The 254,809-nt window shown below is 43.6% G+C and overlaps 3 protein-coding genes across 4 annotated transcripts; 1 reads left to right on the forward strand and 2 right to left on the reverse strand.

The window, feature by feature from the left end:
- The first annotated feature begins 16,408 nt into the window (after nt 1-16,408).
- On the forward strand, nt 16,409-171,233 carry Tmem131 (transmembrane protein 131). Of its 2 annotated transcripts, none has more exons than XM_075980433.1 (41): nt 16,409-16,583; nt 63,098-63,159; nt 78,425-78,465; nt 86,547-86,615; nt 104,012-104,135; nt 117,534-117,650; nt 118,802-118,924; nt 120,261-120,341; nt 123,503-123,653; nt 123,743-123,799; nt 125,300-125,361; nt 129,373-129,481; nt 132,882-132,990; nt 133,692-133,845; nt 133,928-134,098; nt 135,580-135,690; nt 135,774-135,908; nt 136,337-136,441; nt 138,060-138,146; nt 141,973-142,125; nt 142,220-142,295; nt 142,430-142,547; nt 146,489-146,627; nt 146,710-146,819; nt 147,201-147,267; nt 149,110-149,261; nt 149,509-149,651; nt 150,551-150,737; nt 151,712-151,897; nt 152,890-153,048; nt 153,396-153,982; nt 158,433-158,611; nt 161,255-161,382; nt 163,740-163,864; nt 164,033-164,182; nt 166,798-166,960; nt 167,888-168,009; nt 168,109-168,205; nt 168,405-168,502; nt 169,054-169,214; nt 170,218-171,233. In XM_075980433.1, the coding sequence occupies exons 1-41, from the start codon at nt 16,409-16,411 to the stop codon at nt 170,500-170,502; spliced, it is 5,628 nt and encodes a 1,875-aa protein (XP_075836548.1). In that variant the 3' UTR covers nt 170,503-171,233. The 2 variants fall into 2 exon arrangements, with proteins under 2 accessions (XP_075836548.1, XP_075836547.1); XM_075980432.1 differs by having other exon boundaries at nt 169,057-169,214.
- A 16,008-nt stretch (nt 171,234-187,241) lies between these two features.
- On the reverse strand, nt 187,242-206,266 carry Zap70 (zeta chain of T cell receptor associated protein kinase 70). The gene is made up of 13 exons (XM_075980434.1): nt 206,144-206,266; nt 196,674-197,085; nt 196,171-196,331; nt 191,275-191,413; nt 191,100-191,184; nt 190,977-191,023; nt 190,766-190,817; nt 190,262-190,454; nt 189,652-189,858; nt 189,123-189,315; nt 188,891-189,031; nt 188,681-188,793; nt 187,242-187,623 (listed from the first exon to the last, which is right to left on the reverse strand). Exons 2-13 carry the CDS (start codon nt 197,073-197,075, stop codon nt 187,500-187,502), a joined length of 1,857 nt encoding a protein of 618 aa, XP_075836549.1. The 5' UTR covers nt 197,076-197,085; nt 206,144-206,266; the 3' UTR covers nt 187,242-187,499.
- A 5,943-nt stretch (nt 206,267-212,209) lies between these two features.
- Nucleotides 212,210-254,476, reverse strand: C7H2orf92 (chromosome 7 C2orf92 homolog). Its single transcript, XM_075979133.1, has 9 exons — nt 254,392-254,476; nt 241,783-241,845; nt 237,196-237,390; nt 235,916-235,984; nt 233,017-233,118; nt 220,423-220,530; nt 216,514-216,796; nt 214,523-214,732; nt 212,210-212,281 (listed from the first exon to the last, which is right to left on the reverse strand). The coding sequence occupies exons 1-8, from the start codon at nt 254,474-254,476 to the stop codon at nt 214,600-214,602; spliced, it is 1,038 nt and encodes a 345-aa protein (XP_075835248.1). The 3' UTR covers nt 212,210-212,281; nt 214,523-214,599.
- Between the last annotated feature and the right edge of the window lie 333 nt (nt 254,477-254,809).

The raw sequence follows: 254,809 nt of genomic DNA on the forward strand, positions 1-254,809 counted from the left end.
CTGGCACAGCAATAGATCCCAAGTAAGGGTAAACCAAATGACCTCCAAAAGGCAGGTAAATGCCAAGTCATTTGTCTTGGAAGGAAAGTGTGCACTTCTGCCCCACCTTTCCCTGGAGGTGAAAGGGTGGAAGTTTATGTGCACACCCTTAGCGGAAGGAAAAAAGGGAGGATCCAAAAAGGGGCTTGAGAGAAGGCTCTGCTGGTGAAGTGTGCAAGCGTGAGGACCTGAGTTCAACTCCCAATACCCATGTGAAGCCTGGGCACTGTGGTGCATGTGGTGGACTCCAACAACACTGGAGAAACAGAGCCAGGAGGGCTTGCTAGTCAACTAGTCTAGTCAAAGCAGTGAGTTCTGGGCTTAGTGAAGAGACTCTGTCTCAAAACAGAGAGCAGCTGAGACCCGAGATACCTGATGACAGTCTCTTGCTTTCACATTCCGGTATACATACACACAACAATCTCTCTCTCTCTGTCTCTGTCTCTGTCTCTGTCTCTGTCTCTCTATCTCTATCTCTATCTCTCTGTGTGTGTGTGTGTCTCTCTCTTTCTCTCTCTCTCTCTCTCTCTCTCACACACACACACACACACAGTAGAAATGAACTGTTGATAACGATGGTTCTGTAACACATGCAATGTTATATTTAGCAAAAGAAAAATTTGTGACAAAGTCTAAATATCAAAACTGCCCTATTGATGCTTCAAAGAAAAATAAAACCAATTGTCCTTCTGTATCTAAGGTTCCGTATGTCAGGATTCAATACTCCATGAACTGAAAATATTAAGAATAAAGGGGGAATGTACTGAACATGTGCAGACTTTCCCCCTTGCTGTTATTCCCTGAGAAATAAACTATAGCAATTATTTACATAGCACTTATGTTTGTTGCCTGAAGATGATTCGGAGTTATTGGAGGGTATGCATAGGTACAAACACCGTGCCATTTTTTGTAAGGGACTAGAACATCTGTGAATCTCATTATCTGGTGTCAAATCCTGGAACCAATCCCCTGTGGACACCAAGGGATGACTACAGCGTGTCTTGTTGTACTGTAATGACTGAAAAGGGTGAGATTCCGAGGTTCTTGGTCCCAGCCCAGTTCTGAAGCTCAGGATACAGGAAAATAGACCGTAGCCTATGGAATGCCACCCTTGACTGCAGGTGGAAAAAGATGGTGCCTTGGAGACAGAGAGACTTGGGAGGCAGGCGGACCCTGGCAGGAACGGAAACTGAGATGGAGAAGTTAAATTACTTGCCCAGATCACACAGCTCAGTCAGGCCAGGATGACAGCTCAAGCAGAACTCAAGAGGATTATGCCAAGGGAGAAAAGCAGTCAGTCACTTTTAAAAGGCTGTGTATCATCTCATTCCGTGTATAACCCCTCTTGTTAGTTTCAAGAAAAAAAGAAAAATATTCATATTCTTCCTACCAGTCCTCATTAATAGAAAAATCTTGACAATGACTCTCCCCCCACACTTTTTTTTTTTTTTTTTGGTTTTTCAAGACAGGGTTTCTCTGTAGCTTTGGTGCCTGTCCTGGAATTAGCTCTTGTAGACCAGGCTGACCTCTAACTCACAGAGATCCGCCTGCCTCTGCCTCCCGAGTGCTGGGATTAAAGGTGTGCGCCACCACCACCCAGCAACTCTTCCCCTTTTAATGTCTTATTGAGACTGAACTGTGAATGCCGGGGTTGCGGTTGCACATAGCTTGGTGTTCTGAGACCTTTGTTCGTATGCACAGGGACAGTGACTTCTCTCTTTTTCAATTTTTGCTGTTTTGTACAAAATATGATGTAATAGGCTCTGAAGAATACAGTCTTGAATACATATTGATTTGCTTTTGAAAATCTGTGCAAACTATAATCCTAGTCTGACATCCTGAAGGAATTTTGAGGGAGGTTCCCATCCAGCTCCTAAATGCACCCTGGCTGCTGGCTGGCAGCCTTTCATGGCCTCCCTGATCCTGGGCTGAAGACGCGTCTGGACTAGCAGGCCTATCCATAACAATATTTCTGACATGCGTTTCTTCTCCAGACAGTGAAGGAAGATTGGGGGATGGAGGAAAGAGGGAAACAGAGATTTCGAAATCTAATAGTGAAGTAAAATATCCCTTTTGGCATATTCTATTCTGTAAAAATGTTATCAGGTTCAGCTTCCTCCTAGGGACCAGGCACAAAGGCACAAGGAAGGCACCCGTATAAAACCCAGCACTCCAGAGGCTAAGGCAGGAAGAGCAAGCAGACAGAGTGAATTAGTGTGGTGATTTCAATAAGAATGGCCCCCATAGGCTCATATAATTGAATGCTTAGTCTCCAGGGAGTGGCACCGTTTTGAAAGAATTGAAAGGATTAGGAGGTGTGGCTTTGTTGGAGGAATTATGTCCACAGGGGTGGGCTTTGAAGTTTCAAAGACAAGGCCAAGCCCAGAGTCTCCCTCTCTCTAGCTACCTGTGAGAATGAAGCTCTCAGCTACTGCTCCAATCCCCATCTATGAGCTGTCAAGCTCTGACAATAGTGGACTAAACTTCTGAAACTGGTTTAGTCCCAATTAAATGCTTTCTTTCATTTGGTCACCGCGTCTTTTTACAGCCACAGAACAGTGACTAATGTTATGCCCAGATCTGCGATGTCCCCAAGACCCAACAAGGAGACCAAGTCTCGCATGTAAAAGCAAAGAGCCTTTATTTTAAACAAGTTTGCAAACTCGGTCTATCTGCATGTCCAGAGTATTGGAATAAACGGAGAGCCCTGAGCTCAGTTAGAATTGGGATTTTATAGTAGTAAAGGTGGGGTGTCCTGGTGAATGTGTGCTGGCAGGTCGTCCTATCTACGTGGTTGGAACGTTAGGCATTTCCTTTGGATGGTCTGTTCTTGGGTGGCGCCTGGGTAATCTCAGTTTGTGGTCCTTCCTGTAACCAGGTATTGCCTCAGGGTAAACTACTGAGACTCAGGCCTCCATTAAGCTTTATTGTGCCTAGCTCCAACACTGGCAGGTGATAATGGCTGGAAGTTAAGAACTTTCCTTTGGGTAGTCTGTTCCTATTAAGCTTATCATGGTTGGTTGAGTCCTACGCCTAACACAATTAGGAACTAAAGGCTTCTTACCGTAAAGAGCCAGTGGTGCACGACTTTATTCCCAGCATTTGGGAGGCAGAGGCAGGTGGATCTTGAGGCCAACCTGGTCCACAGAGCTAGTTCTAGGATAGCCAGGGCTACACAAAGAAGCTCTGTCTAAAAACCAAAACAAACAATCAAACAACTCATACCTTTAAACAAACACAGCACGGGCTGGAGGGATGGTGCAGTGGCTTAGAGTACTTAATGCTCTTCCAGAGGAGCCAGGTTTGATTCCTAGCACCCACATGGCAGCTGGAAACCATCAGCAACTTTCTATCACTCCAGTTCTAGATGATCCAAAACTCCCTTCTGGCCTCAGGCAAAACACCTATCTACATAAAACAAATTTTTAGAAAACTAAAGGTACACAGACAGCAAAGGAAAGAACCTCAATATATATATATATTGTTTGCACTGGGTGCTTTAATTTGGAAGTGTCTCCTAAAAATCTTGGGTTACACACTTAACACCTAGGTGATGGCCTTTGTGAGATTGGATTAAATGAGACCATGAGGGCTCTCTCAGTAAGCTCACTGGCTTTCCAAAACAAAAAACAAAAACAAACAAACAAAACAACAACAAAAAAGAGTTTGCCTTCCTCTCATCGCGGAAGCCCCTCTGCTGTGTTACCATATAGCAGAAAAGTTCCCCTAAGATAACAGCAGCCCTGTTGGCTTTCCCAGACTGTAGAACGTGAGAATATGTTTTTGCTCATAAATTACTTTGTCTCAAGTACTCTGTTATAGCAACAGAAGAAAAACTAAGACACCAAACCCCAGTCCTCAGGAGGGTGGTCCACGGGGCCCTGGGGATCTGCAGTAGGGATTTCAGACGTAAGTTCTGCCACTGGTCACATTTAGACTCGTTCTCAATATCCGTGTCTCTTAACAGGAAACTTCAGATGGGACCGGAGTTCATAGTCAATCCACTAAGGCAGGGAAGAAAACGTCTCCAAGAATAAGTGTTTGTATCTCTGTGCAGGATCGCGGGGCTCTCCGGAGAACTGTTTCCATGCCAGACACGTCCAGGTGCTGCCTGAGCAAACATTTCTGTTAGGAACAGGCATGCAGTGGCTTGACTTAAAGGTGGCGGGCTTGGAGGAAATCTGTGTTGAAGACTTAGGATCTTTCAGGCAGGAAGATCATTCCTGCGAAGACATTGTGTCACGTCCTGGGTCACACTCCTACTTCTCAATACCGTGCAGACATCATAAGTCTTCCTCCATACCGTGTTACAGCGCAAAGGAACTTGGGAATCCGGCCAGGGTCACAGGGTAAGCAGAGGAGAGGCGCTGGGTGCAGAACTGGACGTAGGCCATATGAGTTACATGAGCAATCTTGCCCTGGGAAGGCTCCAGTCTCTTTGTTGGTGCTGCCAGGTTGGGCAAAAGCTGCTCGTTTCAAATACTTGGCAAGTGCAGAAATTCCTTGGGTGAGCATTTCCCAGGGCTCGATGAAGTTGGTCTCATGGGTACCAACAACGGCCTAAGGTCCCTTGTTATCCATTGGTAGAGAAAGTAAACCTAAAGAGGATATGGGTAAGGCACCTAAGGGTATATTGTGGTATCTGTATGTATGTTTCACACTTTTTTGTTATGGAAAATTCCATCATATCTAAAAATAGAGACACTAGCCTAAGAAACCAACCTCTATGCACTGATTACCCAGCTTTTTTTTTTTTTTTTTTTGGTTTTTCGAGACAGGGTTTCTCTGTAGCGTAGCGTTGGTGCCAGTCCCGAAACTAGCTCTTGTAGACCAGGCTGGCCTCGAACTCCCAGAGATCCTCCTGCCTCTGCCTCCCGAGTGCTGGGATTAAAGACGTGCGCCACCACCGCCCGGCCACCCAGCTTTTATAATTGACTCACAGTCTTTGCTCATCTGTACCCCTACTCACTACTTCTGATCTATGGGTTATATTAACAATATTATTAATTAATTAAATTAATTATATAAAAATTAATCTCATTACGTCATTTCATTCATAACTATTGCAGTATGTCTTTCTGAAAGGTATAGTCTCTTTTTAAATACCCATAGTAGCTAGCCATGGCCATGTATGCTTATAATTCCAGAACTTTAAACACAGAGGTAGTAAGATTATGAGTTTGAGGCCAACCTGGGCTAAAGAGTGAGTCTAGACTACCCTCCCCTGCACAATTAGATCTTGTCTCAAAAATCAATGAACAAGTTCAGTCAGGCGAAGCAGGTATGTTGGACAAGCCAGGATTCAGAAGATAAGGAAGACTGTGAGTTCAAGTCTAGGCTGAGCTACATAACAAGAACTTATCTTTAAAAAAATCATTCAATATTCAGATATTCTTTTATTGCTTTCATTAAACTGTAAACTCAAAAATTAAAACTTAACTTCCCTACAACTCTTTTTTTTTTTTTTTTTTTTGGTTTTTTGAGACAGGGTTTCTCTGTGGCTTTGGAGCCTGTCCTGGAACTAGCTCTTGTAGACCAGGCTGGTCTCGAACTCACAGAGATCCGCCTGCCTCTGCCTCCCGAGTGCTGGGATTAAAGGCGTGCGCCACCACCACCCGGCCCTACAACTCTTTTAAAAGCATTTCCATCCAAAGCTACAGAGAAACCCTATCTCAAAACACCAAAAAAAAAAAAAAAAGCATTTCCGGAGGCTGCAGAGACAGCTCAGTGGTTAGGAGCGTGTATTCCTCTTGCACACGGCCAAAGTTTGTTTTCTAGCACGCATGTCAGACAGCTCACACCTACTTGTAACTCTAGCTCCAAAGAATCCAATACTCTCCTCTGGTGCATAGGACATAACACATCACTGGAAAGGAAAGAAACCTTTTTTGAAAAAGCACTCACAATAAAGCATGTCAAGTGATGAATGATAACATTGTAAGGCTGTTCCTTATAACTCAAGAGCTCCTGGAGAGCAGAAACAGTTTTCATCCCTCTACTCCACTTTAGGCTATCATTTCATGTCTTATTCCATACAACTCTCTCTCCTCCCAAGGAAAGAAAGCAACACCTGCAATAGTCACTAGGACTATGTCCAAATAGTTTCATCTTCTTTTTCCAACTATGTGAGAGAAGTGAATTCCACCAGTGTCTTGAGCTAGCTCTGATCACATGACTTTTGTTCTGGGGATGGAGTGAACACAGAAGTAATGAACTGTCAGCTTTAGCCAGAAACCTCAGCTGATGGCAGGATACTCCAGAAGCCCCCTTCTCTCTGCTGTGGTGATCTAGGTTATTCCATCAGGCAGGGGCCTGGATGAACATATATTAGGAGAGAGAGACATTGATCACAGCATTACCCCACTCCTGGTACCAATGTCTATACTAGTTTGTTTTCTATTGCTGTGATGAAACACCAACCATAAACAACTTGGGGAGGAAGAGGTTTTATTTGGCTTACAGGTTACAGTCCATCCTTGAGGGAAGCCAAGCCAGGAACTTGGAGGCAAGAACTAAAGCAGAGACCATGGAGGAATGAATGATGCTTACTGGCTTGCTCCCCATGACTTGTTTCTTTTATATAACCTAGCACAACCTGCCCAGGGGAGGCACCTCCCTTAGTACGTTGAGCTCTAGCCTATCAGTTATTAATCAAGAAAATGCCCTACAGACTTTCCTGCCGGCCAACCAATGGAGGGAATCCTTTAAGTGTTGCTCCCTCTTCTCAGGTAACTCTGGTTTATGCCAAGTTGACAAAAGCTAATGAGCAAAATCAGCCTACCCGTTACTCAGATGAAATACCTTTAGCTGGTGATTTTTTTTTTTTGTTGTATTTATTTTTTTTCCCATTTTTTTTTTGATAAAAGGAGGATAAAGAAAAGAAAAAAAATAACAAATTTCCACCTCCTCCCACCAGCCTCCCATTTCCCTCCCCCTCCTCCCACTCTTCTCCCCCTCCTCCCACTCTTCTCTCCCTCCTCCCACCCCTCTCCCCTTCCCCCCACTCCTCTCCCCCTCCCTTTCAAGTCCAAAGAGCTGTCAGGGTTCCCTGCCCTGTGGTAAGTCCTAGGTCCTCCCCCCTCCATCCATATCTAGGAAGGTGAACATCCAAACTGGCTAGACTCCCACCAAGCCAGCACATTGCGTAGGATCAAAACCGCGTGCCAATGTCCTTGGCGTCTCATCAGCCCTCATTGTTCGCCATGTTCCGAGAGTCCAGTTTTATCCCATGCTTTTTCTGGTAACAGTCCAGCTGGCCTTGGTGAGCTCCCAGTAGATCATCTCCACTGTCTCAGTGGGTGGGTGCACTCCTCGTGGTCCCGACATCTTTGCTCATGTTCTCACTCTTTCTGCTCCTCATTGGGACCTTGGGAGCTCAGTCCAGTGCTCCAGTGTGGGTCTCTGTCTCTATCTCCATCCATCGCCAGATGCGAGTTCTAGGATGATATGCAATATATTCGTCAGTATTGCTCTAGGGTAGGGTCATTTCAGGTTCCCTATCCTCAGTTGCCCAGGGAACTAACTGGGGACCTCAGCTTGGGCACCTGGGAGCCCCTCTAGAGTCAAGTCTCCTGCCCCCCCTAAAGTGGGTCCCTTGACTAAGAATTGTGGTTCCGTGCTCCCCTATCCAACCTTCCTTTATCCCGCTCCTCCTGTTTCCCCAAGTCCCCCCTCCTTCCCTTCTACCTTTTCTCTCCCCATCTCCCCTAACCCTCATCCCACCCCACCCCCAAGATCCCACTTTTCTCCCCGGCAATTTTGTCTACTTCCCTTATCCAAGAGGATAACTATATGTTTTTCCTTGGGTTCACCTTCTTATTTTAGCTGGTGATTTTGGAGACATCCAAGCTACAGCCAGATGCACTTTAGTGAAAGCCCTACTGAGGAGTCCTTTCATTTACCTCATTTTGGTGTTGTTTTTAATGGTTTATTTAGTTCGTGTGCGTTGGTGTTTTGCCTGCATGTCTGTCTGTATGAGGCTGTTGGATCCCATGGAACCCGAGTTACAGAGAGTTGTGAGCTGTCATGTGGGGACTGGGAATTGAACCCGGGTCCTCCGGAAGAGCAGCTAGTGCTCTTAACTGCTTACCTATCACTCCAGCCCTTTATTTATCTCTTATGATAGTCCTTAGTTGATCTTTGCTGTCATTTGTCTATAACAGGAGAACTGTAATTCTTTCACCTTTCATAATTATAAGAGTGTTTTTCCAGGGGGCTGGAGAGATGGCTCAGTGGTTAAGAGCATTGCCTGCTCTTCCAAAGGTCATGAGTTCAATTCCCGGCAACCACGTGGTGGCTCACAACCATCTGTAACGAGGTCTGCAGTCCTCTTCTGGTCTGCAAACACACACAGATTGAATATTGTATACATAATAAATAAATATTTTAACAAAAAAAAGAGTGTTTTTCCAAATAAAACCCTGCAGACACATAAAGCTTTCAGTTAAATGGACCTGAAGATAGAACAAAAGACAAGGCCCAGGAGTCATGTCTCTGCTCTGCCATTATCTTGGATGAGTCTTAGAATTGCTGGGCCAGATTGCCCTTTTTGGCAACAATCACTGCTGTAACACTGATGCTAACAAGCATCTGTTTGCACTAGGTATCTCTTTGGAGCTCAGTCTGCTCAATTCTTACAGCTAATCGGATCTATCCACCGGCTTGTTTGTTTGTCTTAATCACTGTTAAAAGTAGGAAAGAGTGGAGGCTAAATATTGGTAATTCCACGGACACAAGTGAAAAGGATGCTCCCAAAGCCAGCCCCAACTAAATATGGAAAGCCAGTTCATGATAATTTCTTGTTTTTCCAGTGCTGGAGAATGAATTCAGTTTGTAAGATGTATTTCTTATACTAAAAATCTCATGGGATTTTAGGTTCATTGTGGTATTTATGATTATTCACAAGTAAAATCATATTGTCCAAACTGGTATTTTTCTCCAATATACAAAGCAGTTCCTTTATGTGCAATCATATTTTCCATAGAGTGTTAGAGACTGTTGTATTTCCCTACCTGTATTCTCTTAAAGGGATTCAAATCCTCAAGCCTTTATGACAGTAGATGGGAAGTAGAGTTAATAATAAGTTGCATGTTGAAACCTGCAAAGGGAGTAGTTTCAAGTGTTCCTACTCAAAAACACAAAACAAACAAACAAAAAAACTGATAAGCTTGTGAGATAATGCCGGTGTCCATTGGTTGTGTGAAGCCATTCCACAACGTATTCATAGTTACAATTTACCTTAAACAAAATATTTCCCTTAAGAACTTGCACAGAGGGGTTGAGAGCTGGCTTAGAGGTTAAGAGCACTGGCTGCTCTTCCAGAGGACCTGGGTTCAACTCTCAGCACCCACATGGCAGCTCACCACTGACTGTAACTCCATTTAGAAGATCTAGCTCCCTCACATGGACATACCTGCAGGCAAAACACCAATGCACATGAAACAATAATAAATAAATAAGAAAAAAAGAACTAGCACAGAGCCGGTCGGTGGTGGTGTAGGCTTTTAATGTCAGCACTCGGGCAGGCAGATCTCTGTGAGTTTGAGGCCAGCCTGGTCTACAGAGAGAGTTCCAGGAGAGCCAAGGCTGTTTACACAGAGAAACCTAGTCTTGAAAAATCAAAACACCAAAAACAAAAAGAGGAAAGAAAAGAAAAAAGAAGTTGTATAGACTATTTGCTGATTTTTTTCTGTTAAGATTATTTACTTGTTTGTTTCAAAACATAGTTTTGCTATGTAACCCTAGCCAGGAACTCACTGTGTAGACTCAGATGGCCTTAAATTTATGATAGTCCTCCTGCCTCTGCTTCCCCAGTACCCCACCTGGCTTCAAACTCTTATTAACTGTGGTCATTGTTAGTTACTTTTCTCTGGTATTATTTTGAATTATATGTTTATTAGTGGCCGTAGTTATGGTCACTGATGAGACCTTATTTCATATGGCTTTGTAAACTGGAAAAGAATTTGATTTCGTTGAGGAATATATAAACAAAGATCTTCATACAGGAGCCCATCACAGTGGCTCCTGCCTACAATCCCAGCATTGGGAGGCTGAAACAGAAGGGTTGCCGTGAGTCTGAGGCCAGCCTGGGCTTCTAAGCAAGACTCTGTCTCAAATAACAACAATAAATAACCTTGCTCAGATAGGCAGTGTTAGGAATATTTCCTAAGCGAGCTCTCTGATGACACAAAAATTCCTAATCAAGCCAAATCAAAACAAGCCAAATTAAAAAAATATCCAGGTTTAATGGGAGATCTGCGCTCTCGGGTGGCCCCGAGGGGGAAACCGGGAAGCCTCAGAAACGCGACCCCGGGAGGAAGAAAGGGGGACCACATGTTCTTCTTTTGGGGGATCACTTATGTACCCTGGGGAGTAGTCCTGACCCCACCCCCAGGGAGGGGTCAGGACCTGGCCCGCTGGGATTTGAAGTCCAAACCAGGCCTGGGGGCTGAGATAGATACCAGGGACTGGGGCCTAGGCTCCCAGCCTAACATTCCAGACTCTTTGGCTATAGGGGTGACAGAAAAATTGGAATGGTATTTATGACAAACACTTAGGCTCTCTCGGGAACAAAGGGCATAGACTCAAATCTGGCTACTTCCTGCGGGTACGGGATGGCGTGGGGAAGGGGAGAGCCAGGTGTCCACATTTAGTGAGGTGTGGCTGGAAAGGCATCCCATGAACTGTCATCCTGGAGAAGGCAGGCAGCTGTTCCTTGGGAGAGATGAGAAGGCAGGTAGCTAGGGAAAAAAAATTGTTATTGATAAAGATGAGTGTGCCAGAATGAGGAGCAGGTAGGCCCTTCATTGTGGCATCCTGGAAAACCAGAGGGTGGAAGGTCCTGCTGCTGAACAAACCAAGTGTCTTGAGCAGGTGCCCGCTTGAGCTTGGAGAGATGGTACCAGCATGGATGTCCCAAAAGTTTGGCAGCTGAGGGTGTGGTGAGGATTAGTGTGTGAGGTCCTGTCCTTGAGAGGGAGAGGTAGGGAAGGTACCCCGCCAGTGGAGGAGTTTGAACTGGGAGGTGATGGTTAAGGAGAAAGGGCTCCCAGCCTAACAGGCAGGATCATCATGAACGTGGAGTTGAGCCTACCACTTCAGAGGTTTCTTCCTATTTGCCCTAGCAGGGGCATTCCTAAGGTAATTACATAGTTGAACAGGCTCAACACTTAGGCTTTATGAATTGGGTTTTTCTCTTGTTTAAAGGAGTGACACCATGGAAACCTTCCAAGGGGAAAAAAAAATCTACTCTGCTTACTTTGGGTCTTATCTGTTGGAAGGTGTCCTGTGTGCTGCTGTTGCTCCCAGAAACCAATCAGCTCACAAAGTCTGGGGCTCAGATGGCACCGTGGATTGAAGAGCAGAGAAAATAGGCTGCCTGTCTTCTGGTCCACTTCACTACCGCGGGCTTTGTTCATACTACAGAACGCATGGATGACACAACTGAAAACAAGTGGGGGAAATCAGCGACCCCGTTGGTGAGGAAGTGGAGGTGCTTTGGGTGGAGGGAGAGCTGGGAAGTTGGCCCTGGAGAGACCAGCAAGGCAGTGGCCAGAGACACTGAGATACCCCGAGCTTGAAGGAGTGCTGTAGGAACAGCCATTCAAGACCAAGGTGAGCCAGAATGTAGGGAGACCCCCACCCCCCACCAGCTTTGGCTTTGACCTTGACGTGGGGAATCTCTGCAGAGCTCAAGAATAAAACAAAGGCCTGTACAGCCAGGTGGCCCACGCCTTTAATTCCAGGGGAGACAGAGGCAGGTGAGTATCTGTAAATTCCTAGGCATCCTGGTCTACAGAGTGAGTTCCAGGATAGCCTGAGCTGTTACACAGAGAAAAAAAAAACCCTTTCTTGAAACTGCCCCCGTCTCCCCCAAAAAAAGAGAAAGAAAAAGAAAACTGCATGTATACGTCTCTATCCTGAGTTTAAGACTCTTGCAGGGGAAAACAGTTTAAGAATTGGGAAAAGTCAAGGTCTCCTTTAGTGCTAGAAAGAGGGAAGGTTGCTGGTTGGGGGTGGAGTTGGTCTCCGGTGGTTATGCTAATCGAGGATTGAAAAGCTGCCTTCCGGGTAGAGCTCTATTCACAGGCTTGCAGTTAGGTTAAGTAAGGGCTGATAGTGTGAGCACCCGAAGTTCTCATTCCTTGATCAGCTCCGGTCGGTCAGAACCAGATATTACAGCACCGCATTCCATCCTGACGCCTCACAGGCCGAGGCTACAAGTGGAAAGTTTTCCTTTTCCAGGGGAAGTGGAGATCCAGCGGGAAGCTGGAGCAGAAATGCGGGGAGACGACGGGAACCCACGTCAGAGCACAGCCGCAGAGGCCAAGAGCAGTTTAGTTCTGGATGCATCTGGGAATGAACAGAGAACCAGCCTAGGTTTTTTTGCACTGTCCGTCTTGACAGCTGGAGTAATCCTGGAGAGAAGAACAGCTGTGGGTGGGGCAGGCTTGGTGGGGGAAGATTAGAGGTCACCCCAGTTTAAGATGACTATGAGTGAGTGGAAACAGCAGAGACAGAAGTCGGGCTGGTGATATAAAGCTGCACCTGGAGAAGATGTGGAAACTGTTGAGTAGCAGGGGACCATGTACACCACTTGGGGAATCAGAGACATAGAACTCCAGGAACCTCAACAATATCATCCTTCCTGCTCCCATTTTAATTCCTGTGTGTGTGTGTGTACAAAAGTGCTATCATTCATATGTATGTACAATTCCAGACATGCATTGGCTATGTTCGTCTACTTTTCGGTCCTCCTACCTCTTCTGAACCCTAGTAGTCCTTTCTACAACATATCATGCAAAAATAGTTTTAAACTTAGTAGGCCGTTTATAATATCCATTTTACAGATAAGTGAACAGAAGCCAGAAAAATTGAATAACCTGTCTAGCATCAGTACAACTAATAGCGAATAAAGGCAGGCTAGGATGTAAACCAATGAATTGGACTCTCTTAGCACACTGGTAATTCACTAATTCTAGGGAGAGAGCAAAAAATGAACAGCAACCAAAAATCCGGAGTCTCCAAAGCCCATAGTGGCCAGTGCCAGTAAATTGAGAGAAACGGTTTTCAGCTTGGAGCATGCACCAGAAACCACCCAGAGAGTTAAAAGTACTGACGACAGACCTCAGTCTCTGCTTAGAAAGCCACAGACCTGGGCTGCAGCCGGATAATTTGTATTGACAACAAGTTTCCAGCTGTGGCTGACCTTGGGGATGAGACCCAGAGGTTCAAAGGGTTTCCCCTTGTTTTTACCAGCTAATAGCCTCCACCTGCCAAATGCCCAGATCGTGCTAACGTCCAAAAGGTTACCGAGCTGTCCAGCAAGGCATCTGTGCTGACTACTGAAGTCCACTCCTAGTGACCTCGTCATGAGGTCACCAATGTTCACCAAGCACAGGGGAGGGTGTGAGTATGGTTGAGTCCTCACAGAACCATCTTGGTAGAGGCAAAGATGATCCAAGGAGACACACTGGTGCCCCTCCCTTTGGCAATCAGGTTATTCAAACAATGGACCCCAAGGAATTGGAATTTCCCCAGGAATCTCCCTCTGGGGGAAGTGAAAGGCTGAAGCCCCACTGCCAGCCTAAGGAGGAACCTGGCTCCCAGGAAGAGATTTCCCACAATTCCAACAGCTTCTCAGACCACACTGCTAGAGATTGTGGACTTGGAGGGCCACACTTTGGTCAGCGCTGCTTGAGGATGCATACCTTTTGCTCTCTATTTAAAGCTAAACTTTGTGTTACAACACTAAAAGGGGCTTGGGGGAGACTGAATTTAATTTTCCTCTTCTCACTATGGCCACATTGAATAAAACTTCTTTCTCTGTTCTTCACTGACTTGTCTCTTTAATTGGTGTTATTGGGGCCAGGAGGGCCTGAGACTTACCTTGCCTTGTTCCGGATGGCTGTGCCCAAAGATTGTCTCTAGAGTCAGGTAAAAGCCTATTCAAGTATTGTAAAGACCCATTTAAAAATAAGAACACAGCTCAAAAATACACAAATATGTATAGGGTCTTGGAAGGAACTTGTGTAAGGAAGAGGGCAGAGGCAGTAAGCTCATGAGAAACTGACTTCTGTTGAACATGTCTGTGTATGTTCAAGCTCCAAAGACAGACACCTGCACGTTATTTCCCATGGGGCTTTTGAGCCTGAGGCCAACATGGAGATGTAGTTAAGCTGGCTTTAGAGAACCCTGAGGCCAACATGGAGATGTAGTTAAGCTGGCTTTAGAGAACCCATGCTTTTCATGGTTGGAGGGACTTGTTTGCCTCAAATCTGGCAGTGGAGGAAGGGCCTTGGAAGCTAAATTTTGACCCAGCAAAAAACTTACATATCCTTAGGCTTAATTTCCTCCGGTGTTAAACACCTTCCACAAATTCTTGCTTTAGGTACATATCAGAAACCAGTTAGAGATATTTATGATTATTTCATTACATCACAAACAAAATTAGTCCCTGGGTTAGGACACCCCTCTCCCTACCCCCCAGTGAAAGCAAGGAACTTAAATTTAGTGCTAATATTCAGAAAATTATTATTATTATTATTTTGGTTTTTCAAGACAGGGTTTCTCTGTGGTTTTGGAGCCTGTCCTGGAACTAGCTCTTGTAGACCAGGCTGGTCTCGAACTCACAGAGATCCGCCTGCCTCTGCCTCCCGAATGCTGGGATTAAAGGCGTGAGCCACCACCGCCCGGCCAGAAAATTATTATTTTTTTAAACAAACTATTAACACATCTGGGATGGTGGCTCACGCCTCTATCCCAACACTCTCTGGACTTTTAAGGAAGGCAGTGAGTTCCAGTTCAGCCTGGGCTATGCAGCGAATTCTAGATCAACCTAGGCCAAAGAATGAGACTTTGTCTTGGGGGAGAGGGGTGGGGCAAACAAAAAACCATCTGGGCTGAGGTCATCTTCAAAATATTTTAGTCTATATCTACATTTACATGCTTGCTTTACAAACAGGACCACTGAGGAGGCCAGCACCCGAGTTCCTTTTTAAAAGATTTTTTGAACTCCTATTTTCTTTTCTAGCTTGTTGTAAGACATTTACTAGGCAAATGTGGCCTTTTAAATAGACCGACTAACTCAACCAAAAGCTGAGGGAAGCAAAAAGACTCTGGGGCTAGGATCTGGAGGAAGTGACCAGACTAGCAAACTGTGACAATATCCTTCCTCTTTCCCAAAGGGTTTAAATGAAGTCTTGTAGAGAGCAGACATACACACCAAGAACGTTAGTCTGGGAGACAGGAGATGTCTTCTAAAAGGAGACTAAGGCACACAGCGTTTGATTTGGGCCTTTAAAATGAGTATATGCATAGAAACATCTTATTCATTCCAAGACAGGGAAAGCCCAGGCTGACTTCCAAAGAGTCACTTGCGACCTTGGGCTTCTCCCTAACTGACGGTTTTTCCGCACACGGTTAAGTTTCCAAAAACAAACAAACAAACAACACACAAAGAGCTTTCTGTGGCCAAGAGATACAACGAGGCACCCTCTTGGGTACGAAGCTTAGGAAGCCACAAGCATAAACAGAGGGTCCCCATTCTCAAGGAAGCACTGCCAGGAACTGAATCAGACTCTGAACACTCTCCACGTCAAAGGCACCGAGGGGCAGAGGTGCGACCCAGAGGAGTCACTGGCACGGACTGTCAGCTTTGGACTCTGGATGCGCACTCACACCTCTGGAAGGCTCAGACATTGCAGTACAGACCGGGGCTTGTCCCGGCGTCGGAGGCGCGGCCGGGCCCCGCCCACGCACCAATGCGGCTGCGCAGCGTGGCCACCCCCGTCTCCCACGTGACTGCCGTCACCGCCTCCGTGAAGCTTGGGCCGCCATCTTAACTCCTGGCCAACCCGGGTCTATCTCCCTCCTCCTCCCGGGCCGGGCAGCGGTGACAGGGTGCGGTTGGCCGCCCCGGCCCGTCAAGTCGGTGAAGCCCGTGGGAGTCTGAGGGCAGGACGAGGAGTCGGAGCTCACGGACTCCACGGCGAACACACGAACCGGCGGGGCCGCCCAGGTGCTGGCACGGAGGGGGCGGGACCTTGCGCCGCGCCCCGCCCCTCAGAGGCCAGCACCGGGGCCCGCGGCCCTTGCCCGTTTCCAGTATGGCCGCCCGCCGTGCCTGACCCGCGGCCTCTCCGTTCCGGCTCTTCGTAGGCGATGCCGATGCCGAAGCTGTGACTGACACTCTCGCTCCCACGCACGCACCGACCCGGACCCACTCCGGGAGCCCGAGCCCTGGGCCCACAACCGCTCTCTCATTCGGCATCTCGGCCACAGCCCGGACCACGGCTCCCGCGCCGCTGCCGTCGCCTCGCGGAGAAGGGTCGCGCCGGACCTCGAGCTCGGCGGCCCCCGGCCGGCCAGGATGGGGAAGCGGGCGGGAGGAGGAGCAGCCGCCACCGCCTCCGCGTCCTCCGGGGCCGGGCTGGAGCCCGCGGCCGGCCGCGGCGGGGGTCCTCGGAGCGCGGCCACCGGCCTCCTGGGAGCGCTGCACCTGGTGATGACCCTCGTGGTGGCTGCGGCGCGGGCCGAGAAGGAAGGTGGGTGGCCGACGGCGGGCTGCGGGCGGGAGAGGGAGGCCCGCGGCGGGCGCCGGCGCGAAGTTGCTGGGTCGAGCCCCGTCCCGAGCCGGCGACTCGCTGTTCGGCAGCCAACTCGCCGCGTCGGCCGCGCGCGGTGGTTCTGCTGCTCTGTGATTCCTTCCCCTCCCGGTCCCCTTGTCTTCCCCTTGCCTCCTGTCAATGCCATTTCAAAACTTCCTGAGTTCTCGTATGCTCTTGCCACTTGGCCCGCTACGTGAGAAGGTACCCCGCTTTTTAGGCTTCTTGGTGACTTCAGCTAGGTAAATTGCGGGACACTTTCCTTGTTTCCCCTTTGTTGGGCTTTAATTTGGGCATGCAAGACGGAGCTCACTTAAAAATACTGTGGTTAAAAGAAAATAGCGAGACTGATGGAAGGCTTCAATGCACAGCTTCTAAAATTTAAATTTGCTGGGACATTTCCTTTGAAGAGGCTCTATTTCTTTAGTTTTCTTCTTCACTATGCCTTTGCGATATTGAGGATTGTTTGCTTCATTATTAGCCCTAAATAGAATAGCATTTACCTCTAGTAAGCTACTGGAAGCCGGTTTACATTTCTTGTTTTAGACCCTCGCGTAATTCCGTGTCTTTTTCTTTGGTGTGTGAGCCCATAGAAACAAATGGCAAGTTCCCAGCTTGCAAATCTTTCACCTGTAATTCACAGTTGCTCACACCTGTTTATAAAATTTCCCCAATATTGTAAGCCAGTAAAACTGGTACTTTGACAGGGCCAGAAAATTACTTTGTAATCTTGAAGACCAAAACTGTGATTTTTTTTTTTTGTTGTTTGGACTACCTGTTTCTGATGAGCCCGGGGGAATGTGAGCAGTCACAAAGCCTTCATGAATTAATCCACTCACGGTGAATACTGCCTCCACCCCCAACCCCTCCAAGGAAGGAAACTAGTTAGGGTATCTTTCATGGCACACCAGGGATTCTCTACCCAGAAAATAATTTCTTGCCTTATAACTTTGAAGTTGTCTTCCTGTATGGCTATGAAGTCTCTTGGTTTTTACTGTTATTGATTGGCAGCTGCAGAGGTAAACCAGATTAGCTTTACAGTGCAACAGTGTGTCCGTTTACTCTTCATTTTCCTTAAAAAACAATTGCATTCCTCATTTAACTCAAAACAGCCTCAGCCTGGTTAATATACGAACATTAATCAGAGAATAGCAAGGATTTGGCAGAGGCAATATTATTTTAAGCGTAAAAATGTTTTAAGATCGTCAGGCCTGAGGTTGTCATAATTATTTATGATCTCCTGTTAGTGTTGTTATGGGTGACCATGGTAGCCAACATTTGGACATGTGTGTTGAGCAAACCCTTTATAGTTATAACTTCATGGGTATGTCTTCTTGTGTTTCAAGGAGACCTGGGAGGCTCTTGTTCTGCTTTTCTGTTGATTGCCCTGTATAGTGCAGGCACACAGTAGGCATCTAACCTTTGAGTAAAAGACTGTTCTTGTGAACTGGTAGCACGGGGACCTGAAGCAGTAAATGTGTCTTAAGTTTGTGTTATCCTTCCAAAGCTGCCTATTTTTTCAATTGCCATTTTATATGCTAATTTTGGGGGTACAGTTAAGTAAATGACTACTTTATGAGAACATCAGCTGAAAATATATTTGCTCATTCTCCATGTACAGTTTACAAGTATCCATGCACTTCTCTCATATTCATTAATACGTGCAAAGCCTGCAGAATAGCTGCCAAGGTGTTAAGTACGAAAAGTGATCAAGCCACCGGACCTCCCTGAATCAGACAGCCTTTGTGGCTGTGCTGTATCTGGAGGAATAATTTGTATGGACAAAATAGTTATTTAAGATATTAACAGTAATTCGAGTGGTGGTGAACATACCTTTAATCCCAGCACTCGGGAGGCAAAGGGAGGGATCCCTGAATGTAAGGCCAACCTGTTCTACAGAGAGACTTCTAGGACAGCCAGGGCTACACAGAGAAACCCTGTCTTGAAAAACAAATAAAGCAAAAAGATTATTTATTTATTCATTCATTTATTTATTTATTTATTTATTAATATAGATCATAGGCCTTGATCTCTCATTAATGGGTCTGGTTTTAATCAAATGTTCCCAAAAGTTCTTCCAATAAATGTTCTACTCTCTAAACATACTTCTAGATCAAGTTCCAGGCTATTATTATTATTATTATTTAAGTAGGGGAAATGGAATTGATTTTCCCCCAGGATTATGACACAGTGTCTTTGGCCTCTGTTGTGGCACTAATTTAACGTTTGCCCCACAGGAGCGTTGTTGAGTTGTCTCTTTTTTTCCCCTCAGAAAGTTTGGGCAAATTGTAAAGATAGCTTTCAGCTTATCTGTTTATACTCCAAGTATTGTCTGTGTCAAGTAGTATAGTTTGAATTTTCCAAGAAGGGATATACTAGCAATTTTAGTGGTGATTCTTTGGGTATTTTGTATGTTTGTATGTTTTTTTTCCTGCATTGCAGTAGAATTTCACTAGAAAACCAAGACAAAGTAAAAGTCACTGTCTCCTAAAAAGCTGCAGGCAAAGCTGGATTGCCTAATCAGTTCATCATGTTTGAACTAGATGATCATTTTCTTGACAGGACATGAGCCATTCCCTGTCTTAACATCCTTATGGCTTAGGACTCATATCTTCACACCTATCTTAACTGATCTGTGAAGTGTGTTGTCGCTGGTCCAGAGGAAAGGGACCTTTGACAGCATTTTCATTGCGCTTGAACATTTGTAAAAACTTTGAGACAGTTGCCAAACATAAAGTTACTATAATTACCACAGATAACCAGCTTGTTTTGATTAGGGTCAAGATTTTTCTTGAGACTAAGATTTAGAGACTGAAAACAGAAAGTCTTGTTGTCTGTTTCTGTCTGTCTCTGTAATAAAATAAATTACTAAAATACGAAGAGTGGAGATACATATATGTATGGTATACTTAGACTTTTGATGGAATCTTGAATTGTAGATCGGTGTGGCAAGCGAAGAAGCCTTTTTTAAAAGATTTATTTTATGTGTATGAGTGTTTTGCCTGCATGTATAAATGTTTACAGCATGAATGGCAGGTACATGCCAGAAGGGGTCAGATCCCTTGGAGCTGGAGTTACAGATTGTTGTGAGCTGAGTGCTTTGGGTGTTTAGACCTGAACTTGGCTCTTCTGCAAGATCAGGAAGTGCTCTTAACTGCTGAGCCACCTCTCCACCCCACTCTTGCCAATAGTATTTTTTTTAAAGAACATTTTATGTATTCATTTCAAGGTGAAGTGGGTTTTGGAAGGTGTGGTGCCTTTTACTCTAAATTAGCAGGAACCATTATGTATCTAGTAAATTCAACTTGGGCTATTTCATTTCAGTCTGAAGGCTGCCTGTGTTTTCATTAACTGTCAGTTAAAGGCAAGATCAAGTTTATAGTGTTAATTAAGACTTAATTTTTCCCATATATGATGGTTTCATACATAAATTTTTATTTTAAGCTATATTTGTGTTATAAGTACAGAAAAATGTTACCTGTACTTTCCTGTATTTTCTGTACAAAGCATAAGAACCAAGTGCTTAGGACTAAAGGCTAGAAGACAGGAGATTAAAAAAAAAAGCCTGTTAGTGATTTGTCTTAGGGTCATAGAATTCATTAAGAGAGATATATATTTTCTTTTTTTTTTCTTCTTTGGTTTTTTGAGAGGGTTTCCCTGTGTATCAGTCCTAGCTTTCCTGGAACTAGCTCTTGTAGACCAGGCTGGTCTCGAACTCACAGAGATCCGCCTGCCTCTGCCTCCCAAGTGCTGGGATTAAAGGCGTGCGCCACCATCTCCCGGCGAGATATGTATTTTCTAATGTAAAGTTATATTTTAAATGTGTTTTGAGAGTGAGATATTTTATCCTTTGGGTAGAATGGCTACATTTTGATTTAGAGTCTGTTAAATAGCTTAGTACAGAATGAACACTTCACTAATGAGCTCGTTTTGCTTTTTCTAAAAGCTCCTTGGTAGTCAGAAACATTGGGGTTCTATAGTGGGAAGAAGTACCCCTTTGTTTTGCTGGTAACCAGTCTCTTCCTCTTTCCAGTATTTTCCCCCTCTCTAAATTCTTACATCAAGTCTTGATAGGCACTGCTGAGGAGATGAGCTTTGGAAGCAGATGGAAAATCATCTAATTTGTTATCTGAAGTCTTGATAAAACATGCTCCTCTTGGGGGCACAGTAATAAAAGTCTTTATTGGGTGCTCAATATCTTAGAAACACTCTCTTCTTATGGCTTGATTTCTTTTTGGTTTGCCAAACCAAGGCGCCTGAATTATCCTTTTTGTCTGTTGAGAGCATATGACGAATGAACTTTGTACTTCTTGGTTGTCATTGTGTCCTAGCCAGCTGTCACTCCTCTGCATGTGCCAGTTGGATGTCTGTTTTCATCTGTGTGTCTGGCCAGCAGCATACACTGAAGCCCTGGGCAGGATTAGCTTATGCCACCTCCCGTTTCCCAGTTGTTTTAGTGCCATGTTATTTCCCGGGCACATTGGACTCATTTTTGATCTTTTACCAGGTGGTGCCAATGGCTGTGACCCCCTCCTTTGGCCAGCTCTTCTTCCAACTTTGGCCAGCTCAGAGCACTCCCAAGTTTGCCGTTTCTGTGCAGTCCTGCTCCCTTTGACCGTGTGTTGTCTGTTCATTGCTCGTTTATTTCATGCCATTGTCAGTTATTGCAGTGATTCCCTGGCCGCCCTCCTTCACCCAGACTGGATTTTGTGTGAGGCATCTGCAATACGAACATAGTTTTGAATGAAGATTTGCCTGAAATGATCTCACCTTCTACTTTTTTTAACCTGTGACCTGGGTGACCTGGAGTTTAGAGTCAAGAGTAGGTAAAAACCTCAATTTAGGTGTAGTTGTCCTTAGGAAATCTGTTACAGTAGGATATTGGGTGACACTATCTTTCTCTTCCCACATATTGCTTCAGTTTATAACTAAAATGATTTGTGTATCCTTACCTAAACCGTCACACTTCTGGGGCTGGAGAAGACAGCTCAGTATGAAGAATGTGTACTGCTTCTTTAGACTCACATTAGGTTTCCAACACCCACTTGCGAGGCTGACAACTTTTTCTAACTCCTATTCTGGGAGATCTGATGCCCTCTTCTGGGCTCTTGAACCTGCCCTCACATGCACACTATCCCACACAGATGCACAGCAAACACATAATTAAAAGTAAATAAATTTTAAGAACAAATAATGAACTATCACTACCATAACTTGAGGACTTTCAAGATTTTTAGATCCTCAAAATGGTGAGACTGGCTTAGTACTCAGGGTAACAGCTGATAAATGGTGAGGCCAAGATCCCATGTAAGCCATTGGTTCCCTGAGCAAGCCTCATAGTTGACAGTGAGCATTCGTGCATGAAGGTATGACTAGAGACAGAGTAAGCATGCCTGTGCAGGACCAGTTGCTTGGTTATTTTATTTTATTTTCTAAGACTGGATGTCCCCCTGACTATCCTGGAACTCGGTAGAGCAGACTGGCCTTGAACTACAGGAGATCAGTGCTTGGATTAAAGATGTGTACTACCACACCCAGCTAATTCCTTGGTTTAAAATAGTCATACATATTTTTTTAAAGATTTATTTGTTTATTGTGTTTATAGAATTTTGCCTGTACACCAAAAGAGGGCACCAGATCTCATTATAGATGGTTGGAAGCCGCTATGTGGTTGCTGGGAATTGAACTCAGGACCTCTGGAAGAATCTCTGAATTTTTAATCTCTGAGCCTCTCTCTAGCCCTAAATAGTCATATTGTAAGCTGGACGGTGGTGGCTCATGCCTTTTAACACCAGCACTAGGTAGGCAGAGGCAGGCAAATGTGTGTGAGTTCACGGCCAGCCTGATCTACAGAGCGAGTTCCAGGACAGCCAGGGCTATGCAGAGAAACCCTGTTTCAACCTCTCCACTCCCTCCCCTCAGAAAAGTCATATTCTGTCAGCTTGGTAAATATTAAAATGCTCATAGACAATTCTGGATCATCAGAATTCTTATAAGGAAACTTTCTTATTAGTGGATAGTTAGGGTATTGAATGTTTGCTTTTGGTAGCTACTGCCTATTGTATATGATGAGTTAGGAGCCTCGTATTGTTGCTTGGGTTAAGCAATATTGCATTCTGTAAGTACTCCATAGCTCTTGATTGGTGGGACAGGTTGTTCTAGACCTGGGCAGTATTCCCAGAAGTTGGTACAGAAGAGAATCCAAAGGTTGAGTAGAATGTGTTTGTTGTTCATTGTTTTAGTTTGAGACAGAGTCTTAACTATGTTGCTCAGGGTGGCCTCCAACTCCTTATTCTCCTGCTTCAGCCTCCTAAGTGCTAGGATTGAAAACAGGTGCCACCATGCCCAGGCAGATTTTGCTTTTGATAGAGAAGGAAATCTCTTTGAGGCTTCAGTCTGAATCCAAGGGTTTCAGAAGAAGCATACCTCTAGTGTTTTGGTTTTTCTTCCAAAGGCATTTGAGAAACTTTGATTTGTTTCATTCTGCTGCATACAACACATAGGGCAAAGGTCTGAAAAATGTCTAAGGTCGAAGAGGACCCTTGATATGTCTGTCATGATAAGAGTGTAAAACCTGCATTATCTTTTTAAAACTGCGATAAAACTCACAAGATTTACCATATTAATCACTGTAGAGGTGTTCAATTCAGTCATGCTAAGTATGTTCACATGCTGTGCAGTAGGTCTCCAGAATGCTTTCATTATGCAGAATTGGAACCCCTATGCCTATAAACAATTTCCATTTCTCCCCACTACTGCCCCCTCCCCAGCCACGGTGTCTGAATTTGATGATAGACGCTATATATATAAGTGGACTCCCCCAGCATTGTCATTTTTGACCTCTTTTATTTTACTTCACATAAGTCTGTAAAGCTTATGTTGCACCATGTGTTGGAATTTTCATTTTCTCCCTATGTGGGCCAGGCTGGCCTCAAACTCAACTGCCTCCTTTCCAAGACTACAATGCTGTGTCCATAGGCAGGCACTATCACAGTTTCTCATTTCTTTCACTACTAGAGATTGAAACCAGGGCCGTGTATATGCTGGTTAAGTGCTCTGTCACTGTTGTCTGAGGTTTCTGTCCTGCTCGGTCCTGTAGTCGGTAAGTCCCAAAGAAATCACACAGAGGTCTACATTAACTATAAACTGATTGGCCCATTAGCTTAGGTTTCTTATTAACTCTTATAACTTATATTATTTTCCTTGTCTATGCTAGTCACATGGCTTGGTACCTTATTCAGCGAGGCAGTCACATCTTGCTTCTTCTGTGGCTGGGCCAGGACTGCAGAGAGAGCTTTCCTCTTCCCAGAATTCTCCTGTTCTCCTTGACCCGCCTCTACTTCCTATCTGGTTGTCCCGCCTATACTCCTGCCTGGTTACTGATCAATCAGCCTTTATTTAAAATGTAATTGACAGACAATTGTCCCACACCAAGTCACTGAGCTATATCCCTGGTTCTTTTTAACTTTTATTTTGTCTTTTCCTTCAGTTGCCTATGTTGAGTTTTCTAGGTAGCTTAAGAAAGCCTTGAACTTGACACCTTGCTATCTCAGCATCCCAAATAGAGTAGTATGATTCTAGACGTGTGCCATCATGTGTGGCTGTTTTTTCCTTTTAGTAAACAAAATCTTTATACCCCACACTGGATTCGAACTCAACAATCTCCTTGCCTCAACCTCCTTAGTACAGGGATTATATTTGTGTTAGGCCATGCTCAGCCTGGCTTCTTACTTTCGTTAATGAGTTTTTAGTGTATAGAATAATGGGTTTCAGTATGACATTTTCACACACAGATGTCATGGTACTTTGTTAATATTTACTCCTCTACAACCCTCTCTGTTCCTCCTCCCCACACTAAGCTTGTTTCCCCCCTCCACTTTTGTGTCACGAATACATATTTCAATTCAGAGTCCACATATAAGAGAAAATACACAATAGTTTACCTTTCCTACACTCACCATTTCCCTCACCAGCCTCACCTGTTTCTTAAATTGCGTATATCTATATACAGATATGGAGGGGCACATATGTATGTGTGGATGTAGAAGTTAGGTGACTTCATTATGGGTCTCACTATGTAGCTCTGGCTGTCCTGAACTCAGTATGTACACCAGGGTGGCCTCAAACTCACAGAGATCTACCTGCTTCTGCCTCCTGAGTGCTGGAATCAAAAGTGTGCACCAACTATGCCTGGCTCCCCACCTTGGTTTTTTTTTTTTTTTTTTTTTGGTTTTTCGAGACAGGGTTTCTCTGTGGTTTTGGAGCCTGTCCTGGAACTAGCTCTTGTAGACCAGGCTGGTCTCAAACTCACAGAGATCTGCCTGCCTCTGCCTCCCAAGTGCTGGGATTAAAGGCGTGCGCCACCACCGCCCGGCCCCACCTTGTTTTTTGAGACAGGATTTTTCATTGGGTCCTGAACCTTGTTTATTAGATGAGGCCTGTCTCTACCTCTTTTGCCCTGGGATTGAAGCATGTTCTGCCCTGCCTGGCTGTTTGCTTGGGTGTTAACAGTCATATCAGGTCCTTATGTTTGCACTTTCCAGACACTGAGCTGTCTTTCTAACCCATGATTTCTTAACTTGTAAGGCAGAATAACATTCGTTTATAGATACATGGCCTCATTTTCATCTATCCACTCATCCATAGACACTTGGGCTGCTTCTGCCTCTTGGGTTTTATGAATGATACAATGAATATATGTGTGTAAATACCTCTTCAAGAATTTTCTTTCAATTCTTTGAGTACCCAAAACTGCATTGTGTGGTAGTTTTATTTTTAATTTTTTTCAGCAGAAGACATTTTTTTTGTAGCCACACTATTTTACAACCACACCAGTAGCATACAGAGGCTCTAATTTCAACACAGCCATGCTAACACATTCATTCATTCATTCATTCATTCATTCATTTTTGGATGGTAGCCATCTTAGAGAGTGTGAGATAATAGGCCATTGTGGTTTTGGTTTTTATTTCTCTGAAGATTAGAGATGTTGAGCGTCTTTTAATATGCCTGTTGGCCAATTATACGTATTCTCTGAGAAATGTCTAGTTAAGTCATTTGCCTGAACTTTGGCCAGGTTTTTTTGTTGTTGAGTTACAGTTTCTACATATTTTGAGTATTAACTTTTTTCTGACTTGCAAATATGGTCTCTCATTGCACATGTTTCCTAGTCATTCTTTTATTATTTTCTTTGATGAGCAAAGTTTTTGAGTTGGACATGGTGGTGTACACCATGTAGGGATAAAGATTACCACAAGTCAAGCCCAGCCACGTCTACATAGTGAGTTCTGGGCCAACCATGGCTACATAATGAGACATTATCTAACTCTCTCAAAAAACAAAACAAAAACAAAAAATGGAAAGAGACTGAGAAAGAGAAGAGAATAAGGTGGACTAGGGATGGGGGACTAGAGAGGCAAGAGTCCCTGCAAGAGTTTTTGTGCACCATGTGCATACAGATTACTGAGACCTTAGGGTATCATATCCCTTGGAGCTGGAATTATGGTTGTGACCCACCTGAGGTGGGAACTGGGACCTAAACCTGGTCCTTCAGAGCAGTGTGCCTTTTAACTGCTGAGTTGTCTCTACAGCCTTGGCAGGTCTGCTCTTAAAAACTAATTTTCTATATGGTTATATTACTATGTCTGTGTCAAAGAATGTACTAGCTAAAAACTGTCTCTGCAGTAAAGTTTGGGAAGTTGTGTAAGGTAACTACTGATTCGTCAGTGTGAGCAGTTTTTATGGAAGATATGGTAAGAGTCTGACCTGAGTTTTCCTTTTTGAGAAATGATAAATAGGAAGCAGAAGTTTTTAGGGGGCAGTAGTTATGGCACAGAAGTCTTGCAAATCTTACCTGCGTTTGTAGAGAGCTTAAGAGATGCAATGATTTGGTGCAGTGGGGGACTTTCAAGCAGCACTCAGGTAAGACTGGACCACTTTTAAGACGCTGCTATGAATTAGAGATCTGTGTTCCTCTGAAGTGCTGCTTTCTGGTTAGTAAGTAGGGAGTGGGGGAGTGGTCAGCACCCCAGCAGGCCAGGGTAGTAGTGGTTATGTTCTTGATGTAGAGTTACTTTGTCTGAGTGGAATTGTGGTTAGCACTCCCAGCAGGCAGCTGTGCTTTCTAGACTGAGGGAGTTACTTTGTACTTTGGTGCTACTTAGGGGTTTGCCTGGGCTGTTGCCTGGGCCTATGAGTAGGTTATTGAGGAAGTCATGCCAGAGGAGATATAAGAAGGAAGGTATAGTCTGGGAATTCAATCCAGTTTTAATGGAATCCTAAGAGAGTCTTATAAATGGAACATTTCTGAATATTGTCATTTCCTTCCTGACTGCATCTGGGTGTATTTTTAGTTGCACAGTATCATGGGCTTCTCGGGGTTAGGTCGTGTTATCACTGCTAGTCCTAGTGGTTTAAAAGGGTTCAGCACAGCCAGACACGGTGGGGCATGTCTATAACCTAAGCACTAAGGAGGCTGAGGGTAGACGGTTCACGAATTGGAAGCTAGCCTGAGCTGGCATAGCAAGACTTTTGCCCTCCGTGTGTGCATACGTTGAGTTCTTCCTTGGTAGATGTAAATTTGTGTTACTCTAACAAATACTCGAAATAACCAAATTATAGAGAGGAAAGGTTGATTTTGGCTTATATGTTGGAGATTTTGGTCCATGGCCACTTAGACCCATTGCTTTTAAGTTTGTGGCAAAGCTTGGTGGGAGGCTGTGGCAAAGTTGTTCAACACATGTGCAGGAACATAGGTCCCCTCTCTCAGTTTTCTCCACCCCTCAGAAACACCCCTTTGGAATAGCTGCCTGTGAGACCTGGGCACATCTGAATCTAAACTAACTCAAAGAGAAGTCATAAAACAGTGACTTAAAGGTGAACCAGAATGAAGAGAAAGTACTTCTGAAGTGATAACCTTTTTACACACCTGATTTTCACTATTTTAGGGCTGTGTTGCTTATTTTTGAAGGCTGCAGTACTTAGGCCACAGGTAGAATGCAGCCAAGGCTAGACAGATACGGAACAAAGAGGGAAGCTGTCATCCATGCGAGGATTAAATGTGATGAGGCCTGCAATGTAGACAGCACCCTGATTGACAGGAAGCAAGGACTCAGTAAACATGAGCAGGAGTATTGGGTAACAAGCAGCCTTTACTGACTGTATGAGTGCTTTCCATGCATATGACTTACAGATCGACTTTGAGGGTATTTTTTTTAAGTAAACAAAAATTCATATTGATTGTAAGAGTAAAAACAAATCATCAAATAAAGTTTAATAAGTGGTAAATGGTTTCCTTTTCATAAGCATTTCCAACCCTACTGTCTGTCCCTCCCTTTCTCTTCCCCTTCCCTTCCCTCTCCTCCCCTCCTCTCCCTCCCTCCCTCTCTTTCTTTTTCTTTTCTTTTTTTCGGGGGTGGGTGGTAGTGTTTGGTTTATTTGAGACAGGGTTTCTCTGTATAACTACCCTGGCTGTTTTGGAACCCAGTAGATGAAGCTGGCTTCAAACTCATAGAGATCCTCCTGTCTCTGCCTTCTGAATGCTGGGATTAAAGGCATGTTCCTCTGCTAGCTGGCTTTTTCTTTTTTTAAAAGATTTATTTTTATGCATATAAGTGTTTTACCTGAGTGTGTCTCTATGTACCACTTGTGTGCCTGGTGTCCACAGCAGCTAGACAAGAGCATCAGAACACCAGGAACTTAAGTTACAGATGATTGTGAGCAATGGGTTCTAGAAACCAATCCAGGTCCTCTGGAAGAGCAACCAGTACTCTTAACCTCTGAACCATCTCTCCAGCCCCTCTGCTTCCTACTTCTAAAGTAGATATTGCCAGATTGCCTATGAGGAAAAGGATTGTTTCATCATACTGTGTGAGGGCAGCCACTTCCACATTTTTGCTACTGCCCCCCCCCCCCCATCATTGTCTCATTGTGAAACAGTTACTATAGTAAGGCTGGACATTTGATACATTTGCTGGCTATTTCTTTTTTTGGTTTTTGAGATTGGGTTTCTCTGTATAACCCTGACTGTCCTGCTGTCCTGGAACTCACTCTGTTGACCAGGCTGGCCTCGAACTCACAGAGATCTGTCTGTCTCTGCCTCCTGAGTGCTGGGATTAAAGGTATGCGCCACCACTGCCTGGCAAATATTTCTATTTCTGTTTAATTGTGTCTTTTGTTATTTTCTCCAATGATGATTGAATTCTTTTTAATTTAAATGAATGCTTAATTAAGGACAGTGTTTTTTTTTAAAATATTTATTTATTTATTATGTATACAATATTCTGTCTGTGTGTATGTCTGCAGGCCAGAAGAGGGCACCAGACCTCATTACAGATGGTTGTGAGCCACCATGTGGGTGCTGGGAATTGAACTCAGGACCTTTGGAAGAGCAGGCAATGCTCTTAGCCACTGAGCCATCCCTCCAGCCCCAAGGACAGTGTTTTTTCAAGCTTCTCTTTGTATTGAATTTTTATTTTTCTATTATTTTTAATTTATCTGTCAAATCTGTAACTCTTGTTTTTCTAGCTTTGTTGTTATTCTTCAAAAGCCCTATGTGTAACAATTGTATGTTCATTAATATTTCATCTTTATGCTTTTGTTTTGAGAGGTAGATCATAAAACATATACATGCATACATATATTAAGTTGTGCTGTATGAAACTGACAATTTTTATAGGAACAACGTGATTAAATAGCATTGTAAGTTTTTCAACCTAACATTGTTCTGTATTTTTGTCTGAATTACTGTATAGACTAGAGTTTGAGAACAATGTTAGATATACACAATAAAAAAAGGCATCTTGTCTCATCCTGATCCTGGTTACTAAGGTAGAGGTACCTTAGATGTTTCACTGTGAGGTATGATTGATGTATTTGATTGGACTTAGATGTTTTTGTTTGTTTGTTCTTTTAGTTTTTCAAGACAGGGTTTCTCTGTCACTTTGTAGCCTGTCCTGAACTAGCTCTTGTAGACCAGGCTGGCCTCGAACTCACAGAGATTGGCAACCTGCCTCTCTGCCTGTGCTGGGATTAAAGGCGTGCGCACTACTCAGCAGAGTAGTTGTTCTCCTTGGTAGGAAAGGGAAGTGATTGTAGGAAGGGGAGGCGTTATCAGGAGTAGAGGTTATATGTTATCTGCGAGATTGTTTGGGTATTTTGATAGTAGTTTTGGCTTTCTGAAGGATGAAAGCAGTCTCCCAACTCAGTGCCATGCAAGACTGTTTCCTTTAGAAAACTCATGATTTTTTTTTCTTTTTGGTTTGGGTGTTTTATTTTTGAGACAGTCACCAAGTGTATGTGCTTCAGTCTGTGTCCCAGAATCAGCTAGAACATTTGTCAGTTCTGCTCTGCCAGGGGACTGTGGCAAACAGCCGCATCTCACACTTTTACAATGTTTGCCTGCTGTGGGATAATGCTCTTGTACACTGTAAAGATTTGTGACTCGTATTTAATAAAACACTGATTGACCAGTAGCTAGGCAAAAAGTATAAGCAGGGCAAAGACTAGGAAAATTTTGGGAAGAGGGAAGACAGAGATGCAAGCCAGACACAAGAAGCAAGATGAGAATGCCTTACTGAGAAAAGGTACCAAGCCATGAGGCTAAACATAGATAAGAATCATGGGCTAATTTAAATTGTAAGTGCTAATTAGTAATAGGCCTGAGTAATAGTCCAAACAGTTTATAATTAATATAAACCTCTGTGTGTTTATTTGGGACTGAACGGTTGGGGGACCAAGCAGGACAGAAACTTCCATCTACATTTTCCTCTGGTTGATGTGCATCTTTGTATGTTGTGGCTTTTTGAAAACTGCAGCTTACAAACTACAACTTTTGAAATAGTCCAAACACTGCAAAGAGCAACAACAATAGCAAAATGCTTGAAGAACAAACTTTTAAGGACTATGTAGACTGCCGGAAAAGCATTCTTGAAGAAAGAACATAGTAGACTTGCAGTGAAAAACACCTGTGCTTGGTAGGAAACACAACTAAAAAATATCAGTTCTCTCTTACTTAACTTGATAAAAACAAAACTGTAAATAGAATTCTTCATGGCATTAGGACCCTCCCCCTTTTAATATCATTCCTTCTTCATTCTGACTTCTTGCTCCTGTTAGTTACCTGTGGGATCGTTAGCTCTTTTCAGATTGATGAAGCTCTTTTTTGTGTTTGGCTTGATGAGAGTTTTTAAGTTTTGTGTGTTTTGAGATTTTTTTTTTTTTTTTTGGTGAGGGCAGTTAATATAAGTTAATAGTCTCACAATTCTTGCTTGGTCATCATATATTATCTTTTATGTGTATTGTTGGAATTGTTTGACTAAAATTTTTTTTAGGAGTTTAGTATCTTTGGTCAGGAGGGTTACTACTGTTCTATTTTCCTCTAATGGAGTCAGACTGGTCTCAGTCCATGTTGACATTTTGGAACAGTTTTTGGAACAGTTTATACAGAATTGGTACCATTGCAGTTATCTGGGTCTGAGGTTTTCTTTTGCAGACCTCTTAAAATACAATGTAAATTTCTAGGCTATATGGCTATTTAGGTGTAGCTTCCCCCCTCACGTTTGGATGAGCTTTGGTGACTACACCTTTAAAAGAATTTAGCTATTTCATTTAAGTTGTCAAATGTATTAACAAAGTTACTTCTCAGATTTCCTTACTGTCTTTTGAGTATTTACAGTATCTGTGGTGACATGGCCTTTCTCATTCTTGGTATTTATAAGTTTTTCTCTTGATGAGTTTTGTTTTCCAAGCTGTCCTTGAAGACCCCTGCCTCAACCTCTCATGCACTAGGCTTATTTCTGCTTGAATTTTTATTATTGGTTTTACTTCTTTAGGGTATATTTTGCTGTTTGTGTTTTAGGGGGTTTTGTTTTGTTTTTTAAAAGGTGAAAAATTATTTGAGGCCTTTAGGCGTTTGTTGAAGATTTTCTTGGCTCTGTGGGACTAATAGTTTTCATTAAGTTCAACGTGAGTTTTATTTCTTTAGAAGTGCTTCCTGTCCCATTTTAGAAGCTCTGAATAGCCATGTGGTAGATAACATGAAGTTGGCTTCTAGCTAATCTTTAGGGTTTGGGGTTTGTGTGCTGCATTTTAGATAGGTTGTACTGGCACACCTTCTACGGTTAATCTTTTATAATATTTAATCTGATACATCTGATACATTTTAGATAGGTTGTACTGGCACACCTTCTACGGTTAATCTTTTGTAATATTTAATCTGTTACATCTGATACAGTTTTCATCTCACACTGTTTTCATCTCTAGAAATATAATTTTATTTTTCTGTATTTATTTCTCTTTTCTCTACTTCTTTCTGTGGTACTGGTGTCAAACCCAGGACTTTGGGCTTGTTAGGCAAGAACTGCACCGCTGAGCTACAATCCCAACCTCAGTTTTCTACTTAAAAAATTAGGGTTTTGGTGCTAAAGACTGAGTCTAGGGTCTTTCATGTGGGTTCTTTTCTTTCTTTTTTTTTTTTCTTTTCTATCTTTTTTTCTCCCCCTGAAACAGAGCTTATCTGTAGTTTTGGAGCCTGGCCTGGAACTCTCTTTGTAGACCAGGCTGGCCTGAAACTCACAGAGATCACCTGTCTCTGCCTCTTGAGTGCTGGGATTAAAGGTGTGCGCCACCACCGCTGGGCCTCATGTGCCTTTTTAACTTTCCATTTTAAGGTGGTGTTTCAGGGAGTTCCCAGACTGATCTTGAACGCAGTCTTGAGCTTAGGCAGGGCTTGAACTTGCCATCTTCTGCTTCAGATTCTAGAAAAGCAGGTGCTATAGACCTGTGCTACCAGGCCAGCAGTCTCACTTTTCTTCTTGTTAAGCACATAGAACACATGTCTATTCGCTGTGTGTCAGACACCTGGGCCAGTTCTAAGTAAGCTTTGGCTGACTGCTCTTCTCGTCTTTTCATGTGACTGCTGACGGTGGGGAATTGTACGTTGGTAGGTGCTGGTATCTATCTGTATTCCTCTAAATATTCTTGAGCTGTGCCAGAAGATGCAGTTTAGTGACATGGAAACTTTTACATTCCACTGAGGTTTTGCTCCTCCTTGTTCATCTGCGTTTGCTTGTGTTTGGTGATGCTGGGGATCAAAGCCAAAGCTTTGGATGGATAAGCAGGCTCTGTTCCTCTTAGCTGCTGCCCCAGTCCCTTGAGGTCCAAAGCAGGCCTCAGGCTTGGATTGTTCTGAGTTCACCCTATAGTATTTTGTGAGCAGTGGGTTGTTTCATCCAGTTTCACCCTTCTAGTAGGTGGTGTTCCTGATGCATGGGAATTCCAGACACCAGTGTCACTAATCCTTTTAATTAATGCCTTTCTTAGCCCTAGTTACCTCGGGTACAAGTGAGATCAGCAGTTTTTTGGGTTTTTTTTTTTGTTTGATTTTCAAGACAATTTGTTAGTTTTTCACATTTATTTTTATTATTTTTAAGTATGTGTGTACATACATGAGTGCCCTCAGAAACCCCTCTGTAGCTGAAGTTACAGTGGTTGTGAGCTACCATGTAAATGCTGGTCTTTGGAAGAGCAGCTTGTGCTCTTAACTCCTGATCAGTCTCTCTCTCCTCCTCTGTAACAGTTTCCTTTTCTGGTATTCTTTCTCAGGGATCCTCACTGCCTGGGGTTCCTGAGCTTTGTCTCAGCAAGCAGGCTCTACCAGTTCCCTCTTCCCACACTGTGGGCTAAGAGCTCTCGGAAGGCAGTTAGCTGGACTGTCATAGGACTTGCCTCCCTGGTTTCCCATCACGAGGGTTTTAGCCTTTGTGGATTGGGGCTTGAAAATCAAATCATTATTTAACATATTTTGTCTATTTGGGATTTGTTGTTGTTGCATCAGATTGAGACTTCCTGTTGTAGACTCCCAAGTGCTGGGAGTTAGATGAAGATAACCTCACACTTCTTTTTTCTTTTTCTAATAACCCAAGAATAAAATAATAATAATTTTAATAATTTTTTTTTTATAATTGCAAGGCAGTGGTGGTGCACACCTTTAATCCCAGCACTTGGGAGGCAGAGGTAGATGAATCTCTGTGAGTTTGAGACCTGCCTGGTCTACAGAGACAGCTAAGACTACACAGAGAAACTCAAAAAACTAAAACAAACAAAAACTTTTAATAATTTACATTGAATAGGATGGTGTGGGGTTACTATACCAAATAGCCATAAACATGGTGGCTTTAAACAATACAGATTTACTATCTTGCAGTTCTAGAAAACCAGGATCAGAAATGCATGTCACTGGCCTATAGTGAAATGTTGATAGGGTCCATTTCCTTCTGTATTTACTAGGGGAGATGGCTAAACTTGACTTTTCCAGCTGCTGGAGGCAACTGTGTTTCCTGGCTTGGGACCTCCTTTTCTGTCTTTAAAGACAGCCGTGCAGCATTGTGCCAACTCCTCCTCATGCTTCTGTCTTTCTTGTTCTCCTGCTTCTTACTTCCAGTTTTCAGGACATTGGGCCCACCCAGACAGTTCAGAATACTCAATCTCCCTGTCTTAAAAGTATCTGAGTAGAATGTTGGTTTCTCCTGCACCCTTAGTTGTCTCTCATTCATTGGGTCTGAGATGATAACATGGGCATGCTGGGGAAGATGTGTGGACATTATCTTGTTCCCACAGATAAAGAGTTTTTATCAAGCATCACTGTCCTCTGCTTTTTAAATAAAGAAGTAAGATTTTATTCTTAACTTGAATGCATGAAACCATGTTAGAAATAGCAAGACTGTAAGCCTGATCTTCAGCATGTTGATTATGTATGGCTTGTCCTTCGTAGATAGAAGTTAGATGTTGTTTATTTTATTTTTCTTTCTAGACAGGGTTTCTCTGTGTAATGCTGGCTGTCTTCTACTCGCTATACCAGGCTGGCCTCGAACTCAGAGACCCGCCTGCCTCTGTCTCCAGAGTGCTGGGATAAAGGCGTCGCCACCCCCACCCAGCACTATTTATTTAACTTTAGTTGTAACTCTTAATTTTCTTTTTTTTTTCTTTTTGAGACCGGGTTTCTCTGAAGTTTTTGGTGCCTGTCCTGGAACTAGCTCTTGTAAACCAGGCTGGCCTCGAACTCACAGAGATCCGCCTGCCTCTGCCTCCCGAGTGCTGGGATTAAAGGCGTGCACCACCACCGCCCGGCATAACTCTTAATTTTCATGTTGAGGTTTTCTCAGGTGTTTGTATTTGTTAATTTCCACAAACTTTTCACTTCTTGTGAAGAGACTGCTGTTACTGTAAAAATAAAACGGCACTGTTCTCTGCATGGCTGCAGTGGGACATGAAGGCAGCCGGTCTAGGCAGTGAGGCCCCTGAGTGGCTCGTGGGCCAGGGCAGAGAGCTGCATGGAGGGTGAGAGACCAAGACGGATAGGCATGCCATGCAGAGTGAGCTTGGATATTTATTTAGTGGCTTATGGAAGGGAAAGGGGAGAAGAGAAAAGAACAGAGAGAGGGAGGGAGAGAGAGAAACAGAGGGAAGAAGTGGGGAGAATGGAGAGAGGCAGAAGCTGCTCTTCAAGAGAGAGATGCGCAAAAGGAGAGAGCTCAGAAGGAAGACCTGCCTGCCTCAGCAGTGGCCAGGGGATGGAATGGGCGAGGCTTGTCTCTTAAAGGGACAGGACAGACTTACAACTGCCACAGCTAGCTTCTGTATTGTTGCTGTTTATCTCACAGAAGAACTGCTTACTTGCCTGTGCTCAATTCCTTTTTTCAGCAATGTGCTACATGCTAATAATTTCAGAGTGCTAGCAGATGTTGGTACAGTAGGCCAGGATTTCCATTCTGACCCACACAGGCTCCTTTGTGAAAGTGTCTGTACACTTGCTGTTGACACAGTGATTTATGTGCACAGTTCTCAACAGTGAAGTTATCACAGTTGGTTCCACCGTTGTCCACTTGTCACTCCACAGTCATCACTTCAGCTATCTTTATGTGCAATATTTGACTATCTTCATATATTTACATAACTGTTGATGAAACTCATAAGGCAGACATCACTGTGCATAGTGAGCATGTACTATCAGTCATTCTTTATATTCTTCTCTGCCCATCAGTCAACTGCATTATAAACATGACAAGTCAAAGAGGGATTGTGGGTCAGTGGATGGGGCCCAGTGTGAGAGCACACAGGCCAGTAGGTGATGATACCTGCTGTGACTTTCCTTTCTACGTTCCTTTGCCTTGTTACTGGCATAACCCTGGGTAAAAATGAGTTAGGTCCAGTAGGGCAGACTGTTTGAAGTCGGTTAAAATACTTGATGCTTTGTCTTTGTGGCAGGAGTCAGTTTATCACTGTTCTGCTGGCTCTAGTCCTGGGACCCAGTCAGCTGAGAACCTGTCCTCTTACCTGGCTGGTTTCTGCCTAGAACTCATTGCCTGATGAATAGATGAGGTCAAGGCTTTGCGGATGAATGGCTCTTATATATTAGTTTGTCAATTACTGACCATGTTTTTTTCTAAATGAAAATCTATAGTTGTGGGTTTTCCTTGACTCTAAAATGGACATGCCTGTGTTTCATGCATTTTCAGGCACTTTGTATAAGTCCAATAATGTTAGTTTTGGGTAGCTTTTTATATAGGAGACATTCTGCCTTTTGTTCTGTCTTCTTTATACTCTTTAAGTTTGACCTATATCTCTGTTTACATATTTTTATCCTTTATACTCAGTAAAGCTGCATAAAGTTATTGTGTCATTTATTAATACCTTCATTCTTCTTATTTAACAGTTCACAGGTTGAGTGAAGCCTAAGGACAGACCCAGCAAAGCAATAGGCACTGCTTTAAGGTGTTGTTTATTTTAATGTATGCCAGCTTTTCTTTCCATTTTCTTATATAATGTTCCAGAAGAAAAGCCAAGTTTCCTAGCTTATAGCCTTGGAGAATGAGTTGCTTTGCAGTACTTCTAGCTCACAGCAGCGCTCCATGGGAACAGTTGAGTACTGGCCACGGCTGCAGCAGTGTAGTAATTCTCAGTCCACAGGAGAAGGTAGAACCACGGCCAGGACGCTGGATTACAGAGGACCCTGCAGCTCCACCCCTGACAGGTTGTTTTGAAAGGTGATAGAATTTAGAGCAGTAAGTAATTTGCATTATATGATAACATCAGGTAGCCCAGGGATGGATGAAGGGAACACACATGATGGATGCCAGCTGCATTGGGGAGAGTGCGCTTCAGGCTTTCACTTTCTTGCTTCTGTTCCTGAAGTACCTTAAAGACTTACCATGCCGGGCGGTGGTGGAGCATGCCTTTAATCCCAACACTTGGGAGGCAGAGGCAGGCGGATCTCTGTGAGTTCGAGACCAGCCTGGTCTACAAGAGCTAGTTCCAGGACAGGCTCCAAAGCCACCACAGAGAAACCCTCTCTCGAAAAACCAAAAAAAAAAAAAAAAAAGACTTACCACATCAGCTTGTTTTCTGTGAGCAGATTGTCTGTAGAGGTGTATGGAACCATCTCCAGCAGATGGGTGTGGACATAGATTCTGACTCTGCAGAAGGAGTGTTCTGAGACCTTGGAATAGCAGCCTAGCAAAGAGGGACATCAGCCCAGAGATACACATAGGAAGGTAGCAAAGAAAGCTTGCTTGAAAGGGTCAGTCGTGAGGATCTGTAAAGGAGATGGCTTTGAGTGCCTCCATCAAGCGAAGGGAGAGGTAACAGGCTAGCAGAAGTCTACAGGAAGGAGCTGTGTCGCAGGGCAGCCTGACCTAGAGCCTGGAAGTGACTGTTGATAAAGCACAGCAGTGTTTATCTAAGCACACACACTCTGCCACTCCTGTCTTCAAGGGGCTGGCTCTAAGACACAATCCATGTTCTGGTGACTTCTTGCTTGTATAGTTGGATTGATAAAGGAGTTAACTTAGCTATACCCAGTAGTTCCAAGTTTTTCTTCAGTGAGTGAATTTATCAGCTAATTAGCATTTATGTTGCCATATCCTCTTTATTGTAATGAGAGGGATATTCCTTAGAAAACTGGCTTGAGTGGAGAGCTGGAATCCCCTGATAACAGTAACGAGGAAGCTTGCTATGGTCAGTATCTGTCTGTACCATATGGGACAGGTGGAGACTATTGAGAGTCACCCCTGCTTCCTGCATTTAAATATAAGCCATCACTGCTTGGCAGTTTCTGAAGATTTCTGTTTTTATCTAAGCAGCTCCTCTCTATTGGTGGAACTTACTCACAGAGTCCTCATTGCAGGGAGAGAGGGGACCTTCTATTTTATCTATGGTATACATGGCCCCTAGCAAGGGCTCCATAATCCTGGGTTAACCAAAAATGGGACTAGGGACTGGCTCATGTCCCTTTCATGTTCATCTCAGAAATTCACTCTAGCTAGTGTCTTCAAGCCTTAATACTTAAAATGCCACCTGAATTTTTAAGTATTTTTTTACGTTTATTTGTGTGCCATACACACAAAATATATGGCACATGTGAAGTCAGAGGACAGCTTGTGGGAGGGAGGTGGTTCTGGGGCTAGAACTAGGATAGTTAGGTTTGTCAGCAAGTTCCTTTACCAGCTATTTCTTCCCATCCTACTGGAGCCTTTAATTTTAAAATAATTTTTTTAAAACACAGACTCAGGGGCTGGAGAGATGGCTCAGTGGTTAAGAGCACTAGCTGCTCTTCCATAGGTCCTGAGTTCAATTCCCAGCAACCACATGGTTGCTCACAACCATCTGTACTGAGATCTGGCGCCCTCCTCTGGCGTGCGGGCATACATGGAGGCAGAATGTTGTATACTTAATAAATAAATAAATAAATTTTATAAAAAAAAACACAGACTCTGTGAGCTCCTATCTAGTAGTGACATCTTATTTTTTGTTTTGATTTATGTTGTTGCTTTTGTTTTTCAAGACAGTTTCCCTGTGTAGTTTTGGCTATCCTGGGACTCCTGTTTGTCAGGTTGGCCTTGAACTCAAAGTTTCGGGATTAAAGGTGTGCCGTCACCACAGCCCAGCTTGTTTGATTTTTTTAAAAAACAAGGTCTCAGGTAGCTCAGACTGGTCTCTTAAACCCTTCATAGTCAGAGATGACCTTAACTCTGGATCCTCTTTGCCTTGACCTTCTAAGTGCCGGGTTTACAGGTGCGTACCACCGTACCAACTGAACTACATCCCCCCCCCACACCTCTTTTTTCATCCAGGTTAGACTGAACAATGGCAAGTTTATTCATTGATTTTAATTCAGTAGGATGAACCTAAGAACAGTCTTGTGGATGATGGAGTGAACAGGCCGCTAGTCAGACACTTGATTTACTGGGAGTTGTTATGATGACCAGGTATTGGAGGCAGATTTATCTAAGTGTATTGGGAATGGTGGGAAAGGCACACCTGGGCAGATAGACTCAGTGGGATTCGCTTTGTGTACCTCCTATCAGAGTTGTTTACTCAAAGGCCAGATGTTTAGCTTTTAGTAAAGCTTTCGGGATTCCCAAGTAAGTTAATGACTTTTAAACTGTCATTGCCCAGAATGAGTGACCTATTTGGGATCCTAGATACTGTATCCTTGTTATAATGCCTCTTTGTCTCAGCTGAGTCTTGAGTTTCTTTTTCTGCTTTCTGCCTTCTACCTAAAAAGAACAAAAACAAAATAAATGAGAAAAGATAAGCAACTGAAACAATGGTGTAAGGCATTGCTACAGGATGTGGGAGACAACATGTTAGGATTAAAGAGAACAGCACTGAGACCCCCATTACTAACTCTGACCTTGGACAAGTCATGGATCCTCTGTCTGTTTTTCTGCAGATTAAATAAATGGGAATAACTTTAGTTTAAAGATTCATTCTCTACCTATCTTTTCCTTCTTTTCTCCCCACTGTCAACCCTCTTGAAAAGTTTCTTAATGCAATAATGCAAGTTTTAGTTAATGAATATGCATTTTTACTATAAGTCATTTAATTACTTATTTAAATATCTTCCATTTAATCTTATTACTTCCTTGTGTGTGTGCGTGTGTCTGTCTGTGTTTTTGTCTCTCTGTGGATCTCCACAGAGTCCAGAAGAGAGCTTTGGGTCCTTGGAAGAGGAGTTAGAAGCAGTTTTGAGCTATCGCACATGAGTGCTGGGAACCAATTTTGCTTCTTCTGGAAGAGCAGCAAGCATTGTTTTTGTTTGTTTGTTTGTTTGGTTTTTCAAGACAGGGTTTCTTTGTAGCTCTGGAGCCTGTCCTGGAACTAGCTCTTGTAGACTAGGCTGGCCTTTAACTCACAGAGATCTGCCTGCCTCCACCTCCCGAGGGCTGGGATTAAAGGTGTGTGCCACCACCCCTCAGTAGTAGCAAGCACTTTTAACTGCTGAACCATCTTAATACTTTTCTTTTTATATCGCTTTTTTCTTTTTTATCTTTCTGTTTGTCCTCCCTCCCTTCCTCTTTCCCTCCCTCCCTCCCTCCCTTTCTCTTTCTTTCTTTCTTTCTTTCTTTCCCTCCCTCCCTCTTTCTTTCTTCCCCTCCCTCCCTCCCTCCCTCCCTCCTTCCCTCTCTCCCTCCCTCCCTTCCTCTTTCCCTCCCTCCCTCCCTTCCTCTTTCTTTCTTTCTTTCTCTTCTTCTTTCTTTCTTTCTTTCTTTCTTTCTTTCTTTCTTTCTTTCTTTCTTTCCTTCCCTCCCTCCCTCCCTCCCTCCCTCTTTCTTTCTTTCTTTCTTTCTTTCTTTCTTTCTTTCTTTCTTTCTTTCTTTCTTTCTTTCTTTCCTTCCTTCCTTCCCTCCCTCCCTCCCTCCCTCCTTCCGTTCCCCCCCCTTCCTTCCTTTCTCCTGATCTGGTATTGAAGTAAATGAAATCTTCTCAGATAATTGATTTCATGGTTCATATGAATAGGTTTACCTACTATTTTGTTTAATGATCTTCGTCAGTGAGCATCTTTTATACATCAGTAGTTTTTGAATATGCTGTTGATCTTAGGGAGAATGTGGGTAAGACGTAGTCATTAGCTTCCAAGAATTTCTTGTTAGAGTGACATTGACAAACAGATAATTACAGTGTAAGGTCAAAGATACCTATCAAGGTGTGAGTGTCATAGGAATCTGAATTGACCATGTACATAAACCTACATATTGATCAGCTTCTAATGGAAAGAGCTGTTCTAGCAAGGAACTTAGGGCTGAATCAAGGTAATTCAGTTTTACTAAGACAAAACACAGCTCCATAACTTGCATCTGACTTACTGTCCTTGCCATTATCTTATAAGTATGATTTGTGTTCATTGCTGTTGGAGACTGCGTCTCACTGTATAGGCCAGAGTGATCTGGAACTTACCATCCTCCTGCCTCAGTTTCTTTAATGCTGGGATTTCAGGTGTATACCACCATTTCCAACTGTAAGTATGCCTTTTTGTTTAGTTTAGCAGTGGGCTGAACTGTGGACAGTCTGAGAAAAGCTTGGTCAGAACAAGCATACATCTTTCTGGTATGATCACCTTACCCCTTTATAGGAGGAGGTAGGCTGCCTATCTCTTGTAGAGACTAAGCATACTTGGAAGATGGACTTGCCTATGATTTTGAGCAAGTGGTCTAGTCTTCACGCTTCAGCTTCCTGATCTGCTTGGAAGGCGTTAGAGGAGTACTCACCTTCCAAGGTTTGTGTGAGTACTGAATGAGAACTTGGCATGCAGTAGGAAGTACTGGACGAGCTCTTGTTACATATTCATAGCATGTTTCAGTATGGGGTACTTATGCAATACCAACAAGCTACATTGCAGTTATTTTCAGCTAGTTAAACTAGCTCCTTGGTCTGAAGATATTTCATGTATTCAGTTCAGCAAACATTCATTGAGGGCCAATATGCCAGACATGGGGTTGGTCATAAACGCCTCAGCAGTGAAGAAATCCTTGACTTTGTGGAGTTTGTGCGTTTTATTTGTCCTGTCCTTTGTCTCTCTAAAGTACTTTTCAAGATTAGGACAAAGACTTCTATCTGAAAAGCAGGAGAAGTTCCAAAAAATTGGGGGAGTTTTATATATATATTTTATTTAAATTTCATGTGCATTAGTGTTTTGCCTGCTTGTATGTCTGTTTTAAGGTGTTGGATCCCCTGGAGCTAGAGTTACAGACAATTGTAAATTTCCTTATGGGTGCTAGGAGTAGAACCTGGGCCCTCTGGAAGAGGAGCCAGAGATCTTAACCATTGAGTCATCTCTCCAGCCCTACCCCACCTTTAAAAGATGACATATAAACTAGATTAAGGTAAATTGTCCCTTCTCAGACCTTGTTATTATGACTCTAGGAAGATTCTGCTTCTGCCACCCATGTGCTAAGATTAAAGGCATGCGCCACCACACCCGCCTAAATTGTGCTAGTTTTGTCATGGTCGTCAAAATTCATCATTCCTAGTGTCCACTAAATGCTTAGCAGGGGTTCCATGAATATCTCTGACAGTAAGTACTCGTAGGTTGTGGCTCTCCTGTCCTGATTCCTCATGCTGTAGCTCCCATAGTTTATAGATGAGGAACCAGTTCTGACCAAGAGTCAGTGTTTTCCCCAGCTTTCTTTGATAGTTGCCATAGCGTAAATTGTAATTGTAAATTGTAAATTGTAATTGGTCTTAATAATTAAACCCCAAGTCAGATATTAGAGGGTGAAAGCTGAAGATCAGAGATCCAGTGCAGCCAGTCTCTAGAGAGACCTTTAGTTTTCCCAGTGCTCAGGCCGAAGGGGCGATCCTGCCCTCAGACTGTCTCTTCAGACTGCATCCTTCCACCTTATTATATTCCTCTCTCTGCCCAGCCATATCACTCCTGTCTCTAGCTTCTTAAAGCTGGGATTGCCTTTGTCTGAGCTTTGTTTCTCTTTTAGGCAGATTCAATCTTGTGCAGCCCAGGGTGGCCTTGAACTAATAGATGAAAATTCCTCAATCTCCTGAGTCCCAGGATTAAAGACCTGTACCACCACTTCTGGTCTCTTGTGGTTTAGCTCTGCACTCTGGTCTTCTGACAAGCTTTATTTGTTAAAACACAAACAAAATATCACTGCAAGTAGCTAATAGTAAAATTTAAATTTACTATCAATTAAGCACCCAAACTCAAAATTCTGAAATTCATAATGCTTCAAAGTTTCAGCCTCCTTGAGGGTTGATATGTTACCTACCACAAGTGGAAAATTCTATACCTGACTTCTGTGAGGTCACAGGCAAAATACATGACTGGAGTTGTGGCTGACTTGTTCATGAGAACTTGGGTTTGCTCCTCAGTGCTATAGCCATGCTCACCAAATGTAGGCACTCAGAATATTGTCTGAAATTCCTTCAGGCCATGTATATTGGTATATGTAAAACACAAACTCTTTTTGTTTAGACTTGAGTCTCATCCCTAAAAACATTCCAGAATCTGAAAAAAAAAATCTGAAATATAAAACATTCCTGTTTCTAAATGTTTCCAGCGTGGGTCACTCGGTCTGTACTTGCTAGTTTATTCCTATTTTAGGAATTTCTTTCTTTCTCTCTTGTAGGTGAAGTTAGTGCACACAGATTACCCAGAAGCACTCAGCATAGAAAGAACATAGCAGGTGCTGCTAGACACTTTAGTTTTTATTTTAATATCTCCAGTTTTGAAGTGAAGGTGAATGCAAGGAAAAGAATTTTCAGGACATGGTTCTAATGTATATTAAAAAGCTAATCATATAAAAATAAATCTATTCTTAGCTGCATGGAATTTTTGTTTTTCCTTGGTAACATTTGACTATTTTAAGGAAATTATGGAAAATACTCACTTCCTTCCTAGTAGTATTCCCCTGAGGCGTGCTTACATTGCAACTGAGTTTACTCCAGATGAGTGGTGTGTGACTTGGGAACTAGCTTCAGTAATAGGAAATGACTTGAGCAAAAACTGCAAGGAAGTAGAGGTCAGAGATCAGCCTTGAGTAAATCAGCATAAGGGTAGACTGCCATAGTGATTTCTCACATTCCACAGCTGTGTTTTGGGCATTGAAGCTCTTCTGGTTGAGAAAGGAAAAGAGACCTTTGACTGGCAGCTGGCATGCCTATTAGGGCTGTGTCGTGGAGGTGTGGGGATGCTGCCATCCTACAGTGAAATATCTAGGAGTGAACACTCTGTTCACAAGTTTTCTTGGAGGTAGATTAGGTTATCAGAACATTCCTATACCCAGGCTGTGTTGTCTGAGCCTGTAGAGAAATGCAATTGGGGAAACCTTGAAATTAAAAAAAAAAATGTTTTATTCTTTAGGTGTTTATCACCCATATGCAAATATTTTGAACTTTTAAGGGAAATGTACCATATGCACTTGTAAAAAGCTAGAGTTTGTAAGAATGTATGACACAGCATTAACATTGCCTGTCATTTGTTGTTTTTTACTGTGTAGTCCTGACTGGTCTTGAACTGCCTCAGTCTCATAGGTTCTGGGATTAGAGGCATTCTTCTCCTAGTTCATTTTCTGATTCTAAGCTACTGTTCTAGTAATTACTGTTTCTTTGTGCCTGCCTGCCTCCCTCCCTCCTTCCCTCCCTCCCTCCCTCCCTTTCTTCTTTCTGTTGTGTATGTGTGTATGTTGGAAACTGAATCCTGGTTTTCATACATGATAGATCATGTTTATTTACCTGCTAATAAACTTTGGTTTGGTTGCTTTTCTCTCCCTCTATTGAACTGTTATAAGTTTTTTATGGATGTTCAAAAACGTGTTTTTGTTTGTTTGTTTTTTGGTTTTTTGAGACAGGGTCTCTATAGCTTTGGAGCCTATCCTGGAACTAGCTTGTAGACCAGGCTGGCCTCAAACTCAAAGACATCTGCCTGCCTCTGCGTTTTGAGTACTGAGATTAAAGGCGTGTGCCACCACTGCCAGGCCAGAAACCCGTTCTTTAAGAGGTATTTCTTGTAAGTACCTAAAAATAGATTGATGTGTTATCTGATAAGGTGATGTTTCATTTTAATCAACTGTCAAACCATCCTCAGCAGTGTGAGAGTGATAGCTGCTTTTTGCATGCATCTCTGTCCACGTTTGGCGCTGGTCATTTAATAAGTGTGCCCTTGCATTTGTGGAATGGCTAATGGTAGGCATGGGATGTGCTCTTTGGCCATTTATAGAACTCCTTTTGTTTTTGTCAAATCTTCCCAATTTTTATTAAGTTGCCCTAACAGACATGCCAGCTGCCAGTCAAAGGTCTCTTTTCCTTTCTCAACCAGAAGAGCTTCAATGCCCAAAACACAGCTGTGGAATGTGAGAAATCACTATGGCAGTCTACCCTTATTTTTGAAAGTTTTTTATATCATGAATGTGCATCTTTTATTAGATACATAGTTTATACTTTTTTAGTATATGTTTAGTGTTTTCATTTTTTTCTTTATTTAAAAAAAATTAGAGCTAGGTAGTGGTGAATGCCTTTAATTGAAACACTCAGGGGGCAGAAACAGGAGGATCTCCGAGTTTGAGGCCAGCCTAGTCTACAGAGTGAGTTCTAGGATAGCCAGGGCTACACAAAGAAACCTTGCCTTCAAAACAAACAAACAAAATTAAGTTGAGAGGTAGGGCTAGAGAGATGGCTCAGTGGTTAATAGCGCTGGCTGCTTTTCCAGAGAATCTGGGTTTGAATCTTAGCACCTATGTGGCAGTTTACAACTGTCTATAACTCCAGTTCCAGAGGATCTAATGCCCTCTTCTGGCCTCTGCAGGCAACAGACACTCACATGGTATACAGACATATACATAAGCAGAACATCCGCACACATAAAACCTTAGTAAAAAAAAAATTAATTTTTGGTTGGTTTTTGATATAGAGTGTCACTCTGGGCCTCACACTCTGAATCCTCTTGTCCCTGTGACTACAGTCATATGCCACATGCCTTGCCATAAGCAATGCCTTTTGAGAATAAATGTTTTAAATTTTAATACAGTACTAATTTTCCTTTTTTTATTCTGTGCTTTTTGTATTCTGTAAGCTTTTTCACCCCAACCACAAAGTTACAAAGATTTACAAAGTTTTGTGTGTTTTCTAGAATATTATAGTTTAGGCTAGGAGTAGATTGCTATTATTGAGGTCTGAAGTGTATTCTGACTTATCAATTCCAGTGTTCAGTAGACATCAGCATTCATTATTTATTTGCATCTGACTATTCAGCTATTCTAGCACAAATAATGGAAACTTTCACCCATCAAATTGCTGTGGCACCCTTTCTGAAAATACATAAACTATTCATACACGTGTTTTAGATTCTCATCTCTATTTCTTTAGGGATGAAGGTCAAACATACATTGTATGTAAGTATTCTACTGAGCTACATCCTTAGCCCCTTTAGTTTAGTTTGTTATTAGTAGATTTGTCATTTGCTTATCGTAGCATTTTTTTTCTTCTTGTTTTTGTTTTGTTTCTTGAGACAGGATCTTGTGTCTCCAAAGGTGGTCTTGAACTCTTGATCCTCCTGCCTCAGCTTCCTGAGAGCTGGCTAGAATTGCAGATGTGAACCATCCTACTTTGCTGCAGCCTCTTTTCTGCAGAATGTGCCTGAACTTTAAACCCATAAAACTTAAGTTTAACTCACACATCAATGAGATCATAAACTAGTCTTGTCCCTCCCTGTCATTTGAGTTAGTTGGTGCTTTCTGTTTTTAGCTAGTGCTCAACACCAAAATTGGTATCCCCAAACTTTTAAAGCAAACCAGGGCAGACTAGAGGCCAGTTAGGATTTGTGCTTGGCTAGCAGGGGGAGAGAATACATCGATGCTTGTTTGTTTGTTTGTTTTTCAAGACAGGGTTTTCTCTGTGTAGCTTTGGGGCCAGTTCTGGAACTTGCTCTGTAGACCAGGCTGGCCTCAAACTTACAGAGATCCTCCCACCTTTTCCTCTTATTCTGGGATTAAAGGTATGTGCCACCACCTCCGAGCTCAATGATGTTTTTATACTCAAGAAATCAAAAGTAAAAGATGATGAAATTTATACTAACACTAAAACTTATTTTTCAAAGAAACACTAAGTACTTGGGCATAACAGAATTTTTGGTTTGGGGTTTTAGATTTTATTTGAAACTACTAGGTTCGAACCTACCAAACTTGGCTTTTTCCTTATTTTTTTTTTTTTTTTGTAAAATCTCTCACATTTTGTCATCTAGTTTTATTTTAAGATTCTGTTGAGTTGAGGGCTGGAGAGATGGCTCAGTGGTTCCAAAGGTCCTGAGTTCAATTCCCAGCAACCACATGGTGCCTCACAACCATCTGTAAAGAGGTCTGGCGCCCTCTTCTGGCCTTCAGGCATACAGGCAGAATATTGTATACATAATAAATAAATAAATATTAAAAAAAAGATTCTGTTGAATAATTCTTTTAACTTAAATTTATCAGAGATAAGCTGTTAAAAGACTTGACAGTGAATAAAATTATTGTGCTATATACTTAACAAATATGTTTAATAGTATTAAAAGTTTATACTATGTATTAAAGAAATTAAATATTCTTTAAATCTCTAATTATAGCACATTCTCAATTTAATATTAAATCTACACGATAAACCTAAATGAGACCTATTCTGTAACTGCTTGCTTGGTGTCATTAATTTTATTTAAAGCAGTTTTTACTTTTTAAATGTCTGGTTATGCTTAAATGCAAGTCTGTATTGTCAATAGAATTTTGTTGATTTATTCTGTTCTCTGCTTCTGTTCTATGGGGCTTTCTTCTGAACCATAAAGAGTTTAAGTCTGATAACTTATAAACATGATTTGTGAGTTGTGAAGGAAATGAGTGTGCTTATTGGGTATATAGTTTCTTTCAACTGTACCCCATTTGCTAATTTGTGCCATAAGTACATTTGTACATCAAAATTAAGCTTCACCTCCTTGACTCTATTAAAACTAAATTTTTAGTTTTTGTTTGTGGGTTAATTGTTGAGCAGTTTTATTCCATACTGGTAAGAAGCTTACTGGACTTGTCTGTGGAATGAATAGTGTAGCAGTCTGCAGGCCTATGCCCCATTCCGCCTCTAAATTCAACTTTCAGTTAGTCTGTGAGGTGCCCTGGACCTTAAACAAAACATCAAAACAATATTCCTCCTAACTTGTGACAGTAACTGCTTTTGCAGTCTGCTTCTAAATATCCGAATAGAATATCCGGAGTGCAGTAGTGTTGGGAAATGAAGGGACATGAAGACGGCAGCTACTGGGCAGATGGTTGGGGATGCAGGAACTCCAGTCTTCTAAAAGGGAGAAGAAAGGGCCAGTTTGTGAAATACAGTATTGCTACTCTCAAGTTTGACTAACATTTTATTTATTTACTTGTTTTTTGAGACAGGGTTTCTCTGTACGTCCCCTGACTGTCCTGGAACTTGCTCTGTAGACACAGCCTGATCTTGAACTCAGAGATCTGCCTGCCTTTGCCTCCAAAGTGTTGGGAATAAAGGTGGGCACTGCCACACCCGGCTTTGACTAACATTTTAATGGAAGCATGACTCACATTTAGTGAACTTTTAAATATATGACTTTTGAATTTTATATGTGAAAATGTTTATAAAATCTCTTAAGTAAAGTATTTTTTTGAAGATTTATTTTTATGTGGATGGATATTTATTTATGGATTTTTTTTTTTTTGCGCATATGTCTTTGTTACACATTCCTGCAGAGCCTGCAGATGCCAGAAGATGTCTGATCCCCTGGAACTGGAGTTGTATGTCACCATGTGGGTGCTGGGATTATGAACCTGAAAAACCCTTCTTTGCAAAAGGTTTTTAAGGCTAGTGATCTTAACCACTGAGTCTCTCCAGCCTCCCAAGTAAAAATTCATATACTGTCCATTGGGAAACACTTTAGTTCATTTACCACTTTTTTCCATACGCCACAAGAGGGCGCAGGAGCTCAGGACGGATGGCTGCGAGCCACCATGTGGAAGCCAGGAATCCTACTCGTGTCCTCTGGCAGGAAGGGCGATCTGGCCGCGAACAGTGCTCTTAACCGCTGAGCCATCTCTCCAGACGGTTTTTATTTACCACTTTTATCAGTGTTTTAAGCATTGATTTGGGAAGTATGTGGATGTATATATGTTTTTCTTTTGTGTCCTTGTGCTGAAAGGAAGATACTGCTTTCCTTAGTGACTGAGGATAGATGCCATCATAATCAAGTAAAATAGTTAAGGATTTCTGAAGTGGGGAGTACTTCCAAATAATAAATCAATTGGATATGTAGACGTTTGTGTATTTGGAGAAAAGTCTTCTTGTAGTTTATATAAGGCAGTTCTTTGCGATCTTCCAAAAACTGTTGCTTAAAAGCAATCATAAAAGAAATCCCGTGTAGAATATAGGAAGGAATATTGACTTTGTTAAATAGATATATCAGAATACAATTAATGAGTGATAAATGAGTGACATTTAAAGTGTACAGATTTTAGCTGGCATGTGTAAACAGCATGAAAACCATTGGCACAGTGAGGTTAAGGAAATGAGCGTTTTCTCCAGGGTTTTTTTTTTTTTTTTTGGTGATCTTTTGGCAAGAAGTCTTGGCCTTCCTTCATTGTTGGTTGCTTAGTATAGTCTAAAAATTTTTAATTAGCATAATAATTATTTTGTGATTCATTTGTCAAGATGTTTTGATCATTGGTTCTCTTACTGCTACACAGTATTCTGATGCAGGATAGTTATCACACAGCCATTCGCCCATGGCCTGAAGCTGTCACCTGTTAAAGAAGCCACTCTATCTCTAGATCCTATATCCTAGATCTCTATCTCTAGATCCCTAGGAATAATGTGTCAGCAAATAGACTTACACGTAAGCTTTTTAAAAGCTACAGTTTGTTTTCTCGCTGGACTGTACTGGTTTGCATTCGTTTACATACATTTCCCCCTCAGACAGGTGTTAAAGAGCCAACACCTAGCCTGGCAGACTTGTAAGCTCAGTCATTGTATTGTGTGTGCATTGCCTTGCTATGTTTTACTAAAGTGTAGTAATTGGGATCTTTGATGTTTGTTTTTGGGACAAACTCTCATGTAGTCCAACTCTGGACAGCCCTGCTTGGGCCTCAAGTCCTGGGATGACAGGTGTAACACCACTTCATTTCCAGCCTGGCTAGCAAAACTCTAGCATGTTTTCATGTGGTTATTCCTGTGTGCTGTTCATAATGGCTTTCTCTGAATACTCTTCAATCTCTGCATTTTAAACTTGAGTTTTCTTAGTTGAAAAACTTTATTTACATATTATAGATCTTAGTTTTTGGTCAAATGAAAGTTTTCTAAGTGCAATTTCTAGCCTGTGGTTTCCTTTTTTACTATAGTTTTTAGAAGAGTTAAGTTTTTTTATATTTAATTATATTTGGCTTTTTAATTTCAGTTCATGGTTGTACATGCATGCATGCATGCATGCATGCATTAAAACTTCAAAACTCAGGGTCACTGACATTTCTTCCTATGTCAATTTCTAGTTTTGGAATTTTAGCTCTCATTAAGTTTTAGTGTTCAAGTTGATGTTTATAAATGTTGAATTCTGTGAATTTCCTTGTCTATATGCTATCCATTTTTATCATTATGGTTTATTGAAAAGATTATTTTCCCTTATTGAATTGCCATAACATCTTGGTCAAAAATCACATGTGAGATGGGGTTTCCCTCTCAGCCTCCAGAGTTGGGAATTTCAGGTATTTACTACCACACCTGGTAAACTTTATTTGGAATAATTTCAAACCTTAAAAAAAAAGGAAAATGAAGTGTGGAGAAGAACACGCTTAACAGGTAGATTGACCTGTTATTGCCAGTTTACCATGGGTGCTTTGTCTTTGCTGTTTATTTTCCCTACCACAAGTGCATGCAATACTAAAGAATTTTTATGGTCATGGAGTTGATAAACTGTTTGTCTTGCATACATGAGGATCTAAGTCATTCATTCTCCAGAACTCATGTGAAAAAACCAGGCACAGTGACATATGCTCATAATCCGGGGAGACAGAGACAGGCATACCCAGGGGCTTACTATGCTGTCAACCTGTTCCATTTGGTAGGCTCCAGGCCAGTGAGAGAACCTGTCTCAAAAACCCAAGGTGAACAGTTCTTGAGGAATGACATCTAAGGCTGTCCTCTGGCCAGCATGAACATGCTCATACAAAAAGAATTTTTACATGAAAGAACTGTTAAGTGTGAAATTCTTCTGGGGCATAGATATTTTACCCCCAATTATATAGTGTTTAAAATGCAATTTAGGTAAATTTTGTAAAAAGATTTAGGCAACAGAGCACAGAACTTTTGTATATTGCTTTTGTTGTTGACTTAAAATCTTGAGAGGCTGGGGTCGCAGCTCACTAGTAAAAAACTTGCCTAACATAGTGGAAGGCTTTGGTTCTATCCTAACTACCATTCTTACTCTGTTCACTCCCCCTCAAAAAACAAAACAACTAAATATTGAGCAGAATCGCCTGACTGTAGTGATGAGGTGAGCAGGCCTGCTTTTCATCCTGCCTGGCTCCTACACAGGTAGCTTAGCCCCAGAAATAATAACACAGAAACTGTATTCGTTTAAACACTGCCTGGCCCATTATATCTAGCCTCCTCTTGGCTAACTATTACATCTTAATTAACCCATTTTCATTAAATCTGTGTAGCACCACGAGGCTGTGGCTTACCCGGAAAGATCCTAACCTACATCCATCTTGGGCCGGAGCTTCATGGCGTCTGCCTGTCTCTGCTTTCTTCCTCCCACAATTCTTTTCTGTCTTCTCCACCCACCTAAGGGCTGGCCTATCAAAAGGCCAAGGCAGTTTCTTTATTTGACCAATGAAAGTAACAAATAGACAGAAGACCCTCCTACATCACCTGACACATACTTGTAATCCCAGTGCTTGAGGTTGAGGCAGGGGGAGAATAATTTCAAGATCAGCCTGATTACAAGATGAGATTTTTTAAAAAAAAATCAAGAAAACAAACAAACAAAGCAAGGACCTGTGATATAGTTCAAAGGCAAAACCCGAGCTGAACTGGTGTTGCCTGCTGGGTTCCGGTCACTCTTATTCCCAGAGACCCACTTTCTTGATGAAAAGTAGCCACAGTGCCCTGGCCTGGGTGCAGGCTGTTCTTAGGGGATTCGCTTTCTGCTCCTGGCCTTTTGCAGGATCTTTATTGCCCTCTTTTCATGGTCTTGCTCTAAAAGGGAGAACAATATATTTTTAAAGTATTTTTGTGTTTTGTTGTTTTTTTTAAATAATATTTACTTATTATGCACACAGTGTTCTGTCTACATGTATGCCTGCTGGTCAGGAGAGGGTGCCAGATCTTATTACAGATGGTTGTGAGTCACCATGTGGTTGCTGGGAATGGAGCTCAGGACCCACTGAGCCATCCCTCCAGCCCCTTGTGTTTTGTTTTTGAGGCATGTTCTGTAGGCATGGGTGATCTGGAACTCACCTTGTAAAGCAAGCTGGCCTCAGGTTTGCAGCAGTCTTCCTACCTCTTCCTCTGCCAGGACTACAGGTGTCTGTCATTATGTCCCATGACAGTGTGATGGTTAAGGCTATAATTTGTATCAGAGGGAGGATCCTTGACCAGGCCTAGGTCACATTGTTTACATTCTGGTTTCCCATCTTTTGCCTCCTTTAGTACTTGTGATGCTCTTGGAGGCTCCAGCTTCTGGTCCTTCTGTTACTGTGGTGGTCTCCAGAGGTTCTCTTTTTATAGCTAAATGTGAGCAAATTGGAAAGCTAAACTTTATTTCCTTAGAAGACATTGTTTATTTTTGTTTGTTTAAACAGAAGATTTTGAAGTTCTGGAAGGCCTGTGATGTCCAGGGTAGAGTTACAGCTAGATGATGATGGACATAAGCAAAGGCTCTGTGCTGTCTGAGGGACTCCTGCACATCATTCCTGCTTGCAGGCCTTGCTTCATAGTGCTCTACAGGGTCTGATTCATTACTAAGGAAATCAGAATATGCTAGCAGCTATCATTGGCATTCCAGCAGAAAACTGATAGTCGGGGAGTTGTGTGCCTTGAGAACTATTAAAAAGGATGCCTCCTTTTTAAGCTTATTTACTTAGGCTTGTTGCTACATTGAAGTGATTTTACAGTCTCAGAACAAGGGGCCAGTGCTTTTATAAACATGTCAGAAATAGTTTCCCTTAATAGTTAGATGCCCTTCAAGATGAAATGTCTTTAGATTAAAAACAGAACTGAAACACTGAGTCTCTCTGACCAATGTTCCTAGGGTCCAAACTTTCTGTAGAGACAGCTCTGCATCAGATCAAAGACAGCTGTCCAGGTGGAGCCTCATCGGGACTCAGCGTACAGGTCACATAGACAGTTCTCTGGAAATGAACCTTTGAAGACTTGCTAGCCCTGCTGCCTCCCCGTCACTGCCACACTGGTTCTTACTGTGGAGGTGACTGTGGTTACAATTGCCATAAAGCCAGAGAGAAGAGAAGGGAGCAGAGCCATGTAAACACCATAAATTTCACTGGTGCTTTGGTTTCTTAAAACGTGAGCCAACAGTCTCTAAATTGTTTGTCCTTTTTGTGGAAGAAAGGATTTTTGAAGTCCCCTGGTTTTGCTTAAAACCTTTTGAAAGTAATGATACTATCTCAGGTTGTCTGTGTCAACAGAAAGCTGTCCTGAGATTTTCATAGGATTTGTTTTAAACTCATGGATTCTTTTGAAAAGATTTGACATATTTACATTTTTCAGCCCATGAACATGTTTGCCCATTTAGACTTTGAAGTATTTTCCATCTGAAAATATTTTTTAAAATTGTTTGATGATTTCGTACTGATTTCGTACATATAGATAATCCTTTTGGGTTTTTTTTTCAGCCTCCATCACTCTCTTTTACCCCCTCCAACTTCCGCCAAACCCTTCCTTCCCAATAAGTTCATCATCTCCCCTCATCCCAGCCCCAGCAGCCCCATCATGTCTTGTTGCTTTGTGACCCACTGAATATAACTAAAGCTGCTTTTGAGGTGGGTGGTGGGCTATTACCAGAGCAGGGGCAGCTTGCCAGCAGCTGCGTCACTAATTATCTAGGTTTTGGTTTCTTTTGACAACTTTTTGTAGATTTTAGTATATATGTACCATACAGTACCTAAGTATTTTACTTTATTTGGATAATTTCCTATATATTCATGGTGATATATAGAAGTTTGATTCAATTTGGGGCTTTGAATTTGTATTTGCAACTTTGCTAAATTTCTTATTCTAAGTAATTTTTTTCCCTTTTTCTTTTCTTCCTTTTTTTGGCATCTTATATGTAATTATCTAGTCTGCAAATGGAGGTAGTTTTATTACTTTGAAAACGTTTGTTTTAAACGTATTGCCAGGGCTTCTGGTAGCATGTTGAATAAAAATGGGGCTAGAGCCTACACTGTCCCAAGCCCCAGGGAGTACACGTAGTCTGCAGGCTGAGGTTGGGGCCACCTCTCTGCCTTGTGCCTTGTAGAGCATAGGGCTGTGTGAACGGTTTCAGTTCTGACCATTGATAGTTACATATTACATTGGTTGAGTTTTAAGTTTTGAGTTGGCTTGTATGCCTTGAACAAAAAAAACCTTGGGTATAGCATGGAATCTTTTGGATTGCTAGGTTCAGTTAATATTTTGTTGAAAAATAATGTTGTATACATTAAAGTTTGTTCTATAGATTTTAAGCAACATGTAGCTGTTTGTAAGTATTTTTAGTCATATGATCTGTTCACATAGACAGTTACTGGGTGTTTCATCATCCCAAGACTAAACCTCTGTTAAGCAGTTAACCTCTCACCACCACCTGGTTTCCAGCACTTTCTATATCCATTAGTTTGCCTACTTTACATACATCATATAAATAGAATTAGGATATTTGAACTTTTGGTTCTAGGTTATGTCCCCTACATGATGTTTTCAGGGTCCATCCCTGTTTTATGACTAAATATTTCATGATTATGTTGTGCTTTTGTTGGTCCATTTGTTTGTGGTGGGTATTGGTTGTTTCTGCTTGTTTGGAGACTTTGGGTATTATATTAGTCTTTTCTTTATCAGGATGTTAGCCTGTTTACCTCACAGGGCTGAAACTGCTGCTGTGGGCTGTGGGACCAATAACAGCATAGTTTTCAGAGCCACTCCAGTATCATTTGGTTTGCCTGGTTTATAAGATGCTTCTACTGACCCTGCTGGTTCCAGCTCATAGCAGGGTCAGGGAGATATAATAGTATAATAAGTTTCTGTGTGCTGGTGATTTTCTCATTGTTAAGTTGCTAAGAGTAGTTGGTGACTCTCAGAAATTCATTTTATATGTGATAAATTAAGTTTTTGATTTTTAAAATGTGAATAAAAATTTTAAGGTAAAATAAAAATCAAATTATGGTATTAACTTAGCCATAAGATTATTTGGTAAACTTTTTTTGATTGTTTTTGACATGGTCTTGCTGTGTAACCCAAGCAGGCCTCAAACCCACAATCTTTCTGCCTCATCCTCCTGAGTGGTGTGATTACAGGGGTTCACTAGGAACCTTTTGTTTTTTGGGTTTTTTTTGTTTGTTTGTTCAAGACAGGGTTTCTCTGTGTAGTAGTCCTGGTTGTCCTGGAACTAGCTCTTGTAGACCAGGCTGGCCTCAAACATACAGAGATTCTGCCTCTGCCTCCCTAGTGTTGGGATTAAAGGCGTGTGCCACCACTGCCTGGCTGAACCTTTTGTATTTAAACTTTTATCATGTGTGTATGCATATATGTTCAGGACATGATGCATTATATAGGATTACATTTCACATTTTAGTAAACAATGTAGAGTATAGCCTTTCTTTAAGAAGTTGGTAATACTAAATGGTTTTGGTGAGAGTTTCATAACCGTAGTTTTGTGTATATATAACAATTCAGTCTCATTATATGTAGCAACAATTGATGGACCCATGAGAAAAAAGGGAATCTGCTGTCATAGTCGGAAAATTTACCTCAACAGTTACTAATAAGTTTTAAGTATATCACAAGTTTAAAGAGCCCAGTAACACACCAAACAGAAGACTCCACCCCACTTTAGTCTATTTTCTTACTGTAATGCAGTACTTGAAGCCAGTGTAAAGCCAAGCATAGTAGAACATGCCTATAATCCCAGCACTCAGGGGGGCAGAATCAGGAGGGTGGCGAATTTAAAGTCAGCATGGACTATACATAAAAGATCAGCCAAACATTGTCTCAAGCGAAGGGGTTGCGGAGTTGGGAGTTGAGAAGATAACTCAGTCAGTAAAGTGCTTCAGGACCTCATTTCAATGCCCAGAGCCTGTGTGAAGAAACTGGAGTGTGGTAGCACGTTCTTTGTCTAGTTAGGGTTATTATTGCTGTGATGAAACCCCATGACGAGAAGCAAGCTGGGGAGGAAAGGCTTTATTTGGCTTACACTACCACATTATAGCCCATCATTGAAGGAAGTCAGGACAGGAATTCAAACAGAGTAGGAACCTGGAGGCAGGAACTAATGTCTGCAGGGGTCATGGAATAACTGCAAGCCCTTTACCCCATTGAGCCATCTCACCAGCTCAACTTTGTACTTTAAATATGGAGAAAGATGCGTTTATATTTTAGCATTCATGTAATAAAACCCAGTGAGGGAAGAAACAAAGATTCAATCACAGTGTCTTTCTAAACTGAAGGGCTCCATACAGACCAGAATAAATAAACATTTGCAGTTAGCCTTTTGTTGAAATAAAATGTTGAACAAATAGAACTTTAAAGGAGATAGGAAGGTTGTTAATAGTGACTCTGACATTGGTGCCACTGTTTCAGCCAGTCTTACCTTCCATTTCTTCAGGCTCTATGCAAGTCACGGTTTGACTAAGAAGAAAACTAGAAATTAGTAGATTGTGGCACATTAAAGTAGGGTAGTGGGGCTGCCAGGAACAGTCAGGAGGGCCTCACTGAATAAATGGAGAAGATGGCAGTCAGGCTTGGACATCCCAGGCAAGATGGGTCCCTCACGCAGGATTTGGTGACCCTCTTTAGCCCTGCCTGTGTGGCCTTTTCCTTTCTTGGTTCTTTTTTTTTTTTAAAGATTTATTTATTATGTATACAACATTCTGCCTGCATGTATGCCTGCAGCAGAAGAGGACACCAGATTCTCAGTACAGATGGTTGTGAGCCACCACGTGGTTGCTGAGAATTGAACGCAGGACCTCTGGAAGAGCAGCCAGTGCTCTTAACCACTGAGCCATCTCTCCAGCCCCCTCTTCTTGGTTCTTGTAGAGGATTTAACCACGCTCTTCCTCTTCAGCCAAAAGAGACCTTGGTGATCTGAAGGTAAAGACCTACAGATGTAACCTAAATTCCTAATCCCCCACACCAACCCACACACGGATTGTGTTTCTAGTAGTTACTTACATTGCTGTTTTCATCAAAGTTTTAGAATGTATTATGAGGTAGCTCATCTAGTTTTCAGTTGCAGTATTTGTTTTTGTTTTGTTTCAAGACAGGGGTTCTCCATAGCTTTGGAGCCTGTCCTGGAACTAGCTCTTGTAGACCAGGCTGGCCTCGAACTCACAGAGATCCGCCTACCTCTGCCTCCTGAGTTCTGGGATTAAAGGTGTGCGCCACTACTGTCTGGCCAGTTGCAGTATTTGGGAGCTTATTTTCTTCTTAAAAGTAGAGGTAACCATTGGTGATGCACATCCTTAGTCTCAGTATTTAGGAGTCTGAGGCAGGTAGATCTCTGAGTTCATGGCCAGCCTGGTGTACAGAATGAGTTCCAGGACAGCCAGAGCTACATAGAAACCCTGCCTCAAAAAATCAAATTAATAGATAGATAAAAATTATAGTAGAAAAAGTTGTTTTTAAAATATGAATGTCATTCCCCTCCTTATGGTTCTGGGAATTGAACCCAAAGCGTTGTACAGACTAGACAAAGTGTCCTACTACTCAGCAACAACCTCAGGCCTGAATCTCCTTTTTTATTTACTAAATAAAATAGGAAAGAAGACGAGCTTGGCTTCTTAGTTTCATTTTGGAAAGAGGCATGTGAAACTTTTGCTCTTGGAGTGACAGTGATGTGAGTGACTATAAGGAGTTCAGAGTAGAACTTGGGGGAACCATTTGCAAGAGGTCACACCCATTCCCTCACCTTTCAGAGATACAGGCCTAGTTTTAAAACTCAGATTGCTCAGAGGTGCTGTTTGCCATGAGGATTAATGTCACACTTACTTGAAGGAGTAATGGATTCAGAAGTAGAGATTATGTATTCTGGAGGCTGAGGCAGGATTGTGAGTTTGAGGGCTGCCTGGGCAACATAACATAGCAAGACCCCTTTTCAAAACAAAATAAAGCAAAACAAGAATAACAACAATCCAGCAAGTATAAATTCTAAGTCTCATCAATTTCGAGTTCACTTTCATTGTCAACGTGGAATTTAAATCCCCTAGAGACATAGGGATATGTCAGGATTAACTGAGGAAGGAAGAGGCACTCTGAATGTAGGTAGCACCCCACCCACACCCCCCAGGTCAGGATTCCAGACTAGAGAAGGAAGAAAAGCAGTGCTTATTTCTCTGCTTCCTGATCAGACAAAATGTGACCAGCCACTTCATGTTTCTGCTACCATGCTGGCCCGTAACCCTTCAAACTGTAAGCCAAGTAAGCCCTTCTTCCTTTCTTCCTTAAATAGTTTCTTCTCAGATATTTGGTCATAGCAACAAGGAGAGTAAACATTGCTTTTGCTGAATATACCCTTATTGTGCCTTTTTATTTTTTTGACTATATAGCCTTGGATGGTCTAAAACTCACTGTAGACCTGGTCAAATTTATAGAAATTCACCTGTCTCTGCATCCTGAGGTCTGTGCCACCACACCTGACACTTTAGTGTTGTGTGATGTTTTATTCTTTTGGCTGTTTTGGGGGTGGTACTACCCAGCTCCCAAATAAATCTTACACAGAGGCTTATTCCATTATGAATGACTGGCCTTAGCTTGGCTTGTTTCTTGCTAGCTTTTCTTACTTAAATTATCTCAACTTCCTTTTGCCTCTGGGCTCTTTTCTTATTTCCATGTATCTCACTTTCACTCTTATTCTGTGGCCAGCTGGCTGGCCCCTGATGTCCTCCTTCCCTTGTTCTTAAGTTGCTTGCCCCTCTCCTCATTTCTTATTCTATTTTTACTCTCTGTCTGCCAGCCCTGCCCATCCTTGCTCCTTGGCCATTCAGCTCTTTATTAGAACCATCAGATAGGCAAAGAATCACAGCTTCACAGAGTTAAACAAATGAAGCATGAACAAAAGTCACACACCTTAAAATAATATTCTTCAACATTTTAGTGTGCTTTTTGTTTGCTTGTTTATTGTTTAGTTTCTTTCTTTTTTCCCTTCCTTCCTTCCTTCCTTCCTTCCTTCCTTCCTTCCTTCTTTCTTTTTTTTGAGACAAGTTCTTGCCATGTAGCCCAAGCTGTCTTTGAACTCAGAATACTCTTTCCTTTGCTGCCTAAATTTTTTTTGGCGCAGTGGGGGGTGATTTTTCAAGATAGGGTTTCTCTATGTTGCCTTGGCTGTCCTGGAATTTACTCTGTAGACCAGGCTAGCCATGAACTCAGAGATCCACCTGCGTCTCCCTCCCAAGTACTGGGATTAAAGATGTTTACCACCACTGCCTGGCTACATACTGAATCTTAAAAAAAAATAAAAAATCTGATAATGGATGGGATCATAATATCTGATTCATATCTTGAAGTTTAATAACAATGATCATTATTTACTTCGATTATATTTGATTGTTGCTTAGGCCAAAGAATATTGAGAAGTTTGGGATTCATTAAGATATAAAATTAGGGGAAATACCCTGAGGAGAAGAAAAATGAACCCAGATTCGGAAGCTTGCCTTTCTGTCTTTGGCTTCCTTGCCCTTTGCCCTGCTCTTTTCTTCCCTTCTTGAGTGAGGGTCTCATGTTTAGACCAGGTTACCCTCAAACTGTCTGTCCTTCTGCCTTTGCTGAATGCTGGGACTACAAGTATGTGCCACCATGCCTTGCTGCTTGAGTACTCTGTACAGTTTTCTCTATTTTATAAGCTATTAGTAGGATTAAGTGTGTGGCTAATGTTTTCCTATCCTAGGCATATAATTTAAAGTTATTATTGGTCACCTAGAGCCAAGAATCCTAATTTGTTTCGTTAAATAATAAATTCTGCTTATTTCTGTATCTTTGAAGAAAGTTGGTGATGTTGATGATATGTAATACAATGTGTTACAACTGTCCTAGCTACTGTTATTCATTTTCCCAGGTGATAAAATTCCTGGTATTCTTTTTAATCTAATCAAGAGCACAGTGCACTCAGATTGCTGTTGTTTTCGTCACCTGGATGAAAGTGTGAGCCTATTAAACAGCTGGCAACAGGTGCCAGCAGAGGTCCACCTCTTACTGGTTTCCTCTGCTAACCAGGTGCAGAGCATTTGAGTAAGCTCATTTTGTACTTCACATTGGAGCCTCTCCCTGTTGAAGCCATTCTTACTAGTGCAGTGTTCTTGCTTCAGGGATGCAAGAGGATGTTTTGTGGATGGTCTGGAGTTTAAGTTTGTGTTAGAAGATAAGAGGCATGAAGAGTGGAGTGGGTAAGCTAGGCAGAGCCCGTAGGGTTCATGGTGCTTTCTTCTGAGGGCTCTGCCACTTTATGCAGAGAGGTTCTAAAGAATGCATATGTAGCAGTTTTGAGACACATTATAAGCTAGCACTAGAGGGAACATAACCAGGAAAGGTCACCTGCTCCGGGATAAACTCCTGTCACCCAAGCAAAAAGATAGGTTTCATCTACATGTTCAGTGTTTACTAGATGTCGTATATGTGCTAAAGACTGGGAGAGGTGAGCAGAAATGGAGCACTTTGACTCTGTGGTTGAAAAAGAATGCAGGTAATTAATGGGGTTTCCCAAAAGAGCATCTCTGAGATTACTGCATGAAGGGGTCTGGAAAGCTCAGTGAGCAGGGAAACATCATCTAGTTAGGCAATCTGACAAGCTTATTTCTTACCACTCTTTAACTTCCTCTTTGTCCTATTGCAAAAGCCAGGTATGTGAAATTGCATAGTGAGCTTCACCCCTGAATTCCACCATACCAGCAGATAGGAGCCAGTGAACTCCATATTTACCAGATGATACATTATTGATTCACTTTCTTAAAAAAAAATAAGCTTTTATATTTTAGGACAATTTTAAATAAAAGAATTGCAAAGATAGCAGAGTATTCATCTACCCTACTCCCAGTTTCCCTGTTACTAACTTTTTACATTAAAGTGTTTTTATTTTTTTAAACAACTAACAAACCAGTATCATACCGTTCTTACTAACAAGATTCCATATTTTACTCAGATTCCTTTAGTTTTAGTGCACTGGTTCCTTTATGTTCTGGAATCCCATCTAAGGCTTAGGCTTTCCTTGTCTGTTTTTGATGACCTTGACAGTTTTGAGAATCACTAACTAATCAGGTATTTTGTAGTCTCATCCCTTGGGATTTGTCTAGAATTTTTCTCATGATTAGCCTGAAATTATATGTTTAGGGGAGGATTTTTCTTAGATCAGGGGTGCATATACAACTTTTCAGTTGGTGTCCATCTTGATCTAGCTGAGGTCTTGCCACTGTAAAGTTAACTTTCCCTGCCCATACTGAATTCTTTAGAAGGACGCCATATTGTATTTAAAAAGTAAAGGGTAACACCCCTCCCTTTTGTCAGTCTTGTGAAGCCCAGGTTGGTCTTGAACTCACTATGTAACTGAGACTGGCCTTCAATTACCGACATTCTGTCTCTACCTTCTCAATGCTGGGATTATATGTATGTGCCACCATGTCCAGTAGGAGTTACCTTCTTGATAGCAGTTTCTATATAAGTTGTTTGTATTTCTGCATGGAGATTTGTCTCTTCTTCCCAAATTTTTATTCAATAATTTGCTTATTTTAGTATGGAGTCATGGGTATTTATTTTGTACTTGAGGTTATAATCTAGTGCCCCTTCGTTTGGTTGCTCAGATTGTTCTAGCTTTGGTCATTTGGGAATTCCTTATAGAGGAATCCTCATTGGTATGTTTTTAAAATAGTTGGGTTGTTTTCCTTTTAGTACTGTCTGCTTTCTGACTCTCTAAGGTGCTCTTGTCCCATTGTGTGTATGCCCTAGAAGCAGCCATTTCTCAAGAAGCTCCAGTTCTTTTCATTGGAGCATAGTCTAGAACTCAGGCTCTGGGTGGTAGATGTGGTCATTTCTGCTGGAGTATCGTTGACTGAGGAAGGAATTATATGTCTGTCTCCTAATATATGTACACATCCGGCTTTCTCCCTTGGGATTTGTTTGTTGTTGTTGTTTGAGATTTATTCATTTTTATATTACGTATGTGTTTGCCTGCATGTTGGTGTACTATTTCCCTTCAGAGGCCAGAAGAGGGTATCAGACCCCTAGAACTGGAGTTACAGATGTTGTTAGCATTCACGTGGTGCTGAAAATCAAACCTGGGTTCTCTGGAAGAACAGCCAGTGCTCTCAATGCTGATCCCTCTCTTCAGTTCCCATGCCTGCCTTTCTATGTGTAACAATCCGTATCTCTCAAACATGAGTTCATGCTGGTATCACCAAATCTAATGCATTTGCCACATGGATAATTTTGGCCTCCCTCGTTTCTATGTAAACTCTTAGTCTAGTTATGAGGAACCAACACACTTTGTACCATGTCTGTATTCAGTTATTTAATTCCAGTACAGTGGCATCAGAATTGTTAACTCCTATGGGAACAGCCTTTCTGGCTGCCATACAGTTCATGTTTTGATTTTTATCTTTTAGATTCTGTTTCATTTTCAGGTCCACTTGTGACCCCCCCCCCCCGGCCCCTACCATCCTATTTGATGGGGATTGAGTCATACATTTGTAATATAGTATACATGGTTATGAATAAAACTACTATAAGGAATTTCACATGGATTTATATGTGGATAGCTTTCAGATAATTTTGGTACATATTAAGCTCTTCATTGCCATATTGTACAAAATAGCTATACTGGCTTTTGCATATTTTGTCTTTGCCTTGTTTATTGTGCATTGTCTTGTGCAATGGATAAGATTTCTTTTCTTTGCTATTTTCCCTATCCACTTACTCACCAAGTCCCCCTCAACTGCCCACCCCAAAGCATGTTGACATTGCAGAAGAGCAGAGGGCACAGAATTCCAGCTGATCAGTTTAGGTGAAATAAATGCCAACATGCTTATGATCTTCTGCAGCCAGAAGTGAATCTGACTTCTCTCCTTTTTCTTACAACAGCAGGGGTAGATATTCTCAAGGCAGCTTGCGCAGCTGAGTTATTGAAGCTGTCTTGTTACTAGTATTAATCACAGTTGCATAGCAAAACATTTTAAAGTTGATAAACTTGTGAGGCGTTAATTGCATTTTCCTCATAACCATTAAACCATTACTCTGAAACAAGCAATGTTTCATTGGGGTTTTTTTGGATCCCAGCATTGACCCTAGGGCCCTCACACATGCTAAGCAAATGATATACCGTTGGCCTACACCCCCCAGTAAGCAGTATATTAAAATGTAGAATTATATTTAGTTCATGATAAAAGTTTAGTGAAGTTGGATTTCTGTTCCTGCCAGTGATGATGTTTTTGTTTCCTTCACAGCATTCATGCAGTCAGAGAGCATAATAGAAGTACTGCGCTTTGACGATGGAGGCCTACTACAGGTAATAGATGACTATTGTTTTTCTTTGAAAAAAAGTAACTGGTTTGTCTGAAGTATATTTTATGAGCTGTAGACAGTCAGAACTATAATTTAGAGTAAGCATTTCTCTAAAAAGTGTTCTCCTTGTAGTATGGAAGCTATAGGTAAATGTACGTGTGTCCTGAGGATATGAGGGTGTGGAGGGCAGGTCAGATGAATGGAGCCTGTGTGCTCTCCCCCACCCGCCATTAGCTATTGAGTGGAACACTGCATCTGTGTGGGACCTCAGCATTTACCTAGAAAACGAACTTCTGTGCAGAGAGGAAGTTTTTGTCTTTTGTCTAAATATCCTCCACTTACTTGCCATGTGAAGCTATGTCCTTAACTATATTATGCATGAAATTAGATTATGGTGTCGGATAACGTTCTGGTCTTCCTGTCAAACCTAGCTCAGACACTGGTAAAAAGCCATTCAGTCCTCTCAGCTGGGGAGCAAGAGCTGCAGGGCTTGAGGCATCTTCACTAACAGTCTGATCTGTTTTGTTCCGTTCTGTTGAGAAAGCCCTCAGATCCTTCTGCTTCAGCCTCCTCGGTAGTAGGATCACAGGCATATGCCACTATGTCCATTTCTCTCTTGATTTTTTTTAAAATTAAATTTGTTTTTGATATGTTCATACATGTAAACAACACATTGTTACTCTCACCCCCTTCCCTCTTTGTGCTTCCTTCCCATCCCAACCCTTCTTCTTAGGGTTCAATTTTTAAAAATTCATGTGTTTTAGGACCTAGTATGTTTAACCAGGACCATAGATGAGACAATGGATTTGGAAGCCTTCACTGGAGCCATGTGGGGTTACACATCAGCACTCTGGTTTTTATGGCTCTTTCCCCTCTTTTCTAGAGATTTGACATACAAGGTGTTTTTTTTTCTTCTCCTCACTTACCTACCACAGTGAAGATAGGCACCATGTTGTCAGCTTGTCTCGTAAATATTTCACTCATTTTATGTTCAAAGGAATCCAAGGTCTAAGTTAAGAGAAGTGCCCAAGATCCCATAACTTTGTAGACTGGGACTGACCTAGATGTCCTGTCTTCTTACTCCCAGTGTGAGCATCTGTCTGTATTGCCCTATGGGTTTGTTTTCAGACGGGTCTTACTCAGCTCGGTCTGCATGTGCACTGTTACAGTGGTACATGTTACATTTTTACTTGTGTCTAACTTGTGACTTAAATCACACTGTAACCCGGGGTTGGCCTGGAACTCTCTTAAAGACTAGGCATGATGATTTTTTGCTACACCTTCCCAAGTGCTGAGATTACAGATGTGAACTACCATACCTGACTAATAATTTTGAAAAGACATTCCTGTAACTTATAATAAAGACGAGAACGTAAAAATTTAAATTAGGTCAAGACAATATAGGCAATAGTTCTACTAAGGTGGCATGTTTTGCTTTTTCAGCCACAGTAAAACCTAATGTTGTACAGTGAGTTCTACACCTTCATGTTACCTTTGCATGCCTTGGCTCATAGTAAGTGTTAATTTGATAGTAAAATTTACCAAACTCAAAAACTGATCAAAATTGTGTTTTCTTTACTTTATAAAGCTAAGGAAAATAAAGTGCATGAAAGGTAACTTGTTTAGTATTTCATTGCTAGAGCAGGAATCCAGCCAGCCCTCCTCCCCAGCAGACCTTTTCAGAATGTTTTCTGAAGCACAAGGTGTGTGCAGTTTCCCAGATACACCCCTTGGATTACCACTTAGCATAGTAGAAATAGAAATCATAATTCCTTCAGCCTATGATTTCTGTAGGCGGCACTTTAGCCCTGTCCCTCCTGTTTGGAAAGGCTACATAGATTTACTACATAGCGTACATGGAGACCAAAGGACTCATAAAATGGGCAGAAATTTGTATCACAATCCGAAGTTTACATTAAGACTCAGCATGACAGGATTCAGTGGCTGCCCATTTTATACAACATTCTATTCTAACTGATTAGAATATATAAGATGAAGTAATAAACATTTTCCCATTTATGAGCCTTAATCATTCTTCTAACCTAACTCTCATATAAAGAAATGAAGGATAAGCAAGGCAAAAAAATACAGGAAGATGAGTCAGCTCTGTGTTTGTACTATTCTATCAAATAATAAACTTTTGTTTTATTTATTTATTTATTCATTCATTCATTTATTTAATTTTTTGAGGCAGGGTTTCTCTGTGTAACAGTCCTAGCTGTCCTGCAACTAGCTCTTGTAGACCAGGCTGGCCTTGAACTCACAGAGATCTGCCTGCCTCTTCTTCAGCCGAGGGCTGGAATTAAAGGTATGTGCCACCACCACCTGGCAATAAACAGAATTTTAATATGTTGGAAAGTGCCGGGCAGTGGTAGCTCACTCCTTTAATCCCAGCACTTGGGAGGCAGAGGCAGGCAGAATTCTGAGTTCAAGAATGGACGGGGCTGGGACTGGAGAGATGGCTCAGAGGTTAAGAGCATTGCCTGCTCTTCCAAAGGTCCTGAGTTCAATTCCCAGCAACCACATGGTGGCTCACAACCATCTGTAATGTTGTGCCCTCTTCTGGCCTACAGGCATACACACAGACGAATATTGTATAAATAATAATAATAATAAAAGTAATGATAATAATAATAATAAAAGAATAGACGGGGCTACAGAGAAAATTAAAAAAAATGTTGGCGTGTAGTTCTAGCACCTTCATAGGTGGAGCATATACAGTTTAATCTTTTGTTTTTTTAATTGGCCTCTTAAATTATTTTTGAAGGGTCAGTTGTGAGTTATAATTCATATATAGGTGCATAAAATGTAGTGGGGGATTTGTACAGCAAGTCCTCATATCCTTACCACCCAGCTTAAATGCTAAGAGCAGAAATGAGCCAGCACTGGCAGAAGTCCGCCAGATTCTTTCCCAGCCATTAATTTCATGGCAGTTTTCTTTTCCTATAGTTTAAGTTGAGCCTTAAACTGTAAGTACTATAGTTTCACTTGTGGTATTTGTACTGTTTTTGGCTTCTTTTTTTTTTCCAGAATGATGTTTCTAAGGTTTTCTGTGTGAATTAAAAACTTGTTTTAATTGCAGCTTCCACAGTGTATGGATGCGCTCAATTTGTGTATCCTTCTGTAGTTACAGATATCTAGATATTTTACTTCTAGTTTTCAACTATTAATTATGAATAATGGTTTCTTTTAGTAAATATGCTTCTCATAGAGTAAAGTCGTTACTGGGTCATGGGTTATGTGTCTTTAGCTGAAGTGTTTTTTTCTTGGTTTGTTTTGTGCGTGTGTATGTGTGGGTGTTTGTGGAAGTCGGAGGACAAGTAGTGGAGTTTGTGCTCTTTCTGCCATTTGGCTCCAGGCGGTCAGTCTTGACAGGAGACACCTTCACCTGCCAAGCCATCTTGTGTCTTTGGTTTTTGTAGACACAGCCAGTAGTTTTCTAAAGTGGTGGTCCACTTTATAATCCCATTTCTTGATTTACGCTTAAGTCAGTGCATTTGTTTATTTTCATTCCTGTATCTCTTGTTACATCACTGTGTGTTTTTCTGTTGTTTAGTAGGAACTCCCTAAGCAATTTTAGATACAAGCTCTTTATTGGTATCCTGTTCCATCAATTACAAACTTAATTTCATTATCCAAACCTTGAGTGGTTATATGTATTGGAAATATCTTTTGAGTTAGGTAATTGTGTCTTAAACAAACAGAAATTCTTTATTCATGAAGTTTATTCTGTCGGTTTTTGCTATATTTTGTATGTTTTGTATCTGGCTGAAGAACCATATGATGGGGTTGGGAAGAAAGCTTAATCAGTAAAGTATTTGCAGAGCAAACATCAGAGCCCAGTTAGATCCTCAGTACCCACATAAGAAACCTGGATTCTTGAGACTCACTGGCCAGCTAGCCTAGTCTAATCAGTGAGCTCCAAGTCTCAGTAAGAGACTTTGTCTCAGAAACAAGGTGAATGACTTTCTGGAGATAACATTCAAGGTTATGGGTACTCAGCAAGAGTGAGCCCGCACATGTGCCTTGGTTGTCCTAAAGTCCTTTGCCTTCCACATGCACTTTTAAAATCTGTGTACACTCTTAGGATTTTATTATGATTACATTGGATCTGGAGATTAGTTTAGAGAGAATTAAAAATCTTGGTGGGAAACTAATCAATATATGTTGTGCAGAATCGCAATAGTATCCTAACCAATGCAGTGTGGTAGAATGTTCTGCTACTGCTAGGGCTGGATCACAGGAGGCTGGCATCTTCTTCCTTAGCTCTTGAGTCCTGGTTGTGAATCATTTCCATAGGGCAGTCAGTTACCACGATATGATAAATCCTGCTCATAGAGAGGCCATCTGTAGCCCTGTCAGCAGTCCCTACTGAGCTAATGGCTAACAGCCGGCATCACTTATCCCTCATGGGAGTGAATTTCTTGGACAACTAACTAGCACATCTGAACCTTCCTAGGAATGCAACTTGAATTTGCACTTGACTGCAAACCCAGAGAAGACATGAGTGAGAACTAGTGACTTAGGCTTCATCAACCCCAAAATGGGGTTGATAATAATAAATTGCCACTAAACTCTGGAGAGGCTTATTTTGCAGCAATAGATAACCAGAACACAGGTGTGTTCTGAAATCTGGTTGCTTTGTTTCCATTGTTTCAGAAATCCCCTTTTGTATATCTGTGTATAATGAGACTGTAACCAAAGTTCTGCATACCAGAGTGTGGTAGAGAGCTTCATTCTTGGCAAACACAGCCATGTGGCTGGGAATTCAGGTGTCCTGATGACAGGAACACCATCCCTGTAGAATCTAATTGAAATTGTTCAATGGAATGTTGTTTGAGTTCCATGAGTTGTTCCAGTGAATAATCAAGCCTGGAGATCATGGACAAACTTGTATTTATGTCTGGTTTATCAGAAGTACAGGTGACCTGGAGTCCCCAAAGTGCACAACTGTGTATGGAGCAAGGACACAATTGTCATCTTGGATTCTCAACTGACTCTGGCTACTTAGAATCAGGATTGTATTTGAGTCCACCAGGAGTGGTATTTTCCATAATTTCTCATGGGAAGATATGGCACATCACGCTGTCTTATGAAGGATTTTCTTGTATAGGAATTTAATGGTTTTGGAAATGAGGTACTGTGATACTGCTTCTATTGACTTTCTAAGCAAGAGGCTGGCAATCTTTCTGTAAGGATCATACATTAATTGTCTGAGGGTTCAGGTGCTAGCTGTCTCCATTATAACTACCCAGCTTTTGTTCCTGTGGTACAAAAGCAGCTGTCCCGGTACCAGGGAAGCAGGCTTAAACCAGAGACAGAGTCGCTTGGTCTGTGGCTTCTAGATGACTGTCTCTAAATCATCTTAGGAGCGGGCTTCTGTTCCCTTAAGGAAAAGGAAGGGAGAAGGAGTGGGGTTGACTTGTATGCAGGCTTAGAATACCCACTGTTTATTTTAATAAGCACGGAGTCTTGAATTACAGGAAACATTTGTGAAAGTTGACAGAAAACTTAGAAAACATAGAAAAGTAATACTTCTTATATTGCCAAGTCCTAGGCGTGCTCTGTGTTGTTGTTCTAGAGGTCAGTCTTAGGGGCTGTGTGTGCTAGAGCACTTTGTCATTGAGCTAGAGCCCTGGTGTCTAAATTATTGTGGTATTTATTTGTTTGTTTAAGGTATGTGTGCTCCATTTTAACGTATGCCTGCAGGCCAGAAGAGGGCATCAGATCTCATTACAGATGGCTGTGAGTCACCATGTGGTTGCTGGGAATTGAACTCGGGACCTCTGAAAGAGTAGCCAGTGCTCTTAACTGCTGAGCCATCTCTCCAGTCCTCTAAATTCTTAAGTGCATGTTATAGGCATTAATTTTATGATCATTTTTATGATATAGGTGAGCAGATTAATGCACAGAAAATAAGTAAATTAATCTAATAAGTGACTAGGTAAGTAATAAAGCTAGGATTCAAAACCAAGCAATTTCCTCTGAAGAACAAGTTCTTAGCCACTGCACTATAGGGTTGGACCAGGGAGATTACTCTGTATCCCACTATCCAAATATAATATAGATTAATGGTTGGGTTAATTTCCCACTGGTGTTTGTTTTCTGCAAGCATAGTTTTGTTTCCTCACACGACATATGCATTTTTATAACCTAGCAACTGATTTTGTACCACAAATAGCCATTTTTAATTAAGCTAAAGGCCACTGGAAATAATCCACAATTGGTATGACAGCCATACACTATAATGCAAGATGTTACTACAAATACAAAGGGAGCTGGTAGATGGCTTAAAGTGTTCACTCTTTCTGAGGGCCTGAATTAGGATCCCCCATCCTCCCCCAAAAAACCCAGGCATCGTGCATATTGGTAACCTGAGCGCTGGAGGTAGAGAGAAAGTGATATTAGAATCCTTGGAGCTCATTGACCAGCTAGTCTAGGCAAATCCTTGACCTCCAGATTCAGTGAGAAGAGACTGGTGCAGAATAGAGGAAAATACCCAACATTGACCTGTGCCATGCACATCTATGCAGATGTAAATACAAAGGAAAACTATAATTAATAACATATTCTAAGGTTATAGCATGGTTTTCAGTCTTGGTAACATTTACATTTTGAACTAAGTAGTTCATTGAGGGGGAGGCATTAAGGAAGACTGTCCTTTGCATCTTAGAGTGGTTATTAAACCTCTTGTCTTTACCCCTTGATGAAATAGCACATGATTTGTGACAATTAAAAATGCTTCTTCTTGGGCTGGAGAGATGGCTGAGTAGTTAAGAGCACTGGCTGCACTGCCAGAGGACCTGGGTTCAATTCCCACCACCTACAGGGTAGCTCACAATAGTCTGTAACTCCAGTTCCAGTGAACCTAGCACCCTCACAGACATACATTTAGGCAAAACACCAATGCATGTAAGATAAAAATAAAATTTTAAAAATGTTCTTCTTAAGGGCTGGGGAAATAGTTTAGTGATAGTAATTGCCCAGCATTTTCAGGGCCTGGACTAATATGGTCCATTCCTGCACTATCAGCATGAAAGCCCCTAGACCTTACTCTCAGCTCACAGGGATCCCTAAGGCCAGTGTGCTTGATTGAAATAGCCCGTTTTCCCCTCGTGACATCTTTTTAGAGACAGGTAGCCATCTGAGAGGTTATGTTCAGTGGTGAGCACTGCATGCATGAATTGCAGGTGGGAAGGAGTCTCTAATGGTTCTTCTGAATAGGGAGGTAGAAGAATTTGTGTTAACTTGGGGATTACCATGTTGGGTTTCTCTAATTTGGGGAACTTTCTTTTGAAACATGAGTGTCAGTGATTTATGATAGGTGGCCCACTGTATATGATACAGATATTTTCTAGAGCCCAGAATACTCCTGTTACACCCTATCTTGGTGTGTGATAGGTCAAAGGTCCCTTCCCTCAGCTGATGAAATCCGATTATGTTCTGTAGACTTTTATTCTTTAATGAAGCAATCATCTTTTTCAGATGGTTGTGGTTCATTTTTTTCTATAACTTTCCCCCCCACAAATGTGCACATGTACCGCTTGCATGTCTGATGCACACAGAGAAGACATCAGAGCCCCTGTGTAATGGTCTTTCCTGTCCCTTTAAGAGACAAGCCCCACCCCCATCTACCTAGGCTTTTCTCTCTCCTGAAGAAGTAGCTTCTCCTTTTCTTTCCCCCCTCCTCCCTCTCTCTCCTCTCTGTCTCTCTGTTTCTCTTTCTCTCTCTCTCTCTCTCTCTCTCTCTCTCTCTCTCTCTCTCTCTCTCTCTCTCTCTCTCTCTCTCTCTCTCTGCTCTTCCCCCCTTTCTTTTCCCTTTCCCTTCATAACCCACTAAATAAATACTCACTTTCTCTGCATGGTGTGCCTATCTGTCTCTGTCTCTCAACTATCTGCCCTGCTGCCAACCCGCTGCTGAGGTCTTTCACCCTCTGGCACGGCTCCCTGCCTGGCATCCACCACCCCTTGTGGCCCTCTCCCTCCCCTTGGGGGAACTGCACCAGTTTACCATTACACCCTGGAAGTGGAGTGGCAGGTGGTTGTGAGCCATCATGTGGGTTCTGGGACTTGAATATAGGTCCTCAGCAAAAACAACTGGAGTGGGAGGGGGAGGGAAATGGGAGGCGGTTGCGGGGAGGAGGCAGAAATCCTTAATAAATAAATAAATTAAAAAAATAAATGAATGAATGAAAAAAATAATAATAATAAAAATATACAAAGAGAAAAAAAAACAACTGGAGTGTAACCAGTCTTTCTCTGTACTGCCATTCCAAATAACGACACAGAGACTTATTAATTATGAAAGCTTGGCCTTAGCTTAGGCTTGTCCCACTAGTTCTTATGACATAATGCATTTATTTTAATCTATGTTCTATCACATGACTCCTTCATCTCTCCATCTAATTCTTGCTGCTTCCTCCATGTCTGGCTGGTGACTCCACCTTCTTCTCAGAGTTTTTTCTCTGCCTTGAAATTCCCCCTATATCTCCTGCCTAGCTATGATTCAACTTTTTAGTACACCAAACACAGCAATACATTTTCACACAGTGTACAAATATCCCACAACACAGGGGCTCTTAACCTCTGAGCTACTTCTGCAGCCTCTGTTTTTCTGGAGTGAGTTACCTACTATTGTTCTTTGTTTACATTTCAATACCCCCAACCCCCTTTGTGTTTAAGAAATTTCAACATTATCAAACCTTCTCACAGTACAATTACTCATGTCACAACCATTATTTGCTTTAATATTTGGTTTTGGCATATGTCCTATTTTTGTTCATGTTTTACTTGAATTGTTTATAGTTAAGCTTTAATTTCTGAAACAATCCTTTTTTAAAAAATAAGTTGTCTTATATTTTAAAAAATAAAAGAGACTTACATAGATATAATCTTCATAGAAAGTAGAAAAAGACAAGATCTCCTGAGTAAATTGGGAGCATGGAGACCCTGGGGGAGGATTGAAGGTGGGAGGGGAGAGGCAGGGAAGGGAGCAGAGAAAAATGTAGAGCTCAATAAATATAAAAAAAAAATAAGTTGTCATTTAGTCTTACTAATGGTATGTTTTAATCTTTTTAATCTTTATGCTTTCTGCACTATTTTTTTGTTGTGCTGCTCCCATTTTTAGGTTCAATTTTAAGCTACCCTTTAAAGATGAGTTTAAGCTTTTATTTATCAAATTACCTCATTCAAATTACTATTTAATGCCATTTTTTCCTTTTAACACTTAAAGCATGGCATTTGCCTGATGTAAGATTTCAATTATAACTAAATGATAGGTTTTTCTGTTGTGTCTTTTGTTTATACTTAAATAGGAAGCATTTATTTTGTTTTTCTAATCTTGTTTCTTACTGAATACCAGCTAATGTGATGGTTTATAATTCCTTAGCGTGAGTAATTTTGCTTTTTTTGTCTCTGATCTTTTGCTTCATTATCTTTATGTTTTATTCCTCAACATATATAGGGCAATAGATTTTCCTGAGTTTTGTTTCTGTTCACATGGGATCATGGCTCCTTATGCTTAAATTCTTTGATCATCCTTTATTAATGTATGAACAGCATGCAGTGTACATGTTTAAGTTACATAAATTAAAGAGATTGACATACTATTTTACACCTGGAAATCATAACTACAATCAAATAATGATCATAACCTCCTTCCCCAGCAGTTTACTGTATTCTCAGTCCCCCATGTTTAGGTAGCCTCTGGTCAGCTTTCTGTCACTGGATTCCAACACTCACTATAATAGTTGTGAAATTTACTTATGCTATTGTATAAATCAATAGTTTGTCTTTTTGTTGCTGAGAAGTATTCAGTTATATTGGTATGCCACCATTTATGAATCTGTCTGCCTTTTAGCAGAACTTTGGATTGTTCTCAGACAGTTATCACAAAGCTATTGGGAACATTCATGTTGCACGAGTTTTGATTGGTCTTAATAATAAAAATCTGGAGCCAGATATGAGGGTAAATGTTGAAAGATCAGAGAGAAAAAGGAGCAAGCCACAGTTAACTCTTACCTTGCTAACTCCTCAGCTGAAAAAGGGCTGAGCTCCTGTCTCCTCCTGCCTTATATTCTCTTTCCACCCAGCCATATCACTTCCTGTCTGTACAGACCTCCAGACCTCTATGGTTAACTAATAAGTAACTCCACCCCCTGATCTTCAGAGAAGCTTTATTTGTTAGAGCACAAACAAAACGTCACTACACATTTGTATCAAAGCCTTTATACAGATAAATGCTTGTTTTTCTTGGGCAGATACCTAGCAGTTGAAGTGATTGCGTCAATTAGAAGGCACACATCTGTTGTGTAAGAAATTGCCATACTTTTTTTTTTTTTTTCGAGACAGGGTTTCTCTGTGGTTTTGGAGCCTGTCCTGGAACTAGCTCTTGTAGACCAGGCTGGTCTCGAACTCACAGAGATCCGCCTGCCTCTGCCTCCCGAGTGCTGGGATTAAAGGCGTGCGCCACCACCGCCCGGCTGCCATACTTTTTATAAAGCATTTACTCTCATTCCCATCAGCACTGCATGAGCATTCCAGTTACCCTGTATTCTTGCTGATCCTTTGTAGCACTTGCACTACAGGATGATTCACAAGTTGGGCAAGGGACTGGAGATTGAAACATACCACACACACACACATACACACACACACACACACACACACACACACACACGTCATCTTTGAAACAAGAATGCCCCCCCTTGAATCAAGATCACCAACTTTATTGTGTTTCAGGGCAGCTTATATAGGATCTCCTTGACCAATGGCCACGCCCCAACTCTCAGCTGCAAGCCCACCAGAAACCACTTCCCTGCCATCAGGAACTCCTGAGGGTCTCGTGCTCAGAGCAGCTGCAAGCACAGGAAAAAAAAGTTTGCTCAGAGCAACTACAAGCATTGTTTACTGAGGCAGGCAGGGGTCACAGGAAATTCAGGATCTGGGAGTCCACAGTCCCCAACAATCCTTGGCATAGTTCTTTTTAATTTGAACATTTTATAAGTGTAGTATCTTGTTATGGCTTTAATTTATGTCATAATAGCATGCTGTAAAATACCATATTTCTCATTATTCAATATTTATTGATTGTCTAGTTAGGGTAAAAGCCCTCTTCATCAAATATTTGCAAATATTTTCTCTTAATTTGTAGTTTGCCATTTTGTTTTTCATTACAAAGTTTTTTAGGAAATGTATGTCTTGACATTTAGTCTCTTTGGTTGGGTTTGTTTTGTTTTTAATGGATAATGGTTTTTGTTGTTGTTGTTGAAGTTTTTGCCTATTCCAGAGTTGCAAAGATAGTTTTGTTGCTGAAGCTTTAGAATTCATTTTTTCTATAGAGCTGTGATATTTTTAAAAAATACTTTTTTCTGAGACTGCCAAAGAGTTTCAGGTCCCAAAGAGAATGTGTGGAGTCGTGGGGGTGGGGGTGGGAAAGGAACAAATCTAAAGGTGAATCAGGATGGGTGCCAGCAGTGTTCAATTGTAAAAAGAATATTATATAGTTGCACATGGGATTAAGTGGGAGAAAAGAGGGCCTGTGAGCTAGGCTGTGGCTTGAGATCAAAAGATGAGGAATTGACCTTGACAATAGGCAGCTGTCCTGTTAAATGAAAGGGCCACAAGTTCCTCTTGCCATACATAAGGAGAGTGACTACTTTAGCAAGCTTCCAGGGTATGGAGACCCTTATCCAAACTCCTGACCTTGAGAAAAGGATGTTTTCTGGGGACCAGGCACTATACTACAGTTTAGTCTTACTATAGGGGCCTGTTCCCCTCCTAACACAAAAGGGAAGGTCCCAATATCTTACTTTTTTTTTTTTTGATTTTCGAGACAGGGTTTCTCTGTAGCTTTTTTTGGTTCCTGTCCTGGAACTAACTCTTCTAGACCAGGCTGGCCTCCAACTCACAGAGATCCGCCTGCCTCTGCCTCCCTGTGCTGGGATTAAAGGCATGTGCCACCACCGCCCGGCTCCCAATGGCTTACTCTTTAATCATAATACCGTACCATTCTGATTTCTCTATAGTTATTAACAGAACTCTTGCCCTCCATGGCCTCAGACTCTGGATCTGAATTTTATGTCATAAACCACACTTTGGGGTGTCTTCTGCATGGTCCAGCCATGATGGGATTGGGTTCCAGGAAAGGTAGGGGCTTGTGGATTAGAAATTAGGTAGGAGGAGCAGAAATATGAAAGAAATACAGAGACACAGGATAGTACCAGGAGAGCAACTCAGTGGGTACTGAATATCAAATTCACCTGCGTTTATTTTTCATATGCTTTTATACCCCAGTACAAAAGAGGGGTAAGAAGGCAAAAGACTGCTTTAACATGATACAAAGGACAACCAGAACAGTTACTTGTTTCAGTGCTTGAGACATCAAGCCATTATTTCCTGAGTAAAGCATTTGATGTCACAGGAAATGAAGTGAACACACCCTAGACCAAATAAGTATCCTGTAGACAACCGCTCCCTAAGGAGCAGGAGTATACTTGAATTTTCTGACCTTTGGTCAGGGTGGAGCACCAACCTCTATGGCCATCTTAATGTCTAAAACACCAAGTAACCACACCCTACATTAGAGGGTGTGTAGCCACACCTGTGTTAACAACTTTGAAAAAGCAAAAATAAACTCAAGGTGCAACAGACTCAAATTTGTGGGTCCCCACAATTTTATCCTGGAATCAGTTGTATACCAGGCTTTTTTTCTTTTTCCTTTTTTGAGCCACCAACTAGCTCCCAAAACATGACAAGGAAACTTCTTACTTGTTTTGAATGCTTGGCTAGCTTAGGTTTGTTTCTGGCTAGCTCTTTTAAATGAACCTGTTTCTCTTTACCTACCTTTTGCCACAGGGCTTTTTACTTTTCATTCCTTCTGTGTATCTTACTTTCACTGCTTCTAGTGTCTGGCTGAAGGCTGCTCGTCTTCTAACCCCAGGCACCTGTCTTCATTATCTCTACTCATTTCTCCTCCTATTTATTCTCTCCTCCCACCAGCCCCACCTATCATTTCTTTTCCTAGCTTTTGACCATTCAGCTTTTTATAAGACCATCAGGTGCCTTAGACAGGCAAAGTAAAACATATGCAACACATCTTTGCATAATTAAACACACTTCCCTTCTGGTGAGTAGTGTTAGTGTGTGTGTAAACCACCTTTGTCTAATTTATTCAGAGCACTTTAGCTGTTCTGCATACATGTCAGTCTGAGTCTCGTTTTCAGGCTTGTGGGATTTTTGTTTGTTTATTTTTTAGTATTGGTATGGGGTTTGGGGTATTTTTCCAGAGTGAGGTTATTATTGTGTTATGTGATAAGTCTGTGTTTAGGGTTTTTTTTCGAGAATCTATATGCTATTTTTTACAGTAGTTTTGCTATTTTATATATCCCCAATACCAATTTTTCCACATCCTTTCAGAGAGAGAGAGGGAGGGAGAGAGAGAGAGAGAGAGACAGAGACAGAGACAGAGACAGAGACAGAGAGGGAGAGAGAGGGGGGGGCGCAGAGGCAGAGAGAGAGGCAGAGAGAGTCTGGTTCAGGTGTTTTTGTTTTTGATTTTTGAGTAAGAGTCTCACTCTGTAGCCCAGAATGGCTTGGAACTGACTCTGTAGCCCCAGGATGGCCTTGAACCTGTGGTGATCTTCCTTCTTCAGTCTAGAACTTCTTTTTAGTTATTTAATTTTGAGTAGCCATCTAGCTTATAGAAAATAATGCTATGTATTTGCTTTGCTTTTCCATAATGAATTATTGTTGTTGAGTATTTTTCTCTGTGTCTGCTGCCAGTGTGTATGTCTTTTGGGAAAATGTCTTATCAACTTTTTTGCCCCCTAACCTACATTTTTTGTTTTACTAGGCATTGCTCCCAGGGTCTTGTGCATGCTAGGCATATGTTGTACCAACTGATCTATATCCAGAGCTCTTTATATGTTCTAGATATTAATCTCTTAACAGATACATAACTTGTAAATGTTTTCTTCTATTCTTGGGAGGGAGTGTTTAGCTATAACTTACTAATTAAAATTAAAGAAAATTTTCTTTCAATATAGAAAATAGAAGAATTTTTATAAACTTGTTCATAAACCGCTCAGATAGACCCAACAAATATTAACATTTTCAATGTTTCTTATCGATTCATACATATTCACACAAACTGTATTATTAAAGCATATTAAAGAAAATTACAAACTCCTTTATACTTAACACATACTTTCAAAAATAAAAACATTTAATCACATCTGTCTTATCTTCCCCCATACACATTTACCAGAATACCTTTTGAAAACAGTACTACTAATGGAGAAAGTAATGGCATGTTTTGCTTTCCTAATTATTATAGCATAGCAGCTAGCCTTGGGCTGTTCCTTGGAGTGTTGTCATTCTTACTTCCTCCTTTTGAGGTCTTTATGTCTTCATCACTGAACTGCAGTAACAACTCCCAACTTCTTTCTCCGCTGTCCTCCACACTACAGCCAGAATACTATCTTAACACTAAGTCAGACCATGACTCTTGGTCTCTTACTGCCTCATGGCCCTTGAATTTCATCTGGTGTACATGATCTAAACGTTGCCATGGTGTCTTAACAGGGTGGACATCTTTTTGACTCCCACCTTGCCTTGAAGCATTATTTTCTGATGCTCAAGTGCATTCAAATAAATCTGCAGTCTGTTTTTTGGATATACCATGTTCTTTCCTCCTTTACTACCTGTGTGGCTTCCATGTTACTGTTCCTTTCAGTTTAGTGTAACATGCATGAACTCTTTGGATGCACTCTCCTCATGTCTATCACTTGTTTACTCTTCTTCACAGCCTTCCCAGTATTGCTTTAATCACTTTCAGTGTAGAAATATCTTTCTATTACTTAGGGTTTCCCCTCAGATTCCCTTGTGTCTTTAGCTCCATAATGGCAGCAGCCATTAGACTCCAGCACCTCACTGGGAAGGAAGTGAATACTCTGGGGCTCATGATTTATATTAAGTGATTGTGAAGGAGATTTTCCTATGGGGTTTGTATTGTTTGCCTAACATAAGGTAACCAATAACATTAGTTTGTGGTATTCCATATATGATGTTTAAAATTGAACCAGATTAGTCTCTCATTTTAATTACAGATTGTGACCTATTATTTTATGTGATTTTGGGGGGGGGGTGTTTAACCTGAAAATCAATTGTGGGAATGGGATGAAAGTAAAAGATACCAAAAAAAATCGGTTATTTTATCTATAATAACTCTGGGTTTTAGCATTTTCATCCTTATATTCTTCCTTTTACAGACCGAGACAACACTTGGCCTCAGTTCTTATCAACAGAAAAGGTAAGTAGGACTTATATATGGCAACATGAAAACATGCTTTCATTTCTCTGTGGTTCCTCCATACTTCTGCTCACTTTACTGGGTCATTCTCTGATGAACAGGCAATACTCTACTATAAAAACAGGACGCGTTGTGAGAGCCAAAGTTGCATTTTAAGTTTTAATTATCTTTCCCAAGAGGTCCATGAAATAAAAATGTCTCTGATCTGTGTGGAGACCGAAAAAATGCACGCCCATTTCCACCTTGTCTGATGGTCAGAGAGCTTGGAGATTGACAAGCATAGTTGCACATTTAAACTCAGATTGTGATTGCTTGGTTCTTTTGAAATTAACATAGCTCATTCTAGTAAGTCCAAGACCTCTCGACGGCCTCTTGCTCAAGGACAGATTGTTGCTGAAATGCTGGAGGCAATAACGATGTTCTTCACTCCCCTAAACAAGTTTGTTTGACCCACCTGCACCGGACGTGCTTAATCACTTGTGGGCGGGAGGTTTATGGGCAGGAAATATGTCCAGATATACGCTTGCTCCTAACTGGACGTAGGTTGGAGGTATGTCAGGATGGATGCTTGAGTTCTGGGTTTTCCTTCTTAAGCTGCTGTAAACCATGACTCAGAATCAATTCCCAGGAACCTGTGATTGGACCTGGCCAGTATTAAAGCTTGCTTCAAATTTGGCTTTAAACTGCGGTAGTGATCTTATTCTCAATCAGTGGAATTAACAGTGTTTCTTTTGTTTTCTGTATTGTTTTGTTTTGTTTGGGACAGAATCTTACTATGTAAACCTAACTGGCCTGGAACTTTTTATGTTGACCAGGTTGGTCTCAGACTTAAAAGATCTATCTACCTTTGTCTCCCAAGTGCTGGCATAAGGTGTGTACCCTGGCTTTATGCCATGTATTTCTAAATAATTAAGTTTGGAAACCCCAGATTAAATCTGAATTCTCACATGGTACAGTTAGATAGCACACTATTCTGGAATGTTTCCTGTTACTGTAACAAAGACCTGGAGTGATCAACTGGCAAAGAGAAAAGGTTCGTTTTGGCCCATAGTTTAAGAAATTTAAATCCCAGCATAGCATGGTGAAACCAAGCTTCTGACCTCATCATAAGAGTCAAGAGATGTACAAAGGTCTTAAATGCTCCTTCAAGGACATGTTCCCAATGACTACCTTTCACCCTGTCCAACCTATTACACTGTCTCTAGGGACCAAGTCCCCAATCATGGGCCTTTCAGGCACATGTAAGATGCAAAATGTAGTTCTGCACTTGTCATGTACTCTGAGCAGAAGTACCCTTATCTTATAAGAGTATCAGGTTTGTAAGACCTTAGTAACTTCTCATGAGCTCTATGAACTCTGGAATCAGCATAGTAGAAAGGAAGGCACACCTTGATTCTAGGAGAGTGAAAATCAGCCACGGAATTGTACTGGTTTATGTTTACGGAAATGATATTTATTATCAAAATATGGGCTTTGAGCTAGAGAGGTGGCTCAGTGGTTAAGAGCACTTCTCTTGCAGAGGACCTGGGTTCAGTTCCCATCACCCACATGACACAGTCTTCTAACTTGACATCTAGCATTGTAGCCTTATTTGTCTCATTGAATATGGAATCTTCCAATAGTCACTGTGTGTTCTGTGGGCCAGCTTTCAGGAAGACAGTTGTAGCACAGGTAGGAATTAGGAAAGAATGCGAAGGAAGAAAGTCACCATGATTGGGAATAACTGGTGAAGTGTTAGAAGCAAGAGATAGGAGCCTGCTTGCAGCATCTTAGATTCCTCTATATTGGAGTGGTGATGCACCCGTGTTCAGGAACTTGGAGGACAGCAGAGATACAAGTTGTGTGAAGTTCATTTGTGGAAGACCCTCGTACATTGGAAGAGAGTACTGAAATCAGATGCTGACTTCGTTGTTAAGGGGTGTGGCACCTGAAACACAAGTGCTCTAAATGATGTCTCAATCATCAAAACAGTCTTTAAGCCAAGGTGCAGGTTAACTTCTGACTTGAGGATCTGTCTACTAGTTTTGGCTGTTTTCTGACAAGAGGGCACCTGCTATGTGTGGTCTGTTTTTAGGGTGAGGAGCTTTTGGTGGGAGCTTAGGAATCAGGGCAGCTAACATCAGTTCACCAACTGTGTAGCCTTATTTAAAAAAAAAAAGACTCTGAACAAAATTGTTCTTTACAAACTGTGACAATGATTTCACTGTGTGGTATATATTGCATAGAGTGTAAGCCAATGTGATTATATAAAGCTATTTTGAGATGAAATGAGAATATTTATTCAGGTACCAGTCAGCTTGCCTCCCAGATCCCTTCTCCATCTCAGAAGCACTGTTACAGATAGAGACAGGATCTCTGAGGCAAGTTGACTAGCCAGATCAGTCATATTGGCAAGTTCCAAGTTCCAGATTCCTTTCTCCTCCTTCCCAGTGCTAGGATACAGGCGTGTGTCCCCACACAGTGGGTGTGTGTTCTGCTCAATGCCATCTATCTTATTTTCTTACGACAAGATCTTTCACTGAGTCTAGAGCTAGGACCATTGACCAGCAAATCCCAGTGATCCTCCTTATCTAGCCCCACCTCCCCACTCCTGGGGTTACAGGTGCAAGCACAACCATGCCCAGCTTTTTGCATGGGATCTGGGGATCTGAACTCAGGTTCTTTTATGTTTATGTAGCCAGTTGTCTTCCTAGCCCTGACCTATAATTCTTGTTTAAATTTCGTCAATTGTTACACTTTCCCCTTATATTTAATTTTGTTTCTTAGATGGAATAAATTATTTGTCTTTCTTAGCTTTATAAATGACTTTGAAATAAATAGAAGTAATGTCTACCTATTTAGCCCAGGCCAATCTCCCACCCATTTATAATGGACAGTAGTGGGTCTATGTATAAAAGCTGAAAGCATAAAATTCTTGGAATAATGTGTCAGTGTTTCATTAGAATTATTTGCAGCCACGGAAATTTTTTCTTAAAATACTAAGAACATATATCAAAGAAAAATGGTAAATTAGATTTCATTAAAATTAAAAATGTTTGCTATTTAAGACAACGCTCTCAGAAAAGACAAGATAAATGTGTTGTTTGTGCCCATGTCTGAGAATGTCTGTAATGCATAGGCAGCCTCATAATTCAGATAGTATCTCAGTCTTAGAAAGGAAACAGAACAGATAAGTAGTTCGGTAAGTACATGAAAAAGCAGTTGGTATCATTATTATCATTAGTTAAATTCGTATTAAAACTAAAATTGATATGTATCTATATTATACAGGGGAAATCCTGTTCATTTGTCTGACGTCTCTGCTCATCTGTCTCTTGTAAAAATCATTGGGAACAACTAACCTGTTGATGGCTATAAAATTTTACTTGCCCCTTCTCCATCTGTTTTTGAAATGATCCTTTGTGAGTCAAATAGCAGTTGCCATATGTGAGAGATTGTGTTTAAAAATTCAGGTTTCTGATCTTTGTGCTACATGTAATGAATCAGATTCTGAAGATGGACCTTTGTAATTTGCATTTCCAAGGAATGCTAGGTGTTTAGGTTCAAGTGGTTCACATTTTTTTAAAAGAAATACTGTGTCCAGGTTTGGTGGCCCTTCCCTCACCAACTGTAGTTGCAGCATTCAGGAGGCTGAGGCAGGAGAACAGTGAGTTTATAGACAGCCAGACTACAGAATAAGACTCTATTGCAAACCCTTCTCCATACTGGGTCAGAGTGTATCTTTTGTTTAGTTAGTAGTTGATCCTTGGCAGACATATGTAGACTTCTGTACTTAACACTTCCTTCAACACCAAGAAAGTCCTGTAGATTTCATTTGGAAGTCACCCAACTTTCATCCATCCGTTAACCAAATAGTAGAGTTCTTTCCCCCAGGATTTCATTGTTCTCCAGCTTTACATCAGAAAAGTCTTCATTTCTTGTCTCCAAATAATCTGGAGGGAGGGATGCCCACAAGTGCAAGGCTGTGTGCGTGTGGAGGGCATCATTCACTGCCTTGCGATTACCCAAGTAATCTAGGCTGACCGAACATCAAGCCCCCAGGAGCTGTCTTTTCTCCATCTCCCCAGCGTTGGGATTACAAATGTAATACAAGTCATCATGCCTGACTTTTCATGTGGGTTCTGGGTATCGAACTGAAGTCCTTGTGCTTGCAACGCAAGCATTTTATCAAGATGGTTCTCCAGCCCTGCAAATAATTTTCACAAACTTCTAAAAAACAATTGTATTGATAATTCAGAACAAATAATTGTAAAGAAAGTATAAAAGCTGTGAGAACATGCCAGATTGGCTTGGAATGAAATTGACAAAAGGATATATATATTATTTTTCATATTCCCTACCTCAGTTTACTTTTCATCTTCACTTCCAAACATAATAGAGTATTAATGGTGCTCTGCTATAGTTAATAAACATGTTAGAATCATTTCATCAGCTCATATATGTAGCAGCTGTGTTACGTCATTTTTAGTTTTTAAAAACAAGGCAATATTTGTGCCTATTTGTGTTGACCCATTTAAAATTATTCTTTAGATGTGGCTCTATTGTCTTTAAATATACATTTATGAAGGGCTCGTCTTTCACATTGTTTACTCTTTACTCATGTTGTGAACATTCTGTGAATCCCATTAAGAGTTGTTGGGTGTTTTCTGCTAAGTTTACAGTAGACTTTAGCACAGAATGTAAAAACATACTCCCAAGGATGTCACAGGAAAGGAAGTGGAATGTTGCTTAAGGGACTGTAGACAAGCCTATTGTGTGATTTTTATTATTATTATTTTACTTATTTATTTTTTTGAGGGACCCACCATTCAGCTCCCAAATAAATCACACACAGAGGCTTGTTCTTAGTTATGAATACCCCGCCTTAGCTTGGCTTGTTTCTTGCCTGCTTTTCTTAACTTAAATTATCCTGACTGCTTTTTGCTTTTGGGCTTTTTCCTTTTCTTACTTCTGTATATCTTACTTTCACTCTGACTCTGTGGGTGACTGGCCCCTGACATCCTCCTTCTCTTGAGGAGTTCTTGCTCCTCATCGTCATCGTTTCTCCTATTTATGCTCTCTGCCTGCCAGCTCTGCCTCTCCTTGCTCCTGCCTTGCTATTGGCTGATGGAGGAGGGTCATCTGTCTATGTGTTACTTTCATTTGTTAATAAAGAAAAACTGCCTCGGCTTTTGATAGGGCAGAATTTAGATAGGCCGAGTAGACCTAACAGAATGCTGGGAGAAAGAAGGAAGTGAGGCAGATGCTATAGCTCTCCTCTCCAAGATGGACACAGGTTAAGATCCTTCCCGGTAATCCATCACCTCGTGGTGCTACACAGATTACTAGAAATGGGTTAAGCAAGATGTGAGAATTAGCCAGTAAGAGGCTAGAGCTAATGGGCCAAGCAGTGTTTAAAAGAATACAGTTTGTGTGTTGTTATTTCCGGGGCTAAGCTAGCCGTGCGGGAGCTGGGTGGGATGAAAAGCAGGCCTGCCTGCAGCTCCTTCTACAATTGGCTGTTCTTCTCTTTATTAGGACCATCAGGTGTTTTAGACAGGCAAAGAATCACAGCTCCACAGAGTTAAACAAATGCAGCATAAACAAAAGCAACACACCTTAAAATAATATTCCCCAAATATATAATATAAACTACTAGGATAAATTCACCCAAAGCTGCTGCAGTAGAACCAGGAAGTTTCTTCATATAAGCAGTCACCACATGCATTCACTTAATACCACTTACTTAGCTCCATCTAGATAAGGCACTTTATCAATACTCTGGAACATCTTCCCACACAGCCCCTCACAGATCACCAGTCTGTAAGTCATCCTCGATTCCTCTCTCTTCCTCTTACCATCCCAGATCAATGTAACTGTTGTCTAAGTTCCAAATAGGCTCCGGCAGCTAGAGCTGCACCAGGGCTCCTGTTGCACTACCTGACTTCCACTCCTGAGTTTCTACAGTTTGTTCTTCACACTGTGACCCTGAATTACCCTGCAAAACAGTGCCAAATCATATGACTTCTTTGTTTAAAATACTGTTGTATTAGTTAACTTTTGACACTGTTGCCACAAAATATCTGAAAAGAAACAACTTAAGGTTTACAGTTGAGGAGTATGCTCCTGTCAGGGCAGAGAAACCATGGCAAGACTGAGAGGTCACTGCATCAGCAGTCAGAGTGGAGAGTAAACAGGAAGTGGGGCCAGGCTACAAAACCCCAGTGGCCCACTTCCTCATCATAGATCTACCTCCTGAGAGTTCTACAACAGTGCCACTATCTGGGGATCAAGTGTTCAAACACACGAGCCTATGGGGGACATGCCACATCCAAACCACCATAGCTGTAGAGGGTGTAGAATAATGTCCACACTCCTAATTTGACCTCTCAGTTTCCCTTTCTCCTTCTCTTCACTACAGTTTTTTCTGCCTCCTTGTTCTCCAGCTTGCCAAATACATCCCTACCCTCTACTCTAGGTCTCCACCATCCAAGCTGGTGGTGTGTCCTCCTCAGTCTCTGTTTTTACCCACTGTGCTGGATTTGTCTTCCTATCACCTTTACGTTGAATGACTGCAGTTTGTCCTTTTATGCCTACCACTTTAGAATTACTCATTTGCAACTTAGAGAAAATAGATTCTTGGCTCTGTGAGAGGGAAAACTATATCTTAATCTTCTTTGTACCTCTAGCATTGAGCACAAATATTTATGTATGTAAGTTGATGACTCAGATGATTATTTCAGGCATTACATTTTCCTTTCCTTATCTTGATAAGATTTTAGACTAGCTTGAGTTTAACACTTAAAACACATGAGCTGGAACTGGAACGTTTTCTCAGTGTTTAGTGTTTGGGTGAAGGCTTCACCCCAGCCCCTGGCATCCATATTTCCAAAGAGTCTGGAATGTTTGGGGATCGGGGGAGACTCCACTCCAAGCCCCCTCCTCTAGAGTTGCCTCAGTCCGGACTCGACCCCTGAGAAAGCCCACCAAACAATAATCCTTGCCCAGAGATGCTCAAGACCACTCCCACAGGGTCTTTAAACTGCAGCACACCCCGTCCCCGCCCCAGAGAACAAACATGGTGGTTTTCCAGTCTTTCTTTCCCGTCTCTCTGGGGGATTAGAAAGCCATCTGGGAGTGTTTGTATCCATTAAATCTGGACTTTTTCTAACTTGGTTTGATTTGGTCTGATTTGGATTATTGCATCGGCAGAGAGACTTATTGGAGTGCAGAAACTTTTCATTTTCGAGCACTTGTTCTTGCAGAGGAGCCAGGTTCAATTCTTAGCACCACCTCCTTGGGCACCAGACAAAATACTCATAAAATAATAAAATAAATCTAAAAAATTATTTTAAAAAACACACAAGCTGCCCATCTCTTCTGTTAAAGCTGCCAAAGAATGCTGTTACTCTGTCATATCTAAGAAGGACAGAAAGTAGGGGGTACCCCTCTGGCTGCCACCTAACAAAGAACTGTGCCTTCTCATCTGAGTATCTGTAGTTTTGTATTTTAGCACAATATGATGTTGAGATTTGCTGTTTTATTTCTTTTCTGTTTTTGCCATTTATATTCATAATGCGTGTGCACAAAATAGGCTAATCAAACAGCACAAAAGGATACTCCAAATTTGCAGAACTCAGACATTTTGGGAGTTGATTACTCTTAGCTCAGTAGCCCCCATTTCATTTATATGTACTACTACTGTGTTTCCTGTATCTCCTGTATAGAAATACATCATTTGGAAACTTGTGTATCTTCTGGATAGAATTATATCATTTGGAAACTTGTGTTCTTGTAAATTATGCAAGTGATGGAAATACAGTAGTCTCTGATGGATTGTATCTTATTTCTTCAAACAAAAATATCCAAATCCATTTTGAACGTTACTTTAATAGCTGACTGCATTTCTAACCTCATGATACATAAACACTTTAGGGATGTAAGCACCACATGCTCCCCAAGATCCTTGATATCTTACATTAACGTTGAATCATAATATCTGAGGCTTGCCATGCAAAATCTTGTTTAACAGAAGTCAGGCATCTGACTATGATTTGCAGAATGAAAGAGCTGCTTTTCATACTTTTTCTTTTTCTTTCCAGCATTTCTCTGTACCGGGGTAATTGTAGGCCCATACGATTCGAGCCACCAATGCTGGATTTCCATGAACAGTAAGTAATTTGGAACTGTAGGACTATTTTACTTGTGTTAGCTGTGTGAGAAAATGACATGTTCAAGTCTTAACAAAGCAAATGATGTTGAAGCCCTTTGAAACTAGGAAACAAGTATCTGTTAAGAGCATGACATAATGTAAACTTTGAAAGTGAAAATGCCCACACACTACGGTCTCTGGTTCAGAGCATCCGGGCATGAGAGGTAGCCTAAGCCTTTAAGCCTCTTCTGATAAGTACTTCGTTTCTGGTGTTTACATTTTTTCTTCCTGACATTTTGCGTGATCTGCGTGCTTTTATAGTGCTTGTGTCAATAGTACATCAATAAATAGTGTGATCTCCAACCCCAAATGGAAGATCAAAGCAAATGCCCCAGATGTATCTGAGCCCAGAGCCGAGCTGTTTTCTTCTTCTTCTTCTTCTTCTTTTTTTTTTTTTTTTTTTTTTTTTTTTTGGTTTTTCGAGACAGGGTTTCTCTGTGGTTTTGGAGCCTGTCCTGGAACTAGCTCTTGTAGACCAGGCTGGTCTCGAACTCACAGAGATCTGCCTGCCTCTGCTTCCCGAGTGCTGGGATTAAAGGCGTGCGCCACCACCGCCCGGCTCTGAGCTGTTTTCTTAAACCACGCACTGGGTCACCTCCTACCTTAAGGACTCTTGTTTCACACATCTTAGAAAGTAGAGAAACAAGTGCACACCGTATTGCGCTCCAGTTGCAGGTAAGTGGGGAGGGCCTCTTACCTTCTTGCCTGTTACAGAAATTGTCAGATGCAGAAGAGCAAGCTGTACCTACAGCACTAGTGGACCACGGTCTGTGCTGGTAGAGCATGTGGTCTGGGTTTGGTTTTGTGTGTGCATGCATTTGGTAGTGTGTTTTACTCAAGTGTGGTCAGACTATTTGTGCGATTTTATCTTTATTTTTCCTCGCTAATATAAGTAAATCTCCATACTATCAGCCTATCCTAAATGAAATTTAAATGCATACACATTTCTGTGTGTTCAGTTATTCTCCTGCCTTTGGGAATGTGGATTATTACTTTCTCTCTTTATGTTGTTACCATCAGTGAGTTTCTAAGCAAAGGCCAAAGTTTGCATTTTCAATTTTGTGGTTGGTAAATAGATATAAGTTATTAGATGATATGCTTTGTTAAATGCGAGGCTCTGAACAGTCTTTGCAGTGTTGTGTCCACTGCCAGTTCCCTTTCCTCTGCTGGAGAAACACTACATTCCACCTTCGCAGTTTTTTGGTTGTATCAATGTTTTAGGTCAGCTCTAACTAAATAGATGAAATTTAGTTTTCTTTATTTCTCAAGGTTTTAGTCAGCTGCTTTTGCTGAAATAAACATAATAAATAAATTTAAGTACCTTTTTCAGTTTCAAATGTAAAAGTCAAATATATCGTTTCTATTTTCTGAAGCATGACTAGGTAATTAGAATCACCCAAGAATTGAACGAAGAATGCTTGCTAACCCATGTTTTCTGATGATGATATTCTTGGAGAGATCCTGGGTTGAGGGAGTTAGTGTTTATACTTCAAGACGGAGCCTGTATTCAGAATCGGCCATTATATAAGAAAAATTGACTTTCTGTGTTTTTTTTTTGTTAGGTATTTATTTGTTTTTTTGTTTTGTTTTGTTTTTTTTGTTTTTCGAGACAGGGTTTCTCTGTAGCTTTGGAGCCTGTCCTGGAACTCCCTTTGTAGACCAGGCTGGCCTCGAACTCACAGAGAGTGCTAGGATTAAAGGCGTGCGCCACCACCGCCCGGCTTTCTATGGTTTTAAAGACCATAATGTTCAGGTAGGAAATGAATGATCATGTTGTTCTGAAAAAGCTTTAAGAACTGTTAGGATTTTTTTTTTTTTTTGGACAATGTTTCTCTGTGAAACAGTCCTGGCTGTCCTGAAACTCGCTTTGTAGACCAGGTTGGCCTCAAACCCACAGAGATCAACCTTCCTCTGCCTCCCAATGGCTGGGATTAAAGGTGTGTGCCGACACTACCAGCTGTTCTGATCTTCTCAATAAAACTCAGGAAAAGGTGGTATCTTTCATAGGTGATTAAGCTCTGTGGAGTCATCTGATGCCTACAGCACTGCTGTGACATAACAGGTAAACCTTGACCAGATGCGGACACCTTACTGTGAACCTCAGCCTCTCAGTACTGAAAGGGAATAAGTTTATTCTTATGTATACATAAATACATACACACATACATACATACACACACACACACACACACTCACATATATTTAAATTTATGTGTGCATGTCTGCGTGTGCCTATGCCATGTGTTCCCATGGAGGCCAGAAGAAGACAGTGTCACATTCCCTAAAACTGAACTCAGGTCTTCTGGAAAAGGAGAAAATCACTCAGCCATCTTTCTAGGCCTTATTTACTTTCTTAATTACTTATCTGTCTCCTGTCTGTCTATTTGTCTCTTTGGTAGTGCAGGAGATCAAACCCAGGGCCTGTGCATGCTAAGAAAATAATTTCACCACTGCATTTTATGTATGTGTCCATGCAGTTCCCAGAATTCCTATTCCCTATGAATTATACAGTTTGTGATATTCTGTTCTAGCAGCACAAAATCTACTAAGTCAGGTGCCGTGATAAAACTACAAATACAGAGTTCTCAATTCAGTTACAGAATGTATCACAGTTTTTGTTAAAATGAAAAATATTTACTGAAAATACATGAATTTGATGTTTGCCGATATGGTTAATTTTTTTAAATAAAGGATTTTCTTTTTCTAGTAAAATTATCTTTTGAGTGTGATTTCAGAGAAGGTAAGCATAGACTAATGAACTCCATGCTAACACTGTGGCATTAAATAATGTTTGATATGCTATGAGACATGGAGGTGAAAATGTAGATTAGTTTTCAGTACCAAATATTAGTCTAAATCACTGAAAATTCCAGTTTAAAAAATCAGCAACTGCTCTTGAGACTTTCTTTCAAAACTTATATCTAGTTGTTTTCTGCTCCATTTGTTGCTTTGGTTTTTTGCTTTGCATGTGTATGTGTGTGTTGTATATGTGTCTTGTATATATGGCTAGAGATTGCTGTCAGAGGTCAATGTGGGTGTCTTCCTCCATTACTTTTTGACCTTATTGTTTTAGGCAGGGGTTTACTAAATCTTGAGTTTACCAATTCAACTAGACTGCTGGTCAGCAAGCTCCTGGATCCGCTGTCTCCTACCCAGCACTGAGATATCAGAGGTGTGCTATCGTTCCTGCCTTCTTACATAGGTACTGGGGATCTGAACTCAGTTCCCGATATTTGGTTGGCAAGAGCTGTACTGACTGAGCCTTCTCCCCAGCCATTCATTCATTTATTGAGGGTGCTTGTAAATTACATTTTGAAATAAAGAAATTTTCAGTTACATAAAAATACTTGAACTGAAACTAAAAATTCCTTCCAATTTATTTGTCTCTCAGTTCTTTGATTTAATTCCCCACCCCCAAAATAGGAGACATTGCGATAAACAAGATTCTGAAATGATTTTGGAAGATTTTTTTTTCTTTTTGAATCATGTATTTCTCTGGGAGTGGATCGACCCTCTTTCGTCTGTTTCCCTAAAACATGAAGTGGCACATAAGATTATTCAAGAGGCTGAAGCAGGATCAACAAACAGTTCAAGACCAGCTGGGAATATAAAAGCAGCCTGTCACAAAAAGCCAGAGTAGTGAAACAAACTGTTTTGCACCTAGGTTAGAGCATTTTATAGACACCTTCCCAAATTCATATGTTGATCTGTAAGAGCTTGCGAAGGGTGGTAATAACCAGTATAAAACTGGAGTTTTGTTTATTGTGTCAAGTGGTACATGGTTGTAACATGAGGGCCTGCTTGTTGGGGTTTTGTCCTGCCCAGTTCCCACAGCCAGTAAGCCCCAAAGAAATTACACAGAGGTCTATATTAATGATAAACTGATTGACCCATTAGCTCAGGCTTCTTATTAACTCTTATAACTTATATTAGCCCATTATTCTAGTATATGTTAGCCACGTGGCTCGGTAACTTTTCAGCAGGGCAGGTCACATCTTCCTTCTTCCCTGTCTGGGCAGGACTAGGGAGGAATGGGCTTCCTCCTTCCCAGAATTCTCCTGTTCTCCTTGACCTATCTCTACTTCCTGTCTGTTTTCCCCACCTATACTTCCTGCCTGGCTACTGGCCAATCAGAGTTTATTTAAAGCATAATTGACAGAATACAGAATTGTCCCACACCACATGGTCATTGTAATAAATTTAGACACAAAATATTTGTGAGGGCAAGAAAGTGAAGAGCTACCATAGCCTGACTACTTAGAACTTCTATATTTGAACTATCGTCTTTTATGACCTTTGCATTTATATTTATTTATTCATTTAAATTTATTTTTTACTTGTGGGTGTTCTGTCTACATGGATACATGTATGTCAGAAGAAGGTATCAGATCCCACTATAGATGGTTGTGAGCCACTGTGTCGTTGCTGGGAATTGAACTCAAGACCTCAGGAAGAGCAATCAGTGCTCCTAACCTCTGAGCCACCTCACCAGCCCAGCATTTATATTTATTGAGTCACAAAACATAACCATATTTTCTAAACATACTATCTGCTAACTTGCTTTTCAACTTAATACATAGTGAACTTTTCTATTTCTTTATTATTTTGTGGTAGTAGAGAACATAAAATTACATGGTCATATTTGTTTGCTGTTTTTAGTTGTTTGCATATTTCGTTTGTGATCAGTGCTGAAACTAGTATATTATACAATATGACTCTTCCTCAAGAGGAAATCTTAATGAAATGACATACAGAATATTAAAGTTAGCCTTCAATAACCTTTATGGCTAGAGAAGCATTTGGTGTATGAACTAGAGGCGGCTGGTGGGAATAGTAAAATCAGCATTGACTGGAAAAGAAGCAGATGGGCTTTTTTATTGAGACTGACGCTAGTCATAGAGAAACTGAAAACTCACAGGCTGAGAAGCTTTGTAAGCTTACTGAAGACCCTTGGGAAGACAGATGAACTTCAGCAGAGCACAAACAAGGCAAGTAACAGTGAGAAGGACTATCGGAAGCACAGAAAAGGAACTGATCCTTGGACCAGCAGTCTCTTGTGCTGCTCCTAAAACAGAGAAGTGAGCAGAAAGGAACAGTGTTCTCTATGGTCTGATGTTTGTGTCCTCCAGCCCCACTATGTGCTGAAACCGTGTCTAGAATATGATGGTATGGGAAGTCTTTGCAAAAAGACTAGGCTCTGAGGGAGGACAGAGCCACCCTGGCCTGTTTACAAGGTGATTATTTAGCAGGGAGACATCATCTGTGAACCACAGAGGAACCCACCAGAACCAAAATGTGCTGGCACTCTTTACTCAGATTTCCTGGTACTGGAACTGTGAGAAAGATGTTCCTGGTGGTTATAATCCACCGAGAGTATGGCATTTTGTTACATTTTCTTCAATTAACTAAGACATTATTTCAAACATATCTGTGCATAGTCTAAGAACATTAATGTGTTTTATTATACAAAGATAGAACTGGGGTTACAGAAGGTATTTTGTGGGCAGATGGAGAAACATACATAATGGAGTTCATTTGAAGAATCAGAACCTGCTGCAGATCTTAATGTGTGTGTTTATGAATATGTTTAGCAATGCGCTTGTGGGCATATAAGAGACTTGGCTTATATGGCTGTGGGAGCTGGTTAAGCATTCATTGAAGAAGGTGGAGAATAGCTGGAACTGTGAGGCCCGCTGCTGATCTTTTCCATGGCTGGCAGGAGGAGATCCTGAGCTAGGGAGAGCAGTAGTTGGTAGAGAAGAAGGCCTAAGGTTCATGAAAGGTCTTCCAAGTTATTAGCACACCCACCTGGAATGAGCTCCCTTTTGACCTAAGCTGGTCTGCAGATGGCTTCCAGAAGCACCCACATTAATTAGTATTTCAATAGCTTGGGAAGGTATGTATACTATAAGATAGTTACTGGCTCTCTTGCCATCTCCCACTTGCAGGAGAGACTCTAGGAGTGTCTGCAGTCTTCAGTGCTCACAAGTGAGAAATGCACTAGAAAGGAGTTCTGGGGACTGTAATTTAGTTCAGCCCAGTGTCAGCACCCAGCCGCTGCATGGATACAGACGTCGAGAGTCCTAAATTTAGCTTTCTTGTCTCTAAAAATGGAAGGTCTCACAGTTGAAATACTGTGTTTTGCAGTTTTAGAGTCCAGGCTCTTTGGAGACTCAAAAGTAGCTTCGTGACAAGAAACTGAGAGTATATTGCCACTACAGAAAGCTATTCCTCAGTGGCTTTAGGAAGTAACCAGTTGCTAAAGGAAATCAAATGTGTTAGTTCACATCCTCTTTCAGAGTTATATGTTTTTCCCCACTCTCAGAAACATAAACCTTGTTAGTCAATTGAAATTCTTCTTGCACTGATCTATTTTTTTTTTTTCTGTCTCCAGACATTCTGCTTTTCTTAAATGGGTACTAAGCAGAAAGTTTGAGATCAGAACTCATCATAGAATAGCTCCCAGAGCTTTGTCCTATTACCTGTAGGCACCTACCCCCCCCCCACACTCTTCTGTTTTTGTTAATACATGTTCAGGTTTTTGTTTGTTTTTGTTTTTTTTAATTGTCCAACCCTTAGGGAAAGGGACCAAGTCCTTGGCTCAGGAGCAAATTCTATTTAAGTTGGCTGTAACATTCCCATTTGTCTTAGTTTGGGCTTTTATTGCTTTGAAGAGACACCATAACCACAGTGATTCTTACAAAGAAAACATTTAATTGAGAGTGGTTAGCTTCCAGTTTCAGTCCATTTGTGAACAACACTGGGGAGAGTGGTGGCATGAAGGCAGAGACGTGCTGGAGCTGAGAGTGCTATATCTTGCAGGCAGCAGGAAGTCAGCTGACTGTCACAGTGAGGAAAACTTGACCAAAGCCGGCCCTCATAGTGACAGAAGGTGTGACCCAGATTAAAGGTGTGCCCTCCATCCTCAAGGTCTGGATTAAAGGCCTGCGTCTTCTAGTCTACTCCAACAAGGCCACACCTCCTAATAGTACCACTCCCTGTGAGTTTATGGGAGCCAAAAACTTTCAAACTGCCACACCATTCTTGTTTGGGGTCAGTTCACAGGTAAATATGACCCAGTGTAGCTAGGAGTATGAGGACAGGTCAAAGAGAGTTTTAGGGGAGGAATTTTTTTCCCTCCATTATTGTTAAACATATGAAAGAAGCACCCCCCCTTCCATGCTCAATATTGTATTGGCATCAGGGGTGCCGTGGCAACCATCCCATCAATCAGTGAGGAGTGCTAGTCAGAAGATAAAGCCAGGGCACTCTGCCTAACAGCAGAAAAATAGAAAGGATCCATGCCCTTGGCAGCTCACTAATCCCAACACTGCTATATTGTAACCTGTGCTACTACGTGTACTATGGTCCTGTAGTGCCTGTACTACGTGTACGACGACGGTACTATGCTTGTAACGCACTCCAGCACTATGCCGGGCAAGGGGCTGGTGATTGAAACACACACATACACAGACAGAGACATAGACACTGGTCATCCTTGAATAACCCAAGAATGCCAAGAGTGCCAAGTTTATTGCGTTCTAGGACAGTTTATATAGTGCCTTCCCTGACCAATGGCCACACCCTAGCTCTCGGGATCCTTCAGCTGCAAGCCACCAGAAACCACTCCGCTGTCTGGTGCTCAGAGCAGCTGCAAACACAGGAAAACAAGTTGTTTTGCTCAGAGTAGCTGAAAACATTATAAGTTGTTTACTCTGGCAGGCAAGGGGGTCACAGGAAATTCAGGGTCTGGGGGTCCACAGTCCCCAACACTATACTGGTCAGGGCCTTTGTTAACAGCACTAGTTTTGTTCTCTTGATACTTTGTGGAATGCATGGTACTCTTCCTCCTGCTCCTTCCTTTTTCTGCCTGCAGCCTTGTGAGCACACAAACCACACATTTATCATATCTGAAACCTTCCCTCATTCATGACTTGGGCATAAGCCTGTGATTCCCAGTCTGCTGTCCCTACCTCCTCACTCACTGAGACATCTGGGTTTCTTCCTTTCCCTTGGAATGCTCATATCTCTTCCCCTTCCTCTCCATCAGTAGAAAGATTTCTACCAAATCCATGTATGCTCTCATACATATAATCCTCACCACTTAGCTACCTCCTCTTGGCTCAGGCCCTTGTCATAGTTTGAAAACTAAGACTATTGCCACCTATGTAGTTTTCTGGTTTTTGATCCATGGTGTCAGCAAATTAAAATGTTAAAATTTGATCATGAGACAAGGGAGATGGCACAGTGGGTAAAGGCCTTACTGCCAAGCCTGATAACCTAAGTCCAATCAATGTTGTCCACATGATGGAAGGAGAGAACAGACTCCCAAAAATTGTCCTCTGACCTCTATACTCATGCCCCTCACAGATAGATAAATAAATAAAGTGTAATTAAAATTTCTTTTAATTTGACCATATTATTACCCTCCTCAAAAAAGTTCTGGTGCCTTATGATGAATGGTAAATTTCTTACATTTCTTACACCACATATGTAGAAAGCTACAGACAATATCTTAAAGTCAGTGTGGTCTTTCTAACTCTGGGCATGTTATACATACATACCTTGAAAATCCTCCCTTTTGTTTTTTAAAGACTTCATTTTAACTTTTAGCAAGCATGTGTGTCTGTGTACATATGCATTTGAGTGCAGGTGCCCATGGAATTCAGGCACTCTAGGATCCCTGGACCTGGAGTTAACAGGTTGTGAGCTGCCTGGCATTAGGTGCTAGAAACCAAACTCTAGTCCTCTGAAAGTAGAAAATGCTCTTAACTACTGAGCCATCTCTGCAACTGCCCTAAAAGCTAAGTCTCTTACATCTAAACCTTTCTTACATGCAAAATGGTAGAACAAATGATCATTAAGTGATAAACAGGTTTAACAGCTATTTTTTTTTACGTTTTGATTGTGTGTGTGTTAAGGTCAAAGGACAACTTGTGGGAATTTGATTCTCTCCTTCCACCATGTGAATGTCAGAATCTTTTCACCTTGTTTTTTTGAGACAAGAATTCTGTCACTGAACCTGGAGCTCACCCATTTAGCTAGACGGCTAGCTAGAAAGCTTCAGGCATCCTTCCTGCCTCTACCTCCTTAGTGCTGGATTATATATGGCCAGCTTTTTATGTTGGCCCTAGGATCCAAACTCAGGCTCTCAGCCTTAAACAGCAAGTGCTTTATCAACTGGGCCAGTCATCTACCCAGAGCCTTGTAGTTTATTATAAACTATCTGAAATCAACAGGCACTATAATGATTCAGTCCTATTTCTTTAGCTGTCATTTCCATACATAAGGACACTCTACAAAAACTAGCTCACCATTGTTGATAGAATAAGAAAATTATCATTAAGTACAGAGTGCCTATATACCTCTGGTTCAATCAGTGCTGTAATTGTTCAATTGTAAATGAGAAAATGCTACCCGAAACTCCTTAAAGCAAAAAGAAGACTGTGACTTAGCTGCCACTGCAGACATGCAGGTCCATATTATCCAATGCTCCCAGGACTCCTGTGTTTCTCAACTTGCTCACTCTCTTATTCTCTCATTACCGATACCTTTTCCATAAAAGAATGAGAACAGCCCTGCTGACTGCTTCCATTACTGTTTGTAGCCTTCTTCCCTGGGAGACACTAGCTTCTGTTTCTCTAGTCGAAAATATCTCAGGATAGAGCAGCTAGATTCATTGTCCAGTCTCTGAAACAGCTGTACAAGAGGCATGTATCAGTGGACATAATACTAGGAGCCATTCTTAAGTTTGTCAGGATTTCATCAAGAGAGAAATCATACAGTGGGCAGCTGTTCCTATTGAAGACCACCATAGACACCTTCTCATATCCCTGATGACCAGTTTAGTAGAGTTCATACCTGTTTTGTAAAACAAACCTTCACAGCTAGCACAACCAGTATTGTTCACACAGAGGTGAGATGAATCACCACCTAAAATTTGGTTTGAATGTCAAGACTGATGATATCACACACACATACCCCAAGAGGATATGAAAAGTTCATCATACAGATATTTGTTCAATTTAGGATAGGATTATTATATATCACACACACTTTTCTTTCTTTCCATGAAACTAACAGTCTTTGGCTGGTGGACTTTGACCTTTGGCTAAATGGAAAAAAATTATTTTTTATATTCTAAAAAGCAACATCATATACAACTTTTTAGCCTTTTAAAGAGTTCTTTATAATGGATATGGGCAACTGAGAAAGTGGTATTTAAATTATAAGAACATACCCTATAACTAATTTTGTTTAAACAAACACCAATAAAAACCCTCAAGAATAACTGTTTAGTCTTAAAAAAGGGAAATGATTGCATAAAAAGTGATAGTAATCAATTATATTTAATCATAATGTAGCCGAAGTACCATTTTTCACTTTGAAATGAGGGTGTGAGCTAAGTGTGCTGATGAACAATTGATACACAATTACATGATTTTTTTTACCTATTCCAAAGATTATATGCATAATTACAGTCATTACCATGTGCTCAGACAGGAATATACACTGACCTGTTAAAAGTGGTCATGGGAGTTATATCACAAGGAACTTTCTTTGCTGTAAACTGAAACTTTTCATGAGTGAGCACTGCATTCTGGTGTTCTGGTGTTGTGTTGTTTTTTTTTTTTTCCCTTCCATATAGCAAATTGTGGTTTATCTTGTAATCTTTGTATGGTTCTCTCTTAACCTAGCATAAGTTTAAGTGTCATTGATTTGAAAATGTAATTAGTACTGTGATATATATATAGCTGTAGGCAAGCCTATAGGGCATTTTCTTAATTAGTAACTGATGGGGGGCAGCTCATTGGCTGGTCGTCCTGGGTTCTATAAGAAAGCATACTGAACAAGCCAGTAAGTAGCACCCCTCCATTGCTTCTGTATCAGTTTCTGCCTCAAGGTTCTGGCCCTGTTTGAGTTCCTGACTTCTTTGATGAAGAACTGTGATGTGGAAGCATAAGCTGAATAAACCCTTCTTCCCCAGCTTGCTTTGGTTATGGTGTTTTATCACAGTAATAAAAAACCCAAAGTAAGACATGTACTCTGAGTAACATAGCCAGCCTCCCTTTTCCTTTTTCTGTATTTTGTGTATTGTTTTCAGTTCCTTTTGGAGTTGGGTTTGAAGCTGGAACTTTGCATACACTAAGCACACTCTCCACCACTGAATCACATCTTTGAACTAGCCTGGGCTCCCTTAAATGTGCTTAGAGCATTTACATTAATTTACACTTAAGCAAAATTATGCAGCAAAGGTCTGTTTTTTTTTTTCGAGACAGGGTTTCTCTCTGGCTTTGGAGCCTGTCCTGGAACTAGCTCTTGTAGACCAGGCTGGTCTCGAACTCACAGAGATCCACCTGCCTCTGCCTCCCGAGTGCTGGGATTAAAGGCGTGCGCCACCATCGCCTGGCGCAAAGGTCTGTTTTATAGTGTGCTGAATATCTGATAGAATCTGTTACACTTTTCTATCCAGAAACACTGAAAACATAGCCCCCAGCACTTGTGTGTGTTCAGCATTTTGACATTGTAATGCAGCATTACCATGTACAGAGTTCATGCTCAAGAACTGAATGAACAATTGGGTTATCAAAATATCAGGGACTTCAGTGTTCTAAAGTAAGTTTATGTGCTGGGCACACTGATAGCTATTCTCTCATGACTGAGGCTGACCAGGTGCTGTGTCTGCCTTCTGCTACCCAGCATCCTGAGAGAGGCTAGGCCTGCATAGCTGTAGCCCAGAAAGAGATCTGGGATCAGAGTACAATTTCTAGTGAATGCACATGACCCAGAGTATATTTTACAAACCATTGTAAAGTTTAAGAAGGAAAGGCATAATTCTGGCCATCGTAAATATTAGGGGCCATCTAACAGAATGAAGCATTCTGAAGAAACCACAGTGGGCCCTCAAGCAAGTCTCAGAGCCTTTGCTGAAGAGAGAAGAAAGGAGACGTGCTTGGCTTTTATTATATTTCAGGTTAAGGTGATGGTAAGAGTGTGGACTTTTGGTCTTCTCATTAGCCATGAAGGCATGTAGAACCTTTTTTGCCCCTTGCCTGCATGTGATGCAGGAGGCAATTGGGGGATCAGTGAGGCTTGAAAGCTGCCGGCATTCTAGTATCAAAAGTGGAGTTCCATTCATGACTACCTATGACATCTTCCAATTTCAGGCCCCTTAATGAGGCTGTAATGAGACATTTACCTTGCTGCTTCCTGGGAAACCTGCTACTAACTGTGATCACTACTGTCATCATCTCTACCATCCTCTATAGTTCATTTCACAGACATTAAATTAATGGTTTGATGACATGGGCCTTTTTTTTTCTTCTTTAAGATTTACGTGTGTAGTGTTTTGCCTGCATATTATATATATGAACCACATGTGACCTGGTACTTGAAGAGGTCAGAAGAAGGCATTGGATCACCTGGAACTGGAGTCACAGACACTCATGAGCCACTGTTTAAGTGTTTAGGTGCTGGGACTACTAGTGCTCCTAACCACGTCTCCAGCCCCCAATAGACTTTCCTTGGCTTTCTTTTTTTTTTTTCAATGAAATTTATATCTTTGATGTTTAATTTCTATTTCCTCCCCTCTCCCTCTCCTTTCCGGTTTCCAAATAATGTTGTGCAGCAGTCTGGGCACTGCTGACCTCCTTTTCTCCCTTCATCCAAATTGTTTATGCCAGTGTTCTTAAATGTTTTCTGTTTCTATAACAACACCTTTCTTTCAACATTTACTGGAAACAGTAAAAGATGTTTGGCATAGAAACTTGGTTCACTGAATTCTTTGGTTTATATAATTATTAGGTGCAGAAAAATGGCTTCAAATATTCAGTTTAAAATCATTACTAATTGACTTTAATGTGTACATTGAATATGTTGTTGCTAGAAAAAGGACTCTTGTCAAAATAAGTTCAATATATAAAAGGTATTTCTCTTCAGTTACTTTTTGGTGTTTCAGGAAAATCAAGGAGCCTCCTTTTTCCAAGTTGTTTGGTACCTTGTAGTTTTTCCACTGCTAATTCTTAGTCTCACACAAGGGTTTATGACGTGTTTGTGAAAACTGTAAGGTTTTCTGTGATTGAGTAGTACAAAGTGCTGAGCTGATTTGGACCAGCTTCCTGCCTATGGCAGGAATTCCATTCAACAGAATGCTGTGTTATTCACACTCATGAGGTTTGTCTAAGGGCATTTGGGAAACCATTTGTGCAGCTGTTTCTGCTAGTGCAGTGTCATCTTACTGTGACATAGGAAGTGTGCCACTGACCACAAAGCTGCAGCTTACTTTCCAAGCTGCTCCATTTCCTCGATGTTTCCTCCCAATTCTTTGGAGCCTTAGATGCCTCTAGAATCTCGACAGTCATTTGTGCTGGTCTTGAAACATAGAGAACAAATGCCTGATAGCTTCAGCTGTGTTCATCTAGAAATACCTCCCAATGTTCCCTTTGACTTCTCTGTCTGGAGCAGCCAATAATGGAAACAAACAGGCCAAGAGTCTGGGCATCTGTTTAGTTTTATTTTTAAATTCAACTTGGCTAGTCAAGATCACACAGTTGTGGTAGACAGATCTGTGAAATGTTTGGCAGAATTTCAGGCTTCTAATATACTTATATAGACCTCTTAACTTTGCAGTCAGACACTCATCCAGGTATTGCTGCAACTAAGGTTCTGTCTAAATCACATGGTCTTTAAAATGGAGGGTTGTCTGGGTAGGCCAGACCTTGACCCAGAGCCTTCAAAGTCTGGCTTGAAAACCAGGAGCCAAGTGTTGGATATTTGAAGGAGAGGAACGTGGTGTAAAGTTTCTTTTTGCTGGTTTTAAGGTAGAGGTGCTAGATGACAGGAGATTTAGAGCAGCATGAGCTGTGCCAACAAATTAAATGCATTAGCTGTGGACTTTGCATTCTGCCTGAGAATTCGGCCTGCTAGTAATTTGCAGAAGCCTTGTGAAACCCTGAGTAGATAAACCAGCCAGTCTTAAAGTAGTACAGTAATACTTGGTTATCTTTAACCGCTGAGCTTGATGTAGCATAATGAAGAATGTGCTGCCTACTGGCAAATAAGCATTCTCTTTTCATGGCCCAGAGTTCTCTCGTGTCACCAAGAGGAGAGGACAGCCTAGACAGGGAAGGCTCTTCCTGCAGTGTACCCTCTACTTCTTGTGTTGACTGCCCAGAGCTTGAGAAAGTCTGTCTTACGTGAACATACATTCGTACAGAAGCCAGCTGTGCTCCTTCTGCCATCTTCTCTCTGTCCGCATTATTCCTAATTCCCATAACCTTTCTCTCAGCAAGGGTTTATCTCTACTTTTCCTTCTTGATGTCTCAAGAAGAAGACAAAGCCAGGTACAGCAAAATTGTGAATCAAACCTTCTGATCAACAGGCTCCTGGAACTGCCACACTTGCTTCCTTATGCTCTGTCTTTTTGTCCTCGATGAGATTGATTATACTAAAGTTGGACAAGAACAAATATAGAAAAAAAATGACTAACAGTCATTTAGCCTTCAGTCTGTTTAAATTGTAGAGTAACAACTTCTTTTCCCAGAAAAAAAATACATATGGTGGTCTTTGAGGATGTAAGGAGAATGTGTTTATTATTCCAGACTGTTTTACTTAAATGCCTAGAATGCTATGGAAAGACTTCTATACTGTACTGATTGATGTGGGATGTCCTTCTGTATATGTGTTGCTTTTATTGGTTAATAATAAAACTGCTGTCTTACAATCTGTGTTAAGGACAGAATGTCAAGCCCTGTTCTGAGTTTCTTTTTGTTTAAGAAGGGAAAGGATCCCAAGATGGAAGGAAGACTAGTTACACACACACAAACATACACACAAAATCTTTTGACTTACTTCCCCGTGTTTGTGAGCATTCCAAGACAGTGCTTAGACCAAACTATAACAGGGCAAGAGTATCTTCCTAGATTGTAACATATAGACCAAAACTTTGGAAGTTCTGAGAGAAAAGTTGGAAACATAAACCTTTCTGCATTTGGTTAAGGAGCTGCTCTCCTTGCTTCAGTCCAGACAGCCTTCCTATACCATAGTCTCCGATTCCCTGCTCTCACTGCCCTTTGCCCCTTTACTTTTCCTATCTGCCAGTTCAGGCAGCCTTCTGTTTTCCCCAAAGATTTCTTGGTGGAATTTATTCATTTGGTTTTCAGTATTTCTTAGAATATTTTTAATTTTTTAAAATTTCATACATGTGTACTATATTTACATTATTTCCACCTTTCCTTCTCTCCTTCCCAACTCTTCCTGTGCCTCCTCCACTTCCTCCCAAATTCATGACCTCTTTAATGATTATTGAAATACACATATCACATGTATTTCAAGTCACAGAGTTCATCTACTGTTGCTCATATTTATATGTGTTTAGGACTGGTCATTTGGGATTGGATAGTGCTTCAAAGGGTTCATTCATGGAGAAAACTGATTCTCTCTCTTGGCACCCGTTGATTGTTGTAGTTCTTCTTCCGGAGTGCCAACTGGTAGAGTCGTTGTGCTGGTTTTGTTTAGGTTTTGTTAAGATTTCATTAGTGTAGTGTCTCTGTCATACATATATAGAAAACAGTATCTCACAGCAGGTATACTTGGCCTCTGGTTCTTATCATTTTCTACCTGCTCTTTGCTACATTCCTTGAGCCTTCATTGTAGGGGTTGTGTTGTCTAGATGGGTCCATTAGGGTTGGGCACTCGATAGTCAGTTGTTCTCTACGTTTTGACCCATTCTAGTTGTACCTCTCTAGCTTAAGCATTGTAACGTTTGGGAAGCAGTAGTTGAGGGGAAGAAGACTAGCCTGTGTGTACTAACATAATTTATCATCTTTGAAAGAACCTAAAGCCCCTAATTCATTCTCTCTCTCTCTCTCTCTCTCTCTCTCTCTCTCTCTCTCTCTCTCTCTCTCTCTCTCTCTCTCTCTGAGACAGGGTTTCTTTGTAGCTTTGGTGCCCATCCTGGAACTAGCTCTGTAGACCAGGCTGGCCTCGAACTCCCAGAGATCCGCCTGCCTCTGACTCCCAAGTGCTGGGATTAAAGGCATGTGCCACCACTTCCTGGCCTCCTAATTCATTTTCTTAAATTAGTGAAAATTATCAAACTATTTTTTGGTTTATAAATTTTCCCAAATAATAAATTAGAGTCAGAGAACTGAATTGAAGAGAAGATAGGGATAAAGCGTCATGATAAACACTATGATGCAAATGCAAAGCACAGTTCTGGCTGTGTTACAATTTGAGGTTTATGCACAGACATTGACTTTGAATTGTAAAACAAAATTTCAAGAAGTATGGCCTGGAAGGGTTACACAGGGAAAGTATCTTGTAAAAGAAAGATGGATCTGAATTAGAAAGTGAGTGTGGCCTAGAGGACAGGGAAGACTGCAGAGGAACTTGGGGTCCTTCACATCCTGACTCAGGTGGAAGTCTAGATTGTGAAAACTCTGTCAGTTTACTTATTTGGGTTGAGAATATCAGGTTCTAAAGCACATTTTCATACTGGAAGAAGCAGCAAGCGTGTGCATGTGTGTGCCCATGCATAGCTGCTACTTACTGAAGCATATGGGCATTGCGGAGTAAGGACATGGCATGTCCTCTGTCTTCAGAGTGCTCTTGTTCTTTTCAGGGAAATAGGACCAATGCCACTGAGATTATGAGAGAGCCCCGAAGAAAAGAATTCTGTGATGCTTTAGAAGCTAGGAAGATGCACAGATAGCTGCAGAAGCACCAGTTAAACTCATAGTAAAATTTTGCTTTTAAGGAACACCAAGGAGAATATTAAAATAGACCTGAGCCATTGAGTATGTATTTCATATTGTTCCCTTAAGAAGAGGCAGTTCAATGTGAGTGTTAGTTCATGGACTGGATGCAAATTCAGGTTCAAAAAATGAATATGGGCAAGTTATTGAAGCCTTTTTTTTCTATTCCAGTGTCCTCTATTAAACAAGAATAACAGAAGTCCCCGATTCATTAGATCTTTTCATACAACCTGTTTGTCTCTGGAACTTGGGGAGAGGACCTGATTCACAGTTAACAGAGAGGCAGGATGGTGTTATAGAGAGGAGAGATCAGACCACATTTCCAGATATCAGACCACATTCCCAGGCTGGCTTCCTCACCAAACTGTAGGCATTATTCAGCTAAAACTTATTTCATTGAATTGTAGCATCTGACTTAGTGTATCATACAGAATGACACTCAGATATTTGTTGAGTCGACTAAATGTATTTTACTATTTACTGTGTTTGCATATGAATTTACCTAATAATTTTATGTTTGGCTTTTAAGCAACTAGTGATTATCCTAAAAGTTAGAAGTATCTTTGAATTATTTCTGACAGTTTTCTTTTTACTTTTGCAGGCCAGTTGGAATGCCAAAAATGGAAAAAGTCTACTTACATAATCCTAGTTCTGAAGAAACTATTACTTTAGTATCAATATCTGCTACAACATCACATTTCCATGCATCATTTTTTCAAAATAGGGTAAGCTTTTCCACTGTGGTTGGTATCTCTCTTGTTTGAAATGGAAGTTCTGCATTTTTATTAAGTTTACTTTGCTATAGTTAAAGTTAAATTTCCCTACTTTCTTAGATGTCAGTTTGTCTCCTTTCAGAAAAACCTAACTTTCTCGTAGCCAGTTCTACAGGCAGGTCCTCAGGACTGAGTGAAGGTTCTGTTGCTGTGTAATAAGTTAGCGGGAACTGAATGGCTTAAGCTAGTGCTCACTTAGAAACAGTTTATAAGGCCAGTGAAGTGATGCTCAGTGTATCATAAGAATTATGATGGCGCCAGGCAGTGGTGGCACATGCCTTTAATCCCAGCACTCAGGAGGCAGAGGCACGCAGATCTCTATGAGTTGAGGCCAGCCTGGTCTACAGAGCGAGTTCCTGGACAGGTTCCAAAGCTACAGAGAAACCTGTCTTTAGGAGAGAAAAATGAATTAAAATAGCCTGGGCTCATTCCCTCTTTGCCTAGAGACTGAGAGGAAATGCACCTCTGTACTCATTCAAGTCTTTAGTGGAATCAAGTCATTTTTGTTTGCAGAATGGAAGCCCCTATTTTCTTGCTGATCAGGCCCTCACTGAGCTTAATGCTCCTATGGGCTCTTCCATTTTTGTAAGCCAGCAGCAACATGTCATTCCCTCCTTGTGCTTCTTTTCTCCCTGGCTACTGCATCTGCCACTAGTGAAGTAAACTCTTGGCATTGGTTCAGAACCACTGAGATAGTCAGCTGACCTGTGTATACCTGCAAAGTCCCTTTTACAATAGACAGCCACAGTCATCGTGGTCACCATGTCACGATCATGGTGGAGCTCTGTGTACCATGTGTATCCTCCAAGCTTTTACCCATGATGTTGGTAGTAAGATGTGAAGCTGTTATTCAAGAAAGAGCCTTTCTGATCAAAACAACAGAAAAAGGAACTGAAGTAAGTTTTTTTTTAAATTAGGTGATACATTGTTTTAATGTGTAGGCTTTCAAAATAGTGAATAGGAATTTCATTAAAATGAGGAGAAAGTAAATAAATGGATTCTAATTTCATCTTCCCAGGGTTTTGTTGACTGTTGAAGGGCAGTGACTAAGAAAATGAACGTATTTTGTAACACAAGACATTTATAAACTACTGGTTAATTTCATATTAGTTGTTCAGTGTTTTACATTTCTCCTCTTTAAAATCCTGTTTTGTCATGTGTTTTTATTAGCAGCTTCTGTGGTTAAAAATGGCTGTGGTTTAAGTTTTTTCTACCTCCAACTTTGAAGTATTTTCAAAATAAAGCATATTGCTTTTGATAATAAGAGCTTAATTTGTTTGTAATTTTCATGGAAAATATCCCTTTTCTTAAAGTATTTCTTAAATTTTCCTTGAGTTATTCTTGTTTTTTTCCTAAAAGATATTTCACATTTTTTAAATTAATGTATCAGTGGTCTCAAGACAAATAACAAAATTCTAATACCGAGGGAGACATGAGTATATAAAGTAAGAGGTAGAGCTCAGAGGGTTTTGCTTTGGTTATGAGTAACGTGAGTAACTTGCAAGAGTTTAATTTGCCCAGTGTTTTGCCTCATACTTTGCTGTGGCATTATAACACCTGTGTTCATTCGCCCTCTCCCCGCCCTTCCCCCTCTGTGTGTGTGCGTGTGTGTGTGTGCGCGCACACACACACACGCGCGCGCGCGTAAACAGAGATTTCATGTACCACCAGTATGCAGACATGCTAGGTTGGAAGGCAAGGAAAAATGGAAACAACCCTAAACTAGTGGCTTGATTGTGCTATACTTAGATAAATGAATAGTTAATAGTTTGTTGACTGGCTTCACTAATTCAAGTGATCCTTTGCTGTTTCTAAGTGTCTCAAGCTTACCTTGGCCGAGGGCACGGCTTTCATCCTTTCACTTCATCCAATATTGTCTAGACCAGGAGTTGGCAACTAGGTAAACAACCCAGGGGCTGCGGTGTTTGGGAGCATACAATCCGTCCAGTTGAGTAGCTCCAACATGGCTTTACTTGACTGTCTTGTGGGAGTTGGTGCAGTTCTGATTTTTCAAGGCAAGTCAGAAATAAGAATCTTTATGTATCTCCCAATTTTCCCACATTGGAAGTGAGTTGAATTTTAGAAAGACAGGGTAGACTACATAGCATAAGCTTTTTTTTCTGCCATTTTGACACTTCTGATCTAGACTCTCTCCCAGAGAATATTTCTGCTGATGAACTTTATGTAGAGAACAGACTTTCTGGAAATTCCTTGAAAAGATAAATTGTGTACGTATTCAGAATCAGTTCCAGGAAGCGGAACTAAGCAGTGACTGTCAGGACACCCATCACAGTCTCGCTGTAGATGCCTTCAGGTTCAGCTTTAAGAAGATAAACTCCCCACCCCCAAAAGATCGCCAAAATTGGTGTGATTTTTTTTTTTCTTTCCTCTTGTCCCTTGTGCTTTCTATCCTTTTTCTCATGGTAAGACAGACTCCAGAATCTCAGGCGTGAAGGGGAGAGACAGGGTAGAGTGACCTCATTTCCCTACCTCCTCAGTTTCAGACCTATAGTAAAAGCCATTGTGGAGGAATGAAAAGTGTTCCTCATACCCGAAAAACACACCCTTCCATTATGGACCCCTCAGAATCCCCCATCACATCTTATTTCTTTGGGGGAAAAATGTTTCTTATAACTCATGAAGCTTTTTTTTTTTAACTACCCAATACCGTCTCCGTATTAACCAACCCATAGAAAATAGGGAAAAAGAAGAATTATTTAAAAGACTAAGTTCTACATAGCTATATTTCAGTTAAATTTTCAGGCAAGCATAATTAATAAAAATGTTTCAGTTTACAAATAAAATGCAAAAAAATTAAGCTACCTTATTACACTTTAAATAATCTCATGGATTGAAGGCTATTGTAAGCATCAATGATTATTTTTAATTTGGTGTAGAAGCCTAAATATTTATTCCATTTTAGGTTAAACTCTGATATCCATGCATATTGTTGGGAATTGAGCACATGTGATGCTATAGCACATATGCTAGGATAGGGTATTGTACAGATAAAGAACCAATATACAGTGTGTTCTCTGTAAGAAAAGCATATTGTAGCACAGAATGCACCATTTTATGAAAAACAAAGGTTTCTGAGGGTTTCAGTATGTCAGTAAGAGCCAGGGTAAATAGATAGCTACACTGGTGTAGAATGACCTGAGAACATTAACCTTGGCTTGGAGGTGGTGGTGGTGCCGCCGCCTTTAATCCCAGCACTTTGGGAGGCAGAGGCAGGCGGATCTCTGTGAGTTCAAGGCCAGCCTGGTCTACAGAGCTAGTTCCAGTGCAGATTCCAAAGCTACACAGAGAAACCCTGTCTCGAAAAACCTATTGAGAGAGAGAGAGAGAGAGAGAGAGAGAGAGAGAGAGAGAGAGAGAGAGAGAGAGAGATCATTTACTTCTCTTCCTCACACATCTTTGCTGTGTGTTTGTAAGTATAATAAACTCTTACTACTTTTATAATTTACAACATGCAAGGAAATATAAATGTAAAAACCAGCTTTACCACCTATATAGAAGTAACAAATTTATTAATTTAACAGATATTACCAGGATTTATCACTGAACAAACAAGAGATCACTGCTCATGGCACTTGCCCCTAAAGGGGGGGGGTTGGTGACTTCAGCAAATATAATAAATATACTTTATGAGACTTTAGAAGACAGCATGATCTAAGAAAAAGAAAAGCAGTGGAATAAGGGGTTTATTGTTAAGGGGGATTGTGTTTCAAATAGTAGGCAGTGTTTGACCAGAGACTCTAATGAATGGTGGCTAGAGAAGAGCAGTCCCGAAAGAGCAGGTAGTGCAGAGACCCTGATGTGAAAGCTAACCCGGGAGGAAGAGGGTTCTCGTGTTGTGAGGGGCCCTGCACATTGTATGAGGCCTTGGCTTCTGTCCTTTCTAAAATTCGAAAGCAGCGAAGAGCGTATGCAGAAGAATGGAATGTTAAAGCTTATTTTAAAAGAGTCACTGTTGATCAAAAACAGAAGAAAGAGTAAGGGGAGAAATCAGATGTAGACCTGTTCTGGTCACCTGTGGTAACTTATGTATGCTTTGCTGAATTTACCGGACTCTGAGTGAGTCTTTCCAGTTCTTCTAGTTTTTAAATGTATGGGCATGGAGATGTATATAATGCCCTTTCTTGAAGGGAAGAAGTTGACATAATCAATTCTTTTGACAATTTTATACATATATAATTAGACTTTATTTACATATACCATGATGCTTTTCAGTTACATGCATTTTCTTGCAAATGTCATTAATTCGTTTTCCTTTACAGCTGAATAAAACTTGATTATCTATATATACCACATTTTTTCATCCACTCCCTCCTTGACAGACAGCCTGGCTGGTTCTATATCTTGGATGTTGTGAATAACAAAGTAGTAAACACGGCTGTGCTAGTTTCTCTGGTGTGCTGAGACTCCCTTAGATAAGAACCCAGCAGTGGTATCAAATGTTAGTTTAATCTGATTTCCCTAATAGCTACAACCATTTTCATTCTCACAGACAGCATATACATCTTCATCTTTTCAGCATCCATCCACACCAGAATTTCTTGTTTTTCTGACTTGGGTGAGATGGAATCTCACAGCAGTTGTAATTTGTATTTTCCTAATGGCTAAAGGTATTGAACACTCTGCCAAACATTTATTGATTAAATTTCTTTTTAGAAAAGACTATTCAGTTCAGTAAGTATTTATTGGCTAGATGATTTGTCCTTTTGGGTTGTTTGTTTGTAGTTCCTTATTAATCCAGATATTATCTGTTCAGTGTTTAAACTGGTAACGATTTTTATACATTCTATAGGGTATGCCTTCACTCTGGTAATTGTTTTAAGTTCATGCAGTCATTTGATAATCATTGGAGTTACTTGCTGTGCTATGGGCAGCCTTTTACAAAGTCCTTTGTTTATGCCTGTATGTCACAGTGTTGGGGGTGTTTTATTACTGCTTCAGTATTGTTGCTTGTTATAGATCTAGATTATTTATATCTTCTTGGTGTATGTTAGTAGGTCACATATATCTAAGAATTAATTTTTCTTCAGATTTATGATAAAGGTTTCAAAGTATTCCCCATTGGTTCTCTGAATTTCATCAGAATCTCTTGTGACATCCCCCCTTTCATCTCTAAGTTTGTTAGTTTAGATCTTCTCTCTTTTGGTTAGATTGGCTAGGGATTTATCAATGTTGTTTACTTTTCAAGAAGTGACAACTCTACACTGACTCTATATATGCTTATTTTAGTCTCCATTTTCCTTAATTTCCGCCCTGATCTTTCTTTATTCTTTCTTGCTATCTACTGCCTTTAGCTTTGATTCATTCATGGTTTTTTAAGACTTTTGAGGTATATCATTAATTTGTTTATTTGAGGTCTCTAATTTTTTTAAAGATTTATTTATTTTTATATATTATGTGTGAATGTTTCCATGCATGTATGTCTGTATCATGAGCATGCCTGGTGCTCATGAGGGCAGAAGAGGCCATTATCTCCTGAGACTAAACTCCAGACAGTTGTGAGCCATCATGTTGGTACTAGAAACCCGAGTCCTCTACAAGGGCAGCAAGTGCCTTTAGCTGCTGGAGCCAGAGTTCCAGCCTCCTCTACAATGTTTTAAATATGTGAGCTCATTGTTTTAAACTTTCCTCTTAAAACTGCCTTGATTATGTCCCAAAGGTTTTGGTTAGTTAGAATTATACTTTTGCTTCATTTGATTCTAGGGAATTATCAGGTACAATTCCTCCCCAAAATGAATTCAGTGACCTACTGGTCATTTAAGAGTGTTTCTTAGTATCCAAGTACTGTTATGGTTTCTGTAGTTTCCCTAGTCACTGATTTCTACTTTTATTCTACTGTCATATAAGATGCAAGAAATTGTTTTAAAGTCCAGCTCAGTATGATCTCCTGGGCACGCATGATGGAAGAAAAGACACCAGTTCTTGAAAGTGACACTTATGTGTCATGGTGTATACACATCCACATACTAAATAAATAAACATAATTTCAAACTTTTAAAAGAAATTATTTTGATTATTTTGTCTTTAAGATCTTACGTTGAGACCTACTGTATATCTGTTTTGGAGAAGGTACCATAGGCTGTTGAGAATAAATGTATTTCCTTTCTGTTGAATAGAATATCCTACAGACAGCTGTTAAGTCCATTTGGTCTGTGGTATAATTTAACTCCATTTTCTTTGTTAATTCTTGTTTGAATGACCTGTCTAAAGATGGTAGGCAGGACAGTGTTAAAGAGATGGCTCAGTAGTTAAAGATGGTAGGCAGGATAGTGTTAAAGAGATAGCTCAGTAGTTAAAGATGGTAGGCAGGATAGTGTTAAAGAGATAGCTCAGTAGTTAAAGATGGTAGACAGGGTAGTGTTAAAGAGATGGCTCAGTGGTTAAGAGCACATGCTGCTTTCCCAAAGAACCTGGGTTCGATTCCCAGCATCCAAATGGCAGCTCACGCCTATCTGTAACTCCCATCCCAAAGGAGTCTTCAGGCTTCTATGGGCTCTTCATACAGGTGGTGTACAGGCATATATACAGGCAAAACACCCATTCACATTAAATAAATATATAAATAAGAAAGTGAGATTTGAAAGTTACACCCTCTTTGTATCAGGATCTAATGCCCACTAGCAATCTTTTATGAAACCAGGAGCCCCAAAATGTGGTACATAGGTATTTACAATTATTATATCTTCTTGATGAATTATATGTTTGTTGTTTGGTTGGTCTTTCTTTCTTTCTTTCTTTCTTTCTTTCTTTCTTTCTTTCTTTCTTTCTTTCTTTCTTTCTTTCTTTCTTTTAAAAAAGACAGGGTTTCTCTGTGCCCTGGCTGTCCTGGAACTCACTTTGTAGACCAGGCTGGCCTCGCGTTCACAGAGCTCTGCCTCCCAAGTGCTGGGATTAAGAACTATGCCTTTTATTAGTGTGTAAAGTCCTTTTTTATCACTTCAGATTTTATTTTGAACTCTATCACCTGTCAAAATAGTTATACCAGCTTCTGTTTGGCTGATAAATTTAAAAACTTCTGTGAGTGTCTTTTCCAGTGAGGTATGTTTCTTGTAGACAACATATAGTTGAATTTTTTCAGTCTAGTTAACCTGAGTCTTTTTATTGATGCATTGAGGCCGTTAACATTTAAGGTTGTTATTAAGAGATAATTTGGGGAGCTATTATTTGACTTTTCTTTGTTTCTATTAGTGTTAAGGGTTTCCTGGCTTACTTAGTCTGGACATGATGAAGTCCTTCCTAGCTGTCCGGTGTTCATCTGTTCCTCTTACGGAATTATAATGCTTTAGCCTTTCTTTTCTCTCTGGCCTAGTGGTCATAAACTACCTTAGTTTGTGCTTGAAATGTTCTAATTTCTTCATCAATTTTAAAAGAGAGCTCTGCTAGACGTAATCATAGGCTTGAAGTATTTGTCCCGTGCTTTTCTTACCATGGGGCTGCTCAAGTAAGATCTGATACTTATTCTGACGAGTTTCACGTTGTAAACTTGTTTCCTCCCTCCCCTACAGCTCTACTGTATCTTTTCTGCTTTGTGTTTTTGACATCTTGACAATATGTTATGAAGCACACTTCTCTGGTTGTTTCTGCTTAGACTTTAAGAGTCTCTTGCATTTGGTTGTCCACTTCTTTCTCTAGACTTAGGAAATTTTCTGCTAGAATTTTATCAAGTAGGTTCTCTCTCCATCTCCAATTCTTTACCTCAAGGATTCTTTGGTTTAGCCTCCTAATCATATTCTGGAGTGCTTGGTCATTGCAGTTAAGCTTGTGTACTTCTTCCGGAATGTTTGAATATGGTGTTTCCTCAACCTTGTGTTCTACCCTGATATTCTAACTTCTACTTGGGCGAGTCTGTCAGGACACTTTGCACAGTGTTATTTGATTGATTGAGCTTTCCTTTTCCAATAGCTCTTTGGTTTTCTAAATCCCAGTTTCCATGCTGGTTTTCACTTCCCCTTTGCTCATTTTCTCTTTTCTGTTCCTGTTTTTTCTCTTTTGATCTAGGATTAATTTCCATACTTCACTCATTTGTATGATTGATCCTCTGGGGTGTTTTGCTTTTAAGATATCTGTCAGGTGTTTTAGCCACTTCAGTATCTGATTCTGACTGTTGAGGAATTGTGATCGTTTGGAGGAGTTATCTTTCTTTACTTTTTCATGGTTCTTGTGCCTTTGTGCTGCAATTTGTGCATCTGTTTGTTATGCTGTCTTTTCCTGTTTTATTTGCTTTTCATTTTAGTGAGCGCCCTGTGCCTGAGAGTTCTGTCTCTAGGTGAACTACTGTAGCAACTGTAACACTAAGTCATGCAAGTAGAAGAAATAGATCTTAAAGTAAAACCCACTTTTATATCACTATGTACCACTAAATAAAGCTTGACAAAACTAATGAAGAATTTAACTTTGAAGTTAAAAATTAGGGTTGGGCTGGATAGATGGCTCAGAGGTTTAAAGCACTTGTTGCTCTTGCAGAGAACCTGGGTTTAGTTCCCAGCACTGATTTGACTGCTTATAACCATCGATAACTCCTGCTCTAGAGACTCTGATGCCCTCTTCTTATCTCATTGGGCACTAGGCACACAGGTGGTGTAATGACAGACATACAGGCAAAACATTCATATACATAATAAGTCTTTAAATTTTTTTAATTATTTAGAATAAATGAAAATAATAAATGAATGAGGTAAAGGAAGAGGCAGAGAAAGGAGGAAGTTGAAACAAAATTAGATAAACAAAAGGAAAAAGAAGAGTAGAGAAACATGTTATGAAGGGAAGAGGAAAGATTAAGAAATTAGAATAAATAAAAAAATTAAACTGGGGAAATGATTCAACAGGTAAAACACTTGCATATGAGGACCTGGGTTCAAATCCCCAGAACTCAAATAAAAACTGATCATATAGTATGAGTCTAATTCTAGCACCCCTGAAGGGAGATGGGAGCTAGAGATAGAGGAATCTCTGGAAGCTCACAGGCCAACTAGCCTGGAGTATGCATTGAGAAATCAACAAAGAAACCCTGTCTTAAAAGAGGAGGCAAGGCTGCAATGTTGGATAGTGTCCTGATTGGATTCTAGAGCTTTGAACCTCCTGTCGGATAGGTGACTCAGGGCAGTGGACAAGCATGCTGCCTGTACTTCTCAGTCCCCAGTGCCTGTCTCTCTCATGATGAATTCTGGATGTTCAAGCTTCCAGGGACACTTTATTATAAACAGGAGGTTGCCTCTACAGGTAGCTACTGGGCACAGCCCTCTGACTCTGAAGAACTCCTCTTTACTGCTGACCCATCCTGTTAGAGAAGTCACTGTTTCAGGAAGACCCATAATTAGATTTGAGACTTGTGAAAGCTGTGGTCTTGTCCTGTGGGTAGGACTGACAGCTCTTTTCACCTCGGCCTCCTAGTTTACCTTACAGATGAGGTTTCTGTTCCACTCCGCAATGATAGAGTTGCAGCTCTGTGAACTGTGACTTGCTTCTTTTCCATGACAACCCTTCTATTTCTCTGCACTTTCACCTGTCTTGTCACTCCTATGGACTTCAGGACTGTCCTTCCTCTCTTTGCAACAGTCTACTTTTTAAAATAATACTTTTATCAATTCTTTTGGTTTTTTTTGAGACAGGGTTTATCTGTGTAGCTTTGGTGCCTGTCCTAGAACTAGCTCTTGTAGACCAGGCTGGCCTCCAACTCACACAGTTGCCTGCCTCTGCCTCCCAAGTGCTGGGATTTTGTGCAATGTATGTTTATTATACTTACCCCCCAACCACCCCTCCCAGATCTACTCTCACCTCCCTGCCCACCCAACTTGGCATGGTGGTTTGTTTGTTTTTGATTTATATTGTCCAACTAGTCTTAGGAGTGAGGACTCCCTTAGAGAATGGCTGACCTGCCAGGGGTCACACCATAAAAGAAAACAGACTCTTCTTCCCGCAGCAGATATAAATTGCCTATAGCTTAACAGCTCATGGTATGATTTGTGCCCATCTCCTCTCCATCTTGGGATTTTGTCTGACTCAAGCTTACATAGATCTTGTGTTTGCTGTTAAAATCTCTTGAGTTCATATTTGTAACTGCCCTATTGTGTCCAGAAAACTTTACTTGAGTTATCTACCCCCTCTGTCTCTCAAACTCTTTCCATCCCCTCTCCTTGAAGATCCCTTCGCCTTGGGATTTGGACAGCCCCTTTAGGTCTGAGCACTCCCCAGTCTTACTGCCCGAAGGTTGACCAGGTGAGGGTCTCTGTGTTAATTGCCATCAACTGCAATTAGACACTTATGTTACACTGTGTCATTTAGCAGAACAGTAGTAGGTTCTCTTCTAGGGCCTATGTCCTATCTAACTACAGGTTCTTGGCCCCTTTAACATTGCCAGGTGTGGTTTCCATCTCACAGAGAAGATCAAAGCATAAAGCAGTTGGTTATTTCCATAACATTCATGCCACTGGTGCACCACTGAGCGTAACTTGTCAGACTCATCATTATTGTAGCTTGCAGGGTTCACAGCTGGATGACATTAATGGTTACTTTTCTGTGACTCAAGAGTGGGGTATCTTAGCAATAGGGTCTTGCCATCAAACTCTGGATAATGACCAAGAGCATTGGTAATACCTTGTAACATTTGGTGGTTTATGGAACCCCACTGGCCAATAAACTAAAAAAGAGGTATCCCATTACTGGTGTTAGAGTTTTTAATTTGCAGGCATATGGTGTCTAGTTAGGATGCTGTTCACACTATAGTGTAACTCCATTTAAACTCTTTATATGCATATATGTATGTATTTTAAGATGCTTCTACAGTAATGGGTTTCCATATGGCTTTTTCAAAGGGTTTTCAATGTTAGTTATCCCTCCCCATTTCTCTTCCTGTACCCTGCCCTTCTACTCCCACTCCATTTAATCCTAGCTGCTCCATTATTCCCTTCCCCCATTTATTTCCCTGATGTGTTCTGTTGACAGACGTTTCTGTCCTGCCCAGTCCCGCAGCCATTCAGTTCCAAAGAAACACACAGAGGCCTACATTAATTATAAACTGGTTGGCCTATTAGCTCAGGCTTATTATTAACTAAACCTTTTTGTTTTTTTCAAGGCAGGGTTTCTCTGTAGCTTTGGAGCCTGTCCTGGAACTAGCTCTTGTAGACCAGGCTGGCCTCAAATTTACAGAGATTATCTGCCTCTGCCTCCCAAATGCTGGGATTAAAGGAGTGCACCACCGCTGTCCAGCCTGACATCATACATTAACCCATAATTCTTGTTTGTGTTAGCCACATGGCTTGGTACCTTTTATCAGCGAGGTAGTCTCATCTTGCTTCCTCTGTTTCTGGGTGGCAACTGCAGACTGAGCCTTTCCTATTCCCAGAATTCTGCTGTTCTGTTCACCCCACCTACACTTCCTTCCTGGCTCCTAGCCAACAAACATTTTATTAAAGCAATACAAGTGACAAGCCTTTACAGAGTACGAGACCATTGTCCCATAGCAGTGTTCTATCCTCCTCCTTTGAAGGCTCCTCTCCTCCCATGGCCCTTTACTGGTTCCCTAACCTCTATTGGTATGGAATAGTCTTATTTTTTTTGTTAACCAGATATTTTTCCTTCTGACTAACACAGAAGTGGATACTAGTTTTCCATCTTTCTTAGAGGAGCCCTATATTCCTTTACCCTTCCATAGTATACAGTGTATAGATGTGTATATAGTGTATCATCTAGAACTAAAGCTTGTATAATGCCATTCATGTTTTAGATTCCCATGTATTCTCCTCTTTTTTTTTCACGCATTCTGTATAGAAGTTTTAAATCAGTTTTGAGCTCTGAAGTATCAACTTTCATTTTATTTATCTTAGTGACTGGTTCCTGCTTTGTAGTTCATCAGATTTTACCTAACTTTATTTTTGCTTACTTTGGATTTCATTTACTGTATTTCTCAAAACAGAAATACAAATTGTTGAATTGAGATCTGTATGTTCAAAATAAATGTGTAATTTATAAATTTCCTTCTAACGATTATTTAGCTGCTGCTTGTACATTGTAATATGTTGTAGTTTCATTTCAAATCAATTCAGAATATTTATATAACTGTGTGTCTACTTAAATAGCCAGTGGCTTATTTAGAATTGTGTTGTAGGACATTCACAAGACCTTTTTGTTTTGTTTTGTTTTTTTGTTTTTCGAGACAAGGTTTCACTGTAGCTATTGAGCCTGTTCTGGAACTAGCTCTTGTAGACCAGGCTGGCCTCAAACTCACAGACATCTGCCTGTCTCTGCCTCCCGAGAGCCGGGATTAAAAGCGTGTGCTACCACCTTTATTAATTAATGAATTCTTTACGAAGAATTTATTCTTAAATTCAGGATCAGGTGTGAATCCCTCTTTTGTTACACTTCTAGGGGTGCTATACTCTGCTTGAGCCCGCATTCTGCTTTTAACAATGTGGGTTTTGTTTTGTTTTGTTTTGTTTTGTTGCCCTCTTGTATGATAGCCCTATTGTCTTCCCATTCTCTGCTGTGGTGAGCCAGTGTTTACATTCCTTCTCTGTTTGGACATGTTTGTCATCCATACATTGTGTATGACAGTTTTTTTTAAAAAGTTAAGATTTCTTCTTTTTTATGGGGGGGGGGGGTCCTGCTGATAATGCAAAAGGAATCTTTCTAGCTTTTGTCATTCTAGAATCAAGCCAGAGTCTCGGTGCCATATGCTTTGGGCTATAATTTGGGTAACATTTTAGAGTTCTCACAATAGAAGCAGAAAGAGAGAGATGATAGCTTTACATATTAAATGTTCCTTAAGGCTGCATTGCAGGCAAAACTATAGCCTTAGTCTTGAATTTCATGGAATAAAACTTTTGTTACTGATTATGATGACATTCTTGGTCTACAGGAAGTAATAGTGAGTTCCTTCTTTCCTACCTTAAGTTGCAGCGACATTTCTTCCGTCATATGGACAAATGGCAGAGGTGGGGGATTGGGGCCCAAGTTTCTTGTTTGTAGTACAACAGTACATCTGTATAACAAGTTCAGCTTCAGCCTTGGGGCTGTTTGGTTATCTGATGGTGAAGCTAATAGTGTATAATTAGGTGCCTTTTTCCAGTCTAGTGACCTTTGAATGAATAGAGTCCAAGGGATCTGTATGTTGAACAGGGCTTTAGGCCAGTAAAGGATGAAGAAGGTAGGTAATGAAGACATGTTTTATTATTTTTCCATTTTACAAGAATATGACTAACTTAAAGGCTAAATATTTAAAGGAAAACAGCTAGTATGGAAATTATTTGTTTGTTTTATAGAACTTTATCTATGTAATGGTCAGTATACCCTGATATTTTTGATAATCAATTTAATTTCCTTGCTTTCATTTTTCAGAAAATTCTTCCAGGAGGAAACACATCATTTGATGTAGTTTTTCTTGCAAGAGTAGTGGGAAATGTGGAAAATACTTTATTTATTAACACATCTAATCATGGGGTGTTCACTTACCAGGTAAGAACCAGAACTTGAACTTCCGTTTCAGTACACAGATATTGCCAGCAAATCTAATAGCCTTTAAGAGCTCACTTAGTAAACTCCAGGGAGAAGAGAAAAAAGAGGATGTTAGACTTAGGGTACTTACATTTACTGCACCCTATGGGGTTTGCATTTTATTTCATTTTTTACTTACTTGTTTGTTTGTTTGCATTTATTTATGCTTTTGTTGTGGTTTGTTTGTTTTTAGTGCCAGGAAATGAACTGAGGCCCTTGCATATTCTAGATATACACTGTACCACCTAGCTATACCCCTGGCCACACTTGTTGACTTAAAGAGAAGACTATTGCAAGAATGGAGGTCATGGCTCTCCTACAGCATTAACACCAGACCCAAGTGGTCAGAGTCAGTCTGTATTTCCTGTGGATTATAATCAGGTTGTTGTTGAGATGAACCTCACTGCCTTCTGTATTCTAGTCCACTATCTATACTTTCTCATACCTGGTTTCCTCAAGTCTGTCGGCTTCCCTCAGCACTGCCCCTGCTCTTTCTCAAGCTAGTGTCATCTCTCTGGCTCACAGGATGTCTGCCTAACTACCTCACTCTTCTCCAGCTCCTACAGTCTGGGACTTACTCTATAATTAGAGAAATTCTGAAAGAATCTCTCTTGACATCTGCTGAATACTAGAGTAAGTGCCACGAGCGCAGGCCTGTTTTAGTGTGTTCACTGTTAAGCGGTATGTGCCTAGCACATCATATACAATAAACACTGGTCATTTAAATAGCTGCCTGTCCCTGTTAGTCAGTTTAGGTAAGGTGTTCCCGTGTGGAGTTAACCTGAGCCTGGGCCATTTCTGAGCATTGTCTGAGTCACAGCTCCATCTCTTAACAGTTACAGTGGGAAATCTTTCAGCGGCCTCTTGCTTCTCTGTATATATCCCATGGTCTCATGAAGGACTGTTCACACTTGAGTTTCCAGTGTGTTACAGAGGCCATTCTAGATGCACATACAGAGTAAAGCAGATCTGCGCCATCATCTCTAGAAGTTGGTAATATTCTCATATTAAAGTTAGATTGACTGTTTTCCATAGATCAAGTAGAGCTGTAACTGTTGAAAATGATAGTTTAAAAAAGCAACTCAAAAACTTCTTATTTCCCTTTGAAACAGGTATTTGGTGTTGGGGTTCCAAATCCGTATCGGCTAAGGCCATTTCTTGGGGCCAGAGTCCCTGTAAACAGCAGCTTTTCACCCATAATAAACATACACAACCCTCACAGTGAGCCTTTACAGGTGAGTTTCTGAGAATAATTTTAACTAGTCCTCATTTTGGTGGGAATTAATGCTTAGCATAAATATCTCAGTCTGTCACAGCTGCCAAAATTTTGTAAAATGGTAAGATTTTGTAAGTGGGCTGAAGAGATGTTGGTTGGTCTGCAGTTGTTTAAATATTGCCCATTTTTCTAAGACTTTGTTATCCAGTTATCTTCTCTTTGAATTTAATTTCTCTCCTCCCAGTCATTCCTTGTCTATCTGTTGAAGATAGGGGTTAATGTAGGCCTTGTACTTGCTCCTCAGCTGTGTGCAGTTGTGCCGAATGGTAGGTAATAGTACCGTGGGCGACCTTGGCTCACGAGCCTGCAGAGTGTGTGGCCTTCAGAGCACACACAAAGAAAAGCAAGCAAGCAGAAAACCTTTCAGCTTATATTAGAATTTTGCAGGTTTTATTGCTCTGTTCTCTTTTATTTCTTTCTGGAATACTTTTATGATAAAATAGGTAACAAAAGCTTTCCACCACTTTACCTCAAATTTATTTAAGTTAATGACATTTATTTGTTCTAAGATCGAGAGTTCTCAGCTCAGAAACTATGTGTTTTGATCTTTATTAGGATTGCTACATATGTCTCAGGATGTTTATCTTTTCATTATTTCACAGTTCTGATAGTTACTGGTTCTGCCACTAGATTTAGCTATATATATAGAATTTATATGTCCTTTTTTTTTTTTTTTTGCTTTTTTGAGATGGTCTCATGTAGCCCACGCTGGCCTCAGATAACACAAACTGAAGATGACCTTGAATTCAAGATTACCTCAACCTCCCAAGAGCAGAGATTATAGGCATGTGCCACCACATGTGGCCTTAAATTTATATTTCCAACACTTCATAACTTACATGTATTTTTATTTGGTAAAAAAGAAAGTGTTCTGCTGGGCAGTGGTGGCACATTCCTTTAATCCCAGCACTCGGGAGGCAGAGGCAGTGGATCTCTGTGAGTTCAAGGCCAACCAGGTCTGCAAGAGCTAGTTCCAGTACAGGCTCCAAAGCTACAGAGAAACCCTGTCTCTAAAAACCAAAAGATAAAAAATAAAAATAAAGTGTTCTGTTGCTTCCTAAAATCTAATTTCTGAAACTACATTTTTTCCAAGTTTTCAAAGTTACCTTGATTTAGTTTAAAAAAAAAAAATACTGTTGTTTATGCAAATGAGTGACAGCAGTGTGATACTTGCCTACATTTACCTGTTTTTGTATCCCTCCAATAAGCAATGAGGATGCTAGCTTCGCCATTTCAGCAAACCCCCTGTGATAAAAGTGACTTTGATTGTAACCATGGTGTATGCTTTGTCCCAGGTTGTAGAAATGTACTCTAGTGGAGGAGACCTTCACCTAGAACTACCAACAGGTCAGCAAGGAGGAACCAGAAAACTGTGGGTGAGTGGAAACCCAGCTTTCTTATGTGTGTGCATGGGAAGTCAGTCATTTTATTTTTAAAATAGTTCATGGAAGATATAGTATGTACCACTCATTACATACTATATGACAAAAGTTCTGGTGGTCTATGGCAAGAGGGCATTCAAACCAACATGATGATCTTTTGATACACAGCATGAGGAATGAGTTATGAACACAACGAATTGAAATAATATAAAAATGAAACAGTTTACAAAATGAAAAGAAGCAAATTAGTTATGGTATATGGTATAATAATTCAACATAAAAGAAAAATGGCAAAATTATAAACTTGGTCTAATTTACGATTACTTTTCAGATATTCTTTCAGCATGTAAAAAGATGACATTTTTACAAAAAAAATTCATCTTGTTAATCTGTATATTGTTTGAAATAGGATACTTTTAGGAAATGTGTCCAAACATTTTTAAAAAATCAACCTAAAAACAGTATTGGTTTTAAAGAACACACACAGAGCATGAAAATCTATCATATGATCCCAGCAATAAACAAGTCATTTTGATTGGCTTATTAACCACAATCACTTAAAGCTTACTAGTATATTGAAACATTTTGGCTCACCCGGTTCAACGGGGCTTAAGATGAAAAGAGAAAAGGTGTATTATATGATTTGACTTTAAAAGAAATAAAACTCAATTTGTATGCCATTACTAAAACAATCCTTTGAGAATCTTTCCATCTAGTATTTATTTTCAGGAATGGAAGTGGAAATACATAGCCCAGAAATCTGCTCTAAGAATGAGCCACTGGGGCTGGAGAGATGGCTCATGGGTTAAGAGCATGTACTGCTCTTTCAGAGTACCCGAGTTCAGCTCTCAACACCCACATCTGGTGGCTCCTAACCACTTGCAACTTCAGCGCCAGGGGATCTGACTCTGCTGGCCTAGTGGGAACCTGCACTCATGTGCACATACACACAAAACAGAACAAGGCACTGTACTCTAGGTACAAGGACATGTACTCTGGGCTCCATAACTACTGGTAGACTCTGAACAAGTCACTTTGCATCAGCTACTTGGTGTTTATAGACTCCACACCCAACTTTGGAACTTTGATACAGCTACAGCTTTTTTGTTAAATTTTCTGTTTTACAGAGTGTTAGCTCACTCTCTGTTTACACCCAAGGATGTGTGAATTTATATGTCTTGAATCAGGTTTCCCCATTGTAGATTGTTTCCTCATGCTTGTGAAACTGCTATGTGGTGACTAGAAAACTTGTAAAAGAATAGAAAAGAGTTACTTCTAAGTAGCTAAGAACTGTACTGAACCCTGGCAGAAATTAGCATGACCTTTCAATAACCCCAAGTGACTACAGAAAATAATAACCGGTAATGATTCCTTTAGGCCTTGAATAAGAAAAAAAATAAATTGTGGTCCCTGTCCTGTAGTACAGGAAGGTATGTTGTTGTCTTCTCAAGGAATTTGATCTGAGACACTGGAAAGTTCAAGCAGATGTTTTCTTAGCAAAGGCAGATTCAAATGGACTGTCCCCAAAGTGAAGGTAGCAGCCCAATAGATTCTGTGTTGTGGGTTTTAAGTAAGTTTTATGAATATTTATGAAGTAGGTGGCATAACTAAGATCCTTTCCCTCCCAAATCATAGCAGATTAAATTTCCCTGCTCCATAGATCCATATTTCTTCCCATGATCCTTTAGAAAGGTCCTGAAAGGGAATGAGAATCAAAACCACAATGAAAATGATATTTTAATGGAAGTAAGGTCTTTTGATTGAGGATTCATATCCTTCATTAGTGCACATGTGTGGGAAAATGCTCTGACATCCTGTTTGTTTTGTTTTGTTTCATTTCATTTGTTTTTTGAGATAGGGTTTCTCTGTGTAACAGCCCTGGCTGTCCTGGAATTCACTTTGTGGACCAGGCTGTCCTTGAATTCACAGAGATTCGCCTGCCTCTGCCTCCACCTCCCAACTACTGAGATTAAAGATGTACGCCACCATGTCCAGCAAGATTTATTTATATAGTAGGAACAGTCTCTCTTCCCCTCAGAGAGGTCTAACCAACCATCAAGAGATGAAGCTCTCAAGGCACAGCTGCAACATGCTGCCCAGGGCCCCGTGGTTGCTGTAAGGTTTTATCATTAAGCAGGAACCAGGGCTTTATGATGGGTTGCAGGCTGAATAAACGGGAGCAGAACTTTGACTCTCTATAGGTATCCTTTTGGCCTCGACCATTCCTGTCTGTCTTTTGCCTGATGTCACCTTTGCCCACTTCACTATACATTAGAATGCCCCAGGGGCTGAATCAGCCTCCTCAAGTTGGAAGACACATCTGGGGTTCATCTCCTCCATCCCCGACCCCCGGCCCCAAGTTCCAGTCATCTGTTCTACTTTGAGACTACAGAGTTAGGGAAGTAGGAGTAGATGAGGACCAGTAAGTTCCCAAACACGAGGTTTTCCTAAAATAAGCTAAAAGTGGTTTGCAGAAAAAAATTCTAGCAATTTCCATCCCAGCCAAATAGTTCTAAAACCTAGAAAAGAATTTGTGCACCCCACCCCCTTTGTGTTCCAATGAGTCTTCCTTCTAGTATAGTACCTCTGTAGGGCTTATCATTTAGAAGACTGAAAGTTTAGTCTGTGTGCCTGTGCATGCGCAACAAGAGCTTTATTTGAATGCACTTAGTGAATTGTTAAGTTTTAACTGAAAATCAATTAATTAAAATAAAGGCGAAGTCCAAGCCCTCCTGATTATTATCAGAAGAACACTATGCACTCCTGGAAAATACTGCCCTCTAATGGGGCCATTTCCATTGGATAATTTCAAGACTGAATATACAACTAACATGTTAGAAAAAATAACTGGTTTTCTAGATTAGTTATTCTTTTAAGAGTTTTTTAGTTGTTTTCAGACCATTGGCTTGATTAGCTTGTCTTGACAGAACATACATCCCCAGTTCTCAAAACACTCTCTTTTTTTGTATTTTAACCCTCTCTGAAGTTGGAGGTTTTGTGTTAAAATCAGTGAAGCATATGTTTAAATGGTAATGTACTACTTTTCTTATTAGATAATATAGTAATGTGCCTTCCGTCTGTGTCATCCAGTTGAATAAACAAGGTAGTTGTGCAGTGTTCCACACACTGTGCTACAATATGGTGTTTCCTCACAGGAAATCCCTCCTTATGAAACCAAGGGAGTGATGAGAGCCAGCTTTTCATCCAGAGAAGCAGATAATCATACAGCCTTCATAAGAATCAAGACGAATGCGTCGGATAGCACGGAGTTCATCATTCTCCCCGTGGAGGTTGAAGTTACAACAGGTCAGTGGAGAGCTGCAGGAATGTGAGTTTGTTCTGTTCTCAGTGCACCTTATCTTGGCAGATAATTGTTCACTGTTCTATTTTTCCAGCTCCTGGAATTTATTCCTCAACTGAAATGTTAGATTTTGGAACACTTCGAACACAAGGTAAAATAGCGGAAGTCTTTATGGGTCTTTCTCAGTTACTTTTCTGTTGCTCTGAGGAGACACCATGGCCAAGGCAACTTATAAAAGGACTGTTGCTTAGGTTTCCAGAGGGTTAATCCATGAACATCGTGGAGGGGAGCATAGACCATAACAGCAGACAGGCATGGTGCTGAAGTTATAGCTGGGCGCTTACATCTTATCTGCAAGTTGGAGGCAAAGAGAGACTGGGCCTGGTGTGGGCTTTTGAAACCCCAAAGCCTACTCCTCGTGACATACCTATTCAAACAAGGCCACACCTCCTAATCCTTCTCAGAATCTTCAAATACATGCGCCTGTGTGGGCCATTCTCATTCAAACCACAAGGTCTAAAATAGTCCAGTTGAGATTCAGTTCTTCTCGTGGCTCTACTTACAATTCATCTTTGTAAGTTATTTCTCAGTGGGTCACATAATCTTTTACAAATCTTCAAAGAAACCTGCTTCCCAGGTGATAGAATAAGGTCAGGATATTTTGAGCATTCCAGGTAGAAACTGAGGTAGAAAATAGTTTCTTAGTCTAGTTCCTCACACATTCAGTTGTGATAAGTAGTTATTTGTTTATTTGTTTGTTTATTATGCATACAGTGTTTTGCCTGCATGTTTGCCTGCACACCAGAAGAGGGCATTAGATCTCATTGCAAATGGTTGAGAGTCACCATGTGGTGACTGGGAATTGAACTCAGGTCCTCTAGAAGAGCTACCAGTGCTCTTAACCTCTGAGCCATCTCTCCAGCCCCGTATTTATTGACTGAGGTTTCTGTCCTGCCCAGTTCCCGCGATTGTAAAGTCCCAAAGAAATCACATAGAGGTCTACATTTTTCAGTAGTAAAATAAAAGTCAAAAGATTTATCTCCAAATTTTTTTAAAGACATGAATTATTCAATTGCATTATAATGGATAATATTGATTATCTTAAGTGGTGAAAGAAAGAATTCTAATTCTAAAATAATAAACAACCAAGCTAAGGTTTTTATTAAAGAAAAGTACAAATACTTAGTTGAATCATTTGTAGTTGACGCTTACTTGCCCAGGATTAAAGACCGTATTTTTGAAAAATTGATTTTATTTTATTTTATTTGGTACGCATGTGGGTGCATGGGGGGGTTCCCAAGACAGGGCTTCTCTGTGTAACAGTCCTGGCTGTCCTGAAACTCTGTAGACGAGGCTGGCCTCGAACTCATAGAGATCTGCCTGCCTCTGCCTCCCTAGTGCTGGGATTAAACATGTGTGCTGCCACCTCCCAGCTTGATTTTTCTTTTAGTATGGTTATTTTGCATTGTAATTGCCTTATTGGAATCTAAGTAATGTCTGAGTTCACTAAAGGTTACTCTCTACATTTTTGTCTTGGTTTTTAAGCTTATTATTTAAGCTGGGTGTGGTCGGGGCAGCTCTTGAAAACTGTTCTGCTGAGTAAAATGTGCTATGGGCAGGTCTTTTAAACATTTTTTCTCCATTTTAACAGATCTACCGAAAGTTTTAAATCTTCATTTATTAAATTCAGGAACAAAGGATGTACCAATAACAGTAAGTTTTTTCCACCCCACCCCCAGTGTGTGTGTGTGGGGGGGGGCGGTTAACACCAGAGTTAAGTCCTTGCTCTATATTGTGGTAGTTTGTTGACTCTTGGTTTTATGTGGACTATGAGAACCCTGATCTTCATTCATCCCTTTACTCATTCATTTAATTAATTAAACATCAACTATTGTCCTAAAAGTGGAGCTATGAGTCAGACCACCAAAGTCCCCTTTACCACTGAGCTCACTTTGAAATCAGGCTTCTTTGGGTTCATCAAAGTGCAGTAAGAAAAGGATGGGATCAAGAGAGCAACATTAGGAGACTTACATGTTGTAGGAAAACAGTGTAGCTACTTTGAAACACGTGTAGGTGAGAAGAGAGACCAGCCAAAGCTGTCATGGTGTTCTGCTGGTGAGGTCACAATAGCTTAGACTTCTCTCCTACACACACTGCAAACTGAGCTTTTAGAAAACTTAACTTTCTTTGTTTTGTTTTCTCTTTATTTCAGCATTTCTTGCATATTATAACAAAATTAGAGGCTGGTATTTATTTTTTTAAGAAAAGTTGTTATCCTCTACCATTTCCTATACATGTGCAATTTTAAATATGTACTAAGGCAGTGCTGAATGTTCAAGTTTTGTTGATTCGTCTTCCAAGAATGGTTCCATTTTTAAACACTGTAGTTCTTCTCAGTGCACAGTAATGATACAAGTAACTCCAAATACATGCTCCTCACCTGGTGATGGACAGAACACCTATATTCAGGCCCTCCTATCTATCATGTAGCTTTGAGAAAATTGCCTTCCTGACATAAAGACTAATATGCTTTAGATGTCTTTAGGTCTACACGAGGTTTCTATGTTAGCTGATAAATAGGAATCATTTATTAACTTTACCAGTATCAGCTTGATGTTTGCTGTAGTGAATTTATGCACAAAATATTAAGGATCCAAATGCTGTGGTTCTCTCTGGAGATAGGGTCTCATTGTACAGCTCTGGATGGCTTGAAACTCACTGGTTGGCTCTGAATTCAGAGATCCGCTTGCTTTAGCCTCCCAACTGCTGGGATTAAAGGTGTGCACCACACTTGCCTTCTTGGACTCTTGTCTCACTTGAATTATTGAGTGGTAGTTTGATTTGAATATCATAAGAAAAGGCTAAAATTATATTAAAAATGTATACAAGCTGCCTTTCCTGTCATATTTTCCCACTTCTTAATTATCTTTGAATAAGCATTAGTTAGTAACTAATACTAAAATGGTTAGTATAATTAAGTTTATTAGAAGGTTGATTTTGTATTATGTTTTATATTGTCACCAGAATAAACTTTAAGTATTTTGCTCTTATTTTTTTTTGTTTTTGGTTTACTTTGTTTTTATTTCCTTAGACAAATGGATTTTACCTGACAATTAGGTTTATTTTTAATGAGTGAACAGTTCAGATCATTTGTATAAAGTGAGTCACCAGTTGTATATTTGCTTAATATTAGTGCAGTTTGTTCTGAGGTAATAATTCTGAATGTAAATATTTCCTCTGATTTGGAAAATGCTTAAAAGCATTGCATTTGAAGTAAGAGAATCATTTTTTGACATCTATTTTAAGTTCTTCCCTCTTACAACAACAGTATCGTAGAAAAAAAACATAACTGGTTCTTTCTGGCATGGCTTCGTAGAAGCTACTGCCACCCAGAACATGCTACAGTGGTTCTTGATGAGCCCTTGCAGTATATGAGTATATTGGGGTGTGGCTGTGGTTTCATTGTTGCTATCTCACACATAGTAGCCAGTGAAGAAGGGAGCTGTGCTGCCAGAGCCATGTGAGACCTCCCCTTGCAAGACCAGCTATCTAGCAAGCCACAAGCTTATAATCAAAGTAGCAAGCAGATGGAATCACAAAACTTTTCAGACAGATTAATACCTTAGAAAATGTCTACTTCAGTCTCCCAGGATGTAACATGAAGGGTCCTGTTTGTTGTTGTTTCTGTCCTGCCTGGTTCCCCACAACTGTTTAGCCCCAAAGAAAATCACACATATGTCTCCATAAATTATAAGCTGATTGGCCCATTAGCTCTAGCCTCTCACTGGCTAACTCTCACATCTTGATTAACCATTTTTCTGATCTATGTTAGCCATGTGGCTCAGTACCTTTTTTCAGTGGGGCAGATCACATCCTGCTGCTTCAGTGGTCTGGGCAGGAGTGGGAGGAATCAACTTCCTCCTTCCCAGAATTCTCCTGTTCTCATTACATCATTTCTACTTCCTGTCTGATTTTCCCGCCTATATTTCCTACCTGGCGTTTATTTATAACATGTGTTTATTTATAACATAATTGACAGAATACAGACAATTCTCCCGCACCACCAGGATGTTTTTACAGGTTGGAAAAGTGAACCTGAGTATGTGGCAGCTTGCTTAGGCTTCAACTGTATCACTGCTAGATTGCCATATGTATTCTACTGCTTTCCCTCTCTTGGGGAAGTTGTTAGTGTGATAAAATAATATAATGAAAGCAAATGAAACTATCTTCCATATGTAACAGTTCAAACAGGTCTTTGTTTAATCTCAAAAATACATGCATACCCTTCAGAGAATGAACAGATCTGTATTTAAGGTATAAGGATCTCTATTTAGTTTATTATTAACAGTAAGCTTTATTGATAAATAAAATTGCTGTGAACAAGTCATCCAGGTCCCAACCCCAGTCTTAATATTCAAATGAGAAAGCATTCTTCCAGAAAAAGTTAGGCAAATGAAAACGATAAAATGCTGAGAGAGTAGAAGGCCAGAAGCCAAGGCTATTAAGAATTCCAACACAAGCAACTTTAAGAATCATCCTTAGGGCCATCATCCAGGACCTGTAAGGACTTGCTAGCTGCCCAGGGCTAAGGCAGTGCATGGGAAAGTGAGCTGCCTTGGCAGGCCCTAGAGTTATAATTCTCTTAGTTCCCTGCCATAGCAAACACCAAGCCACAGGACCAGTGTCTTTTTTCACCTTTATCAGTCAACAGAAAGGGTGAGCTGAGAATGGGGAAGAACCTAGTGACTTGCCAGCCCTGTGAATGAACATGCATACCCATTGAGCTGCACAGATGGAAGATTCTTTTCTGTGGGAAGTAATACGTTTGGACATCAAGTTCACACAGTCCTGATCATTTGATAAATACTTTGAATCAGGGTTAGGGTGCAATGCCATGATTCCACGAAGACACTTTACTGCAATGGGATGTCAGTGACCCTATACCAAGTCAGGAAACCTGGCTTTAGTCCTCCTCTTGCTACCTGACTTTTGAAACATCACTTTATAGTGTGAGACTCTCTTTATCAAAACCATGGGAAAGGGGTTGGACTTTTGAAGTCTCTTTCAGTTTAAATGATTTGTATCTTTGAGGATGATAAAGAACTAGACCTTAAAATGTGTTTATTTATAGAATAATACACTAAACATATACCATTTACTGATTTTGTTGTTTTTGTTTGCTTTGGGGATTTTTCTTAATTTTCGGTTTAGTTATGTGAATATATCTAAGTTGAAAGCATTCCAGCCTCTCTTACAAGTTAAGTAGCTCTGTAGTTGGCCTTACTACGCAGTGCACAGATAGTGGTATAGCTTGCTCTTTGACAGTGGGCCTTGCTTACGTGCCAGGCCATGGAGAAACAATTGCAGAAGCCACCTTTGGGTCACAGCATCTTAAAGTATTCATTCTTCCCATTAGAGGACAGCTCCATAGCACCTTTGTGTATAAGACAGATGGTTCTTAAGTTGTCTTCATGTCCCCTTTTTTTACAAAGTAGGCATTCATGTAGAAGATAGGACTTTTAAGTTTTCTCATGTGTGAGTTTGTCCTTATCTCATACCTGGTTTCTTTGTCATTACTTTGTTTCATAAGGTATTCTGTTGAAAGTAAGGCATCCGCTTGTGCTATTTCGTTTACAGCTACTACAGACATTAAGCCTTAATTTTGAAAGTGCTTTACTTTCTAGCTATACTACTAGACTAAAATTCCTTTCTTTTTCTTTGCAGAGTGTTCGACCTACACCACAAAATGACGCTATAACGGTACATTTTAAACCAGTTACATTAAAAGCTTCTGAAAGTAAATATACCAAGGTTGCAAGCATTAGTTTTGATGGTAAATATTTATTTTTTTCTACCATTGAGTGATATTATTTTGATAAACTAGAAAGCATCTATGTGGGTTAATACAGAAATCCAGACTATTTTAGCCTAGATTTAACAGTACTGAAATTGATTTTGTCCCCCTACAAAAATCATCACTAAATCTTTGTGTTGTCTTTCATTTTGTTTGGTTTTTAGAGACAGGATTTATGTGTAACAACCCTAACTGCCATGGAACTTGTTTTATAGACCAGGCTGGCCTCAAACTCACAGAGATCCACCTGCCTCTGCCTTCCCAAGTCTGGGATTAAAGGTGTACACAACCACACCTGGCTTAACTTACTTTATTCATAAATTATCATAACTTCATAAACCTAAATCAGCATTAACAATCAAGAAACATTAGCAGATACATTAGAATTGGGATTATTTCTGTATTCTGTGATAACAGATCACAGCTGTCATAATTTACCTGAATTATGAAATCATTGCTTGTTTTCATTGATAATGTATTTTACGTTCAGAAGCACCTTTAGGTTTGTGAGCAGAATTCTTCATAACACTTTTATATGTTGACTTCTTAAGCAAAGCAGATAGTCCTGCCTAAGCTTAAATAATAGCCTTTGTTATAATTGTCCAATTAGCTATTATTTCAGCTATGAGTAATATGTGTCATTTGAAATATTATCCCAGATCTACAGCCTAGTGCCCCTAATGTACCCAGTCTCACAGGAAACGATAGCTTAGACTTAAGCATTTTTACAGTCTGTCTTTACTGTGTTTTCGTTTTTGTTTTTGTTCTAAGAGAAATTTATTGAATTTGCTATTTCAAATTTGACTTAACCTTGCTTAACTCTATGTTATTAAATAACTGAAACTCGGAAGAGGGCCGGTGTCTTCTGTAGCCTCCCCACCCTGAACATGCCTCTTTCATCTAATGCGCCTGTCTCACCTAAGCAAGGAGCCATAAAGCTGAAACTGACCATCTGCCCGGAGTTCACATTTCATAGCTCAGCTCATCAGATGAGGTAGTCAGCGAGTATGGCAGCACCCTGCAAGCTCAGCATAGTGTCTGTGAGAGAGTATGTATAGTCTGTATATTCCTTAGTTAGGGAGCATTCAGGGAGGATCTGCAGACCATGACACAGGCTGACTGGGGCTTCTGCAAAAGCTCCCAGGGAGAGGAAGTTGAGTTTGTGACCTATTTGATGGTGCATATGTAGGAAGTTAGAATTACAGAAAGTTTGGGTATCACAGCTACAGACATACCCGAAGTACACGTCTTGTGTGCAGCTGAGAAACCATATTCATGACCAGCAGAGACCCCTTTTCCCTTCCAGAAAACGTTCTGAGCCCTCAGAACACTTAGGCTACCTTAGTGATTAACTCAAGGAATGGGCAAGTTCGCCTCAGCCATAATCCATAATACCATCCCTTTATCTCTGAGGATACAGGGCTCCTCCCTTCCAGCACCTTAAGCCCAGCAAATGTCTCCATGGAGGCCTATGGTGCCATTTGTGTGGTTCTTCTGAGATTATAGACTCTAAATTATCTATTTACTTATCCAGTGCCAACTATGGAATCCCAAGACCTCATGCACACACACATTGCTAGACAAGTACTCTGTCACTGAGCTGTATCCCCAGCCCTAAAATGGTGTTTCTTACAAGTGTTTTTTTTCTAGCAGTTGCTAATTTTCTTTAAAGTGTTTTTTAATGTCACGAGGAAATATTTTGACCTTTAACCCACTCACAGTACTGCAGATCTCCCAGCAGAAAATACCTCTCAAAGGTTGCTGTGAGTGGCCTGGAAAGATGGCTCAGTGGTTAAGAGCACTTGCTTGCCATTGCAGAGGATCCTGAATCAGTTCCCAGCACCCATGTTCAGTGGCTCACAACAGCCTGTAACTCTAGCTCCAGGCAGGATCCAGTGCCCTCTTCTGACCTCCTTGGGCATATATGTGCATGTACGCACACATACACCGTGCCCTCTTCTGACCTCCTTAGACACACACACACACACACAATTTTTTTAAATAATAAATTGTTTTTAAAGGATTAGTGTGAAATCAGTCGGGAAGCTGTGTTTAACTTGGGTATTTTCAGAGTTCACTGTGTGTTAGTGCTGCCAGGGTCATGTTTCAGACAGATATCCTTCTCCCCAAAAGTATTCCATGATATTTAACTGAATATTCTTGAGATTTTTGTGTTAATTCAATAATACTATTAAATACCTGAATTACAGACGTGTAATCAGCCTGACATCAGAACACTGAAAAAATTAAAGTGTCCATAAATAACTCAGTTTGGAAAAAATGTTAAGAAGAAATTTAAATCTTAAGTGCCTAAGAGTAGACCTTGAGATGCTAGGCATCATACCATTTCCTGTCCTTTGCGTGTCCTGAAGTCAGGTGGCACACATCCACAAGCAGAGGCATACCTGAAGGACTGCAAAGGAGAGACACTCCTTCAGAGTGAGCACCAGACTGAACGCAGCAGTTCTTTGACTCCATCAGTGAGACAGTACAGGGATGGCAGCAGGCGAGGGTGTGCTTCAGCTCATATGCACAGCTCTGGGCTGGCGAGTGGCAGAAGTCGGAGCTCCTTAGTCTCGGCTTTTCTCCGCACTATACTGCCTTGTTGAAATTTGCGGGAAGACTGCAGCCGAACCAGGAATGCTGTCTCTCAGTACACCCTTGAACTACCAATGCTCAGTAGATGGCTGCAGTTTTGCCTCCCAGGGGATGCTAGACAGTTTTCTGGAGACATTTTTAGTCGTCACAGCTGGAGGGATGCTCCTGACATCTAGCAAGAGGAGCCCCTGGGTACTACTGTTGGATACCCTACACAGTGCCTGCCACGGGAGTAAACCTGATCTCACACACTGCCATGCTGAGATTAAGGTTAAGGAACCTGCAGTCCTAAATAACACCAATGCCTCAAACGAAGAAGTGACTTGTGTTTACTTGCTAATGACTAGTCTGTCTGTCTCACCACAGGAAAAAGTCCTGCTTTTTATATAAAATATCTACTTTGCATGAGCTTTCCTCTTTTTTTCTTAAAGATCCTCTCAATTTACATAAAATTCACTCAGACTCATAAGTAGTAAACACTAATAGACGGCTGGCTACATGGCTCAGCAGTTGGGTCCTTGCTCAATACCAAGCCTGTCAACCCATGTTTAGTCTCAGAAAATGCAAATGGTGAAAAGAGACAAGACCCCCGCCAGTTGTCCTCAGCCTCCACACGTGTGCCGTAACAGGCTCACCTTCACTCACATGTATCATACAGATACACAGAATATGTAAATGTAATGTTTTAAGTTTAAAAATACCCCCCCACACAAATAGACATTTTTAATAAAATGAAAATTTTTTGTTGTTTTCTTGTTTGTTTTTTAATGCTTCCTTTCAGCTTCAAGAGCAAAAAAGCCATCTCAGTTTTCTGGGAAAATAACTGTTAAAGCAAAGGAAAAGAGTTACTCTAAACTCGAAATACCCTACCAAGCAGAAGTTCTAGATGGGTGAGTTTCTCCTTCAAAAGAGCTTTTAACTTTTTGTTTCTAACTTTTTGCTGATAAATAGTTCATCTAACCTAATGGGATTATTATAAAAAGAACAACCACAACTGTAAAGGAAATCCTTCTGTATCTTGTTTATTTCTGATTTTCTAAGATGAAAAGAGAAAATAGAATGGTATTATTTGTGTTAGAGGATGTAACAATTCATCAATGAATCTGTGTTTTTTAAGTATTTAAGTCATTTGAACCATTTTCCTTATGTTCTTTTTGTGACATGTCGCTCCTCTCTGACTTGAGGCAAATGTTTGTCTATAAACTCCTCAGTCCCTCGACTGACCCTTGCTTTATAAATGGCCTCTGAGCTATAACTTTCTCATTGTACTTTAAGCACTAAGTGTTATATTAACACACAACCTGATAGGTCCTCACCATAACCACCATAGCCGTCCTGCTGGTGCATTCTTGATTCCAGAAGTTTGATTTTGTATCATGCAAAGGGAACCGTCTTTCCATTACATTTCAGTATTTTATAAGCTAAATTTTAATTCATGTGATCAATCATAGTTTCATAAAGATAAATACTAATTCTGTTCTGTGGTTCTTAATGCTAAATGTATACTACTACTTATAACAAAAGAGGTTGGACCTTAAATTAGCATATGAAAATAAGGAGGATTTATCTTGTTTTGTTTTTTTTCCAATAGTTATTTGGGTTTTGATCACGCCGCAACGCTGTTTCACATCCAGGACAGTCCTGCTGGCCCAGTGGAGAGGCCAATTTACCTGACTAACACTTTCAGTTTTGCGATCCTCATTCATGATGTGTTGTTACCAGAAGAAGCCAAATCAATGTTTCAGGTATGTGTGAGCCCTCTAGCTTCCATTCTGCTGCTGTCCACTAGATGGTACTAACTTGCTTTTTCTCTCCTTCTTTTCCCAGGTTTACAACTTCAGCAAACCAGTTTTAATTCTTCCTAATGAGTCAGGATACATTTTTACCCTGGTTTTTATGCCATCCACATCATCCATGCACATAGACAACAACATTTTACTTGTTACCAATGCCTCTAAGTTTCATTTACCTGTGCGGGTATACACAGGCTTTTTAGATGTAAGTATGTTGTCAAGGTCCTTTCTCTGTGCTTCTGGGTATTGCCAGGGTTTGGGATACATTCTTCTTGTGTTTACATGTTGATCTGAATCCTTCCCAATCAGTGCTTGCAGAATACAATAGTGTACCACCCCCATCTACAAAGGACCCCTTCCAGCATCCCCAGAGAATTCCAAAACTAGAGGTTGTTATTCTTCAGTGTCCAAGGGGAATTGGTCTTAGAATCCACTACAGATGCCCAAACCATGAGTATTCCAGTCCCTTATAGAAAATGGTGTAATATTTATAAGCAAGCAGTGAAGTCCATGGATATGGAACCCACAGGCTGACTGTCCACTCTGTGTTTTCCTCTAATGCATACAACTAAGTTTAATTTAGCAATGAGAGTAAGTAGTAGTAAAATGGAACACTTAGGATAATATGTGGTAAGTGCTGTAATTAAACTATTACTTTTACCTTTGCCTTAAGGAAAGCACTTTATGGCTTTTCTTTGGGACATGTGAATCACTGCCCTTGCTCCTTATAAAGCAAATTAAGGGTTGCTTGAACACTGGCACTGTGCTGTGACCACAGTAGTCCTTCTGAAACCCACACGATGAATGAGTGGGTAGCATATATAGCATGGATACAGAGGAGAAAGAGATGGTTCACATCCCCGAAAAGACAACACAAGGCTTTGTTTGCTACTCAGAGTAACATGCAATTGCAAACTTGGGAATTACTTCTGGAATTTTCCCCATAATATAGTTGACTTCTTTAATTTCAGTCTCTACCTAGAACCTTTCTACATTGTTTTCTCTTGGTTTACTTTTAAATTGTAATGGCAGAAACTCTAAAACAAAGATAAATAGAAGGATAATGTAGCAGGGGCAATAGGAAGTAAAGTGGTATCCTTGATTGGTTAAAGTTGGACAAAGTTGTTATACCAGGACAAAGCGAAGAACCAGAGAGGGCAGAAGAAAACTGGTTGGTAAAGATGTACATTTGGGCAAATATGATAAATATAACACAGAAGTAAAGTGAAGAGGTCTTCACAGTACAGAAGACAACAGACCAGCGGGAAAATTCCAGACAAAGCTGTGGTGAATATGACCAATGAAAGAAATTTGGATAAGTAATAAGACAGTTGAGAAAGAAAAGGGTGGAGCATGCACAGTGCCTTCCAGAACTTAACATCAGCTAGACTTGTGGAGCTTGGGGCTCAGGATTACCCCATCCTGTCAGATGACTTATTTGTAAAATCATTCAGTGCCTTCTGAGACCACCTCAGTTTCTGCCTAACTGCCAAGGACTCCCTAGCCTCTCTTTGTTTTTCAGGGAAGTAGCTGCTCAGTAAATGGCTCTTTCCATCTCTGATTCCTCTGTTCAAAATACTTACTCTATAATGTATACATTGACATAACATACAGAAACTGTGGTGTCTCCTAGTGGTTACACACATGCGATTTGGTGTTTAATACAGTCCTTTTCTGTCTCTCCAGTACTTTGTATTGCCCCCCAAAATAGAAGAACGCTTCATAGATTTTGGAGTACTGAGTGCCACAGAAGCAAGTAATATATTATTTGCAATTATAAACAGCAATCCAATTGAGGTAAAGAAATTATTTTTATTCTTGATCACACTGAGGATTTCATATTTGTGTTGCAAGATCACTTTTGTGTTTTCTCTTTGAAGCTGGCTATAAAAAGTTGGCATATCATAGGAGATGGCTTATCAATAGAACTTGTAGCTACAGAGAAAGGCAACAGAACTACTGTGATCGCAAGCCTTCCGGAGTTGGAGAGGTCCTCTTTGCCTGTCCAGTCCCCGGTGAGTGAACTTGTTTACTGTTTCTTTGGGTTAGAATGGGTGTTTCAGCCACAGGTAAAAGAGTACTGCTGTGTGCACCACACAGTTAGTGTTTTGATGTGCTTCCTAATGACACTGACAGGTAACATTGGAAGGGCCTCATGAAGATCATCTACTCCCCTACTTTCCTTTCATGATGAGGGCACTGAAGCCCAAAGACATTAAGCCTATCTTATCATGAGTTACAGAGCAAGCGAAATTGGAATGATTTGTATCATACTATCATGAAAGGAGAAAGTGTCTTCAGTGAGTCAGTATTCTAAGCTCCAGTGTGACCTGAGCCACACATGTCTGTGTGGGTATAACTTACCACTAGAGTGCTCTTTCCCAATTCAGTAGGAGACTTGATCCTGCATCACTAGTGAATGATGCCATTTTTACTGCTTCAGGTAACATTAGCTTCAGGACACTATGCAGTGTTCAGAGTCAAGCTTACTGCTAAGAAACTAGAAGGGATTCACGATGGAGCCATACAGATCACAACAGACTATGAGGTAAGCACATTACTGGGGATTCATGCGAGTGGATTTTTCTGAATCTTGCTGTTATTGATTGTGCACATTTATAGAGCTTTTTGTTTTTGTAGAAGCAAAGAACTACATCTGCTTAAAGTTAATGTACCAGTTTCATGCCTTTAAAACTGGCCTTTTAACCATTCAGAAGACTGGTTGTTACCTCCCAGTTTTCTGCTAAAACTCATACTTTGTAACTAAAACAAAGTTTCAGGAAAATACCTTTAGTACATTTAGAATTACCCTGCTAGAAACCTGCCTACAGACGGTTGCCACATAACAACTGACTGGGTTTCCTGAGCTGCATGTTTAACCCTACACTCATTAGTATATATTTTGCAATATGTTAATGTTTTGTGTCCTGATGGACATTCTTTAAAGGACTATCATTGATCTCTTCCAGAGACTGTAGACTTTATGTTGTATTCAGTAAGAGCCTGAATGTATGTATTTCTGACAGATCTGATATTTTTTTTATTTTATACTTTCAATTTTTGATAAAGGGATTGGAACTTACTGTGTAGCCTAAAGTGGCCTTAAACTAGCAGACTTCCTACTTCAACTTCTCAAGGGCTGGGGTTGCAGGGGTAGGATTGCTTTCCTACCTCAGTTAAATATCTAAAAATATTTTAAGTTTAACATTTAAAAGATCTTTGAATAGTTAAGTCCTGAGTACTGCTGAATTCAACAAGTTGGTATCTTTTTGTCCTCCTGTTGTTTTCAGCACACACAAATCCAGCGACAAAATAAACAGAATTGACTATTCAATAATAAATGACTAGTTTAGAGTATATCAAATTACCTCCAAAAACAAGGAATTCATATTTAGTGTTCATATAGAAGTGCCTTTCAGACTTGAGGCAAGTTTTTGTTAAGTGGATGAAAATAAAAATTAAACACAAGGGGCTGGAAAGATGTCTCAACAGTTAATAGCACTGGCTGCTCTTCTAGCGGCCTCAGGTTCAGTTCCCAGCACCTACAAGGTGGCTCTTAACGATCTGTAGCTACAGTTCCAGGGGATCCAATGCCCTCTTCTGGTCTCTGCAGGCACCAGGCATGTGTGGTAGGTATGGAGGCAAAATATCTATATACATAAAAGCTAATTACAAAAAAATAAAATTTCAAAAGTTAAACACAGATATTCTTTCATGCACTGCACTCAGCTCATGTGTGGTACTAATTAGGAATAAACTGAAGTCTAACTCCTCAAAGTTCAACTTGTCTTTAAAACTTTGGTTGAAATCAATTTCTGTCTACTAAAAAAATACTGAGTTATTTAGCCATAGAAATCCTGGGTTTTTATAGATGTTGTTTTGGGAGTACAGCTTTCCTTCTTAATCTGTAAGAGGATGTGCATTTTGAAAAATTTGTCTTTATTCCTTTCCTATGACTTGGTCTTAACTGTTCTTAGCAGGTAAATGCTATTGTTTTCATTTTATAGAGAACCTTGGGCAGATTAAAAAGCTTCCAGGGTGGTTATTGCTGGTATGTGACACAAAATAAACTTTGTTTTTAGCCCTGAAACAATGAAGTAATCGCCAGTACCAAACATCCCAGACTTTCCCCTGACTTCATGGTAATCTGCCTCTTCACTCCACAGATCCTGACCATTCCTGTGAAAGCTGTGATTGCAGTGGGCTCGCTGACCTGCTTCCCAAAGCACATGGTCCTTCCCCCTTCTTTCCCAGTAAGAAAATTATACTTCTTCTTGCTAAGTGTTTTCCATTGCCTGTATCTCTTGTGTTTATAGCTCAAACGGGAAAGTCATGTACTGTTTTCATCATTTATTGTAACATAAAACATAGCGCCAGGTTCTTCAGAGGGTATAAAGTGGGATACAAAATAGACCCCTCCCTCAGAAAGACTTTCTATGAAGAATAGGAACGGGAGCCTTGCTGTATGTAAAGCAGAAAGAAGAGGCTACTCCAGGAAGAATAAAATAAAGGGACTTAGAGAAAAAGCACCCTGCAGCCTAACTTAGAATTTTTTGTGGCAGGGATAGAAAACCATGGTCAAGGACATCCAGGGCTAGGGAAGAACATCACCAGAGGCAAGAAGGTAAAGTCAGAAGTGGTCCAGGTGCTGCTGAGTGATCTGCTGGGCCAGAAGGGAAGGAAGCTTTAAGAGCAGGTAGAACAGTATGTTGGAGTGGATACCTGAAAAAATGTAAATTCATGGAAATCTAAAATTTTTTGAGCAGAGAGTTAACATCGTCAGTGCTGGACTTTAAAGATTGGCTCTGTATCAGAAGGAAATGCAGGCCACTTGTGGAAGGAAATAACAGCACAAGCTGGAGTAGGGCACACAGGAAAAGGGCCGTGGGGAGAGGGAGAGAGAAAGATTTGAAATTGGAAAACCTGGTTCGGTTCTCAGCACCTACATGGTAGCTCACAACTGTCTTAAATTCCAGGTTCAGGGACCTCAGTGCTCCTCCAGTCCTCTGTGAGAACTAGGCACACATGTGGTGCATACCAGTACGTGCAGGCAAACACTTATACATATAAAATAAAAATAGGCATTCTTTCTGCAGAAGTTAGTTAATGTCAAATGTTTCTCTATCATCTGAAACACTGTTAGAATTAATAACTCTTTTAGCTTGAGAAGAAATTGCTTAGGCAGGCATGAACAGACACTTTAAAAATCATCTCCTGAAAATTTTGTGGTATTGTGCTTCTTTATGCTAAAAAAAAGAATCCATGTAGGTTTTATTCAATAGGATTTCAAAATGCAACAGTTGGATGTTTCTCTCCATAAAAATATAAATTAATAACTGCATATTTACATAAACATATACAATTAAATGTGTGGGATTTTGCATATAAAACCTGGATATAGGCAGCATAACTATAAAATCTCTTTCTTGATGGAATTGGTAACCCCCCTCCCCCGCCCCAAAAGGGTTTCTCTGTAGCTTTAAAGCCTGTCCTGGAACTTGCTCTGTAGACTAGGCTGCCCTCAAACATACAGATCCACCTGCCTCTGCCTCCCACTGGGATTAAAGGTGTGCACGATCATGCCTTTTTTTTGAGTACTGTTAAGATATTTAAAGTTGAACTAGTAAAATGGCTCAGCAGATAAAGGTGTTTGCTGCGAAGCCACATGACCTGAGTTCTCCAGGACTCATATGGAGGAAGGAGAGAACCAACTCCTGGAAGTTGTTTCTTGAGCTTCACGTGGACTCAATGGTGGATACGCGCTCTGTGGCACATAAGCCCACCACCATATATATACAAGTTAATCATGTAATTTTTTAATTTTAAAGAATTAAATAAGCAAGTTTGTATATGGGTCATTAAGTACTGGAAATACAAGAATTTGAATACTTGGCTACTGTAGGCGACAGCTTCATGTGTGGTTCTAGAATACTTGCAACAGTTCTTTAATTGCGCAGTGACTCACCCCTCACAGCGGATCTCTCTCGATGTGGTTCTGAAAGATATGGGACGTCTTTTATACCTAGTGGCAGGACCTCAGAGACAATGTGTGCATGGGGAGCAGGGTGCTAGCGAGAAGGCAAAAGATATTACACATGGATCAGCTCCTTGAGTGCTCTGATGAGGTCAGCAAATCGAGACAGCTGGGGGTAGGAGTGGATAACTGTGCCTTAGCGTTTGAGCGTTTAGAAGTCAGGATGCATTGGGCAAATGTAGAAATGTGTCTTCCTAGGATAGAGGGTTAGGGGCAAGAGATACGAGTACTGTACTTAACAAAGCCTAAATTCAAGAATGTACCCTCTCAATATAACATTTTAATTAATAAGTTCAACATATTTAAGTTTGGGCTATAATTAAACCCCCACCTTCCTGTCGTTGCACTTTGTCTGACTATATATTTAATCCATGCCTTTATTATTAATCCATGAAACCCTTATTCTTCCTTCAGCCACCTTTTACCCTCTGCTAAGTCCTGAAGGGACCTAGAGCTATTGGAGGGAAACCATACATTAGAAAACATTTCAAATAACTCAGGGTTGGATACTTGAGTAGAGTTGCAAAATGAACTTTATTTCTCTTTTGATCTCCATGCGGCCAAAGAGCTGATGCTGGGGAAAAGTTCTGACAGGTATAGGAATCTAGATGACTGCCAAGAAGGCACAGCTGCTGCCTGTTCTGACTTTCTTCCCTCCCAGCCACATGTCCACCCTAAGGGTCTTATTGGGGTATTTATTTTCACTGGGCTGCAAATAAGGACACCATCCTTTTCTGTGTTTTTTAGTACCAAATACTAGAGCGGGTTTCTTGTTTTAGAAAATTCTTTTAAGTGGGTAGAAATAATTCTGTATTCAACCAAAAGAAAGTATAAGCTCATAATATGCTTCTCAAGGGTGAGTTTAATCTTTTTTTGGGGGGGGGGGTTGGTTTTTTGAGACAGGGTTTCTCTATGGCTTTGGAGCCTGTCCTGGAACTAGCTCTGTAGACCAGACTGGTCTCGAACTCAGAGATCCGCCTGCCTCTGCCTCCCGAGTGCTGGGATTAAAGTCGTGTGCCACCACCGCCCGGCTTAATCTTTTTTAAATTCATAATTTACTAATTTGATATCCTGTAGAAAAACAAAGCACCTGGTAAGAATGGTTCCTGATTATACTTTGGTTTGTGAGGCTAGAAGGATGGCTCAGCAGTTAAGAGAACTTACGGCTCTTATCGAGGGGATGGTTCAGCTCCCAGCACCCACATGGAGCTCACTGCCATCTGTAACTCCAGGTCCTGTTCCATGTAGTGCACTTTACACAAGTGCAGCCAAGCAGTCATACACATAAAATAAAAGTAAATTGATTGTTTTTGGATTTTCGAGACAGGGTTTCTCTATAGCTTTGGAGCCTGTCCTGGAACTAGCTCTTGTAAACCAGGCTGGCCTTGAATTTACAGAGATCCACCTGCTTCAGCCTCCTGAGTGCTGGGATTAAAGGCGTGCACCACCACCACAGCCCAGCCTTGTTTTTGTAAGATTCTTAATGGTGTATATTTTTACTAATTTTTTGAGACAAGGACTGTGTAACTGAGTCCTCTGATTTTAATCATCTAAGTATTGAAATCACAGGCATGCCAGTTCGTAGCCTGTATTTTTAAAAAAGATCTAATTTTCTCTTTTGTAAAAAAAAATTACATTGCTTTTTATAAAGAAAACTTTTTTAAAAAAGAATGTCTTATTCTTATTTGATTAGGTCTTAGAATTTGTTTATTTCAGTGCAGCCTTTCTTTGATATGAACAGACTTTGCCTTACAAACAAAAATGACCTCTTTGTGTGAAGCTCCCTTCTGTGTCTTGGTGTACTTGGTGCATCAACATGAAACCAGATTTCCCCTTAATTCATACGGTAATATGCCACAGCAGCAACAACAGAGAGGTTGTCCTATGGTTTCTTTTAATTTGGTGCTTTTCTTCTGAATGAGGGGGTAGATTTCTGGGACTTTTACAGATTTAAATATTACCAGCTGATGAAAATTCTGAGTGTGTCGTACTTAGCTGCAGATTTGATCATTTACAACTGAATTTGTTTGTTTTTCTTCCTTCAGGGGAAAATAGTTCATCAGAGCTTAAATATTATGAATTCCTTCTCACAGAAGGTGAAGATACAGCACATACGGTCTTTGTCAGAAGATGTACGGTTCTACTACAAACGATTACGGGGCAATAAGGAAGACTTGGAGCCAGGGAAAAAGTCAAAGGTTGGTTAGGTTTGAGAAGTCCCAGCTGTCAGTCCTTTGTGACTGTGATTATCTGTGGATTCGGGATTCACGGTTATCCTGTGCTTCTTTGTAGATTGCAAACATTTATTTTGATCCTGGGCTACAGTGTGGGGATCACTGCTATATTGGCTTGCCCTTTCTATCCAAATGTAAGTCTTCTTGTTCCCTCCATCTCTTCTCTCTCTCCATCAAAAAGTGATGCTGAGTACTGTAGAACTCACTGGAAGGGGTATTGGCAAGTAGGTTAGGCTGAGTCCGTGCTGACCTGTGCTTCCTCTTTTAGCTGAACCCAAAGTACAGCCCGGGGTCGCCATGCAGGAAGACTCGTGGGATGCCGACTGGGATGTACATCAGAGCTTGTTCAAAGCTTGGATGGGAATAAAGGAGAATTCAGGTCATAGGTACGAGCCTCTGCTTCAGTGACGTGTTTAGCAGTGAAGCACGTGGGATATCTCTGTTGTTACCACTGTCGAAATGTCACTGTATTTTCATATTGGTTATTTTACTTTACAGTAAGATAATGGGCCTAGTTCAGAATGTTGTCACATTGATATTGTCAACATATGTTGCTAAGGAATACATACACTCCTATTTCCTCTTTTCTCTAGTGCACAAAGTCTGTCCTTAAAATCAAAGAAATGTGAAATTGACCTTTATATCATGACTGCCATGTTCATCTTAGACATAGTGTTGTGCATGAGAAAAAGATTTGTCTGCCACTGGCCTGCCCAAAAGGCAAATTGGGCTCTCTCCCTACAAGAGACCAACTTTATTAGCTCCTTATGAAAAGAACTGCCTTCCTCTTCAAGTGCTAATATGTTGCCAAAGGCATAAAGGGCCCCTTCAGGTGGCTCTTCATGGCATCTTTGGCAGGTAGAAAATATGCTACTGGAAACCAGTGTTGCACCTGGATTCAAACGCTAAGCTGTAGCTGTGGTATTATAAAAGCCTGACCCTTTCGTACTCTTGGGGAAAAAAATTTTCTAGAATCAGGAACATTGACAAGTAGATATGATAGATTTGTCAAAATTAAAATTGTCTACCATAAGAATATTATGAAATTCTTAAACCATTAACTACTTTTTGATTAACTTTTTAGTTAGCACACAAAGAATGGATATCACTGTGACATTTTTGTACATGTATGATTAGACTTTACTCTTACCTCTATCCCTTTACTGGTTCCCTTCGTCCCCTTAGAAGGACCCTGCTTCTGCTCTCATAACACATTTTCCATTACCTCCTTTTGATACCACTTTTCCCTTTCTTGAGACCTTTCCTTCTCCTGGTTCCCTTTCTACTCTTGGCTATTTTAAATAATGCAGGGATAAATACGGCTTTCTGCAAGTATCTCTACAGTATGCTGACTTAGCAACCTTAACTTAGGGAATGGCCCGTGGTTAATAGAGATATGAAAGCTCTGTTAGTTTTCAAAGACCCTCCATACTGTGTCCAGAATGGCTAGGCAAGTTTACATCCCCACCTGCAGCCCAAATACAGGTTCACCAGCCCATCCTGGACTGGAACGGAGTCGAGAGAAATAATCAGACACAGCTTACACAGTCATCATGGAAGGGCATCTCAGGGTCTTTTCTCCTGACGACCTCCCGCATTTATTATCCAAACAGCTTATATCCCATCACATCAGTTGAATGGGAAAATACATTAGGCTGTTTGCTAGGTAACCAGGTGAATGCCTTCTCTCACATCCGTATTTACCTGTATGCTAGCTGTCACATAGGCCTGAATTAGCATCTCTATAAGATATCCTCCAAATTACAAAGGAAGAAGCTCCAAACATCCAGACCATTAGGTCACCAGCTTCAGCCAACACCTCTCCTCAGGCGATCTACATTTATAACAAAAGAGAAAGGAGCAGCACATCCCGACTATTGTTAGGCAGAGACAGCTTGTCTGCAGAGCTATGTGACCACCTCAGATCGGGCCTATGGCTTTTGTGCCCTACAGAAATATGGGCATACAATCCACTCTCTCTTATTAAATTTTAACAACCCCTGTGCTTCTGCAACAGGACAGATGGGTCACGCCTGGCTTGGGCAAAGTCTTCTTCCTATTACCCAAATTTTCCCATCTTTGGAAAGCGGCATTTGTGAGTTTTTCCTGTCTTAGGCATCTGGGGAGGATAAACTTTAAACCCGTCATTGACTGCCGACCTCTGTAAAGAGAAGAGATTAGTGGAGAGAAATATACACAGGCTCCAACACATCCTCACCAGTTGTTGGCAGGTGGTTGGTTAGTCTGGTGTGGGTGTGTGTGTGTGGGTGTGTGTTTGTTTTTCAATGGTAGCTACTCTTCTGAATCTCCAAACAGTTAATTTGCATTTCCCTGAAGACTAAAGATATTGAACACTTTTTCAGATGTTTCTGGGCATTTGTATTTTTTCCCTTGAGAACTGTCTGCTTCGCTCAGCTCATGAGTCCATCTGTCCAATAGTTCAAACCATTAACTGTTGAAACCGAGAGTTTCTGTATTGTAAAAAGTTTCTTTAAAGAGCCGGGTGGCCTTTAATCCCAGTACTTGGGAGGCAGAGGCAGGCAGATCCCTGTGAGTTCAAGGCCAGCCTGGTCTACAAGAGTTAGTTCCAGGACAGACTCCGAAGCAACACGGAGAAACCCTGTCTTGAAAAACAAAACAAAAAAAAAAGTTTCCTTAAAGAAAGTTTTTTGTTTTATTAAACACGGTTCCACTGAGTACACAAAGACTTGTAATGAACTTGTGAAGCGCTCAGTGATTCAAAGTCTCCTTTGTTGCCTGTGTCTCCACAGTGGACCTTGTAGGGTATAGACAGTCTCCAAGTGCTACTGTCCAGGTGTGCATGGCTGACTCAGCCGCGCTGCCCTCCGTTCAGCCCCCAGGGAGCCCTTCACCACCATGTCTTCCTCCCAGTGTGCACCCAGCCAAGGCCCTGGGCTTCCATCTGCCCTCCGCCTCCCCGGCCTGCTTGTGCAATGAACAAAGCATTTTTCATGCACCTACATTTGTGTTACCTTGTTGATATGCATGTTTCAAGATATTCCTGTTTCTCGTTTTATAATGCCTATATATGTATGCTTACCAATACCCCAGGATCATAATTTAGTAGTACAGGGTTTGAGTATGCTTCGATGGTTAGTCCCAGGTACCTTTGCCCCATTACGAATACATTCTGAGTCCTGAACTCGACTCTAACCAGTCATTAGTAGGGACTATTGAAATGAGGTCCTGAGTATGACTGAAAACTCTCCGCACTTGGTTTATTACCTCATGTGGCATCCTCATCGTGTGCTGCTCTTACCTTGGTTTTACATAGAGAGGAAAAGTAGTATGTCAGGAGCACCACTTGTCATTAGTTCTCTTGGAAATCTCCTAGCACGTTGCTACATCCCTCCCATATATGCCATGGAAGAATCTTAGAACCCTTGAATAATAGATGTATCTGTCCTAAATCATCTGTAGTTCACCTTTCTTTATTAAATTTGTACTTTTTAATTTTTTAAGGCCTAGGCTGCTGATGTAGTTCAGTGGTAGAGTGCTTGCCTAGCACACAGAAGGTGCTGGGTACTATCCTCAGTACCACCAAGAAAAAAATTTTCTTTGAAGACATACATGCATTTCACTAATGCTACTGGATCTAAGACTTGTCAACCTTAACAAACATAGTATAGAACTGTAGCAGGAATTGTTATGTTGACAGCCCTCTGTGCCAAAATAGAGGCATATACATCATTGAAAGCATAATGAAGTTGCATGCCCAGTCATAGAGGGGGCATCTGTATCACCTTCTCTAAGATTCTGGAAATGGAGGCCAGTGGTGGGAGCCCTGACCTCTGGGCAGGACACAGCTCTTGCACGCTTGAACCCTTGTGCAGCTGTCGTCTCCTGCACGGGATCTCCACCTAACCAGGCCTTTCCGCACTCTGCTGTGGAATGGGTTGGGGCTCCATGAGGATTTAGGCAGATAACGGTTGATGTGAGAAGGAAAGACACGTTTCCCAGTGGTGTTAGCTGCTGGTAAGGTAACAAACTCCCACTCCATGTTCCTATAAACTACCCTAATGAAATTCATTGGGACACCCCCTCAAAAAAAAAAAGAAAATGGGGGGCAAGGCAGGGCAATGATCATCTAGTGAAAGAAATATATCATGTATATGTACAAAAGTAAAACTAATCTCTGTTAATACTAACATTTTAAAGCTAAAAAAATCTAAAGTAGGATGAGTAAACTTTTTTTTAAAAAAACGGGAAAAAAATCTTTCTCAAGTACAACTTCTTATGAATTTCTTGTGTTCAGAAAACTCAAGTGTTTTGCTTTTGTACACTGACTTAGAAATTGTTTTTCTAGGTTGAATGCTCTGTTTGAAATAAATACAGACCTTCAAAAAAATATAGTATCAAAAATCACTGCCGAGCTCTCGTGGCCTTCCATCCTCAGCTCTCCCCGGCACGTGAAGTTCCCACTCACTAATACTAACTGCTCCTCAGTAAGTACTCTGATGGTGCGCGCGTTGAGACAGAGCTGAGGTTATAGGAATCTCCACTAATGTATGTTGGCTTTGCTTTAAGGAAGAAGAGATTACCTTAGAGAATCCTGCAGACGTCCCTGTCTACGTCCAGTTCATTCCTGTGGCTTTGTATTCCAACCCTTCCATCTTTGTAGATAAGTTAGTCTCAAGGTAAGTGAGCCTTGCTTTAGACAGCCAAAGTGTTGACTGCAGCTGAAGTTCCCAGAAGTTTCCTGGGGTTGGGTTGATACTAAACTGAGCATAAGAAATGTTTCAGCAGGATGTAAGATGGAGTTACCATTTAAAATTTTAAAGAGACAATAGACAAAGAAACTCCAGTATTTCCTATTCTTCCCCAGTATTTCCTTTTTAAAAAGTGAACAAGATATTAATAACTGATAGCCTTTAACATTCTAAATGTTAGTAATGTGATATAATACTGCTCCCAAGACCTGCCACAAGGTAAATTTGCAAATAAAGCTTAAGCCTGATAATCCTCTACAATTTCTAGTAGTGATGTTTATAAAGATGAACACGCATTTTTTATTTTAGGTTTAACTTGAGTAAGGTGGCCAAGCTAGATCTGAGGACACTTGAATTCCAAGTCTGCCGAAACAGTGTAAGTACAAACTCCACACCATTACTCTGCTAGGACCAGGGCCAATGGGAACGGTACCTACAGGCTGCTGTTAAGCCTGACTGAAATTCAGAGACCATACATGAAGTATGCTAATGTGACATTTTATTTTCATTAAACATTAAAAAATTTAGCTGAATCATTTAAACTTTCTTCCTGTGTGCTTCCTAATAAAAGTATAAAAACCCGTGAATTTGAGACCAGTAGGTGGCTGTGTTCATACCTGGCACAGCTGTGTGTTTACATCAGTAGATGATACTGACTTTAAAAATGTGTGAGTAAGTTGATTTGTCCTGGGAATGAAAGTGTCCCTAGTATTCAGGTGAGTGACTACTAGCTACTCATCAGACCTTGATGTGGAGGGTACATGTCAGCTAGGAGGGTAGCACCGGGAGTCAAATACCTGCAGCTGCCTGAACTCCTGTGCCTCATTGCCCTTCTCCCCAAGTCAGATTCAAGCCTCCTTCAGATCAGGGCATTTGTCCTTCCTGTTGGACCACATAGTGCGGTGTAGGAAGTGCTCCCCGGCCCTGTCCAACCAGCTGCCTTGTAGTTATTCCACCCTTTCCCATAGTTCCAGTCAGAAGACCTAGAACACATGACAGCAGTTTAGATAGTCCTAGATTCCAGTGTCTTTCTCTTGAAATCTTACCTTGCTTCTCCCATGCATAAAATGCCATTGTAGCAAGCAGTGTACTGAAAGTCAGTGAAAATACTCATTAACTAGAACATGGGTCTCTTCCGCCTTTATAAGTAAAGGACACAAAATAAGTGAATGAGCTGGCACTTAGTTTTTAAATTTTGACCACATACAACAGTATTTGCGAGATATAATACACTGAGCTAGACATCGGGAAATTTCTAAAGAAGAAATTCTAAGGGTGAAAATATGATTGCTTAGTGACTCCTTTAAACTGCTTCTCTTTCTGACATGTACTGCAGAGACAGGAGTACATGTTGAAATTGAATAAATTGTTTGTTATTGTTCAAAGACATTATTTTTTTCTTTACAAGTACAGACTGGAAACAGACAATCACTACAAGGGAGATTAGCACCACTGTCTCTGTTCACACATAAGAGTTGGTGGTATTAACTCCAGCTCCACTGCTCATCTGATCTGTAGTAGAGATGGCATCCTAAGAAAAACAGATAACATCCCAGGGATCCCTTGGTCAGTCTGAGAGTCCATCCCTATACAATTAAATTGGGAGTCCTTTTGTTTGTTTCAGAACATCACACATTTAATCCCTGCACTCAGGAGACATAGGGTTCTGTGAGTGTGAAGGCAGCATTGGGGGTGGTGGGTGGGGTACCAAGAATGGCTTATTATTAAAGGAACTTATTCACCATCCACTTTTTAACAGTCAGAGTATTCCATTATCCTAGTAGATGTTAATAGAGAAAATATTTTACCTCATAAGCAAAAGTTAAGTGGTGTACTTCCAGTCATGAGTGTTGACTTTGTATTAATGTATCAAACTGTTTGTCTCGGGTCTGTGTCCTTTCCTGTATGTGAATTATATTTCAAATTAAAAAAAATACACACACTTTTTTAAAAAAGTAGCTGTATACAGATATAAAGTGCATAATACAAACATGAGGGCTTTGGTAACCTGAGGAATAAATTCTGTTGTTTTAGCTTAATGCAGAACATGAAGTCTCCTTACTGGCTACCCAGCTCTCAATACCAGTGTTTAAGTCATGAAGGATAAACTTGTCTGTGTGATCAGTTTGAGAGGCTTGGGATCTAGAGGGGATAAGGGATGAATGGTTTGCCCAGAAACTATATTAATGACTCCTTTTTGTTTGTACAATGATTCAAGGCTCATCCACTGCAAAGTCCAACAGGGTTTACAGAGGGCCCCTCTCGGCGTTTCATTTTAAACCTCATTTTAAAACCTGGAGAAAAGAAATCTGTCAAAGTAAAGTTTACTCCACTTCACAACAGAACTGTTTCTTCGCTGATCATAGTCAGGTAGGCTCTGTGATGTGAGTGTGGCTCATTTTCAGTGCTTACTTTCAAGTCCTTGTCACTCACACCGTCAGTAGTAGCATCGGTGTGGTTTAAAATGAAAAACGTGTGCTCTTTGTGAATTTTTAAATTTTTACCCTTAAATTCAACATGTTAATAATTTTTTGTGGTTGTTTAAAAATGTTAGAACCTGTAAATCAAAAGATATGCAAAATTAATTGGAGAAAATGTAATTCTTGTTCTTTCATAGAAACAACCTGACTGTGATGGATGCTGTGATGGTCCAAGGTCAAGGGACAACCGAGAACTTGAGGGTATCAGGCAAGCTTCCAGGCCCAGGAAGTTCCTTACGCTTCAAAATTACAGAAGCATTGTTAAAAGATTGTATAGACAGTGAGTATCCCTAACTGAGAAAAGACCAATTTCCAGTCTTTGCTTTCAGCCATCAGTAATTTCAGAAGAATAGTATTTCCATCTGTGCACACCTGCCTTCTAGTTGTGAATGTTTGTGATGCTAAGAGAATCCTGACTTACATTCAGAGCTGTTTCATTTGGATCTTTTGTAGGTTTATTTTGAGAATGAAAAGTAAAACATGGGGCTGGAGAGATGGCTCAGTGGTTAAGAGCATTGCCTGCTCTTCCAAAGTTCCTGAGTTCAATTCCCAGCAACCACATGGTGGCTCACAACCACCTGTAAAGAGGTCTGGCACCCTCTTCTGGCCTTCAGGCATACAGGCAGAATATTGTATACATAATAAATAAATAAATATTTTAAAAAAAGAAAGAAAAGAAAAGTAAAACATGTCATTTTTCCATAGCATATCAAAGCCTCGCAGGGTAATGCATTCCTGTAAGCCTAGCCCTTGGGAGGCTGGAGTAAGGGATCGTGAGTTCTAAGCCAACCTAAACTACCTAGTGAGTTCAAGCAGGGTCAGAAGTATACAGAGACCTTACTACCAATAAAGAATGAATGAAGGAAATCTATTAAGTATTAATAAAATAGATCGGCCAGGCGGTGGTGGCGGGCGGATCTCTCTGAGTTCAAGGCCAGCCTGGACTACAAGAGCTATTTCCAGGACAGGAACCAAAAGCTGCGGAGAAACCCTGTCTCGAAAATCAAAAAAAAAAAAAAGATCAAAGTGGAGTGTTTCCAGATAAAACCTGAGGAATGCTGATCTTTTTGGCATGTGGGGTTGACTCATAATGTTCAGCATACAGAAGCTCACAACATATACCTCATTCACACCAGAAGTAAGTGATTTATTCGTCCGTCTGATTTCCTTTCCTTTCAGGTTTGAAGCTAAGAGAACCAAATTTCACATTGAAAAGAACATTCAAAGTAGAGAATACAGGACAGCTTGAAGTCCGTGTAGAAACTATTGAAATCAGTGGGTATCCCTGTGAAGGATATGGCTTTAAAGTGGTTAACTGTCAAGAATTTGCACTAAGTGCCAACACCTCCAGAGACATAATCATACTGTAAGTATGTAGTATGTGCTTGTTCGTACTGGTTTAATTCAGTGACTAACTTTCCACTCCTAACACTGGGGTCATTTCACATGGGCTCCAGAGATGGCTCAGTGGTTAAGAGGCCTGGCTGCTCTTCCAGAGGAGCTGGGTTTGAGTCTCATCACCTACATAGTGGCCAATAACCTTCTGTAACTCCAGTCCCTGGTCTCTCAGGGTCTCCATGCATATAATACACAGACATACATGCAGGCAAAATACCCATACACACATGAAAAGAAGTAAATAATTTAAAAAAAAAGCTTTATCACAAATGTATTTGTTTTTTTTCCACTAAAGCTAAAATATTCATTGTATGTTTTTGTTTCCAACATTGTAAAACTTCCTCTGCCCTTAGATTAGACCAGATAATCTTGAAAACTACCTTTTTAGAAACCAGTTTCAATATTTTTAAGGCTATTATAAAGCATAAGATGTTAGAGTGACTTGGAGGTGTCTCAGCCACAGAGCAGAGATCTGTGCCTCCCGTGTGCCGTTGATTCTGTATGGTCTGAGAATGTAAACTTACTCAGAAGACAGCCTTTAGGCCCTCAGTATTAGATGCAGTTATTTTTGTAATTGATTACTTATTACAAAGTAATAAATATGACCTGCCCTTGATTAGATAATGATTCTATGATCTTCTGTGGCTGTTTAATCAGCACTTTCATGTATATTACTACATGCATGGCATAGCACTTGCCACCTAAATGTCCAGGGAAGAAAGAGTTACCAGCTCAGGGTGTGTACAGCTAATAAAGAAAGCACAAGTTACTATAAGCAACATGCAGGAAGTGACAAAACATCACTTGGAATGGGACTGGTTGTTTTTTGTTTTGTTAATAAAGCCATTAGGAGTAAAGCCTAGATTCAAAAACAGATAGAGGGACCAGAAAAGAACATGTGACTCTGTTTGAAAATGAACCTCACTGCTGTCGTTGTCTTAGGTTTACTCCAGATTTCACAGCCTCCAGAGTTATCCGGGAACTGAAGTTTATAACAACCAGCGGCTCTGAGTTTGTGTTTGTATTGAATGCCTCCCTTCCATACCACATGCTAGCAGCCTGTGCAGAAGCCCTCCCCAGACCCAACTGGGAACTAGCTCTATACATCATCATCTCAGGAGTAATGAGGTACAGTTTGTACTTTCAAGGTTGGCTCTCACTTTTCTCAGGGATGGGTATCCCAGCAGACAAAGCAGACACCCCTGACTTCTTGGTCAAGCTTGTGTATTGGTAGGAATAGTTACAACTGAACCATTCTTGGGTGGCATATACAATAATGAAGTCTTAGTACCTTTAACACTCATTTAACAAATGAAGTCTATGCTGATTTCATAAGGAAGAAGGCACATAATACAAGGTAAAGTTGCTTTTCTTGGGCATACGTAATTAGTGTAATTGACTGTCCAAGCAACATAAACAGAGGAGAAATATTTTCGAAGGCCTTTGCATCCTTATCTTCTTTCAGTTTATTTCTTTATGTATTTTAGAGAATCAAATATTCTCTTAACTAAATTAGTTTATAACTACATGCTTAAGGGAAAGAGAGTTGATCCTCCATCCTCTAGGTCCCCTTGGTAAGAAAAACCCAGGCTGCAAGTGTCTCTTCTGACACGTTGTCTTCCCATGAAGCTTCTGGGTAAGGTTAAGCACTTTTAAAGTTGCTGTGCAGAGGCTGGAGGAACAGCTCAGTGCTTAAGAAAGAGCTGCTGCTCTTCCACAGGACCTGGGTTTAATTCCCAGTGCCTACATGGCCGCCCATGACCAGCTGTAAGTCTGTAAGTCCAGTTCAGGAGATCTAATTCCCTCTTCTGACCTCCATTGGCACTGCATGCACTTAGTACACCAACATACATGGAGCCAAACACCCCAATGCAGAAAGTATATTTAAGTAAGTTTCAAAAAGGTAAAGTTGGTGTGCAAATTTTGTTTGATCTATAATGCTTTATTTTTGTCTTCTTTTAAAAACGTGTTGCAGGCATATCTAGCTCCTTTTTTGTTGTTTGTTATTTTACATCATACTATAATTACACACACCACACACACACCAGAAATGTGTAATAGGCAAATACATTATTCTTGTCTTGGCAAAGAATGCTGAATCAGCCCTGTGTGCTCCACAGTGCCCTGTTTCTCTTGGTCATTGGAACAGCCTATTTGGAAGCTCAAGGAATTTGGGAGCCATTTCGGAGGCGACTATCCTTTGAAGCTTCCAATCCGCCCTTTGATGTGGGAAGGCCATTTGATCTCAGGAGAATCGCTGGTATTTCATCTGAAGGAAAGTATGTTCACTTCTAGTACACATAGCCTTGGCTGATGTAATTACAAAAAATAGAAATGTATCTTCACTCGGGGTTAAAATAATTTTTTAATTCTAACCTTGTATGTGGTGCTCAGTTATTGAGAACATACAGGATTTCTTATCAGAGGCAAAATCTGCTTATTGATTAGTTAGACCACTAACCTAATTTATAATTTCAAGAGGGAATGAACTGTAGAAAGTTGTGGCCCTTGCCCCTGCTATTTGTTCCTAGTTTCTCTTTGTGATGGATATGCTGATTAATTTTTTTTTTATTGGTATTAGACTGGAAGTTGCAGCTTACTGATTTTCAATTGATCCATTTTTCAGCTTGAACACACTCGGCTGCGAACACAGTCACGGTAGGAGTTTCTATAGCAGCTCGTCATCCAGGACTGGCACAGGGAGTCACAGGCAGTGTGGCACCTCAGTTCACCCACACAGCAGCCACAGCAGCAAACATTCAGCTGACGTGGACAGTGTCAGAACCAAAAACAGCTCAAATATGTCAAGCAGGACTAATGCACAAGCAGCCGCCTCACAGGCTACAAGCAAAACAAGCCCCCTAGGCTTAGAGGCAAATGCAGTAACCCAAGGTCACACAGCAAACAGAAAGTCCAAAGGGACGAAGCAGAGCCAGCACAGCAGCCAGCACCATGGCCACAGCCCGTTGGAGCAGCACTCACAGCCTCCACCGCCAGTGCCTCAACACCAGGAGCCGCCACCTGAAAGGCTCTCTCCTGCTCCCCTCACACACTCTTCTCACCCAGAGCGAGCCAGCAACACACGGCACAGCTCAGAGGACTCCGACATCACAAGTCTCATAGAAGCCATGGACAAAGACTTCGACCACCATGACTCCCCACCCCTAGATGTGTTTACAGAGCAGCCTCCATCACCATTGTCAAAAAGCAAAGGTAATCTTCTCCCCCTTCAGAAGAACAAGCATGTCCGGGAGAAGGCCCAATCAAGAGCAGTCAGGATTGTGGTCAGTACAGGTAACTACTGTAGCAAGGGTTCCGTAGCTCATAGCCATTTCCTAGGTGAAGCGACAGATTTTCTGTGCCACAGGGCAAACAGAAACACCAATTGTCATGAAAGATAGAGCTGTACTCTCCACTTGCTTCTCCAAATCAGAAACCTGTTGGGTGGCATATCCTGGTGCCCCTTCGACTACCTACAATAGCTGTGTCACGGCCATTGTCAAATTGATTTTGTAAATGGGGCTAAAACCAAAACCATCTACCTTTTAACTCAAAAATAGGATTTCTGGCCATCCGTGGTGACACATCTGCAGTCCCTCCAGTACTGGTGAGGCAGAGGTGGAAAGGTTGTCACAGGTTGTCACAGGCTGGAGGCCAGCAGGGCTACACACTGACAACTCTTCTGTAAATAGGAAAGGGGGTGCAAAAGAAGCAAATGAGATACTGTGTGAAACCAAAAGAAGCTGGACCTACAGGACAGGGACAGCAGAGAGTGACAGCAGGGAAAACATGGATGTGCCGGAGAATGTGGGATTGGTGGGTTAGGGAAAGAGCTTTTGCCTGGAGGAACCTTACAATCAGGAAACGTGTGCACAAGGCCAGTTTTGGGGTAATGAGACAAATGCCCAAGCACGGTCTAACAGTGAGGCCTGAGTGTGAGGTTTCAGAGTAAACATTGTGGGCATGAACAGGTTCCGGGGTGCAGCCTTGGGTGCAAGGTGCTAAAGTATAATAGAAATAAAGCGTATTGACAGTGGCAAGGCCTCAGACTAGAGTAATCCAGACCCATGGAGTCTGGGAATTCAGAACTTTGGAAAGAAAGGTGACATGTAGACTATGTGATTCCCATGGCTACAAGCAGGCTTTCATCAGTCCAGCTGAAGTAGTGCCACCAAAACTCTTCAGTCATGGGACATTTCATTTTAAGCAAGTTAGGGGACAACAGGTATTTTTTTGGGGGAGTGGGGCAGGGTAGGAGGCCGCTAGATTTCACAGTTACGTAAGGTAGGAGACTGAAGGAGAAAAGATTCCCGTGAGTGTGGCATGTGGCTCCTCGTGGTGACTGGGTAAGTGCATGGGTTGCAGCAGGACCAGGCCAGGTGTCCTAGTTGCTTTTCTGTTTTTAAAACAAAACACCATGACCATGCAGTGCTTATGAAAGAAAGTATTTGTTTGGGGGCTTCATGATTGTCAAGGCAGGTAGCATGGCACTGGAGCAGGGGCTGAGTGCTCACGTCTTGAAGCAACAGCTGCAAAGCCAAGTGAGATTAATGTGGATTTGTGAAAAGCCTACCCCTAATCATTCCAAACAGTTCTACCAGATGGGGGCCAAGCGTTCAAATATATGAGCCTATGGGGACGTTCTTACTTAAACCAACACATCCCGTTCCCTGTCCCCATAGGTTTGAAACTGTTTCACGGTATAAAATGTATTTAATCCAACTTCAAAAGTCCCTGTTATAGTTGGTTGTTTTTTACTCTTTTGGGAACCTACCACCCAGCTCCCAAATAAATCACACGAAGTCTTATTCTTTCTTATGAATGCTGGGCCTTAACTTGGCTTGTTTCTAGCCAGCTTTTTTTTTAATTAATATTTATTGAGCTCTACATTTTTCTCTGCTCCCCTCCCTGCCTCTCCTCCCCACTTCAAGGTCCCCATGCTATCAATTTACTCAGAAGATCTTGTCTTTTTCTGCTTTCTATTTCCCATGTAGATTAGATCTATGTAAGTCTTAGTTTCTGCATTGTTGTCCAAGTTCTCTGGGATTGTGGTTTGTAGGCTGGCTTTCTTTGCTTTATGTTTAAAAAACCACCTATGAGTGAGTACATGTGATAATTGTCTTTCTGTGTCTGAGTTACCTCACTCAAAATAATGTTTTCTAGTTCCATCCATTTGCCTGCAAAATTCAAGCTGCCGTTATTTTTTTTTCTGCTGTGTAGTACTCCATTGTGTAAATGTACCACATTTTTCTTACCCATTCTTGGATCAAGGGGCATTTAGGTTGTTTCCAGTTCTGGCTAAGACAAACAAAACTGCTATGAACATAGTTGAGCACATGTCCTTGTGGCACGATTGAGCATCCTTTGGATATATACCCAAAAGTGGTATTACTGGGTCTTGAGGAAGGTTGTTTCCTAATTTACTGAGAAATCGCCACACTGACATCCAAAGGGGTTGTACCAGCTTACAGTCCCACCACCAATGCAGGAGTGTTCCCTTTACCCCACATCCTCTCCAGCATAAGTTGTCATCAGTGTTTTTGATCTTGGCCATTCTTACAGGTGTAAGATGGAATCTCCAAGTTGTTTTGATTTGTATTTCTCTGATGATTAAGGATGTTGAGCATTTCCTTAAATGTCTTTCAGCCATTTTAGATTCCTCTGTTGAGAGTTCTCTGTTTAGGTCTGTACTCCATTTTTTTTTTATTGGATTATGTGATCTTTTGGTGTCCAATTTCTTAAGTTCTTTGTATATTTTGGAGATCAGATTTCTGTGTGATGTGGAGTTAGTGAAGATCTTTTCCCATTCTGTAGGCTGTCACTTTGTCTTGTTGACCATGTCCTTTGCTTTACAGAAGCTTTTCAGTTTCAGGAAGTCCCATTTATTAATTGTTTCTCTCAGTGTCTGTGCTACTGGGGTTATATTTAGGAAGTGGTTCCCTGTGCCAATGGGTTCAAGTGTACTTCCCACTTTCTCTTCTATAAGGTTCAGTGTGGCTAGCTTTATGTTGAGGTCTTTGAATCATTTTAGCCAGCTTTTCTTAACTTAATTATCCCATTTATCTTTTGCCTCTGGACTTTTGCCTATCTCTATTTCTTTTCTTTCCTTCTTCCTCCGTGCCTGGCTGTGTGGCTGGATGGCATCCTCCTCATCTCCTTTTCTCACTCTTCAGTCTCTCTTCCCAGATCTCTCCTATTTATTCTCAGTCTGGCAACCCCACCTTTCTCCTGCCTTGCTATTGGTTGTTTAGCTCTTTATTAGACCAATCAAAGTAAAACAGCTTCACAGAATTAAAAAAATACAACACATCTTTGCATCATTAAGCAAATATTCCACAGGATAAACAAATGCAACACATCTTAAAATTATATTCTACAATACCCCCTACTCTTTCAGTTTCAACACAATTCAAAAATCCAAAGTCATCTTACAGGGATCAAAGCAGTCTCTTCACTGTGACCCTTATAAAATAAAAAAGCAAGTCATGCAAATCACATACTTCTAACATATAATGGCGTATAATATACATTACCATTCCAAAAGGGAGAAAAGGGAGCATAGTGAGGAAATACTGGACCAAAGCAAGACTGAAAACCAGCTGGGCAAGCTCTGTAGCTCCGCTCGATATCAAAGGGCTTCCATGGCTCTGCCCTTCCAGCTTTGCTGAAGACAGCTCACTTCTCTCTTGTTTGCTTCCACTCGCTGTGTGCAGCTCTCTCTGGCAGGCATCCTCCCGCTGTCATCGCAGCATCTTGGGGTCTCCAACGCTGTCCAGGCCTTTTTACTCCTGTATCCTCCACAACGGTAAAGCCAGAACCACCTGGTTGATGAGGATGCCTGTTTGGGACCTGCCCCCTTCTTGAATTACATTTTCATGAACTTTGACTTGTTGATTTGGGGGACCAGAAAAGGTCTAAAGGACCTTTTCCTTTTCCTAAATCTCCGAGGACATCACTTCCTTTATTTCATTTTCCGTCAGGCCTTCAAACTTACCTTTTTGAACATAGAACTTAGCTCCAACATTACATTTACTGGTGCTCTCTTTTTTTCCTCAAGTTACACATTTTGGGGTTGAGGGGCATGGGTATTTTGTTTTGTCTTGCCCTGTTTGCTCGCTTTCATTGTAGGTCTGCATAGGAGTAGTCACTAGTAACCATGAGAAATTGGGCTGTTTGGAATCTCTACCAGCAAAATTAGTCCCAGACTCTCCAGTTCAGCCTCAAGCAGATTCTTAAGGCAAGGGCAAAAAGCAACCACTTTCTGTGACAAAGGGTTTTAGCACCTCCAGGTGATGCACAGAGAGGTTCATCGTATAGTTTCACCCCTGACATTCTGTCACCCCACACATTCCAGAAGTGCCCGTGATTTTTTTCAAAGCTCTGTCACTTTCTGGCAGATATTTTCAGACCAGTTTGCTAGATCGGCCAAGTCTCTGCATATTCCCCAAACTGTACCTGTAAGAGGAATGTAGTCCAGTGCGTATCGGCTGCCACTCAAACTCCTCACAAAGCCAACCCCAATTTGGATAACTTTAAGTCAAGAAGGGAAAAAGTGGAGAAAGAAGAATCTAGGTTCTCTCCCAAACAAAACTTTACAAGTTTGGCTTTGGGTTTGAAGCTGTTTGGATCAAGTGTTGTTTTCACTCTGACTTTCCATCCCCAGGGAAAGGAAAATCTCTTCAACAACGCAAGGCTAAGCCTCCAAAGAAGCAAGAAGAGAAGGAGAAGAGGACAAAGGGAAAGTCCCAGGAGGACGAGCTAAAGGACACCCTGGCTGATGACGACAGCTCCTCCACCACCACAGAGACCTCCAACCCCGACACAGAACCACTCCTCAGGGAGGTATGTGGGTGCTCTGTGGAGACCTCAGGCCACCGAGCTCATACAAACTCATGTCTCATGTACCCTGTCACTCCTACTAAACTTGTGTCCTCGGTGTTTTCAGGCATGCCTACACCCTTCTCCCTGCAGAAACCACCCTAGCTCTGGGATCTGATGATTACTTAGAAACTCAGACACTGCTGAAAAGTTGGAGAGCAGCCAGGATAGTAATCACAGAGGGAAATACCTGAACCCATTCAGTGTAGTTTTTCTGGAAACAGGGTTTCAGTAACAGCTCACCGCCCAGGTAGGGGCAGCAGTGACTCCCAGAGGGAGTAGGGCCCAGATACCATTAGTGGTCACCTGGAACCAGAGCCCATTCCAGGACACATCAGCACATGGAGAGCATGTCCCATCCTTTGAGTCCGCAGCTGATGGGTGATTTAACATTCAAAACAATACTGCTGAACAACTAGCATGTCACAGCCGTGCACAGTCGAGCAGTGTGAGTTGTAAAGGCTGTGCAGAAAAACAGGCTCTGACCATACCGTGGCATTTTCCATTTTCAGTGAGTGTATTCAGATTTAAGATGGTCTATGCAGTACTTAATACTTAGGGACCAGAATCTGGCTTCTGGTTTCCATCTGTTGGCCCATCTGTGTCCACTGGGTGATTTAATGTTTTACATCAGGCACACAAGTAACATCTCACATAGGTCCTCCTGTCCCCTCTGCATTTCCTTGCAGTTGGCCTAGTGCTCTGTCTACTTTCATATGATTTGTAATTTGTACTGGGCCATTGAACTTGGTTCCTGTGTTAGCAAATAATCAGAGAAACTGGGTACCTGCTACTAGCCTTGAGTGGAGTCCCAGCAGTGTCAGTATTTGGAGAGCATTTTCACCCTAGGACTTTGCCTACCTTCCAGCCTCTTTCCCCATCACCCTCAATGTCTCTTCTCTGGCTAACTCAGCCACCATCATTCTCTCTATACCATTAGCATCATTCCCACCTCGCTTGTTCATGCCTTCTGTTCCCACATCCTCTATATCATTTGCTTCTTCACTGACAAGACTCTGAGCTCACCCTTCCAAGTCTCATGCCTGGCTAGTCTTCCCTTAGATGGACTTTATTCCTGCTGCCCAGCACTCTGTATTTACTAATGACTGGTCTCAGTGTGTGTGTTGTCCATATCATGGCATCCCTGTTCTACCCATTCTTTGACCAAATGTGTATTGAACACCTAAGGGCCAGGCACTTGGGTAGCAATGCTGGACAGAAGCTCTTTTCTTAACGAGCTCTTGGGCTGGAGAGCCGTGTCTCCGCTCTTAAAGGATGGCGCACAACCTTCAAGAGAGCTCTTGCTCTATGCCCTACAACCAACCACAGATTCAGAAAGCACTTGAATGATTCTAAATAATCCCTGAAGGCATAGGATAGGTAGAAGGGGGACCAGATTAATTTACTGTCAACAGCTAAGTAAACTGACTTGCTAAGTTTAGACTGCATGTTAACCACACTGAGGCTGGACTGATGGTGGGTTATGCTTCTCCCATGCTTGACCCCCACACCCATGGCTGACCACTTTGCCCATGGGCCCAGGCACCCTGGGTCAGTGATGAACCAGGTTGTTTTTGTACACTGCCCACAATGTGTATAGCTCCCCAGGCAGCATCAGCAGTCTTTGAGTGGATTCACAGCCCGGTCAGGAGACAGCTCCTCTAGGCTCATATGTGGATATGTTGACATATCACATTACTTCAGAAATGCTCATTGCATGTTTTCCAGTCTGGCTGAGGGCCAGAAGCTGCAATGGCCAGTTTTGTAGCATGGGCTTTACAATACAGCTTAGATTGCCTGCCCAGGCAAGGCTGCTCAGTCAAGTTGGGCATAACAAATCCTCCATGCTCTGCTATGACCTGGGGACATTTTCACAGCTCTGGCAACACTGTTGCCATGTGTGTCTCCCTCTAGATTTGATGGCCCCGCTGCCTGGCACTAAGGTGATATAGGTGATAAGCCAGTAAATGTGAGCTGAATAGGTGGATGGATATCCATACTCCACCTCCTGGTGGAGAGGGTGGAGAGCTGTACATACACCACAGCACTGTGGCCAGCTGCAGTGGACGACTAGGTGTGAGCATGCAAGGTGCCTCCCTGACGCTCTCCTGGTCTGAGCTTTGGCTTTGTAACATAGTCTTTGCTGGATTTTTCTTACAAGTAGAGACAAAGTTTTACTTCCTACTAATTGGTGCTACCACTGCCCACCTCTTGTTAGGACATGCATATAAAACTAAATGACCTTTATAATTCAGAGTCATCAGAATACAATTACATTAGGTTAAAAACAGCTGGCAAATTGACAGCTGTAGCAGATATCAAGAAAGGAGTTTAGAGGGACAGGCGTAGTGGTATACAGCTTTAATCCCAGCACTTAGGAAGCCCAGATGAACATTGAACTCAAGGCCAAGCCTGATCTACATAGGAAGTTCCAGGCCAGCAAGGAGCTACACAGTGAGGTGCTCTCTGAAAAAGAGGGGATTGTTATTTCTACATATTTGACATATAATAGCTGTTTCCTTAGATTTTGTGTCTTCGTCTCAAAAAACATTTTCAGTCATTTTATTAATCTTTCTGAGCAACTACATTTATTTGCATCTTTTACAGGATACAGAAAAGCAAAAGGGAAAACAAGCCATGGCAGAAAAACACGAAAGCGAAATGTCTCAAGTGAAGCAAAAAAGCAAAAAGCTTTTAAATGTTAAGAAAGAAATCCCAACAGATGTGAAAGGCAGGTGAGTGCCATTTCCTAAGTGGTTTGGGCCGCAAAAGCCAAGGGCTATGTTATGCTCCTCTTGGGTTCTGATGTGCTGGTTAGGGACCTCCACCTGCTTCTGGCACCAGATGTGTAGAGGGCAGGGTTAGCAATCTGTTGTAAGAGTTTGGGTTAATTTATTCCCAGGCTGAGACCCTAGTGGCTCTCAGTTGTGCAGAGGGAACGAACGGTGGTTCAGCTACAGCAGGAGTCTACAACTTTTCTCAAGAGCAGCTTGGAGCCTGCTACATCAGTAACCCAGGGGTGTAGTTGGGATCTAGAATTCTGTGCTGTAGACCTTGGAAGAGCTTACTCTTACCTAAAACATGTTCAGGGAGGTGTCAGCTGTAGGGATGAGACACTCGACCGTGGAAGAATTCCAGTACCCACAGGGCAGACCTTTTAGGGAGGCTTTCTCTAGACTGTTCACCAAGAAAATGAATTTGACTAAGATTTACTCCTATTTTCATTGAACAGGGAGGGATAGTGTCTTTCTGATAAACTAATTTCAGTGTTAGCACCGTGGGAGCTGACGGAGAAGTGACGTGGGAAGGAGGGAAGGGCAAAGACTTGTCTTGCCACTGTTAGCCTGAGCCTTATTCATGAGGGAGGCTTCGGATATTACCCTAGAGCTGCTGTTGTCAAGATGGCTGCCCCCATCCCGATGCCTGAGCCACATGACTGCTGTTGTCTGGTTTTTTTCCCCACTAAATGAGTAGACTATTATCAGGTCCAATCTTGAAAACTGTTTAGATCTGAACCACCTTTCTAGTTCGCCCTTGTAGATGGAATCACTTCAAGTCAATTGGCTGTTGTCCATTTTACTTAAAAGGCTTAATTTTTTTCTGGAAACCATCTGGCTTAATTTAGGAATTTTGAATTAGCAAAAAATAAAATAGTTTGGCACCCTTTTCTCTTAAAAGCCTATTAATTTTACAGTGTCAGAGTTAAGTTTGTAAAACAGACACCCCCACAGTTCTAGATGATTTACCCAAATATAACCTACCCAGCCTCCACCAGGGGCTGGGTGCCTGTGTCTTCAGAGTCTTCTGCCATTTTTAGAATGTTGAATTTTAAAATAAGTATGCCAGCCAGGAGTGGAAGAAGGTCAGAAAGAAGCTTATGTAGCACTGTGGTATTTGTAGTCTTGCCCGTAAATGGTGGTTTTGGTGTTTTATTTTATTTTGGTTTTGTTTCAGTTTGTTATACTACTTAAATTTTTATTTATCTGGGCTAACAGAGACCATCTGGTTGGTTTGGTTATCTCTTTAATTTCAGAAATACTTACGGAATCTGGCCTGGTGCCACGTGTCCTTAATCTCAGCACTTGGGCGGCAGAGGCAGGCAGTTTTGTGCGAGGTCACACACACAAGGGTTGGACAGGAAGCATACTCAAGTAAACCTGAGAGGCCCAGCCCCAGAAATACCCATGCAAAGCTGAGTGTGCTTGTGCATCTGTTACTTCTAGCTAGTCAAAGGGTGAAGAGCCTCAAAACTCAGGGACTAGCCTGAGCTGCACAGCAGCTTCACAGCCAACTTGAATGACTCAATAGGTCTCTGTCTTAAAGAAAATGCTGAGGCTGTAGCTCAGTGGTAGCGAGAGTAACTAACATGCACACAAAGCCCTAGATTTAGTGCCCAGCCCTGGAAGAGAAGAAAATAAAATGTGCACAGGCTTTGCATATTTGTGCCCAAAAGCCAAGCTGTCGGTTTTTCTGACATTAACAGCCAGCACTGGTGATTCCGCCCCAGGAGCCACTGCCTAGGTATAGCCAGATTCCCAAGTCCAAAGCCTGACCTTGGTGGGTGTCACAGAAACAGCTTTGTAAAGAACACCTTTGTCACCCACAGGTGGTACTGCTCCTGCTACCTTATTTGAGTTGCTGTCTAGTTCTGCAGTGATTGGAAGTTGGCTCCTGCTCTTGTCAGATTTCTGTTGGAGAATACATTTAGGAGCTTCATGGTAGCACATGTCCTGGAAAGGCTCACCCAAAGCACAGCTGCCCTTGCTGACTCCATGCAGCAAGTTCATGCACACATTTCCCAAAGCAGGCATTCAAACCCTTCATCTGTCTCCAAATATGCACCTCAGCATACTGCCTACACTCAAGACTGCAGAGGTTAGACCCTCAAGTACACGGGTGCACACACACACACCAGCAGTTCCAGAACATTTAGAGCTGAGAGTCCCAGGTGCAGAACTGGGCAGGCCCCCTCAGGAAAGCCTCTTAATAAGGCCTGTAGTTGAACTGTGGTGTGATTATGCTCTTAGTGACGCACATCCTTGCTACAAACAACAGGATAAATTGATGTCTGCCATCCTCATTTGTCTTTCAGTTCCTTCGAGCTACCATATACTCCCTCACTGGAAAATAAACAGCGTAGAAATCTCCCAACCAAGATTCCTCTTCCAACTACACTAACAAGTGGAACCAAATCACGAAATCCACAGAAAACGAAAGGTATTGTCATGTCGATCACAGAGATGTTTTCATAACTACCTAGTGGCTAGTAGCCCATCTGTAGCTGCTAGTCATATAAAAAGCCAAGGCCAGATTGAAGATTTATTGAAGCAGACTCATGAAAGAAAAACCTCCCCCCATTAACTCTCCTTTCTGAATTCCGTGCAGGTACAAGTAAGTTAGTGGATAACAGGCCAGTTGCCCTCTCAAAATTCCTCCCCAGCAGTCAAGAACTAGGAAACACCAGTAGCTCAGAGGGTGAAAAAGACTCTCCTCCTCCAGAGTGGGATGCTGTGCCAGTTCACAAGCCCAGCAGCTGTAAGTATGGGTTTAGAAGTCGCTGTGTTCCGTGTGCTCCAGATGCTGCAGGCTGGGAAGTTGTTTCTAGAAGAGACGTTGTAGGTGGCCCACTATAGCCAACAAGAGCTCAGAGTGCATCTGTCTGGCCAGTCACTCCCAGCTTCCCAACACAGGCTGTCTAGAGGTCTCTCACTCTCCCCCTAACCTTGACTCAAATTTGGTAAGCTCGCTTTACTAAAGTAGGGTAGAAGTCTTTGCCCTTCCAGCCTGACATGGAGACTAAAGAACCAAAAAAAAGGAGGTCCTAAGAGAGTAGTTCTCAACCTGTGTGTTGCAACCTCTTGAGGGTTGAACAACCCTTTCGCGGGGGTAGCACATCTGATATTTACATTATGATTCATAATATTAGCAAAATTAGTTATGAAGTAGCAGCTAACATGATTTTATGGTTGGGGGTCACTACAACATGAGAAACTGTTATTAATGGCCCCAGCACTAGGGAGGTTGAGAACCACTGTCCTAAGAGCTGGGCTGGGTAGGGGAAGATACTCACCAAGCAGGCCGCTTTTACCAGACAAAATGCTCCATGGAGTCTGCTGCCACAAGGTAGTGAGATGTCCTCACAAGTCTGGTCATTCAGGGGCCTGGAACTGGTGGTGCATCCCTGTTGGGAGAATGACTGCATCCTTAGAGGGCCTGGAGCCCTTAGCTGGGCCTTTGACCTTGACTTACGTCAAGGAAGCAGGATTGTGGTCTCCAGGTTCAATTTCAGAGGACTGTTCTGAGGCTAGTAAATGAAGCTCTTTGACTTATCTGAACAACTCCATGGAACCAAGCACCAGAGAAGTGGGATTCCCCTTCTAGCCACCGACCCTAGCCAGCAGCATCCACGGTGGGAGGGCAGTAGGCTCCAGCTCCAGAGACTTCAGGTGTGTGCCTCAGGAGGGAAGCAACAGGAGATGGGCTCCGCAGCTTCTGCCAAGTTTTTCTCAGCCAGAGCTCCTTGGCCGACTGAGGGAAACCTGATACCCAAGGCCAGTGTCTGTGCCACCCTTTGTGCTTTCCTAGTTAGAGAAAACTTTGGCCTGCTGCCAGGCCCTATAGCCTCTTCTCCCCACCAGCCTCACTGCATAGCTCTACCAAGGAAGGCTGCGCTGCCTCTGAAAAGAGTGTCCAGTTCATGCTGTCATGGTTCCTTTCTGACACGTCCACTGCCTTCGTTTCCATTCTTCCTGCTCCTCCCTTTGATCTTGGATCGCACTAAGTCTGAGTCAGGACAAAGTTATAGCAGGAACTGTATGCCGTGTATCCACTTGGCAGCCCTTAGCTGGAACTTTGTTTTGATCAGGGTTTCTATTGCTGTGAGAACCACCATGACCATAAGCAACTTGGGAGGAAAGGATTTGTTACATTTGCATATAGTCTGCACAAAGGCAGTCCCGGCAGGAACCTGGAGGCGGGGCAGAGGCTGTGGAGAGGAGCACTGTTTCCTCACTCAGTCAGGACCACCTCAGGGAGTAGGGGCGGTTCTCTACCTGCATGAAATGATGTGAGGTTTGGACTCCTCTCTTCTCCAGCTTCGGGCCCTATTCCAGAAGCCTTGTTCTGGCCTCTCAGTTTCTTTCCATCTGTATTTGTCAAGTCCACCTTCAGTGCTTCTCCCTCCCCCTCCTCTGTCCACACACACAGCTTCCCCTGGACAGCGCTCAGGAGAAAGAAGCCATCAGAGGGCGCTAGGCAGCTTGTCTGCACTGTCACAAAATTCCCGAGAAGAAACCTGGGCTCACAGTGGCAGTCAGCCCACTGCCAGCTGACTGTCGCTTTTAGGTCTGTAGCAAAGCTGCTCAGCTCTTGGCGGCTTGGGAGCAGAGAGAAGAGGGTACAGGGGAAATGTGCCCTTCAAGGTCACACCCCAACTTCCACTGACAGCCCTCACACTGAGCACTGCTGTGGACCAAGCCTCCAACACAGGAACCTTTGGACAGATTTCCTACCCAAGCCAAACCAGAGCGTGGCCTACTCCCAGTACTGATTTTTCACCAGGGGAAGGTCAGAGAAGGTGCCACACAGAAGTGAACAGAGAGGGTCTGTGCATTTGTACGGAAGTCCCTTCAACAGCAATGTGTGGGATAAGCATACTGGACTCTGAACAACTCAGGCAAGAAGTTCACACACACACATATATACATATACATACATACACACACACACCATTTGCGATAACAGCAGAGCAGCTACAGAGAGGTCAGCCACCTCTGTGGTCAAGAGTGAGGGTGGGTGGGCAAGCAAGTGCTTGCATTCCTTGAAAGCCCAAGGACACAGAGATTCGAATTTCCTCTTTCTCTTTGGAACCTTTAGATGGAATGCAGAGTCTTAACTTGAGCTGGGTGGTAGTGGCATACATCTCTAATCCCAGCACTCAGAAGGCATAGACAGATGGATCTCTGTGAGTTCAAGACCAGCCTGGTCTACGGCATTCAAGGACAGGCTCCAAAGTTAGAAAAAACAAAAAGTTAATTTTTTTTCTTTATAGAAGCAGTTGAATTTCATATTTTTAGAATATCAAAAACAACTGATTTTTGAGGAGTCCAGATTAAAATGCCACATTAATGGGACCTTTTGTTCATTTCCAGCTACTGACAGTCTTTATAAACTGTCTCTGCAAACCCTCAATGCAGACATTTTCTTAAAACAACGCCAGACCTCACCAACACCGGCCTCACCATCTCCGCCCACCGCTCCCTGCCCTTTCACATCCCGCGGCAGCTACAGCAGCATTGTCAACAGCTCCAGCAGGTAGGCCCGCTGCTCACACCTGACATCACCTGGTTGTCATTGACACACTTGGCCAACACACACTTGGTTTGTTGCAGCTGACAGACCGCATTTTTCAATCCTAAGGTTTTTTTTCCTGGGGTCAGCTTTTCCTGTTTCAGGCACCTGACCCCAGCAGTGATCTTACCTGTAGATATACAAGTCTGTTAAGTGTTCTAGAATCGTGTTCTCATCCAAGAGCCAGGCAAGCATTCCAGCAACTGAAAGCTTTAACCTAAAGGACAACAGTGAATTGAAGACCTCAGAGTACGTGGCTTGGTAGCCAGAAGGGTCTGTCACTGTTGTATAAGGTGCAGTGTAAACGACATGTGCTCAGAGGCCAACACTATCTCTGTACCATACAGGCTCACTTCCTGCTGCTTCCAGAGCAGTGGGGCCTTACTTGCCTGGGACCCTCACTGTTTGTAATCATGTCCAGGGGAAGGAGGCTGAGAATGGACCCGTTCTGTCTGTCAGCGCCAACAGTTAGCTGATGTTCTGACAGGTTTCTTTGCTAGGTGGCCTCCTTCAGATTTTTTAAAATGTGATCTCCACCTTTTCCACGTCCCTAAATTGTGATACCCGCCCTGGTCTCTTTCCTAGCTTTCTCAGAAACCCCTAATTATCTGTGTGATTAAGCTGTGTTGCCCACGGCTTAGCTGTGCTCTGAGCCATCCTGGACTGTCATCCCGGGTCTGAAGCAGCACCCCACCCCAGGTGTCTGCTGCTCCTGCTCCCCCTTGCTGGAGGCCCCAGTGAGAGAGCACTCTCTTTCCTTCTTGTTGGGGGCCCCCCAGTGAGAGAGCACTCTCTTTCCTTCTTGCTGGGGGCCCCCCAGTGAGGGAGCACTCTTTCCTTCTTGCTGGGGGCCCCCCAGTGAGGGAGCACTCTCTTTCCTTCTTGCTCAAGTGACACAAAAGCAAAGCAGCCCAGTGGGAGCAAAAGCAAGTTGACAAAGGCTGCCTCTCTCCCGGGCAAGAATGGCAACCCCACCTTTGCTGCAGTCACCGCAGGCTATGACAAGAGCCCAGGTGAGTGACCTCTCCATGGCCTGTGACACCTGAACAGTGGGTGTGACGGGTGGGCTTTGTCCAGCTTTGTCTTGCACTGATGCAGAGTCCTTGTTGCAGGAGGGAATGGCTTTTCTAAAATGTCTTCAAACAAATCAGATTTTTCCAGCAGCCTTGGCATTTCTCACATTCCTGTTGACAGCGATGGCTCAGACAGGTATGTGGCCCACTCTTCCTCCGTAGAGAAGTTGAGATTCCCTGGGTTAAGTGGGCATTTTTCCTACGTACGCAGCATCCACTTTGTAGGGCTCCCTTTGTCTTTACTTCCATATCTGAGTCTCTCCTTGGGAAGCTGGGAGATGGGCCCATTGAACTAACCATCATCCATTTTGTGTATTTTCCCTCATACCATTCAGCTCGGGTTTGTGGAGTCCTGTCAGCAATCCAAGCAGCCCCGACTTCACCCCCCTCAATTCGTTCTCGGCCTTTGGAAATTCTTTTAACCTAACAGGTGGTAAGTATTTAACCCTAGGAAGCCTATAGACAGGAAGTGTCTGTCTGACATGGTAGACACTTTGTAGAGAAGTGGCAGCCATCGAGGCAGGGAATATCTTTTCCACTTGCATCAGCTGCTGCTAAGTTATGTGCAGCTCTCGGGTGCAGGTTGGACTTTGCTGTGGTAGAGGGCTTCTGGGAACCCAGCATGCAACACAGCAGCCATGTGGAAGGGTCCTCCCTGATACCCCTGCTCAGTGCATAGCAGGACACGGTGCCACAGTCAAGCTGTGCCCAGCACAGGCCTAAGAGCTTCTAAGAGAGCGCCTATGTCTTCCAGGCACAGTGTGAGTTTGCATTAGTCACAAGGTCGGTGTTGGACAGTTGCATCTGGTGTCATCTAGTCATGAGTTATATGTTCAGATCGTGTGCCCTGTGCCTGAGATGCTGGGAACATCCTAGAACACCACAAAATGTGGTGGGAGCTGACGAGGAGTGTGGGCGGCACTGAGTGCGCCGCATCTCATCCCAGTGGTTGCAGTGGACTTGACACACTCTCTCGTATCTCAGCAGTTTTCAGCAAACTCGGGCTGCCGAGATCTTGCAGTCAGTCATCCCAGAGAAGTTGGAATGAATTCAACAGCGGCCCCTCCTACCTTTGGGACTCTCCAGCAACAGACCCCAGCCCGTCCTGGCCAGCCAGTTCCAGCTCACCAACCCACACAGCCACTGTGAGTACTCACACTCCATCCCTCCTCTTCTTTCCCAGTGTTGCCCTCATGTGGACTGTGCTGTAGCCTCAAACAGCAAAGAGCACCATGCATAGGAAAGGCCACATTTCGGGTTCCACTGTTGTCTCGTGTTCTGTCCCATGGCCACTGTGCCCTTCACACACATTAATTGGGACACTATGAGAAACTGAACAGCGCAGTCAGGTCCTGACTTCCCTCCTTACAGATGTAAGCCTCTTTCCTCCTGGTGAACTAGAGCCCAGGTGTGACTCCGCCATCCAAGGCTCAAGCGACATGGCCCCACCCTGCCATGGCAAGCTGGGGAGTCACGTGTACTTTGTCTCTGTGAAACACTTCTCTTTCAGCGTCTCTGTACATTTGCTTCTAAGCTAAATTTTCTGTAGACATTATGCTCCAAAAAGGTTCTCTTGCCAAGAAAATGAGTTCATCCTTCACAAAACAATGGCACCAAAAAAAAACAAAAAACAAAAATATGATCTAGCTGCAACTTTGCCTCAGAAAACCCTAAACCACACACGAGTGGTAGGTGGAAAATGCATGAGCTTTATAGGTTTGCCTGCTAAGGAGCCCAAAACCTGCCTCCTAGGTAATAATTCTGGCATCGTTTTCTACAGCACCTTAATCATTCTCTGCACACAGCAGGTAGTCATCAGTCTGTCCTGAAGCTTTGCAAGCCTCTTTCCCACGCTACATGTTTAGCTTTGCATCTTGGTCAAAGTCAGGACCCACATAGGTGCCTGTGCCCCAAGGACACCTATGCATAAAAAGCAGGCTGACCGTGCTGGGTCCACCTGCTGGGCTTCACCAGCCTTCATGAAATGTCACAACACCTGCTCACATCCCGCTGTGGCTAATATATGGAATATGCTTTAAAATAAATAAAAACAAGAGAAGTCTGGGCCACTCCATTCATGTATGATCCTGACTCCCTGCTGCTGGGCCCACCTCATGCTCACCGTTGGGTGTCTCTGTTTTGTCGCAGTCCATCCTTGGCAATGCCAGTGGCCTGTGGTCCACCACTCCGTTTAGCAGCTCAATCTGGTCCAGCAACCTCAGCAGTGCCCTTCCGTTCACCACTCCAGCAAACACGCTGTCCAGCATCGGCCTCATGGGCACGGAAAACTCCACCACTGCCCACGCTCCTTCCGCCTCTGCTCCAGCTGACGACTTGGGACAGACCTACAACCCCTGGCGGATATGGAGCCCCACAATCGGAAGAAGAAGCTCTGACCCTTGGTCTAATTCGCACTTCCCTCATGAAAATTAAAATTAAGCAAAAAACAAAAGTGGGGGCCCCTCATCTAGATCATGATATGCCAGTTTCCAAGACATCGTCGAAGGCCCTCACTGCTGTCGCTTCCCTCTCCCCCTCCCTCCTCTTTGCAGGGCAGGCTCGTTCCACTCGCTCCTTTCAGATCTTTCTTGCAATTATGATACTCTGAGATTTGCTGTTGTGCTTGTAGACAAAAGTCTGGACTCAGCCACAATCTACAGCCTGTCCATCTGAAATCTTGACTCGCCCAGTTCCCCACCTGTCTCTTCCCTGCTTTCTTTATCTGTAAGAACACAAATTTGGCATTACAGTTAAGGGAGTAATTTGAGTTGATTGACAAGTCCTGGCATGTGACAATTTTACTAAATTACCAAGTTTGGTTTTTAATAATTTCACAATATTATGCGCCAAGATCTAATTTTAAAAATGTATGAGGACTTTGTGCTGAAAATACAGAGTATTTTTTTAAAGTAAGGCTATCTTGGTGTAAAAGCAGATTACGAAACGTAAGCCAGCGTAAGAGCAGTGGCTGAATGTAGATCATCCAGTGGAGACCGCACGCATTTCTGTGCTGTTTGTACTTGAGGTGTGTACCATTTGTACACCTGAATTTATTTTAAAGAGGGACTGAAATGCACATAGCCAAGTCTTGACATTACAAGATTGTGTATTTCTTAAATACAACTTTGTGTTGTACTTTGAAATAAATGATGCTTTTTTCAAAAGCCTCGAATTGTTTTGTTCAGTTTTCTTAATATGCAGTATGCATTTCACACCACGGAGGGGCATGGTGTCGTAGCATGGCACTTTGGAGTTCACAGGTTAAAGTGGTATCTGGTTTCTCACAGCTACAGGCAGCTGTGGTGCTAAAAATTTTCCTGGTGACCATGGAAGATCCCTGACAGAAAATTACCCAGAAGCCTGTTTAGATCCATCCAGGGAGAGGCTTTTCCTCCACCTCTAGCCAAAACAGAACAGCCTACGAACAAAGTGGCCAAGACTCTTGACCATTCCTGTGTGAGCCGCATCTGAAGCCTTGGGTTTCCCCATTGTGCACTCAACCTCTAAGAGGCCGTGAGTTCCCAGCTGAGTGGTCAGCGATCAGATCCACTCCAGTTGCCCTTCTCCAAAGGGCCTCCAGCCAGCTGGGAGGCACTGTTGCCTGACCCAGGAGTTTGCTGCAGGCGGCTAGAGGGAACAAGGAAGGGAGCAGGGGCTGGGCACATAAAGCACTGCGGCCGAGTTCAGGTCCCCAGGACTTCCACCAGCCATGTAAGGCAGGTGTGGTAGCCGCCTGGAATCCCTGTCCTGAACCCCCAAGGACCAACCGCACTAGCTCCAGGTTCACTGAGAAACTTGCCTTAGCAAATCAAGTGGACTATGAAGATGCCTGGCAAACCTCATACACATGCACACATGTGTACTGTACATTCACACACATACCACACATACACAGGTGCGTTCCACAAGAGAAGCAGGTATAAAGGAGAAGTTGGCCACAGAAAGGGCCTGAGACCACCTACAGGAATGCCCAGTGTTGGGCTTCTGTACTTGGGGGCAGTTGACTGAGGGTAAGGGAGAGAGGCAATTACAAGAAGTCATTTTCCCACCAAGATAGAAAACCTTCAGCATTGTAACCTGGCTGGGTGGAAGACAGCACCATGTCAGAATGCCAGCACATGCCGTCTGCAAACAGGCCCCAGGACCAACTGTAGAAGAGATTAATCCCAGCACTTGGGAGGCAGAGACAGGATCTCTGAGTTCGAGGCCGGCCTGGTCTACAAGAGCTAGTTCCAGGACAGGCTCTAAAGCTACAGAGAAACCCTGTCTCGAAAAACCAAAAAAAAAAAAAGAGAGAGAGAGAGAGCGAGAGAGAAGAGATTTGCAGTGTCTAGAAGGCACAAAAGGAAAGATTTGTACACACCTACCTAAGACATTTTTCTTTTTTAACGAATCGTTGAGCCTTTTCCAATGTTAAATCTCTCTCCAGAAAGAACTCATAGTCTACACAGGCAACAAATGGCAGTGCACCACAGCCTATCAATCTGATGTAGCTTCTGATCTCCCTGGAAGCCCTTCTTGCTCCAGTGTGCTTTTCTTGTCTGTATTTCTGGGATTTCACAAACAGCTTTAGCTAGGTAACAGCTGCTGAGCAAATGTTCTGAGGCCATTTACATGGTGAATCAAGCAGCCTTCCATGGGCAATTTTGTGCAGCTGAGCCATCCTATATAATGTGGTTTGGAATCTAGCCTTCCCTGCTTTTCGTGAAAGTTCATCAGAACCAGGAAGACCTCTGTGAGTTGCCACTTAGGGACGGCAGGCTTCCTGTAGGGCTAGAGCAGGCTGGGCTCCTGTACAGCTAGAGCTGGCCGGCAGAGAGCTGGTGCCTGGCCTTGTAGTTAGCAGGTTGTCAGCAGGGTATCTTGTGCACTTGCAAAATGAGGGTGAATTTGAAGCGTACAATCTTTACACCAAGGAAAGGTCAAAGGTCTCCCTTCACACAGGCTGGAGGGCTGGAAGGATGGCTCAGCAGGAAGAATGCTCACTGATTTCAACCACATGTAACTTCAGTTCTAAAAATCCAACAGCTTCTCGGCATCTGCAGCCATACACACATGCACATACGGACATATAAACAGTAAATCTTAAAAAAAAAAACCACATTTTAACCACAAAGCTCTACTTTGTTTGGGGTACAGTGGGGATCCTAACTTGCTGCTCTTAAGAATCCCTAAGGTTGCCAAATTATTCCTTTTTAAGGTCGCTTTTCACCCCATAAAATGATCTCTGGCCAACTTGAGGAATATCATACACTTGTAAGAAGGAAAAGCCAGGGAGCTCCAGTCGTTGCCCGTGTTTCTCTTGGTATTTCCAGCAGTAGGTATCTGAACAAGGCAGGTACACAGATGTGCTCAGCACCCTCCTGAGGTGGAAGAACAGCCTTGTAAGAGGTGAAATACCCCGCCATTTGCCATCCAGTTCCACAGCCAGGGGAGCAAGGTGTCTCCTGTGACAGGGGCTCCCAGCATGGCTGCAGGCATTTCCTCTCTTGGGCTTTGAGCCACTTGCAGATCTGTGCAGTGGCTGCTTTGGAAAAGGGTCTCTCCTCGTGTCACCCAAAGATGCTGTACCCCAGAACCATCTGAAGAAGGGCACTACCCAGACTCTGGGCATCAGAAAACTGCTTAGTCACACAGGTCCCACCGGGACCCTGCAATGGGTAGCTGCCACTGAAACCCACCGTGGAGCAGCAGAGCACCTGCAAACCATGCCTGAGAGTGTCCTACACTGAAGTGGGGGGGAGGGGATGGTGACATTGGAGGGCACGGCCCTCAAAACCAGAAAGTCATCCTGAGGCCACAGCACGCTCTGTGATCCCAGGCAGCACTGGCGCCCCCAAACTCTAGCCACGGCCCCCATTCCCTGCCCTAGCACCTGTTACTGGCAACGTAGGATGAACACGCTGCTGCCCTGCCACAGGGACGCCCTGAGTGGCTTTGAACAGCACCATATAGAGGCCCATACGGAGTGCCAAGGGCAACTTGGCCCGGCTCTCAGGGGGCCTGTTCCAGGTGCCCGCCACAGCAGATAGAACTAGGAGAAAAGCCGTGTCCACCCTCACCTAAAGGGCGTGTGGTACAAGTTGGTATAAAATATTTAATAAGTAAATAAATTAAAAAAAAAGAAGAGCTTTCCTCAGCTCTGGTGGAGGTCCCACACCTGGCAGAAACTGCCACTGTGCAAGAGAGAGAAGGGCCATGGTCACCGCTGCGTCTAGCCATGCAGCTCCCCCGACACAGACATGCAGAAACAGACGTACACATGCTAATGCATATATTCACACAGAGACACAAGCACACACTGACACAGACACACACTGTTGTTTTTTTTTTCTTTCATTAAATCCAGTAGCTGCCCCTTAAACAGCTGCTGTCCTACGGGCAGCTCCGCAGCTACCAGCAGCAATTCAGCAGCATCAGCCAGAGCCAGAAGGGAATTCTGTTCCCTCGGGCACCGGCTCCCTCACTACAACGAAAGGGAACTTCATCTAGATCACTATCCCACTTCAGAACTCAGGATTCAAAGGCTGAGGTAAAATTCTGCTCGCTCAGAGAGGCTGGAGAGCAGGTAACTAACCTTCTCTGCTAAAATAGCTCTCCAAAAACAGGGCTTCCTTCTGCTCGACCCCACTTAAGAACCCTAGCCACATGGTCCCTCCCTACCACTTCCTGTCAGGTAGTTGCTGACTCAAGCTCCTGACCCCAGGTTCATTTTATTAAACAAACAAATGTAACACATCTTTGCATCATTAAATACTCCACAGCATAAACGCATGTAACACATCTGTTTAAGTAAATATTATTTACACACATGTAAATAATGTTCCACGACACACACACATTCACCCATAGACATCACGCAGACACGCTGATACACCTGCTCCAGCAGTCCTGGTCAAGACTGACTGTGACAGTCACAGAGGGGTTGCTAGCATTCCCCTTATTCCCCCGACATGCGGTCTCTGGATCCACAGCACCACTGCCTCAGAGGCTGAGACTGCAGAGGCCCTCAGGAGTAGCGGAGCTGACATCAGAGGAAACCCCCATCCCAAATGAGGCAGCACTCCTAATGTAGGAGTGACCACACTAGGAACACCCCACCCCCACAGCATAAGCAAATGTCACACATCTTCAAATAATACTCTATAACAACACCACGTTTCTCCACCACACGGGACTGCACCCCTGGTTTCCCCGCTCTCCCGTGGAATGCAAAGACGACCAGTCTCCCCAGTTCCACCACAGCGCCCACTGTATCCAAAATACCAACCGCAACCGAAAAGCTATATTGCGGTGTCCAGCCAGGATTAAAACCACACTGCGCAAGCCAGTTATTTCAAGAGACATCTGCAGGAGGAAGGTACCCTCATGAAAGCGGAAGAGATGCCTGGCTCAAAGGACCAGCCAGTCAAGATCAGGACTCCAGCGAAATCAAAGTAGATGGAATGCCTGGTAACTAACCTGAGGGATTACAAAACCACTAGGTTAGGGCCAAGAAAATAGAGATGAACAGTCGGCCGCAAGAAAAGAGGAAGCTCCAGCAGGGCAGTGTGGGGCAGAGCTGGCTCAGGGTCTTGGAGGCTCCCTGACTTTGTTGCTGTGATAAACAGCCTGGAGGGAAGGCTTTATTTGGCTCACACCTCCAGGTCACAGACTGCATTCGTCAGGGTTCCCTAGAACAGAATTAAGGAGACAAACAAGGAAATCATCCATACATACCGAGATCTATTTGTGAAAATGTATCCTTCTTTATCAAGTGAGCTTTAAAATGGAGAGAATAGCAAATGACACCTGAGCTGCTGAGGACCCAGTCCTTGGTCCTTGCAGCTGGGAACCTCTGCAGTCCAAGTTAACCCAGAATCATTATCTCTCACTGGGGGAGGAGGGAGCGCACAACAACCCATAGTCGCTCAATAGATGGAATGATTCAATAGTCCCAACCTGGCACCAGGGTCCCAGGATGTTCCTGAAGGGGCTGCTTCTTAGCCCACGATGGTCACTTGGAGACACTGGTTGTCCATCACTGCAGTGACCAGCAGCAACAACAGATCCATTCAGTGACCAGAAAGAAGACCATGAGGAGAAAGGCGAAATAGTTTCTTCTGCAATACCCTTTCCACATGAAGATGCCACCCACAATCGGGATGCGTCGTCCCTTGTCAATCAGGACAGTTCGATGAGGCTCCCTACTCAGGCGGGTCTAATCTGTGGCGAGTGGACATTAAAACCAACGTCTATCTATCATTTAGATAGTCTGTCATTTAGGGACGTTGGGGCAGGAACTGGAGCAGAGACCAGGGAGGAGCACGGCTTGCTGGCTCGCTCCTTGTGGCTAGCTCGGTTTGCTTTCTCATACTGCCCAGGCCCACCTGCCTAGGACTGGCACCACCCACGGTGGGCTGGATCCTCCCACATCAATCATTAATCAAGAAAATACCACCCCCAAGGCTTGCTTATGGACCATCTACTTGAGCATTTTCTCAATGAAGACTTCCTCTTGCCATGTGACTTTAGTTGGTATCAATTTGACAAAAAGTAACCAGCACAGAGGTTAGCTGACCTTTGGCCAGGACGTATTCAAAGGCTTCCAGGTTTCATCCAGGCAAATGTCCCAGTCTTGTACCTCCACGGTCACCAACAGGAAGGGGGAGCATGACAATCCTAAAATAGCCATTTTACGAAGCCCTGAAGCCTAACCCTTTCGGAAATGCTTTCCAAAGGAATCCTGCATGGGAAGGAGGTGTTGAAACCCGGCAGCCCCGTTCAAACTGATGCAGAACATCAAGACAGCTGCATGGACTGGTCGGAAAGTCATGCTGTTGGTGACATCCTAGATACAGCTCTAAGGTTGACAAAGTAGCCAGTGTGTGGCCCTGTACAAAGGCAAAGCCAAGAATATAAATTTTTATTATTTTTTTAAATTTATTTATTATGTATATAGTGTTCTGTCTGCATATATACCTGCAGGCCAGAAGAGGGCACCAGATCTCATTACAGATGGCTGTGAGCCACAATGTGGTTGCTGGGAATTGAACTCAGGACCTCTAGAAGAACAGCCAGTGCTCTTAACCACTGAGCCATCTCTCCAGCCCAAGAATATAAATTTCTAAGAGTGTGGTGTGTGGTGTGTGTGTGTGTGTGTGTGTGTGTGTGTACAAAGGCAAAGCCAAGAGCATAGTTTTTAAAAGAATGTACGTGTGTGTGTGTGTGTATACAAAGGCAAAGCCAAGAGCATAGTTTTTAAAAGAATGTACGTGTACATGTATGTATGTATGTGTGTGTGTGCACGCATGAGCTTGTGCAAGAGGTGTCCGATCACCTGGAGCTGGAATTACAGACAGTTATGTGTTGCACAGGTGAGTGCTGAACCTGGATCCTCTGGAAGAACAGTAAGTGCCACTGAGCCACCTGTCCAGCCCCCCAAAAGCATAAATTTTGATGATGAAAAGACAATAGCAATGAATTTTTATGTCCCGGAAAAACAAACCAAACAGGAATCTCAGAAATGAAGAGCTCAGCCAATCAAATGAAAACAGGCGGGGCTGTCAGGCGTGGCAGCGCAGGCCTGATGAATCCCAGCAATCAGAAGGCAGAGGTAGGGGGATCTCTGTGGATCCCTAACCCACTAAAGATGCACAGTGAGACCCTGTCTCAAAAAAGGCAGGGACGGGAGCTGGAGAGATGGCTCAGTGGTTGAGAGCACTTTCTGCTCTTGCCGAGGACCTGGGTTCAGTTCCCAGCACTCATGGTGAGTTCCAGGACAGCTGGGCTGTTATACAGAGACCCTGTCTCGGAAACTACCCCCCCAAAAAATCATTTCTGGTTTTGATTTGATAAGACCCATCTTCGTGGTACTATAAAAGCAATTTTTTAAAATAATGGGGAAGAAAATATTCTAATACTTGAAACTTAAGAAATACACATGTAAACTTCTGAGGGGACAAGGTACCAGAGAAATTTTTAAAGCAGTTTTTAAATTTCAGCTTCATTGTTGTGTGTGAGCACAGGAGTGCATGTGGTCTTGTCTGTTTTAGGAAGTCCTCCATCAGCTCCAACAGAAATTCTGTGTACAGGACTTCCTGCTGCCTGCAAGATATAGCACTCTCGGAACGAGACTCCTAGGACACAGAGAGAATGAAGGAAACAAGCTCCACCAGCAGCAAATCCAGCCCTGGGAGCCAACCCAGTCCTGGGACACTGGCAGACCAGGAGTGAGCCAACGACCTGACGCAGAGTCTGTGACCTCCACCGGAACCGGAGTGGGACAGAATCAGTATCCTAAGACACAGAGAGAACAAGTTCCACCCGTCCCTGGACACGGGCAGATCACAATTGAACCAGCAACCAGATCCAGAGTCAGCGATCGCCACCGGAACAGGTCTAACTCCAAGCCAGGGACTTCTGCAGGAGGAGATCCAGACCAAGATTTACAGAAACAGATCAAAGCCAGCAGCCTAGGTCAAAGTAGGCTTGAGACAGTAAACTCCAAGGAAGCAGAGCAAAGCACAGGAGCACTGAGCTACCTCCAGGAACAGGAGTAACCAACGGGGTAACTAGAACTGTGACACTGACTGTACCACGAGGAACAACCATCTGAGCTTTGGATTCACTGGCACCTAGAAGATTGTTCAACAGAATCTCAGACAGCCCCCACCACACCTATTAGAGGAAAAGATGAGTAGAAAAGGTAAGATCACATGCTACACCACAAAGAGCAACACAACACCAGTAAAACCTAAAGACACTACAAAAGTAAGACATGAACAACCAAATATGGATGAACCAGAAGAAAATGATCTAAAAAATAACCTGAAGAGAATGCTTGAAATACTTAAAGATGAAATGAAAAATTACCTTAAAGAAATAGAGGGAAAAAAATTGGAAGATATCAGTTAAAGAAAACCAAGAAAAAGAACTCAAGCATATAAATGAAACTATTCAGGACTTGAAAACTGACATCAAAAAAATAAAGAAAACACAAGCTGAAGGAATTATAGAAACAGAAATCATGAGAAAAAGAGCAGGAACCACAACTGCAAGTATGAACAACAGAATACAAGAAAAGGAAAAGAGAATCTCAAGCACGGAAGATAAAATAGAGGAAATAGACTCAGCAGTTAAAGAAAACATTAAATATATCAAAAGCTTAACCTAAAATATCCATGAAATACAGGACAACATAAAAAGGCCAAATCTTAGAATAATAGGTATAAAAGGAGAAGAAGTTCAACTTAAAGGCACAGAAAATTTATTTAACAAAATCATTTTTTTAGAAAGATATGCCTATGAAGATACAAGAAGCTTACAGAATACCAAATAGATTAGATGCAAAAAAAAAAAGTCCTCTCACCACATAATAATCAAAACACTAAACATACAGAGTAAAGAAAAAATATTAAGAGCTGCAAAGGAAAAGGGCCAACTAACATATAAAGGTAGACCTATCAGAATTACACCTGACTTCTCAGTGGAGACAATGAAAACTAGAAGGTTCATGGTCAAGCATTATTCAGACATTAAGAGACCATGGATGCCAGCCCAGACTACTATACCCAGCAAAACTGTTGATCACCATAGAAGGACAAAACAAGATATTCCATGACTAATCTAGATTTCACCAATACCTAGCCAGAAACCCAGCCCTACACAAAATACTAGAAGGAAAACTCCAACCCAAGGAAGATGGCTACACCAACAAAAACACAGACAATTGATGATCTTATTACAGCAAATCCTGAAGAAGAAAAATGCAGAAATTAACATCACCAACAATGAAAACAAAATTAACAGGAGATAGCAACCACTGGTCATTAATATCTCTTAAAGTAAATGGGCTCAACTCACCTATAAAAAGGCACAGGCTAACAGATTGGATATGAAAACAGAATCCATCCCTCTTCTGCATACAAGAAACGCATCTCAACCTCAAAGACAGACATTGTCTCGGAGTAAAAGGTTGGGAAAAAAACATACCAATCAAATGGACCATGGAACCTTCTCAAAAATTGACCACATACTCAGTAACAAAACAAACCTCAACAAATAGAAAAAATTGGAATAACTCAATGTACCTTATCAGATCACCATGCTTTAAAACTAGATGTCAACAGCAATACCAACTCCAGAAAACCCACAAACACATGGAAATTAAACAATGTTCACCTGAATCATCAATGGGTCAAGGAAGAAATAAAGGGGGAAATTAAAGACTTCCTAAAATTCAATGAAAATGACCACACAATATACCCAAATTTATGGGACAGAATGAACACAGTGTTAAGAGGAAAGTTCATAGCAATAAATGCCTACATAAAGAAGCTGGAAAAATTCCACACTAGTGAATTAACAGAACATTTGAAAACTTTAGAACAAAAAGACGCAAACTCACCTAAGAGAACTAGACAGCAGGAAATAATCAAATTGAGAGCTGAAATCAACAAAATAGAAACAAAGAAAACAACACAAAGAATCAATGAGACAAAGAGTTGGTTCTTAGAGAAAAACCAACAAAATAGACAAACCTTTATCCAAACTAACCAAAAGGCAGAGAGAGAATATCCAAATTAACAAAATCAGAAATGAAAAGGGGGACATAACAACAGACACGGAGGAAATCCAAAGAATCATCAGGTCATATTTCAAAAACCTGTACTGCACAAAATTGGAAAACGTAAAGGAAATGGACAACTTTCTGAATAAATATCACTTACCAAAATTAAATCAAGACCAAATAAGCAAATTAAACAGACCTATAACTGCTGAAGAAATAGAAACACAGTCATCAAAACTCTCCCAACCAAAATTAAAAAAAAAAAAAGCCCAGGAATAGATGGTTTAAGCTCAGAATTCTACAAGACTTTCAAAGAGGAACTAATACCAATACTCCTCAAATTATTCCACACAATAGAAACAGAGAGACCATTGCCAAACTCTTTTTATGAGGCTACAATTACCCCGATACCCAAACCACAGAAAGACAATACTAAGAAAGAGAATTACAAACCAATCTCACTCATGAACATTGATGCAAAAATACTAAATAAAATACTAGCAAATCAAATCCAAGAACACATCAGAACCATCATCCACCATGACCAAGTCGGCTTCATCCCACAGATGCAGGGATGGTTCAACATACGAAAATCTGTTAATGTAATTCACCATATAAACAAGCTGAAAAATAAAAACCACATGATCATCTCAATAGATGCCAAAAAAGCATTTGACAAAATACAACATCCCTTCATGATAAAGGTCTTGGAGAGAGCAGGGATACAAGGAACATATGTAAACATAATAAAGGCAATATACAGCAAGCCAACAGCCAACATCAAACTAAATGGAGAGAAACTCCCAGAGATTCCACCGAAATCAGGAACAAGACAAGGTTGTCCACTCTCTCCATATTTATTCAATATAGTTCTTGAGGTCCTAGCCAGAGCAATAAGACACCAAAGGGAGATCAAGCGGATACAAATTGGAAAAGAATAAGTCCAACTCTTGCTGATGATGTGATAGTTTACATAAGTGACCCCAAAAATTCTACCAAGGAACTTTTACAACTCATAAACATTTTCAGCAATGTAGCAGGATACAAGATTAACTCAAAAAATCAGTATCCCGGGCTGGAGAGATGGCTCAGAGGTTAAGAGCACTGTCTGCTCTTCCAGAGGTCATGAGTTCAATTCCCAGCAACCACATGGTGGCTCACAGCCATCTGTAATGAGATCTGACGCCCTCTTCTAGCGTGTGGGCATACATGGAGGCAGAATGTTGTATACACAATAAAAATAAATTTAAAAAAAAATCAGTATCCCTCCTGTACACAGATGATAAAGGGGCTGAGAAAGAAATCAGAGAAACATCACCCTTCACAATAGACACAAAATAGCATAAAATATCTCAGAGTAACTCTAACCAAACAAGTGGAAGTCTTGTATAACAAGAACTTTAAATCTTTAAAGAAAGAAATTGAAGAAGGAATCTAAAATGGCTGAAAGACACTTAAGGAAATGTTCAACATCCTTAGTCATTAGAGAAATACAAATCAAAAGAACTCTGAGATTCCATTGTAACCTGTAAGAATGGCCAAGATCAAAAACACTGATGACAACTTATGTTAGAAAGGTTATGGGGTAAAGGGAACACTTTCTGCATTGCTGGTGGGCATGCAAGCTGGTACAACCCCTTTGGATGTCAGTGTGGCGATTTCTCAGAAAATTAGGAAACAACCTTCTTCAAGACCCAGTAATACCACTTTTGGGTATATATCCAAAGGATGCTCAATCGTGCCACAAGGACATGTGCTCAACTATGTTCATAGCAGTGTTGTTTGTCATAGCCAGAACTGGAAACAACCTAAATGCCCCTCGATCCAAGAATGGATAAGAAAAAAAAGTGGTACATTTACACAATGGAGTACTACACAGCAGAAAAAATGACAGCTTGACTTTTGCAGAAAAATGTATGGAACTAGAAAACATTATTTTAAGTGAGGTAACCCAAACACAGAAAGACAATTATCACATGTACTCACTCATAGGTGGTTTTTTAAACATAAAGCAAAGAAAGCCAGCCTACAAACCACAATCCCAGAGAACTTAGACAACAATGCACACACTAAGAGAGACTTACATAGATCTAATCTACATGGGAAGTAGAAAGTAGAAAAAGACAAGATCTTCTGAGTAAATTGGGAGCATGGGAGACTTGGGGGAGGATTGAAGGGGAAGAGAGAGGCAGGGAGGGGAGCAGAGAAAAATGTAGAGCTCAATAAATATCATGGTTAAAAAAAGAAGAAATTCTGTATACATTACCCAACTCCTTCTAGTGCACTTTCTGACTATGAATAACCCCAGTCTAAACAGCCCATGTGAGTGAAATTCAGTATTTTCCCTTTAAGATCTGGATTAAATCACTTAGCATGATGCTTCAAAGTTCAACCACATCATAGCGTGTGGTAAGATTTCATTCCTTTTACTGCCAAGTAGTACCCAACTAGATGTCCACAGTGAATCCGGGCTATTTGCCAATTGGTGACATAGGCACATGCATTTTCCTCACACCGGCATTCATCCCTCTGCAATTACTAGCTCCCCCTTTTAAGTTTTGGAGGCGCTGGAGCCCATGCTTGTCAGTTAAGAGCTTTTGGGTGCCCACACAGTGGAAATAAAAAAGCTAGAAGGAAATGTCCCCCTCGGCCAGCCACACCCCAAGGTATCACACACACAACAGTCAGACTGGCAAACTGCAGGTGCCTGCAGATGGGGACCTCCTGGGACGGGCTCTCACTTCACCTCCCCAGCAGCTGGCCATGGCCACAGGCGCCCATGGCGAGACGCCTCACCACCAAGTCCAGGCGTGGCCCACTGCCCAAGCCTAGAGACCACTCCCGCAGATCAGCACCTGGGCACAGAGCAGTGGGGCCTGCAGCGCCTCCACCCAATCTGTACACCAGCAGGATCTGCACAGTTCAGACCTCAGCGGAACATGTTCTATAGTAATGGACCCCAAGTCTCTCCCTAAAGACACGCCACCTGCAGATCCACTCGGTCTGAGGCTCCATCCCTGTCCCCATTGGTACCAACAGTAAGCCTAATTAGTGCAAGCCTGGAATCCCCTCAGGAGCCCAAGGCAGGCAGGTAGTGAGTTCAAGGCCAGCTTGAGCTACAAGGTGAAGTCCTGTCTTAAGATGCGGGAAAGTGACGGAACTGAGCCGCAGAATTCTTATCTAACATGCACAAAGCTCTAGGTTCATTCCCTGGTACGCCATAAGACCAAGTCTGTGGGCACCTGTCTGTAATCCCAGAACTCAGGAAGTAGAGCCACAGGGATCAGAAAGTCAAAGTCATCTTGGAAAGCTACATAGTGACTTCGAGTCATGAGACACTGTCTCATTAAATATATATTATACTATATTATATTATATATTAATGGGGCTGGAGAGACGCCTCCATGGTTAAGATCATTTGATGCTCTTGCATCCAGGTTCAGTTCCCAACACTCTGCCCGGTGGCTCCCAACCATCCATAACTCTAGTCCAGGGGACCTGACATGCTCCCTGACCTCTGTGGTCACAGCCATGCATATGCGATGCACAGATGTACACGCAGGAAAAACATGCACATGCGCATGCACGCACACACACACACACCAAAAAAATTTTAAATCTAAAAAGAAAAAACAAGGAACTGGAGAGATGGCCCAGTGGTTAAGAGCACTAACTGCTCTTCCAGAGGACCCAAGATCAATTCCCAGCACCCGCATGGTGGCTCACAACTGTCTGTAACTCCAGTTCCTTGGCTCCAATGCCCTCTTCTGAACTCCTTGGATACCAGGCAAGCACATGTATACATACACATATAAATGCAAGTAAACACTCATACACAAAGAATAAATTATCTTTTTAAAAAATAGACAAAACTGAACAGGGACTGAGTCATCCAGGGGTTTCTCCTCCCGCCACCTTGTCAAGACAGCAACCAGCAGGCAGGAGGAGCCAGTTACAGAACGTCAGCACCCCATTGCCTGGGCATGACATCCACAGATACCAGGCCAAGCAGACCAGGAGTTAAGAAAAGGCTATGGGGGACTGGGGAGGGCGGCCTGTAGGAGTAGATAATATTGGGAAGGAAGAGAGAGCAATGTCCAACCCTGTAGCTTCGTGGGAAAGGGGTGGGGTCAGTCCCCACTGAGCCCATTCTTCTGCTCTTCCCCAGGGCAACTTCCTCCTCAGGACGGCACACTGGTGGCAGAGGAAATGGAAGGCAGTTCTGTCTCTACAGCCAGGTAGAGACACTCACCCGCTCGGGCATCCGTTAGTTCGCCCAGTACCTTTCAGACTTTTCCTTGTTCTTAATTTGCCTTCTCTTTTCAGCCAGCCCACCCAAAGAAACGGAGGCACAGAAGGGTTAAATGACTTGTCCCCAAAGCAACTGGGGCTATATCTACAAGCACAGTATAGGTTTTCCGAAAAAAAAGCAACCCAAGCAGAGGCCACACTAAATACAAAGAGACAAGAGCCAGGCTGTGTTCTGGGATCTGGGAGAGGGTGGGAGACCCGACCCAGAGGCTAGCATGAACCATCCTGTACGTGAGTCTGGGGTGAACACAATGCAAGTGCCCAGACTGAGGACCTGAAGATCAAGGAGGAGTCTGGGTTCAGTTCCGGCAAGTAGAAACTTCCAGAGTTTGGACTGGTGAGCACCCTCTGCAAGACCCTGAGCCCGCCTTTGCTTTGATAGTGGCGCCACCTAGTGATCATGTTTGAGAACCGCATTCTCATCAAAGGATTCCAGCAACATTTATTAGTGTACTGGACACCCACATGGATGACTTTTAAATACCAAGCCAAATGAAAAATAATGCTGACCACAAAATAAATGAAAATCAAAATATATTAGTCAATAATAAGTGAATTTTAATATAACTGAAATATTGGCAAAAAGTGCCATTTCCAGGAGCCACAAAATAGTATGAAGGAAATTTATTTCTTGGTTTACTTAATAGCTTTAAATAAATTTAAAATAGTGTTTAGATTTTAATATTGTTTATGAATTAGTAATACAGCTCACATAAGGACTAATAAGATTATTTTCCAATGAAAAACATTTATCTTAGGCCGGGCGATGGTGGCGCACGCCTTTAATCCCAGCACTCGGGAGGCAGAGGCAGGCGGATCTCTGTGAGTTCGAGACCAGCCTGGTCTACAGAGCTAGTTCCAGGACAGGATACAAAGCCACAGGGTTTTGCTTGATTTTTGTTTTTTTGTTTGTTTGTTTTTTTGTCCGTTTGGAATGTGCGCTGTTAGGTAGGGTCTCATTATGTAACCCAGGCTCACGTGCAACTTATGATCTTACCTCAGCCCCTACGTGCTAGGATAACAAGCACGTGACTCCACACCGTTTGTTTTCAATTTTAAACACAAAATGAGGTGGGGGTAGAGAAGTGGCTTAGTGGTTTAGAGCGCTCACCGCTCTTCTAGAGGGACAGAGTTCAATTCCCAGCACCAATGTCAGCAGCTCATAACCTCCTGATAGCATGGGCAACCTCCTCCCCAAGACACACGGGCGCGCGTGCCCACACACACAACCACACACACACATTCTAGGGGGGGGGGGATAGAGAGAGTGACAGAAACAGACGATGAGACAGAGAATGTGACAGAAAGGTCACAGGGAGAGAGACAAAGAGAAAGAAGAGAGAAGAGAGAAAGATAGAAAACACAGGGAGAAAGAGAGGGAGCGAGGAGGAGAGACAGAGAAACACAGAGACAGAATAAAACAGTGAAATCACACTATGCTCTGCACCAGAGCTAACGGCACTGTCGCAGCGTCAATTCCAGAACCTCTGTCAACAGTTCGACTCTACTCACACGTCATCAAGACTCTGGTGCACCTCGCCGCTCTCAATCCCATAATTCTCCATTCTCCTCCCGTGGCCCCATAAAACTTCCACAGGCTTTCCAGAGTGCTTGGCTTCCCACCACAAATAAAAACCAAGTTTACTTTCCCAGAATCCCCAGCAAAGCTCCTCTCATTGGCTCCAAGTGTGATATGCCCTCCCCCGCGAAGTTACGGTGGCCAAGGGAAGAGGGTATTGGTTAGCCACTGAGGGTTCAGGTGAAGCTAGGATTCTGACTACAACCCACCACACCTGTTGGGTTATGCCCTCCAACATCCTAATTTCTTGTGTGGGGAAACGGAGGCAGCAAGATCTAGGTAGTTCTGAGTGGGGCTGAACTGGCACTTAGGATACCCCCAGCCATGACTTCCTGTGCCCGGGACAGGGCTGATAACGGAGTCAGGGTTGAGGTGAGGGCTGCCCAATGAGACTAGAAAACCTGTTTCAGCTGCCTGGGGAGGGGTCGGGTCATTCGTAAAAACCTCTCCAGGTGATCCTGGTGTACAGTCCACTCGGGGATGCTGAGGCCTGGACGCTCGCACAGCCCTCAGACCCACCTTGGCCTCCATTTCCCAGTTTACCCCCGGCACCTGGTTCTCCTGAAGATAATCCTACAGCACAGAAGCGGGAACAGCAGCGTGTCTTCCGGGGTTGGGGGTCTCTGGGGCTGGGCCTACACAAGAGACCGCTAAGTTCTTTCTAACCCGCTCCTTTCAGTACCCACCCCTTCCCAAGCTGCTGGCCTTGGCCCAGAAAAGATTAGAGGACTCTCAAGTGAAGAGACGTGGAGTTTATTCCAATGACTGACAGTGACCGCTGGAGGGCTCCTAGCTCCCACTCGGAAACAGAGGAATTAAGATGACCTCGGGAGCACGCCATCCTCTCAGCCCACAGCCCACAGTTCAGTGATGCTTGCCCAGCTCCCGAGGAAGGATCAAGTGGAACATTTGAGAGCGCTGTGGGCCTGGGGTCTCAGGCGCCCTTGCACACAGCCCATCCTGGACCGAGGGTGTAGGGAGACCTGGGGTTCAGCCACATGCAGCCTCAGCCGCCTGCCCACACTGTGGGGATCCCTCGGCCTTGCTGGCCAGGCTGTAGTAATAGTTGCGCATGCGTTGTTCCACGGTCTGGAAGTCAGGGCGGTCCTCCCAGCTGTAGGGGTGGGGAAACCAAAACCCAAAGTGAGCGGGAGGGCAGGAAGGTATTAAGGGGTAGGGAGTTGGGGGTAGACTTTCCGGGCTCAGAGGAGCAGGGGGACTGTTGGGTGAGGTCTTCTTGGTGTGAGAGCAATGGCGTTCTGGGGCATCCACCCCAAAACAAATAGAGCTGTTGGCTTACAGAACACAGCTTGTCATATAGTATTGAGAGCTGTCCAGGAGGGTACAGAAACAGCAAAGTGAAGGTCAGAGTGGAAATTACTGCCCACAGGGAACAGGAATACTGGGTGCAGCCATGTTGGGTTTGTGAGCCAGGCACGAGCTTACATGGAGGCAGATATGTGACTTGGGATGGAGGTAGTCTCACGGTGAACAAGCTTGACCAATGAGGAGCTGTTCGTGGTACTGGGGTGGGGTTTGATAGGCGCTAGCTTCTGCCTTGGGAGTAGTGGGCGCTTGCTGAGGGAGCCTGTGTTACCATGAGTTGAAATAGGATAAACGGACCCATTCCAGTCAGCAGCACTGTTTCAAAGTCAGTGCCGTGTCGTTTCGTAAAATATCGCATGCTGGGTTGTCAGGTTTCATAATCGCAATAAGGCGATGCCTGTGTGGGTGTCGCCTGTCATCTGCTCTGGGTGGGGCTGAGTGATGGGGATTGAGTGTGCTAAGTATGTGGGTCCTGCACAGGTGGCTTCCCTGAGAGGTGGGGCGCTGGGCGTTTCTTGTACAGGCTGAGGATTAAGTGCTGGAAGCTCGTGCTGGGCGTGGGACACTAAAGCATGCTGGGTGACAGTGTGACTATAGTTGGTCTAGCGCTGTCAGATCTGAGTGCTGGTCATGGCAGGGCCCATGGCTGCATTGCATGGCCTGTGTCCCGGGGATGTGTCCCGGGGAGCTAAGCATGGATGGGGATGGATTAAAGGTAGAACAGGGAAAGGCTGACACGCGGGAGCGGATCTTTGAGTGGAACACTAGATAGAGTGATGGGGCATGAGGACTTCTTCTCCAGCCCCAGGACTGAATGACCAGACTCCCTCCCACCCAGAACTCACTTGTAGGTCCAGCAGTCGCTCATAAGTGAGTACATTTCGGGTGGACACTCTGGCGGGCATTCCATCCTCTTCCCCTGCTTGATGAAGTCCAGGACCTCGGGGCCCTTCATTTTCTGCTCAGGCCAGGGACAAAGGCATGTGTGAGGAACCAAGGTCCCACACACTGGTCCCCCTCCCCGGTCCACCATGGCCGAGTTCTGCCCAGCCTACTTTGTAGGGCTTCTGGCCATAGGAGAAGGCCTCCCACATGGTGACCCCATAGCTCCAGACGTCGCTGCGGCTGGAGAACTTTCGGAAGTTGATACATTCTGGTGCGTACCACTTCAGGGGCCACTTCCCCGCGGAACGGGCCTAAGAAGGGGAGGTGCTGCTAGGACAGGACCCCGGGAACCCCCCGGCCCACCAGCCACCTCCGCCTAGACACCCCTGGGGTGGCACTCACCGTGTAATAGCTGTCATCAGCACCTAGTGCCTTGGACAGGCCAAAGTCACTGATCTTGGCATAGTGCCGATTGACCAGTAGAACATTCCGGGCTGCCAGGTCACGGTGCACGAAGTTCTTCTCTTCCAGATACTTCATGCCCATGGCTACCTGGTGCAGCAGTTCAGCCACATTGCTGACGGGGATCTCCTCCCTGGGTAGAGGGCAAGGTGGGGTCAGTCTTGTTTCCCATGAGCCATAGGTATAGCACAGAAAAACTGGACAACAGCCAGGGGCCTGGTATCTAGAAAGTTCTTGTTGGCAGTACCAGATGCTCCATAAGCATCTGATGTACATAGGAGCCCTGGGCACAGACCTGCTATCACCACCATGGTGCAAATGGGGAAACAGAGCCAGGAGCACATGCGCGCGCATGCGCACGCACACACACACACACACACACACACACACACACACACACACTGCCGGCCCAGCTCCACCCCCCCACCCTGCGAGCAGCCGACCTCCCCCTCCCCCGCCCCCGGCTCACTTCTTTCCAAGCAGGAACTTGTGAAGGGGCCCGCCGCCAGCCATCTCCATGACCAACATGAGTGCCTCCGCCTGGCACACGCCAATGAGCCGCACGATGTAGGGGTTGTCGAGCTGGTGCATAATCTCGGCCTCTCGCATCATCTCGTCCTTGTCGGCCTTCTCCGTACTGTGCTTCAACACCTTGATGGCCACATCGATCTGCTTCCTGTCCAGGGGCAGGGCCACACATGCAGCGCGGGTGTGAACTGGGCAGGCACCTGCTGCCACCCGCCTCTCTCATCCCCCGAGTTCTGTAGCGCACCCTCTGGCGCACTCCCCAAGATGCCTGGGACAACCTCAGCCTAAAACACCTCCCTAGGGAATACCTACATGTATGACATGGCCTGTCAACACAGGGAACAGATGCCCCCTCTGCTAGAACTTCAACTCAGCCAAGCCCTTCCTAGCATAAGCCAGTGTCTCCCTCTCAGGGGTCCCCAGGCTTTCCACATAACCGTCCAGCATGTCACACCCCACCCCAGCAGAAGTCTGCTTCTCAGACAAGATACCCCAGTTCCCACTGCTTCTGACTCTAATGCCCCCACCATGGTAGAAGCGGTCGGTCATACTTGCGCATCCGGTAGACTCCCTGGCGCACTGAGCCAAAGTTGCCACAGCCAAGTTCAATATCAGCCACAAGGAGGTTCTCGCGCTTCAGGAAGAGCTTCTTGTTCTTGAGCTCCTCAGGGTCACTGTAGGGACTCTCATAGACGCTTGTGTCCATGGGCATCGGCCGTGGCTTGTCTGGGGACGCCGCAAGAGCTAGGCATACAGTCATGTGCACCCAGGTCAGAAAAGGAAAAGGGGGAGGGGACGTAGAGGCCACGGGAGGCTCGGTCACACCAGACACATGGCCATAGGCCATGATTTACCCACACCCAAGTGTCTGCATGCACCAGGATGTACAGACATACAGACGACTGGCATGTTGGGTTTGGGCATGACTGTGCATGGGACAGACCTCCGCCAATGGCTCTGACCGTGTTGTCTCTTGCTAAGCCCCACAGCCCAGCCAGGGTCCCTGCTTCCAGTTGGGCATGAGCCGACCCACACCTCCACCTCTGCCAGCTTACCTGGTTCAGGGGTATATCCATCCGAGTTCAGGGTGTCAACTCGTCTCTGAGGCTAAAAATCACAGGGTCAGCTGCAGTCAGCCAGACTGGTGATTCTTAGGGACCCACGCCTGCTGAGGACACCCCAGGGACCAGCCCCTCCATAGCCATCTTTCCTGACCCAGCATCCCTGAAGTCATCCACACAACGCTCCGAGGGACCACTGGCTCACCTGAGTGAATGTGGACGGGTGGGCTGGGAGGGTGGGGGCAGCAGCAGCTGTGGGGGAGAGAAGGGACAGTGAGTATGGGAAGCCGTCTCCTGCATGCTAGTCCGCCTCCAGCCTCCGCCTCACCTCCAGCGCTGGCGCTGCTGTTGGGGCAGACCTCCTTCAAGCGATAAATAAGCCCGTCCGCCTTCAGCTTCAGGTACTCCACCAGCTGCGAAAATGGGTGTCAGGGGGGGCCTTCTCAACCCCCAGGGGCCGGGCACCCCACCACAGGGTGCTCCTTGGAGCATGGCTGGCCTACCTGCCAGAGAGTGTCAAACTTGGTACCCTCAGGGATGCAGAACTTTCCCGCCTTGTCCTGGCTGATGAGATAGTGGTACACGGTTTTCCCATAGATCAGGGACAGTGCGTATGTACCCTGCTCCTTCCGGGGCCTCAGCCTGAAGGGGGAGGAAGGGTGTCACCCCATAGCAATGGGGGGCCTCCTGTGCCTCAGTTCCCTCTACTGACATACATGCTATGGGCTCCACACTCAGAACCTCACAAAGCAGTAGCAGAGATTGGGAAAGCCTCGGATGGGTGCCATTAAACTTCAGCATTTTTATGGTGACCGTGGGAGAGAGGGGCAGAGACCAATGGTAAGTGTACAGGAAACATGAGGTAATGCAAAGGCAGACTGGAATCCCTTTGTAGGGGAACACCGATGGCCCATAGCAGATATGGAGCCAGGGGCGTGGGTCTCTCATACACAGGAGCCATGTTGTGATACTTGCTACCCACTGGGAGACAGTCGTCCTCAGGGGTACCTAATCATCAGGGGCATATTCAGCCGTGTGCTTTGCTAACCATGGAAAGAACACAGGGACCCATAATCCTTGGATACACATACGTACACACAATGCCCATCATACCTGCACACACACACACACACACACACACACACACACACAGGAAACCCCATGGCAAAGTCTTTCAACACCTCAAACAACACAGCCTCATTGAAGGAATACTTGCCTACCTGTGCATGGCACTCAGCCACTGTGGTGGTTTGAATGAACGTGGCCCCCATAGGCTCATACATTTAAATGCCCAGTCCCTAGATGATGGAACTACTTGGGAAGGATTAGGAGGTGTGGCCTTGTTGGGGGAGGTGTGTCACTGTAAAATGGAGGAACTATGCCAAGTCAGAAGTCCTTCATTTGGTCACTGCATCCAACATACCATTCCACACCCAGACTTCTCATGTCTTCTTCCACGGTCTAGCCTGGTGAGTACCCCAGAGCACCCAATCCTCACTTTCCCACAACCTGCCAGTGGTGTGGGAGGTTCTTCTGTCTATGTGTGGCTTTTATTGTTTAATGAATAAAGAATTGCTTTGAGCCTATGGCAGGGAGGAACAGAACTAGGTGGGGAAAGCTAGGCTGTATGCTGGGAGAAAGAAGGGCAGAGTCAGAGAGACGTCATAGAGCCGCAGTGAGAGTTAGACATGCCAAAACTTTGCCAATAAGCCACTGCCACATGGCAATACGCAGATTAATGAAGATGGGTTAAATTAATATAAGAGTTAACCAATAAGAAGCTAGAGCTAATGGGCCAAGCAGTGATTTAATTAATACAGTTTCTGTGATTATTTTGGGTCTAAGCTAGCTGGGGAGCCAGGAACCAACAAGCAGGCTCCCTTCAACATGCCAGATTTAGTCTGGGTCCCACAACTAGTGCCCCACCCTAGTCTGGCCACCTGTGCCTGCACAGCAGCCATGCCCTAGGCCTTCACAAGGACCTGCCCTATCTGCAAGCACCCACCGGTTGCTTCTAAGCCACCTTCACCACCCACTAAGTACCCAGATTTTCTATGTCCTCCTCCTGGGTCCAGCCTCATGAGTACCCTGACCTCCCTTCATCCATACCTTTGCCCTCCTCCAAGGTCTAACCTAGTGAGTACCCTGGCCTCCCCACCCATACCTTTGCTGTTATCCACTAGATTTAGCCCGGCTCCCCCAGGCAGCACACATCCTTGTCTGGCCTTCACTACAGAGGAGCTCCACGATTGGCCCAGGATTGTCCCTACCCATCCCCCAAACCACAAGACTCTCCAATCATAGCCAGCCTTTCCACTCAAACAGATCTTCCCCCACACTCCAGGCCTGGGACAGGGAGCACATCCTGTACACCGGCCCAGTCCTCTCTGTCAGTCTGACTTCATCCATCCAAACCATTTCCAACCTCTAGACCCAACCCTCCCCACACCTTCTCTTCCCCGCACCTGCAACCTGCTCTGTCTGTAACAAATTCCAAGCAAAGGAAGTCCATGTGTCCAGATTTCATCACAAAAAATACCAATATGAAAGATCAAGGCAGTATCTCCCCTCCAGGACCCAACAGTCCTGCAGAAATGTTTGCCAATGACAATGACCCAAATCAAAGGTTCTCAATCTGTGGGTCATGACCCCTTCAGGGGGTAGAACAACCCTTCACAGGGGTTGCCTAAGACCATTGGAAAACATAGATATTTCCATTAAGATTCATAACAATAGCAAAATTTACAGCTACAAAGTAGAAGTGAAAATACTTTTGTGGTTGGGGGAGGGGGCCACCACAATATGAGAAGCTGTATGAAAGGGTCACATTAGGAAGGTTGAGAACTATTGGCCCAGATGAACTCCAGGACACAGAATTCAGTCCATCATAAACCTCCTCTGAGAATTCAGGGAGTTTAAAGAAGACACGAAGAACAAACAGCTCGAGGAAATGAAGGAGGAAGAATTCAAGGAGAATGATCGTCTGAGTGATGCCCAAGAAAACGCAAGCACAAGAGTGATGGAAATGATGGTGATGACCCAGGACTTGAGAATGGAATCTAATCAGGAGAGAAAGACATGGACAAGAACTCAAGACAGCAAGAAACCTCAAAGGAAAGCCTCACAAGTAGAATGGATCACCCAGAAGACGACTATCAAGTCTCAAAGATAAAATAGAGGATGTACACTAAATCAGTGAGGAACATGAAAAAAATTAAAACGGGAAATTTGGGACACCATTTGGGGGAGGGGGAAAGGCCCTAGAATTATAGGCATAGACGAGGTAGAAAAATCCCAAGTCAATGGCATAGAGCAGATTGTCAACAAGATCATAGAGGAGAACTTCTCCAAACTAAGGAAAGACATACAGAGAGATAAAAGAAACACAAAAGGGGCTGGAGAGATGGCTCAGAGGTTAAGAGCATTGCCTGCTCTTCCAAAGGTCCTGAGTTCAATTCCCACCAACCACATGGTGGCTAACAACCATCTGTAATGAGGTCTGGTGCCCTCTTCTGGCCTGCAGGCATACACACAGACAGAATATTGTATATATAATAAATAAAAAAAAAGAAAGAAACACACAAAAACACTCAGAACACCAAATAGACAAAACCAGAAAAGAAAGTCCCCATGGCATATCCTAGTTAAAATGCTAAGCACACACAACAAAAAAGGTGTAGTGAAATCTGCAAGAGGAAAAACACAAGTCACATGTGAAAGAAAATCCATCAGAATAAGAGCTGATTTCCCAATGAAACCTTTGAAAGCCCTGAGCACAGTGAAGAAAGAAAGAAATAGCCCTCCACTTACAGTCTAACTCTGCCCAGTAGAACAAAATATCAAAATATTTAAAGTACAAGATCTTTGCTATTTTTTAAATTATGCATATGGGAGGTGGGTGTGTGCTTGCGAGTGCAAAAGCCTGTGGGAGCCAGAGGTGTTGGGCCCCCCTGGAGCTGCAGTTACAGGTGACTATAAACCACCCCCCAGTGGGGCCAGGAACCAAACTCAGGTCCCCTGGGAGAGCAGTACAGGCTCTTAACTGCTGGGCCATCTCTCCAGCCCTGCAAACACACTCTTTTTTTCTTTTTTTTAAATCACCAACAGCAGAGTCCTGGAGAGAACAGCATCTCTGGGGAGACCTACAGATCTCAGTGTGTGGTGAAAATCAAAAACCAGTTCCTTTAAGGGGGTCCTGGGAAAGGAGCGTTCCCTGGGGGAGGAGGCAGAGCCATGGTCCAACCTGGCAGGACTGAGGCACCCGTGAGAAGGGAGGCCCTGGGAATTGTCCCCCAAAGACTTCTTGAGGTGAGCACTGGGCTTCCTAGAGTCACTGAGAGAGGCAACCACCAATTATCTCCACATCTGGATGCCTGAGTGACTTTGCTGACATCTGGATAACATCCATGCACAAAAATCTTACACCCAAGCAAGAGCACTGCACCTGGCAGGGTTTCCAGACACCCAGCAGAGTTCTTAAAAGCTCTTCAGAGGGCCTTCAGTCTTAACAAACCCACGGACAGCCACATGACCTAGCTGGTCAGACACACAGACATAAAGGCACACAGGATCAAGAGCTGATCTTGATGATCTTGTTCACGCCACTGCTTTGCACGTATTAACTTATGTGATCCTTTACACAGGTCCCAGGCAGGTACCACTACAGGACAAGCTGAGGTGGTTGAGGTAGCTGCTTCAGCATCTTCCCCTCCCCCCCCCCCCAGCCTCGACTTCTCTCAGGGTGAAGCCAGGGCCACACCCTCACTAATTACTTCAGGCACACTGGCCTCAGAGGTTCTCTCTCCAACATGCCAAGTCAATTCCTGCTTCAGGTCCTTTGCGCCTGCCACCGGGTTTGTTAGGAGCACCCTGCACCCCAAAACATCTTCTCTATGTTGTTTGGTTTGGCTTTTCTGGTGTGGGAGTTGAACCCAGATCCTCTTGTATGCTAAGCAAAGGCTCCACCATGAGCTCCCTCCAACCCTTCTTCTGAAGCTCTCCTTTCCCCTTCTCACAATCAGAAGCTGTCTTCTCAATAAGCCTCCTTCAGCCGCCTCACCTAGCTCTGGAGCCCCTTCCCACACAGCATTCACCACCATCTGACAAGGGTTCTGTCAAGTTCCTGTCCTCTAGGGACAGTCACCCCTGTCTAGTCATGTCATTGCCTGTCCCACAGCCAAACAGATGGCAAAAGTTGGGCTCAACACAAACGCACCAACTTTGGAGTCCTTCCAGTTCACTGCGAGAACGTTAGCATCTCAAAGGACCTCTGTGCCTGTGCGCACAGCCACGGTCACCCACCAGGCCCATGTGCACACTCAGGTCTGCCCACCTGGCCCCTAGGAGCTCAGTCAACAAGCTCCCCGCCCTCATCACCTGGACCCCCGTGCCTCACATACAGGAACTTGCCGTCTGTCTGCGGGCCAGAATAGAGTTTGCGTTCGGCCTCCTCGCGAGTCAGGCTGCTGTGGTACCAGGGCATCCGCTCATGGGCTGTGGTGGCAATGAGCTTCTCCACCTGTGGGGCCTGGCTGATGATGGCCTGTTCCAGTGCATCACCCTGAGAAGGAGCAGAGAGGGGCGTTGTGGACGTGGCCAAGTGGACAGCCACTGGAACCTGCTTGCATGGTCTTGACTCTCCAGAACCCACCCTACTGAGGCACAACTAGGGTACATCTGCAAGCGGGAGAGGAGGTCTCCCTCCTAATCTAACCAGGGAGGCACTGTAGCCAGGCCTCACCTCCTAGCCCGGCGGAGTTCATCAGCTTCAAGATTCTACACAATTTCTCGCTCAGGTATAGCATGTGCTTTTTCCCTGTCCGCCATCTTTCTGTAGGGTACAGGCTCGCCCCTCATAATCCTCTCCAGCCATATGGCCCCGCCGATCTGACCACGCCCTCACCTCCAGCTTCCAGGTCTGGCGCACGTAGTCGCGCACCATGGCATCGCGCAGGCAGTCGAAGACCCCAGGCTGCGGCTCCAGGCCTGGCGGCCGGTTGCATGGTTTACGTAGGTTGCAGGGCAGCCCGTCGGGGTCTTGCGAGTAGAACTGGCAGAGCTCGGCTGGGCCGCAGTGCGCCTTCCCGCCCGCGATGGCGTAGGTGCCGTTGAGTTGGCGCTCGATGGGAAAGTGGTGGAAGCGCACGTCGTGCACCAGCGACAGCACGTAGCCCCCCAGCGAGCGCAGGCACTGGCGCAACAGGAACAGCCCGTCAGCCATGCCTGCCAGCTTCAGGTGCTCCTCGGCCTCGGCGCGCGAGATGCTGCCATAGAAGAAGGGCAGGTGCGCCGCGGGGTCGGGCATCGCAGGGGCCCTGTGGGTGCAGAAGGCGTGGCGTGACCGTCAGGGCCTGCAGACCGCCCCAAACCCTGGCATTCAGGGCCAGAGAGAGCCCACGAAGATAGATACCTATGGAGTGTAGCCAGAGGCGCCTCATCTTTGCACCGGAGTCAGTTCCAGGGAGAAGGGACTGTGTCCTGGGCACCCACCCGAGTTTGACTTTTTAGAAACTTGCACACAGAGCATTCAGATACCCTGAACCGTCTCTTCATTTTCCCGAACAAGTGTTTTTGTGTGTGCGTTTCAAGCTTTATACTAAGGATATTATATATAAAATGTTGTCATTTCCCTGCCCTCTCGAAAGCCACACAAGTCGAGGAGGCAACCATCAGTAGTGTGATAGGAATGACCATTACCGTTGCAGATCGAGGTCAGGATTTTTAAGAGTGAGGTTAGCGAGAAAAGAGCTAGAATGGCCACCTTCTTCGAGCCCAGAGCAGAACGGTGAAGGGCAGCTACCTCCTCAAAAACCATGGGCAGAGAGAGTCAGGCAGAGCAAGGCTAGCAAGCAGCTCATCCGAGAACCTGGCCCCAGCCTTCCCCACTTCACAGCGGTGCCCTCGGCCTCTATAATTCCCCTTGCCCTGCCCCTCGGCCATGCTGAACCAGTGTTAGAAAGCATGAATTAATCTGAATATCCATCCATAGAGAGGTGGTTAAGAGTCGGGATTTAACTCTAATGTTATTTCTGATGCAGCCATTTTAAAAAATGGGGTGTGTGGTTGAGGGAGAAAAGAAAGAAGTGGGAGGAGATAAAAGGAGGGCGGGGAACGCTGGCATGGTGGCTCCTGTCTGTAGTGCCAGCATTTGGGGGATTGGGGCAGGAGGATCACATGAATTCAAAGTCAGCCTGGGATGGTTGGATGGATGGATGGATGGATGGATAGACAGACAGACCGATAAATGATAGATGATAGATATAGATAGATAGATAGATAGATAGATAGATAGATAGATAGATAGATAGAATCTGATAGGCAAATAATTTACAGTTAAATTTAAATTTAATTTACCCTGAGGTGCCTGGAGTGATGCTAGTATCCTGTGTTTTGTTAGGGTTGGGGTACACCGGTGTTTGAATTAATCAAAACTCAGTGTGCACTTAAGATTCAGGCATTTGCTCCCCCAGGGAGAACCACGCAGTACTGAGCCCCAGTGCAGATCTGCATGCAGAATGTTCAGGCTGTAATGGGCGCTGTGACTACAGTGTTGGAAACCATTTACAGTACAGACAACGGATGGAGAGAGCTGGGTAAGAAGGTTGTCGACTCTTGTTAGGCACAGTCGTCCTAGAAAAATCTCTGCAAACACTGGATTAGTGATGACTGAAGAGCAAATACAGGCTTAGGTTCCCCGGCCACATGACCAATATGTAACTATTGGGGAGGGGAGATGAGGTGGGGTTTCATATAGCCCAGGTTGGCCTTGAGCTCACTATATTGCTGAGACCGATGAATTCCTGCCTCCATGTTCTATGAACTGGGATAATAAACCTGTGCCAACATAGCAGGCTTAAAGGTACAGCCTAGGCTGACTTTGAACTCATGATCCTCCTGCTTCATCTTCATGTAGCAGGTTCCCATCACAGCTGTGTGTGTGCGCACGTGTTTCAAATCCCTTATTGAATACGCATTGTTGGGCTAGAGCCAGACCTCTTTGGCAAAGCCTCTGCCTGGCATGGGAAGGCCCAAGAAATGTGCCACCCCACAAAAACAAGAAGCAGAGCCCATACTGCTCATGCACGGTGGTGACGTGATTAGCAGTGACTCAATATTCTTTCCGTTCTGTGTATATCTGCAAATCGTGGGAAAACACCATATTATTTTGAGGATTGCAAAGTTTAGCCAGTAGGTGAATTCTCAAATATGGAATCTGTGAATAATGAGGGCCAAGCTGTATGATAAGTGGAGTAAATGTAACCTGTAGGATCCAGGAGGCGACTAGGAGAGGACGACTCGGTCTTTCCATTCTCTGTTTTGTTTTTATGCAATGCTGGGGGAAAATGTTAGTTCATCATAACATTTCCTTGTTGTCTACTAAGCTGACCCAGGAAGGCCTCCTGGGCATAAACTGATAAGGAAGGGGCCCTGTACTTCTTATACAAACAAAGGCAGGGGATAGAAGGATAGTCTTGGTAGCTGAGGAAGGCTGCATCTGCCCTGAGTATCCAGGGATGGGCAAGGATGGAAGTGGAAGCTGAGAAAGATACTTGGATGATACTGAGAACGATCAGGCCAAAGCCTCAGTCTGGGCAGCTGGGGGCCTCTGATCACACGGCATAGGATGGGAAGCCAGGCTCGAAAGACCTCTGGATGCCCACTGCCAACAGTCAGTGGCAAGCAATGATCAGAAGCCCGCATGATCAACAGTGCTGTCTGGAGAAGGGCGATATCACACACCTATGATCCCTGCGCTTGGGAAGCCGAGACAGGAGGACTGAGATAAGGCCAGCTGAGGTAGTGAGAGCCCGTCTCAGAAAACTGAAAATGAAAGGGAGGGAAGGGCGAGAGGGAGGATCCTTTGATTTTTAAAATCATTTATGTATGTGAGTGTTTTACGTGCATGTATGTCTGTGCACCGTGTGTGTGCCTGGTGGCCATGGAGATCAGAAGAGGGGTGGAGTTATAGACAGTTGTGAGCCCCAATGTGGATGCTGGGAATTGAATCTGGGGCCTTTAGAAGAGCAGCTAGTGTAGCTTGTGCTTTTGACTACTGAGTCATCGCTCCAGCCCCAGGAGGAACTTTCAAAAAAGTCTTTCAAGAGAGCATTCCATGAGACTATTTGAAACAAGTCACAGGCTCCTTGGGAAAAAAAAAATGGAACTTGACAGAAAACCCTCCATGGGAGTGTTACAGCAATTGCATTCATAACTGTCCGAAGTTGGAAGTGATGTAAATATTTCCCAACAGGTAAAAAGAAGCAGGTGCCTACAGAGCAGACGGCACAGCCGCATGCAGAGTGAGCGAAACAGGCACAGCGGCTGCAAACCAGGCTGCAGTCAGAACTGCAGTGTGGAGACCATGTCAGTGGCACCGTTGGTGACTACAGGAGCCTGAAGGAACTGGGGAACGCTTCAGTTTCACAGAAGCAGTCTCTTGACTGCACACATTCATCAGCTCAGAGCTCTTCCATAGCGTGGTCTGGAGACCACTATATGTGCGGGGACTGGAAAGGCAGCTGGGCACATGCCAGCCGTCACGGAAGGGCCAGGTTGGCGCCACTGCCGTCTCCACCTCTCAGACTTCCACCCACCTCTCATCCAGGCTGGTGTCCTGTTCCGCCCTGGCTACTCCACCATCGACACCACTATCAACAGGGTGTGTGGTACTAGGCAATCACCTAAAGCCCCTGCTCCCCCATGCCAGGTCCTCTGAGTGATGGGTATCCTGTCCCGTCCCTCCTGTTTGGTCTCACATCTCGCGGGTCCTTACAAACTCCCCGGCTTAGCCCCTTTGGCCCTGAGACTTCCTGTTTGTGTCCCCTCTCTCTCCCTCCCTTTCCTTTTCCCAATTCCCCCCTCTCTCTCTTTCCCCAAATCCTGTCCCTTTACTTGGTCACCCTGTCAGTAGCTCACAGCTGAACACCCACCTCTCCCCCAGGCCAGATCTCTAGCCCAATGTTGGTTTGTGTTGCCATCACCTCCTTTGATCTCTACCAACTGTTTCTATTAATACGAACTGAGATGCAGATCTCACGCGCAGAGTGCCTGCGGTTAACTGCGTCCCCACAGTCTGTTTCCACATGGGCTGAGCTCTGGGGTCTGCGAGCTGCTCCTAGGAGATGCTTCACCACAGCCGCTTTTGCTCGAGAACCGCCATTGGATCAAAACTCCTCGGCCCTCTACTCCAGCCGGGCTGGGTTGCTTGCTTCCCTCAGACTCACTTCCGGATGTTCATCCATGTAGCATTCTACTGAATGTGCCCTCCCTGGCCCCCTCCATCTCCCCAAACCCAGCTAGCCCCTCCTGGCCGACTCCTGATGCTGCTCCACCACAGAGTGCAGAGTTGCAGGATAAAGCAGTGGGGTGGGGGTGGGGCTTTTCTGCTGGGGGGGGGGTGTCTGTAACAAGGCTGGTCTCTGGAGCAGGAAACTGTGGCAGGAAGCTGTCAGTCACGTGGTTTGAGCATCTCTGTCCCACATGGCCACAGATGCAGCCTGGGTAGTCAGAACTTGGTTATAGAAGATGATCGGGGGAAGGCTGGCTCTCTCTCAGTGTCTAGTCCAAGGCTACAAGTCAAGCAAGACTGGTATCTAGGACCAAAGGTCAGAGTGGTTCAGAGACAGGAGTTTGCCCTGTTTCTACTTCACCTACCATCCCTCTACTAGTGACAGCCAATGTAACAATCGTGTCCTCCCTGCCAAAAGGCAGTTATGGGGGAGGGATGGGGAATCTCTGTGTCTGCATCCACCTCCCTGGCCTTTCTGGTCCACCCTCATTCTAGTCAAGCAACATGATGACCAAGGCTGCAGAGACACTGTAGCCAGAGATGCTGAGACCAGTGGAGGAAGACAGAGGCAGAAGATGAAGGGCTAGAAGCTAGAGGCTGGCACAGGTCTTTATGCTGTCTCCCATCTGCAGGCCAGGCCAGTGTGGCACAGCCCCACCCATGAGCCGGGTTCACCTGCAGCCTCCTAGTGTGAACCAAGACTTAGGACCAGTCCATCCTCTCTGTCTGTTCTGAGCTGTGTCCGCCAAAGCCACCAGGACCCTGGTCCAGCCTGGGCTGACCCAAGGGCCTTGTCAGGGGAAAGCAGATAGGGCTCGAGTTAAGAAGCCCACTATGGTCTTTGTTCTTTCCCATTCCAGGATTCTAGCCACATATTCTTGTGCCCTTGAGACACGACACTGGGGGACAGAGTAAGTGGACATGGCTGGACTGTGAGCCTGGTTACCAGGGCTGTCTTCCGCTCTACAAAGTGGACACTGTTGCCATCAATGACCCCTTCGTTAACCTCACTACATGGTCTACATGTTCCAGTGTGACTCTACACATGGTAAGTTCCACAGCACAGTCAAGGCTGTGGATGTGATGAAGGTCATCTTCATCTTCCAGAGGGCAAGCTCCCCAACATCAGACAGGATGATGCTGGTGCCGAGTATGTTGTGGGTTCTGCCGGTGTCTTCACCACCGTGGGTCATTATCTCCGCTCCTTAGGCTGAGGGCCCTTTATTTACAGTGGGTGTGAACCACACGAGGTGTGATGACTCACTTGAGATAGTCAGCTGCACCACCAACTGCTCAGCTCCCTGGTCAATATCATCCATGACAACTCTGGTATTATTCAGGGACTCATGGCCACACTCCGTGCTGTCACCACCCCCCAGAAGACTATGGCTGATCCCTCTGATAAACTGTGGCGTGAGGCCCTGAGGCTGCCCCGAGCATCTTCCCTGCATCCACGGGCTTTATGAAGGATGTAACTCATCCCAGCACTGGTGGGAAGCTTGCTGGCCTTCCACGTGCCTTCCCTCAATGTGTCTGTTGTAAATCTGACTGGCAATCTGGAGAAAGTTGCCAAATCCAGTAGCATCAAGCAGCTGGTGAGGTAGTCATCAGAGGGTCTCCCGAAAGGCATCCGGGGCTACCCTGGAGACCAGACTGTCTGCGACTACTTTAACAGAGACACACGTTCCTCTGCCTTTAACAGTGAGCTGCCATTGCCCTCAGTGACCACCTTGGCAAGCTCTCTCTCCTTCTCTTTCTCTCTTTCTCTCTCTTTCTTTCAGGGGCAAGTTTCAAGACCAGGTTTCTTTGTGTAGCCTTGTTATCCTGGAACTTGCTCTGGAGACCAGGCTGGCCTTGAACTCAGAGATCCACCTGCTTCTGCACCACCACTTTATTTTCTTGAAACAAGTCCTTGGTGTGTTCCAGGCTGACCTAGAACCTACGATCTTCCTACCTCTGCCCCCGCAAGTGCTCGGGTTACAGGCATGTGTCATTATACTTGTCTCACGCACTTCCTCTCACTCTCTCCCCCACTCTCTCCCTCTGACCCCCAATCTCTACCCAGAGGCTCCCTGAAGCCCTGTTTGCTTAATTCCTAGGCCACCTTGAGCTCCCCACAATAGACACAGCACAGGTACTTGTCACTCGGTGACCCCAATTAGATGTAGTAAATATGCCACAGGCCCCTCCCTGGTTCTCCTGACTAGGGTAGATTTGAATCACAGGCTCTCGGATGGACTGAAGTAGAAAACCGAGCTGCCCGCTGCTCTTAGACTAGACCAGGGACGATGCTCAGAATTATGGAGCATTGTCCACACTGACCCCAGGTGCCCAGCACAGCGCCTGGCTCCTTCCTGTGTTAGAACACCCACTCTGCCCTCTCTCCAGTCATGGGAGCTCCTTAATCTATTTGCTCAAGTCCCGCGGTGGGCTGTAGCAATCACAGTCCGAGCTCAGGGCCTCTGCCCTGCCTATGCCCTCTTCCTCCCCTTCAGGTCTGTTCTCTGACCTCCCTCTAGCACAGCCTCCTCTTGGCTCTCCATCCCAAGCCCAGCTCAGTGTCCTTCATCACTGAATAGGGTACGCCACTAAATATGTACCAGTATGTTGACATCTTTATCTCCTGCGTGCTGCAAGTACAGAAAGTTTGCATTTTCAGTGGCCACGCACACCAGGGGCCAAGAAGGACAACAACCGGCTGTGATGGACAGGGGTACCCCTTTAAGAGCCTGGCAGACATGAGGGTCACAGGAAGGTCTGGGAGTAGACGTGGGGGCTTCACCCACTAGAGCTAGCACACAGGGCAGAGTAGAGCTATCAGGGGCCTTAGGCTACTCACGCCCTTGCCCTGGCCACCTGCTTCAGCTTTTCAGTTGCTCTTCCTTGCTAGAGTCTCCGTGGTTCCCAGGTCCCCACCACCCTCCCCAGGCTGCATCAGGTACCTAGGAAGGGGAGCCCCTCCACTTCCCACATCCTAGCCCCGATGGCCACCGTGGTCACATTTGACTGTCTGTGTCTGGGTGCTCAAGGCCCACCCATAGCAGCCAGTTTTCTACTATAGCTCCCACTCGCTGCCACACTGAGAACAAGGCCAGCCTTACAGGACCATGTGACATCCTCTAGGAGCTACTCCACTCACCCTGCTCCTTGGCACCATTGCTCCATGGGAACCATTACTCCCATCCCTCAGCTGGGGAAACTGAGGCTCAGAAAGGCTGATGTCATGCTCCCGTTCTGACCCACAGTCTCTCAGGCCCAGCAGAAATGGACACAGATGTCTCCAATGAACAACCATTCGGAACAGAATCCAGAGATGATCCAAGTCCCTGGGGTCTCCATATCCCCGAGGACCCTAACACTGCAGGTGAATTACTTGGACTGGTAAGGTCTAGAGAACTGGGCTACTGGGGGCCAGAGATGGGTCTCCAAAGCCGGCATCTGAGCATCTGTTAATTGATGAGACAAGGTACCTCCACCCCCTGCAGCCAGGTGAGTCCCCAACCGCCGTCTGGGTTCTGGGGACTGTAAGCAAGGCGGTTTCTGTTCTCTGGTCTCGAGCTATAGGACAGTAAAAGGACACTGGAGACAGCCCTGTGGAGTCGAGGGACTGAGGAGGGAAGGGCTGTGCTGTGTGTAGCAGGGCGTTGGACAGCATTCTTGGCATCTGTCCATTGCATGCCCGGATTTCTCAAGTCTGTATCAAAAGCATCTCCAGACAGTAGCAGCTGGCCCTAGAGACCGCGAATGTCAATTGTATCTAAATCAGAAACTCCCCTTCCTATCACTCTCAGACCTGAGCAGGGTGGTCGGTATGGGGAGGTCCAGATGCTGCAGTCCCCCTGGAACCTTCCAGAATCCATGGAGATCAGAGCCTGAGACCATCAAGAGCTAATGATAACAGTTATCGCCATCAAATAACAACCAATTATACGGCCCCCACTAGGTTCCTGACCACTGGTGTGTTCCCTTAATCCCCATGAGAACCCTGTAAAGGATCCATAGGATACAGAAGCTGTGAAACACAGAGAGGTGGAGTGACTTGCTATCGGTCACACAGCAAGTAAGTAGCAGGCAGACCCAGACGGACCCAGGCCCCCTGGCCCTACACTGTGAACTTCAACCCCATCCAGGCTGCTTGCCCACCTGGGTACCTGCCAGGGTGACATGGACTGGTGAGCAATGAAAAGAATCTTCGGTTTGTCAGAGGAACCTCAGCAGGTGGCACCGAAGAGCCTCCATCCCAGGAGTTACAGACCCCAACTTTTCAGAAAGGCCTCAGTAAGCACCTACTGTGTGCTTGACAGCCTGGCTACAAGCAATGAACATCCTGGTGACCTGGCCACCACACAGACCCCTGCTATTTCCAGCCAAGACATGCCTGCTGGGAGCAGCCTCTCACAAACAAGCCAAGTACTTCACAGGCAGCCACATTTGTATCTGCTTTTAACACGCACACAAACCAAGGCTCAGAGTGGCCAAGAAACTTGCCAAGGACACATAGCTATCACGCAGAACTCACAGAACTCGAATGCTTTGCTTCTGACTCTGCTACAATTAGAGACTGACCTGAGTCCCTCACCAGAGCCGCTGGCTTTTTGTTGCTTCCTGGAACCAACTCCCAGCAGGAGCCCAGAGACCCAGAAAGCATCTTTGCCCAAACACATGACGGTGCTGGCACCCCATGGGTGACCTGCTTCCCCAGGGTGCCCATTAGCTCCATCTCCAGCCGGACACCACCCAGTTCAGTCCCTTAAATCCTGCTCATCCTTCTAGTGGCTTCCTGGCTCACAGTCACCACCTTGTCCTTGGCCACCGGCAGCAGGCCACCTTCAGGACTGGCTAACCACAGCTCAATCCCGGCTGCCTTACCACGATATGTGGTCAAAGCCAGGAGGCCACCTGTGGACCTGTCCCCACCGCTAGGGCCTACCGAAGTCCAGCCTCAGCCCCTGTGGTCCCCACACTCCTCACACAGAAGGTAAAGGATTGGCAGCCACCGGCTGGAGTCACTCACACTCCCTCCAGTCACCTTGGATGGTCACTGTGCCAAGGCATGGGACAGAGGCCAGAAGATGGTCACTTACCTGGACACCCCCGACAACACCACAGCTCACAGGGCACGGCGGGGCCTAGCCGGAAGGCCTGGTGTCCCCGTAGCTCTTTTTCTCACTGACAGGTTTCTCTGCAGCTCAACCTATTTCCTTGATGCGAAGACAGGAAAGAGAGCTGTGTTTGAAGTTGACGTCAAAGCAACAAAATGCTGTGTGCAAGGAAAATCACAGGCCACATGCCCCTGGCGGGGTAGAGCGCATTTCCGGGGCCATGCAGTGTCAGCCGCAAGGGGTTGGGAACTGAAGAGGAAGGTGAGGATTGCAGCAGCCAAGACTCCTAGGCTCCCGGGTGCAGGCTGCTGCGCACAGTGAGGCCCGACCTGAGGGAGAGAGGAAGGGACCTGGAGTGCTAGGGGGAGAGAGAGATTCTTTCTGGAAAGGAGTCCCTGAGTGCATCTGTCCCAGTCAGGGTTACCCCTACTGAGGTGAAATACCATGACCAAAGCAACTTGGGGAGGGAAAGATTTATTCAGCTTACATTTCCGCAGTTCATCATTGAAGAAAGTTAGGACAGGAATTCAAACAGGGAGAGAACCTGGAGGCAGGAGCCGATGCAGAGGCCATAAAGGGTTTTGCTCACTGGCCTGCTCCACGTGGCTTGCTCAGCCTGCTTTCTTACAGAACCCAAGACCACCAGCCCAGGGGCAGCCCCACCCACAATGGGCTGGATGCTCCCTGCCACAAATCACTAATTAAGAAAATGCCCTACAGACCTACTACAACCCAATCCATGGAGGCATTCTCTCAATGAGGTTTCCTCCTCTCAGACGACTACAGTTTGTCTCAAATTGATAGAAATCTTGTCAACCCAGCACCCAGCTTTCCTCACCCAAGGGGATGCATGCTGAAGCTGGCCTTTGGTAGCTCCCTAGAGGAGCTATGTACTTACTCCACAGGCAGGCTAAAGCTGAGGGGGGACCCCACTCAGGCACTAAAGCTGGGGTTGGTGAGTCCACTGGAAGTCCAGAGTTAAGCTGATGTTCAACTAGAAAAACCCAAGATGGCAGGAATGTTCCAGACGTGCTCTGGGAAGAATTGGCCATGGAGTTGAGACATGCAGATAGGGGTTCCCCCACAGCACCCACACACTCCAGTTCAGCCCCACACAGGTCTCCTGTCTTAGCCACAGCTTCCTCCCTGTCCTCAGTTCTCTGATGCTTGCCCGGCCCCAGCATGGCATCCACCCACCCCCCAGGCCAGGAGCCACTACCCATATATAGCCCATAGCAGTAGCCTGCAGTACCCACTCCAGTGCCCGGAGGCCTCTGGGGAACTCTCTCCCCCTGCCACTTTCTTGCCACTCGGACAGACACTCAGGAAGATGTTTGAAAGTCCATCCAGCTGGTTGACCTTAGGGATGACCTCTCCAGCAGACACGGGCAGTGGGCAGTGCTCCTGGGTACTCCATCCCAGATCTCCCTTCTCCTGTAGCTCCTCACAGTGATCTGCTGTGATCAGTTTCCTAAGATCCCTCCCAGTTCAGGAGGAGCCTCCCCTGGCCAGGGTTCTTCTAGTTTACATTAAACCCTCTGGGCTTTCCCTTTCCCCACACACTCGTGAAGTTCAAGGGTGCGGGAGGTCTCTGTCTTCCACTGCTCTGTTCCCGCAGCCAGAGAACAGCCCGGAGACTGGAAAGAGAACTCCGCATCAAACTCACACAGAGCAGGAAAGAAGCGGCCCATGTTGCAAGTTTTTTTACAGTTCTATGTGCCTTCGAATCCATTTTCTGATGATGGCGGTAAAATAAAACAAGTCAAATAATAGACATAGTCGGCAGCTCACGCCACTAATCTCAGCACTCGGGAGGCAGAGGGAGAAGGAAGAACTTTCCCTAAGTTCAAGCCCAGCCTGAATTAGTGGACAACCCTGTCTTTAAAAACAAGAGAGGGCCAGGTGTGGTGACATACTCTAACCCCAGCATTTAGGAGACAGAGGCAGGTAGATCCCTGTGTGTTTGAGGCCAGCCTGATCTACACGGAGAGTTCCAGGACAGCCAAGGTTACACAATGAGATGCTTTTCTGGCGAACAACAAAATCCAGAAGAGGCATCAAGGTGGCACAGGGGGTAAAGGAGCCTGCTGCCAAGCCTGGCCTCCTGAGTTGGACCCCCATGAGCCATATGGTAGAAGGAGAGGAGTCATCTCCTGTGAGTTGCTATCTGACCCCCACACATATACCATGGCATGCACTCATATGTACATATGCGTACATACATGCATAATTTTAAAAAGCAGTTAAAGCAAAGCAGAGTGCAGGCAAGATGGCTCAGTGAGTAAAGATGCTGGCAGGCTGAACCTGGCGACTTGAACTCCATCCCTGGAACCCACATAAGGGTGGAGGAAGAGAACCAACAATCAGGCCATGGCACAATGCCCCCCAACACATCTTGCTTGTACAAACACACACACACACACACACACACACACACACACCACTAAACACACTAAGCAAATAACAGAGTGAGAGAATATGAATGATAGAAAAAAATAAAAGTAGCATAGCCAGGTAGGATTGTCCCCGTGGCTCACACACTGATGGACACAGGACACAGGAGGAGGAAACTTTGCGAATTAGCTGGAGGAACAGGGCGGCCTCCTGGGCAGCTGGGAACTGCACAGGCTGCCTGAGGGGCAGTGGCCTGGGGCTCCCTGGCTGGATGTGAACTCCAGGCCTCTGCAAGCCACAAGCTTCGCATCTGTCTCCATGCCCCTTCCTGTCCCAGAGACCTGTGACTGGAAACTGTGTGGTGGCAGCTGCTGCTTTGTGTCCACCTCTCTGAGAAGAGACTGCAGATCGCAGCAGATAAGGGTTCATGTGTTCCTAGGTGAGGGTGGCAGGGGGGAGGTGCGGCCTTTGAACTTCAGGGGGAAGAACCGATAAGTGCTTGGGAACCTGGCCTGGAAAGTTGTGTGCTGAACATCTAGAGGGTTCCAGTAAACGCTCACCGTGTACCCAGAGCCTGGGAAGAAATTGATCACACGCCCTCACGCCTCCAGGTTAGTGAGGCTACGTGGCTTCCTCCAGAAGGGCCTGTGTGTGCAGGTAGCTGAAGCCAGGTTTGGCTCTACAGCTAAGGGAACACCTGGGATCAGCAGGGAAATATCTGGCAGGTGCCCTGGGAGGGGATTTGGGAGTCCCCTCTGTATGCTGTGAATACCATTGGTTAATAAAGAAACTGTCTTGGCCTGTGATAGGGCAAAAGAATAGAGCTAGGTGGGGGAAAACTAAACTGAATGCTGGGAGACAGAAGATGGAGTTTAGAGAAAAGCCATGTGGCCCTGATGGAGCCAGACAGAACTTTACCCGGTAAGCCACAGCCATGTGGTGATACACAGATTAAATTAAGATGTAAGAGTTAGCCAATAAGAAGCTAGAGCCAATGGGCCAAGCAGTGACTTAGTTAATACAGTTTCTGTGTGGTTATTTTGGGGCTGAGCATCTGGGAACCAACAAGTAGCCTCCTACTACAGGGAGAGAGTGGAGTGAGTCTCAGTCTTCCAGAGAGGCCACATTTAACTCTGCCCTCATCCCCCAGGCACAAGGACAGCCTCCTCTACCAGGACCCCTCCTGGATTGCCTCCTCACACTGTGGCTCAACTGCTTTCCCTCTGGGCCTGGCTAGGGTGTCTCCTATCCCCTCATTCTTTTCTATCTCTTGGGACTGTTATGAATATTAATAGAGTCCTGGAAACAAGTTCCACTGGTGATGGTTACTCCTCGTTGACAACATCTGGAGTGAACTACAATCCAGACATGGAGGGCACAGCTGTGAGAGATTTTTTTTCCCCTTGGTTTGAAGCGGGTGGATCCATTTCTAGTCCAGACCTTTGAGGTAGGAAGACACAGGCATTTCCAGATCTTGAGGTGGGAAGACACACCTTTAATCTGGGCCACATCTACCGGCAGCCTATATAAGGCCATGGAGGAAGGAAGCTTTTGCTCTTTCCCTGCTTGCCCTTGCCTTGCTAGCACCTCCACAGCTTTGGCTGGCAGCCTATATAAGGCCATGGAAAAAGGAAACATTTGCTCTTTGCCTGCTTGCCCTTGGCTTGCCAGCACCTCCAATCTTTCACTGGCATTGGAGCCTGCTTCTTCGGGATCCCAGCACACACAGAAGACCAGCTGAGACACCCAGCCTTGTGGACGGAGCAACTAGTGCCTTCTTGGACTTCCCGTTCACGGCCAGCCATTGTTGGATTAGCTGGACTGCAGCCTGTAAGTCAGTCCAATACTATATATATATATATATATATATATATATATATATATAGAGAGAGAGAGAGAGAGAGAGAGAGAGAAATTCGTTCTATGAGTTCTGTTACTCTAGAGAACCCCGACTAACGCCCTGCCCACTGTTGCCATCCTCATCAACATCACCATCCAGTTCGCCGTGCAGCCCCAGTGTTCCCTTGCGCCCTCTAGGGGCAACTCTGAGGTACTGAAAGCTGCCAAGCACCATGTGGGAGGCGGTGTTAAAGATAGGAAGTGACCGTCATCCCCAGGCAAATAAACCCAAGCTAATAAGTCTAAAGAGAACTGACTGGTCCCAGCAACCACTTGCTGTGTCCTCCTTGAGGGCTCGTCAGATGACTGACTCCTTCTGCAACCTCCAAACCATCGTGGCAGCTGCCAGAGTCTCTGAGTCCAATACCCATTTCACCTACAGGTCAGCTTATCCCTGGCCAAGGTACCAAGGGCCTGCTGTAGCCACTGCAGATGCTCATCTCTTCCCTTGGAGGTGACACTCTGATGGAGAGACAGACCTAGCAAAAGGATGAAGTGTTCCACAGAGTGTGTCAGCACTGAGGAGGAAAACACTAGAAAGTGGAAGTTCTAGCTATAGGCGGGTCATTTGCAACACAGATCAGGGCAGGACTCACGGAGGAGACACCTAGAGCCAAGAGGCTACAGGAGACAATGAAATAGGTGTGGGGGAGAGGGAACAGCAAATGGGACAGGAATGTGTTGTGAGGTGCGGTCTCTAGCCCTGTTGTAATGGTCTGTCCAGTCCCTTTAAGAGACAAGCCCCACCCACTCCCCCCTCCACTGAGGCAAGCAGATCTTCCTTCTGCTTCCAGCCTGAGCTCCTTCCTTTCTGTCTCTCTCCCGAAGAGGCAGCTTCTACCTCTCTCCCTTCTCCCCCTTTTCCCCTTCCCCCTCCTCCCTCCCTCCCTCCCTCTCTCTCTCCCCATGTTTCTCTTTCTTTCTCTCTCTCTCTGCCTTTCTCTGCTCTTTCCCCTTCTCCCCTTTCCCCTCCTCTCTCTTTGTTTCTCTCTCTTTCCTCTTCCCCCTTCTTCCTTTCCCCTTCATAACCCACTAAATAAATACCCACTTTCTCTGCACAGGGTGCCTATCCAGCTCTGTCTCTCATCCACCACGGCTCCTCATGGGACCAGCTGACCCGCCAAACTCTCTCACCCGCCATGCAGCTCCCTGCCTGGGATCTGCTGCCCCTTGTGGCCCACTGCCCACTGCTGCCCTTTGGGAATTGTGCCATTTTATTTTTACCATTACACTGGTAACTGGAGTGTTTGAGAGGCAGGGAATATAATTCAATTGGTAATATTTGCTTAACATGCACAAGGCCCTGGGTTCCATCCCAACACCACAGCACCACACAGTGGTACATACCTGTAGTCCCAGTACTTAGGAGGTACAGACCAGAAGTTCTAGGTATGGACTGCAGAGACAGACAGCTTGGTGGCTAAGAGTGCGTGCTGCTCCTGCACAGAATCTGTGTTCAGCTCCCAGCACCCACTCAAGACAGCTCCACGGGATCTAACACCCTCTTCCAGCCTCTGTGGGTACACATGCCCACACAAACCATGCACACCTACGAAAATGTAATCTCAGATGTTCAAGGTAATCCTTGGTTACATAGGGAGTCTGGGGTCAGCTTGGGATATAAAAGTCTCTCGAAAAACAAACAAACAAGACTAAAAATTGTGTTTGGTAATTATTTCATAAGTAGCTGAAAATTCCAGGGATGGGCTTCAGGGCAACCTGCTCTGGGCTCCACTGATGGCTGTAGGGTTGTCACCTCCCACCTGTTGGCTTCTCTCTCTGTTGCATTTTCTTCCTGGGCTTCGAGATAGGGAGTTACTTCAAGTTCTGTGCAAAGAGAAGGGATTTTTCTCAGTATTACCTGAAAATGCCCCCAACACAGCTCACAGGTTGAGTGGGTTCCATGCCATCTGTTGACTCAGCCACACAGGGATAAAGGGACTGGACTCCCACCAAATGAGGGGAAAATAAGGTGAAGGGGATCCCTTTGGGAAAGGTGAAAATGAAGTAGACAGTTGTGGGCTCGCTCCTACAGGCCCACAGGCAAGGGGTGCTCTCCTACAGAAGGCAAAGCCCAGAAATGGGACAGGAGATCTGGGTGGGGGTGGGCTGCTGCTCAGAATTGGGAGCCCAGAGGCTGGAATGAAGCCCATTACAGCTGTCACCTATTGCCTCTGGTCCTGTGATGGCCAACCTCACAGTCACAGTCTGGCCGCAGAGCCTTTGTAGACTACCCCATCCCACTCTGACTCGACTGTGGAATGGGGGAGGATCATGTTCACCTCACAGGAGACAAAGACCAGACCCATGCAGGTCAGCCATTAGGAGAGACTGCCACAGGGAGGGACACTGACCACTGTGTTTGGACAGAGGGGTGTCCATTAAATGCTTGCCTGAGTGGGAACCAGTCCCATAAATACCAATTGCTGACGTTGGTGGGGAGCCAACCCCACCTCCTCTCCCAAGTTCACCCCACTCGTCAATCAGATTTCCTTTCCCTACATGCCCGGCTCCAAATTTCCTATCTTCCCTGCTCCCCTTCATGGCGATTCTCCCCCTCCTGCCCTGCACCTCATTTGCTTGAGCCCCAGGGAGATCAGCAAAGAGGGAGCATGCAGGATGCCCTATGGACTGGGACTCGGCTTCTGATCTCCTGGGTTGGGATCTTGGCAGGGACACCTTCTGTCTAACACATTAGGCTATGTGTGACTTCAGCATGGCCACCACTGGGGCAATTTTGAACTTACTGGCCAGGTTAAGCAAAAGCACATTTTTGAGGTGGGCCGACTCTTCTACTTGGCAAACAGCTGCATAGAATCTTCTCGGGGCTCTTTGTCTTTAGAGCCACATGAACAAGTCCACAAGCCCCACCCTTGGGCCCTGACTGGACTATTTCTGGGCCTCTCCACCACTCTTCCCCACCTCTTTGGAGATTTTAACTAAGGACCTCCATCCTTGCATGAAGAATCAGCCAGGACCTCACAGTCTCATTGGCTGCCCCCCACTAGCTACAAGCATGCCAGTGACAACACCAGGGACCACCGCTCAGCCAGGGTCCGCCCTGCCCCTGCCTACTCCACCATTCCCCTGAACAACACCCCACTCCCTACAGTAACCCAACCTAACCTTACCTGCGCTGGGACTGAAACAGCAGAGAAGGCCTCCTGCCTGTGGGCTATACCCTTCCTGCCATGCAGGCAGTTTTCCCATCTCCTCTAGCCCGCCTAGCCCTGGCCTACCTAATCCTTGCTAATGCCTTCTATTCCAGAGCTGCGTCTAGCCATGCCACTGGGTTTAGAGCCTCATGCGGTGTCTCTCCCATGGATTTTAAGCAGGGGTTGCCCCGTCTTGATTCTGACCTTGTTCTCTGGCCACATCTCATCCCTCTGACTCAAATCTTGTCCCTGTCCTCGTTTTTTCACTTCATCTTAGTGGGACTGATATGTCTAGAACTGGGGCCAAGCTTGTGACTGGTACCCACTTGTCACTGGTCCACGAAGGAGTGACACTGTGGAAACCTTGGTGTGCCATTCAACAGCTAAAATAGCTGCTCACCCACTGAAGCCTCGGGCCTACTCGCCAGCAGGCTGTGGGTACAGGCGTGAGCCAACCTAGCTCTATGGCGCTGTTGCCCAGGACTGGCCAAGGATCCAGGCTAGGAATCCCACCAGTCAACCAAGATCCTGCTCTTAGTGGGAAAGGATACCCGTGCTGAATGATCCCAGCGGTTCCCAGCATCTAGTTTCTGAATAGCCCACCTGTAGCCCTAGCTCCCAACAGAGGCAGGTACCCTCCCCAAGTCATCCTGGCAGCAGCACCAACAACGGAGGGAGCAACTGAAGGGTTCCCCAGTGGCACAGCAGGAGGAAGACAGGATGTAGAAGTAGATGTGACATTGTAAAGTCTTCAGGGTCCAGGATCTCAACCCCCTGGCTGAGAACTATAGCTCTGGTAGTGGTCGAGAGCTTACATCTGAGGCTTGCAAGAGACGCTACCACTAGGGGCGCCACCTGCCACTGCTTCCCCCACCTACTCTTGAGACCAGCTTTTGAAGAACAGTTTGCCTACCCTCTGTTTCTGTCCAGGCAGCGCAAAAGAACCCTCCGGCAGTGGCTTGTTGACAGTTTGCTGACTCCTCCACTGGCTTAGACGGAGGAATTACACTTCAGGAGTTTCTGCTTTCCTGTGAATTTTCTGATGCACCTTTCCTCGGGCTTTTGCCACCAAGCCTTCCCATTCATTATAAAAATATTGTACGTCATGTTTGCTGGTGGATACCTAAAACGAAGAAGAAAAAACACACCGCTCACTAAATACACAGGAAGCCTCACTGTCCACCCCGTTAAATGGGGCAGGAGGATGTTTCCTCGGGGAAGGTCTGTCCTGGATGACGTTCCCTGTGACCCAGGGCCGCAAGGTGCCTCTGGGAAACTCCTCCTCCACAGCTTTTCATCCTCAGCCCCAGCTTGTCCTTTTGGGATGGAGCCAACCATCCTAACCAGTTCTTTTCAAGGGAAAATGTCTGGTCCAAGGATGGACCCTGGTCAGGGTTATAAAGTGAGCCAAGATTATTTTCAGAAGCCCTTAGATCTGAGCTCCCTTCCACTTTGCCTAAAGAGCCCCATACCTGTGTCAGGAGCGTTAGCTGGATGTGAAGTGGTTGCCAGCTAGCCTGGTTAGGCCTTCCATCCAGATAGCCTTGGCATTTAGAGAAGACAGTGACACTCTCTCGTGGGGACATTTAACTACTATAGCCTCAGAGCCAAAGGCAATGAACAAGAAGAGTGCCGGAGCTGGGGGTGGCCTGAGGGCGCTTCTTGTCCTCAGTGGTCAGTGAGGGATGCGTGGCTCCAAGGATGTAGCGGGGGCTCGCAATTCTGAAGGTGACCGTGCATATGACACTCTCTCGAGTTATGTCTGCTCAAGGTTCCGTCTGTGCCTGAATCCTTTCTCTCCTTGTTCCTGAAGGCTCCTGCCAGGCATTAGCCCATCACTTACAGGGCCATGCCGGGTTCTAGAAAGCAGCTATTTAGTGGCTAGCAGAACCACACCTCCGTAGTCTAAGCAAGCAGCTGAACCAGTGTGAAGAGACTTCACGGTGTGAATTCAGCCTTGGTCTCTTCTCCACCATCTTGCCCATTCACACCTTCCGAGAGCCATGCTTTGGCTTTTCCCACACCTAGAGCCCTAGTTCCCATAGCCTGGGATGGTGGCATACGCCTTCAATCCCAGCACTCAGGAGGCAGAAGCAGCTGGGTCTCCGAGTTCAAGGCCAGCCTGGTCTACAAAGCAAATTTCAGGACAGTTGGAACTTACAAAGTGAGTGCCAGGACAGCCAAGGCTACATAGAGGAATCCTGTTTGGGTAGGGGAGGGGCAGAATACAGTCCTCATTTTCCTTCTCTGCCATTTCCCCTTCAGTTTTCTCTCAGACTTGCATGGCCTTGAGAGGCACACATAGCCCAAGTCAGAGACTCCAAAGCCCCGGTGTGCCTCAGAATTGCTAGATGGTGCCAAAACCCACCACCTGGGAACTATTTGTTTGTTTTCGAGACAGGGTTTCTCTGTAGCTTTGGATCCTGTCCTAGAGCTAGCTCTTGTAGACCAGGCTGGCCTCTAACTCACGAAGATCTGCCTGCCTCTGCCTCCCGAGTGCTTGGATTAAAGGCGTGTGCCATCTCCCTCCAGCTCACCTGGGAACTTTTATCAAGCATGCTGGGAGATGCTGAGGCCCAACAGGAAGACGTTCCTGCCTTCCTCTTACATCTGGGATCTTCAAGAAGCAACTGTGTTTCAAACTCCCTGAGTTGATTGTTAGGTTTCTTTTCTTTTCTTGTTATCTTACAGGTATGGGTGTTTCGCCAGCAAGTACCACATGCATGCAGTGCTCTGGAGACCAGAAGACTAGACCAGAAGACTAGATTAGATCCCTTGGAACTGGAGCTGCAGATGGCTATGAGCCACCCTGTGCTGGAAATAGAATCGGAGCCATCTCTCCACCACAACCACCGTTCCCGACTTCTTAAAAGGAAAATGGGATGGATGCCGAGAGCCACTAACCTGGCCTTCTTCCGCCTTATGTATGTGACCAACGCAAGCACCACCAATATTGTGACCAGGAGGATTGCAGCCACAGCAGCGGCTGCAGTGATGATGTTCTTTTGCAGGAAGCTCAGCAGCTCTCTGCAAGGTAGACTCGCAGTGTAAACATCTAAACAGGAGACACAAGGATTAGTGTGAGCATCTAAGAGTGAGACACAAGGATCAGTGTGAACATCTAAGCGTGAGACACAAGGATCAGTGTGAACATCTAAGCGTGAGACACAAGGATCAGTGTGAACATCTAAGCGTGAGACACAGGATCAGTGTGAACATCTAAGCGTGAGACACAGGATCAGTGTGAACATCTAAGAGTGAGACACAAGGATCAGTGTGAGCATCTAAGAGTGAGACACAAGGATCAGTGTGAGCATCTAAGAGTGAGACACAAGGATCAGTGTGAACATCTAAGCATGAGACACAGGATCAGTGTGAACATCTAAGCGTGAGACACAGGATCAGTGTGAACATCTAAGAGTGAGACACAAGGATCAGTGTGAGCATCTAAGAGTGAGACACAAGGATCAGTGTGAGCATCTAAGAGTGAGACACAAGGATCAGTGTGAACATCTAAGCGTGAGACACAAGGATCAGTGTGAGCATCTAGGAGTGAGACACAAGGATCCGTGTGAGCATCTAAGCGTGAGACACAGGATCAGTGTGAGCATCTAAGCGTGAGACACAGGATCAGTGTGAGCATCTAAGAGTGAGACACAAGGATCAGTGTGAACATCTAAGAGTGAGACACAAGGATCAGTGTGAGCATCTAAGCGTGAGACACAGGATCAGTGTGAGCATCTAAGAGTGAGACACAAGGATCCGTGTGAGCATCTAAGAGTGAGACACAGGATCAGTGTGAACATCTAAGAGTGAGACACAGGATCAGTGTGAACATCTAAGAGTGAGACACAAGGATCAGTGTGAACATCTAAGCGTGAGACACAGGATCAGTGTGAGCATCTAAGAATGAGACACAAGGATCAGTGTGAACATCTAAGCGTGAGACACAGGATCAGTGTGAACATCTAAGCGTGAGACACAAGGGTCAGTATGAACATCTAAGCGTGAGACACAGGATCAGTGTGAGCATCTAAGAGTGAGACACAAGGATCAGTGTGAACATCTAAGCGTGAGACACAAGGATCAGTGTGAGCATCTAAGAATGAGACACAAGGATCAGTGTGAACATCTAAGCGTGAGACACAGGATCAGTGTGAGCATCTAAGCGTGAGACACAGGATCAGTGTGAACATCTAAGAGTGAGACACAAGGATCAGTGTGAGCATCTAAGAGTGAGACACAAGGATCAGTGTGAACATCTAAGCGTGAGACACAAGGATCAGTGTGAGCATCTAAGCAGGGGACACAAGGGTCAGTGTGAGCATCTAAGCATGAGACACAAGGTTTGGTGTGAGCATCTAAGCGTGAGACACAAGGATTGGTGTGAGCATCTAAGTGTGAGACACAAGGATTGGTGTGAGCATCTAAGTGTGAGACACAAGGATTGGTGTGAGCATCTAAGCATGAGACACAAGGATTGGTGTGAGCATCTAAGTGTGAGACACAAGGATTGGTGTGAGCATCTAAGCGGGAGACACAAGGAGAGTATCAAGAGGCAGCTTTAACCATCCCTCCAGGTGACCCACAACCAAGCCCCGAAACTCAGAGCAGAAGTCGATACACTCGCATGTCAGGCAGCTTCAGAAGTCCAGCTGGGGAAGTGGCTGGCCCTGTCACCAGTGACAAGTTGAGATGCTGAGGGTATGGGCTGGCAAGCAGCAACACAATCCATGGAGAAGGTTCAATAAACCAGAGTGTGTGGGAAGCAAGAAGACCAGAAGTGAGGTCCACAGGGAGGCAGGAACGTCCTACTTCAAAGGCTTTGAGAATAATGGAGGTGGGGCTGGGGGTGCAGGTGGATGGTGGTGCACTTGATTCAAATGCAGGAAGCACTGGGTTAAATCTCCAGCATGAGGAACAGGACAACAATGTCAGATATTGAGTGAAGGTTTCTGACTGGGCAGAAACATTTCTCTGCTGCCCTCTCCTCCCTGCCCCACCAGCTTCTAGAAACTACTATATATGCAGTCTGCCTTGTGGGGGTTAGGATTGTAGGTCGTGACTGTGATCTTGATTTGACTAAGAGACACATAAGAGATTAGAATAGGCATCCCACCCCTGCCGTGTGTGTGTGGGGGGTGTCTGGGAGGGTGTGTGTCTGGGAAGGTGTTTCCAGGAATGGTTGACTTGAGAGACAATGACAGACGTGAGGAGATCCATCCTGAATTTGGGTGGTACCATCCAATAGGTAAGGGCCTAAATGGAATAAAGATGGGAAAAGAGGAAGCCAGTCAACGTGGGGGACATTTTCTCTGCTTTCTGGCCAGCATGTAGCCATGGCTTTTCTCCACAAGGCTTTTCTGCCACAGTGTTCTGTCTCATCAGAGCCTCAGAACAAGGGGGAAGCTGACTGTAGACCCGCACCTCCAAAATCCAGAGCTGAAACAAACCCTTTCCCCTCGAATTTGTTCCTCACAGGTATTTGCCACAGTGATGAAAAAACTGATCAAGCTTGTAGCTTGAGAGACTCGTGACTGCCCCACCCTGCAGTTGATATTGCCAGAGATGACCCCAACTTCTGACAGCCCTCTAGGGACTTTGAGAAACCGTGAGGGTGGCTTTGGAATGCCACCAAGCGTGGGTTTGAAGTACAAAAACTCACGGTTAGATCTCAAAGGAAGGAGCTCCCAGCTGACATTAAGGGACTCAGGAGCATCTGAATTTCATTTGTAATCTAGGCAAGGGAAGAGGGAGTCAGGGAGTGGGGAGAAGGAGACAGTGACAGGAATGAGCCGGTTCAGTGAGGAGAGACACTGAAGAGAGTGGGATGATGCAGGCAGGAGGATACTGCCCAAAGGCTTTTGTAGGTTATGGGGGGAAGCTGGAGCCAGACCCTTCATCCCAGCTGCACCATGAGTATCAGTAAGTCTCTCTGGGGGCTCTGCTGGGAGAACTCAGCACTTGAAAGTTTAAAGTTACATTTTATTTTATGTGTGCACACACATGCCGTCCATGCATGTGGCCAATTTACGGGAGTCAGTTCTCTCTCTCTACCATGCGGGTCTGGAGGATTGAACCCCAACTGTCAGCCTTGGTGTTTAATTGCTGAAAGTGATACAACAAGGTATGGAGTGGCTGTATGGAGAGACTGTTGGGAGCTGCAGACCCCTGGCCCCTTGATTTTCCCAAGAGTGTCCTGAGCTTGGTACCAGCATGGGGTCAGTCTCTACCCACTACCAACAAGCCTGAGCTCAGTTAACCCAACCAGAAAGAAGAAGCCAGAACCATAGGAGACTAGCCTAACCTTTGACATTGAATCTCTCTTGTATGCTAGATGACCTCAGTGCCCAGCGCTGGCAGAGGCTCAGAAGAGGACACCATGTTCTAAATGACCACGGCTCTTTAGAGAACCCATGAAAATCCTTTCGAAAGGTGGTCAAAGTTTTCAAAGTCATTTTACTCATAATGTGAAGACTATATGCATTGCATGTTTTTGTGTTTTGTTTTCAAAGTCATTTTACTCATAATGTGAAGACTATATGCATCGCATGTTTTGTGTTTTGTTTTGTTTTGGACAGTGTCGCCACGTAGCCCAGGCTGGCCTCAAACTCATGAACCTCTTGCCCCAGCCTACTGAGTGTCGGAATTACAGGTATGTGACCCTACACTAGCTTACCACAAACTTTTGCAGGTGAACTAAAGATACACTGATTCTATTCAACTAAAATACCACGAAATCAAAAGACGTGTTCTAGAACCTTCCATACTCGAGACTCTTACTTAGGTCATGCTTTAAGAACAATTAATTACCTCGAGTAACTAATCCTTGGGGTATCTCTCTGTCCACAGTCGACAATTGATGGCTAACATCTCTGTTGAATAGAGACGATTCCTTATCCACCTCCTCAGCAATAAGATCTACAAAAGACAAAAGAGAAGTTTAGATCCCGAATGCCCCCTAAAGTCTACATATTAAAGGCTCGGTCTGCAGGGGGGCACTCATAGAAGACACTGGAACCTTTAGGGGGTGGGGCCTGTGGGAGGTTTTTAGCTCATTGTTACTGTGCCTTCAGAGAGGATTCTGGGATCCTAGCTACCCTCTCTTTTCTCCTTTCTCCTCTCCCTTCTTCCCTCTCCTATCCTCTCCTGTCCTCTCCCTTCCCCTCCCCTCCTCTCCTCTCTTGCCCCCTCCCCTCCCCTCATCTCCCCTTTCTCCTCTCCTCTCCTCTCCTGTCCCCTCTTCCCTCTCTTCTCCTCCTCTCCCCTCCCCTTCTCTCCCCTCCCCTTCCCTCCTCTTCTCTCCTCTCCCCTCTCCTCCCTCCTCTCCCCTCCACTCTCCTCTCCCGTCCCCTCCCCTCCTCTCCTCTCCCCTCTTCCCCCTCTTCTCTTCTCCTCCACTCTCCCCTCTCCTCTCCTCCCTTCCTCTCCCCTCCTCTCCCATCCCCTCCCCTCCCTTCCTCTCCCCTCTCCTCCCCTCCCCTCCCCTCCACTCTCCTCTCCCGTCCCTTCCCCTCCTCTCTTCTCCCCTCTTCCTCCTCTTCTCTTCTCCTCCACTCTCCTCTCTCCTCCCCTCCCCTCCCCTCCTCTCCTCTTCTCTCTCTCTTGCTTCTCAGACATGGAATGAGCAGATTTGTTCTCTCTCACACTCCTACCATGTTTCCTTACCTCTCCATGGACCCCCAAACAACATGAACAGCCATGGACTAGAATTTCTAAACCTGTGAGCCAACAGCTTATAAGTTGTTTATCTCGGGTATTTCATTATAGAGATAGGAAGCTAACATTAACAGTTTTACCTACAGTCATTGACCTGAGCTTAATTCTGTTTCTATGATAAAGAAGCGCATGTGCGTGCGTGCGTGTGTGTGTGTGTGTGTGACGTCACACCCAGCACATGCGTGGAAGTTGGAGGACAAGCCTTCACCTTTCACTGTTTGAGACAGGGTCTCTTGGTTGTCAATCATGGTGTCCACCAGGCTGGTCCTGAATCTTCTGGCTTTTCCTGCCCTCACCTTCCATCCCATCACCAGAGCCCCGGGATTACACATGCATGCTACCATATGCAGCTTTACGTGAGTTCCTGGGATTCTAGCCTGGTTCTTACATTGCTGTGGCAAGTGCTTCACCCACTAAAGCATCTCCCCAAACCTTTGGTAGCTTCTTCCAGAATCAAAGCAAAGAGGAAAGGGGGATTTGGGGGAGGCGCCTAAGGTGTCTTAAAGTACATCAGCATTTTGGTTTTCTTTAGAACCTAACAAATTCACCCTGTCACAGCTAAGGCAATGATTCTCACAGGGAACGCTTGTTACACAGACTGTGGGACCCCACTTGAGAGTTTCTGGCTCTACGGGTCTAAGTAGACCTGAGAATGTGCAGGTCTCACAGATATCGCTACTGCCTGTGGGGACCACACTCAGGGTGTCTAGCCTAGACTTGAGTGTCGCCATTTGTATGAAATAGAGATGCTATGGCTTGCCTTATAGGTGGCAGAACACCTGTGAAAGTCATGTTTAAACCACAAAGAGCCACACAAAGTAGGAAAATGAACACACCGAGATATTTATCAGTACTTCCAAACTGCAGAAAGGTTTCAGAAGAAAGACAGGTTTGGGAATGGGAAATCTGGCATTCTAGCTCTGCCATCAGCTGGCTGTGACTCATTTGAATAGGGAGGCAGGGAAAATGCCTGGGAGCATTTGGTCTGGAGAGACAGCAGGACAAGAGAGTTGTCTTTAGCGGGCATGGAAAGGTCCTGGAGACAGTGTTAGAGATGATCTGAGCTGCTCCATGGAACAAGCTGGAACCCCTGTAGGAGCCCTGGAAAGATTGCCGTGGTCTGTGTGAGTTGGAAAAGCTACCAAAAAGCGAATGAGCAGGGAGAGAAACAGTGACTCACGCACCCCCAGACAACCTCAAGTCAAGCTAGGGCCCCATCCCCAGATGGGGGACCCTGAGACCTGGAGAGGAAGTTCAAGGTGAGCTTGCTGAATCTTTGGAGGATTCACAAGGAAAACAAAACCCGTTGCCATGGGTACAAAGGTTAAGTGTGTGGTAAGAGATCCATGACATTCTCATTATTCTATTTATTTATTTATTTATTTATTTATTTATTTATTTATTATGTATACAATATTCTGTTTGCGTGTATGTCTCCAGGCCAGAAGAGGGCACCAGATCTCATTACAGATGGTTGTGAGCCACCATGTGGTTGCTGGGAATTGAACTCAGGACCTTTGGAAGAGCAGGTGATGCTCTTAACCACTAAGCCATCTCTCCAGCCCCCTCTCATTATTCTTAGAAAAGAGACAGAGTCATCGTTCCGCAAGTTGGCTTAGAAAAGTGAGAAGATGTTCAATTCAACATACCCGGCAATCAGTTGGCTTGGAAAACGGCAGCTCCTTAAAGGGACAAGCATCCAGAGACAGCACGTAATGAGTTACACGGGGGCCACCGTGAGGACTGCATTGCAGAAGGAGTATACTTCTGCACAGGGAGATCGCCAAGTCAGGGAAGGGCTTGGCACGAGCATCAGCATGAGGACCGGAGTTTTCTCCCCAAGAACCCACGGAAGACAGGTCGCACACCATAGTGGTGTTGTTTGTCATCCTGGTGTTCTGGGGAGACAGCGACAGGTGGGTCCCTAGGGCTTGCCAGCTAGCCAGCCTAGCCTACTTGCTGACCACCGGGCAGCCAGTGAAAGATCAGTTTCAAAAAAACCAAGGTGGAGGCCGGTGGGATGGTTCAGCAGATAAAGGTGTTTAGGGCCAAGCCTGAGTTCAAACTCCAGGATCCGTATGATAGAAGGAAAGAACAGACTCCTGAGTGTTGACCTCTGACCTCCACATATGTGCATGTGTAAACCCCCCACCCACACACACACACAAAATAAATAATTACAAACGTAATTTTTTAAAAGGTGAATGTTGGGGCTGGAGAGATGGCTCAACAGTGAAACCCACTTGGTGTTCTTTCAAAGGACCTGAATTTGGATCCCAGCACCCACATGGCGGCTCATACTATCTATAACTCCCGTTCTAGGAACTCTGGCACCCTCTTTGGCTTCCATGGGAACCAGACATGCCTGCAGACAAAACACCCATATACATAAAATGCAAATTAATTTAAAATAAAAACAACCTTCAACGGTGTGGGGGTAGAGAGATGGCTCAGTGGCTAAGAGAACCAGCTCTTCCAGAGGATCCAGGTTCAATTCCCAGCACCCACGTGGCTACTAACAACTATCTGTAACTCCAGGCCCAGAAAATAACCCAACACCCTCTTCTGCCCTCTCAGGTTCCATGCATGTTCATGACACACAGACATACACATAGACAAAACACCCATACTCATAAATATAGTCCTTTCTTATTTTTTTTTTTGAGACAGGGTCTCCCCATGCAGCCCTGACTGTCCTGAAACTCACTATGTAGACCAAGTCGGCCTTGAACTCACAGACATCTGCTTGCCTTTGCTCCCTGAGTGCTGAAGTTAAAGGCATGGACCACCATATCCAGCTACTTTTTTTAAATTTTAGATTTAAAGGCACAGGTTACCTAAGAAACAACCCAAACTGTTGGCCTCTGGCCTCCACATGCATGCATGCATATGTGTGTGTCAACAAATATGTAGACACATATTTGAGCTCACACACATACACATGTAAATCAGATGTCAATGTATATTACACGTGCATGCTACCACATGCAGCTTTATGTGCGTTCCTGGGATTCTAGCCTGGTTCTTACATTGCTGTGGCAAGTGCTTCACCCACTAAAGCATCTCCCCAAACCTTTGGTAGCTTGGTAGCTTCTTCCAGAATCAAAGCAAAGAGGAAAGGGGAATTGGGGGGAAAATTCACCTGAAAACACATTTTCATTTCTCTATACCACAAGAGGGGTCACCGCCAACAGAAAAAGCATAGCTGTCCACATTTATCACCAATATGGCCAAGAGTTTTTATTTAACTGTCTGGAGAATATGAAGGGTTGTGGGGGGTTTTCTGGGTTTTTTTTATTTTTTTACTTATTTATTTTTAATTTTTGAGACAGGGTTTCTCTGTGTAACAGCTGTAGCTGCCCTAGAACTAGCTCCTCTAGGCCAGGCTGCCTTTAACTCACAGAGATTTGCCTGTCTCTGCCTCTGGAAGAAGAGCAGCCAGTGTTCTTACCACTGCGGCATCTCTCCAGCCCCTCCAATAATTGTTAACTAGATTAACTCCTTTGTTAGTAATTTATTTATGTATATGGATGCTTTGCCTACACATATGACTGTGCACCACCTGAGTGCCTGGTGCTGGCAGAGGCCAGAAGAGAGCATTGGATCCCCTGGAACTGGCGCTTCAGATGGTTGTGAGCTACCATGTGGGTGCTGGGAATAGAACTTGGGTCAGCGGGTACTCTTAACGGCTGAGCCATCTCTCTAGCCCCTACCACCAGTGTCAGGCTCTTTTGGACTGTATGAGCATCCTTACAATATGGCAGCCACCTTTGAGCAGAATGAGCGGTCCACTGACTATCTTATTAGTTGTGAGCAAGACCTTGGAGAACAAGAATGCTTCATCTAGCTCTTTAGCCTCTAGCACAGAGCCCACAACCAGGAGGGGAAAAAAATCAGTGGTTAGGTTTTAAATAAGAGAATGAATCTTGAAGGATTTTGCCTTCAACTTATGAGGAACTGTGATACAAAACCACCCAAGTAAACCATCTTGAACATCCTTATTGGCTGTAAGCAAGAGGCTTTCACTCCCCCACCAGAGCCATTCTCCCGGGGTCTGTTAGAGCACCCTCACTCCTGGCAGGCAACTTTCAGCAGAGTGAAGGAACCAAGAGACAGCCAGGTAGAAACACAACACGTTTGGTGACCTAATCTACAGAGTAGCTCACCATTGCTTCCGCCACTCATTAGAAGTCACGAAATCCAGCCCACACTTCTAGTTTTGGAGGGAGAGGTGCCAAAGCATCTGTGGACATTTTAAGTCCATGCAGGGATAGAATTCCAAGGAACACAGCTGGGTGAAGAAAACGTTTGCATCTGTTCATAGAATCCAAGTATTTTTAACCCAGTACTTCAGGCTCTCTGAGAGAATTATGAAAAGTGGCATCCAGGGGACGTCACTCTGAAAGACGCTTGAGCATGGAGATGTGGCCTGAGAAGCGGAGATCTCAGAAGAGTTTCCATGAGACTGAGTTGACCTGTACGGAATTGCTGATATTTCTGACTTATAAAAGTCAGAAGTTCAAATGATATAACTTTATATTAGTCCCAAGGAAGGTTTTCTGGGTGACATAGTTCTAGCTTGGGGGTTCCTAGAAATCCAACATCATCAGTTTAAAAACAAAAAAACAAAGATTCGTGTGTTCTCATTCATGTATGTGTATGGTTGTGTGTCCATACACGTAAGCCGGTACACTGGCACGTGTGTATGTGGATAGAGGCCAGGGCCAATAACATGTATGTGCATGGTTGTGTGTCCATACACGTAAGCCGGTACACTGCACGTGTGTATGTGGATAGAGGCCAGGGCCAATAACATGTATGTGCATGGTTGTGTGTCCATACACGTAAGCCGGTACACTGGCATGTGTGTATGTGGATAGAGGCCAGGGCCAATAACATGTATGTGTATGGTTGTGTGTCCATACATGTAAGCCGGTACACTGCACGTGTGTATGTGGATAGAGGCCAGGGCCAATAACAGGTGTCTTCCTTAACCCCGCCCCACCTCATTTTTTTTAAGATTTTACTTTTAAGGCAGACAGTGGTGGCACACACCTTTAATCCCAAGCACTTGGGAGGCAGAAACAGGCAGATCTCTGAGTTCTAGGACAGTCAGGTCTACAGAGTGAGTTCCAGGACAACCAGGGCTACACAGAGAAACCATGCCTCAAAAAACTACCACATAGGGGCTGGAGAGATGGCTCAGAGGTTAAGAGCACTGGATGCTCTTTCCAGAGGTCCTGAGTTCAATTCCCAGCAACCACATGGTGGCTCACAACCATCTGTACTGAGATCTGGCGCCATGTTCTTACATGCGGGCATACATCGAGGCAGAATGTTGTATAAATAAATAAATAAATCTTTACAAACAAAACTAACACATACACACAAACAGACACATACACACATAGAGAGAGAGAAAGAGAGAGAGAGAGAGAGAGAGAGAGAGAGAGAGAGAAGTACTTATGTGTATTCGCATATGAGTTCAGGTGCCCCTGGAAGCTAGAGGCCTCCAATGACCCTGGAGCTGGAGTTACTGGTAGTTATGAGCTGCCCAATGTGTGTGTGTGTGTGTGTGTGTGTGTGATTGTGTGTGCTGGGAGTCAAACTCAGATTCTCTGCGAGAGCAGTATGCCCTCTTAATTGCTAAGCCATCTCTCCAGATCTCCACATTATTTTCTGAGGCAGGGTCTCTTACTGAAGCTCACAAAGACTGGCTAGCCAGTAGACCTCAAGAATTCCCATCCATGCCTCACTAGCACTGGATTGCAGGTGTGTGTCACAGTGCCCAGGTTCTTACATGGCTACCGGGGATTCAAACTCAGCTCCTCCTCTTACGCAGCAAGCACTTGCCCAACTCACCCATCTCACCAGCCCCACAAATAATCCAGTGTGGTGACAATCAGTTTATAGTGGGATTCCTTCCTTACAGAAACAAAAAAGTAACACGGAACTGACTTCAAACCTAGTGTAGGTAGCCGACTGCATACCTTGAGTTCTGGGAAAATGAGCGGTAAAGCTCATTTGTACTTAGAAAGTTGTCACGTACTGAGTTAGGAGTCTATGAGGGAGAAAAACGTCAATAAGGTTTCTTACAGCTTTTATAGGGGTTCTGTTTGCTGCTGTGCAAACACTCTAGAAAATAAATCTACCAAGCTAAGCAGGTAGATTACATTAAGGTTTGAGATGTGGTATCAAGTTTGTTTCAGGGGGACTCAGCCCAGCAGGGCACCTAGTCCCCTCTAGTGTAACAATAAGGGGCATGAAGGAAGCTCCCGTATTTAAAATTATTTCATGCCATGAATGCTTTAGAGAAACACGGTCTTTGTTGCTGTAACAACAATCGTTGGCCCATTCAGCCAAAGGCAGGAGAACTGGAGACAGAGCCTCCCACCCCGGGGGCACTAGGTTCCTGTCTAAAGACATCATGGGGCGGGGGGGGGGGGGGGGGGGGGGGGGGGGGGGGGGGGGGAATGATGCTCTGGATGACGAACAAAAAGCACAAAGTAGACATAGCTCGTAGCTCCGCCGTCCTCGGTTTGTGAACCAACACTGCCCCCTGCTGGATGCTGGAGCAGCAGGTTACTTAACCTCAGTATCCCGCAGATGGAAAACAGTAACAATGCTGCCACATGGGACTGTTGTGGAGATGAAACTAGTAAAAGCAGAAGAAAACTCCAACAGCTGCCAGACAGGACTCACTGTGTTGGCACTGGTGCCATGGTAGTGATTATTATTGTACCAGCCACCCACACATCCATTCATAAAACAGTATTCTGATCCAGCACTTTTCTATGCCACTAAAGCTTCCATGGGGCAGAGAGTCTGGTCTGTACTGAATAGTGCTATGTTCCACCTTACTGTCATTTCAGTGTGGACTACAAGGATGATGACCAATAAAATCAGATAAGATGGAACATAGCAAGTTCTTAACATATACATAAGAATACATAAATCCCAAAAACAAACCTACTGCAGCAAATAGAAACTGAAGAATTCATTCTTGGTATGTAAATATACGTGTATGTGTGTGTGTTCAAATAGAGAGGAAGATAGATAGATTGATGATAGATGATAGATAGGTAGATAATAGATACTCTCTTATATAAGTCCCATAACCACTTCTCAGTTGAGGAACATTAGAAGCATCTCCCCCTGAGAGAGGCACAAGACACAGTGTAACTGTATTTCCCCTACTCATAAAAATTGTCTTGGAGATAGTAACAATGTAATTAAATAGGACCCCTAAGTGGATGAGAGACTCAGTAGTTTGTAAAGAAGAAAAACTGTATCTCTCTGCAGATGTTGTGTTATATATACACATCTATTTCTATCCCATGGACTAGAATCCAGTAAGGTCCTATCTCAGTTTGCCTCTCCTTTGCTGTTATAAACATCGTGATCGAGAGCAGCTTGGAGAACAAGAGGGTTTCTGTGACTCACAGATCATCAAGGGAAGCTAAGGCAGGAGCCCAGAGGCAAGAGCTGAAGCAGAGACCACAGGGCAAAGCTGCTTCCTGGCTTGCCTTTTATACAACCCAGGGTCACCTGTCCAGGTCTGGCTCAGCCGCCTAGGTCCTGCTGTATCAGTTACAATCAAGAAAACGTCACACCACCAGACATGACCATGAGCCAATCTGATGGAGTTTGAAGTTCCCCCTTCCCAGGTGACTCAAGTTTGCATCAAGCTGACAAAGTCCAGTTGGCCCAGGAACTAAGGCTATGAAATGATCGTGCACAGATCAGTTTACCTTCCAACCAAAATCTTAACTCAGTAGTGTGCAGGATAATCGGGAAATGTCCACTTATAGCAACAACACAGAAAACTAACAATTCGACAAGATACATATACATATTTGTGTATATATGCACACACACATGTAGATAGATATGAAAATGGAACACACTAAAACAAGCCAAAGACAAGTTGAAAATTTTGTCAAGATAGCCCCCTCTCTAGCCTAGGATGATTCAATATCGATTTTTCCAAAATGACTGGGAAAGTACAAAAAGGTTTTCATAAAGTTAGACAGCCCGACAGTAAAGCTCATACAGAAAAACTATCATATAAAACGGCCAGAAAACCACAGGTGGGGGGGGGACAGAAATCACAAAGGAGACTGGTCCTGTAGGACATTCAAACAAACTGTTTCGACCTCTCATTTAAACTTTGTGTTGTGGAGCTGGAGAGATGGCTCCGCAGTTAAGAGCACTAGCTGCTCTCCCAGAGGACCGGGGTTCAACTCCCAGAATCCCCATGGCAGCTCACAGTTGTCTGTCACTCCAGTTCTAGGGGATCTGACACCTTCACACCAGTGCACATAAAATAAAAGTTAAATACATTATTTTAAAAAACTGTGTGCTGATGTTGCACAAGGAGATGAATACCCAGATTACCGGGAGTTACTCCGTGATAAAGGCGACATCTCAGACCACAGTCGAGATGGACTCTCTAATAAGAGGCACGGAGACAACTGGTAGCCAGATTGTGGGAACTGGACTGGTTATGTCTAAAGTTTTTAATGAAAATCTTCGTGTGCCAGATTTGATCATCTTTTCTGGGATGTGGCACTGCAGACACAGTCAACAAGAGCTGCCATTCTAGCCCACGCCCAGTCCCCAGTAAGCAATTGTCTCCTTGCTGCTCTCAAGGTATGTCCAGTTATCAAAGAGGTGTACAATTATATTTAACATATCACTAATAGGATATTTACAGGAAATAAAATCAAGGGTATTAGAAATGCCTATTTTAAAGAGTATTTGTTGGTGAATAAATTACCCCAGAGCATCTAACTCAAGGGTTCTAATCTCCAGGACGTGGTCCCTGGCTATGACAACACTCTGAAAATGCATAGAAACACGTAGAATCCTGGGCTCCACTTTTTGAGGTTCTTGGTGGATGGTAAGAATGAGGGCTTTTGCTGGGCGGTGGTGGCGCACGCCTTTAATCCCAGCACTTGGGAGGCAGAGGCAGGCGGATCTCTGTGAGTTCGAGACCAGCCTGGTCTACAAGAGCTAGTTCCAGGACAGGCTCCAAAACCACAGAGAAACCCTGTCTTAAAAAACCAAAAAAAAAAAAAAAAAGAATGAGGGCTTTTAATAAGGGTCTCCCACCCTCCAACCTGTTCCCCACGGCTGACACACTGTTGGGTATGGGACCACTACACCCATGCCTACACCCTGACCTAGGAAGAAACACATATTCATCAGTCCACATAAGGCTGTTTCAAATTTTTAAAAAAGAATGCTCCCTCGGCTTCCTGCCATAGTTGTTCAACCTGTCTTCAAGGCAGCTCCCCCCTACCCTAACCTCAGAGGTAGACTGGGCCTTTGCTCACGGGCTGGCTGGAGCGCTTTCCCACTGCCCTTGGAAGGACAGAGGAGCCTCAGGAATGTGTGCAGCCCCCAAACGCCCCACTACCCTGTGGGGAGGAAGGGACCTCGCTGGTTTATAGATGAGGAGGAAGAGTGAGCTGCCAATGCCAGGTCTTTCCTTGGCCTTCCTGGCATCCCGGTATCTACATCCCTGGTATCCAGCCAGGAATTGAACGTTTACCCTGCTCCAGCCTCTAGCCGGGCTTCGCTGCAGGACAGAGACCTGAAAAAGCCCGTCCCACCCTCACCCAGTTCTAAACATGAGCAAGAGCGAAATGCGTTGTTATACAATTATTTCAACTCGGATCGTATTCATCTTCATTTATGACTGTCAGGAGTTATCCATAGTGCCAATAAAATGCTTTGATTCAGGAGAATTCCAGAAAACATGACTTCTTTTAATGAAACACCATGAAAAGAGAGAGGAAAAAATTTTTCAGTGCTCTTATAAGCATCTGGGTCCATGTTTTGTTTTATTTACTATTTTTATTAATTTTATTCTATGTGGGGGTGGTTGAAGTGGGGTGTGCACATGCCACAGCGTGCATGCAGGGTCAGAGGTCAGAGGGCAACCAGTATATGTCAAATTTCTCCTATCCCCAGATGGGCCTGGGCCACAAATTCAAGATTCCAAGCGGGGCAAAAATACACCTTTACCCACTGAGATACCTCGTTTCACATTTTTAGAAAGTCCAGACACTAGCGTAGAGCTTAGTGTGTACAAAGATGTGCAGCTGAAAGGCCTCACGTCGACATGGAGATATCGCCTGACCACTGACAGCAGGCGAGCCCAGGCAGACCCAGGAAATGACCCCGATGAACTGGAATTCACAACTACGTGCGACATCTCAGCATGCTCATTCCCCTGCCACCAAGGTCACAAGGTCATTGCTGGCAGATTTCTCACGGATGATTCTCTCCTTACTAACTGGGTTGATTCCCAGTGTGGTACTGCTTCCCCAAGAACCTTGGGGAAAGAGCATGTTCCTCTTATCATTTTTGAAGGTATGCCTTGAGCAACATCTTTTTCACTATTGAGTCTGCATTGGTTGGTTGGTTGGTTGGTTTTGGTGCTTTGTATAAGAATGGTGCTCCTGGGCTGGAGAGAAGGCTCAGAGGCTAAGAGCACTGACTGCTCTTCCAGAGGTCCTGAGTTCAATTCCCAGCAACCACATGGTGGCTCACAGCATCTATAATGAGATCTGGTGCCCTCTTCTGGCATGCAAGCACACATGGAAGGAATGTTGTATACATAATAAATAAATAAATCTTAAAAAAAGAATGGTGCTCCTAGGCTCATCTATTTGAATCCTTGGTCATCAGGGAGTGGCACTATTTGAGAAGGATTGGGAGGTGTGGCCTTGTTGGAGGAGTTGTGTCACTGGGAGTGGCTCTGAGGTTTCAAAAGCCCAAGCCAGGCCCAGTGTCTCTCTGTTCTTCCTGCCGCTTGCAGATCTAAATGTAGAACTCTCAGCTACTTCTTCTGTACCACGTCTGCCTGCATGCCACCATGCTTCCCTGCATGATAATGATGGACTAAACCTCTGAAACTATAAGCCAGCCTCAATTAAATGCTTTTTTATAAGAACTGCCATGGTCATGGTGTCTCTTCACAGCAATAGAATACTGATTGAGACAGGGTTTTTTGTTTGTTATTATGGTTGGTGGGTTGGGCTTTTTATAGATTGTTTGTATGTGCATGTGTGTAAGTGTATGCTATGTGTGCAGTGCCCATGGAGGCCAGAAGAGGGAGTCAGATCTCCAGGAACTAGAGTTACAGGTGGTTGTGAGCCACCTGGTGTAGGAGCTGGGAACTGAACTCAGGTCTTCTAGAAGAGTAGCAAGTGCTCTTACCCACAAACCATCTCTCCAGCACTTTCTCTTATTTTTTGAGACAAAAATTCATGCAGCCTAGGCTGTCCTCAAACTCACTATGTAGTTGAGGATGGAAGAGATGCTGTACTCCCCCCCCCCCAAAATTATCCATGTACATGAAATTATGGCACATTGAGTGGATGTTATTAATGCTAGTCAGGGTTCACACTACTGGGAACAGTGAACTCTATTTGCAAATTAGTCTATGTCCCCTGAACAGCATCCAGAATGGCAGACTATGCCTGACCCTGCAGACCACAGACCCCATGGCCGATGGAAAGTACAGCAAGGGTTTCAGACACTCTCTTCCTTCGGTTCTCAGTCTGGCAGTGTCCCATCAGTAGGCATTTTCCAGAATGTTCCGATCGCAGCAAGCACATCCACTACAACACAGCCTATGAAAACCCACACACTTCTAATCCATCGGCATATACTTGCTTTCATTGGTGTCTCTCCATGTAACTAGTTCGTCAGCTGCTCTTGCGTCTTCTTTTGATAAATATTTGGGGTCGTTAGAAAAGACCTGCAGCAGGATCTCATCTGAAGAGAAGCAAGCACAAGCATGTTAACACCAGAAACACGCATGGGTATATCTTGCACTGTACAAACACAGTGTGTCCATGGATGCGTGAATGGATACAGGATGCTCAGCTCTAAGATGACCAAACCAGATACCCCGGGCAGAGATAGACGTCTAGAAGTTCTGCCCCGTGCCTCATATGTAGAGATACAACTTCCCTTCTCGTTCCTGGTGTCATTCATACCGTCTTAAAGTGTCCCCCCCTCAGGGTGACACATAAGAACAGGGTGAAGGCTGTCATAAATGAGGCAGAACATACTAAATGGTCGTTAAGAGCTTTTTTATACATAAAACTCTTCCTGATTAGGATGGCGAGATGGCTCGGTGGTCGTGCTCACTGGCCACTCTTCTGGAGGACCTCGGTTAGATTCCCAGCACACACATGTTGACTGACAACCTGTTGTAACACCATGCTGATTCATAGTGTGGTGGTCGTGCTCACTGGCCACTCTTCTGGAGGACCTCGGTTAGATTCCCAGCACACGCATGCTGACTCACAACCTGTTGTAACACCATGCTGATTCATAGTGTGGTAAGGTGCCATCCATCCCAGCCGAGCAGAAATGAAGTCATCAGTCTCCCCCACCTATGAAGCCTGGAGGCTACAATAATGACCTGCCGGCAAGATATATACCTCAGAGGCAATATTGGCACAAATGTTATGTGAGTAACCAACCCCCTTTTTTGGGGGGTTTAAGACCCACTTCATGAGATGGAACTCATATTTGACATTGATACTGAGGCCAAGAACCTGAGATTAAAGGTCATGCCCTAAAGTAGTGGTTCTCAACCTGTGGGTCGCGACCTCTGGAATTTGAATGGCCCTTTTATAAGGGTTACCAAAGACCATGAAAAAACACAGATTTACATTACAATTCATAACAGTAGCAAAATTACAGTTATGGGGTAGCAATGAAAGTAATTTATGATTGGGGAGTCACAACATATGGAACTATATTAACGGGTTAAAAAGGTTGAGCATTGGGAAGGTTGAGAACCACCCCCTAGAGGAAAACCTAGTACTATTATTCTACTAAGTAAACATAGCAATAAAATTGTTCCTATGCTATACACATAGATTAGTGCATCACCTCAACCCTCACCAGAGAAGCTGCTTCTTTTTCTTTTTAATTTTAAGGATTTATTTATTTTTAGTTTATGTGTATGTACGTTTTGCCTACTTGAATGCCTGTGCACCTTGTGCAGTTCTGGTACCCTCAGAGGCCAGAAAAGAGTGCTGGGCATTCTGAGACTGGAGTTAGAAATGCTTGTGAGCCACCATGTGGTGCTGAAATCAAACCCAGGTCCTCTGGAAGAGCATCCGCTGCTCTCAATTGTTGAGCCATCTCTCCAGCCCAATAAGCTGCTTCTTACAACAGATGGTAATAAACGCAGAGACCTACAACCGGACAGTGAAAGACTTTGGAGCACTCAGATCTGAATGGGGTGTCTTTAAAAAACCTTAGGGATCTATGCTGAAGAGAAGAAAAGATTAAAAGAGCCAGAGGTGGTGCATGACTCCAAGGAGAAATTAGTTTTCATACACAGCAGGTCTGATGCACATGTGAACTCAGAGAGACTGTGATCACACATACAAGCCAAACCAGACAAAATCCCAGCACAGAGAAATGGAAATCCAAGCAAAGCCCACCCGTGACCAAGAAGCTATTTGCAGCTGCTGGCTGCTCAGGGAGGGACAATCAGTTCTCTTCAAGAGAGCGACACTGGGTATCTTAACCACACTACAGAGCAGGCCCCAAGTTCAGGTGTAGCTGGCTAACACTAAACGGGTTCCACGTTTATTGTGTGTGTGTGTGTTTGGGATTTTTATTTAAGTGAGAAAAAGAACATGAGGTTGAGTGGATAGGAAGGGGGGTCTAGGAGGAGTTAGAAAAGGATAAAGAATATGATCAAAATATATTGTAAGAAAAAAATTCAAAATAAAAAACCCACATTGTAACATTCTCTTGGTATACTAGTTAATATAAATGCTAAGGATTAAATAGGTTTGTATAACTGAAGATTTTATTTTTGAATGTCAAACTTTCTGCCCTTCAGAGAAAATACTTATTAAGAGCTTCTAGCCAGGCGGTGGTGGCGCTCTCCTTTAATCCCAGCACTCGGGAGGCAGAGGCAGGCGGATCTCTGTGAGTTCAAGACCATCCTGGTCTAGAAGAGCTAGTTTTAGGACAGCCAAGGCTACACAGAGAAACCCTGTCACAAAAACAAAACAACAAAATAAGAGCTTCCAAAAAAAAAAAAAAAAGAAAAGAAAAAAAAGGCAGTTTTTGCCGGCTCTGCTTCTGTCTGGGCAAAAGGACAGGTTCCTGGAGCTCTCACACCCTGTCGAGTTCCATCTGGATCTTCACTTTTCTCAAAAACACAGCAAGAGTTTCCTAGAAGAGCAATGAGGTGGCACTTTGAGAACTCTAACGCGAAGGTCTTCCCACACAGCGGGCATAAGCACTCAGGCAGGCTGCCTGGTTCAATCTCCCAGGCTATCCTCACGCTCTCCTACCCTGCTACCACCATCTGGCACCCTCTGAGAAGCAGGGTCCTTCCCGGTGTTTGCATTCTGCTTTCTGTTGGTTTTCTTAAGACTCTGACAGAGGAACCCACTCTAGCCACAAGATAAGCAACAACCATGCTTACCTTTCCTTTGAAGCAGCAGGAACGAGTTACCTAAAAGACAGCCAAGAGCAAGCAGGCGAGTTCTTCAAATACATCCTAAAGTTTTCACAGGAGGAGGGGACTTACCAAACAACTTAGCCAGATGTGAACTTGATGCAAATTCAGAATTGTTGAAGCTGTTCGGGGGGGCATGAGCTGTGGGGAAACAAATTTTAGCTGTGCTGAAATCTGTCCTCAATTCTACGCCTAGTCCCTCTCAAGCCCCAGTCCTCTGCAAGGTACTTCGAGAGGAACAGTTGTGTAACCGGTGTCTTAGCCACTTTCTCGATGCTGTGGAAAAATTACTTTGGCAAAAACAACTTAAGGGAGAAAGGATTTGTGTTGGCTTGAGCCTCTAAAAGGATACCATCTGATTATGGTGCCAAAGACAGAGGCAGGAGGAGGATGCACAATCACTAAGTTATTTGTGTGCACACAGCAGCTCTAACTGTAGAAAAAAAATCTGGTGGAAGGACCCGGGTAGTGGGTGCCAAATGACGTCAAGCAGAGCTGCTTTGAGCCAATAAAGGACAAAGGCACGATTCTCTACTAACGAGACCTGGAAGAGTCGTTAGGACCAATACATTTAATCCTTAAGCACTTTGCTGAAGACATGACATATTGTATCAACTAAGGGGCCATAATAAAAACCCCCTGCAGAGCAAGCTAACAGGATTATGCAGCAAAAGTATTCACATTTGTGCCTTTATTGAGTGGCCATCGAGAAATGCATTGGCGGGATCATTAGTTACAAAACTGCTTTGCTTAGAGTGTAATTTCCACACAGCATATGTTTCTGGCTTTATTTTGATAAGCAATGACCCATTCTCAATCTCCCTCTTAATGGAGAGGGCCTTCTCTCTTATCCTCATGATTTAGGGCTAATGTGCACAAGGGGATTTACTTGGCTTTGTCTCGTGTGTGCGGCCAGCTGTTTTCTCTTAGCTTTAGCATTCGAGCATGGGTGTTAGCGGAGAAATCAGCTGTGCTGCTCTGGGAAAACAGTTTACAAAGGCCGAGGCAGGGCTGGGGTGATGAGGGAGTGTGTGAGAAGGCTTTGCACCCAAGACAGTCACTTGGGGCACTCCTGGACAGTAAACTGTAAAGTGTGGACGAGAAGAAAGTTGTAACAGTGTGCCTAGCTTGTGTGACCAGAACAGTGAGCCCCACTGAAAATTAGATTCTGTCCTTTGTGCAACATCCACGGTGATAGGACCTGCCTGACTGCGTACAACAGGGATCATAATAACAATGATGATGATGAGATAATGACAATGCAGAGGCACACTTTAAAGCACAGACCCCACAGACACTGAAAGCTACAGGGACGGTTTCTGATTTCTCTTTCTTCCGCATCTCAGCCCCACCCATAGCTGGATTCTGGGATGCTCCAGGCACGGCACAGCCAACTGAACACCACCCATAAAAACACAGGCACTTTGAATCCGTCCACAGATACTTGCTTTCATTCGCCTCTCTCCAGGTGATCAGTCTGCCAGCTGTTCTTGCATCTTTCGACATGTCATCTAGATTGCTGGGAAACACCTGCAGCAGGATCTCATCTGAAGAGGAGCAAGCAAAATCGTCAGCACCAGCAGCACACGAGGTGTATCCCGCTCTGTACCTGCCTAGCGTGTGTCCATGGATGCGTGAAGGGGCGACTCAGACTCAGTGGACGCAGGATGCTCGGCTCTAAGATGCCATCACAACTGCAAACTCATGATCGCAGCAGATATCCCAGGCAGAGAGCGCCACCCACCAAGCCCAGGTGGTTAGAAACTCTGCCCCATGTCTGGTTTTCTTCTGGTGTCATTCTGACCTACCTCTGGGACTGTGCCCAAGCTGCCCCAGCTACAAGCAAAAACCCTTTCTTACCTCTACAAGACATGCATCATTTCTTCATTTGAGGCCTTGTTGCCTTTCCTGGTGCTAGGTCAAGCGCCTGCTCGTTTAAGATGCTAACTGCTCTAAGAGGCCAGATCCCACAACCTGATGAAACAGGCCACCCTGTGCCAATCCCCTCAAACCCCACCTTCCCCAGATCTACCCTGGGATGAAAAGTTAAGGCACTATCTTATCCCTTGCTGTGCTATGATTTTTGAATGGCTCAAACCAGTACCTGGCTCCTCCATGTTCCCTGTTATGTAGGTTATACCAAGACTAAATTACATGGGTAGAACTTCCTACCACGCAAGCATACACGCTGACCTGATATAAAAGCAAGGTTTCTTTATTGAAGGGATTTCTCTAAAGACTCTCTCTCCTGGGCCTCCCCATCATCCTGTCATCATGACTTTCTTTCTCTTGTTCTAAGCTATCCCTCTGCTGTGGTTAAATTAGCAATGCCTCGGATAGGGGAGCACGGAACCACAATTCTTAGTTAAGGGACCCACTTTAGGGTGGGCAGGAGAATTGACCCTAGAGGGGCTCCCAGGGGCCCAAGCTGAGGTCCCCAGTTAGCTCCTTGAGCAGCTGAGGATAGGGAACCTGAAATGACCCTATCCTAGCGCAATACTGACGAATATCTTGCATATCATCCTAGAACTTTCATCTGGCGATGGATGGAGATAGAGACAGAGACCCACACTGGAGCAATGGACTGAGCTCCCAAGGTCCCAATGAGGAGCAGGAGGGAGAACATGAGCAAAGAAGTCGGGACCACGAGGGGTGCACCCACCCACTGAGACAGTGGAGCTGATCTACTGGGAGCTCACCAAGGCCAGCTGGACTGTTACCAAAAAAGCATGGGATAAAACTGGACTCTCTGAACATGACGAACAATGAGGGCTGATGAGACGCCAAGGACAATGGCACGCAGTTTTGATCCTACGCAATCTGCTGGCTTGGTGGGAGCCTAGCCAGTTTGGATGTTCACCTTCCTAGATATGGACGGAGGGGGGAGGACCTAGGACTTACCACAGGGCAGGGAACCCTGACTGCTCTTTGGACTGGAGAGGGAGGGGGAGAGGAGTGGGGGGAAGGGGAGAGGGGTGGGAGGAGGGGGAAAAGAGTGGGAGGAGGGGGAGAAGAGTGGGAGGAGGGGGAGGGAAAGGGGAGGCTGGGAGGAGGTGGAAATTTGTTTTTTTTTTCTTTATTCTTCTTTTATCAATAAAAAAATTAAAAAAAAAATTAGCAATGCCTCGCATAGGCTCGTGTGTTTGATGGTCTCAGTGGTGCTGTCTGGGGAGATTATAGAAGTAGTGGTTCGCAACCTTCCTAACGCTGCAACCCTTTAATACAATTCCTCATGGTGTGGTGACCCCAACCATAAAATAATTTTCATTACTATTTCATAGCTCTACTTTTGCTACATTATGAGTCATAACGTAAATATTTTTGGAGAGAGAGAGAGTTGCCAAAGGAGTCCCAAGTTGAGAACCACTGTTTTAGGGGGTAGAGACTTGCTAAAGGAAGTGAATGACTGGAGACAGGTTTGAAGGGTTTATAGCCTCACTGCACTTTCTGGTCAATCGTGTGCGTGTGTGTGTGTGTGTGTGTGTGTGTGTGTGTGTGTGTGGTGTGTGTGTGTGTGTGTGATGTGTTTGTGTGTGTGATGTGTGTCTGTGTGAATGAGTATGTGTGTGGTGTGTGTGTGTCTGTGTGAATGTGTATGTATGTGTATGGTGTGTGTGTGTGTACTGATGCTCACGTGCCTGTTGCGTGCCCTCCTTCCTGTTTGTGGACACACAAGTCGTCAGCCAGTTTCCTGCCCCTACTGCCAGGCCCTCTCTGCCGTTATCGTCTCTATTCCGCATGAACCATAGCCGAATTAAACCCTTTTCTTCCTTAAGTAGCTTTGGGTCACCATTTTTTATCATAGCACTAAATAATAACTAACAAGCCTTCTTACTCAAGCCCCTTGAGGTTTTAAAGGTGAAGTCTGCCCTCAGGCCGATGGTGCTGGTTTTAAGCAGCTATACGATTTTGTGCTATATGGTTCCTTTCTAATGCTCTCCAGGGGCGAGGCTTCTTGTGGTCGGAGGCCCTTCCTCCTAACAAACCCCATTCCTGAAGGCAGTTACACGCCAGCTCTTTTCATGAACCAACAACTGATGCCATCCGCCTTCTCCTTTACTTCACACTATGAAGCACACTATAATTTCGGGGCCAATAGGCACAGACCCAAATCCCAGTTTGATGCCTGCCAGAGCATGACCTGGGGTGAATAACTTTCACCTCTTAGATCTTTGGTGCCATCAGCAGCAGGGCGGTGGGGAGGATTTAACTCAGAGAACTTTTGTGGAAATTGATGTCTTTAAGGCCCTGAACACAGGGTCAGTGTGAAGATTGTGCCCAGGGCCAAATACCTCACCACCGATTCATATAGCATCAACCCCGGAGCAGCTAGGGAACATGGTCCATGAACCGCTCTGTGGTTAAAGGTGTGACACACAGGAAACCAAGGTGTCATTCACATAGGACAGAATGAATTCTCAGTCACGGCTTCTACGCTTTTCCATCTCAAGATGCACTCACCTCCTTCTGCATCTACTGTGGTTGAAGCCTCGAATGCCACATCCCCAAAGAAACTTCCTTTTCCACCCTCCCTGGCAGATAGGGCCAGGCCACACAGCACAGAGAGATCCTCAAAAGACAGCTGAGACCCAGAAAGGGCATTGCTTCACTAGACAAAAATGTATTCCTTTTTTTTCATTTTGGAAGGTGGTTGAGACAGGGTCTCACTGTATACCCTTGGATGTCCTAGAACTCACTATGGAGACTGGGCTAGCCTCAAACATACAGAGACCAGCCTGCCTCTGCTTCCCAAGTACTGAGTTCAAAGGCGTGCGCCACCATGCCCAGCTTGGATAGAAAATTGTAAAGTGCTGAGCTTGCACTTCCCTGTCTTCTTCCTCGAGCCTGGAAAGGAGGATGCCTGGAACTGCAGCAACCGTCCTGCGGCCCAGAGACACAATCACCAGGGACAGTCCTGATGATCTCAAAGCAAATGGCTCCAGCCCGAGCTACTTTGACAAGGGAAAAGAAAGAACCCTTGGTTTGTGTCGCTGAGCCATCTAGACATGTACGAGGGTATACCAGACACGGCCAGACATACCAACGTGTCTATAAAGAACAGCAAAACCAGAGTTGGGCTGAGGAGAGAAGAAAAAAGGCTGGGCCCAAGCAGGCAGACCTCAGGAGGAAGCAGTGAGCCCTGCCAGGAAGGGCTGCCCACAGAACGCGCTAAGAACCTCCACTCTGCAGAAGTGGGGTGTTTCTATCACCTCTCTGCTTCCTCAGCAGACTGCCGTGGTTCAGAACTGTTCCCTGAGCCTCTGGTCCCTGGACTTGTAGGACATCAGCAATCCTCAGCCTGGAGTCTCCCAGAGAGCTTTACAACTTGACCACTGTGTCTGCCGGTCCATACCTTTAGTCCCAGCAAGTGGGAGGCAGAGGCAGATGGATCTCTGAATAAGTCAGCCAGGAACACACAGTGAGACCCTGTCTCAAAATGAAAACAACAAACACCCAGGTCTGGGGCTCTAGCTCAGAGTAGGGTACTTGCTTAGCAAGTGTGAGGCTCTGGTTTGACTCCTAGCGCGGTAAAAATGCCCCTCCCCTAAGTCTAATACCGAGACCTTGGAGAAGGGTCCTTTAATATCCCTCTGGCTGTTCCCTCAGCCTGGGGCCTCACACTCTCCGCTAAGCAGAAATAGTCCAGACAGGCGCAACGTGGAGGGCTGAGGTGGGTCACTGCCTCAGGGAACTTCCAGATGGCACTGCTGACTCTACCACCTACCCCCTTTGGAAAATCAGCAACTTTACCAAGCTTTGGTTTATCGCCCTGTTAGCTTAATTTTTTTTGGCACCTGGACACTTAGAGGAACTGACTCTTAGCCACAAGGCAGAACACTCGCCTTCCTGCCTACCCAAACTGCACACAGGAACAAGTGACCTAGGACAAGCGCGTGACTTCTTTAAATCTCAGACTCGGGTTCCACAGGACGACTTACCAAATAGCTTTGCCAAATCTTCCTCGAAATGCCCTGAACTGGAGGAAAAACTGTTCTCCACACCTGTGAGAGAAACAAGACGCACTGTGATTACACCTTTCCCCGGTCAGGCAGGTACGATGGTGCACACCTTCGAGCCTATAAATATGTATATAGGGGTTGAATCAGGAAGGATAGTTCTCGGCCAACTTTGCCTACAGAGCAAGTTCAAGGCCAGCTTGAAGGACAGGACCACTGACTCAAAGGTAAATAACTTCCACCTATATGTATCACCCCCACCACACAGGCTACATCCCAAGACTCCAGTGCCTCCCTGAACCTGTGGATTATTTTCATATGTATATATACTGTCTTTTCCCTTTTTTAACTGTTACTTATCAGGCACGGTGGCCATAACTCTTGCCGTCTGTGGTATAATACCAAACAGGCACAAATTTTGTTTGCTTTCTACATGATTGCAGGGATAGAAGATCCACCCTGATGACTTTGGTGTACTTAACTGTTGGAGACCGAGTCTGGAACGTCACCCACTAAAGCTCTAGGATCTAAGTCCTCACAGACCCAGGATCTTTCCCCAGAGAGGGGTCTGAGGATTGTGGTCAGCCAATTGGTCTAGCAAACAGTTGGGGAATATTATTGTCAGGTGTGTGACTTTTGTTTATGCTGCATTTGATTAACTGTGAAGCTGTGTTACTGTGCTTGTCTAAAACACCTGATGGTCTAATAAAGAGACGAACAGCCAATAGTGAGGCAGAAGCAAGGCTAGACAGGGCTAGCAGGCAGAGAGGATAAAAGGAGAAACAAGGAGAAAGGTGCAAGAGAACAGGGAGGGGTGAATATCTGGGGCCAGCCACCCATCCACCCAGCCACCCACAGAGTAAGAAGGAAAGAAAGGCATATAAAAAGAGAAAGTTAGAGCCGGGTGGTGGTGGCGCACGCCTTTAATCCCAGCACTCGGGAGGCAGAGGCAGGCGGATCTCTGTGAGTTCGAGGCCAGCCTGGTCTACAAGAGCTAGTTCCAGGACAGGAACCAAAAGCTACGGAGAAAACCCTGTCTCGAAAAATCCAAAAAAAAAAAAAAAATAGAGAAAGTTAAAAGCACAGAGGCAAAAGGTAGATGGGATAATAGAAGTTAAGAAAATCTTGCAAAAAGCAAGCCAGAGCTACGTCTGGGCATTCGTAACTAAGAATAAGCCTCCATGTGTGATTTATTTGACAGTTGGGTAGTGGGACCCCCAAAAAAGCCAAAAGAGTAAAACATCCCACAATAGCAAACAGCAAGATTGATTCCAAATGACGCAAGACCATAAAAACCAAGAAAGTAAACCTGACATTTGCTTTGAAAAATTTATGTCCATAACAACTTAATAAATGAAAACCAAAAGATGGGAACAGCCCCAATGTCCATCAGCTGACTGAACAAGCAGGTAAACAAGGCAGCAGCAGGTCGTTCAGTCCTCAGAAGGAGCAGAGCGGCACCTGCTACATGAATGGACCTGGGAATGTGCTAAGGGAAAGGAGGCAGGCACAAAGCCCACACGTCATGTGATTGTGTTTACGGGGAGTATCGGGAATAGAAAGCCCACAGAACAGGTGGCAGACTGGGCCTTCCCTAAGATTAGGGGTAAAGAAGAAAGGAGGTAATTACTAAGGACCACACAGTCCTTTTTAGGGGTAATGAAAACATTCTAAAATTAGGTAATAGTGATTCACTACTGTTTATACACTAAACACCACACACACACACACACACACACACGACTATATCACTTTTCAGGTGTAATTTTCTTTTTTTGCGGTTAGGTGTTAGTTACTATGTCGCCCAGCCTGGTCTCGAACTCATAACAACAATAATGATGATGAAATGAGAAAGAAAATGATGAGCTCAAGTCAACAGGCGACTTTTATTGTTGATGAAATCTCCCTAAGGTTGTCATTTAAAAACTGTGGAGAGACTTGGAAGCAGCCTCCCCATACCTGCAACCATCCCCCACCACATCTCTGACCACCGAGCCTTGGCCTTGACTGCACCTGGAGAGGAGCCCCCAGAGCCACAGCCCAGCCTGCACCAGGAGGAAGAGTGACCATCTAAGTCACGGGCCCTACCTACACCAATTGGAGGAAGAGATGGGTAGATGCCAATGCAAGAATACATTCAACAACCTAAGAAACAATATGGCAACACCCGAACCTAGTGGTCCTACAAAACAAAGACCTGAACATCCTAATGCTGAAGAAGCAGAAGAAAATGTCCTTAAATATAACTTTATGAAGATGATAGAAACTTTTAAAGAGGAAATGAAAAATTCCCTTAAAGAAATGGAGAAAAAGACAAAAAATTGGAAGAAATCAATAAATCTCTTAAAGATAACCAAAAAAAATCAAGACAAAACAATTAAAAGATGATGGAAACAGTGCAAACAGTTCAAGACTTGAAAATTGAAATAGAGACAATAAAGAAAACACAAACCAAGGGAATTCTGGAAATGGAAATCTGGATAAACAAACGGGAACTACAGACATAAGCATAACCAACAGATTACAAGAGACAGAAGAGAGAATTATAAGAGATGGGAGAGGAAATAGATTCATCAGTCCAAGGAAATGTTAAATCCCACAAATTCTTAACACGAAACATCCAGGAAATCTGGACACCATAAAGAGACCAAACTTAAGAATAATAGGGATAGAAGAAGGAGAAGAACTCTGGCTCAAAGGCATATAAAATACATTCAACAAAATCATAGAAGAAAACTTTCTAAACCTAAAGAACGATATGCCTATGAAGGTACAAGAAGCTTACAGACCATCAAATAGACTGGACAAAAAAAAATCCCCTTGCCATATAATAATCAAAACACTAAAGAAAGAATATTAAGAGCTGCAAAGGAAAAAGACCAAGTAACATACATATGAAGGTAGACCTCTGAGAATTACACCCGACTTCTCAATGGGAACTATAAAAGCTAGAAGGCCTGGACAGATGTGCTGCAGACACTAAGAGACCACAGACCCAAGCACTAACTACTATACCCAGCAAAGCTTTCAATCACCATAGACAGAGAAAACAAGATATTCCATGACAAAACAAGATTTAAACAATACCTATCCACAAATCCAGCCTTACAGAAAGTACTAAAAGAAAAACTCCGACCCAAGGAAGTTAGCCACGCCCACAAAAACACAGACAATAGATAACCTCACACCAAAAAACCCCCAAAGAAATGAAACACAAAAACACTACCACCAAAAAATAACAGGAATTAACAATCACTGGTCATTAATATCAATAAGTGAGTCCTTAATATCAATGGACTCACTTCACTTATAAAAAACACACAGGTTAGCAGAATGGATACAAAAACAGGATCCCTCCTTCTGCTGCATACAAGAAACACACCTCAACCTCAAAGACAGACATTACCTCAGAGCAAAGGGCTGGGAAATGACATTCCAATCAAATGGACCTAAGAAAAAGCAAGTGTAGCTATCCTAATATCTAACAAAGTAGACTTCAAACTAAAATCAATCAAAAGAGATAGAGAAGGACACTTCATACTCATCACAGAAAAAAATCCATCAAGATGAAGTCTCAGTTGTGAACATCTATGCCCCAAATCCAAGGGCACCCACATATAAAAGAAACATTACTAAAGCTTAAATCTCACATCAAACCCCATGTACTAACAGTACAAGACTTCAACACCCCACTTTCACTCTCCCCAGTAGACAGGTCTACCAGGCAGAAACTTAACAGAGAAATAAGACACTAACAGATGTCATGACTCACATGAACCTAATAGGCATCTATAGAACATTTCCCCCAAGCACAGAATAATAAACCTTCTCAGCATCTCTTGCAACCTTCTCTAAAATTGATCACATACTCAGTAACAAAGCAAACCTCAACAGACACTAAAAAAATTGGAGTAACCACTTGAATCTTATCTGATCACCATGACTTAAAGTTAGAATTCAACAACACTAATTGCAGAAAGCCTGCAAACTCATGGAAATTTAACAATGCTCAACTGAATCACCCCTGGGTCAAGGAAGAAATAAAGAAATTAAGACTTCCTAAAATTCAATGAAAATGACTACACAACATACCCAAATTTATGGGACACAATGAAGGGAAAGTTCATAGCACTAAATAACTACATAAAGAAAATAGAGAAATCTCACATTAGCTACTTAACAGCACACTTGGAAGCTTGAGATCAAAATGAAACAGACTCACCCAGGAGGAGCAGACAACAGGAAATAATTGAGGGCTGAGGTCAATACAATAGAAACAAAGAAAGCAATACAAAGAATCAGTGAAGCAAAGAACTGGTTCTTTGAGAAAATCAATAATATAGACAAAACCCTTATCCAAACTAACCAAAAGGCAGAGAGAGAATATCCAAATTAACAAAATCAGAAATGAAGAGGAGGACATAATGACAGACACTGAGGAAATCCAAAGAATCATTAGATTATACTTCAAAAACCTGTACTCCACAAAATTGGAAAATCTAAAAGAAATGGACACAAACCACAGACCAAAATTAAATAAAGACCACATAAACAATTTAAATAGACCTATAACCCCTAAGGAAAGAGAAGCAGTCATTAAAAGTCTCCAACCAAAAAAAGCCCAAGGATGGATAGTTTCAGCACAGAATTCTACCAGAGCTTCAAAGAAGAGCTAATACTAATACTCCTCAAATTGTTTCACACAATAAAAACAGAAGAAATGTTGCTAAACTCTTTCTGAGGCTACAGTTACTGTGATACACAAACCACAGGAAAACTCACTGAAGAAAGAGAATTACAGACCAGTCTCCCTCATGAACATTGATGCAAAAATAATAAAATACTGGCAAACCGAATCCAAGAATGTTGGGGGCTGTGGACCCCAGATCCTGAATTTTCTGTAAACAACTTGCTTGCAGCTGCTCTGAGCAAAACAACTTGTTTTCCCATGTTTTCAGGGGCTCTAAGCACGAGACAGGGGAGTGGTTTCTAGTGGCTGGAGCTGAAAGATCCCAAGAACTGGGGCATGGCCAGAGCACTATATAAGCTGCCCCTGAACAGGATAAAGTTGGCATTCTTGGCATTCTTGTTTCAAGGATGACCTGTGTCTCTGTCTGTCTGTGTGTGTGTGTGTTTGTGTTTAAATCTTCAGGCCCCTTTCCTGACTCGTGAACGAATCCACCTTGTAGTGCCGGCTCCGCACTACAGGCGTAGTAATATAGCACACGTAATAGCATGAACGCTACAAGACCATAGCACGGCGTAGCACAGAGCACTCAGAACAGGCGTAGAGCAGACGCTGTGCTTTACACAAGAACATGAACATGGTGGACCAAAAATCATCCACCATAAGCAAGTTGGCGTCACCCCAGGGATGCAGGGATGGTTCAACATATTAAAAATCTATCAATGTAACCCACCATATAAATAAACTGAAAGAAAAAATATGATTTCATTAGATGCTGAAAAGCCTTTGACAAAATCCAACAACCCTTCATGATAAAGATCTTGGAGAAAGCAGGGATACAAGGACCGTATCTAAACATAATAAAAAGCAATATACAGCAAGATGACAGCCAACATCAAATTAAATGGAGAGAAACTCAAAGTGATTCCACTAAGATCAGAAACAAGACAAAGCCAGCCGTCTACTCTCTCAATATCTGTTCAACATAATACTCAAAGTTCTAGCTAGAACAATAAGACCACAAAAGGAGATCAAGTAAATACAAACTGGAAAGGAAGAAGTCAAACTTTCGCTATTTTTAGATGATATGATACTATATATAAGTGACCCCAAAAATCCTACCAGGGAACTCCTACAGCTGATAAACATCGTCAGTAATGTGACAGGATACAAGGTCAACTCAAAAAAATCAGTAGCCCTCATATATACAAATGATAGAAGTGCTGAGAAAGAAATCAGAGAAACATCACCCTTTACAATAGCTACAAATAACATAAAATATCTTGGGGTAAAGAAGTGAAAGACCTGTACAAAAAGAACTTTTAAGTCTTTGAAGAAAGAAACTGAAGAAGATATCAGAAAATGGGAAGATCTCCCATGCTCTTGGATAGGTAGGATCAACATAGTAAAAACAGCAATCTTACCAAAAGCAATCTACAGATTCAATGCAACCCCATCAAAATCCCAACACAATTCTTCACAGACCTCAAGAGAGCAATACTCAACTTCACATGGAAAAGCAAATAACCTAGGATAGCCAGAACAATCCTGTACAAGAAAAGAACATCTGGAAGCATCACCATACCTGGCTTCAAGATCTACAATAGAACTATACTAATGAAAACAGCTTGGTATTTGGCATAAAAACAGACAGGTGGATCAATGGAATCGAATCGAAGATCCTGATATTAATCCACACACATATGAACACCTGATTTTTGACAAAGAAGCGAAAATTATACAATGAAAAAAGAGAAAGCATGTTTAACAAACGGTGCTGGCATACCTGGATATCAGCATGTAGAAGAATGAAAATAGATCCATATCTACTGCCATGTACCAAACTCAAGTCCAAATGGATCAAAGACCTCAACATATATCCATCCACACTAAAACTCATAGAAGAGAAAGTGGGAACTACCCTTGAACACATGTGCACAGGAGACCACTTCCTAAATATAACCCCAGTAACAGACACTGAGAGCAACAATAAGTAAATGGGACCCTCTGAAACCAAGAAGCTTCTGTAAGGCAAAAGACACATCAATAAGACAAAATAGCAGCCTACAGAATGGGAAAAGATCTTCACCAACCCCACATCGGACAGAGGGCTGATCTCCAAAATATATAAAGAACTCAAGAAGCTGGACATAAAATATCAAATAATCTAATTAAAAATGGGGTGCAGATCTAAACAGAATTCTCAACAGAAGAATCTCAAATGGCCAAAAGACACTTAAGGAATTGCTCAGTGTCCTTAGCCATCATGGAAATGTAAATCAAAGTGTCTCTGAGATACCATCTTACACCAGTCAGAATAGCTAAGATCAAAAACCGATGATAACTTATTATGTGGAGTAAGGGGAACACTCCTCCACTGCTGGTGGGAGTGCAAGCTTGTACAGCCACTTTGGAAATTATTATGGCAGTTTCTCAAAAAATTGGGAATCGATCCACTTCAAGACCCAGCAATACCACTCTTGGGCATATACCCCAAGGGATGCTCAATCATACCACAAGGACATTTGCTCAACTATGTTCCTGCCAGCATTATTTATAACTGCCAGAACCTGGCAACAACCTAGATGCCCCTCAACTGAAGAATGGATAAGGAAAATGTGGTACATTTACACAATGGAGGACTACACAGCAGAAAAAAATGATGACATCTTGAAACTTTCATTCAAATGGATGAAACTAGAAAAAAAAATCCTGAGTGAGGTAACCCAGACCCAGAAAGACAAGCACAGTATTTACTCACTTGTAAGTGGACATTAGATATAAAGCAAAGGATAACCAGCCTTATAGTTCATGACCCCAGAGAAATTGGGGAACAAGGAGAACCCTAAGAGAAACAGACACGGTTCCCCTGTGGAAGGGGAAATAGATATGATCTCCTGAGAAAGTTGTGAGCATGGGGGTAGGTAAGAAAGCAGGGCAGAAGGGCATGGGGAGGAGAGAAGGGGAGGGAGGAGGAGAGGAGAACATGAGCGAACAGGATGGTCAAGATGGGGGAAGGACAGAGAGAGAAAGCAAATAAACAGATATCTTGGTTGTGGGAACCATTATGGGCTAGTGAGAAACCTGGCACTAGGGAAATTCCCAGAAATCCACAGGATGGCCCCAGCTTAGACCCTAAGCTATAGTGGAGAAGGTGAGTGCCTGAGCTGGCCTTCCCCTGTAATCAGATTGATGGCTACCTTAATTGTCATAATAGAACCTTCATCTAGCAACTGATGGAAGCAGATGCAGAGACCCACAGCTAAGCACTGAGCAGAGCTTCTGGAGACCAGTCAAAGAGAAGAAGGAGCAATAGTATGAGCAGAGAGGTCCAGACCATGATGGGGAAACCCACAGAAACAGCTGACCTGAGCTAGCGGGAGCTCACTGACTCGGGACTGACAGTGGGGGAACCTGCATAGGACCAAACTGGACTCTCTGAATGTGGTGGCAGATGTGTGGCTGGGTCAGTCTTTGCGGCCACTGTCAGTGGGACCGGGATTTATCCCTAGTGTTTGAACTGGCTTTTTGGAGCCCATTCCCTATGAAGGGATACCTTGCTCAGCCTAACTATAGAGGGGAGGTCCTTGGTCCTGCCTCAAAGTGATGTGACTCCCCATCAGAACAAGCCTTACCCTCTCTGAGGAATGGGATGGAGGGTGGGTGGGGAAGTCAGGGGGAATGGGAGAAGCGGAGGGGGTGGGAACTGGGGTAGGTATGTAAAATAAGAAAAGATCATTTTAAAAAATTAATTAATATATATTTAAAAAAACTGTGTGTGAGTGGGTAGAGCAGCACACACCTGTAATCCTAGTACTTAAAAGACCAAGGAAGAAGGATCATAAGTTCAAGGCCAGCCCAGGCTATCCTGCCTCAGGAAGCAAGAACCAACAATGAAGCGATTGGACACACACTGCCCGAGAAGCGCTACAAGGTGAGGAGAAGCTGAAGCAGAGTAGCAAGCTAGCTAAGACATTGGGGGACCACCAGGCCATGTTACACCTTCAGTCCCCACGTATCTGTGCCAGGAACACTCAGCCTCTCTCACATAGCACCCAGTGGGGCCAAGGCGAGATTACCGCAAAGATGGGAAGATTTCCCGTTCTTGGGCGTCAGAAGGATTCACATTGTGATGATGGCCATCTTATCCTAAGGCAATCTAAGGGTTCAATGAAATCTCAGTCAAAATTCCAACGCCGTCCTTCAGAAAATGATGACTTCACCATAACTGATTTCAAGATATACTAAAGAGCCATGGTAATCAAAACAGCAGGACAGTGGCACAGAAGTCGTTCCATAACATGGGACAGAAAGACCAGATAAAGGACCACACAAGTACTGCCATCTAATTTTTGACTAAGGTGCCAAAAATATACATGAGAGATAAGACAGCGTCCTAGGTAAATGCTGCTAGGGAAACTAGATAGCCAGAGGTAGAATGAAAAAATAAACGACATTTGTCAACCACTAAACAAAAATAAATTCCAAATGAATCAAAAATCTCAAAGACCTGAACCTGCTGGAGGGAAAACACTGCAGGATTAGGCACGGGAGGGGCTTTCTAAATCGGAGTCCAGTCCTTCCCAGAACAAGTCCAACAACCAACAAAGGAGACCTCACGAAATCAAAGCCTTCTGTATAGCAAAGGAAATGGTTGAGAGAAAAAAACAGCCTGCAGATGGAAGAAATCCTGTCTTGCATATGGTACAAGACTAATATATAGAATATACAAAGAAACCCCCCAAAAGAAAAAAACCTAAACAGGAGAAGGAACAACCCAATCTGAAAAAAAAATGGCTGTGTTGGCTGGGCATAGTGGCACATGCCCTTTAGGCCCAGTAGGGAAATCTCTGAGTTTGAGGCCAACCTGATCAACATAACAAGTCCCAGGATGGCCAGGGCCACGTAGGGAGACCATGTCTCCAAAAGTCAAGAAGAAGGAGGAGAACAACAGCCTAATGAATATTTTTTAAGTGTTCAACATCCTTATCCATCAAGGATACAAACCATAACTGCTTTGAGATTGCATGTCATCCCTGCTAGAGAGCCAACGACAGCAAATGCTGGTAAGGACGCAGAGAAAGGGGACGTGTTGGTGAGCGGTGAGACTTCCAAAGACACAGCTATAGCCCTCGATAAGTAAGCTTGCTCATCTGTGTTGATGGCTGCTCTGCCTCAATGCCCACCAACAGATGAATGGATAATGAAAGTACGGCACACGTACACAGCAGAGTTTTATTCAGTCATAAAGAAAAATGAAATTATGATGGTACTTTCAGGAAAATGAGTGGAACTGAGAAATATACTAAGTTACCCAGGCCCTGAAAGACACAACACCACATATTCTCGCTTACATGAGGACTCTATTTCCTAATCTTTATATATGTAGATTTATGTGGGAGTCCGTGTATACCGAGCGTTGGAAGCTAGAAAGGCACCCAGGAGATGAGGGCAGAGTCTACGAGAGTGTGGAGGAGTGGGCTGGAAAGATGGCTCAGCAGTTTAGAGTGCACCCTGCTTCTCCCGAGGGTCGGAGTTCTGTACATGCACAGAACTCAGTTGTATAGGCTCACAACTGCCTGCCTATAACTTCAACTCCAGTGGAGCCGAGGTCCATGTCTGGTTTCCTCAGGCTCCTGCATCCATGTGCACATACCAACAACACCCACACACATACACACACAAAATTTTCTTAATAAAATAAACATTTTTTAAAAGAGTGGAAAGAAAGATCTGGGCATGGTAGTGCACACCTTTAACCCCAGTACTTGGGAACTCTGTGAGTTCAAGTCATCTTGGTCTACATAGTGAGTTCCAGGACAGCCAAAGCTACATGACTGAACCGAAGTCGCAGATTATTTATGAGCTACCATATGGGCACTTGTTTGTAAACTAACAAAGCTTGCCTGAAGATCAGAGGGCACAGCCACGAGTTAGCCATAGAGGCCAGGCAGTGATGGCACACACCTTTAATCCCAGCATTTGTGGAGACAGAGGCAGTGGGATCTCTGTGAGTTCAAGGCCAACCTGGACTACACAAGATTGAATCTGTCTAGAAGAGAAACAGAGTTCAAACAAAGGTGATCCCGGCACTTGGGATAACATGCCTTTAATCCCAGCACTAGGGCAGTGGAGACAGGATGAGATGGCTGGAAGGAGAGAGGAATGTAAGGCGGGAGGAGACAGGAGCTCAGGGCGCTCGGAGGATTCATAGAAACAGGATCACCCTTTGGTCTGAGCATTGGTAGAGGTAAGAACTTTTCTGGTGGCTGCTACTCTGCTTCTCTTATCTCTCAGCTTTAACCCCTACATCTGACTCCAGATTTTTATTATTAATATCCATTAGAAATCACATTACAGGTGCTGGAAATCAAACCTGGGTTCTCTGCAAGAGCAACAAGTCCTCTTAATCAGTGAGTCATCGCTACTGCCCCTGTCATCAAGTCTTACTCATGTGGATTCTGCAAGCTACACTACCAATTAGCCATCCAAAAACAATTCACTGGTGTAACAGTGTCAAACCTGTTATGGGGACCACCAACTCAATTCTCATCGAATCCGAGGTCCACCCTAGGGGAGAGAATTCATTCCTGGTACCATAAGCCTGGTCAAAAGCCCAATGGCTGGGGATGTCATGGGCTGTATTGCTCTGCTCAACAGTCAGGATGTGCCTGTTGAGTAACCGTGTTTACGTCTGCAGAATAGCACTGCTGTCAGTTTAATCAGAGAGGTTGCTTTTTGCAGTGAGCAGGGGTAACCACAGAGACTCATGGTTGGTCGGAGGGATTAGCATAGTGAGTTTCGAATTCTCTTCCATACATGGGACATCTCCATCATCCCTTCTGAGCTTCAGGGAACTTTGCAGAAGTGGAGAAAAGAATGGAAGAGCTGGAGGAAGGTGGAGGATGTGTGGAGCACTGACTCCCAGTGTGAAGTCATCACACTTCTGTGCTCACAGCAGCCGTGATTATCAGCACAGAATCTCTACATTAGGCCAGCCAACATCCTGTCATGGATCGGGAAGATCTCTCACCCATCCCTGAGGATTTATAAGCAGTTAATGACAGTGGGGTGGGTGGACATTTTCTTCAGTGGTGTAGACACTAGTAAGGTGCTTCTGTAAACAACTCCTCACCCATCCTCCTGTAAGCAGCCGAGTAAAACTCACTGGTAATTTTTTTTTTAAAGAGATGAAATTACAAGGGGGACTAACAAGATGAGGAAGCGAATTAGTCAGAGTGGTATGGGAACAAGAGAAGGTAATAATAGGTGAATATAAGCAAATAAAAGTATAAAAATGTTGTGATGAACTGTTTGCATAATTCATATATGCTAAATTTTTTATTTGGTTGGCTTTTTTGAAACAGGATCTATGTAGTCCTGGCTGTCCTGGAGCTCACTATGTATAACATGGAGGTCTCAAACTCACAGAGATCTGCCCCCTCTTGCCTCCCAAGTACTGGAATCAAAGACGTGTGCCACCACACCCAGATTAGTATATACTAATTTTTAAAATATGTGTAGATAAGATTGGGATGATTTGTGTATGATTGTTCTTTCTATTGATCGTTCTACTTCTGAAATGTTTGAAAATATTTTATAATGAAGAGCTGACATTTCTGAGTATGGCATAGTCTTATGAAGCTCTAGGATTTGAGGATACATCACAGGTAGATAAACTCGGTGGATCAGAAAACATAGCAAAAAGGAAAACTTCCCTTAAGATATTCCCTTCCCCCAAGGAATCCAGCCTCATGGTGAACTGAGGAAAGTAGAGAAAATAGGACAGGAGGAGGGCTCACCATCCCAGCCTCGGCAGGAGGGGCCCACCAGCTGGCCGGGCTGAGGCTCCCCACGAGTCTTCCATCCCTCCAGTGGCCATGACAATATACTTGTGATGGTACCTTCAGTCACAGGGATAGAGTGGGGCTCTGCGCCCCACTGGCTGCCCAGGAAGAGTACAAAGGAGAAGAACACAGTGTCGCTCATCTCTGCCACAGCCAGCACACCATCAAGGAGGAGCCATTCTCCTGGGTTTCTCGCAGACACAGCATAGAAACAGCACTGAGTTCCAGAACGTTGTGGAATCTGGGCTCTGTGAGGTCATACTGGGGAAGGAGTGTGGCTGTAGTCAGGGACCAAGTGGAACCCTCAAAGATAAACATACATGGACGCACACAGACACACACAAAGATACACACAAGGACGCACACAGACACACAAAGATAAACATACATGGACGCACACAGACACACACAAAGATACACACAAGGACACACACAGACACACAAAGATAAACATACATGGACGCACACAGACACA

The sequence above is a fragment of the Microtus pennsylvanicus genome, chromosome 7, assembly GCF_037038515.1.
Source record: "Microtus pennsylvanicus isolate mMicPen1 chromosome 7, mMicPen1.hap1, whole genome shotgun sequence".
NCBI classification, from domain to species: Eukaryota; Metazoa; Chordata; class Mammalia; order Rodentia; family Cricetidae; genus Microtus; species Microtus pennsylvanicus.

Coding starts and splice junctions, on each gene's coding strand:
- Tmem131 (XM_075980433.1), top strand. CDS start 16,409: ATGGGGAAGCGGGCGGGAGGAGGAGCAGCCGCCACCGCCTCCGCGTCC. Junction 63,160..78,424: donor ACGATGGAGGCCTACTACAG/GTAATAGATGAC, acceptor TTCCTTTTACAG/ACCGAGACAACACTTGGCCT. Junction 142,548..146,488: donor AAGGAGAATTCAGGTCATAG/GTACGAGCCTCT, acceptor TTGTTTTTCTAG/GTTGAATGCTCTGTTTGAAA.
- Zap70 (XM_075980434.1), bottom strand. CDS start 197,075: ATGCCCGACCCCGCGGCGCACCTGCCCTTCTTCTATGGCAGCATCTCG. Junction 196,332..196,673: donor GCCAGACCTGGAAGCTGGAG/GTGAGGGCGTGG, acceptor GCTCCTTCTCAG/GGTGATGCACTGGAACAGGC. Junction 189,032..189,122: donor CTGATGACAGCTATTACACG/GTGAGTGCCACC, acceptor TCCCCTTCTTAG/GCCCGTTCCGCGGGGAAGTG.
- C7H2orf92 (XM_075979133.1), bottom strand. CDS start 254,476: ATGAGCGACACTGTGTTCTTCTCCTTTGTACTCTTCCTGGGCAGCCAG. Junction 237,391..241,782: donor AGATTTGGCAAAGCTATTTG/GTAAGTCGTCCT, acceptor GCTCCTCTTCAG/ATGAGATCCTGCTGCAGGTG. Junction 233,119..235,915: donor ACATCTGGCTAAGTTGTTTG/GTAAGTCCCCTC, acceptor GCTTCTCTTCAG/ATGAGATCCTGCTGCAGGTC.